The 271339-nt window shown below is 53.3% G+C and overlaps 75 protein-coding genes across 75 annotated transcripts in view; 44 read left to right on the forward strand and 31 right to left on the reverse strand.

Moving 5' to 3' along the window:
- Positions 1-1290: 1290 nt before the first annotated feature.
- J7T55_013974 (zinc-regulated transporter 2) lies at positions 1291-2870 on the forward strand (the record flags this gene model as incomplete). The annotated part of the gene is made up of 6 exons (XM_053140900.1): positions 1291-1381; positions 1440-1466; positions 1527-1642; positions 1706-2598; positions 2654-2781; positions 2836-2870. The coding sequence occupies 6 exons, from the start codon at positions 1291-1293 to the stop codon at positions 2868-2870; spliced, it is 1290 nt and encodes a 429-aa protein (XP_052996310.1).
- Positions 2871-6362: 3492 nt separating this feature from the next.
- J7T55_013975 (uncharacterized protein) lies at positions 6363-7841 on the forward strand (the record flags this gene model as incomplete). The annotated part of the gene is made up of 3 exons (XM_053140901.1): positions 6363-6824; positions 6882-7214; positions 7293-7841. 3 exons carry the CDS (start codon positions 6363-6365, stop codon positions 7839-7841), a joined length of 1344 nt encoding a protein of 447 aa, XP_052996311.1.
- A 608-nt stretch (positions 7842-8449) lies between these two features.
- Positions 8450-9801, forward strand: J7T55_013976 (uncharacterized protein; the record flags this gene model as incomplete). The annotated part of the gene is made up of 3 exons (XM_053140902.1): positions 8450-9288; positions 9526-9680; positions 9752-9801. The coding sequence occupies 3 exons, from the start codon at positions 8450-8452 to the stop codon at positions 9799-9801; spliced, it is 1044 nt and encodes a 347-aa protein (XP_052996312.1).
- Positions 9802-10167: 366 nt separating this feature from the next.
- Positions 10168-12406, reverse strand: J7T55_013977 (uncharacterized protein; the record flags this gene model as incomplete). The annotated part of the gene is made up of 2 exons (XM_053140903.1): positions 10168-11061; positions 11129-12406. The coding sequence occupies 2 exons, from the start codon at positions 12404-12406 to the stop codon at positions 10168-10170; spliced, it is 2172 nt and encodes a 723-aa protein (XP_052996313.1).
- A 1121-nt stretch (positions 12407-13527) lies between these two features.
- J7T55_013978 (adenylosuccinate lyase) lies at positions 13528-16445 on the forward strand (the record flags this gene model as incomplete). Its single annotated transcript, XM_053140904.1, has 8 exons — positions 13528-13804; positions 13919-13943; positions 14249-14560; positions 14787-15109; positions 15182-15431; positions 15536-15558; positions 15719-15861; positions 15993-16445. 8 exons carry the CDS (start codon positions 13528-13530, stop codon positions 16443-16445), a joined length of 1806 nt encoding a protein of 601 aa, XP_052996314.1.
- A 582-nt stretch (positions 16446-17027) lies between these two features.
- On the reverse strand, positions 17028-18191 carry J7T55_013979 (nadp-dependent alcohol dehydrogenase 6; the record flags this gene model as incomplete). Its single annotated transcript, XM_053140905.1, has 2 exons — positions 17028-17771; positions 17838-18191. The coding sequence occupies 2 exons, from the start codon at positions 18189-18191 to the stop codon at positions 17028-17030; spliced, it is 1098 nt and encodes a 365-aa protein (XP_052996315.1).
- Positions 18192-19222: 1031 nt separating this feature from the next.
- On the forward strand, positions 19223-20361 carry J7T55_013980 (lactoylglutathione lyase; the record flags this gene model as incomplete). Its single annotated transcript, XM_053140906.1, has 4 exons — positions 19223-19269; positions 19335-19363; positions 19431-19675; positions 19738-20361. 4 exons carry the CDS (start codon positions 19223-19225, stop codon positions 20359-20361), a joined length of 945 nt encoding a protein of 314 aa, XP_052996316.1.
- An 834-nt stretch (positions 20362-21195) lies between these two features.
- On the forward strand, positions 21196-22938 carry J7T55_013981 (d-3-phosphoglycerate dehydrogenase; the record flags this gene model as incomplete). The annotated part of the gene is made up of 1 exon (XM_053140907.1): positions 21196-22938. The coding sequence occupies one exon, from the start codon at positions 21196-21198 to the stop codon at positions 22936-22938; it is 1743 nt and encodes a 580-aa protein (XP_052996317.1).
- Positions 22939-24780: 1842 nt separating this feature from the next.
- Positions 24781-27304, forward strand: J7T55_013982 (duf21-domain-containing protein; the record flags this gene model as incomplete). The annotated part of the gene is made up of 4 exons (XM_053140908.1): positions 24781-25161; positions 25232-25304; positions 25388-26057; positions 26134-27304. The coding sequence occupies 4 exons, from the start codon at positions 24781-24783 to the stop codon at positions 27302-27304; spliced, it is 2295 nt and encodes a 764-aa protein (XP_052996318.1).
- Positions 27305-27863: 559 nt separating this feature from the next.
- J7T55_013983 (carboxymuconate cyclase) lies at positions 27864-29163 on the reverse strand (the record flags this gene model as incomplete). The annotated part of the gene is made up of 3 exons (XM_053140910.1): positions 27864-28714; positions 28817-28925; positions 29017-29163. The coding sequence occupies 3 exons, from the start codon at positions 29161-29163 to the stop codon at positions 27864-27866; spliced, it is 1107 nt and encodes a 368-aa protein (XP_052996319.1).
- Positions 29164-31214: 2051 nt separating this feature from the next.
- Positions 31215-31997, forward strand: J7T55_013984 (scp-like extracellular protein; the record flags this gene model as incomplete). The annotated part of the gene is made up of 3 exons (XM_053140911.1): positions 31215-31665; positions 31744-31846; positions 31946-31997. 3 exons carry the CDS (start codon positions 31215-31217, stop codon positions 31995-31997), a joined length of 606 nt encoding a protein of 201 aa, XP_052996320.1.
- A 596-nt stretch (positions 31998-32593) lies between these two features.
- On the forward strand, positions 32594-34359 carry J7T55_013985 (uncharacterized protein; the record flags this gene model as incomplete). The annotated part of the gene is made up of 4 exons (XM_053140912.1): positions 32594-33083; positions 33800-33918; positions 33974-34282; positions 34348-34359. 4 exons carry the CDS (start codon positions 32594-32596, stop codon positions 34357-34359), a joined length of 930 nt encoding a protein of 309 aa, XP_052996321.1.
- Positions 34360-34832: 473 nt separating this feature from the next.
- Positions 34833-35813, reverse strand: J7T55_013986 (tpr domain protein; the record flags this gene model as incomplete). The annotated part of the gene is made up of 1 exon (XM_053140913.1): positions 34833-35813. The coding sequence occupies one exon, from the start codon at positions 35811-35813 to the stop codon at positions 34833-34835; it is 981 nt and encodes a 326-aa protein (XP_052996322.1).
- Positions 35814-36973: 1160 nt separating this feature from the next.
- On the forward strand, positions 36974-37825 carry J7T55_013987 (uncharacterized protein; the record flags this gene model as incomplete). Its single annotated transcript, XM_053140914.1, has 1 exon — positions 36974-37825. The coding sequence occupies one exon, from the start codon at positions 36974-36976 to the stop codon at positions 37823-37825; it is 852 nt and encodes a 283-aa protein (XP_052996323.1).
- A 3205-nt stretch (positions 37826-41030) lies between these two features.
- J7T55_013988 (uncharacterized protein) lies at positions 41031-42861 on the forward strand (the record flags this gene model as incomplete). The annotated part of the gene is made up of 4 exons (XM_053140915.1): positions 41031-41879; positions 41939-42020; positions 42078-42710; positions 42815-42861. The coding sequence occupies 4 exons, from the start codon at positions 41031-41033 to the stop codon at positions 42859-42861; spliced, it is 1611 nt and encodes a 536-aa protein (XP_052996324.1).
- A 1189-nt stretch (positions 42862-44050) lies between these two features.
- J7T55_013989 (fungal cellulose binding domain-containing protein) lies at positions 44051-45180 on the forward strand (the record flags this gene model as incomplete). The annotated part of the gene is made up of 2 exons (XM_053140916.1): positions 44051-44934; positions 45009-45180. 2 exons carry the CDS (start codon positions 44051-44053, stop codon positions 45178-45180), a joined length of 1056 nt encoding a protein of 351 aa, XP_052996325.1.
- Positions 45181-46109: 929 nt separating this feature from the next.
- J7T55_013990 (small s protein) lies at positions 46110-49307 on the forward strand (the record flags this gene model as incomplete). The annotated part of the gene is made up of 1 exon (XM_053140917.1): positions 46110-49307. The coding sequence occupies one exon, from the start codon at positions 46110-46112 to the stop codon at positions 49305-49307; it is 3198 nt and encodes a 1065-aa protein (XP_052996326.1).
- Positions 49308-49888: 581 nt separating this feature from the next.
- J7T55_013991 (uncharacterized protein) lies at positions 49889-51182 on the reverse strand (the record flags this gene model as incomplete). The annotated part of the gene is made up of 3 exons (XM_053140918.1): positions 49889-50016; positions 50074-50390; positions 50479-51182. 3 exons carry the CDS (start codon positions 51180-51182, stop codon positions 49889-49891), a joined length of 1149 nt encoding a protein of 382 aa, XP_052996327.1.
- Positions 51183-51665: 483 nt separating this feature from the next.
- J7T55_013992 (uncharacterized protein) lies at positions 51666-55566 on the forward strand (the record flags this gene model as incomplete). The annotated part of the gene is made up of 4 exons (XM_053140919.1): positions 51666-52881; positions 52969-53596; positions 53819-54572; positions 54784-55566. 4 exons carry the CDS (start codon positions 51666-51668, stop codon positions 55564-55566), a joined length of 3381 nt encoding a protein of 1126 aa, XP_052996328.1.
- Positions 55567-56638: 1072 nt separating this feature from the next.
- Positions 56639-57291, forward strand: J7T55_013993 (uncharacterized protein; the record flags this gene model as incomplete). Its single annotated transcript, XM_053140921.1, has 3 exons — positions 56639-56754; positions 56823-57095; positions 57153-57291. 3 exons carry the CDS (start codon positions 56639-56641, stop codon positions 57289-57291), a joined length of 528 nt encoding a protein of 175 aa, XP_052996329.1.
- A 608-nt stretch (positions 57292-57899) lies between these two features.
- Positions 57900-59947, forward strand: J7T55_013994 (lysyl-trna synthetase; the record flags this gene model as incomplete). The annotated part of the gene is made up of 4 exons (XM_053140922.1): positions 57900-57986; positions 58069-58329; positions 58399-59884; positions 59937-59947. 4 exons carry the CDS (start codon positions 57900-57902, stop codon positions 59945-59947), a joined length of 1845 nt encoding a protein of 614 aa, XP_052996330.1.
- A 670-nt stretch (positions 59948-60617) lies between these two features.
- J7T55_013995 (cytochrome c oxidase assembly protein COX15) lies at positions 60618-62225 on the reverse strand (the record flags this gene model as incomplete). Its single annotated transcript, XM_053140923.1, has 2 exons — positions 60618-61695; positions 61765-62225. 2 exons carry the CDS (start codon positions 62223-62225, stop codon positions 60618-60620), a joined length of 1539 nt encoding a protein of 512 aa, XP_052996331.1.
- A 490-nt stretch (positions 62226-62715) lies between these two features.
- Positions 62716-65130, forward strand: J7T55_013996 (uncharacterized protein; the record flags this gene model as incomplete). Its single annotated transcript, XM_053140924.1, has 1 exon — positions 62716-65130. One exon carries the CDS (start codon positions 62716-62718, stop codon positions 65128-65130), a length of 2415 nt encoding a protein of 804 aa, XP_052996332.1.
- A 1206-nt stretch (positions 65131-66336) lies between these two features.
- J7T55_013997 (carboxylesterase family protein) lies at positions 66337-68021 on the forward strand (the record flags this gene model as incomplete). The annotated part of the gene is made up of 2 exons (XM_053140925.1): positions 66337-66465; positions 66522-68021. The coding sequence occupies 2 exons, from the start codon at positions 66337-66339 to the stop codon at positions 68019-68021; spliced, it is 1629 nt and encodes a 542-aa protein (XP_052996333.1).
- Positions 68022-69861: 1840 nt separating this feature from the next.
- On the forward strand, positions 69862-72344 carry J7T55_013998 (uncharacterized protein; the record flags this gene model as incomplete). Its single annotated transcript, XM_053140926.1, has 8 exons — positions 69862-70099; positions 70166-70556; positions 70611-70670; positions 70733-71006; positions 71074-71394; positions 71476-71804; positions 72168-72210; positions 72297-72344. 8 exons carry the CDS (start codon positions 69862-69864, stop codon positions 72342-72344), a joined length of 1704 nt encoding a protein of 567 aa, XP_052996334.1.
- Positions 72345-72948: 604 nt separating this feature from the next.
- On the forward strand, positions 72949-75989 carry J7T55_013999 (vacuolar iron transporter; the record flags this gene model as incomplete). Its single annotated transcript, XM_053140927.1, has 6 exons — positions 72949-73183; positions 73257-73871; positions 74121-74212; positions 74465-74495; positions 75030-75079; positions 75186-75989. 6 exons carry the CDS (start codon positions 72949-72951, stop codon positions 75987-75989), a joined length of 1827 nt encoding a protein of 608 aa, XP_052996335.1.
- Positions 75990-76303: 314 nt separating this feature from the next.
- On the reverse strand, positions 76304-77254 carry J7T55_014000 (uncharacterized protein; the record flags this gene model as incomplete). Its single annotated transcript, XM_053140928.1, has 2 exons — positions 76304-77164; positions 77222-77254. 2 exons carry the CDS (start codon positions 77252-77254, stop codon positions 76304-76306), a joined length of 894 nt encoding a protein of 297 aa, XP_052996336.1.
- A 395-nt stretch (positions 77255-77649) lies between these two features.
- On the forward strand, positions 77650-80090 carry J7T55_014001 (uncharacterized protein; the record flags this gene model as incomplete). Its single annotated transcript, XM_053140929.1, has 5 exons — positions 77650-77769; positions 77931-77974; positions 78017-79474; positions 79543-79825; positions 79890-80090. The coding sequence occupies 5 exons, from the start codon at positions 77650-77652 to the stop codon at positions 80088-80090; spliced, it is 2106 nt and encodes a 701-aa protein (XP_052996337.1).
- A 1159-nt stretch (positions 80091-81249) lies between these two features.
- J7T55_014002 (uncharacterized protein) lies at positions 81250-83039 on the forward strand (the record flags this gene model as incomplete). Its single annotated transcript, XM_053140930.1, has 3 exons — positions 81250-82152; positions 82665-82683; positions 82918-83039. The coding sequence occupies 3 exons, from the start codon at positions 81250-81252 to the stop codon at positions 83037-83039; spliced, it is 1044 nt and encodes a 347-aa protein (XP_052996338.1).
- Positions 83040-83522: 483 nt separating this feature from the next.
- Positions 83523-84366, forward strand: J7T55_014003 (galactoside o-acetyltransferase; the record flags this gene model as incomplete). The annotated part of the gene is made up of 3 exons (XM_053140932.1): positions 83523-83626; positions 83696-83932; positions 84009-84366. The coding sequence occupies 3 exons, from the start codon at positions 83523-83525 to the stop codon at positions 84364-84366; spliced, it is 699 nt and encodes a 232-aa protein (XP_052996339.1).
- Positions 84367-85410: 1044 nt separating this feature from the next.
- On the forward strand, positions 85411-87060 carry J7T55_014004 (uncharacterized protein; the record flags this gene model as incomplete). The annotated part of the gene is made up of 1 exon (XM_053140933.1): positions 85411-87060. One exon carries the CDS (start codon positions 85411-85413, stop codon positions 87058-87060), a length of 1650 nt encoding a protein of 549 aa, XP_052996340.1.
- A 501-nt stretch (positions 87061-87561) lies between these two features.
- Positions 87562-89052, reverse strand: J7T55_014005 (uncharacterized protein; the record flags this gene model as incomplete). The annotated part of the gene is made up of 2 exons (XM_053140934.1): positions 87562-87572; positions 87633-89052. 2 exons carry the CDS (start codon positions 89050-89052, stop codon positions 87562-87564), a joined length of 1431 nt encoding a protein of 476 aa, XP_052996341.1.
- A 1691-nt stretch (positions 89053-90743) lies between these two features.
- J7T55_014006 (serine/threonine-protein kinase ste-20) lies at positions 90744-93628 on the reverse strand (the record flags this gene model as incomplete). Its single annotated transcript, XM_053140935.1, has 4 exons — positions 90744-90848; positions 90910-91244; positions 91298-92609; positions 92699-93628. 4 exons carry the CDS (start codon positions 93626-93628, stop codon positions 90744-90746), a joined length of 2682 nt encoding a protein of 893 aa, XP_052996342.1.
- Positions 93629-97627: 3999 nt separating this feature from the next.
- Positions 97628-99000, reverse strand: J7T55_014007 (uncharacterized protein; the record flags this gene model as incomplete). Its single annotated transcript, XM_053140936.1, has 4 exons — positions 97628-97710; positions 97788-98420; positions 98498-98766; positions 98921-99000. The coding sequence occupies 4 exons, from the start codon at positions 98998-99000 to the stop codon at positions 97628-97630; spliced, it is 1065 nt and encodes a 354-aa protein (XP_052996343.1).
- Positions 99001-100192: 1192 nt separating this feature from the next.
- On the reverse strand, positions 100193-104175 carry J7T55_014008 (rna binding effector protein; the record flags this gene model as incomplete). The annotated part of the gene is made up of 3 exons (XM_053140937.1): positions 100193-101151; positions 101210-103481; positions 103546-104175. The coding sequence occupies 3 exons, from the start codon at positions 104173-104175 to the stop codon at positions 100193-100195; spliced, it is 3861 nt and encodes a 1286-aa protein (XP_052996344.1).
- Positions 104176-109134: 4959 nt separating this feature from the next.
- Positions 109135-109540, forward strand: J7T55_014010 (ethyl tert-butyl ether degradation; the record flags this gene model as incomplete). The annotated part of the gene is made up of 2 exons (XM_053140938.1): positions 109135-109228; positions 109314-109540. The coding sequence occupies 2 exons, from the start codon at positions 109135-109137 to the stop codon at positions 109538-109540; spliced, it is 321 nt and encodes a 106-aa protein (XP_052996345.1).
- A 715-nt stretch (positions 109541-110255) lies between these two features.
- Positions 110256-111726, forward strand: J7T55_014011 (VHS domain-containing protein; the record flags this gene model as incomplete). The annotated part of the gene is made up of 3 exons (XM_053140939.1): positions 110256-110267; positions 110384-111220; positions 111289-111726. 3 exons carry the CDS (start codon positions 110256-110258, stop codon positions 111724-111726), a joined length of 1287 nt encoding a protein of 428 aa, XP_052996346.1.
- A 1087-nt stretch (positions 111727-112813) lies between these two features.
- Positions 112814-115121, reverse strand: J7T55_014012 (glucose-regulated protein; the record flags this gene model as incomplete). Its single annotated transcript, XM_053140940.1, has 5 exons — positions 112814-112999; positions 113065-114556; positions 114618-114729; positions 114807-114879; positions 114984-115121. The coding sequence occupies 5 exons, from the start codon at positions 115119-115121 to the stop codon at positions 112814-112816; spliced, it is 2001 nt and encodes a 666-aa protein (XP_052996347.1).
- A 1479-nt stretch (positions 115122-116600) lies between these two features.
- On the reverse strand, positions 116601-119039 carry J7T55_014013 (elongation factor Tu GTP binding domain-containing protein; the record flags this gene model as incomplete). The annotated part of the gene is made up of 3 exons (XM_053140943.1): positions 116601-117991; positions 118044-118667; positions 118718-119039. 3 exons carry the CDS (start codon positions 119037-119039, stop codon positions 116601-116603), a joined length of 2337 nt encoding a protein of 778 aa, XP_052996348.1.
- Positions 119040-119788: 749 nt separating this feature from the next.
- Positions 119789-121678, forward strand: J7T55_014014 (t-complex protein 1 subunit epsilon; the record flags this gene model as incomplete). The annotated part of the gene is made up of 5 exons (XM_053140944.1): positions 119789-119798; positions 119857-119874; positions 119933-119981; positions 120038-121154; positions 121220-121678. 5 exons carry the CDS (start codon positions 119789-119791, stop codon positions 121676-121678), a joined length of 1653 nt encoding a protein of 550 aa, XP_052996349.1.
- A 471-nt stretch (positions 121679-122149) lies between these two features.
- Positions 122150-126188, reverse strand: J7T55_014015 (uncharacterized protein; the record flags this gene model as incomplete). Its single annotated transcript, XM_053140945.1, has 2 exons — positions 122150-123663; positions 123725-126188. 2 exons carry the CDS (start codon positions 126186-126188, stop codon positions 122150-122152), a joined length of 3978 nt encoding a protein of 1325 aa, XP_052996350.1.
- Positions 126189-127796: 1608 nt separating this feature from the next.
- Positions 127797-129593, forward strand: J7T55_014016 (pre-60s factor rei1; the record flags this gene model as incomplete). Its single annotated transcript, XM_053140946.1, has 2 exons — positions 127797-127933; positions 128012-129593. The coding sequence occupies 2 exons, from the start codon at positions 127797-127799 to the stop codon at positions 129591-129593; spliced, it is 1719 nt and encodes a 572-aa protein (XP_052996351.1).
- Positions 129594-131218: 1625 nt separating this feature from the next.
- On the reverse strand, positions 131219-131960 carry J7T55_014017 (uncharacterized protein; the record flags this gene model as incomplete). Its single annotated transcript, XM_053140947.1, has 2 exons — positions 131219-131496; positions 131684-131960. 2 exons carry the CDS (start codon positions 131958-131960, stop codon positions 131219-131221), a joined length of 555 nt encoding a protein of 184 aa, XP_052996352.1.
- A 1304-nt stretch (positions 131961-133264) lies between these two features.
- J7T55_014018 (uncharacterized protein) lies at positions 133265-134192 on the reverse strand (the record flags this gene model as incomplete). Its single annotated transcript, XM_053140948.1, has 3 exons — positions 133265-133436; positions 133851-134010; positions 134141-134192. The coding sequence occupies 3 exons, from the start codon at positions 134190-134192 to the stop codon at positions 133265-133267; spliced, it is 384 nt and encodes a 127-aa protein (XP_052996353.1).
- Positions 134193-136375: 2183 nt separating this feature from the next.
- On the forward strand, positions 136376-139090 carry J7T55_014019 (uncharacterized protein; the record flags this gene model as incomplete). Its single annotated transcript, XM_053140949.1, has 1 exon — positions 136376-139090. One exon carries the CDS (start codon positions 136376-136378, stop codon positions 139088-139090), a length of 2715 nt encoding a protein of 904 aa, XP_052996354.1.
- A 583-nt stretch (positions 139091-139673) lies between these two features.
- Positions 139674-141366, forward strand: J7T55_014020 (uncharacterized protein; the record flags this gene model as incomplete). Its single annotated transcript, XM_053140950.1, has 2 exons — positions 139674-139802; positions 139879-141366. 2 exons carry the CDS (start codon positions 139674-139676, stop codon positions 141364-141366), a joined length of 1617 nt encoding a protein of 538 aa, XP_052996355.1.
- A 1022-nt stretch (positions 141367-142388) lies between these two features.
- On the forward strand, positions 142389-142634 carry J7T55_014021 (uncharacterized protein; the record flags this gene model as incomplete). The annotated part of the gene is made up of 1 exon (XM_053140951.1): positions 142389-142634. The coding sequence occupies one exon, from the start codon at positions 142389-142391 to the stop codon at positions 142632-142634; it is 246 nt and encodes an 81-aa protein (XP_052996356.1).
- Positions 142635-143007: 373 nt separating this feature from the next.
- J7T55_014022 (uncharacterized protein) lies at positions 143008-144280 on the reverse strand (the record flags this gene model as incomplete). Its single annotated transcript, XM_053140952.1, has 3 exons — positions 143008-143220; positions 143306-143611; positions 143717-144280. The coding sequence occupies 3 exons, from the start codon at positions 144278-144280 to the stop codon at positions 143008-143010; spliced, it is 1083 nt and encodes a 360-aa protein (XP_052996357.1).
- A 790-nt stretch (positions 144281-145070) lies between these two features.
- J7T55_014023 (uncharacterized protein) lies at positions 145071-146790 on the forward strand (the record flags this gene model as incomplete). The annotated part of the gene is made up of 3 exons (XM_053140954.1): positions 145071-145130; positions 145330-145947; positions 146014-146790. 3 exons carry the CDS (start codon positions 145071-145073, stop codon positions 146788-146790), a joined length of 1455 nt encoding a protein of 484 aa, XP_052996358.1.
- A 519-nt stretch (positions 146791-147309) lies between these two features.
- J7T55_014024 (karyopherin) lies at positions 147310-151005 on the forward strand (the record flags this gene model as incomplete). The annotated part of the gene is made up of 4 exons (XM_053140955.1): positions 147310-147355; positions 147506-149828; positions 150019-150752; positions 150806-151005. The coding sequence occupies 4 exons, from the start codon at positions 147310-147312 to the stop codon at positions 151003-151005; spliced, it is 3303 nt and encodes a 1100-aa protein (XP_052996359.1).
- Positions 151006-151461: 456 nt separating this feature from the next.
- J7T55_014025 (uncharacterized protein) lies at positions 151462-152580 on the forward strand (the record flags this gene model as incomplete). The annotated part of the gene is made up of 1 exon (XM_053140956.1): positions 151462-152580. The coding sequence occupies one exon, from the start codon at positions 151462-151464 to the stop codon at positions 152578-152580; it is 1119 nt and encodes a 372-aa protein (XP_052996360.1).
- Positions 152581-153052: 472 nt separating this feature from the next.
- On the forward strand, positions 153053-154712 carry J7T55_014026 (benzoate 4-monooxygenase cytochrome; the record flags this gene model as incomplete). Its single annotated transcript, XM_053140957.1, has 4 exons — positions 153053-153118; positions 153172-153693; positions 153746-154442; positions 154516-154712. The coding sequence occupies 4 exons, from the start codon at positions 153053-153055 to the stop codon at positions 154710-154712; spliced, it is 1482 nt and encodes a 493-aa protein (XP_052996361.1).
- A 247-nt stretch (positions 154713-154959) lies between these two features.
- Positions 154960-156569, reverse strand: J7T55_014027 (fad binding domain-containing protein; the record flags this gene model as incomplete). The annotated part of the gene is made up of 2 exons (XM_053140958.1): positions 154960-156411; positions 156468-156569. 2 exons carry the CDS (start codon positions 156567-156569, stop codon positions 154960-154962), a joined length of 1554 nt encoding a protein of 517 aa, XP_052996362.1.
- A 2081-nt stretch (positions 156570-158650) lies between these two features.
- Positions 158651-159955, forward strand: J7T55_014028 (mrna binding post-transcriptional regulator; the record flags this gene model as incomplete). Its single annotated transcript, XM_053140959.1, has 1 exon — positions 158651-159955. The coding sequence occupies one exon, from the start codon at positions 158651-158653 to the stop codon at positions 159953-159955; it is 1305 nt and encodes a 434-aa protein (XP_052996363.1).
- Positions 159956-167997: 8042 nt separating this feature from the next.
- J7T55_014029 (covalently-linked cell wall protein) lies at positions 167998-169466 on the forward strand (the record flags this gene model as incomplete). Its single annotated transcript, XM_053140960.1, has 3 exons — positions 167998-168189; positions 168537-168984; positions 169045-169466. 3 exons carry the CDS (start codon positions 167998-168000, stop codon positions 169464-169466), a joined length of 1062 nt encoding a protein of 353 aa, XP_052996364.1.
- A 968-nt stretch (positions 169467-170434) lies between these two features.
- J7T55_014030 (uncharacterized protein) lies at positions 170435-171370 on the forward strand (the record flags this gene model as incomplete). Its single annotated transcript, XM_053140961.1, has 1 exon — positions 170435-171370. One exon carries the CDS (start codon positions 170435-170437, stop codon positions 171368-171370), a length of 936 nt encoding a protein of 311 aa, XP_052996365.1.
- Positions 171371-171551: 181 nt separating this feature from the next.
- J7T55_014031 (uncharacterized protein) lies at positions 171552-186346 on the reverse strand (the record flags this gene model as incomplete). The annotated part of the gene is made up of 4 exons (XM_053140962.1): positions 171552-171686; positions 171751-180013; positions 180066-184617; positions 184690-186346. The coding sequence occupies 4 exons, from the start codon at positions 186344-186346 to the stop codon at positions 171552-171554; spliced, it is 14607 nt and encodes a 4868-aa protein (XP_052996366.1).
- A 1889-nt stretch (positions 186347-188235) lies between these two features.
- Positions 188236-189943, reverse strand: J7T55_014032 (uncharacterized protein; the record flags this gene model as incomplete). Its single annotated transcript, XM_053140963.1, has 3 exons — positions 188236-188313; positions 188382-188997; positions 189054-189943. 3 exons carry the CDS (start codon positions 189941-189943, stop codon positions 188236-188238), a joined length of 1584 nt encoding a protein of 527 aa, XP_052996367.1.
- A 4570-nt stretch (positions 189944-194513) lies between these two features.
- J7T55_014033 (uncharacterized protein) lies at positions 194514-196556 on the reverse strand (the record flags this gene model as incomplete). Its single annotated transcript, XM_053140965.1, has 7 exons — positions 194514-194872; positions 194925-194969; positions 195155-195235; positions 195300-195426; positions 195497-195977; positions 196041-196204; positions 196260-196556. The coding sequence occupies 7 exons, from the start codon at positions 196554-196556 to the stop codon at positions 194514-194516; spliced, it is 1554 nt and encodes a 517-aa protein (XP_052996368.1).
- Positions 196557-197271: 715 nt separating this feature from the next.
- Positions 197272-199403, forward strand: J7T55_014034 (translation initiation factor eIF-2B; the record flags this gene model as incomplete). Its single annotated transcript, XM_053140966.1, has 3 exons — positions 197272-197417; positions 197638-197982; positions 198191-199403. 3 exons carry the CDS (start codon positions 197272-197274, stop codon positions 199401-199403), a joined length of 1704 nt encoding a protein of 567 aa, XP_052996369.1.
- Positions 199404-200845: 1442 nt separating this feature from the next.
- Positions 200846-203399, forward strand: J7T55_014035 (fungal specific transcription factor domain-containing protein; the record flags this gene model as incomplete). Its single annotated transcript, XM_053140967.1, has 5 exons — positions 200846-200882; positions 200939-200964; positions 201098-202233; positions 202289-202589; positions 202686-203399. 5 exons carry the CDS (start codon positions 200846-200848, stop codon positions 203397-203399), a joined length of 2214 nt encoding a protein of 737 aa, XP_052996370.1.
- A 1382-nt stretch (positions 203400-204781) lies between these two features.
- J7T55_014036 (uncharacterized protein) lies at positions 204782-205957 on the reverse strand (the record flags this gene model as incomplete). Its single annotated transcript, XM_053140968.1, has 1 exon — positions 204782-205957. One exon carries the CDS (start codon positions 205955-205957, stop codon positions 204782-204784), a length of 1176 nt encoding a protein of 391 aa, XP_052996371.1.
- Positions 205958-207441: 1484 nt separating this feature from the next.
- Positions 207442-209446, reverse strand: J7T55_014037 (uncharacterized protein; the record flags this gene model as incomplete). Its single annotated transcript, XM_053140969.1, has 4 exons — positions 207442-207657; positions 208213-208718; positions 208827-209273; positions 209386-209446. The coding sequence occupies 4 exons, from the start codon at positions 209444-209446 to the stop codon at positions 207442-207444; spliced, it is 1230 nt and encodes a 409-aa protein (XP_052996372.1).
- Positions 209447-210005: 559 nt separating this feature from the next.
- Positions 210006-211602, reverse strand: J7T55_014038 (lpha beta hydrolase fold-3 domain containing protein; the record flags this gene model as incomplete). Its single annotated transcript, XM_053140970.1, has 3 exons — positions 210006-210994; positions 211047-211127; positions 211281-211602. The coding sequence occupies 3 exons, from the start codon at positions 211600-211602 to the stop codon at positions 210006-210008; spliced, it is 1392 nt and encodes a 463-aa protein (XP_052996373.1).
- A 684-nt stretch (positions 211603-212286) lies between these two features.
- Positions 212287-213558, reverse strand: J7T55_014039 (developmental regulator VosA; the record flags this gene model as incomplete). Its single annotated transcript, XM_053140971.1, has 1 exon — positions 212287-213558. The coding sequence occupies one exon, from the start codon at positions 213556-213558 to the stop codon at positions 212287-212289; it is 1272 nt and encodes a 423-aa protein (XP_052996374.1).
- A 9934-nt stretch (positions 213559-223492) lies between these two features.
- On the reverse strand, positions 223493-224615 carry J7T55_014040 (uncharacterized protein; the record flags this gene model as incomplete). The annotated part of the gene is made up of 5 exons (XM_053140972.1): positions 223493-223588; positions 223848-223878; positions 223989-224128; positions 224181-224285; positions 224373-224615. 5 exons carry the CDS (start codon positions 224613-224615, stop codon positions 223493-223495), a joined length of 615 nt encoding a protein of 204 aa, XP_052996375.1.
- Positions 224616-230817: 6202 nt separating this feature from the next.
- J7T55_014041 (uncharacterized protein) lies at positions 230818-232895 on the reverse strand (the record flags this gene model as incomplete). Its single annotated transcript, XM_053140973.1, has 4 exons — positions 230818-231201; positions 232154-232255; positions 232439-232493; positions 232828-232895. The coding sequence occupies 4 exons, from the start codon at positions 232893-232895 to the stop codon at positions 230818-230820; spliced, it is 609 nt and encodes a 202-aa protein (XP_052996376.1).
- A 4901-nt stretch (positions 232896-237796) lies between these two features.
- On the forward strand, positions 237797-240881 carry J7T55_014042 (Regulatory protein alcR; the record flags this gene model as incomplete). The annotated part of the gene is made up of 4 exons (XM_053140974.1): positions 237797-237953; positions 238064-239590; positions 239849-240498; positions 240633-240881. 4 exons carry the CDS (start codon positions 237797-237799, stop codon positions 240879-240881), a joined length of 2583 nt encoding a protein of 860 aa, XP_052996377.1.
- A 5294-nt stretch (positions 240882-246175) lies between these two features.
- J7T55_014043 (uncharacterized protein) lies at positions 246176-249079 on the forward strand (the record flags this gene model as incomplete). Its single annotated transcript, XM_053140976.1, has 1 exon — positions 246176-249079. One exon carries the CDS (start codon positions 246176-246178, stop codon positions 249077-249079), a length of 2904 nt encoding a protein of 967 aa, XP_052996378.1.
- A 1618-nt stretch (positions 249080-250697) lies between these two features.
- J7T55_014044 (nkyrin repeat domain containing protein) lies at positions 250698-253517 on the reverse strand (the record flags this gene model as incomplete). Its single annotated transcript, XM_053140977.1, has 1 exon — positions 250698-253517. One exon carries the CDS (start codon positions 253515-253517, stop codon positions 250698-250700), a length of 2820 nt encoding a protein of 939 aa, XP_052996379.1.
- A 4942-nt stretch (positions 253518-258459) lies between these two features.
- Positions 258460-259296, reverse strand: J7T55_014045 (uncharacterized protein; the record flags this gene model as incomplete). Its single annotated transcript, XM_053140978.1, has 4 exons — positions 258460-258569; positions 258615-258837; positions 259090-259173; positions 259249-259296. 4 exons carry the CDS (start codon positions 259294-259296, stop codon positions 258460-258462), a joined length of 465 nt encoding a protein of 154 aa, XP_052996380.1.
- Positions 259297-259490: 194 nt separating this feature from the next.
- Positions 259491-260981, forward strand: J7T55_014046 (cytochrome P450; the record flags this gene model as incomplete). The annotated part of the gene is made up of 4 exons (XM_053140979.1): positions 259491-259553; positions 259627-259765; positions 259831-260216; positions 260274-260981. The coding sequence occupies 4 exons, from the start codon at positions 259491-259493 to the stop codon at positions 260979-260981; spliced, it is 1296 nt and encodes a 431-aa protein (XP_052996381.1).
- A 4058-nt stretch (positions 260982-265039) lies between these two features.
- On the reverse strand, positions 265040-267240 carry J7T55_014047 (extracellular serine-rich; the record flags this gene model as incomplete). The annotated part of the gene is made up of 3 exons (XM_053140980.1): positions 265040-265271; positions 265343-266783; positions 266859-267240. 3 exons carry the CDS (start codon positions 267238-267240, stop codon positions 265040-265042), a joined length of 2055 nt encoding a protein of 684 aa, XP_052996382.1.
- Positions 267241-268498: 1258 nt separating this feature from the next.
- Positions 268499-269356, reverse strand: J7T55_014048 (uncharacterized protein; the record flags this gene model as incomplete). The annotated part of the gene is made up of 3 exons (XM_053140981.1): positions 268499-268680; positions 268848-268978; positions 269271-269356. The coding sequence occupies 3 exons, from the start codon at positions 269354-269356 to the stop codon at positions 268499-268501; spliced, it is 399 nt and encodes a 132-aa protein (XP_052996383.1).
- A 1926-nt stretch (positions 269357-271282) lies between these two features.
- J7T55_014049 (endo alphapolygalactosaminidase precursor) overlaps positions 271283-271339 on the forward strand; it is a gene marked incomplete at both ends in the record, with an annotated part of 1080 nt that continues 1023 nt past the window's right edge. Inside the window, one exon of the mRNA XM_053140982.1 lies at positions 271283-271339. This exon is cut by the window's right edge and continues 1023 nt beyond it. Coding sequence (XP_052996384.1) covers positions 271283-271339 — 57 coding nt within the window.

The following is a 271339-nucleotide window of genomic DNA, read 5'->3' on the forward strand; positions in this document are numbered from 1 at the left end:
ACATCTTGGGGGACCGCCGTGCCACTTGGCCCGGCCAAGGTGGTTCGTCGTGACTCTTAGGGCCTTGGGCACAAGACCCAAGACAGCTCTAGGCGCTCAGGAGACATCTTGGTCAGCGTCAAGTTAGGTGCTCAATTCCCCCAGACACAAACTTGCGGGCGTCACGCAGTACTGCTGAGCAACACCAGGCCTGGAGAAGTCTCTCCGCCGGGAATAACAGTGGAGAGTCCTCGCAACAAGATCAACAATCACAGGATTCAATGCCTGTGGCCGTGGTCGTGTGCTTGTTTCAATGACAATTTGAAATACGCCGGCGGGAAGATGGGTCCAAGTTTGACGCTACGGGCGCGGGAGCTAAACATGCATGGAGCCGTTCCTATTCTCCGGCTGGAGAAAATGCCCGGGTCCCACCAGCGACACGGCTCTCGACTTGCACATGCTTCAAGACCTTGGCGGGTCGTCGATCCTCGTCCCAGCTTGGAGCCGACCCAATTCTTGCCTTACGATCCACAAATGGCTGCCGCCGCCCTCTTCAGCGTCAGTCACGGCCGATGAGCCCTGGCCTCAGCCAGCCCGATGGCGGTCAAGGATGCTGGGCGGAGGTAAAACCTTCCCGTCTCCTGCCGCTCCGCCCTCACCCCACGAATACCTCTGCGTGACCTCCCCGCAGTACCTCCCGTTCGTGTCCAGGCCGTGCGTCGAAACAAGTACCAAGGTGTACCAACCCGGTCACCACCCCTGGCCACGACCGGGAATATCGCTGGAAACACTCTGGGCCCGACACTGAGCATTGCACTTGCGGCTTCATCGCCATGCTTATCTGGGACCAAGTGCTTCAAGATGGCCGTGGCATCTCAACATTGAACCATAGTTTTTGTTTCTATTCTCATCTTGCATGGCAAGTTGAGCCTTGACCTGCAGGATCGCCGCCTTCATTCATCGGCTCCCCTTACCATTACCAAGTCGTCCATATTGCTGGACGCGCAACGTTCAGGTTACAAGAGTATTAAAACACTTCAACACCCGGGTGATTGATTGTGCCAAGGGCGATGATACTCTTCTGCATTACGGACTTGTTCTCGTCTGTTCTGATGTTGGAAAGTTCGTGACTTTTCGTTCTTTTTCTTTCGTCCTTTATATTTGATTCTTTCGACGCCGGGATTGAATCCCTCAGTCTGTTTTTTGCCTTTCGACCTTTTTCCTTTTCTTAGTCGCCGGACGGCTTTCCTTTTCAACCTACTCATTCTGAGCCTGGTGTATCTATTGTCCAGGTGACCAAAATACATCAAAATGGCAGAGGAAATGGCAAACATGAAGCCAGCTTGTGGCAGTGGTGAGGAGGTGGGAGAGTACGACCTGCCCTTGCACGTCGTGGCCCTTTGTGAGTGGAAGAGTCTGGCGAATATGGGTGAAAAATCTGGGCTAACATGGTGGAACAGTCTTGGTCATGGGCTTCTCATGCCTTGGTACGACTTTCACGGAGCCCTTGGAAACGATGAACTTGGCATACTGACACAAGAATGTAGGAGCGGGTTTCCCCGTCGTGGCAAAGAAGGTCAAGTGGATGAAGATTCCACCTAAGGTGTTTTTCGCTTGCAAGCATTTTGGTACAGGTGTCTTGATCGCAACAGCATTCGTTCACGTACGTAGTAGCTGGTCACTGTATCTAGGTGATTTGATAACTCGCCAGCTAACTGCCCCATAGCTGCTGCCTACAGCGTTCGCCAGCTTGATGGATCCATGCCTTCCGGACTTCTTCACTGATATTTACCCGCCAATCACTGGCGTCATCATGATGGCTGCTCTCTTTGCCCTCTTCGTTATTGAGATGACCCTGAACCACAAGATGGGTGGCCAGGCTCATTCTCACGGTGGCAACTTCGGTACCAGCGCACCTGCGGCACCGACGATGGCTCCTGAGCGCCCTCCCCGATATAATCACCAAAGCTACGAGACGGATGTGTCCTTTGAGAAGAAGGTCCAGCAGCAAGTCTATGCCGACCAGGAGAGGTTCGAGCGCCTGCAGCCCAACCCCTTTGGCGACGACGCCCAGGAGCTGGCTGCGCGCTCAGAGATGCCTCCTTGGTTCATCGTCTTTTACGAGCAGTACGTCCGCCAGCGCATGGAGATGGTCAACATCATGAAGGGCTCGCAGCCTCAGGTTTCCGTCCAGCCCACATACAATGTCTCCGAGCCCTCCAAGCCCGCGGTTGGCCTCATCGACTCGCCTTACATCGATGTTGAAACTGGCCTGCCCGTCGACGAGATGACGTACAAGAAGATGTCCATGAACATCACCCTGCTTGAGGGCGGTATCCTCTTCCACTCCGTCTTCGTCGGCATGACCGTTTCTATCACCATCGAAGGCTTCATTATCCTGCTGATCGCCATCCTGTTCCATCAAATGTTTGAGGGTCTCGGTCTTGGTACCCGTATCGCTGCTGTTCCCTATGCCAAGGGCAGTATTCGTCCCTGGGTGTTGGTCTTTGCTTTCGGAACCACTGCGCCCATCGGACAGGCTATTGGACTCATCACTCGCAACACATACGATCCTAACAGCGCCTTTGGTCTGATTATTGTCGGTATCTTCAACGCCATGTATGTTCCATCCCCGATCTCCAATATTAAGGTGTGAAGACTAACAGCGCCTCAGTTCTTCCGGTCTTTTGTTGTATGCAGCCACTGTTGATCTTCTGGCTGAGGACTTCCTTTCCGAGGAGGCCCAACACACTCTCACTAAGAAGGATAAGATCACCGCCTTCAGCTACGTTCTTTTGGGAGGTACGTGCAAGCGAAACCCCCACATTTACGGACGAAGCTAACATTTACTTTCAGCTACGGGCATGTCTATCGTTGGTGGCTTTGCCTAAAAGCACATTCCTACAGTGTCGATCCGAGAGGAGTCATTTCGAAGCATTGCGAAAGAACAAAACTTGGCTTCACTACAAACGTCAAGCCCCGACATCCGCCGAACTGAGACCCATCGCCCAAGACCGTTGGGCGCGTCCTTCCATGGCCATCAGAAGTGGGAAGGCATGCACGCCCCAGATGGCACCCCGGCGGATCAGGCGGGGAACAACCAGTCCCTCGTTTTCACCAGAATCTGTACGAGCGCATCATACGGCTTTTGGCTTTTTCTCTGCTTTTGCAAGCAACCAAACGGAACGATGTTTTAACCCCTCTTTTCGTTTCCAGATCAGAGCAGAGAAAGGGCAGGCGCAGACAGAAACACAGACAAAGAAAATCCCACACATTCGTTTACCAATCTCTTTGCGGGCCCTGCATCTACTCGCCGCGAGGGACGGTGCGCGGTGCGTGTGTTGTATACTGGGATAAAGACGAGAGGAGACTATTTACTGCCAGTCTCAGGACAATTAGGCGCGGAGCGCACTTGGGAACTGGCATGACACGAGATCGATATATTTCCTTTTTTCGGTTACTTTGCTGGTTCACGGTTTACGGTCCGGGCGTCAGAGCGAACAGAGAACAAGTTCTAATTTCCCAATCCTTGAAGATGAGAAATTAGTGTATTATAATAGGAAAGTAGATAGAAACTACTACTACGAGGATCAGATCAAAAGAAATGCCACAAAATCTTCAAAACCTCTTACGGCTTGGCTCTTGTCTCTTAAATGTGACTAGTATAGTTGCTTAGTATAGTCGCCTAAGTCTAATAGACTTGCTGTCCCGACATCCGATATGTGCCGAGGCAGTTCTTCAATCGCCCTCGGAGCAAACGAAGTTTCGCGAATAGTCTAACGATGTCTCTTTGCACACGTTCACGAACTCAGGGATACCCTCCAGGTGGGGTCTACCGAGCGAGAGCGAGAATAGCGCTTGCGTCGGTGACTATGTTGAGGGACGAGATGGGATGGGATGGGGATCGTCACGGCGAACCAGAAAATGACCACATTTGACAGCCGATGCGAGTTGGGAGGAATAAGAACTGCAACAACAGATGTTCAGCCAAACCTACCTGAGGAACACAAGGCTCTTTCCCTTCTAGACGAACTAGCACCATTTTGGGGGGTTGGGAATTGCCTTGTACAGGCTTTGTAGCTCCCCTTTCGGTGCGTCGTCTGAACGTGTTGAGCCTCGTCCTGGGATGGGAGAATGATTGGCGAACACCCAAGACAGCCGGCATGGGGTCTGAGCTGGGAGGGAGGGAGGCAGCGGAAGATGGGACCAGACTGCTCCGCCAGTTGGAGGCTGGGTGGGCGCCCTCTGGGCCGCTGAAACGCGAGGGGTGTCACGGATCGACACGGGACGACGGGAGACCGGACGATGGTGGTGGTGATGGTGGGTGACGGGCGGGAAGGGCTGGGAGGGCTGGACTGGGGGTGTCTGTGGGGAGGGATGATGGATGCTTCTTGCACTACTATTTGGCTTTGAACCGCCGCCGGGCTGGTCACAGTTCCAGAGGGAAAACAAAAGAAGGTTATTATCGTGCGGGAACTAGGGGCGCCCCGCCTCGATTGACTCCATATTCGGGTTTAAAGGCATGACGCCGCGGTAGCTGGTGTTGAGCGGGTAGGGTGCGGACCGTGAAAAGTCTCCGATGTGTACTATACTATGTAAGGGCGCCGCTATTCAAACAAGCACAAGCATATTTTCTTGTAGGCCGGTCGGACGTTGATTGCGAGGCTTGGTCGGGTGTGTCGACTTGCCACAGAATCAACATACGGGCAGGTGTATCACAGCCAGATGAGACACGGTCAAAGTGAATGCGTACACCGAGTAGTATGGAGAGGCACAGTGACAGTCCTCCAACATGCGAATACACAGCGTCTCGGATCGAGCCGAGTCAAGTTTCTAAACTTCTAGAGTAGTAAACATACGAGAGTCTATAAAAAAGTCAAGAAGAGTTGCAGAGAACGCACGTGATAGATCAGATAAGATGACAGAAAGAAGATATGACGAAGGGGAGACGTAGAGGTACTGCCGTGCTTTCTGCAAAAGGTGCAACCGTTGACGATCCGGGGTGGCGCCTTGTCAGTTCCAAGATCAGACAGAAACAAAAAGAGAGAGAGCGAGCTTGTTTTAGGCCCTGCGGTTATCGAGAGCGAGAGCGAAGCGAGATGTGGGGCCTTCTGCTCGCTCTCGCGGGAGCAAGAGGAGCCGATCTTCTCCTTTGCGTGTAATGTGATTTGCCCCCCGGCGGGCCTGCGAACCAGTAGATCATGTTCGCTGGCTGGATCGCTCGACATCATCAAACCAAACAAGGCGCAGGGCGGATTATGGAAACCTCTCGAGGCAAGTTTCGCAAGGCGCACTTATAACGTGCTGCGGTCACAGCTTGACTGATGAGCTTGTTTTGTCATTGCTGTGCTGAAAACAGGAACCAGAAAAATGGGGTACAGCTGGATGATACACTGTGCCGCCACAGCGGGCGCCGCCAACCAGTCTCCTTTCTGCACATGCAAGTACATGCAAGAAGGCAAAAGGCGCATTCGGCTGCATGCCGTGGGGGATCTGGGCGAGGTCGCATCTGTAATGTAAATCTTGCATGTGTGTCTCTGCCCCCAAAGCTTCTTTTCCAGGCAAGACTGGGAGTATCGGGGTGTCTATTGACGTAGTCACATTGTGCCCCAATGTTTATGGCCCTCTGCCGAAGGGGGAGGGCAATCGCGACGGCCATCTCCCAATCACTTTGTCTCTCTCTGCCTACGGCCCGGCCACTCACCAAGACCGTGCCTGAGCTGGTTTGGTATAAAAGTAATTTACTCAGGTTCAAGTTGACGGCGTCTGGGCATGTGCTGCCTGAATCTCTCTGATGCAATTCTTTATCATGCCTGTGACCGCCGGCCGTCTGGATGATGTGGCAAGAAGGCTTGTCATTACCTCGCTCTCGGTGCATCAGTGTTGCCCAGACTTGCAGGGTGTGTGTTTGATTGCACATTAGGTCACTGCCCAGATCTATGGGATCCTGATGGTGCAAACCGGGAGAGCTCCGTTGTATCGCCGGATTTGACACCCCTCCTTATGGCAGAGTTGTGGTGGCGATGCGGATGGTGATGGCCTTGGGAGGTCTTCTGCAACGTCGACCGCGAGGATTGGAAAGAAATGCCTAGGAAACCGTCTCCGGATCCGGGGGTTTTAAGTCCTCTTGCTGAATCTGGAGGAACGCAGACGGAGTATGGCTATGGTCAGCGGGACAAAGGGGTAGGCACTCGGATATGAGGCAAAGGCGCATTCCAGACGGGAACAATGAAGATACCAACCTTGACCTCGAAAGCCCTCCCAGACAACAGAACACGGCCTCTTACCTGATTTGTTAGACCTTGCAACGTCGCAATCGACAATCCTGCCATTGCGTCGACACAGATCAAGGACGTCATCTCGTCACTACACCTACCGGCAGCATGGCCCCCCTCACGCAGCAAAGACATGCTTACAGTATCCAAAAAAGACTTGATGACAACGTCTACGTCGTCCGCCACAATTCGGACAATGCGCAATACCTGGGCTCAAGGTGGGATGCTAGTGTGGTGGACCCGGCCTTCTCGGACCTGCTAGATCGCGGTACCAAGGGGGCGCTCGGCAGCCTGCTGAACCACCCCAACCTGATCAACTATACCGAGACGGTGGCCGACCACTTAATTCATGGACGGTGTTCGGGGGAGACGGTATCATCGCAGCGGATGCTGCTGTGGGATTTTTGTGAAGCGGGCACGCTGCAGAACCTCTTCAATCAGCACCCGGTGCTGCCGCAGACGCAGACGGTCACCAACCAGGACTGGGTCGCTGCCCTGGATGCCCTGGATGCCGACGACAAGGACGGCCGGGACGCCGTGAACGCACAGATACCCCGGACCAGACAGTTGGTAAGGGGCTTTCTTCCCGAGAGCCTGTGCTGGCACGTACTGCTGAGCGTGCTGAAGGCACTGTCGTGGCTGCACGAGGGCCACCGCGACGACACGCGGATCAGTGTCGTCGGGACCCAGAGCCGGCGGGTGACCGACGACTGGAAGTCGGACGAGGACTGGCTGCCGATCCTGCACAGGGACATCCGGCCCGACAACATCTTCTTCCAGCACCCCAAGGGCACCGAGACGTACGGTCTATGCAAGCTGGGCAACTACAGCAACTGCGTCGTGTCGAACCATGTCAACGAAAGATACGTCGGGCAGGTGGTCAGCGCCACCAGAGGGGATCTGAGCCTGAACACGATGCGTGCGAACATGGCTGTGGCTGACCCCCTACTCCTCGAGGCGGTAAGTTGAGCCCTCCGTTGAACCTTGTTTCTTCGTTCCTTGTTGAATATAGCTGATCAAGGTGATGGCGATGAACAGGACGCGCGGCCGTACACCAAGGCCACGGAGCTTTTCCAGCTGGGCCGGATCGTGTACGAGATGATGTCGACCAAGAAGGTGCCGGACCCGGATGCGCGCGACGACCAGGGCAATCCCCTCCCCTTCTGCCGGCAAGGCGACATCGAGGTGCTGACGGGCTACTCGAGCGGGCTGCGGCAGACGGTGCGCAACTTGCTGGCGAGCTACCGCGGGCCCTGCACCGGCTCCAGAGAGCTCACGTCCGAGGTGCTCATCCAGGCGCGGAAGGCCTACCTCGACTGGAAGAGCGACACGCGCGACGGCAAGCTGCACCGCGACCTGGTGGACGACGGCTGGCAGCGCCAGGCCAACGACGACGAGAGGATCCGCGCCGACGAGGAGCTGCACGCCCGCCAGGGCCAGCTGAGCTCGCACCGCTGGATCCGCGACGACCTGGAGCCGCAACCCAGGGTGGCTGTACCGCCTGTGACTCCTTCGGTGGCTGCCACGCCGCGCATGTCCTCGCCGCGCATGTCCACACCGCGCATGTCCACGCCGCGCGTGTCCTGAGCTGGGCTGGGCGGATTTGGGCTCTGATTGAGAATCATTGAGATGATTGAGTCGAGCTGACTCGAGCTGAGTTGGGTTGGGTTGGGTTGGGTTGAGTTGAGTTGTCTCCGAGAGCCTTGATAGAAACGTAGAAACGGATATTGGAAACGGAACGGCAATGAAGGTGCAGCTGCAGCTGTCCCCACACTTAGGTACCAAAGTACATCCCTGGTGCATTAGCACCCTGCAAGCAGCTGAGCTTAATCCGACGTGTGGTCTCATAGTCTACAAAGTAGAGCCGATAATCGTCGCCCAACATCCATCAATTTGCCCCGTCTGACCACTTCACTCGAGAAGACTATACTGCCCTGTCCTTAATTTCGCATCGCCCCTCTGCTGTTCTGAAGCATTCATTCCATCTGATCTGATAGTGTCTGCGTCCCGAACCACCCTTACGCAGCAGATTCGCCAAAGCTCCAGCCATAGCTCCAGCTCCAGCTGCGTCTAGCCCGTAGATCCGCGACGTCCAAGTACTAGCTCCTTCTTCCTCGCCCTTCTGATCCAGAACGACGCCGAGATAGCATCAGACTCACCCTTGGGCCTCCTTGTCATCGCCGAGGTGACCAGACATGGCGCACCTCCGCCCACCGCCGCTCCTCCTGACGAAGCGCCTGACCTCCTTCCTCCAACTCAACCTCTCCGAGAAAATAACGACCCTCCTCCTCCTCAGCCAAGACGGCAAGCTGCTGGCATACGCCTCCCAGCCGCCCATCCCCGTCGCCACCCTGCGCACCCACGGCACCGTCGCCGCGAGCCTGTATACCATCCACAGCAACGGCGCCGACCAAGATACCATAGATGCCGCCCTGCCACCCGGCAGCAGGGCGAGGAGGACGAGCAGGAGTAGTAGCAATAGCAAGGGCCCACTGGCCGTGACGATCCAACTGGAGAGTGGCACCGTGCTAGTGATACGGCGGTTGAAGTGTGGGATGCTGTTTGTGTGCTTGGGCCCGCCGGCAGATCACGACACTCAGGGGAGCAGGCCGGGCACGCAACACCAACAGCAGCAGCATGTACAGGCAGGCCAACAAACACAGCAGCAGCAGCAGCAGCAACAACAACAACAACAACCAACAACATCACAGCACAACCTACAGCCCCCACCCGCAGCAGACGAAGCCGCAGCAAACGGCCACACGCCGACGTCGAGCCCCCCGCCGGCGCATTCGTCGACGTCCTCCGCAGCCCAGCAGCACCACCACCTGGGCTCGCCCCCCGAGACGGCCAGCATCCACAGCGCCGCCACGGGCGCATCCAACACCACCACCGGCAGCAGCTCCACCGTCTTCGGCGCCGGCACCGCCGGCGTCGTGGCCACGAGGCGGCACGCCGAGGAGCTGGCGCGGTGGCTGGACGACAAGCTGGGCACGCTGGAGGTGCCGGATGATGGGCTGACGGGGGTTGTGGGGTGAGTTGTGCCGGGGCTGGTTGGCATCGAATTTGTAAGATTGTCGAGGGGATTTATCCGGAACGAAGGCAGGGAAACGGTATCGAAGTGGAGGCCCTTTCTTGCTCTGGGGCAGAGAGCCTGATGGCTGGGCCCGCGTGCGCTTAGCTGGCTGGTTGGCTGGCTTGGTCCTTGCAGTGTGTTTTCCCACCCGTGAGAAGCGGGCCAGTCTGATAAGGTGCTGTTCGTGGAGGACAGCATGCTGGGGACGCAGCGGGAGGCACTGCGTCGCGGGAAGCCGCTTTCAGGCCTCGCGGGCGCGTTATTGGCAGAGGGAGCCTTTGAATGGGCTCATCACGCCAAGCAGATGGCTTCGCTCCGACAGCGTGCGCGTTACAATCACCAAGGCGCAGGTGAATACGAGAAGAAACCAGAGAGCGCACCATGGCCTGGTTGGAAAACGCGGAAAACGTACACGTCACAGCCGAACATCACAAAGACCTCCAGAAGGGGGTTCCCGCCATCTCGACATGAGCAGCAGAAGGCCTGGGGATACACAGTCCATATACAACGCGTTTCCCCAGGGGTCGTGAACAGACGTCCCCCAAGGGCGCTATTTTACTACCCCTACTAATGATAATTACATCTGTACACTAGAATTGGCCTCATATCTTGCGCACCTCTCGCCCTCCAAGCCAATTCCGACTGGTCCTCAAATGTGACCAATTCCTTTCTCTCCCTGTGAACGCCGGTTGAATGCTGTGTGAATGACCTCGCTCCGGAAAATGGGACGGGAAAAAATGGAATCGTGGCGCACGTGGTTTTCTTTTTCTTGTTTTTTTGTGTCGTGACAGGTCGTAATCATTATAGGCTCGCGCCAGCCCTAACCAACCGTCTACCTTACTCGATACTCAGCCTCGTGATGCCATCGTTGGTGTCCACCATGCCCTGGAAACCAATTCGGCCCTTAGCCCGCGCCTTATCGCCGTTGCCGTTGCCGTTCCCGCTCCCGCTGGTCTCGCTGTTGGGCGTGTCGTTCCTCCCGCCGCGGTCGCCGCCGCCCCCGTTGCTGCCAGGCCTGGAGCCCCACGGCGCGTGCTGCATCGGGCTTTGCATGATGGGCGAGCCCTGGACACTCATGCCCGGCGATACGGCGCGGCGCTTGAAGCTCACCGGGTCGAGGTCGTCGTCTCGCCGGCGCTTCGTCAGCCGGCGCGTCACGTCCGCGACCGAGGGTGGCGGCGGCTGCTCGGTCGTCGGCATGGAGGATGACCCGCTGGGCTGTGGGGTATCGTTCCCTGAGCTTGGTGTCGTATTCATGGGGAACATGAAGCCGCCGTTGCCCCCCGCGGCCCCAGAGTTCGCGAATGGAGAATCCATATTCATGTCGTCGAGGCTCATCCCAGACGAGGACCCGCGCGGTGCACCTAGGGGTGGTGGAGTCGTCCTTGTGCCGCCCATGCTGCTCGTCTCGGAGAAGTTCTCCCAGAACCCCTTTCCTTTGGAATTCCTGTGAGCCTGTTGCTTGAAGCTGCTCGAGAGGCCCAGCGCATTCGAGTCCACCATCATGGCGTCTTCGGAGGCATCCTCTAGCGAGTCTTGAATTGGCAAGTTTGGGCTAGACTGCGTCGTAGCAGCTACCGACGCGGGCTGTGGAGTTTGGCGGGGAGGCTCGAAGTCTATGTCCTCGCGCACTTGGCGGATGACCTCTGATTCGCGTCTAAACTCGGACTCCACCGGTGCGCCCTCCTCGGCAAGTGCAGCTTTTATGCGGGCGAAGTTCTTAGATTTTGGCTGTCCTCGTGTTAGTGGGTTGGGAATTGGTAGCAGCTACGCGAGCATTGAAGAGAGGGCCGCTTACAAGCAGGTTGCTCCGCCGGGTCACGGCGCGCCTCACGACCCTATTCTGAGGATCGGCGCCGGGCCCCAGCACACCATCGACATTGACTCCTCCTGTCTTAGGGCTGTCTTCACTGTCACTGCCTGCAATATTCAACTGATTGGCCGCCCAACTGATGCTTTCACGGCGTGCATGGGATGAACTCATTTCTTTCGCCATGTTGCCATAAGGGACTGGGTTCGTAGGAGGGGACTTGGAGAGGACGGTAGCTGCCGATGGCGTCGGAGGGCAGCCCATTCCAAAAAGGCCGCGGTCTTTCTTCTTTGGCTGTTTGCGAGGCCGTTGTCGCTGTTGGAAAGACAGGAGGCTGTTGACAGCTGGCGACCCCGCCCCGGCTGGCCAACCAGAGCCTGCTTGTGACGACGCAGGTGGGTTGCTCTTAAGAACTTGGGGCGTCATCAGGTAGGGCTCGTCCATGTCCTCGTCCATGATGTCGTCCTCGTCGGAGCTTGTTGAGGAGTCGGAGACTATGTTGGCGGCGCTGCCCAGGGAGCTGGAAATGTGAAAGCGCTCGTGGTTGCCCATCATAGACCAGAGTGAGTTGGAGGTTTGCTCTGGTGCCCCGAAATCGCCAGGTCTCCTACTTGGTATGTTCATGGCCCTTCCTCCAACTGTAGGGGAGGAGTCGGGCGAGGACTGCTCTGCGATGGTGGTATGGTGGAGGCTGGTGGCGGCTCGAGAGAAGTCGAGGCCTCTGGATCGTCGAGGGAGGATATTGGTGGGCGAGGAGTAGATCTGGGAGTGGTCGAGCTTGGGAGACAATGGGGCGGGCTTTGAGCCGAGTGGAACGGGAGGTTGTTGCTGCTGCTGCTGATGCTGTAGCTGCTGCAGCTGTTGTTGGGACGGAGGGGTAGAAGCTTGCGGTGGCATCTGCAAGGAGAGGCCGCGCATAGGGAATTCTGACCGGTGAGGAGTCACAGGAGGGGCGAGGGGTACAGAGGGGGAGGTCGAGCTGGAGAAGGAGTCGCGCAGAGGTAACGAGATGGTGCTGTCGTCCTTGGAGGTCCGCCGAGCTGCGTCGGCGAGCTGTGCCGGGGTGAACTTCTGAGGGGTGCGGCCGCCGTCCGACAGCGAGCGCATGTGGTGCCTCCCGCCCGGAGTCCTGCCGACCGTGACTTCTTCGGGGCCGACATCAGCGTCGACGTCGCCGTCACCGTCGGCCTCGTCTCCCATATCCATCACGGCGACCTCGTCATACTCCAAAACGGGGGTGTGCGGCAGGTGAGGCCGGTGGGCCATGCCGGGCCGGAACGGGATGGGGGATACGGCTCAAAGCGTGTCAGAGCCCCTCTTTGCGAGAACCAAGGACTGTATATCCGGGATTGTGCTGGCGCCGCCTGGGATGAGGTGTGGTGGGTGGAATTGGCAGTCTTTTTGGTGGTGTTACAGATATGTCCGCATTGTCCCCCAGGGGAAGTGAATTTTACATCACTAGGAGAAAGTCCGAGGAATACTGAGCAGAAAGACTAGGCTAGATATTTGGTTCACAAGAGAGAAGTAGATAGTCGAGTGGCTAGAGAGTGCTAGTCCCCTGCAGGCCGACTAATCGGTCGCAGTGGGGATGGAGATGGAGACGTAGACGCGCGATGGAGAGGTGATGAGGAGAAAGCACAGCCCAACTCCCGGTGCCGAGATGCGCTGGCCAATGGCTCGGCCGGGTCCCAATATCTCCTCTCCCCGTCCCAGCCCCTGCCCTGCACGCCCTGGTCCTGGTCCTGATCCTGGCCTGCAGTGGTCAAGGCTAAGAATCAGATTGGACCCTGCATTTCATGTCATCACCTTGTATGATGTCTGTTTATCTGCCTCCATCCCAAAGTTCTGAACATGTATATCATGCAGACAAGCTATGACAAGGCATACATATGTACACAGAATAATATCATATCCCAGATATCCTCAGGCTTGGAAGTCATTGGAGGCTGCTCAATGTCGAAGCTCAATGGATGATGCCAGCCTTTGAATGCGATGTAACCCGGCTGAATGTGTCTTGTCAGATCTTGTTAGCATGTCCTGATGATGAACTCATCTCACTGTACAACTGTCAGTTCTCATCTACATTCATGCGGAAGTAGCTGGATTCTTTTCCCCTGGATTAGCTGCACTCAAAACAGTCCCGGAGACATGGCAATCTGTTGGGGCAGCGGCCGTGCGAGCCCAGGTCTCACCATCATGGAGCCAGAAAGCTTGAGAAGTTAGTCTTGAGAAGGTAGTCTGTCCTCTAGTCACTGCGCGGCTCAGTTTACCAAAAACACAAGCAAGCACTTGAGCCTCACCCTCATCCCTTCTCACACAAGTGTTGCAAGTCAGTTGGTCGTCACTCGGAACAGTGTGCACGTGTGTGTACTCCCACACACAGCATCATGCGGAGGACGGTGAGTGCTCCAGCCTGGGTCAGAGTAAGCCCAACGGCGGCCTACTACTCGTACCCTCAGATCAAAGCATACCAGAACCCAGCACGCGTCAGGCAGGGCCCGCTGGTCGTCATGAATCCTGATCCGGGCTCCGAGGCGGAAAAGGTCCGCGATGAGGCGGTTCGCGAGCTGGAGAGAGAAGACGGCCCAATCAACAAGATTGACTCCAACAACTGCGCGGCAGGATCCGAAGCTGTCCCACAAGGAAAAGCTGGGGTGATGGCAAGTCAAAAACATTCGCAGATGCTACCCGTGTCCGTGTAGGCAGGGTTGAGTCACCCGTGGTGTCTTGGGAGCAGAAGTCGCCATGACACGGTCGATTCCTCCCATGACCAGACAGCTGGCCGATTGACCAGATCATATGGGTAAGTGTTCATCCGAGAGATCAGTTGGTGTGTGTTGTTCCTTTTGTTTTTCCAGCTCAGCTATGAACAGTGTTGCGAGTGGAAAACCCCTGCTCTCATTCCGGCGGGCGCCTCCCCCCCAATCATCACAAGCTTGGCCCCCCTCCTATCGTCCACGGGTCGTCTATCAGTCTATCGATAAGCCCCACGGGCGGGTGCCCCACCAGAAAGTCCCCTGTACCCCGCCATTCAATGCGTCGAACTTCTCATCAAAGTTGTTAGAGACGCTTTGGTTGACAAAATTATTGCCTCCGCTAACCGGACAGACATCTCGTCGTCAACAGCCACATTCCACGCCGAGGTTCCACAACTGCAACCCAGAAGATGTCTTTCGACACGTACCAGACGCCTCTGGGCTCCAGATATGCCTCCAAGGAGATGCTTCAGCTCTTCTCGGCCCGCTCTCGGGCCAGTACCTGGCGCCAACTCTGGCTGTGGCTGGCCGAGGCAGAGCAGGAGCTGGGAATCGACCAGATCACTCCCGAGGCCATTGAGCAGCTGCGTGCCAATCTCATCATGAGCGACGAAGCTTTTGAAGTCGCCAAGGAGGAGGAGAAGCGTCGCCGCCACGATGTCATGTATTAAACCCTTCCCTACTTTCGTCTTGCTGTGGTTATTTCAGGCGTTCCCGAGGAGTTGTTCACAGGCCCAGATTCCCTGGGGAGATCTCTTTAAAATCAGCACTTTGCAAAAGCACTGCTCTGATAAAAGACAGCTCATGAGTGCTCCTCATCTCTCATCACGAACATCAATTCCACCCGTCGCTACGCCTGAGAAGGGAAGTTGCGCTGATAAAAAGGACAGGGCTCACGTCCATGCCTATGGTCAAGATGCGCCCGCCGCTGCTGGCATCATCCATCTGGGCGCCACAAGTTGCTTCGTGACGGACAATGCCGAGCTCATTTTCATACAGAAGGGACTCAAGCTGCTTCTCCCCCGTCTTGCCAAGGTCATTTCAAACCTCAGCCAATTTGCCCTGAAGTACAAGGACATGCCCACCCTCGCCTACACCCACTACCAGGCCGCACAACCCCACACCGTCGGCAAGAGGGCTGCCCAGTGGACCCAGGATCTGTTGTTGGATCTCCGCAACCTCACCCGCACTCTTGAGGATCTCGAGTTCCGAGGTACGCCCTACGACAGCCAAGCGGCATTCTGCATCTCTTACGAGGAATCCAGCAACTAATATCACGAGATAGGTGCCATGGGCACGACTGGAACGCAGGCTTCTTTCATGGAGATCTTCCATGGGGACGGTGACAAGATTGACCGCCTCAACGAGATTCTCTGCGAGAAGGCCGGCTTCCCTTCCACCTACTCCGTCTCCACCCAGACATATACCCGCAAGGTCGACCTGAATGTCGCTCAGGCTCTCGCAGGCCTTGGAGCAACCGCTCAGCGAATCTGCACTGATATTCGCCATCTGGCTAACCTGAAGGAGATCGAGGAGTATGTATTTCCTGTAAAAACTCTCCATCAGTCGTACTTGATTGGAGAAAAACAGTACTCTCATGGGACATCAGGACACAATTTACTAACAGGAAATTGAATAGGCCTTTCGAGAAGGACCAAATCGGTAAGACTGTTGTAAACTTGAATGGACTTCTGACATAATTATCCCCAGGCTGTCGCCCAGCTTTGTCCCGTAGCCTCACTCGGGCCCGCCCAGGTCTCAGACAGAAACCCCCTGATTCCCGTAAATTTGCCCTTCTAGCATCTAACTCCAGTTTCTACAGGATCCTCTGCCATGGCGTACAAGAGAAATCCTATGCGATCTGAACGCATTTGCTCTCTCGGCCGCAAGCTCGGCACCATTTCCACGCCTTTTGTGGAGACATACACAACTCAATGGTTCGAGCGGACCCTGGATGACTCTGCCGTAAGTGAACAAGACTGCATTAGCTTTTCAGGAGACGTCGAGCGCAAACTCTTTATGATCACAAACCAAGACTACCACGTCTCATGGCTGTTCAGTGTGTGTAAAGGGATATCATGTACTGACACCATCAGATCCGTCGAATTGATATACCCGAGGCCTTCCTTTTGGCGGACGCCATCCTGCTCAGCATGGACAACGTCACCAACGGCCTCGTCGTCTACCCCGCTGTCGTCCGCGCCAACCTGATGAAGGAGCTCCCCTTCATGGCGACCGAGAACATCATCATGAAGATGGTCGCCAAGGGCGCCTCGCGCCAGGAGTGCCACGAGGAGATCCGCGTCCTCAGCCACCAGGCCTCTCAGGTCGTCAAGGGCGAGGGCAAGCCCAACGACCTGATCGAGCGTATCCGCAACGCCGCCTACTTCGCGCCCGTCCACGACATCCTCGACGAGGTCCTCGACCCGGCCCTTTACGTCGGTCGCTCCGCCGTCATCGTCGAGCGCTTCGTCGCCAAGGCGCAGCAGGCTATCACCCCTTATGCTGAATACCTTGGCAAGGCTGAGACTGCCCAGCTGTCTGTATAAGAGAAGACAAATAGCTCCGAAAATTGTACATGGGAGAGTGGATGTCCTTGTACGAGCTCATCTCCGGCGTTCTGGAGGGAAAATGTCGTATAGGAAATAGATCTTCAAAATACATGCATGCAATTAGGCCACATCGAAAAACCAACAGTTGATAAACGAGCTTAAGCTCGGTGTCCGCTCTGCGGCCAGAGTTCGTGTAAAATAACAAGAATAAAAGTGGCTTTTTCTTTTAAAAAGTTTCTCTAGGGTAACATCCCATAAGGGGTAACTTCTTCTCGGATAATTCTTGTAGGATAGGCCCCTGTGGGATACGTTCCTGCTAAATAACCGTCTAATACGGGGAAGAAGCTACCCAGAGTTTTCCCACGACGGGTTGAGATTTTTGAGACTGTGACGGTATTGTCCCTAGGCCAATAGTGTATTTAATATCTTCGCGGGATTGAGAATGTTCGCTGGACTTGGAGAAAAATGCAGGCAATGTGCTTACGGTTGAACGTATGAACATGAGCTGTGATAAAGCATTAAATTTTGGAAATACGATTGCTCTCTATCTTATCCAAGCTGGCAAAGTGCCATACTATTCTAGTTCTTGGTACCAAAAGCCTTGTCAAATCCAACCAGGGAGAAGCGGTAGTGCACCTTGTTCTCCTTGACCCGCTCCACGGCCTCCTTGCATCCCTTCTCAGAGATATCAATCTTCTCAACCCACGGCCGGATATTGTTGTCCGCCGCCAGCTTCAGCATCGCATCCATCTCCTGGTGGTTGCCAAGGTGGCTGCCAGTCAACTTAGCAGCGTTGCCCGCAAAGTTAAATGCCATCAACTCGGGCAGTGGCTTGTCTGGCAGGCCGACCATGTGGAACTCGCCGCCGACGCGCAGAGTCGACAGGTACGTCTGCAAGTCGAACGTGTGCGTCATGTCGGAGCAATTGAGGATGAAGTCGAACGTGAATGCCCACGGCTCGGCCCAGTCCTTCTTCGTCGTCACTATCGCCTCCTTGGCGCCCAGCTTCTTGATGTCCTCGGCCTTGTCAGGCGAGTGCGTGAAGGCGTAGGTCTCCGCGCCCAGTGCCACGCTCCACTGGATGCCCAAGTGGCCCAGCCCGCCAATCCCGCACACGGCTACCTTCTTGCCCGGCCCGACGCCCGCGCGCACCAGCGGCGAGTACGTCGTGATACCCGCGCAGAGCAGCGGCGCTGCGTCTGCGGATGGCAGGGCATCCGGGATCTTGAAGGTGAAGTACTCGTGCGCGCGGATGTGCGAGGCGTAGCCGCCGTGGGCCTGGCCGCCGCCTGCTTCTTCCGGGTATTTAGAGTTGTATGTGTCCTTGAACGATTGTCAATTATTTTCTTCTTCAACAATCAGTGAGTGACCACTGGTCTCAAAACTTACCACCATGTGCGGGCAGTAGTTTTCGTTGGCATTCTTGCACTGCGGGCACTTCAGGCACGACCAGACCTGTGCGCCGACGCCGACGCGGTCGCCCTCCTTGATCTCTGACCTGACTGACTTGCCAACCTTGACGGCCTTGCCGACGACCTCGTGGCCGACGCACAAGGGGCCCTCGTAGTCGCCCCAGCCGCCAGTGATGGTGTGCACGTCTGAGCCGCACACACCACAGGCCTCGATCTGCACGTCGATATCGCTGTCCCCGAATGGCTTGGGCTTCAGATCCTGTTTCTTGAACTCATTCCACGTCTTGGGGCCCGCAACGCAGAAGCCCTCGAAAGTGTCTGGGTAACCCATTTTGAGATGTAATAGAACAGCGATTTCACGGTTTGTTGCTGTGGTAAGGTCACAAGATAGAGACAGGAGCTTTCTATACTGAGATTGACATAAAGACAGAGCCAGTAAAGAATATATACACTTGCCTTCGCACTCACCAGAAAGACTATTGGACTCGAACCGTTGGTCCTCGCCATGGTAAGGGCGATACGATGACGTCGAAGGCCTGTGTGGGAGAGTAGCGGGCGTTGACTCGGAGTTGCACACTTAATCCCATCTATGTGGGTGCGTTCCTCTAGGTCTGTTCATCTTGCCGCTTACAGCAGCCAGTGTTTAGACTGGTCTGAGCAGAGCGCAATAGTCTATGACGCTGGATATGGTACGAGAAAAGGACCGCGGCCAAAGAAGAAACACGTTGACGACGGAGGATGTAGTTATGACGGCTGGACCGTCCCGTCTAGTCCTGAGCCGTTTAGCACCAGCCGGACCAGATTGTCCGGTGCCGTTGGTATTTGCTGTGGTAAGTTGGTACTGTTAGAAAGCCTGGCTAGTAGACCAAGCATGGGATTTATTTGGAAATATCGATAAAATGAACATGGCCATGTGGTTAGCGCATGTTGGACGGAGATGGAGGAATGGAAGGAGTTTGGTCGATCGGAACATGCCGAGCTCGGCCGTTGCCCCTGTCCATGTCTCTCGGTTGACGTCACCACCGTTTTGGAGGGGTTCCTGCGATAAGATAGAAGCTCCAACAAAAGGAAGACCGCCCTCGAGGTACCTAGGAGAGCTCTTTTTGAGGGGTTACTTTCTTCCTGCAGCATCCAACAACGTATTGCAACCGGACAGACTTACCAATCCATCTAGATGAACTCTGTCCAAGCCTTGCAAAGATTGAGATTACAAGCTTCCCTCTTGACAAAATCAGCCGCCAAGCCAGGTGAATTGAGCTCTCACCTGTCCACAGCGATTGCATTGATAAGCCGGTATCCGATCTGACCCCTCTTTGTGAAGCTATCCTAGGAACGAAAGCAGCCCCGAGGCTATTCGCAACAATGGCAGCAGCTACAGATACCAAGAACTACAAACTCAACCACTCGATGTAAGTTTTGAGTTTCGGTGTGCCAAAGCGATTGGGCCATGATTCTGACAGGAACACCAATTCAGGATTCGGGTGAAGGACCCGAAGGAGTCAGGTACGTGACAGCGGTAGAGAGAACCCGCGCGAGGTCTTCTCCAACTGACAGCATGTCCTCGTTTCAGTCAAATTCTACGAGTTCTTGGGCATGAAGGTCATCAAGAAGGCGGAATTCCCCGAGGCCAAGTTTGATCTGTATTTCCTCGGCTACGACAGCCCCGGCGCAGTGTCCCACGGAAAACACGTTACCGACCGAGAGGGACTTATCGAGCTCACGCACAATTACGGAACCGAGAACGACAAAGACTACAAGGTCAATACTGGCAACGCAGAACCCCACCGTGGCTTTGGTCACACATGCATCAGTGTTGTAGGTGGCCAGTTCTCTTGGACTTTACTGTCTCTGTCCCTCATAACTGATCTTCATGCCAGGACAACATCCAAGCCGCCTGCCAACGACTCGAAGACGCCGGATACAAGTTTCAGAAGAAGCTTACAGATGGCCGCATGAAGCACATTGCTTTTGCGCTTGATCCCGACGGGTACTGGGTGGAAATTATTGGACGCAAGCCCATTGAAGAGACTGAGAGCATCAAGGAGACGGACGTCTCGACCTACCGCATGAACCACACCATGATCCGAGTCAAGGATGCAGAAAAGTCCTTGAAATTCTACCAAGAAGTTTTGGGCATGTCGCTCTTGCGTGAGGCAGGGAACCCGTCGGCTGGCTTCACATTGTATTTCCTGGGTTACCCGGGCGAGCAAGGCCTGCCAAAGGACGGCAAGACTGCTGACCGCGAGGGTCTACTGGAGCTGACGTGGAATCACGGCACAGAAAAAGATGAGAGCTTCAGCTACCACAATGGCAATGACCAGCCTCAGGGCTTTGGTCACATTTGCGTCACTGTTGACAAGGTCGACAAGGCGTGCGAGAGGCTGGAAAGCCTGAATGTCAACTGGAAGAAGCGGCTCACAGATGGGCGGATGAAGAATGTTGCTTTCGTCCTCGACCCAGACAACTACTGGGTCGAAATAGTCGAGAATGGTGACTTGTAGGAGGGGCGTCGCCATGGTCCTGCTCCACAGACTGCTTCATTCAGCCAGAGAAGCAACTCGCGACAAGCTGTCGTTTTTGTACATAACACGCTGCAATTCGGGTTACACAGACTGGAAACAGCTCTCAATGATGAGGCAATGTTCGCAAAGGACTTCCCTAGGCACAATCTCCCCAATCCGTTCCGCTTCCTCAGACATCGTCATCTTAACTGCCCCCTCCCCCCGCGACAGTCACCAGAACATCAGCCTGAAAGGCCCGGCCGCGTTTCAAAGGACCCTGAATTGCATTAGTTCCCCGTGGGGAACCCGGTCTAAGAAGCTGGGGGGCCGATCTGACAGGGCAATGAGGGGTCTCCACAGCCTCCATCCCCCAAAGCTTGCTTCCGCGGGCATGGGGGGCAATGCATCGATTGTCTCGGCCGCCGATTGAGTTGCGGGTGAAATGCACGCTCACGCCTTCCCACAGCTCCCTATAGGCCCCCTCACTTGGGACACGGCGACTTCCCTCGTCGCTCGCGGGGGCAGTGTTAGATGATGTTATTGCTCATCCGTGCACGGCGCTGAACGTGGCGTGCAGTAAGTTGAGGCTACAGTCGTCTCGTCCTTGAGGGCGGACTATTTCATTTTCGTTTCCATTTTTTCCTTTCTCATTCTTCCTTGGTTGCTTCTTCATGCCATTGGGCATTCAAGTGACCTGCCAACAAGCTGTCTGCCATCTTCTGCTTATACAAATCCATCTGAAGCTCCTTTATCAACAAGACCAACACAAACCATAACTCCGCCTGGAGCCCAAACACCACATCCATCAACACCAACCGCAAACCCACCATCACCATGGCCCCGTCCGCAACAGGCCACATGAACGGCGCCGTGCCCCGCATCCTCGTCCCGGAGAAGGTCTCGCCCGACGGGCTCTCGCTGCTGCAGGACGCCCACTTCGAGGTTGACGTGCGCCCCGGGCTCGCGCCCGACGACCTCCTGGCGCTCATCCCCTCGTACCACGCCCTCATCGTCCGCTCCGAGACCAAGGTCACGGCGCAGGTGCTCACGGCCGCGGCGAGGCTCCGCGTCGTGGCGCGCGCCGGTGTGGGCGTTGACAATATCGATGTGGAGGCTGCCACCGCGCAGGGCATCATCGTTGTCAACTCTCCCGCTGGCAACATCGTAGCTGCGGCGGAGCATACTATTGCGCTCCTCCTGGCTACGGCGCGGAATGTCGGGAGGGCGGACGCGGGCGTCAAGGTTGGGAAGTGGGAGCGGAGTAAGCTAGTAGGCGTCGAGGTGGCCCGGAAGGTGCTGGGGATCGTTGGGTTGGGAAAGGTTGGCATGAAAGTTGCTAGGATGGCCATTGGGCTGGGGATGAAGGTCGTGGGCGTTGACCCTTACATGAGTGCGGATGTTGCGAGGAAGAATGGGGTGGACATGGTGGGCTCGCTAGAGGAGATGCTGCCGGAGATCGACTTCCTGACGATTCACACGCCGTTGATCGCCAGCACCCTGAACTTATTGGGGGAGAAGGAGTTCCAGTCGATGAAAAAGACAGCCAGGGTGCTCAATGTCGCCAGGGGTGGGATCTACAACGAGGAGGCGCTCGTCAGGGCTCTGGACGAAGGGTGGATCGCCGGAGCGGGCATCGACGTCTTCACGAGCGAGCCGCCCAAGCCCGACTCCACGGCGGAGAAGCTCTCGCAGCACCCCAAGTGCGTCGCAACGCCTCACCTGGGTGCCTCGACCGTCGAGGCGCAGGAGAACGTCTCGCTGGATGTGTGCACACAAGTCGTCGAGATCCTGCGCGGCGGGCTCCCAACAGCAGCAGTCAATGCCCCGCTGATCCTGCCGGAGGAGTACCGCAAGCTGCAGCCGTACGTGCGGCTGGTGGAGCGGATGGGCGGGCTGTACACGCAGCACTTTGTAGGCCGGCGCGGCGGGATGATCGGCGGGCGGCGGTTCGAGCTGCGGTACCACGGCGAGCTGGCCGGCGTGTCCAACACGCGGCCGCTGTTCGCGGCGCTGGTGAAAGGGCTGACGAGCAGCATCAGCGACAGCGGCGGGCGCGACGTCAACATTGTCAACGCGAGCCTGATCGCCAAGGACAAGGGCATCGCCATCAGCGAGACGCACGCGCGCGAGGCCAGCGAGGAGATGGTGTACGCGTCGCTGGTAACGCTGCGGTCGTCGTCGTCGCAGGGCGGCGGCGAGGGCGAGGAGCAGCAGGTGATCGAGGGCTACGTGAGCGGGGCCGACGTGCAGATCAGCCGGCTGGACCGCTTCACGTGCAGCTTCGCGCCCGAGGGCACGCTGCTGGTGCTGCACAACTACGACGAGCCCGGGAAGGTGGGCAACGTGGGGATGATCCTGGGGCGGTTCGGCATCAACGTCACGTTCATGCAGGTGGCTGGGCTGGACAAGAAGGCGGTGCTGACGGTGGCTGGAGATGGTAATGCTGGGGTCAAGAAGAGGAAGGGCGGCAACGAGGCGCTGATGATTCTTGGAGTTGATGGGGACGTTACCAAGGAGGTGCTTGAGGACCTGGGCCGGTCTGAGGGCATCCTGGATGTCAACCTTGTGAGGCTTTAGGTGCTGGGTTGGTAGGGGGCATGTCGCTGTTGTCAGCGGGTTTCAACACCATTGTGAGTGGGCGTATCTTTAGATCTGGTCTTGGACTCAAGACGGTCATAGATAGAGGTGAGAGTGGCATCCTATTGTGTCTTCATGAGTGTCACAGCTTTCGTGAGGATTGCCTTGGCTGCAGGATCCTTCCTGTGCTTGGCACTCTCTTCTTGAATTCCGCTCGTATTGGCTCATGATCCCGTCACCGGTGATTCTTGCTCGCAATTTTCAACTCGGCGATGTAATATCGAAGACGAGAAAACACGGTGTAGCTGCAGTAGAGCGCTTGAATCGCGATGGTGGAGCAACGTGAGCAGATAAGGTGTACAAATTGTACTGTGTAGACCCCAGGCCAAGACACGGCATGGCACGGTGGGGGTGGCACGGCAGCACGGCTGATATAAGTGAGCACAAGACAAAGAACTAAATCAATCAATAAATCCATTTACACATGGTGCCATGCAGTCCATGGGTGGTGGTCAGCACTTCCAATCTCCAACACGCAGCATCCCGTCGAGCTTTGACATGGTTGACTCGAGCCTCATTTCGGGGCTGGATTTTGTCCAACGCAAACAATTGCACACGCAGATGCAAAATGCAGGTAGATGCACACATGCACAGGGCAGTGTAGCGATATCGCACAGAACCAAACGTCGCACGGGAAAAGAAAAAAAAGAATATGGATGGAGAAGAGGAATGAGACCCGTTGTTGTGGCCGTGTCTCGGCTGGTTGTCAGTCAGGCGATATCAATAGGTAGAGTATCCACAGATACACACACCGAGCAGCTAGCGACAGGGAAGACGAAGAGTCGACAAAGTCAATTCCAATCCCGCTAAAGCCGCTAAATAAACCACAGGCCAATCAGGGCATGTGGCCTGCAGACCAACTGGCGTCATCGTTCCTTAGGCCCCCTGGTCCCCTGTTCGTTGCCGCGGGTGTAGCGTCAACAGCTTTGGGAGCTGGGGAGCTCGGCGGTGGTGCGAACCTGCGAGGACAGGACAGAGAGAGACGGTGCACGACGGGTGGGGCTCTTTCCCCACCCACAAGCCGCAACTAAGGTGTAAAACGGCCAGAACGGGCACAGCAACCAGCAGCCCTTGCCCACATGCCCTGCATGCCCAGTTGCAGACCCACCAAACCGCCATGCCTCCCCCACAGACAGTTCAGCACATCGACCCAGCTCAGCTGTTGTGTTGCTTTGCTGTGAAGCCGTTCAGTGCCGTTGCAGCCTGTCCTGTCGCTTTGCACGGCAACCCACCTCACGGCACCCAGACTAATTAGTCTACTACTGTACAAGTCTTAGGCGCGGCCAAGCAAGGGTACCGTACCTAGGTAGGGTTCAAGCTGCGGGTCTTGGTGCAGGGACTCTGCTTATCACGCTACCTACCTACCTACCGTGCTCACACTCTGGGCTGCGCACGCGAGATATTTTCTCGAGCTACCTTCCTCCGTCCCTCCACATCCTCACCACCACCACCACCAATATCGCCCCCCATCCCGCCTGCTTTTTCCTTTTCTCTGGTGTGGCTCGGTTTGTTTGCTTTTTCCAATCGTCCATTGCCTATTTCCCGAGGCATTATCAACGGGTAAGTCGGCACAAATCCATCTTGCATCAATTCCATCCACACCTCTCTCCGACGAGCACAATCAATCTTTCTTACGACACCGCTACTAGCACTGGTGTCGAAACCAACCAATACTGTTGATACTGACATCCAATCCACAGGACGAGAACGAAGACCGAAGCAGTTGATACAACCCAAACCTACCACGGCGCGTCATCGGACGACGCTCCCCAACCCGCAGCCATGAGGCAACACGCTGCCCGAACCCACCCGCTGATGGCCTTCCGCCCAGCCATCCTGGGGCTGTCCAGGGCCATCTTCACCCTCGGTGTCGCCTCCGCTGCCCCCATCCACGTCCTGGACGAGCTGCACGATGGTAACGAGGAGGAGGGTGGCGAGTTCTGGGTCCTCTTCACCATCTCCATCTTCCTCGTCCTGCTCGGCGGCGCCTTCGCCGGCCTCACCATCGCCCTCATGGGCCAGGACAGCGTCTATCTTCAGGTCATCTCTCAGGACCCCACAGAGCCCCAGCAAAAGAACGCCGGCCGCGTCCTGCGCCTGCTCGACAAGGGAAAGCATTGGGTGCTTGTCACTCTGCTCCTCAGCAACGTCATCGTTAACGAGGTACGGCTCTACCAGCTCTCACCCTGCAGTTGGGGCTCGACAAGACTTCCTTACTAACAGTATCTCACAGACTCTGCCCGTTGTGTTGGACCGTTGTCTTGGTGGAGGTGTGGCTGCTGTCGTCGGATCTACTGTCTTGATTGGTAAGTTGCCCTCATACGCTTCGGATCCGGCACACATTCCATTATTATCACAAAATGCTGACCATGGCTCGCGTGTTTTCTAGTCATCTTCGGAGAGGTTGTTCCTCAGTCTATCTGTGTCCGCTACGGCCTTGCCATTGGTGGCTACATGTCCAAGCCCGTCCTCCTTATGATGTACCTGATGGCACCAGTTGCGTGGCCAACCGCGAAGCTCCTCGACTGGGTCCTCGGCGAGGACCACGGAACCGTCTACAAGAAGAGCGGATTGAAGACCCTAGTCACCCTCCACCACACCATGGGCCCAGCAGCACAGCGCCTGAACGAAGACGAGATCACAATCATTGGCGCCGTCCTCGAGCTCAAGGAGAAGCCTGTCCATGACGTGATGACCCCAATGGCAGACGTCTTCATCATGTCGGAGGAGACCGTGCTGGACGAGGAGAAGATTGACATGATCCTGTCTGCTGGCTACTCGCGCATTCCCATTCACGAGGCCGGGAACGAGACCAACTTCATAGGAATGCTTCTGGTCAAGATCCTCATCACCTACGACCCTGAAGACGGCAAGAAGGTCAGGGACTTTCCCCTGGCAACCCTGCCCGAGACGCGCCCCGAGACGAGCTGCCTCGACATCATCAACTTCTTCCAGGAGGGCAAGTCACACATGGTTCTGGTTTCCGATGCTCCGGGTGACGACCACGGTGCGCTCGGTGTGGTCACCTTGGAGGATGTGATTGAGGAGTTGATCGGAGAGTAAGCCTGACCACCCGCCACTGTTCCCTTTGGCAATTACAAGAGTGCTTGGGTAAGCTGACATTTATTTTTACAGGGAGATCATTGACGAGTCTGATGTGTACATTGATGTCCACAAGGCCATCCGACGAATGGCGCCAGCACCCAAGGCCCGGTACCAACGACGACTGTCCCACGGCAACCACGCGGCAGATGGAAACGACAGCAAATCTAGTGAGGACACAAAGGTCGGAGACGAGGACCCTGCAGACAACTACGAGACCCGAAAGAGAAGATACAACTCGGCAACTGAAGCGGGTGAGGGTCCCGACCGATCTAACAGCCACAGCCCTATGCCTGGCACGTTCCTGCTGCGGCGCGCCTCGGCCGGACTTGATGGCAGGATGGAGAATGTTCCGGTGAGGGCAAGCTACAATGATATAAGACAGCATTTGAAGCACCTCGGCCCGTCCAACCCAGCCTCGAACCCCAAGGCCACAAAATCCACCACCGTCAAGATCAAGCCCGGCGTTGTCGTGCATGACGCGCCAAGGGCGAGCCCGGTTGCCGAACAAGTTATTCAGGAAGAGCCACGGGTCGAGAACGACGAGGAGGACGGTGACGAGACGACGTCCCTCCTGCGGCCAGCACTCACACCCAAGGATGGTGCGCAAGCCCTTGCCCAGAAGTACGGTACGACCGGATCGTCGCCTCTCTCACGAAGCGTAGAGAACAACTCCCCTGCCAAGGCAAACCTGGATGATACCGCAAACAAGGCAGTCCAAACCACTGAGACGGCTGAGCCGGCCGAGCAGCCCAGCTACGCGTCGATAACGGCACAGCCCCCGCAGCAGGAGCTGCATTCAAAGAGTTCCGGCTCGGGCAGCGAGTTGGCCCCCGCCGATCAGACAAGCCCATACTCACACAGAAAGGATCTTTTTGCCCGCAGTGGCAGTATTACCGAGAACATTGTGGAGTCCAGAGGCATCCGCAAGGTGGTGTTGGAGACGACCAGCAGCAACGAAGATGAGGAGGAACAGGGCGGATCCGACCGTAACAATAAGAGCGCCAGCCGATCCAACCTGAATCTTGCCTCGCAGCCGTCCCCGTCGACGGAGGGCGACGAGGAAGAGAACGGAATCCAAAGTCCAACTGTGCCAGGTGCTACTGAGGAGAGTGCTTCAAACACAGGTAACGGCAACGGCAACAATGGCGGTTCAGGTGGGAAGAAGAAGAACCGCAGGAAGAAGAGAAAGGGCGGCAAGTAGGGCAGCTGGCTCTGGAGCACGCCTCGGTAAACGCAGAATATAGTGTGAGTTTTTTTTCATTGGGAACTCGGTGGCTCAATTTTGGGAGAGAAGGGAAAAGGAAGCCAGACCACGATTCCCTGCCCTTCTTTTGGAATTGATGGAGCAGGGACGACAACAGAACGATTTCCAGCATTGGCAAAATGGAATACAGCCGGATTGTAGGTGTTAGCAAAGATATCGTGTATCATTACCAGGGTGGTCTTTTTTGGAGCATCGGAATTGAAATTTACGCTGTCTTGTACTCTGGTCATTCGACCGACCCATCGAAAGTGTGACTTGCGACAGAAATGTGCTCGTTGACTTTGATTCTGCTCACTGCTCTCTCGCACTCACTCTTGGAGTGAGCAGAGTACCTGACGGGCTCCATACAGCTGCTCAATTGGATCATGGCTAGTCGTCACACGGGCAGTCAACCTACTAGGTTGGATAATCGCAGTGGATTCGATGTAAATGTTTTCTCTATTTCCAAGACACATGAACTCACCATATACGAGTCTCCGTCCCCGTCCACACCGATCTAGTCATACCAGATAGCATTCATCCCAAACCCAGGCTCCGGGATGCGCGTCCTCGCCACACGAATGAGGAACTCATCCTTCCACCGGTAGATCTCAACCCACCCCTCCTGGTCGTCCGTGAGCGCAAGCCACTCATCGCTCCAGTCGCACGGCGCCACCGCATTCGAGTGCCCACCGCTCGTGGGCGTGGGGTTGAGGCAGATCTGCCGCTCCACGCTCCCGCAGGCGCGCAGCTTGAAGGCCGCGATGTACCCCGTGAGCTCGAACTTGTTCGCCCGGCTCGTCGCGAACAGGTAGCCCCCGGAGAAGCTCACCGCGCACACGTCGGACCGGTACAGCCCTTTCCCCGTCGCCGCGTCCCTGGTCGGCTCCGTGCCCGGCGGGATCAGCGGCCACCAGTGGTGCGTGTACACGGGCGTGCGCGTCGCCGGGTCGATGACGTACTCGCAGAGCCGGTTGCCCGCCTCCATCAGCGCGTACAGGTAGTTGCCCGTCGGGTGCATCGCCACCCACCGCGGGTGGTCGCCCGGGTCGGGCGCGTCGACGCTGCCGACCAGCTCGAGGTGGCCCGTCGCCGGGTCCTTGCGGTGCGTCCACAGCTTGTTGGCCGTCAGGTCCGCCGAGTACAGGTACGTCTCGGTCGGGTCGAAGACGGTGCCGTGGATGCCTGTGTTGGGCTGGTAGGGGTAGTTCTGCGTGTTCTGGGCGAGGGCGCCCGTGCCGGACACGCTGAAGACGTTGCCGTAGCCCGCGTGCTTGTAGAAGGGGTTCGCGTACACGTTGTAGGGCGGCTTCTTGGCTGCTAGGAGGAAGATGGCGCGCGTGTTGGTTGTGGCGTCGTTTGCTTTGGCTGTTGGCAGTGTGTTAGCTGTTTTCTTGAGGTCTCTTGTGAAGGGTGGATGAGGGTGAGAATCTGTGTTAGAGAAAGGGACACAGAGACCGAGAGACGTACGGTCTCCGCCCATGGGGTGTGAGGCCTCGTGGACGATCTCAGTCGGGCTCTTGACCGCGAAGCTGGACCACTTCTTCATGGCGGACCCGTATAGGTTCTTTTTTTGGTGCTGGTGAACGGCATCTTGTTAGTCTTGCTTCTAGCACTCAATTGAGGTCTTGCTAAGTGAAATTGTGAGCCAATTGGGGTGGGCAGCTCACGTCGAAGGTCATCCATGAGATCGGCTCGTCCTCCGGGATCTCAGTTCTCTTGATGAGCTTCAGCTCGAGCTTCTCGTCGTCGAACTGCACGGTGAAGATGGCTCCTGGGGGAGTCCATGTCCCGATCATCAGGTGGTGCAGTCCCATCCTCGCAGTTCTCGCGCTGGCACTCACGGAGCTCGTCGGCTGGGGGAGACGAGGTCGGCGAGTGAGCCCGGGCAGGCGGCGGGCGACGTTGAAGAGCGACACTTTGGGAGAGGAATATACAAGTCTCGACAACGTGGGTCGAAGAGACAATTGTGGTGTTTAACTGTGCTTGGCAGAGACTATGGAGATACGGCAGAAAAGAAACAATTCAATCAGTCGGAAGAAAACATTTTAATGAGACGCGGCATCGTGGAAAGTCGCGGCGCCGGCGCCGGGGCGGATGAGATCGCATCAACGTTGCCCCTCGTTTGCCGTGCCAGGGCCCGCGGAAGCTCAAGCTACCCCTGGCTGGTGGATTGTGGGGGTGGGGGATAAACGCTTTGGCTGCTAACGAGTGGTCGGGACAGCCGGTGCGATGTAGACAATTCTAGTGCCCGGGATCTGGTAGCGGCATTGTGTGTAGGCTCTACGTCTAGAATATCAGTGTTGCACGGCTGTACAGGTAAGAAAAGTCAACTCTAAGCTCGACGATGGCCTGATGACTTCGGGATAGCACCTTATTCCTTCCTCAGCTTCACCAGATGAGAAGAAAGATCCGAATCCGGGGATCGGGATCATTGCTTGTCCCTTCAATAGCCAATCCCCCAGATGCCCGGTTAAAGACTCATCCTGCTGGACGATGGCCCACTTCGTCAGGCTCAGCACCAGATACATAGTCTAGTAAGTGTGCATTCGCATCCATCTCTTGCCGTCAGAGGGTAGAACCCCTTCCCAAACCTACACTCCACAGCCATGCAATGCCCACGACTCGAGTCCACAGCCGCGATACCAGGAGCTTCATCTACACTGACAACAGGCCAACTTTCAGGTCACGGTCACTCGACTGACCTCAATGTGTTCTCGTACTGCAGTTATTTGCTGTTCACTGTAGCCATCCATGCCTCTCTAGAGCCGTGCTACTGATGAGATGATAATGGACGTGATTGCACTTGTTTCTACATCTAAAACGGCTCATCGGTTGATAATTGACGTCTCATACAATAGCTTGGAGTCTGACCCAATACCTGAACAAAGCTTAAGGCAAGGTGACCAACTCAGCCTTCAAGAATTATAAGTGAGGAACTCTACACGGAAGATGACAATACCTCGAGTTCCGGTATTTAAGACAAAAGAGAAAGAAATTATTTGATCGTGGATGGTCAAGGTTCGAGTATCTATTTAGATGTAATCCTGAAGAATATTGGTGTTTCTTATTGATTCCATCGATTTTTGGATGACAGATTCTTCTGCAAACTCCTTAAGATATTCAGCCTTCTAAGGATCAAGCCCAATATTTAAATGAAGAATGCTTGCATCTTGAACTAGCCTCCAATCTTGAACATAATTTTTCACGGGATTGTGTCTTGCTTGCTCAAGGTCGAAAAATACAAGTCTATCTTAAATCTGTGCAAAACACAGATGATAGATAGCTCTTCTCACCAATAAACGTCTACAGCCGGTGCTTGTGGTCAGAAGTTGTATCAATTTTCGAAACTCTTCAAGCTTCTCGAAATCCCGATATTGTGCTTGATCAATGTGCTAAGCACATTTCCTGCCCATGTGTAGAAAAAGCCATGATCATCGGCGTTTGTTCCAAGGGACCAATGATTGTTCGATACAGCAATCGGAGGCTTTCCAACTGCCCTGCCTCCTGACCTCAGAAGAAATCATCAGAGCTGATAATTGTTTCCATTGAAGAGCTTCCAAGCTCAGGACGGTCTGAGAAGACCACCTTGCGCACGAGACCGCTGCAAATTAGGATCATTGCAAGCTCTCAGCCACTTTCTTTGTGTTTTTCACCCCCATCCCAACCCAAAAGTAGGTTCACATCTATCTATGGGTCAACACCCTTTTCTTTTGGTCTGCTGACTCCTTGCCTCGATCCCACTCCACCTTCAACCACGCGTCAACAATCACAACATTTCCCTCACCTTAAGTGCAGAAATCACTCACCTGACCCACTTCTTACAAAGCCTCTCTGCAATTCACATACCCTCAACCATCCTCTTACGATGCATGCCATCATTTACTCTATCTTCACCACGGCCATGCTGGCTGTTGGTGTTCTCACCCAGCTCGTCGTCCCCAGCCTTCCCGACCCCGAGCCCATTCCTGAGGATGGCGACAAGGATTCCGCACTGCACCTCCTGAACTTCTATCGCCATCAGGTTGGCGTCCCCGACCTCACCTGGGGAGACAAGAACCTCACCGACACAGCTCAGATTGCGGCCAACTGGGTTGCTGCTGCGGACATGCCCGATACCCCTATCAACTTCACCCGCCGTGCCCTCACCCGCCGCTCTCTTAATTCGAGCTACGACCTGCAGGTGGCATACCTGGACCCCACCATCCCTTACCAGTTTGATGACTACTACATGACAGCCCTGTCCTTCGCCGCCGCCAAGCCGTTCTACAAGTGCGAGGCCATCCCTCTGGGTGACTTCTATGACTACTCTGATTACAGTGAGCTCCTCCTCTTTCCTCACGCACCTGCTATCTACCTGCATGGGAGCACAAGCTGACAGTCTTCCAAACTCGAAGCCCAGATGATTTGGAACAGCACCCGCTTCGTTTCAATGGCTCGCGCCAAGAACAGCAAGAATGGCACCTTTGTCGTTGCCGCCTACTCTCCTGCGGGTAACAGGTAAGTGCCTACAAGACTCCGAACATCAGAGCCTGCTCCGGTGTCTTCTTCGACTTCAACCCTGCTCTGAAAGATAACTGACACTGTGGTACAACGCAGGCCTGGAGAGAAGCCCTTGAACTGCACAGCGCCCAACAGCACTAGTGTTTGACCGATTCTAACGTGCCTCCAAATCTCAACGGCTTTTTAAAAGGGACATAGAGGGAGGTTTAAGGATTCTTTGGGGTATGGATGAAACGAGTCTACTTTTGGGGTCTTCAGTATGGCATGCTGGCCATTAGTCCCCCCGTTTGCGATTTCAAAGCCTGCAAGGCTTCTGCAATGGGAAGGGACGGAGGCACAGGCGCCTGAGTAGCTAAGAAAAGTCACAATGCTTAGTTGCCCTCTTCTGTTCCTCGACGTATCCCATCAATTAAATTGTGGCTTGCGTATGGCCCTGTTCTGCCCTTGGCTCCTTGGTAATCTCGCATCTGCCCAGACAAACGCCCAAGCTTCATGTTGTCCAGTGTGAGGTTTTTAATGGGTTCGCAGCCAGACCAAAATACAAGTACAAACGCTTCGTCCCGATCGAAGCCTGCCGGTGAATTCCATCTCAGCCAACCGTGCTGAGTGCTACTTGCAGTCACCTAGAACGACGCATTACAAATTCCTTCGTCCTGGACCTCTATCTAGTCCACCGAAAAGTTTGTGGTCGCTGCATTTCGCTTCAAAACGAACCGAGAGCTTGCCAATCCTCAGCATTCTACAATGGCCCGGAACCGCCTCAATCAGCACGAGAGGAGGAAGAAAGCCGCTGCAAGAGCTGCAGCCTTGGCTCAATCTCATGATAGTAAAGACGGTGGAAAGCGATCGACTGTCCCACAAAAACCTCTCCCACATGATGCTATCCCGAAACCAAGTGTCCCTGAGAAGAGCAGCGAAGAAGCGCAAAGGGCCACAAGAGAAGAGACTCCAGAGCCGATGATCACAGACCGGAAAGTCGAAGACATAACTCAGCTATTAATCGATGCTGAACTCGACGACCTCGAAGCCGAAAGGAATGGCCCCAAGTTTTTAATCCGTATGACCAATGACATCGCAGTCCTTGCCAAACAAAACCGGAAGCTCATGCAAGAGAACTTCGAGCTGAGGAAAGGCCTCGAGAAGGAGGTTGAGGCGCGTGTTGAGTACAGCAAGCAGGTCAACATGGAATTCAGAGTCTACTACCTTGGGATGCGGGCTCTCGCTCAGAGTCAGGGTCAGGACCCAGACGAGGTAATCTTCTATTTACATGGTCAATGTATTTATGAATTAAGCTAATTCAGTCCCAGTTCATACAACGCATACGTTTTGAGGCGGAGGAAGGTCGCTCTTTTGTGTGATGGATATCCTAACGGAGAGAACGGACTCGTTGGAAGGTTTCAGATGTTGTCTGATATACATTGGGCAAGATCTACTGAAGACCGTTTTGAAGACTCGCCTTTGTGGGGAGCTATCAGTTGAATTTTTCTCATCACGATGTTTCTCATTGCCCCCCAATAAACGAGTTCTGTAATGAGCGTCTATGCTGCTACCCTTTCAAGAATACCATATTTCCCACACTCGTATCTATTTCCAAAGATTTTTCATGCAGTAATAAAGTGAATTCTTGTCTGGCTCGTCTGTTTCATGGCTCACAACTCTTTGTGCCCCGGTGATCTGGCCGTTAGCCACGTCGATCTGCCCCCCTCCCAGGCCTTGACTTGAGTTCAAAGGTTTCCTCCATCGAGTGAAGTTGGGATGAAAGCTTTGATCCGACCAATGGCAATTTTTCCTTCAGGGGTCGAATTGATGGCTGTCTGATGAGAACGGAAGTTCAAATAGTATTTAAACCCTCTTTACCCCTTCTGCTACCTACTTCTCTGTTTGCCTCTGAACATCAACCTCTTAAAACAACGCCCTTGTGCAGACTGGACCTCGTCTCTTTGATCATAGCTCCACACTTGGACAGCAAACATCACATCGTCCTCTCCGCTTTCATCATGTCTAATAATCGACCCATCGAGCAACAGCCGCAGGCCACCGGAGTGACCACAGTTGCTAGGAGTACTGAGGTTAGTCTCAATCCATTCTGCGTCTCGCAACTTACCGAATACTGACTAACAACAGACAACCCTCAACGCCCAGATGAAAGACTTCTGCCAGCGAGGCATCCAACACTACCTCTCGACAATTGAAGTCGTGCCTAGAAGTGGCCTCGTCTCACTCAAGAGCCAGCTTGCTTTACTCTTCAAGACGTTGATTGAGAGCCATGAGCGGGAGATCAGGGATATTCAGAAGGACACCGAGATGCTTCGCCAGGAGAACAAGAAGCTTCGCGAGGACAATGAGACAATGAAGCAGGAGATGAAGGTCCAGTACCTTGTCATGCAGAACCTTCTCAAGAAAGTCACCAACGGAGATGACAACGTTAGCCAGGTAAAACCTCCTAAATCTCCACCAAGAAAGCGATGGCTAATACGATGTGCCAGTGAATGGACCAGCTGAGCCTGTAGGCCCTTGAGCTCCAAAGGCTCATGTGCCATCCACAGTTTACCTGTCTAGGCGGGCATGGGTGCGGATCAGACGAGGATACATTTGGAATGCTCTCCATTCAATAGTGCAGAGTCTCTGCTGCTGAAATTATGAAAGGAAGCACTTGAGTGTCAAGAAGGATTGAAGTATTCGATAGATCAATCTGCTTAAAGTCCAGGCAGACTAGAAGGGCCCCAAATGAAGGAGATAATTTGCATGGGAAAGCGATGAGACAGTGACCCAATTGGCCCATTTTGTGACTGAAGCTGGATTTGAATGAAATGAACCTGGGAGAGGAGAAGCCGCCCAATGCCCCAGAACTAGAAGGCCTCAAGATTCAATGGACTGGCCATGACCACCCGACTGCTACCCAGATTCTCCTCGTCAGTGCCGCAGATGTTCTTAACTTCCCTCCGCCTCTAAAAAGCAACGGTGCAATCACTCAGGGCCTTGCCTACCACCCACGAGCTCGCTCTTCCTCCACCCTACGGAGCCACTTCATCGCATTTCCCTTCTGACCGAAATGCTCAGTTTCGAAACCCCAAAGCCGAACCTGCAGAGCCACCTCCTCCCTCGCATACATCGCTGCCCTGTCGACGTCTCCAAGTCTCCAGACCATGCAAGAGCAGACGTTGAGAGTCCACTTGAGATCGATGCCTTGCAAATCCACCAAAGGGTGCCGGAAGAGGGCCACAAGTTCTTCTGCTGTAGCCATCGCCTCCATGATGTCGTCAGGAGTGTTGAAGGCTGGGTTGATCTGGCCGGCTTGCACTCCTTCATCTACGAGGAAGTTAGATAGGGAGTGATACAAGACTGAGATCCTTTGTACGATAGCCTCGACTTCCTGGTTTGTGCACAAGGTGCAGTTGCAGACGAAATTGTGGCCCTTGAGGTTGAGTCTGGCATGCCTTTCCGCCCGAGTGAGCACCTCCGAGTCGATGTACGAGATGAATATCTGGTCACCAGCCTTGACGTCCCTGACCAAGTGGACCCTCATGAGATTTCTCGTGTGGTCGTAGTACGAGAAAGCGTTCGGCGAGCAGGAATGGTTGATTTTACAGTATGTAAAGAAGACGCCCTTCCCATACTGCTGAGGCAGCCGAGTCGCCATCTTTCTATAAGTGGTGAAGGCTTCGGCACACTTTCGAATAAAGTCGCCCGACGGGCTAGTCTCTTGAAGACTGAAGCGGCTCAAAAACCAATTCTGGACAACCTCCATCGTTTGCGGATGGGTAGTACTGCGGACCTGATCACTGAGCAGCTGCACCGGGAGATTCAGGTTAGGGTCGAGATCCCTGGCTGCTGTAATAAAGGCGTCGAAGTCTTGAGCCAGAGTGGCTTGCATTGGAGCAGTAGGCACAATGATGAGTGGCTTATCCGAGAGCACTCGTGTGCCAGCAGGCATGTCTTTTACGGCGAATAGGCCGTCGCCCATGCGGCCTGCAGGGCGCTGTTCGACCACACGGTCATTTGGTGCAGCCTGAGCACCTAGGGGCCTCGTAAGTATCCAGGAAGAGGGTGTGTAGCCAAGAAATCCTCAAACGAACCTTGAAGACCATGCAAGACTGAAGGCCCCTGAGTTCCCTGAAAGTGACTCATCCTGTTTGTCAGGTTGCAGTGTGCGGCGTTTTCTTGGGCGAGGACCAATGGATCGAAACTGTACGTTGGGAGATGAGAACTGAGCACTCAAAACTTAGAGGAAGCTTTCCAGGAAAGAGGAAGGTTCTGGTGGATGCAGATGCGAGAAGTACCCAGAAGCTGGAAAGGCGATTGTCAAACGCTGATGGTTTTGAGGAGAGTTAGATTGATGAAGGAGACTAATGTGCTTGGTCTGGACCAAGACCATGACAGGTGTTGAAAGATGCGCCACCTGACTTGAAGAGGCTCAGACTGGAAGGAATCAGATGATAATTCAATGTTCATCAGACAACGATTGCCCTGTCAAGATGGGCCCGGCAAGATCTTGGAAGGAGAAGAGGCAAGCTGTAACAAATAGTGAGGTCAAATTCACTGATCAGCGTCCACGCCAAACATCTAACCCTGAAAAGACGGTCCCTATAGATCTCCAAACAGCACAGGGTTGAGCTTTCCACAGGAGTTCTCGGTGCAGATAACTTCGGTCTCTTAATACTGCAGCTTCTACGGCCGCACCACTGTGGATTGCTCTTTCTCTCTGAGAGAGGGGGGAAGAGAGAGAATCAACGAAGTCCAGCTCATTTTCTCAGAGTATGGAAGGCGCAACACATGTAAAATAACACGCAGTCATCTGGGTCAAAAGACTGTGCTTCTGCTCCCACCAAACAGGCCCGTTGATAACAACATGCATCACACGGAACAAAAGCAGTTGCTAATTTACACACATTTCCCCGAATATTAATCCACCCTCATATAATCAAGAGACACCTAAAACGCGCGTTGAGGCCATCATTTGCTACCTCAGCACAGTGCCTTCTCGACAACATGGAGCCCGATGACTTGACACATTTGTTTTTAAAGTACCTCGGTGAAGCAAATTGGAACGACAGGCCGTAGAATGGTCTCGGCGACTCACCCGTCAGCAAACTTGTCACCCTCATCGGAACAAAACCTTCGCCAATGTACCTCGGACGTTTAGGCTCAGAGCACAGTGGAATGATCATGGGCCTCTGCCCGAGCCTGGAGCTGATGGGAGCTACAGTGAAGCCACACAGCGAGCAAATGGTCAACAAGTTGCTCCAGGGAACAGGGTGGGAACTTGTTCCTGAGCACATTTTAGGTGCGACGATTACCGGCCGGGCGCCACGGTGGGCAGGAAAGCAGAGGAAGTTTGCGCAGCTGGGCATGGTGATGATAGCCGCCAACCTCCAAAGAGATGACCAGCCTTTTCCGTCGGGTTTATGGCACAGGACCAACTTCGTGCTTGCGGCCCAGATAAATGAGCAGGGAAAGGCTTCAGCGCTTTGGCTCCTGTTCTATCCTCCCCACTACCGCAACCGCATCAACAGCGTGGCTCTCTCATACCCCGAGTTTAATCTTTTCACCATCGCGGCCGTGGACCCCCTCCAACTCAACCGGACTCAAAACAAAGTCTTCCTAGTCAGTCTTGGCTCGGCCAGCTGGCGCCGAAAGATGGAGACAATAGAAGATTGTACGGAAGGGCTGGGCATTGTGACCCTTGAGTTCGTCGAAGACCTCCAGCCCGTTCACTATGTCAGAGTGGTGTGGAACTCTGCAGTACAATTCAGCCAGGCGCCATTGGTGCTGAAGAATTTGGTCATAAAGTCGTCAAACGGGCAGAAAAGATGTATCTGGGTTTGCGAGGGCTTTCCAAACCATCCATTGCTGACCTGTCCGGCCTACATCACACCGGATAGAGACCCTTTGCCTGGCATGCTGCCTAGTGCCCCAATGCTCGTCCCTGGGTCAGATGAAGTGAAGATGGTCTACGAGCCAGGATCTCCGTATTAATGTCAAGAGCGTCGTGGTTTCTCCTCGAGCTTTACGGCGCTGGACAAACATTTACTTCTGCAAGCATTCCTCCTCATAGCAAACATCTCTTTTCAGCGTCCATAACTACATCTTAGGTATTCATAGCGAGAAATGACAGGAATTCCAGCGACAACTTCAAACAAAGTCTCTTGCAATCATCTGCGCTTGTAAGGCTGGAAGCTTACACACTAGCATAGGGAACGAAAAGGTCACGCACTGTCTTGGTGGCGAACCCGGCCTCCTGGGGCTGAGGCCATTGACAGGGTGGCCGGGACGGACCGAGAAACCATCCTTTGTGTTTCTGCACGTTGGTGGTTGTGCGCAGCCGTTGGGGGGCGCTGGCGCATGTCCGAGTGCTACATACGAGCTGTACTTGGATGATAGTATACCCACATTCTCACACCACTGCCTAGCACTAACGGCAGAGGCCTTGGGAAGAACAGAATGCACCACCAGGTACCGCCCAATGACAGACAGGTGGGCCTGGATGGAGGGGAGAGAAAAATCAAGAGAGGAGATCTAGAACCATGCACACAGTAGTCTACATCGCCTTTCGATTGGGCACCTCTCAGGCATGTTCGGCGAATGCTAGTCTCTGGTAGGCGGTGGACGAGGTGAGTGGTCGAACTTGGGCGTCAATGGTCCCAGATGTCCGGCATTGCACCTCTAGACCCCGACGTCATCACACATGACCCTTGTGATCACACTTGGAGGGGCCCGACAGAGAGCGGTCAGGCAATTCGAGAATCCGAGCCGGGAGGCGACAACCCCAAGACAGCTAGATTGGTGTGCTGGGCCGCGAACACAACATAGAGATAAGCATATGTTGTGTCGTCGAAAGCTGCCCTGGCTAGGACATTTAATGGAATGACAACCCGAGAGAAGTGGAACCAGGGGAAAAAAACATAATCTCAACAGATGCTGCCCGACTGGCGAGCTAGAGAGAAAGGGGCCAAAAAAGGCTGGGAAATGAGGGCAGAGTGGAAGAATAGGCAGACAGGCAGAGAAAAGTGAGAGGGAGTGATATTGAGCCCATGTGAAATGTATGCCTGACCATGGTCAGGAGAATGGCGGAAAGCCGTACGAGGACAGGAGATGCCTGCCTTGGACGAGGTCGAGACGGCGTCGCGACGGTGGGGAGATGGGATCTGTTAATACAGGTGTGGCAACGACTTCTAATCACTAACACATCCCATCACCACACCCAAGGGGGAACCAAGCTCACCGGATGGTGGGTTTGCCGGTCTGCCTGGGCCTCCCCTGCGACAGCTGGACACGTCCTGCGTGCGCCCGAGGATGGCGCCCTCTTCCCAAGGGGACCCACGGCAGTTGCGCTGGCCCAGGCAGAGCCCATGCAGGTGCAGGTAGTCGCAGGTAGTCTGGCAGTCTGGCAAGTCTGGGCCGTCCAGGCTATGCTTGCCCCTCTGCCCCTCCATCCGCACTCCATCCGCTCTCGCACTCCACCCAAGAACAGAGCAGCCATGCCAAATGGATACTGACATGCCCAGGATGCGGATGGATCCATCGAGATCCAGCCCCCGGATTTTGAGTTTGAAAATACAATTTGCATGCACGGCATCACTGTTTGACGTGGTGAAGTTTTCGCCGTGGAGACAGACCATGGGAATCATCGGCTGCCATCGTCTGCAGTGCCATCTTGTGGACCATTTTTTTAGGTAGTCTACTGACCATCTACCCATCTGCATCTGCACTTTGTCTCTGTTCTGGCACAACCGACCACCACTCAGACAAATCAGTAGGCACTTACGCATTGTGAGGCCCACCGCCAAAACCTGATCAAGGGACCAAAAGCACTGCCAGAAGCAACAAGATCCCGTCGTCCCATCTCAGCTCGGGAACTGCCAGGGTTCCTTGGTTGAGACAAGAGCAAGACCAAGAGCAAGTGCGAAAGTTGAGCAGAGGAATAGGAAAAAGGCTCTCCTCCTTGTTTTGCGCTTGTGACAAGACAGAAAAGACAGAAGGACAGACACCCCTCCCTCCTTCTCCCCCCACCCCCCCTTAGCCCATCATCACCCGCCCTGCTTCTCCTCCTCTGGCCGACAACTCTGCCGTCGTCTCATTTGATCACTTTTCGTCGAGGCACAGTGGTTTCTGTCGCACAGCACACATCCTCACTGCCACGGCACTTTGTACGATAACACCACGAGGACACCGTCAAACACCAGGCGACTCGGGCTCGCTCGTACGCCTGCGCTGCTGCAAGCACTCTCACAAGGCTCGCGGGGTCACCTCCTCCAGCTGCTTGCTTCATCCAACCATCGAAGCCGAGTCATTCTTGCATTTCTGGCGGCCCTCCAGACTGGCCTGCCACAGGGTTTCAAGCGAGCATTAAGGCACATCTTATAAATATATCCACAGCATCGTCAGGAATAGCCCCCGCTGCGCTGCTTTTTTGAACCTGCGCCAATCCTACCAGGCCTTTGCTGCTGTGCAGACCTCCTGTCTGTCCCGTTGTTCTCTTGCTGCATGCAGCAACACATCTAGAGCAGCGACAGAGCGGATCACATCAGACCAGACCGAACCAGACCAGACTCGAAATAACTTATAAGGCGACCCAGAAGGCAGCCAGTACAGAGTACAAGCGGGTACGATCATCCATCCCGAGGACAGGACCCCATTTTCAATCCGACCAGGCTCCCAACTGGCATAATACTGGTGGTAGTAGGCACAGCCCAGCCCAGCCCAGCCCGAATCCACCTGCTTGCAGCTAGCTTGCCTGCTGCGGCCCTGTGGTGTGGTTCTTCTGTTGTCCGCCATTCGGGCAGGGAGAAAACAGAGAGGGAGACAAAACAGTCCCGAGGCCCAGTCACAGAGGGCGAGACCATCAGCACCCCTCCATTTCTGTCGTCATCTGCGCCAACTTTTGAGACACACACACACACACTTCTGTCCAGTCCTGCCTTACTCGACTCGACTTGAGTTCCAACTCTCTACATCCAGCAAAATCAATCCATTTCCTCCAGCCTTCAAGAACAATCGACAGTGCTTTTTACCGTTTCTGGCCCCAGCGACCTCGCTTGCACCAAGTTTTGGACCTGTTTGACGTCCAAACTTAATATTCCCGACACAACGTGCTCCCGGGCACTTCTGTGGTACCATTCCGACCTGCTGGTCCCACCGTTGATCCCGTCAGTCGCCTTATTGCACCCGCTTGCCTGCAGCCATGTCCCGCAACACCTGGGACCGTGAACGGTTCATGTACGAGCGGGATCGGGATCGAGACCGTTACGACGACGACGACCGCTACTACAAGTCAAAATACCGAGAGCACTCCGCTGATGAGCGTTACGAGCGCCGCCCCGAGAGGCGGCCTTTTGAGGACGAGGTCGTCATTCGCGACTCTCGCAAAGTCTACTACGACGAACCCGAGCCGAGGTTCTCACGCCACCGATCGCCTCCACCTGATCTCGAGCGCGACCGCCGTGTTGTGATTGAGCGCGAGCGGCAAAGAGTGTCCAGCCCCTCTCCGCCAAGCAGGCCTGCATTTCTCCGGAGACAGTCCAGCCTCGACACATTCGACAGGCGACCCAGAGGCTTCCATTATGAGGAGGAAGAAAGGGAAAGATACGGCCCACCTGCAAGGCGCGAGGACTTCCGTCCCCGGCCTTATGAGCCCATCCCGCTGCCCCGGACTCGCGCCCTGCCCCCTCCGAGAAGGTTTGCCGAGCGTGACTCCTTCGATGAGATCCGTGTGAGCGACCCAGACTACTATGGCGACGAGGAGTACCGGTCCTACCCGGAGCGCGTGCGAGAGCGGGAGATCGTCCGCACCAAGAGGCGGGATCACAGCCCGTCCCACACCCACCGGTCCAGTCGCACCCGCAGCCACCGCGGCAGCACCGTGCGCAGCAGCTCCCGGTCATCCACCACTACCAGCAGCTCGGGCAGCAGCAGTGGCGGCACCACTGTTACTGTCAAGAGCGAATATCCCAAGAAGGGCAAAACTCGCATTCCAGCCCGCCTGGCTTCCAAGCGTGCGCTGATCGACCTGGGCTATCCATTTGTTGAGGAGGTAAGGTTGCTTGCGCGTATCTGAAATTGGTATGAGTGTGAGTGCTAACATGCGCGCAGGGTAACACGATTGTCGTGCTGAAGGCTCTTGGCCAGGAAAATATCGACGATCTGCTCAAGCTCAGCGAAGACTACAAGAAGAGTGAGTCCTCTAAAATAGCGTCGCTAGCAGAGAGCCACTGACTAACTATCGTCACAGGCGAGGCCGAGCTTACCGCAGGACGGTCTGAAGCGGGCAACATCATTGAAGAGAGGCGAGAGGAGACTATCATCCATGCGCCCTCTTCGCATCACCCGTCCATGCACGCACCACCACCACCCCCGATGATGCATGGGCCACCCCCGACTATGCATGGCCCGCCGCCGCCCGTCATGATGCCGCCGCCGCCTATGCCTCAACCTCCTCCGATGTTCCATGCGCCGCCACCACCACCTCCGCCGCCTGCAGAGGTGGTGGAGAAGACCACCGTTATTCGTGACGTTTCGCCCGCCCGATCGTACACCACCACCACTTCCGGAACAACGCACACATCCCACACGTCCCGCACGCCCTACATTGTTGACGTCCGGCGTGAGGAGATCTCCGAGGAAGTCCCTGTCGGTGCGATGGCTCTGGTCAAGTCCGATCGACACCGTTCGCGTTCTCGATCTGACCGGGACATTCGACACGAAATCCGTGACCTTGAGCGACAGCTTGATCGGAAACGCCATAGTGAACGCGAACTCGTCAAAGCGGAACGGCTCAGCAGCGGAGAGCTGGTGCTGTACGAGGAGCAGGTGGAGAGGATCGAGGAGCCGCGGCGCGGAGTGCGCATTGAGAAGGACAAGAAAGGTAGGATGTCCATCAGCGTGCCGAAGTATCGTTAAAGGTGCGGTGCGCGATGTTCTTTCCACCGTCCTGATCAGAACAGCGGCTGACTCATTTGTGCTTTTTAGGCCCTCCGCCTGGCATCGTCAAGGCAATGCTGGCAACCCTGACCTAGAGTATGGTGCCGTGAAAATGGGTGCCTGGCGTTGGATTGCCGGGGATTCGGGCGTCTCGAGAGCCATGTTCATGATATCTATTTGCCGCTTAGGAACGACCAAACTGCATTTCACATCATCTTCCCAGATGTTCCAGGGGAGATCATCGTTTCTGAGGACCTGGATGGTTTCTTTACGAAGATATGATTTTTGTTTCTTTCTTCAATATCACAGAATTTATATAGATTAGGGATCTCTGAGAAGCTTGTATAATGAGTTCTGGCGAGGAGGTGCATCACGAAATGAAAACACAAAAATACCCAACAACGATCGTCTGCTGGTGCTTTGCTGGTGCTTTGCTGTGATAACGGTGGAGCTGTCTCTTAATGATGAAATGGCAAGCTGTACTACCGCCCTGGAGCGGAAAGACACCATGAAAAAGCCTGTCCGCTGCGCGCATGAACCTAATACCCTCCAATGAGAACTAGCTCGTTGCAACGCGGACTCGTCTCCTCCGCCCACGTGACGCCCCTTGACCTCGCCCGCGTCCTCACCCCGGATTTCCACCCCACACGACAACTCCCACCGTTCCAACCCTAGGCCGGACTAATTTCAACCGATGTTGCATACGTACGCGCAGGCTTTTGTTCTCCGGGCCACCCATGATCTATCTCCGTGAGGCAATAAGCAGAAGCGTTAAACTTCCGGTCGGCCGCGAGCCAGGAAATGGAGGAAATGCACTCATCATTAACCTTAAGCAACAGCGTCATGGCGCGTGGCGTGCCTTGTGCGACGCCCACCCCTTCGAGTCGGGTTTTGCGGGGCCATTTGCCCACTTGAGCGAGTCCTAGCCGGAGTGTCTCCATCCTAGCGAGATTTCCGGATCGCCAAAAGGGCCCGCTTTCAGCCCATGTGGCCCATGTTTGCCCCAGTGTCGCATTGGGGCCGGCGGGAGGGATCGCGCATGTTTTGTTTCTACTTGACGGGCGTGGGTATCCATCCCGTTCCTGGATATATATTGCTCTGGCCGCTTGGCGTTCTCGGGTAGGTACATTGCAGGGCCTCGCTTGTGGCCGGGTAGGTTGAGTTAAAGTGCATTGTGGTGAGATCGTGTCTTATAAAGGTCCTCCTGAGCCCTCTTATATCATCGCATCCTTCACGTCCGAGTAGTCCTCGACGCCAAGCTTCCCTCACCCAGCCAAGCCCACCATGAAGCCCGTCACACACGTCCTCCCCCTCGCGATGGGGGCAGCAGCCTCCCCCGTCCTCTCCCGGCAGTCCGCGCCCAACGCCTCGTCGTGCGCGGCCACGACGGAGTGGACCGGCTTCTCGGGCCTCAAGCACGCCTTCGTTTTCGGCAACTCGTACACCACCACCTCCTTCAACTTCACCCAGGAGCCCTACCCGCAGCCGGGCAACCCACTGGGCAACCCATCCTACCCCGGGTGGACCTCCTCCAATGGGCCCAACTGGATCGACTACCTGACCGTCAAGTACAACCAGTCGCTGCTGCTGACGTACAACCTGGCCTACGGCGGCGCGACCGTCGACTCGGACCTCGTCAAGCCCTACGAGGACACCGTGCTCTCCGTCAAGCAGCAGGTGCAGGACGAGTTCGTCCCGGGCTACACGGGCTCGTCGCCGAGCGCCCCCGGCGCGCCCGCCTGGGCCGGCGACGACACGCTGTTCGCCGTGTGGATTGGCATCAACGACGTCGGCAACTCGTACTGGGAGGGCGACGACGCCCTGGCCACGCTGTACGGGCAGATCTTTGACGTCTACTCCGGGCTCGTCGACACGATGTACGAGGCCGGCGGGCGCAACTTCCTCTTCCTCAACGTCCCGCCTGTCGACCGCTCGCCGCTCGTCACCGAGTCGGGCGAGACCGCGGCGGCGCAGGAGAAGGCCGCCATCGCGACGTGGAATGGGAAGGTGGTTGACCTGGCTTCTGCGCTGAAGGGGAACCACTCCGAGGTGAATGTGTGGACTTTCGATGCCAACGCGGTGTTTGAGGAGGTCCTTGATGACCCTTCCAGCTTCCCGCAGACGAGTGGGTATACGAATACTACTGGGTATTGTGAGGCTTATGAGAAGTGAGTTTTTGCCCTCAGTGCTGCCCTCCCCTTACACAATGAGTGAGTTACTGACATTCTTATCTTTTCCGCAGCGGAACCTCTGAGCCGGACAGCTTCGTCGAGAGCTGCGGGGTGCCGGTCAACCAGTACTTCTGGCTGAACACGCTGCACCCGACATACCCCGTGCACGACGTCGTGGCTGAGCAGGTTGCTAAGGCGTTGGAGGCTGGGCCGAATGTTTGCTCTCAAGCCCGGCGCAGATAGATGTAGACAGGTTCAATGCCAATTCGTTTTCTTGTGATCATCAGAAATGAATCAGATACTGATCATGGGCCCGAGTAATCATAAAACATTGAATTTCATACACAGGATCTCTTTTCACGTTTGGGGTCCTTGAAAAACGTCTTCCAGGGATGTATAATGATGGATCGAAGCCGAAAAGCAAATGGAAGTGGACTTCGGAATGCAAAAAGCTCCCATATGTTCAGGCAAGAATCAAGGTGCAAATGCAATTGCCAGGAGCATGGGCGGGCTAGTTAGATGATGAGAGGAGGCCCCCGGCCCCCGGGTGGTTGCGGAGATCTTGGGATCTTTTTGTCGTACCATATCTGTGCCATGCCAGTCTCTGATCATATTCACTCGGGGCAATTCCCAGGCCACGGCCAACCGGCTCCCGTAGAATTTATAGTACAATTTGTTGCAGACTTCCTGCTTCCCTCTCTTCGCTCAGCAGGCAGCATGATACGCCGATCGTTCCTCTCCCACGGTATCAGTATTGCGGTTGCCTGTGCCAAGACCTTGAGGTCAATGTGACCCTACCTCGATCCTACTGATCATGTATAATCAGAAGACAACACAAGATAACATTTGAGAATGATTGTGTTGCGAGTACAATCTTCGGGTGTACTGGCACCTAATCTTGTCCCTTGAGCAGCTCGAAGCTCTAATTGACATTGTGTTGATCTCTCTGTAGCTTGCTGCTCACGTTCAATGCCCACCATCGCCATCTCTGTCCCTCCATCTGCTTCTGTAGCTCCTGATGCAGGCTTGTGGGCAAATTTATGCAGCTGAAATGGATGGTTACACAGCATATATACTGGGATTTATCTGGCATCCATTCCCCTGCGAATATCATCAGAATCACGTCCTGTTGACCTCGGTCATTTCTATCCATCTTCACCACGCTGGATGACATGGACCCAATCTCTGCTCTTTCGCTTGCAGTCAACATATTAAGTGTGGTTGATTTCTCCACCAAAATCATCTCCGCCACTTCCGAGATTCGCAGCTATGGGGAGACCGTCACAAATTCCGACCGGCGACTCGTTTCAGAAGATCTCCTATCATGTTGTGCTAAGCTGAGGGCAGCCAGAACTGAGAAGACTGCGCTGCCTGTCAGTCCAGCGGACGATGCGTTCTACCAGCGTCTAGAAGGATTAGCTGATGAAGCATTAATCATTGCCGCCGATATCCAGCGCACCCTTGCCAAGCAACGACCCGGTGCCTCCCAGTCCGTATGGAAAAGCCTGCGGCATGCCATACTTGCAACATGGGGTGAGGGAAAGCTAAGAGATAAGTCCGAGAGGCTCGTATTCATCCGCAACGAGCTCCAGTTTCACGTTATCATCTCTATCAAGGCTAAGGTGGACCTGCAAGCCCTGAGGGAGAGTACTCGCGTCCAAGCACTTGACGAAGACACCCAGAGGTTGATCCACGCGGTATCGACAGACTGTGAAGCTACGCGGCAGGAACTAGCTGATCGTACTGAGACATTGAATGAAAAACTGGATGAAGCTCGTTGGTACTCCGACAAGCAGCATCAGGAGTCGACGTCCCTGGCACTTCACCATCACCGCGAGCAAATGAACGCCATTCGGAACATATCCAATCATCCCAAGCATGCCAACGAACATGTTGGTGTTTCAACAGTCATACAGGAGGTTTTGAACGCTCTCTGGTTCTCTAGAATGGCAGACCGGTTCGATGATATCGAACCTGCCCACCACCAAACCTTCGAGTGGATCTACTCAGGCGAGATAGACAACAAGCTATCAAGGCGCACGTTCATGGGATGGATGGCAGGCGAAAGCGGCGTCTATTGGGTCAGCGGCCGAGCCGGGTCAGGCAAAAGCACCCTGATGAAATTCTTGGCCGGAGACGGCCGCACGAAGAAAGCTTTAACGACATGGGCAGGCGATCGTGAACTCATCACTGCTAACTACTGGTTCTGGAGTCAGGCTCAAGACTCACTGCAAAAATCTTTGCATGGTTTCCTAAGGGCTCTTATGTACGACATCATCCAGCAGAATGGTGATTATGCAAGATTGTTGTTCCCAGATCGATTCATTATTGACAGAGATTGGGCCGACTTCCCGACCTACCACGAACTAAAGAGGGCTTTCAAAAGGTTGGTTGAGGCAGACAAACCCCCTGCATGTGTTGCCTTGATGATAGACGGACTCGACGAGTACGAGGCTCCCGAGGAAGAGCATTTTGAGCTTGCCAGGACTTTGAAAGATGCCGCCAGAGCAAAACATCTGAAGATTATAGTTTCTAGCCGTCCGGAAATGGCTTTCGAGACGACTTTCGTGGACTGTGAGAAGCTGCGTCTGCATGAGCTCACGCGTTCAGACCGCATGGTTTACGTCACTGATCATCTTTACGGACACCGGCGATTCGATTTCCTCGTCAAGCAGGCCGAAAATGGTGAGAGAGAAAGCAATAAGTTGATCACATACGCCGTCGATGAATCCGAGGGAATTTTCCTTTGGCTGAGACTAGTTGTCGCGGCATTGATGGAAGATCTCAATACTTGTGCCACTCTCGCTGAACTTCAAGCTATCCTGGACAAATTCCCACGTGGCTTGGAAGAGCTCTACCGTCACATGTTGCGAAGGATTCCAGAAGAACGCCGAACAAAAGGCATTCAGCTCGTTCAGCTGGTCCGTTGTGCTGTTGCTATATCGAAACGGAGGGCCTCGAATTCGATCGGGCTGGCTCCGCCCATATCTGCTCTCATGCTGTCTGTGGCACACTCAGACTACAGGGATATCATCAAAAGGAGTCAAAACCCGCTTAAGCAAACCGAACATAACGATATCATCCAAAGGATCGACCATCTGTTGAGGAGCCATTGCGCTGGGCTATTGGAATTAAAATACCGCATGCCAGGAATTGAAGTCGTCAATGAGAACAAAGACTGGAAAATTAGTAGCTCGATCGAGGACCCGGAAATTGCCTTCTTGCACAAATCAGTGGTGGAATTCCTCGACCGTACCGATACACAGTCAGAACTTTTGCCAGTGGCCACGGATGTCAACCGCTTTAATCCCTACGTTTCGCTCATCTCTTGCCTCCTTTACAAGATCAAAATACACACTCTTTCAAACTATCACTGGCCTTACAAGTGGTCTTTGGTCCTGCGAATCATGCACACAGCTGTGTTCGCCGAGATATTCGACTTGGAGTCCACTAAGAATCTCCTCGAGAACCTCGACCAGACTATGGAGCAAATATTTCGCAAGAACCAAAGGAGACCACGCGATGCTGAAATAACAACCACGAAGCAAGTCACTCATTGGTCATGTCACTGCCCATGGTTGCAAGCGAATTGGCACCATGCCCGAGAGCATCGCGATCGAGAACTCCCCAGAGGTGGTAATATACTGTCTTTCGCCATGGAGAATGGGCTCGAGCGATTCCCGTTGTATAAGCTCAGTCATCAAGAGGGTTGCGAGCGGCAAAATCAGGCCGCTTCGCTTCTCATAGCTGCCTGTAGAGCAACGACATTGCAATGCATGATGTCGGGTGGAATCAGGCCGGCAGTCATCCTGCAACTACTGAAACTCGGGGCCAACCCGAATTGCTATATTGAACACACACAGTCCGAAGGTAGAATATTGTCGACAACACCATGGTTAGAAATGCTGCGTACGCTTAGGCAGTTGAGTCCGACAAGTCTGGAAGGGTTCCGTCAGCTTTTTGGGGTGCTCAAGGCTTTCCTTGAAAGTGGAGCGGACCCTGAGGCACAAATATATCATACCAGGGGGGCAGAAAGCTCTTTAGCTTTGGATTGTACGGCAAAGGACCTGATCCAGCGGTGTTTCACCCGCAACTCAGGCGGTGATCTCATTCACTTTGTCCCGTTCGAGGAGGCGTGGCAAGCATGCGGCCCATTGATTCATTTTCCTGCTACTCAATCCTCCAATTTCTATGTGCCGGAGCTACCTGACTTGATGCTGTCACAACAGATTGAGAATCACCATTTTCTGTCCCCAAGCGACACCAAGCAGATCGCGGAATGGGGAACAATATTGATCAAGTTGCTAGAAAAGACCAGGAGACGACGGCGTGCGATTTCGATTCTTCACAAGCTTGCTTGTCAAGTGTAGTAGATTTGAATAATATGAGCCTGAAGATTCGAGCGGCGAGGAAAGCAGGAAGCCACAAATGCCAAGTAGATGTGAACCAGGTGGCCATTCAGACATCGAGACCTCTCACTGCGAACATGAAAACTGTAGAGACTTGATCTGCGATTTCAGAGGCTGCAAAAACTCTTGGAAAATTCAAAGGTACCACGGATGGTGAAAAAGCCGTTTCTCCTCATGATTCGAATGCTGGGCTCTCTCTAATACATTCAGACATCAAGCATATTCTATGACCATACCATAGATAGCCCATCCCAATAGGTCCTCCTCAGGAGGCTGTAGTAGAAGAGTTTCGACATTCAGGCGGGTTGCGCATGTATGTACCAAAGCGGACATCTTTGAGCGAAGCAATAGTAGTCTTTGCAGCACAGTGAGCATCTTGAGGCACGTCACAGAGCAAGAAACTCTATGGAGGATGCACACAAGAGACGGCATAGATTAAAAACGAAAATGACCAAGATGAAGCGGCAGCCTCATCTTTATACAATTCCAGAACGGTGAGCCTTTACCTTATCCCCAACTTGGGCATGCATGCCATGGTCGCTTCATTTCCCACGTTTCGAACCGCAACCATGGCCGCCATCGGGCACCTGCCATTGACAGTATGACACCCATAGCTGCAGAGCCCCCAGGATAGTCGCAGCAAGACCGAACAGTATGGCAAGGGCGAAAGCTGCCACGGTGATCCAGTACGTGTGTCGAGGGCTTTTCCTTCGATCGGCCCACTTACCCACTGTTGAGCTCGGTGTAGGATCTTCCGCTTCCTCATAAATAAGCTGGAGGCGAGAAGCCCAGTGAGGGTAGATATCAAAAAGATCTGCGGTGTTGAGAATGGATCTTCGAAACTTCTCAAATTTTTGTATGCCCTTGATTTGTAAGTCAAAGGGAGCAGACAGCCTCTCGTCCCGTGCAGGGGTTTGCTTCCGCCATACCATCCACTTTCTCCGCGGGCGGATGATTGAGTCGAGCCACGCGCGATCCCTCGGTGGGAAGAGGAGAGTGATGGTCATGAGCGTCTCTACTATGAAATCCTCTTGAAAGCAGCCCCTAGGAGTCCGATCGATTCTGTCAGAAGGACATCCGTCGAAAGACTCTTGTAGTCTACGGCTATTTGAGGCAAAGATGATTGGCTTACCGCTCCAATGATCGTGCAAGGTCAACTTCTGTAGCACCCTGGCTCTTCTTGGTAATTTCCAGCATGGAGACTAGCTCGAAAATGCGTAATTTCTTCCCATCACGATCCAGATCGAGGTGATCTGGAAGATGCCTTGTCCACTCCAACTCGATGTCTGCGTGATTCAGTAGATACCTTGCACATAGCTTGCTTCTCTTGATTGGAGTTGGCGCAAAGTTTGCGATGGACGACGGGGATGGTGATTCTGGGAAGGCGTTCTTCAGAACATCGTGTAATGTTGCAGAATCGTCCCAATGTACTTTCACAGAGTGGCTAACTATCTCGTTTTGACTCATTGTCAAGTGGGTAGCCCATACGAGTCTGACTGCCTGAGATAAGGCTGAATTGATCTTGAAGCTCGGATCTGACAATGCGACTCTGATAGTATCTTCCAGCTTGGGCATGTCGATTGTCTCTGATACCGTAGTATGTGCGCTCCCAACAAGCCGGCCTTGTTGGACCTCTTCGACCGCGGCTTTCAGGTCCTTCTTTGGTACTCCCATATTTTTCTTCAATAAAGAGATGAAAAAGAGGGCCTGGGTGCTTTTCCCTCCCAATTGACTCAGACAGTACTCAAAGTAAGCCGTCAGCGTTTTGTCCATGCGGTCGTCAAGACTTAGGCCCCATGCGCGATCAACTAGACTTTTCTTTGAGGCCGCGTCCATTTTCCGGAATCTATGTTTGAGCTGGTTAGGACGTTCACATGAAGATGCAAAGGACAATGACGTTTTGAATAGACGAAGATCCGCTAGCAACAATTCCAAAATGCTGAGGCTGATCTTAGATAAACCACGTGATGATTTATCAGTGTCGATGATTGGCTTGTGCTGGTCGCTATGCAGGTGGGCCGCTCTGCAGGTGGGCGTTCTCGCGGGGTCGGCAACCATCCGTACTCTACAAATTATCTATACTACATCGTGTGGCTAACACATGCTTTCGGAATGTCGCAGGTAGAGCAACATATTGTGGAGCACGGGCTGGTTCGGGAAGACACAATATTGCCTGGTGTACCATCTAGTCCTTCTCTACTAAGCCAACTTCCACAAGAGCAGGCTCCCGACGACAATGGCACGAACACAGACCTTGCCCTTGACAATCTTATACTGGATTCAACTTTGGAATTAGACTCCACAAAACCAACCACGCTGATGACTGGCGCGAATCCAGCCGCCCGGGCTATGAAGGACAAGCAGAAATTGGATGTGCCGAATGCAATTGGGAAGCGCTGGACGAAGATTGTGCGCGGCAATGCTGACCAACGTGGCACAAAAAGGTCGCAAGGTCGGCAGATCCAGCGACCATGCGGTGCGGCTGTTGGAGCTGGACAGAGCCCTCTCCGAACGTCAAACGCGAGAGATCAGAAACGACACAAGTCTTTGGAAACGATCAAGAAGAACAAGAACATCATTGAAAGGCTGCTCAAAGTGGAGTGGACGCCAGTTGACACTGTGGAAGAAGTACCCTCGTTCGACTGGGAAACAGAAAAAAAGTTTGAAAGATTCGAGAGCCTTATCGATTCGACAGCAAAGACTCTTGGTCTAGCGGATCTGTGTATTTCATATGAAAGGGTTAAAATAAACGGCCAAACCCATGGGTCCAGAACGCTACCCTATATACGCCTCACGGGATTCCGAGATGTGGACTCGGTTAAAGTTATCCATGCGAAATTGACGAAAAGAAAGTTCAGGAAGTTTTACGACCCGCCACTAAGTCTTTGCTATGAGATACAAAGATCCGGAACCTCGTACCTAGCGGCTTCTCCAGATGCCTACTTAATCGGAGAACCTCAGCAGGGCACTCTTTGCGGGTCCCTCGCCATGATTGGTACAAATCCTACACGACGTATTGTCACCGTCGGTGGAATCGTCAGTTTTCAAGGCGCTATGTGGGCAACAAGTGCTGGTCATCGCTCGACACCCAGATCTGCATCTGCGATAACCGCAGCAGACACTTTGACGGAAGAGACTATCAACCCGGAAGACTACGACGACAGTATCAAGTCAGCTTTAGTCATTGGATCTCCAAAACGAAATGAAGCTACTCCAAAAATACCAATGCAAAGGCCAATGGAGAAATTCGACAATATTGCCAAGGTCAGACTGGGTGAAGTTGAGAAGACCGGAGAGGATTGGAGTCTACTTTCGATCAGAGATCCTGGTTTAGCACAACCTAATGCCGTATGTCTTGGCTCTAAAGTTAGCTACCTCACTCAAGAGGCTGAAGCACCGGTTGCAGGGGAAGTGATGGTTCTGGCAGGTATAAGTGGCCCACGGAGACTGATCATGTCCCCTGGCGCGGTTCGCTTTCCCCTGTCGTCCCGTGGATGGATCACCACTTGGAAGTTGAAATATGGGTCAAACCCTCGTGAGTTGCACAATACTTGGGATTATTTTGTCCCCGACCGAGATGTCGCTATGACGGTTCTCAATTGCTGACAAGTCTACGGCACAGCTCTTGTCCCAGGAGACTCCGGCTCATGGGTTGTGCACGTCGGAAGTGGACGGGTCTTTGGCCACATAATTGCTAGTAATGATGACTACGCATATCTGATGCCTTTGAAGTTTCTATTCAGCCAAATCAGCGATGTTCACACAAACACAATGCCTTCAAGTCAGGTTTGCATTCCTCCGGCCTTCGACATGATAGCGGGACTCGCTCACAACAGCTACCGCAACGGTTCGCACGAAGTTGCACTGAAGCACGCGCGAGAGTCCATCCAAAAAGATGTGCTAGAGATTTCCAAGGCTTCGAAGACAGCACGGATCATTCGAGACTTCTTGGACTCTACAAACCAGAAAGGACGGGAAGAGTTCCTGGTTAGTGTCATCATGCAGACGGGGGCAGATATGACCACTGGATTGGAGCTTCTGAGGGAACAGCTGAACAGTGAAAAGATACATGGGGTCGAATTGACGAACGAGAATATCTCGGACTTCATTGAACTGCTCAGCGCAGCTGCAGCTCGGACCCGACGCCAGTCCCCTGGAGAGCCTACAACGGAAGGCAGGATTGGGAGTGATGCGCAGACACACTTGATTCAAAAGTCATTTCCCGCTACTAACACTTTTGTACCCAGCCAGTATGATGACATGCTTCTCCAGCCACTCGTGTTATACTCGCTAACCTGGCTGGCCATGCTGCAGGGGTCCAGAACATACTCGCAAAACAGTTTTTGGGATAGACATGACTCCTTATCCTCTTCCTGTCCGTCGAGGACGATACTCTAAAGACGCAGGTCAAATTAGTAAGTCTTCACTCACAATCTACGCCCCGATTTAGCGCCATTCAAGAGCTTATGCAGCGTAGACGACAAGCATTCAGCACGTGCGAAGCACGCAAATGTGTGCGCGATATCTTATTCGGGCCGTAACGATCTGTTATCAGTACAACTTGAGGATTATCGTACCCTCGACGCTTTAGCGGAGCGTCTCTCAAACCCGATAGGTGAAGTGATACCTGAGTTTACTTTGTTCGTCGTTGAAGACTTATCTTACGAGGTAATGCAACTTCTCGGCTCGAGCTTTGACGTGGACTCGTCCTTCTTCCAGAAGCATATTGAGATTCCAGTCTGGCCTGATCATCAGTCTCGGCGGGAGCAGCCGAACCTGAAGTTGGCCGCCAAAGGCCCAGACTGGTTCCAATTGAAGTTCGTCAGATCTCGATGTTTTGAGAACATTGAGTCTTTCCAAAGCGGCGAACGCGAAGCCAGTTGCTTTAATAATCCACGACGTCTAGTCGGCGACAGGGGCACGCAATTCAGGGATAACGAGCAATCTACGATGGGGCTCATGGGGAGCAAGGCAACGTTGTGGATGAAACGCTCTGTAGATCCAGGCGTATCGACAATAGGTATATATCGTTGGTTCCAGTACATTGACGTGCGATGCGATTCTGATCTTTTTGTGGCAGGTATCCTCTTGCTTGATGCGACCATTTCCGGCGGACATACACCCGGGCAAATTTATTGGAACTGGCATCGTCCGCCACCGGTTGGAAGTTCATTACCACCTGCTCCAGCGCCAAGGACAGATTCATTCTTCGATGTTTTCGTTCACGTAAGTCAGAATGAACGTACCTTTTCTCCTTCATATCAGACACATAGATATAAGGTGTACGTGATGACGAGTTCTGTATCAAATTAGTCCACTACGCGGCTAAGAAGCAATATTAGCAAGGATCACGAGGGGCGAAGAAGAAGACATTGTGAAAATAATTGCTTGCATGCCATGCTATATTTAAGATCAGCTGCTGACTGATGGCTCACAGTGGGCGAGAAACCCGAAAGCCTTCCATTTGCAGTGCGACATTCAGCAGTCAACGACAGACGTGCCTATACAAGTTTTGTTGCATCTGATCTGCGCACAATGGCTCGAGATCTCTGCTTTTATCAATTTTCGCCTGAAGGAGGTTGACCAGCTTTTCACAATCCCGCCTAGCTCAGATCTCGATGCGGGCGCAGTCGCCGCCTCCGAGCTCGACCACTGGCGTATGATCGTAGCGCAATGCCGCGAGGACTTGGCTCATACCATGTTGGTTCTTCGAGAGATGTCGAATTTCACCCTAGCTTCCCAAGGAGTGGCTAGTCAGCACAGCCATAGCCTTATGAGAGAGTACACAAATACAGAGGCAGTCACTGCCTACGAACAGGACTACCTTCGCGTACTCGGATATATGGCAGAGCACCAGCAGAGGATCGATAGGCTGACTCGTATTTCTACGGCTATCAGCCGCTTAAATCGTTACAAGCTTGGTTGCAAGGACCACAAGAATCTGCAGGTCTTGGCTGGCCTATTCACTTTCTTCACTCCTCTGGCAGTGGTCGCGTCGGTTTTGTCCATGAACACGGATATGACGAATTTGCACGGAACGGTCAAGTCTTGGGCCAGTAGCGCTGTTCCGGCCGACTTCCTTGTTTTGATCTTATTGTGGATATTTACGCTGCCACGCTTCGGACAGTGGGTGAAGTCGTCCCGCTATAAGTTGGCTGTGTTGTGCGGCTTCGAAAATCCACCTGTGATGATTGGAGGATGGGCTGATTTTGAGCTGTAAAAGTATCAAAAATTTGAAAGGCCATTTTCACGACTGCCGGAATTTTGGGGTTACTCGGAGGCATCTATAAAGTTTATTCACTTACACCAGCTCGCTTGCCACGGTGAGCCGTACCCAACAACAAGTAGAGCCTACTTGGGACGAGCTAGGCTCTGGGCTCGATGCCTGAAACTTTGGCTAGGAATGTCAATGCAGAGTGTTCCTGGGATTAGCTGCTAGAGCAAGTTGGTGCTTGATCACGCGTTCAAGTCAAAAGCCCCTTGTGTCTTGCCTCGCAAAGACGCAGGCAAAAAGACTATTTGCGGATATGCACAACTCGGTGCTATACCGGTATCGAATGTAGCTGTCTTTTCACCGCGCAAGCTCAACATCCGAGACCGTTTTTTTTCATCCTCGATCTTCCTACAAAGGAACATGTCCTTTTGCTTCTGCTGCCACTGAAGAAATGAACCATCTCTGATATCAAAAAGGTTTCCCATTGGCAGTTTTTGCGAGACTGCGACATGCTATTCACCTATGATATTGCTTTTGCTAAATACTAAAGCATAGCTTTGCATTGCAGATCTCCTTATTCAAGCTCAGGAATCCATGACAGTTTATCTTTCTAATACAGAAATGGACAGGCGTTCGTGAAATATAACTTCGGCTTATCGACCACGAAAAAAATACGCGGGACACACCGTGGACACGGTGTTCTGAGAAAAATCACTAAGACATCACATCAAGCAAGCTATGGACATGGTTCAGTAGGACCGAAAATGGTGTTTTTAGTTTCGCCAAGCATATGGACTATATTGCTTGAAAAGGGGGCCGTCCAGCCTCGCCCGAATCCGATCGTGGCGGTACCGAGTCATATTACAACTTTAAGGTTCGCGCCGGGAATAGCATCACCGGGCAAGCCGGCTCTAGTGTAAACAGGAGGAAGTCGCCTTATTAGATTTCCCTGCCTCGCCACGGGTATATGAACAACAAAGCTCACCCTTTTTTAACGCTGATGGCTAAGGCACTTCAGTTGAAATTGTAATTGCAATGAACTAGGACCAACAGCTGAAGTAAAACAAAAACCTCCAAAATGAAGCCAACCACTATCTTCGGCCTCCTCATCGCGGACATCGTCGGTGCAGTCGACATGAGCCCCTACAAAGCCGGCACAGGTGTCGAGGATGGTTTCGCAGCATTCGTCGAGGAGTGAGTAATTGCAAATTGAATACTTTGGATTCTCAGGGATGATTTTTTGGCTAACAAGCCTGCTCAAGGTACTACCGCATCTCCGAGGACAAGGCCGCAACGACTACATTTACGGATTTCTGGACGACGGACGGAGAGCTCATCATCGCAGGGAATGCTTACCAGGGTTACGATGCTATGCTAGCCGTCAAGCAGGCGCTTCTTCCAGCAAACGGGAACAAGGCATGGTGGCACTTGATCAGGGGCTCCGAGGTCGTGGGCGAGGCGTCAGACTCCAAGACATACATGGCAGATATTGTGATACAGACGACTTACACCCCTGGCAATTGCTCCCAGGCATAGTAAGTGAAGCACATCGTCTTAGGACTTATAAGACAGCTGGCTAATGAGTGTCGCAGTGGGAATGCGTCCTTCACGCTCTTGAAGGGCAATGATGGGCTGCCGATCTTGACGCCGCATAGCCAAGAAATGACCATTTACAATCTTTCCGTCTCGACTACGGCCTCGCCAACGGACATTGCTTGCACAACGTCTTGATAATACTGGAGCTCGCTTCGGCGTATGGCGTTGGGAGACTCTAGGGGCACATGGGAAAACACGCATGGAGACACTGTTCTGGAATGATTTATGACTTGTTCTACCTATAGAAAGAGAAAGTACTTATCAAGTAATGAATATTGAGCCTTCCACGTTGTGAATTTGTGATGAACATTCCAATACGCAGAGCCACAAGGCCCTCAAAGGAAGATATGTTGATGGGGTATCCTTCGGCAGATCTAGATAGCCATGGCCAGAGGTTCCCCAATGGACACATAACAATTACTCGAAGTACATGGGACGTAAGAGGATAGTCCGCCGATCGAGACTGAGCTTTGATGGTCTTGAAGCTGCTCTGAAGACATGACTTTGCACAGGACGGACCCTTGATGGACCTCTCCAGGGGTGTGTGGGTGGAATCTGCCTCGCCCCCAATGGCTCCGATAAGATAAGCCCCGCGGTCATCGACCCCCTGTTCAATTGAGTCACTATGGACAAAATTTCCTGAGTCACCCCGCGTTCGTACAAAATAGGAGCCGATTTCCATTTCCTCCCCCCTTCTTGGTCAGTAAACAATTAGGATTCCACAGTGCAAAGTCCACGACAAAATGGCCGGAGAAGCAAGCGACAAGGCTCCCGCAGCTCCTGCTGAGCAGCTGGAGAACCTCCAGCTCGACGAGGTCACTGGGGAGAAGGTATGTTTGCCAAAGCCCTGCCACTGTGACTTTGACTTCCCTCTTCGCGTGGGTTGGACGCTCACCTCGTCATTATATGCAGGTCTCCAAGTCCGAACTCAAGAGGCGACAGAAGCAGCGTCAAAGAGAAGAGGAGAAGGCCAAGAAGGCGGCTGCTGCCCCTCCCAAGGTTGCTTCCAAGAAGAAGGAGGATGAAGAGGAATTGGACCCTCGAATGTACTACGAAAACCGAAGCAAGGCCATCAAGACGCTTCTCGAGACCAACAGCCCCAATCCTTACCCTCACAAGTTTCATGTCACCTATGATGACAAGCAGTTTGTCGCCGACTATGAGCATCTCAAGGTGAGAGCCACCGGGTCCCTTTTGCTGTTATGTTAGGCGAGAGCTGACCAAGGCAACTGCGTACTGTAGTCCGGAGACGTCGACCGTACCAAGGTGCTCCAAATCGCTGGCAGGATCTACAACCGAAGGTCTCTTGGCAAGCTCATTTTCTATGACCTCAAGACCGCCGCCGACACCGTCTCCATCGGCACGAGCATCCAGATCATGTGCCAAGCCGAGAACGTCCCCGAGGGCACCACCCCATTCGAGAAGCAACACGAGAACCTGCAAAGAGGTGATGTGATTGGAGTCATCGGATACCCAGGCCGTACTGCGCCCAAGAAGCTCATCGAGCAGGGCAAGCAAGGCGAGCTTTCCATCTTTGCGTCAGAGGTCATCCTGCTCGCACCTTCTCTGCACATGCTGCCCACACAACACTATGGTTTCAAGGACCACGAACAACGTTTCCGTCAGCGATACCTGGACCTCCTGTTCAACGACGCTTCGCGTCAGACCATGTGGACCCGGTCCAAGATCGTTCGGTATATTCGAGACTTCTTCAACGACCGCCGCTTCCTGGAGGTCGAGACCCCCATGATGACGGCCATCCCAGGTGGAGCCACTGCCCTGCCCTTCATCACGCACCACAACGATCTTGATTTGGACATGTACATGCGAATTGCACCTGAGCTGTTCCTCAAGATGTTGATTGTCGGACAATTTGGTAAGGTGTTTGAGCTGGGAAAGAACTTCCGAAACGAAGGAATCGACCTGACCCACAACCCTGAATTCACATCTGTCGAGTTCTACTGGGCATACGCCGACGTCTATGACGTCTTGAAGATCACGGAAGAGCTCGTGTCTGGCCTCGTCAAGCATCTGACTGGCGGCTACAAGACCAAGTTCACCAACCAGCACGGCGAGACCTACGATGTGAACTGGGAGGCCCCATGGCGACGTGTGGAGATGCTTCCAGAGCTGGAGCGTGTCAGTGGCGAGAAGTTCCCGCCCTACGAGGAGATGCACACAGCTGAGAGTGGAGAGTTCCTGAAGAAGGTTCTCAAGAAGATGAATGTTGATTGCCCGCCACCACTGACCAACGCTCGCATGCTCGACAAGCTGGTTGGAGAGTTTATCGAGGAGACATGTATCAACCCAACGTTCATCCTGGAACACCCCGAGCTGATGTCTCCACTCGCCAAGTACCACCGAGAGAAGAAGGGTCTGTGTGAGCGATTCGAGGCGTTCGTGTGCAAGAAGGAGATTGCCAATGCCTACACGGAGTTGAACAACCCCTTCGACCAAAGGGCGCGGTTTGCAGAGCAGGCGAACCAGAAGGCCCAAGGTGACGATGAGGCACAGCCAATCGACGAGAACTTCTTGACAGCACTGGAGTACGGTCTGCCACCCACGGGTGGTTGGGGCCTGGGTATCGATCGGCTGGTCATGTTCTTGACGGACAACTACGCCATCAGGGAGGTGCAGGCATTCCCTTTCATGAAGGACGAGCAAGGAGGCAAGAAGGAGAAGCTGTCAGATGTGGTTGATATCGAACCGAAGCCGGCCGAGGGAATTGGTCAGTAATCTTTTCTACCCTGCTTCTCGGCATGTTTGCTAACCGTTTGCAGCACACAAGTAGGGACGGGCGGTTCCCAATATTGTCAGAATGATTTTAGAACCAGTTCGCGCTTCTTATATCAAGAGGGACCCAAGATGATCCACGCTGAACAACTTGGATATGATAGGCTCATAAAGCCTACTCGCTCCCTAGAACGCTACCGACGGGCCCACGGGTATAGATAGAGAGTAGATGTGGCCTCCGGCCCCTGCCCTGACACCCTAATGCGACCTGATCAATATACACTTTGCTCTGGGATGTTTACCTGTAGAACAATCTCTCCTGGTATAACCACTGAGACCTCCAAGATAACATACTAGAGAATCTCGTTTGTGAGAGGGACCCTTGGGATAACTCTTTCTGGAACAACCTCTTATGAGCCTCATGAATAAAATCTGGGACTTGGGGGAACAATGAGCCATCTATATCATCGGAGTGGGCTTTTCCTACGAGCAAGCACTGAGTTACATTTTGGCTATCGTTCCACGTGCTGTCCGCACCGGGCCTTGAAGGTGGAGTAGAGATGAGATTCATTCTTCAAACGACATCTTGCTACATCAAATGGCACAGTACCGATGTCTGCCGGCGGCCCACCGTCCCACAAATCTATCTATCTTTGTGTCATGAATCTTAAAATCCAACGCTATGCAGCTCAAAATAATTTTCTAGGCCCCTCCATCAGACGCATCGCTCACTTCTTCTGCTGCATCGTCTTGAGCTGCCTCTCGACCAGCCTCATCGTGCCCTTCGGGATCCTCAGCCTGGTCCCCAGAACCAGCGCACCAGTCAGTAGGGCCAGGGCGCCGGCCTGGTGGGTAGCAGCCAGGTGGGTGGGCACGATGTAGATGAGGGTGCTGATGCCCAGCGTGACCTGCAGGAGCATGAGGTGCAGCAGGCCCATGGCGCTCTTGCGGGCGTCGGCGGGCAGGACGGCCTTGACCCTGCGCGTGCGGCTGTAGGCGAACAGGGCCAGCACCGAGGCGCACACGGTCATGGCCAGCATGCGGTGGTCGAGCTGGACCAGGCTGGGGTTCTCGAGGATGTTGCGCCACCACAGGTCCGAGGCGTCCTCCTTGCGCGAGTAGAACTTGTCGAAGAGCTCGGGCCAGGGCGGCGTGATGCCCGTGCCCATCATGGGGAACTCGTTGTAGATCAGGCCGGCGTCCAGACCCGCGACGAGCCCGCCGGACATGGCGGTCACGAAGACGAGGGCGGTCAGGGCGGTGGTGTAGCGCTTGAAGGGGGCGAGGGCCGAGCCGGAGAGGACCTTGGCGAGCTTGGAGGCGGCAGCGGGGTCGGCGAGTAGCTTGCGGGTGCGCAGGATGGAGAGGCCGGCGAGAAGCATCCAGGAGTAGCAGACGAAGGCGGTGGACAGGTGGGTGGTCAGGCGGTACTGGGAGACGCGCGGGTGGGCGCCCGGGGCGAACAGGTCGTCCTTGAGGCCCGAGGCGACCATCCACCAGCCGATGAAGCCCTGGAAGCCGATCAGGCCCGAGATGCCGACGAGGTTCCAGGCCATGCGCTTGGTGACCCTCCTGCGCGCGATGAAGTAGATGGTGGGCAGCACGAAGGTCATGCCGATGACGCGGCCCCAGATGCGGTGTGTCCATTCCATGAAGTAGATCTTCTTGAATTCATCGAGGTCCATGTGCGGGTTCAGCTTGATGTATTCGGGCGAGGCGCGGTACTTTGCGAACTCAGACTCCCAGTCCTCGGGGGACATGGGAGGGAGGGAGCCGGTGACGGGGCGCCATTCGGTTATACTCAGACTGTGGGGGAGGTATTAGCATGTTGATGCGCCTGTCTATCGTGTAGTACACCGGGGAAGGGACGCATACCCAGATTCTGTCAACCTTGTCAGGCCACCAAACACGACGATGCCGAAGACACTGGCGGCGCTGCCCAGCAACCAGTAGGCGACGGACTTGGAGCTGGTATCTGGGAAGGAACTGCTTCTTGTCTTGGACTTCTCTTTGGAGTCGGCGGCTGGCTCGGCAACATATTCAAGACTTGCAGCTGGAGAGCTGGTGCTGTTCTTGCTGGAGGTGGTATTGAGATACCGAACCGAGGCAGAGGCTGGGGGCTGGAGTTGTCGGACGGTCCGGGATCGGGCCAAAGAAGACAATAGAGACGGCTTCGTAGATGTTTGCTGCTTGGTAGTCTTGAGACATTGGCGGCAGACAAAGGGCGAGGCAGAGGTCGAAGTCGAGAAGGAGGCGGGCGAGGAGAGTCGTGATAGTTGGTTGGCCAGCCCTCGCAGGCCGGCACGGCGGATCGGCGCTGGCTGCAGATATGCCATGCCGCTGGCTTAGAGGCTCAAGCTCAGAGACAATATCTTTCCTGAAGACAGACCCATTGGGTGGGTTCAGGAGGTGCTGAACTGCTGAGGAGCTTCAACGAGCAGGCGAGCATGTAAGTAAGTATCGATGTGGGAAAAATACCCAATCAATCAGGTCATCAACGACTTTTTGCCAGTGGGCTGATTGGCGCGGCGCCATGTTCCTCGGCACGGCGGGCAGGGATCACCACGCAAGAGTGCATGGTGCCGGGTGCATGTACTACTGACCCAGTATTCAGGGTCCAAACCACAGCAGGACCCCTGCAAGTCAAGCTCAACATGCCATCGATACGCATAGCACAACGCACAGCCTGAACAGCCATCGCTCTCTGGCTGATACGCCAGCATTGCATGGCCTGGCACAGCTCAAGGTGCGCTCCCAAAGGCTCAGATGGCTCTGGATATTTAATCAATGCTGACTGTACACAGACTCGGGTGAACTTGAGGCTCCATGAGCATGAGCATGAGCATGCACATGAGAGCTGCTCTCAGTCGCAGCCACTCTCTCACCACCACTCCTGTCGGTCTCTTGCCCTTGCTGTCGACATGGCGCCCCATCTCGTCCCTATCAAACTGCTCCTCGCCTCACAAGCCCAGACACAGACCTCTGCGCACGCTGAGTCCAGGTTCCCGCAACAACAGCACGTCACCCCAGAAGCTATCGCGGTCTGCTGTCAAAATAGAGAGCAATGACATCAATTTTCAGTCTGTTTCCTCTTTTGACAAATTCGCGGAGCAGGCCGTCCGAGAAAAGACCACAAGCCCTGGCACCCCTCAGAACGAGCCCACTTACAAGGCCCCATCTCACAATCCTCGTCTGCTTTTGCTGCAACTCTTCGAACGCCTGGTAGAGCGCGGTCTTCTGCCTCAGATTACCGCTCAGCCGCATTCTTCTTCTTCTTCTGCCGATGGCGAACAAGTCTGGACTGTGACTATATCTCTGCCTGAGTGGGGCATTGATGTCAAGGGTCGTGGCTCAAGCAGACTGTTTGCAGAAGTCGCCGCCGCTACTCAGTTCGACCTCGCGCTGAGTAGCCCTGAGGCTGTTGCCAAGTTGCAGTATTATCCACGGAGCCATGTCTCGTCCGATAATGCGAATCACATAGTACAGTCATACTGGCAGTTTGCTCTGAACTCCAGCGGACCCCTCAAGCACACTATCACGAAACTCGAGTCGGGGGCTTATGAGGCTCGCACGTATGTAGGGAGCACCGACATTGGGGAGCCTGCGACGTCGGCTGTGAAGAAAGTGGCCAGAGGCATACAGAACTTAAGCCTGGCCCTTGCAGTCGCTACAGGTCATCCGGGTTTGTGGCACGCTGGCCTTCAGGATCCCTTCCAGCCCAAGATTGTGCTTGATCACCCACGCTGTGAAAAGCTGCAGCACTTTATCACTGCCGCAACTGACTACCTCCGTTCAACGCCCAATTTCTCACACGGCAGTCGTTACGAGGTCGCCCTGAAACCTTCCTCCCATAGAACCGGTGCTATAGAAGAAGGAGAGTCTGAGGCTGCAAAACAACGCGATATCCCTGAAATCAACTCATGGCTTACGGCCTTGCCGTTCCCGCCCTCTACGGCCAAGATGCTTGTTGTGGCTGCGAGCACCAGGTGCCTTGAAGGTGCCATCTTAGTCGCGGCTGTCGAGAAGTATTCTGTCTATCGGGATGGGGCCCGTCGCGGTAAAGAAGAGGATGGTTATCAAAATTCAGCTCTCTCAAATGTAATGGAAGGCGATCATGCAGGTATGGTCCTGTTTTTCAAGCGACTCCGAGAACTCCTCAGAAAGACCCAAAACATCGAAATCCAAAACGACCCAGGGGACCTTTCCAAGCCAAACCTCAGCGCACAAAGTCAGACCAAGAGTGTCGTGACACCCGGTACGAATCGTATGTCAAACCATCACGAGGAGTCATCATCGTCAATCAACAACTATCCCGGACTCGCTGAATACCCATTCACAATTGATGTTGAAAGTTTCAGGCGTTTCGCTCATTTTAATCCTGACGCAATGGACTCAGTCAGTGCTGCCGCCAGAGGAATTGAGCGCGTTTTGGCCACAGCTGGTCTTGTCAGTTACCCTGAAAAAACTTACATGAGTGTGCCAGGAAGCAAGCTCCGAGTACGAGCAGAACCCTATGGCGGCGCCTCTTTGAGCCACAATATGCACAGGAATAACATGTTGCGCCATCTTCTCGTGCTAGGTTTCCCTGAGAACATTGCTCAACTTGGGCACCGCAGCTTGGTCCCTGGACAACCGCCACAGCTGCGAATCGACTCTCAGGATGTGCACATAGACTCGCCACTCCGAGCACACATGCCTATGAAGCAGCTTTCCAAGAACTTGAAGAATGGTGGCTTGATGATTCTTACTGGAGCGACTGAATCCCCGGCTGGTGGCGGCCTCAGAGCTCGTTATTGCACCCCTATCTCGACATGGCAAGCTGTGCTCTTAGGGAAAGATCTGTCACTTCCAGATGGCAGTGAGACTCCCGTGATAGGCGCTGCCCAGGTCATTGTCAACAACTGGCTTCCGGTCCTTATCAAGTCCGAGGTGGAGGGAGTCTCCAACGAGCAGGCCCGGGATATGCTCTTCGAGGCGCGTGAGGCGCTCCGCCGCGCGATCGACAAGGCGATTCACGATTACTTCAGATTCTCGTGGCAATCACTTGGCTTCTATAAGTTGTTGGGTGAATTCCCAAATGAGCGCGGGTTCGAAGCCGAGGCGCAGTCCAAAGAGCAGCAGGATGCAATGGGGGATGGGGCGCGAGGACCCACTGCCGCTGCGATCAGGCATCCAGCTACTCCCAAACATGAGAACACCCACAAAGGGAAAGTCCAGAGGTCGAAAGCCCAAGAAAATTGAGGGTTAATCTCCAGATGATACCGCTAGTATTGTGCTGGCCCATTGCTTGCGCAAGACCAGGACGTTTGGTCCGTTTCTCAACACCAATGAACACAGTATCAATCACGACCGACTTAATGTCTGCCACAAGCCCCGAGAGGTCAGAGAAAACGTCTCTAGACAGCGCCGCTGCCCAATCTAAGTACAGACTCCAGCTTCCTGCAGAAGATATCCCACTCAACGAATGATCGTCAACAAGCGTCGGTGCTATTCTTGTACGGCTCAGATGCAATAAGCATACCGGACTTGACGGCTTATGGGCTCCTTCCAGTGGCCATGTAAACAATCCGCGTAATAGGCTCCAGCGTCTTTGGCATCTTGAGCGTTGCCGACTCATGTCAGGATAGCATTCAACTGAGAAGGTTCAGCACAAGAAATTTCCCATGGCTATTGCTAGTACGAGACCCCGCCTCCATAGGTGTTTGGGCATTGCAAGTGGTAACAAAGGTAAGTCGACAACCTGACAAGTCACCTGCATACCCGCTGCGATTCAATGTGTGCATCCCATGCACTTACGACATCGTGAGCGAGGAGATTGCTAGTCAATTTTTCTGTGCTTCCTGCAGGCTGCTGCAGTTTGGAGCTGCCGTTCCTGCGCAAGCGCAGGAGGAAGATCTCATCGCGTTCCCACCTCCCGAGCCTCCCGAAGCTTGCCATTGCGCTTGCAAGGCACCCTGCGGCTGTGCCGCATCCGGACTGGCCAGACACTCTCCCGGAGACGAGTTGGCTACCAGATCGGTCCCGCATGCCGGTGACGCTTGTGCATGGGACCCACAACGGCCTTTTCTAAACGGAAATTCGGCCGAGGCTGGAACAATTATGCCTGCGATCTTCGCATCTGGGTCCACGGTTTCTCGAGGTAGCGTCGTAGGGCTTGAGGAACCAGATTAACGAATCTGAACCAGCAAATCGATGATCACTACACTAGCCCAGGTAAATAGGAGAGGATTAGGAATTGTCCAAATGAGTGATGGGGCTGTGGCATCCTAGAGATCCGAATTATGGAGACTGCAGGGGAAACCGACCCCCCTTCTGACGTGTATATTAGGGTCGCGATCTAGGCAGCATGCAAAGGATTATTATATTCTCCTCCAGAGCCTTCCAAGACCTTGCCCTCGGTCTTCAGTCACTCATTAACGCTTATTGACTGTCGCTACAAAAGTCGTTATGTTGACCAGCTCCCTCACTCTCGCCGCCCTTGTCGGGGCGGCTGTGGCTTCGCCTCTCAGGAGAAGCAATCTAACCGACAGCGCCTACGTGGACTTGGGATATGAGATCCACACGGGCACAACAAATGTACGTAGGACTTCTGCCCGAGGATTGTCTGCCAACTTCGACTGACTTCCCAACAGTCGTCTGGAGGCTACTACATCTTCTCCAATATACCTTATGCAGAGCAGCCTACCGATGACCTGCGCTTCCACACGGTGGGCCTCCCCCAGGGGAACAGCTCTGCTGTCAACGATGGCTCGACAGATGTGATGTGCATGCAATCGTACCCTATGTGGATTATCGAGCTCACGGCTCAGTCGTACAACGTGTCGGTCGAGGTGATGGAGCAGATCCTACTTTCCCAGGCAGGACAGACAGAGGCCTGCTTGGTTCTTGACGTTTACGTGCCGGAGAATGTCTTCAAGCAGAATGCGACAGCGGCAGCACCCGTCCTGGTGTGGATTCACGGTGGTGGCTTTACATCCGGATCCAAGCTTTCGACTGGCAATCCGGCTGGCATCATCGCACGCTCGAAAATCAATGACGATGAGGGCGTCATTTTTGTGTCAATCAACTATCGCTTGGGTCTGTTCGGTTGGCTTGGAGCTGGCGGCATTACACCCAACCTTGGTCTCTACGATCAACGTACCGCTTTGGAATGGGTTCAGAAATACATCGGTCGCTTCGGAGGAGACCCAGCTCGTGTTACTACGATTGGTGAGAGCGCGGGTGCAACGAGCATTCTTCACCACATCACAGCCTACGGCGGAGAGGGCGAGCTGCCCTTTGCTCAGGGCATCATCCAGTCTCCGGCTTTCCAGTTCAACCTCAATTCAACGAGCGCCTACGAAGCCACTCTGACAGAAGCGACAAATGTCACTGGAAAAGCCATCACCAACGCATCACAGCTCGCTTCCCTGGACTCCGAGACGCTGAAAGCCATCAACTTCGGCGCGGTCCTAGCAGCACCGCAAGGCCAGTTCACCTACGGACCGGCCCCTGACGGTACCTACGTGCCCGCTCTGCCCCAGGTCCTCCTCGCCAAGGGCAGGTTCCACTCCAACGTCAACGTGATGGCGGCACACAACTCCCTCGAAGCCGCGCCCTTCGTTCCCTCTACGATCGCCAGCGAAGCCGACCTGATTGCAGCGCTCACAGCCAGCTTCCCCGAGATCGCGAACATATCGGACGTCCTCAACACGCTGTACCCGGCGTCCGCCTACCCGAACGCCTTCCTCCGCGGCGTGCAGTTCATCGGCGACGTCGACTTCAGCTGCACGACGCGGTACCTGGCCCTCGCGCTCGACAACCAGACGCACAACTACATTTTCGCCGTCCCGCCGGGATACCACGCCCAGGACACGGCGTACACATTCTTCAACGGCGACACTACCACCCTCAACGACGGAGTTGCTGTCGATGCCGGCCTGGCGAATGCGCTGCAGGATTATATCGTTGGCTTTGCGGCTACGGGCGTGCCGAGTGATAACCCTGCCGGCACGGCGCTGGAGTTCCCCGTCTATGGGGAGGAGGCGGCGGTGGTTGAGATTACCTCTGACGGGCTTGTTGTTGGGACGGATAATATGGCTAATGAGAGGTGTGCTTGGTGGCAGCAGGCTATGGTTGACGGGACTGTATAGATATCAGACGTGGAAGATAGGACTGCATGGCTTTGGACCGCCCCCATGAAAGCGGCATAATCATAATGCGTTAATGTGCACCCGACTTATGTATTGCCATGACTTTTCCAGGACGAGAATTTCTCTCCGATGTGTGGGTGTTCTCAGAAAGTTGCTTCTAAAGTAAGCTCTACACCCAAGATTAGGAATTTTCAGTGCCCTGATCTTTCATTAATAATCATCTGTGTTTATGTGCAGGGTTTGTGTCTTCTATCAATGTGAGCTTCGACATATGACTTTTTCTAGTATCTATTTTCTGTCATTTTCCGTCCTCTGCCTTCTTCAAGCTGAAAGAATCGAACCAAGACAATACTGCCCAACATCTGTAACACGAACTTTTGTAACCCCCGATCCGAGTACTCTAAGGCTACTTTCTGCAAGTTTTCAGCCCGTGATAGCAGTAACATCCTCCGGGAATAGATGCATCGTGTACAGCTTCAATGTTCAATTAAAAACCCGAGTCTGGCCTTACAAAACCCTGGTCTTCGTATGCCTCCATTTTCCAAGGTTATTCAAATGCAATTTACAAATGCGCCGCGTATTTTCTTACTCATCAATCAGGCCTGGTTGTTCATGTATGAAGTGGAGAGTCCGCTTGAATGTCTTGTACTTGTATGCCCCCAAGCCCATGGCTCTGGTAAGTTCTCCGCGAAGCCACACTGACAGCGGGAATATTGATCTGGATCTGGTGGTCGCGCACTCAGTGCTCGCGTATATGCACCAAGGGTCCCGATCGGCTGCAACCCTCATCCACAAAGTACTCTACATGATCTAGTAGGACTTTAGCCTGCATAATAGCCAGGCTGCCGGGTACTCATGAATGGAATAAATCCCGCGTTTGGGGCCAACTTGGCTGCTCTGATGCTGCTGTGACACTGAGCCAACAAATGGGGTGAACTGGCACCATGTACTTGTGCATAGAGTGTAAGATTGAGGGTGTGAGCAGCGCATGATGATCGTACCAGATTCTGGGAGAGCACAGCAGTTGGATAATTTGCATCTGCAGTTTACAAGATCAGCTGACCGGGTGTCGGCCAAGGCTTTGACCTTTTGGGATGCGTTGGAAGGCGCCAAGCCAGAGAATCGAGTAACAAAAGTACGAACAGGACGGCTATCTGCTTGCCATGTCATGCACATAGCTAGGAACTATATCACTTTTCGCGTAAGCGCCGCCGCCACACGCGGAATTACTCACCTTCAGTGTGGTTATCACGAAGGCATGCACGAATAGATGGGACGAGGGACAGTGTAACCCCGGGGATCTATGTGATCTTTCCAACACAGATTATATGTGGTGTACCTGTGCCATGTTTTTCCAATTCGAGAAGTCATCTCCGTTTCCGCTGCTTCCGCACACGCACATGCAAGATGGTCGTTGTACTTAACCAAGATTCCGAACGTGAAGGCTGACCTCACCAATTCGAGACGGAAGCTAGCCTCTGACCTGCAGTTAATGTGATAGGTCTTTTGCGTGCAGCAAATCATCCCACGTCTGGGAGATATTATCTGGCAGATCACAGAGTCGTGGCATCAAAGACGGGCCGAAAAAAGAAATGCTCGCTTAATGCTAAAGGCCAATCGAAGTCAACCCAGGTGATGTTGTATCGCGGTCAAGCAGCGTGGGATATGTTGGTGCAAAGGAGTGGGATGAACGCTGCATCCCGCGCTCTATATAAACGTGTCTGAAATCGAAAGCTTTTGTTTCGAGATCGGATATATCTACTGGTCTTGTCCTTGATATTCACTTGGATTTGGTGTGCTCATTTTCATTATATTATACATCCAACCGCAAATGATGAGAATGGAATTTAACTCTACTGTTCTGGCCAGCATTCCCGTGGCTTCATTCCAGCTTCTCGCCTGGTCAATTCTGAGCAAAGGCTTCGAGTTCGTCTCGGGGCTTTTTGGCTGGCTATGTGCAGCCACTTTCTTTGCTGGTATCGTCGTGGCCAAATCTCAACGGCAACTATCCTTCAGAAAACTATATGATGAGGCTGGAAACAGGATTCCTGACGGACCCAAGCCTCTACCTATCGTTGGTAAGTCTTACTCCACGTGAATAGAACAGTCACATGTGGAACTCAAGGAACTGAAGCACCGAACAGGATCCTTCCCATTCCTGACAGAGTACCCGGAACTTACCCTCGACAAATGGGCAAAGAAGTATGGAGATCTATATTCCATATGGCTTGGCAACCAACTCTTCGTCATCATCTCTAGCCCGCATGTCGCCAAGGACTTTTTGGTAACGTACGGCGCGGTGTTCTCCTCTCGGAAAGAAATGTTCATCAAGAGCAAAACCGTCTTCGCAGGGCGTGGGATCACTGCCACCCCGTACAACGACCGTTGGAGAAAACACCGGCGCATTGCTTCCGGCTGGCTGAGCCAAAAAGCCGTCGACCGGTATACCCCCGTTCTTGACCGCGAAGCCACCGATATGATAGTTGCTCTTTACGACGCAAGCGATGGCGGGAAGAGACTTGTCAACCCACAGCCGTATGCTGGGCGATGTTCGTTGAACAATATGTTGACAATTGTGTTTGGGATAAGAACCAACTCTGTCCATCATCCCATGGTCAGTACCGCTCTTCGCCTTAGCCGAGAGTTCATGTAAGCCACGATTTGGACAACTGTCTTGATATTCTCCGGACCGAGCTGACGGCGAATAAAAGGAATTGCACTGGTCCCATGTCTAATCTGGTTGACTTCATCCCTCTTCTCCAATTTTTGCCATCCCAAATACGGAGTCGTGGTCGCAAGCTACACCAGGATCTGGTGAATATTTACGGTGGCCTGATCAATGATATTGATAGGCGCATGAAGCGTGGTGAGAATGTGCCTGAATGCCTTGCCAAGACCATGCTCCAGCTCCGCGACACAGAGCAGCTTGATCATCTCGATATGGCCATTACTGCGTCGGCCTTCATGATTGGCGGCGTCGAGACGGTCTGTCACCAAGGCTGAAGTCATTCTTATACACAACAAAGAAGTCGCTGACTGGAGGAGAGTGTAGACAGCATCTATCATGCAGTGGTTCTCAGCACTGATTCCATCCTACCCCAACATTCAAAAACGAGCTCAGGAAGAGCTCGACCGCGTTGTTGGACGTGATCGGCTTCCGACCGTGGAAGATGAGGCAGATCTTCCGTATATCCATGCCATCTTGAAGGAAGTTGAGCGGTGCCACAATCCTTTCTGGCTCGGCACTCCTCATGTTGCCTCGGAAGACTTTACCTATAATGGGAAGTTTATTCCCAAAGACACGGTAATAGTGTTGAATACTTGGACAATGCATTACGATGAGGACAGACATCACAATCCAATGGAATTCAACGTGAGTTCATTTTTCATAACGTCTAGTGTCCTGAGATCGGACCAGAGGGAAATAATAGCTGAAATCACACCAAATATACAGCCTGACCGATATATCAACGACCCTCTCACGGCTGCACAGTCTTCCAACCTCGCGGATCCGTACGAGCGTGATCACTGGATGTTCGGCGCGGGCCGGCGTATCTGCCCCGGGATGATAGTAGCAGAGCGTGAGATCTGGCTGACCATTTCCCGGCTGATATGGGCCTTCACCCTTGAGCAGGTCCCAGGGCACGCAATAGATCTCACGGAATATGATGGGCTGAGCGGCAGGTCGCCTGTGCCCTTCCATATCAGGCTCGTGCCGCGCCACCAAAATGTCAAGAAAGTGCTAGATACTGCCCAGACCAAGAACGATTGGGCCTGTTGGAGGTAGGTAGAGGGAGCAGACTGTGGTTTTTCTTGTGTTGGAAACAGCGTAAGCCGCCTAACCGAACTGTTGGTTCTCGGAGGGGAACTTTGATGTCATGCAGAAACAGAGCCGGCCTGAACATTCGATGTTGAATCTAGATTGGCGGGTAATCCGCTCGAACGACTACATACAAAGAATGAGGGCAACGTCATTCGTTTGCTGTGTCTCAAGCGGGCTCAGCCCTACATTCAGATACTTTAAGGGAACATTTCCGTTGGAAACCCATTGAAACTAGCCTTCGAGAGCTCTTGAGCTTTCAGCAGGCTAAAACTTGCCAAAACATGCAAGGAGACCACTTCCCGCATTCTGATTCCACGGCCCAGCAGCCAGACCCTGGACTGGGGAGTCAAAGACGGAAGGGTGGTAGTGGGTGGACCCTTGGGGGCCATCCGGTTTCAATGCAACTTCGTGGCCACCTGTTTGAAGCTGACCATGCTGACAACCCCACTAAGTTCACCGTAGAATGCTGGGTCCCCTGGACAGAAGTGGCTCCTATTTGATGGGTATATAGAGATGAATGAGCTGGCCAAAACGCATAAACAGTGAAATCATACGATGGCAGGAAGCCGTCCTGATGTTGGATACTCCGTGGATCTTCCTTTATGCTGACAGGATCGGAAAGCCAAGGGGGATAAAGGCAAGCTTAAGCCTGTCTTGTCCTGTACGTTGTCGTACGCACGTAGTAGTACGACTTCCAGACTAACAAAGCTAGATCAAGGGCCAATCAGAGCATCAATGAACTTGATGACCAGGACGCCCCACACCCATCAGCCCCTTCGCCAGGGAAGCAGGCCTCTTCAAAAAGAAGGTTCTTCTGAAGAGAAAAAAGACATATGGGTATATGAATCTGGCCTTTCTCAGTTGCTGTGGCTGCCAATTTATTTGACTACTCTCACTGATCTGATTTTCACCTGTCTCTGCCACCAGATCTACCCACGTCTTTCACCAAACACTAGCAAACAGGCCGCGGACACTCACTAAAGCCGAAGCGTCTGTCTGGTTCGCTCTTCGGAGGCCGAAAAGAAGCCTTCTCGTTCATTACAATCCTTCAAATTAGTTGGACCTCGGGAGCTTCGCAAGACACTGATATCTTGCACACACATCATGGCCCATCCCTCAGAAGCAGCCCCACTGCTTGGCAACGGCAACGCCAACGGGCGTCATCTCGCCCGGAACGGAGCCGAGCCGGCCGTCGAGCGGGCCCCACTCAACTCACCTATGCTCCGGCCCGACGCCCTGAGACGGCCCTCGCAGAGATATCTCTCGTACCAGCATGACTCTCATCACCACTCCGAGGAGCACAACAGCAGCAATGGCGACATGATCCGCGACATGACCAGTAAGTGGCTGACTGTCATATGAGATTCTTCACAAAAGCGAGAACAATTCGGTTCACTAACAAAGTCCCACAGTCGGCTTTGCAGACGGTCTCACTGTGCCTTTTGCCCTGACAGCCGGCCTGTCCTCGCTGGGCAGCACAAAGCTGGTCGTGATCGGCGGGTTGGCTGAGCTGTTCTCAGGCATGATCAGCATGGGCCTGGGGGCCTACCTGGCCGCGGCGACGGAGCGGCAGCACTGGGAGGCCGAGTACGAGCGCGAGCGGTGGGAGGTCGACAACTGCCCGGAGCGCGAGCGCGAGGAGATCTACGAGGTGCTCGACAAGTACGGCATCTCGCGTGATGCGGCCCGGGGAGTTGTCGACGAGCTGTGCGTCGCCACGCCAAAGGGCAAGGAACGCTGGGTCAATTTCATGATGGACTTTGAATTGCAATTGCCCGAGCCAGACACCAGCGCCGCCTGGGTCTCGGCTGTCACCATGGGCTTAAGCTACTTCGTCGGCGGGTTGATTCCCATGATCCCTTACTTCGTCATGAACTCGGCTCAGCAGGCGCTGCTGGTCAGCATTGCTATTACGGTTGTCATCCTGCTGGTGTTTGGCTATGTCAAGACCTGGGTCACCATCCACAACAAGAGGGCCGGGGTTTGGGGCGCTCTACACACTCTGCTGATCGGTGCCTTGGCCGCGGGTACGAGTTATGGCATCGTGAGGCTCTTGGACTCGGGCGATGGGTCCACTTGAGAGGCATAGATCTGTGTGCTCACGGTTGTACGATGTTATGGTGTTCTGGACAATTAAAAAGGAAAGGATGGCGTTTCGTGGCACAGGAGATTTTGATAAGCTAATGAGGCAGGATAGTCCGCCTTTCACGATCAATCATGATAAAGATCACATAGGAGCCGATTTTCTTTTGCCGACATTCGTGACTGTGTCATAGACGCTCTGCCGATTGGCTTCAACCACCCTCTCGAGTTTGCAAATGAAGGCGTGCACACAGACGGTCAGAACCTCCAAATCTCCGAGCTCTTGGTGCCTTAGAACTTCGATTCTTCATTCCCCAGACGACAGTTTTACCCGCTGCCACTGTACGCTCATTCCATTCCAGGATGAATAATAGCCGGGCTGCATTTTCATGTCAAGGGTCAAGTATTTGGGCGTTGACTGCTAAGTAACGAGAATATAGCAAGTGTGCCTGAATGAAAAACCCTTTTTCCGGACAAAAAATCTGACCGGTTCCGAGGCATGGCCGGATAACATTTACTTGCGATCATGGCTGCTCAGAAGGTGCAATACCTGGCCATCACACTGTACGGTAGGGGTTTCTCGAGCTACAATTCAAGAGCTGAGCCCGAGCATACGTTCTGCCTTGCTTAAAAAGAACATAACAGGTAATTCTGTTTTGGTCTTGAAAATACGATTTGAAAAATTGCAAAACCATGCTTTATCGTTTTGGAATGAGAGTGTCATTGATGCTGGGTGCAACTGTGACGGAGAAAATTGTACCTTGCATACCGAACAACACCACCCTGTCTACATGCAATCCCAATTCGCCACGAAAATTGAGACAGTAGACGCGGTGCGTTGAACACACAAACTTCTGCTGATATAAAATGGTGCGTCGGTTGATAGGCATGACAGACATGTCAGTCCGTGATAGGTACCCGTTACCCCTGAAGACCCTGCATAGGTGACGGCTTCTCTTTGAGACCTCAAAATCGCCACCAAGACTCTTTGGAGCTTCTGGCCAATTTATTGTGAAACTGAGTTATCCTCGATGTGTATTCGCTGTTCGGGTAACCAGGTTGTTGCTGCGCGCACCGATCGGGAGACTGGCTGACGCTGACAGCTGTCACCATCAAGACTTACACGAAGCGGCAGTCAGCATCGCCGAAACTTGTCGCCACTCTGAGACTTATATAGAGACTTTGAGATTACTGAGACATGACTTCTCTAATTCCAATTCAATTAAGCCCAATAAATCAATCGGACAAATTCCCATCAGCTGCAACTTTCCCCCAAGAACCCAAAATACACGCTGGCTCCCTTCCAGTACTTCCTTTTCTCCTCAGCAGACAATCCCGAAGTCAAGATGGTCCGCGTCGCCAACACCATCCTCCGCCACCGTCCTGGTGCCAGCACCAAGGACACCGAAGATGCGCCAGTCAAGGGTGCCGACGTCAAGGTCACCGCTGCTCCTGTCCCTACCCCAGCAGAGCCCGATACCACACAGGAGGCCACCACCGAAGCCGCCGCTGAGGTTGCTGCCGAATCCACGGCCGATGCGCCCGTCGAGGATGCTTCACCCGCTGAGCTCGAGACGGCCCTGGCCAGAACCAAGCGTGCCGCCCGCCGCGGCTCAGCCGACAAGGCCGGCAAGAAGGAGACTCGCAAGGCCGAGCGGGTAGAGAAGAAGGAGGTCCGCCAGGAGAAGCGCGACACCAAGAAGGTTGCCAAGAAGGAGGCGCGCAAGGAGGCCAACGACGCCAAGAAGGAGGCCCGCGCTGCCGCTGCCGCAGAGAAGAAGGAGAAGGCCGCTGCCGCTGCTGCCGCCGCCGCCGAGAACCCTGAGAGCGCTGGGTACTTCGCCAGGCTCTTGAGCTGGGGCAGGGGCACCCCCAAGAATGAGGGTGAAGAGAGTGCCGAGGATGCTGAGAGCTCCGATGACGACGAGGAGACCAGGGTCGAGGATGCCACTGAGGCCCAGGCCCAGGAGCCCTCTGTTGAGCCTGCCGATGAGCTGTATGAAGTCAACGACATCCCCATCAGGATGACCGTTGCCCAGCCTCAGCCCATTGCTGCTTGCTGAAGATGTATCAGCTGCGTCCTTGAGATGCCTTCCGTTCTTCCAGGGGCCCGACTAGACTGGGCGTCCCCCTCCGAAATGTCACTCACTTTTTGAGCCTTAGAGGATAGATTTAATCGACTAGAACTCACTTTGTTGTTGGAATCGCCTAGTTTTTGAGTGCAGAATATGAGATAGCTTGTTATGTAGTACTCACACTGAACGATTATTTATCTCTGGGAGACCCAGAAATTTCATAAATTGTGTGAGGTCTTTTCATATAATATTCGATCAGTGCACATGATATAACTCGCACAGCTATCTATGCTACAGCTACTTTAGTGGCCATAGGCCTCCGTGAATCTGGCCTCAAGATCCTTCTCACTCAGAAGTGGCAAGCCGACAAGGTTATTATCCACTCTCTCATAGTACGCTTTGTATATGCCACTCGTGAGGGAAGCCTTGACAAGAGCAATGATATTGGGCATTTCGGGCTTTTCTTTGACAAGGGCTTCCAGTTTGTTGAATTCGGCCACAGGGTCGTTGATGTGTGTGATGGTCCATTCTGCCTGCGGGGCGCGCTTCTTCGCAAGGCTCAAAAGCTGTGCTTGTGTCACAACAAGCTCATGCACGAACAGATTCTTGTTCTTGGTCGGTCCCGGATTCTTGAGGGCACCCACAATGGCTCGTGCCGCTCCGTTCAGGCTCGTGGTGCTGATACGGCTAGTCCCGTCTCCCCAGAGCTGAGCTGTCTTTTGCTCCCAGTCGAAGGCCACGCCGGAATTGACGAGGAAGTCGGTAAAAGCTCCAATGCTGAAGATTGTGTATTCAATCTCATCCGACTTTGACATCAGGTACTTCTGGATTTCGACCATGCCGACATGGTGCGGGAGGTGACTGGCGGCCGGGTCCGTCGTGAGGCTGCCGAAGTCCGAGGGGATGAAACGTCGTACACCCGCCTTGATCGCAGCGTCGATGATCGACTTCTGGCCAAAAATTGCCTCGATAGCGACTGTGGATACCACTGCATCCTGTCCCTGCAACGCGCTCTCCAGGCTTGCCGCGTCATTGTAGTCCGCAGTGATGCGGCGGACACTGGCCGGAAGGTCGTCATCCGACTTGTCTGAGCGGCTGAGGAGAGTCACTTGGTATCCTCCCTTCAGTAACTCAGGAAGGACAGCAGACCCAAATAGGCCTTTCTGAAAGCTATTAGCAAATGCCCACAAAATGTTGTTAGAGAACAGGGACTTCCTTACGCCAATGAGCATTATCTTCTTGAAGGAGGCCATGTTTTCTCAGAGAGGACGTGAAATTGTTGATGAGCAGCGGTGCATGGAAACTTGACTTTCACCGTCCTTCGTCGGCCTTTATAACTTGGGTCATCTCTGGTGCAGTTAGGCTTAATCTATAAGCCCAAGCTGTGGAAGCTCTCGGTAGAGGTCATCATCGTGGACCATTGATAAATCCACTAATAAGCAATTGAAAGGCTGTGTATGCGGATACAAATTCTCGTAAGTCAGCCGGGCACCCATCCCAGGTCGTGTGTGCCTGGTTGTGTGTCTCAGTCAGAAAAACACAATGCGGATACAAAAGCTGTCGGGTCCAAACTGGGTTTGTCATCTTGGCGGATGTCGCTCGGTTGCACTACAACTAAAAAGAAAGTCCGCCCGCCCCATCCGGAGCCATGTTTGCATCCGCCCTGCCTCCTGCTGTACATTTCGGTTCAAACCGTCATACCGCTACTCCCGATGTTGTGGACCAACCACCCATGGCTGATCAGCTCAATAATAAACGAATTACAAGTGTAAGTACCATTTTCCTATGATCACTTACCATCCAAACAGACGAGGTTTCTAATCTGCGCCACCAGGCGTGCCATCAATGCCAGAGACGTAAGAGACGCTGCGATGGAGAGAAGCCGTCATGCGGGAATTGTGTAAAATGGAACGTTTCTTGTGACTACAGCGAACGAAGGCACAGAGGTCCAGGAAAGAAGTGAGCCCAGCTTGGTGAGCGCTCAACATTGCAGCATGATATCTGACTGATTGCAGGGGGAAATCTGGAGAACATCGTCAGAAGCAAGCGACGAGGCTAGAGTCTACTTTGCGAGTGCATGGCCCTGCTCTAGTTCCCGTCTCGAGGGACGAGGCAATGGAATGCGACGAGCTTGTTCGCACCTCTCTCCCCGAAGGTGAGGAAAATGACAATTTGCCGACCTCTGCCAACCCTATCTCGACGAACACTTCTCAAAATCCTAAAGTGCGGAGCGGTGACGATCAGCCCAACTTGGAGATAGAAAATCCGGCGGGATCGGACCTTGGCCTTCGACCTACGGCTAGTGCACAGGGAAAGAGCTCGATTCCCGCCTGGGTAAATTTAAATCTCGCCGGGTTTGCACACGACACGAGAGCGGAATATGAATGGATGCGGGCCCACGAGGACCGAAGCTCTTACCACAGCCAAATCTTTGCCAGACTTCCCAAACAACAGCAGCATATATTGAGCCTCACACAACCCATTTTGGAGGAGCTCCAACCTTACGGCATCATGATCACCACCGAGTCCTGGCTACACCTGGTGGATCAGCAATGTCTAGCGGACATCGATCGCTATGTCGATAGCCCCTCTCGATGGGCCGTCGTGAACTCACTCTACGCCAGTGCCATGTTACACAGAGCCACCAGCGATTTTCTGGCAGTGATATTGCCGACTGCGTGGAGCTACTTCAAAAATGCGTTTTCAAAGTTCCCGGAACTTGTTACTCAGGGTAAAGACGTCTCAGCATGTGAAGCACTGCTGGCGATGGTTATGTTCGTGCAATGCACCGCCGACGTCCAATTGACCTCGCAAATTACGGCTGCAGTCACCCGTCTTGTGCAGAATCTAGGTCTGCATCGGAGAAAGTTCTACATTTCGCTCGATCCCACTGCTGCTGAGAGGCATCTTCGGGCTTTCTGGCTTGCTTATATACTTGACGTTGACGCGATGGAAAAGTACGATTTTCGCCCTAGCCTTGGGGATGAGGAGCTATCTGTGAACTTGAATTGTAGCTCCTCGCCGGGGTTCCACACTCAAAACGGCTCGCTTGGTGTCCTCCGATGCAGAGCAGAACTAGCCGTCGTCCAGAGAAGAGCGCACGAGCGGCTACATCCTGATAAAATCGTCCATATGAACCGCGACGAGCTCCTGGTAAACGCTCAATCGATGAGCAGACAGTTACAAGCGTGGAAGAGTTGTCTGTCAGAAGAGACATGGAAAGACGGTCCAGAGTCTGATCATTTGTCCCTCGCCCTTTTGCACTACGCTTTTTACAACACTGTGAGCAGAGTCCACATGGCCGTTGTCGGTCTCAGGGCTACTGAGCACTCCAGACCGGATCTGACTTTGGCTCGGGGAGAAAGTCATCCAGAGCCTAGTATACAAGATGCCTGGGCTACTTGCGCGGTCTCAGCCCGGAACACGATCAAGGTTATGGGCATCTTGGCGCCACAGCCGTTTTTCCATTTGTGGTATGTTATGTGATCGATTTGGCCCATATTTACATCAGATATTTACTAAAATATGGTTGGACAAACAGGGGGACTTTGTGCTACCCTTTTTCAGCGGTGCTTATGCTGTTGTCGGCGATACTCGAGGATCCTGGTGCGGCAACGGCGCAGGACGATGCTAGCAGAATAGGAGAATTTGTCACGTTTCTGAAGGGGCTCGCCGGTGATGCATGTGACGTGAAAAAGATGTTGGAGGCATGTATCAGGCTCCATGACGTTGCGTCTTGTGCCATCGATAGCTTCCAGGCTGGAGAAAATTCACATGACCCTGGAGCGGCAGTTGTCCCAATCATCACGGTGGCGCAACTGGAGGTAAGCAGTGCTCACCCGGCCAGCCAGCATGATGATCAAATGCAAGCTAACAGAACTCATTCAGTCTATCCGAGCGAAACTCTTCTGTGTGAAAGACTGGCTGCAACTCGCACAGGGGTTTTTGAGCAATCTCCCGATGCTTCGGGCTGAAGCAGACGAAGTGCTTTCCGACATTCTTGGAAACGACACATCGCAAGGGGAATACGGTTTGTTTGTCCCTGAGCTGTTCAAATCACACAATCATAACTTCTCTTTTGGAACTTGAAGCATTGGATATCGAAGTTGATGAATTAAACTTGAACAAGATCGTTTTCCCTCCCCCCTCGGCCCATTACCAATGGAAAGTTCTTTGGAATGTCATTTCTATTCACATGTAAGAGAAAGACGAAGTCCAGCTTAAGAACACCTTTTTCTATAAAAAATGAAAATTGCTTCTATATCTGACCCGAAAGGTACCAAATTGTGCCAATAGACATGCAAGAGCATCCTGCACAAGAGTGGCTGACTTCCGTAATGTGCTCATCAAAAGCTCAGCAAACCTCTCGTGAAATATTTTATACAATTTTCCATCCAATTAACTTTTTTCATGAACCTGGGCTGTGACAGCTTATAAGCGAGCAACTGAGTAGGAGCTGCACGCGAACGCAAAAGACCAAAAATGACATGCACATGTGCACCAATACATTTCCCGAACAGCATTCAGGCTGTCCGACATGCAGCTAGGCAGTCATGCAGCATACGGTGCATCGCAGCGAGTCTTTGCTTACGTCTTGATTCTTCACTCAGCCTTTTGACTTTGACAGACATCACTTGCGCTAGAGAATCTGCCTAGGTGTGAGTTTCTTCATTACAATGAATTCCAACCGTTCACCAGCCGATCCTTCCGTCCTCCGTGCGCCCATCCCGTATCATCCCCCCCTTGGTGTGATAACTTGGCCCAGGACTTTGTGCGAGTCCTGTGTTCGATTTCAAAGGCAAGACAGCCACTACCTATTCTATTCATTTGAGCACAGCAAAGATAAGACTGCCTTAGCCATGTCAGCACAGCAGGGGTGCGATCTATGTCAGCTGTTCGTGAAGTGCTTGAACAGCACTGAAGCGTACCGCTGGCAAATTGGAACGGAGTTGGGACTAGGTCTGCCGGTTACATTGGAATTGCAAACACATGGGCTACAGTTTGTACTGGCGGTGGGGTGCGGCATCAAAATTGGGCTCATTGTACTAGCTCTTGTCTCGGGCAGGTCGCCTTTTCTGCAAACTTGTCCCACCCAGAGATGCTGACAATATCAGAGGACCTGAACGACGCCGTCACTAGTAATTCACCCTCAGATGTTAGAGGAAACGGCTCTGAGAGAAGCCTCGCGGTCGCAAAGACTTGGTTGCAACGGTGTGACAACGGACATTCATCCTGCCGTCGTCAGAATATGGGAACCCTTCCAACAAGAGTTATCGACGTAGGTAGCGAGTCGGTTCCGCCTCGCCTCTACATCACTAATGAAGAGCTTGTGCCTTACGTTGCTCTCTCGTACTGCTGGGGAACCGACCAGAACATCCGACTGCTTTCGTCGAACATTGCGGAGTACACAGATTGCTTACCCCTTGACACGCTTCCCCAAACCATGAGAGATGCCGTCACCATCACCCGAAAGATGGGGTTACGATTCCTTTGGATCGATGCACTGTGCATCTTGCAGGACTCAGAAGACGACCTGAGACATGAGATTGGTTACATGCGGAATATCTACGCCAATGCTTGGTTCACCATTGCCGCCAAGGACGCCACCACGTGTTTTGATGGGTGTTTTACAACAAGAGAATGGCCCTGCAGCGCAGTCGTGCCACTGGACCTCCATATCCAGCGGGTCCGAAAAGGCATACAGGATCTAGATTATGGCCGAAAATGGGAGAGCTCGAAGGCGTCGTTTGGCAACCGATTGATGGCACTTCCACTCCTGAAAGACTCCCGCCGTAGTAGGCAGACGCCGATCCTGGAAACCCGCGGGTGGACCTTGCAGGAGGAGATGCTGTCTCGACGGATCCTCTCGTGCGGCAAAGACGAGCTGAGCTGGACATGCCTGGAGTCAAGCAGCACCGAGAGCAATCCGATTGATCACGATCCCACCGATGATATCCGATGGCGGCACGTTGTCAGGCGTGCCATCGTGACATCCAGACTAAGTAACGACGCACAGGACACAGACATGTTTGTATACTGGCTGAAACTGGTCGAGGAATTTTCTCAACGGAGGCTTTCCAATGCGGGAGACAAGCTCGCTGCACTATCCGGCGTTCAAGAAGCATTTGGGGCCCTGCTAGGTGACGCCCCTGTGTGTGGACTTTGGAGAGATCGGTTGTTTATGGCCAGTCTTCTTTGGAACGTGTCTGATACCTGTGCGTCTCACAGTACTGCTGTCGCTGGGTCTTTTACGTGCCCATCCTTCAGCTGGGCATCATCACCATTCCCTGTCAAATACACGCAAGCTTTCTCTGGGTCCTACAATTTCTACCAAATGGTTCCAGAGTATACTCCTCGCCGCCATACGTGGAATATTGTAGAGTATAGCCTGGATCGAATTGAGGGATACGTGGCGATGCGCTGCAGAATATTTCGGGAGATCGAAATAGGCTGCAATGTTGACGTATCATTGACGAAGTTACCTGGAGACAAGTCGTTCATTTCATTCAAAGCGATACATGACTTTCCGAATGCTTCAGACATATCTGACGCGTGGCTAATCCTTGTCCGAACAAGCCGGTATTTTCCCCAGGTCACACCTAGTATCAAGACACACCACTTACTACGTCTGGAAAAGCTCTCCCATGATGGTATGGATTTCAGGAGGATCGGATTGGTAATTGTAAGTTCTTGGAATGAAAGTTGGTTAATGAAAGGAGAAGAAGAGGAAGTTCGTCTGTTCTGACGCCTAATTAAAGTAAACCTACCGGTCTAGACATATCAATTGTTGTGTAAACTGGAATTCAACATCATCACTCCTTCGTTCAATTCTCTTGCCTTTGCAACGGCGCGGGCTCCAGTATTAACAATGCATCCCCGTGTTCAATGAGATGCTCTTTCTGTGCTGTAACGACAGCGAGGAGGTCGCTGGATGGGCGGTTTGGTAACGGTGTGGGCAACACCAATGGAAAGTATGATGCCAGCAAAAGTGGTGCAGCGACAAGAGCCCCAGGCTCACTGCTCCAGGCGCCCTCGTGAGCCTACTTAAATATACTCAGCAGGCCAAAGACATTTATCCCTGCCTGATAAGACTTCGCCCCCGTCGGAAGTTACTCTTTGAAGTATCATATACAGCGTCGCAACCTCAGCTGTTGTTTTTTCTATCTCCGTTAGATGCCGAGAATTAGAGCATTTTCTACGTACTTTACTTCTCTGAAAAGAAGAAAACCTGACATCACAAATCTTTAAGTCCTCACACCGACCATAGCTGCATCACAAGATGAAACGTAAATTCGCCGAAAATTTCCCGGCCACTAAGACCAAAGCTGCCGGACTTTACCCGCCGGGACGTCATTCCAACAAAGTGTCCTCCACCAGGGCGGCTGTGTACCTGTATAGTGAAGTCAAGGTGCTACTTGCGTAAGCATAAGTAGAGAGACAGAATTCACCGCTCTCTTTCGACAAGTAACTTCCTGATCCAGTTGTCTACTGTAGCTTTGTACACAGTCACCCAAAAACAAAATGCCTGCCAAAACGGAGAAAGACCCTGCGATTATAGAGTATGCTAGGACACTAGCAAACACTCCATGGTGCGATGACTACGAGAAGATGATATCGGGTGTCCTGTATGACTATTACCATGCCACAGATGAACTGTTTTGCTTTCAGGAGAGTTGCTGACATCATGAGATCAGGTACGACGCCCTGGCGCCCGAGCTGGCGGACGGCCGTTTCCGTGCGCGGAAGTTCATGCACAAGTACAACCACTATTTCCCAGACGACGCCACTGCAGAGTCACTCACCGCAGACCGGGAGAAGATGCTCAAGGAGCAATTCGGCAAGGTCGGCACAGGTGTCTTCATTGAGCCGCCTGTGAACATCGATTACGGCTGCAATATCACCCTTGGAGATAATTTCTACTCCAACTTCAAGTACGTGACCTCCGGACCCTCAAAATTTTCAACAACTTGGCCAGTCTCACAGTCTAACTGGTCTAATTTTCTACAGTCTCGTGATTCTCGACTGCGGCATAGTGCGCATTGGAGACAGGGTCATGTTCGGGCCATTCGTGTCCATTTTCGCTGCCACCCACGAGACGGGCGTCCAGTCGCGGCGCGATGGAGTCGAGTACGCGGGCCAGGTGACCATCGGTGACGACTGCTGGATTGGAGGGAACGTAACAATCATGCCCGGTGTGACAATAGGAAAGGGGTGCACCATCGGGTCCGGCAGCATCGTCACCAAGGACATCCCGGAGTTCTCGGTTGCTATTGGTAATCCTGCTAGGGTGGTGAAGAAGGTGGATCCGGTGTCAGATCTCAAATCGACCCAGAGTGAGCCTTCGAAGACGATTCCGGAGCCATGAATTTCTCTTAAGCTCCGGTGCTTGAATTACACATAGACGCTAGACACTTAGCTCCTAGCTTGCTCAGAGGGTAGAACTGAACTCGAATAGATTTTTAGAGTCATGACTGCCCATAGACCGTGCTCGAAGTCTTGCTAAGGCTTTTCTGGCGCAGCGTCCTCTGCTGGAAGCTGACCTCGGGTTCTCTTTTTTTTTTTTTTTAAAAAAAAAAGCCGGGAGTAGCAAGCATTGACAAGCGTAATGTAAGTTACCAGTGTCTTGTGCCGCCTGTGTCCACGTGTCAAGAGAACAAGCGAGTCCTGCAATGAACGCAATGAATTAATTTAACCTTCCACGGTTGACTGCGTCTGATTCTGTGTGGATCGTTCCAGCAGGATTTAGATTCAAACCAGTAGATGCTGGTGAAGAGCCCAAAAAGCTAGCGGCTGTAAAGTTTGGGCGAAACTGAGTGTAAAGAAGCTAAAGTCCTCATCAAGTTATTATGGGTCGAATATCGCTGTTCGCCCTCCACACATATCCTAGATAATGAAAGAAGGGGTTTTAAAAATATGGACGGAAGATCTCGTTTGCCGCAGAGTTCGTCAAATTCATACCGCGTCGTCTGTCATGCGGCCGGGTTGATGCACTGAAATGGTGTATGTCGAGATTAACTGTATGTCGTAAAAAATATTTAAAAAAAAACATTGAAATGGGTCCAGAATTCACCATTATTTATTTAGCTTTTGGGAGCTTAACTCCACCGTTTGTAAATTGCCACAACTGAAACAGTCAGCTACAAACATCTTCGTAGGACTTGAGTAAATGGCCGATGCGAGTCACAAATCCCCAAACTGGAGTTAATTCATCTGTTGACTTGGTGTTCCAGCGCACTGCTAGCACGTCTATTTGGATTGCAGCCAGGTGATACCTAACTTCTTACATTCAAAGCACCCGAATGTCAACGTCATTTAGTCCAAAACACATCCGTACAAGCAAAGACCCAGGCAACTGATTTCTTCCACAGTCCTGTCAAAGCCGACCAACTCACTCGTCGTCGTCGTCGCCATGGCAAAACGTAGGGCCATCACCGAGGTCCCGACCTGCATGAACGGTCTCGCGTATAAACGACACCAAAGCATCGACGACAGCCTGATCGAGGGTTTCGCAAAACTCCTATCCAAACGCTACCTCGACGACTTACCACAAGAGATCCTCCTCAGAATCTTCCAGAACTTTGCCGAGTCATGGGTGCTAACTGACGACCTGGCTGATTGGGAGGTGTACACGCTCGACCGACACAGTAGGGCCAGGCAGCAGGCCCTAATCGCCCTCACCAAGACGTGCCGCCGTCTCAACGCGCCCGCGACGAGCATTCTGTACCGATGCGCTCATCTGCGGAAGTACAGATCGGTCCTCTACTTCCTCAGCTCCCTCCGGCTCCAGCCAACACTCGCTTCCCTAGTTAAACAGGTCTCTTGTCCTCATGAAGTCCTGATGTGTCTCGCCTACGCCTTCTATTCGGGAGCTGAGAATTTGAACAGAGACCGGGGCACCCCGACCGAACTCATCAGACGAACAGCTCGTCCACTCGGACGATCGATGCCGCGCGATCGACAACACATGAGGTGGTACGACTCGTACTTCCATGTTGCAATACACCGTAGGGCTCTGAACGAGATCTTGAAACGCGTGCCAGCGATCAGGGCGTTGTCGATAGCCACGTGCAGTCCGTGGCAAAGAAGCTACCCACTCAGCTCACAATCATTGAAACACCTCGAAAAGCTGAGCATCTGCATCCCGCTTGAGCCCGAGGTCGATATGAGGCTCCAAAGAAGTAGCTACTCCATCCTGTATTGGCTGAAACCATCCAACCTCGGCCAGCATCCTGCTCTCAAGCAGCTGGAGCTCATCCAGCCCCGTGGGAAGTGGGTTGCTCAGCTCGTGACTATCAAGCCCAGCTCAGGAGCGGAGTCTACTGGCGTTGAGAAGTACGTCGAGTCGCTGACGACATTCAAACGGAATGGCGGGGGCTTCGCTCAGTGGGATCTCATGAGTCTGAAGCAAACCGTGTTCAGTACGAAGTATTTGCACGCCCTGCACTATGCAGGCCAGAGCCGCACATGCACCGGCGCCTGCACCAGGGAGCTGCCGGACCACTGGAATCTCAACCGCTTCCTAGCGACCACAGGCCAGGGCATCCGAACTCTCAGTCTCGACTGGGAGAACGACTGCGTCCAGTACTGCCAACTTGGGCCGACGGCCATGCTCACGTCGCTTCCCGTGCTCGCGAACCTGACGCATCTCACAGTGTCGATGCAAGTCCTCTTCCAGCGGCCCGACACATGCAAGTTACACATCGAAGCCATCATGGAGGACCCAGAAGTCGCGCTCCGACGGCTGCTCCCAGTCTCCCTACTCGTTCTCCGGATTAGCGAGTTTATGCCCACGATCTTGCAGCCTCGTTCTGACGACCACAGGACCGAGGAAGCTCATGTGACGATGTACAGCAGAAAAGTGTTACATTTAATTGACGCACTTCGCATTTACTGGCTCGGCGCCCGAGCCGACAGGGAATTGTGGTTCAAGTACTTCCTGAAATTGGAGCAGCACCCTCGCTACCTCAATGAGCCCTCGCGCCGGATTCTGAGGTGGATTGTCAGCCACCAGCGGCACCAGGACGTCGGGAGAGAGTTTGCGCGCGTGTGGCATAGCTGAGACCGGATTGCCCATAGGCCAAGAAGGTATGGGTTGATCGACGATGTTCGGATGGTAGATAACTACAAGCACAGCCTCCGTCTCTACATCTAGTCGCGATGGGAAAAACCCAAATGATGATAAGCACATAAATATCAACAGAGACAGAAAGTTCTGCATAACAAGGCCAACTCACATACGCAGGTTCTGTAGTGCCCATTGCTCATTTGAGAACAAGATCCTTCCTCGTGTGATTGGCTCTTCTATCGAAACTGTGATCTTCAATCCACCTAGCCGAGCATGCTCCCAGTTCTGCTGCCTGTCTCTTCTCCTCACACATCTCTAATTATCAATAAGTGCGCAAGTCATGTTGTACAGACGATTTACATGCACGTGCAAATCCATGCAAGACTCTGTGTCGTACTCCGTTACCTATCCTTTTTGTCCCGTAGATTTCAAGAGCGCACAGTCCAAATTCGAATCAAAACACTCCCAGGCCGGCTTGGGGCGATCCAGAGTCCACTAGGCTTTGACTATGGACATGGACGTCAGCACAATGGTGTCAAGAGTCAAGAGTCCGAATCCATACTTACTTCCTGTAACTTCGAACCTTCCGTCCCGGAAGCTGGGAGTCCAGGAACTGTCACCTCTGAGCAAACGTACCATGCCTTCGACCGCCTTCCCCATCTCACGACCTTCATAGCTACAATTCTCGTACTGTTTTTGTCCCACGGCGAACGTCACCTCGCGGAGCGCTCGAGACTCAAGAGGCGCGGGACTGGCGTGGTCGGTTTCCATCAGCTCTAAAAGACTCAGTTTCCACAGCTTGTGACTAGGTTCGGCTTTGATGTGTTCCAAGAGTTCAGCCCAAACGCTGCCCGGAGCACTGGGCGGCGACGCGTGATCTGACAGACTGTTTTCCAGATGCACACCTTCAAGCTGCAATATCACCAGTGTCGGTGCAAACTTGCGCAAGACAGAAAGCATAGCCTGCACGCGCACTCCCCGGATAAAGCAGATGGTCAGTGCTTGAAGGTAGTTGAAGGTGATTGCCGGGGATGGTCTGGGCTGTAAACCCAAAGCGAGCCCCTCAGGAGGCGGATCCGACCCCAACCACTCAACGAATCCATCGCCCTGATTCTCAAAACAGTTGAGGAAGAGGCAAAGCGACTTGAGGCGAGGCACATGCTGCAGAAAGCTGCGCAGATCATGGGTCGAAACCACTCGATTTTCCACCCGCGGGTAGGCTGGGTTCGAGACTGAACCTTTATGAGTGCCGGGACAAACATCTAGAGCAAGCTTCTCCAGCCGCGCGAGGACCGGAATTGCTGACAGTGCAATGCACCGCGGAATGCGTAGTGATATAGGATCGCGGGTACTTCCCATGCCGAAAATGCTTAGTCCTTTCGGGCGAGCATTGGCCTTGCCCAGAGCGAGAAGTGTAGAGTGGAAGCCGAGCCTGTTGAAATGGGAGTTTCCTGCCAAAGTTGGACGTAATATCTTCCCATCTGATCCCATCATCTTTTCTTGCTCAAAAATAATCTTCTTCATCCCAAAGCTTCTCCGCTTCAGAGACGGATCTCGAGGCGTTGCTGACATATTTACTGAACGAGAAGGAGATATGGTACGCAGCTGGACCGTCTGGATCGAATGCAGATTTTGAAGGGCTTCGGTGAGCATTTCTCTGTCACACCCAGTTGAAATGAAGGCGTCTTGGTCACTGAAAGACTCATTAGGGAAACAGAGAACTTCCGTCGAGACGACAAGGGTTTTGACATGAGAACTCATGCGTGATTTCGATACGTCAATGAGTGTCTGGATGCTCTCAGGCGTGCGTATGATACAGCATGTTGTAAATGCATCGCGGGAGAAGGACGGGGACGTGACCGCCTCAATGCGCCTACAGGTGAGTCGGCAAGCCATGTAGTCGATCCAGCTGAGTTGATCGACCACATTGGTCAACAGCTCGACTGGGAGTGATGATAGCATATCCGGCGCCGTTTGCTGGGTCATGGACGAAGGATGCTGCTATCAAAACAATTTCAGCTTCACCGTACGAGACTCAGGTTACCGTTGCGACTTACACTTGACTTGAATGTTGGCGAGCAAGTCAATGTGCTCATGCGAGGGCATGTTAGGGCGGACTAAAGTCAAGAACCGCGTTAAGCGAAGTACAGAAGAGCAAGGTACATTTTTCGACCAATGAACCATAGCAGCGCTGCGAAAAGTGGAAGGTTAGAAATTGAGAGCGGATGGCTATAGATTTGTAGTGAAGATATCCTCGCCTGAAACAGGATTTTATGGACGTGCATAGGCAGGCAGCAGTGGTCTCGCTCCGACCTCCTTTTTTTTTTAGAGAGAGAGAGAGAGAGAGAGAGAGAGAGAGAGAGAGAGAGAGAGAGAGAGAGAGAGAGAGAGAGAGAGATAGAGAGAGAGAGAGAGAGAGAGACCATCAACATCATGAGTTTCAACAGGGCTCAAAGATGTGTTTGTTCCCTAGCTAGGCAGCCCACAGAGCAGAACCTCTCACCTCAACATGTCTCGAATTTGACTAAGGCGGAAGGGACGTTGTTTTGCCTTCTGACAATCCCTGTTTTTCCTTTATTCATCTTTCATCACTCAACCAGGAAGTAGCGTTGCACGGCACAGATGACAACACAATCAAGTCTTGGGGGTCTCTGACAGGAAACCGATTTCGAATTTCCACTTCTCTCTACCGCAGTCCCCTATTGTGCAGTCCGAAGTATGGGCAGGCGTGCGCAGAAAACACCGCGTATACCTGCCTGATTGTCCCTATCATAGGGACCAATTGTCAATGGTCAATGGCCAAACCTGCCAGACCGGCCCTTTCCATTCCTTTCAACGCCCCTGGAATTTCCACACAATTGTCTCTCTGTCCAAGGAACCACGAGAGTTTGAAGATGAGATAAGTCTTCACTGCAGCCACACACTACAGCCCGCCGTCAACTTGTGCCATCTCCCAGACATGGAAATCCTCCTATCCGTTCTATGTCATCCCGACATTCCATATGATCAGTACATAGTGTTCCATACACATGGCCACCCAGGCCCACGAAGCAGACGACTTGTCGGCCCTGAATGCCTCAAACCAGCGTTGCCGGGTTCTTTGCAGCATAGCAAAGTAGAAAAACACAGTAGTACATATTCCATCCATTCATCCACGTCATCAATGGCCAGGCCGGCCCTGTCTCCGAAAACGACACAAAAGGGGGCGGAGACTTATGCCCATCCAATACAGACGGCTTGCCCAGAGGGTGAGGTTAAGGTGGACCCCCGGGTCCGCGTTTTGAAGCCGTCTTTACCGCAACCATGCAGGCATTTACTCGACAGCCCCTCCGGAACTTTCTAGGCTAGGAAATTGTCCCTGCCATCAGGCGTGCGAGGTGGTCTCCAAGGAATCTTCTCCTGAGCATAATCTCAGAACTTATCAACAAGTCCCCTTGACGAACTTGAGCCAAGTACTCAATAAAACGAGAAAGCCATCGACGGGCTTCCGCAGGATGCAGTAATCGAAATTGTGACCAGACAGGCCCATAAAGATGCTTGAAGTCTGTGGTCAAATATGTGCAGGCGAATCGATATATGAGAGTGTTGATGTTGGCAACATGGACGCTGATGTTGTTTACAAAGGCTGATCGCTTGCGCGAAATAAACGTCGAAGTGGACTTGGGTATTAGGTTTGTTCATTGGCCGCCCTTGCGTGCCTTTTCCTGAGCTCTGGCATCGCGTGCTGCGCGCACGAGGGGTGACAGTTGAGCCAAATCAACGCACTCCTTCATAAATTCATGCTACAAATCTTTTGTTAGCATCTCTCGCCAAGTCAACGATGAGGAAAGGAAATCAACGCACTCTGAGGAGGTCATGTGCGCTCGCTCGCTTCTCCGGGTCCACCTTGAGGGCGAAGTACAAAAAGTCCCGGAAAACTGGAGTGAGGCTGTTCTCATCCTTGATAGTTGGAGTACCGTTGGTAGCGATGAGCCACAGAGCCCTCAGAGGGGACTCGGTCAAGTATGGAGGCTCTCCCTCGATCATCTCGATGGCCATGATGCCGAGCGACCAAATGTCGACCTTTCTTCCGTATTCCTTGCGGGTGACAACCTCAGGAGCCATCCAGTATGGTGTTCCGACCATCGTCGTTCTCTTGTTGTGAGCCTCGTTGATGGTAGCACAGAATCCAAAATCAGCTGTTTCACCACGTTAGCACTCAAAATATGCCGACCACATGTAATTCACTTACTGAGCTTGATGTTGCCCTCCATCGACAACAGGATGTTGTCCGACTTGATATCGCGGTGGATGACGCCCTTGGAGTGAAGATGTTGCAGTCCCTTCAAAGTCTCCCTGCAAACGGACGCAATCTGCCCCTCAGTCATAATGTTGAACGTGACAACGTCAGTCAGACTTCCTCCCTCCATGTACTCCATGACGACCCAGAGCTCTCCTCCGCAGAGGTAGCTGTCGATAAAGTTGACGATGTTAGGGTGCGAGCTCTCCTTCATGACCAAGATCTCGTTGATGATGAGATCCTTCTTGGGCTGCTGCTCCAGGTTCATCTGCTTAATGGCGACCAGCCTGTTGCTGCCTCTCTCGTGTCCAGTAAACACTCCGCCAGAGGCGCCCTGGCCGATCTTGGAGAACCCACGGTAGATCTCTCGAGGGTCACCTTCTGAACAGATACGCTTGAGCGAAGCAATGACGTCGATGCCGTTGCTGTGCCTCTGTCGGTTGCGAGGCCGGGCACCTGGCACGGCGCCAACCTGCGGCTGTGGGGGCCGCTGCGCACCGTTCTGATTGAACTGGTGTTGCGACTGAGGTGGAGTCGGCTGCTGGTTCTGCTGTCTCTTGCTTGGTGCTCGGCCGATCTGTCCAGACATTGCGGCTTGCGCCTGGGCCATGGCCTGCTCTTGCTGCTGCTGCATCAATTGCTGCTGGTACGCGGCCGGGGAAGGCTGAACGGGAGGGGAAGGGGCGGGGGCGGGGGTGGGGACGTTGACTCGGGAGTTCGACCTGGACCTTGATCGGTGCTCTTCGGGTAGCATGGTCGGGGCCTCCTTCGGGGGGTTGTATGGGCCTTCTTCGCCGCCTGAGGGCATACCGATGCCTGAATCTTTGGTCGGATAGGGAGCCGGGGCATTCGCACGGTTCGACATGGAGACCGGGGGCTTGGGGGCTGGCCGATTGGGCATCAGGTTGATATCCTTGGAAGGATGGGAGCCATAACCTTTCGGGACCGGAGGGGGTGACCGGGGATTTTCGAAACTGCCTTCAATATTCTGAGGAAACCGCGGGCTAGCAGGCGGGCTTATCATAGGTGACATACCCGTATATCCAGGTGGGGGCAACGTGGCCGACCCAGGCTGAGAGCTCATCTGGCGCATCTCGGGGGCTCGAACATCATGGAACTTCTCCAGGTTCTGGTCCTCGTGAGGCTTCTCTGTTGTCTCCTTGTAGAATGTGAGCACGTCGACGAGCATCTGGGGATTCGCCTGTCTGTCCTTCTCAGGGATGCCACTCTCGTTGATCAGTCGCTGCCATTCCTTCGGTAGTCCCTGTCGGAGGCACAAGTTAGTAGGTGAACTCCATGCTCAATTGGCGGGTCCAGGTCAGTCGTGAGGTGAGGTTGAGGGAGGCGACCAACCGTGAACTGGCCAGTGGAACTATCATAGCCAACGTGGGTGACATGAACAGGATTCTCGGGCGCTGAGATGAGCGGCTTCTTGGGCGAGCCGACCAGACTGGTCATGAAGCCGGTGAAGCCAGACTTCTTCCTCAACACCGACGGCATCTTGGGCTCCTTTGCCTCATCCGAGAATCTCTTGGGCCCATTCAATTGATTCTCGGACACCTTGGCGCCCTGCGACTTCTCGGCGGCCATGATGTCAGGAGCAGCCGAGAAGCTGGCGGACTGTTCGAGAGACGGGCCAGGTGCGCGGGGATCTGGCGAGGCGTAGGCAGGGTGTGGGATCGTCGGTCGCTGGTGGGTGGTGGGGGATTTCGTGGCTTCGATGCGGTTGAGGATCGCAGATCCGTCGAATGGGGCGCCGATGAATTCTTCGGAAGCCTTGGAATGGAGGCGACGATGAGTGGACGTGGCCGAGGCCGTGCCGTGATTAAGATTGTTGTTGTGGGGATCGGACAGACGATAGTGGTCCCTGCGGGCAGGGTCGCGGTTGGCACCGGCGGATTGGGGGTAGGAGGAGAAGGAAAGGCCAGCAAACTCGCTGCTGGGCACGATCGGGGAGGGATTCAGTGACCGCTGGGAATAAGTGGCACCGGAAGTGGCAGCACCGCTGTGGGAAGAGTTGGGAGGATGCCGTGGTGAGGAACTGTTTGACGCGTTGGAGGTGGGAGTCCTTGCGGGTGGAGCACTTGGCGCTCGCCTCAGACTCGTGGAGCTGCGTTTGCTCTGGATAGATTGGGCGTCAAACCGACCATCGATGCTGTTGGAGCTGCGGTGCTGGTACGAGTGCTGGTACTGGCTGTGTGAACTGGGTGGTTTCTTTGTAAGTCTGCGTCGCGAGGAGGTGCTCGAGGCGAGATTAGTGTTGTTTTGGCTTGAGCCGTCCATGATCCAACGCAACGTCGAAGACCGGGCGGAAAGGAGGGGGGTAAGAAAGGTAAAACGGAAGAATGCTGACGGTATGAAAGCCGGGAGATGGACGGACAGGCGAGACAGGGCAGGGCGTGTGGGATGAGAAGGCGGAAGGGGCCCGAGCCTCTGGACGGTCTACCAATGAAGACGTCGGACGGAGATGAGCAGAGGGATGCGCGCTGGAAGTTGCGAGGCCGAGCCTAAGCATGAGCGCCTGGGCCTGGACAGGTGCAGCCAGAGCCAGAGAACCAGAGAAAAATGCACTGAGCAATGCGATCGAACGAGCGGATGGGGAATGGTGCACGTTGGAAATGAACAATGTCGCCCTTTTGCCTAGGGAAACCTGGAAGCTTTGTCTTGGCCGTGGACCTGACCTGCCTGCTGAGAAGGGCAATCCGGGTCCCGTTGATAAACTTGCGTGTTGCTTGCTGCGGTTGGCGCAGGCCGCGCAACCTTGAAAGGCCACGCTGGTGGTGATGAATGGTTAGGTAGGCAGGTTTGTATGTACGGTGTGTGCAGTGGCAGCACAGGTGACAATGGGCTGGCTGCTCGCCTGCTCCTCTCTTGCGATGCAATTAACAAAAGTTGTTGTACGTACCCCCCCACTATTGCTGCTGCTGGTGCCGCTGGCTGCTTCTGCTTCTGCTGCTGGGTCTCCTTCTCCCCCTGCAGCATCAAGCGGCTTTACAGCAGGGCCGCCGAGAAGAAATGCAGCTGATTCCTCACGGCAAAGTGACTGTGTCTATGGCTGTTGCTCACACGGTGGCAATTGTTCCCCAGGCTTTTGAGCTGGCAAGCTTCGATGGAAGCCGTCCTCGTGTGGACGGGGCTTCGACGGGGCCTCGAAGTTGCGTGTGCGGGTGAGCAGTGGGGTCGGAGGTTTTGGGCAAGGGATCAGGGTGATCAACGATGGGGTGTCCTTGTGTGGGTTGCGTCAGGACGGAGGCGCTGAGTGGCCCGCTTGCCCTTGCTCTCCCTGCTCCTGATGGGGCCCTCCTTTCAGACGAAGAGGGGCACGACGCGACAGGTGATAGGCGCGGCGCGGCGAGGGGGTGGGCGTGCGGCGGGCGTGTCTGTAGTAGTGGCAGAGGCCAGAGAGCAATGGGCAGACAGAGAGACAGGCGTCGGGCGACAGGCGGCGATAGGCGACAGAGCAGTGAGATTGTGAGTTGGAGACGGAGGGGGAAGCCAATGAAGCTGGTGGAATGCGGACCGTTCTGGGTCGAGGCGCGTACGACCACCCACCCCAAAAGTAAGACAGACGGCCAGTCAATCAACGGTGACTGGTGACGGAACTGACTGTGACTGACTGACTGCTAGTGCGGTAAGGGTAAGGTGCAGCAGCGTAGCGCGACGTCTGTGGTGTTGTTCCAAGGTTCCAAGGTCCCAAGGTTTTGGCGACGAGAGGGAGCAGCCGACGACCGTTGCAAGACGAGACCGAGACGGTGCTGGGCTGGACTGAACGGACTGACCTGGGCTGGGCTGGGCTGGACTCAGTTTTCTCGAGCTCCTGATCACCAGACGCTCCTGTCTCTTGTCGTTTCGAGGACGGGTCAGTCAAGGTCAAGGTCAAGTCAAGGTCAAGGTCCAGATTTAGGTCAAGGCCGATGAGGTGATTCGGGCTGCGTTCCTTGCTTTTTCAGCGAGGCGCCTACCCAGATAGGTACGGTAACTGTGTACTGTTGGGCAGTCACAGGGCTGGTACGAAGTTTTGCTTGCTGCTGCTTGTTGCTGCTTGCTGCTTTGCTGCTTTGCTGCTTTGCTGCTTTGCTGCGGCCCTGTTTGCTGCTTCTTTCAAGGTCAACAACTGGCCCGATTGGAAGCTGCTCCTTTTCGCACCTGCAGTTTTGGCAGCCACCCCCCAGCGCGAAGGGGCAGGTACAAGGGCATTGTATACAGTATATAATGGTGGCTTTGTCGTGGTTGGTGAGGAAGTTCGCACGGTGCGTGACGTTGTTGTCGTGGTGTTTTCGCCGGGGCGGTACAGTGCGCATCGTGACGGCGCTAAGTGGAAGGGGTGCAGGGGTCCGCGGGAACAAGTCGTGGTGGGGTGCCCCACTAGGGAGAGCATTGGGCCAAGAAGTCAAAACAGCCCAGCACCCAGCACCCAGCAGCCCGCAGCCCCTGTTGTAGCTTCCAAGATTCCAGCCCTTTCTTCCCGCTGTTACTGCTACTGCTACTGCAGTCAACCTACTGTGTTCAATGCAGACTGACGACAGACAGACGAAGGACTTCCCTCTTCCCTCGCGTGCATCCCACCTTGGGACACAGCTACCCTTTTGTTTGTTTGTCTACCAATTCCTGTGCTCTCTCCAGTTCCCAACAGCCAACAACCCAGCACAAATCTGAGCCTTGAAACCACCTATACAGCCGAGAGAAGAAGAAAAAAGCCAGGGCGGAAGAAAATTCTCGCAGTTGCCTAAACAAGGGGAGCATTGCACATGCAGGGTCCGAGCCAAATAAAAGTCTATTCCAAGGGTTGTTTATTGTGATTTGTTTCCGGGGAGAAAGCAGGGAGCATAAATTGATCATGGACGGCTCTGCGCCATCTCTGCCACCTTCAAGGACGGCTTCTGCTTCCGTGTAACCGAGCTGGTCCTCACTTCTGGCCCCCCCTTGGTCCTGTGTGCGACTACGTTAAATGAGGCAATGATTTGCCACAGGCCGTCCAGACTTCCTGACTCCCCAGTCAAAACCCTCACCTCATCTATTGCCTTCGGACTACCGTTTTCGATGGCCAAACACTCTTGTTTATCTGAGTGGCCCTCCTCCCGATGAACAGTCAGTCCCTGTTTCTTCGGTGACGTAGACATCGACAACTGCTCCATGAGATGACACAAGACACCATCACAACCGAGGCACCCTCTTGTCATCAGAGGAGGCACGGTCAGGAAGACATCAGACGAGAGACAAGGGTCACTGGGCAAATTTGGACACTTGCTGGCGGTCAGATGCCACTAGGAATTCCTTCAGAGAAGTGAATTCTCGGATGACGCCCACAAAGCAGCCTGGCTTATGGACCATCCCTTCTGAGCTTATAACTCTGAGCTCAACACCCGGTCTCGAGAGGCGAACCAGGCCTCAAGTGAGGTCGAGCGCCACCGGCCATCCGAGCTGCCGGCCTGCTGAAGCCGGGCCCGGTTCGTATCCTGAGCTCGGATAACCAAAAACATCGGACCAAGCAGCTGCGGACCAAATGGGCTCAAGGCCAAGCCCTCACTTGCCATAGGCTGTCAATGCGAGAAAGACTCAATGCGAGAAAGACCGGCGTGCTCGCGCTCGCGTTCGTCGCGGGGAGAGAAAAGTGCATGGCCACTAAGGTAAGGACGGGCTCATAGCGTGCCCATCATCCTGCATGTACACATCTATGTCGGGAGAGAAGAGCTTCGCGGGTGAGCTTTGGTCAAGTCTCGTTTCGGCAGTGTGTAACTCTCGGCTGCCAGCCGCGTCGGCCCGGGAGGAAAACACCAAGGAAAACATCAAACACGAGAGAAAGCCTAGCAGCGACGAAAGTCGTGTTCCATCCGTTCCTTTCCCAAGACGGAAGCTGTGTTGTGATGGGTCATCTTTCAATCCACAACTAGCGACATCCTGATGCTGTATAATGGGCAGCCTACGGGACTTCAGATGTAATACCGACGGAAGTGAAGCTGTTGAAACGAGCATGGCCCACCAGCTCCTATTCTCCCATACCACTGAATGCCCTCCCCCTTTTTTTTAATATATATATTTATTTTTTGATTTTTTTATACTTTCTCTTTCTTGATTTTGTGTTTGTACATTCCTCTCCCTCCTGTTCTTCGCAGTACCACAATAGTGTGGTCCACATCTAGAGGAGGAGATAGTGGGTGTGATATTTCCCTTCAGACTCCTAAACCCGGTGGACCATCGTCTTCTTTTCGATGAGCCAAGTTTGGCATCAAGTCATCGATCGAGAATCATAGGCAGGAAGTCCGTCTCCAGTCCTCGGCCTTATCAGTGCCAGATGAGGCGATCCCAACCCTCCTCGACCCTCGTCAGGTACAGCTGCCAAGTGTCTGCGTACGAGAAGAGTAACTCTAGTTGTGTGGAGCACGTGGCACATTGGTGCCCCAAGGCGAACCGCAACCCTGGCGACAGAAGTCGCAGAACATACTCCTATAGCCGTCGAATGGGTTCACCAGCGCGTACTTCTGGACCACTCCGGCAGCGACCAGCCCGTTCGTCAGCTGAAAGAAGTCCCCACGCCAGATAATCTTACTGCAGCCCCTGCAGGCACACGGCTTCTGCAGAAAATGCGCATTCCTCCTCGGTGGGAAGATGCCCTCGGGGTTGAGGGGCCGCGCGTTGATGCTAACCTGCGTCCAGGCCGAAGCGAAGCCGTGGTAGCGGGCGAGCCGCGATATCTGCCGCCTGGCTTGGTCTCCGCCGTCGGCGTACAGAACTTGCAGCATGGCGAAGTAGAAACGCGCTATGGGGAACCACATGTTGCTGTTGCCTGGCACGATGTGGGTGGCCCTCTCGACGGCAAGGGCGACATGCTCTAGGAGGCTAGGGTTGTTGTACGGCTTGAAATGCGCTTCTCCTAGAAAATTCTCGGTGACGATGAGGAGGTGGCTCGTCATCTCGTTTTCGGTAAAGCAAGATATCCAGAGACCGGTGTCAGTTTGGAGACGTACAACCTCGAAGAAATGTGCAATGGTGTGCAAGTCGATGCAGACCGAGATGCCCAGGTTATTCGACAACAGGCCAAGCCCACCAGGCAGGGGATTGTTTCCCGGGTGGTCATCTGAGGAAAGCTTCTGTTAAAGACATTCGAGCGAAGAACAATGGACTGCTGTCGCCCAGGCGCACAAGCCCACTTACACTTGAACTGCAAATATCGCACCACCCAGAGTATCCTGCCAACTTGATCCAGGGCATTGTCGCCCAGGATTGCCGTGATGGGATCGATGTTGAAAAAGAGTCTGGTGAGGCCATTGGCGTCGGCGTTTTCCCGAGACAGCGGGTTACGCAGACGCACTGAGCCTTGGGCGATGGCGTTCTTGTACGTGAGGGCGTTGAAGATTATTCCGTGATCGCTGGTGAAGAAGGTGACGACACAGTCGTGCGCTACTCCTCCTGACCAAGTCGAGCTGTTGTGTTGCAAATCATGTTAGTGTCTAGCCGCTGGTGATTGGAAAGGGACCCAACAGGGCGCCATCATCCCAGTGCTCTGGCGTTAGGAAGTGATCTGAAAACAAAGAGCGGCGAGCACGTTCTCGGGCAATGGTTACGCAGGCCACTTACCAGCCAAAGACTCTTACAAGTCCACCAGCAGTGAGATCGGGCGGATGCTCGACCGCGCTGTAATTCTGATCTTGCTCCATCGTGTGGGTATTCTGCTGCGAGTATGGTAAGGAATCAGAATACGAGAGAAGGTGGTCGAGACGCGTAGGTTGGCGATGAGAGGCGGACAGTTTCAAAAGGTGGAAGGAAAACCATGTGGCAGTTCCCAGCCGGTGAAATGCCAGTGATGTCGTCCGCTTAGAAGGAACCGGAACAAGTAAGAATGTGGTACGGTGTCGTCAAGATAATGAAGCATCACCCCAAAGCTACCTTGGTACCGGGGAGCAAGTGGCATCAGTATTGACCCACCTTACGAGGATGGCTGAGATGCTCGCCGAGTATCGCCGGGACCAGCTGGGGAGGAGGACCCATATGCTGTGTGGTGCCGTGCAGAAATTCACAGAAGTTCGCCGACACGTTGGAAAGATATTCGCCGGCGCAGACAAAGCCAGGCACACAGACGCGAAAGCACTCCATGTTCAAACACCATAGGGCAATATCACAGGGCCATGTGCGAGTGAAAATGTCACTACACCAACGCCATACTATCCGAAGGCATGAAATAGAATGCCAGATTTTAGGGTGCCACATAGTAGATTGCCATGGTGTGAGATGGAGTGATGAATCCGCGCACACTTTGAGCTGGTATATTCCAAGTGTCAACCTCTAGTGGCAAGTCCAGACAGGACAGAACCACTTAGCAGTGGGAAACAAAGAGGACTGGGCTGCTGAAAGAAGAGCGCGATCACAGTCTCTGTTCTGGGAGACAACCGCGATAGAATCCATGGCCATGTTTATGTAAGTGAAAGGCTACAAGAGCAAACACACCTCGAGAAATTGGGCATGACTCGATATACCAGAGAGAGCGGCGGTCTTTCTCCTGTATACTACCATATTTCAATGGTATAGAGCAAGGCTTCGCGCAATTGAGAGCTGAGGTCACGTACGGCAACTCAAGTGCAACAATGTTACTCTTCGCAGCCGCATCTTTCATTTCACAAGCGACCTTGACCCATGCTAGACTGCTATATGCGCTCATGCTGACACATCTAGCTGGATGTTGTGGAAGAGGTCATGTTTATTTATATCAGGATGCTTCGCAACCCAGAAAGCAAACTCCAAAAAAGTACTTTTGCCTCCTACTCCTAAGCAACTCATCATGCCCGTCACCAACCATCACAACCCTTGCGTGCCATCGACCTCCAGCATCTGATGGTCAGAGCCAGAGCTGCTCTACTCCCTGGCCCTGGAACCATTGACACCGTCACGCACAGCAGCCAGAATCAGGTCCTTGGCCTTCTCAACTCCCTCCTTGGTGCCGATAACCTCGATGGCCTCGCCCTGGTCACGCGGCACGTTGATCTTGCAACCACTCTGCTTGCGGATCGAGTTCACCTTGCTGCCGCCCTGTCCAATGACATGACGGTACGTCTTGGGGTCAGGCAGGACCAGGTAGCCAGTAACATTGTTCTGGGCTTGCTCCATGGCCGTGGTGATGGCCTTCTTCGCCTTCTCAATTTTCTCAGGAGAGCCCTTGAGAACCCAAGGGATATCGCCCTCCTCGCTCGAGGTGCTTTCAACGACGTTCCAGGAGTGGACATCGTCAGCGGAGGCTTCGTCATCGGTGATGAGCGGCAGCGCGCCTCCATTGGCGCGAGGAGCGGCAGTGATCTTGGGTGGGGGTGTCTGGCCGGCATGATCGACTGTGACGTGGAAGTCGTTCCTCAGCTTGCGGAAAAATTGTCCGCCATTCGAGATGGCCTGGTGAACACTTCGAGGAACTTGGATGGTTTCCGCTGGCTTCTCCTTGGTCAAGTTGACAATGTGCTCCTTGGCTTTCTCGACGTCGGCCTCTTGGCCGGTGATCTTGACGGCCGTCTCACCGCTTCCTTGCCTGGGAATGTCGATCGAGACCTTGAACTGCGACTCTATCTGCTTCTTGGCGTCACCCCCACGGCCGATCAGCGACCTGTGCTTCTCGGTTGGCACATCGACTGTGGTCGTGACCTGGCTCTCGCGGTGGGCTACGAAGGCCTCAATCTGCTTGATAAGCTTTTCAACCACATCAGTGCGACCCTCGAGCTTGATGGTGTTGCCGTCGGCTTCCTGCTTCGGAAACTGGATAATTCTAGCCCTCTCACGTGGTTCGTCGGAACCGCCGGCTTCAAGAATCATGCTTCGCAGGTTTGAGCCTAGGAATGGTTAGCTACCAAAGTCGAAATATCGATTTTATTGCGAGGATGAACTAACCTTGAGCACCGATGAGGGCCCTGTGGTACTTCCTCTCCACGTCGATGGTCTTGACGACAGTGTCGTCAAATACGGCCTTCTTGTCCTCAAGAATTTTCTTGGCCTTTTGGACGTTGTCCTTCTTGCCCTTGATTTGGATCTCCACGACAGAGTCAGTAGAGTCTCTGTCGTTTGGCACGTCAATCTTCGTCTCGGTCTGCTGGCGGATAGCCTCCATTGCAGTGCCAGCTTGCCCAATCAAGGATGGCAGCTGCTTCCGCTGGACAGTCACTGTTGCTGTGAAAGAGTTCGTCTTCAACCAAGTGACCAACTCCTTCAGCTCATCGTAGGCCTCTGAAACGCCCTTGCTTGGGCCCCGAATGATAACTTCATCCGCAGCTTGTTGGCGGCGGTTTTTTCCTGCTTCATCACCTGCATCGGCATGGGCCTCGTCATCCTTGCTGGCCTTCTCGCCACGAGGGAAGAATATAAGAACCTTGTACCGGTTCTGCAGCTTGTTGATCTCACTGCCCTGAGCTCCGATCAATTCGCGATGGAACTTGGGATCAACTTGGAGTCGCATCGTGGTCTCATCTGCCCAGCTCTTGCCAAGAGACTCGATGTGTGACCGCGCAGCAGCGGCCTTGGCCTTGGGTCCCTTGAGCTGGACCTGGCCGTTTTCAACCTGGATATCGACATCGAATTTGTCACGAAGCTCCTTGATGTTGCTACCACCCTTGCCAATGAGATGGTTGGCGAACTTCTGGGGGAAGTCAAATTCCAGAGTGAAATCACGTTCTTTCTCGTCAGCCTTCTCCTGCTCGACGAAGGCTCGTACCTTGGCAGCAAGGTTCTTGACAGCTGAGGCCGGACCGCGCAGTGTGACGTTCAGACCCAGTTGGCTAACTCGAATCCTTGGCTGGTTGGCTGGTCGCTTGTCCTGCTCCTTTGCGATGAATTTCTTCAGCTTGTCGTGGAATTTGTGGGGCACTTCGACGGTCTCGGCCACAATCTCCTCTTGCTGGTTCAAGAGGCTCTGGATGTGCTTCCGGGCATCGTTCAAACCCTGCTGGAACTTCCGTACATCCTCTTGAGATGGTGCTGCGCGGGGAATCTCATAGGAGTTGCTGGCCGGACCTGGAGCCTCGTAGACGAGGAGGATGGGGCTGCCAGGGTCAGACGGATCGGGGATGACCACCTGGACACCGTAGTGCTCCCGAACATGGGGTCTGATTTCATTCTGCATGTAAGGGTAGTAGAATGGGTCAACTTCGCTCTGGCCCAAGGCGCTGAACCTTGAGGGCGGGTGGCTTTCGAAAAGACTCCTGATATCAGAGGAAGCCGCAGCCAGCTTTTGGCCCTGAGGAATGTAGAGCTCCCAGGGAAGGGCGCCATCCCCAGAGAACGGAGTGTTGATGTGAGCATGGTACTGCTTCTCCAGGCGGTCAATCTCCCTGCGCTGCCGAAGGTAGCGCGTGACATTCTTGGAGTGCACTGCACCTTGACCAGGGGCCTGCTTGTTGGTCCACTTAAGGTGGTCAACGTTGTTCATCTGCATGCTCATCGCCAACTGCTCTGCCTTCTCCAAACCCTCAGCGATTTGGTCTGCGGGACCAACGATGGTGATGGCATCATCGTCTTCGTCAGTTGGCAGAATGATGGCACACCCTGTCTGATCGAAGAACTCCTCGGGTGACAGCGCCGACTCGCCAATGATGAACTGGTGACGACCACGCTGAATCTCGAGCTGCTGCAGAAGTAGTTGTTCGCGGAGCTCGGCGGCACGACGCTCAATCTCTGCCTTGAGAGCCAGTACAGCGGCGCGCTCGCCCTCCAGCTGGATGTGGTGGTCGGCGGCAGGCTGGAAAACTGGGCGCTGGCCAGGCCCAGGTGCAGCAGTGGTGGCCTGGGATGACCAAGTGCGGTGAGGCGGGATGCGGATCTGCGCTCCACTGCCAACATTGGGCTTGCTGAGCAGGTCTTCCCTGGAGCTCGCAATGAAGGGATAGAACTCGGCAGGGATTCCCTTCAACTTGGTGTTGACCTTGGCGGCCCGCTCGCCGACGATCCTTTCGATCTCTTGCTTCGCTTGGGCAGCAGAGATGGTGTTTCCCTCGATCTTCACATTGATATAGACGTCGTCATCGAGTTCGTCGACAGGTGCGCTGTTCTTGTCGTCCTTGGGAACCTCGATACGAGCTCCGGTCTTCTCTTGCAGGGACTTGATAGTAGAACCTTGCTTTCCGATGACATGGGCACGCGCAGACTGGGGGATGGGAACCGTGATAGATTGCTGTAATTGGTTAGTACTGACTACTGCTGGGACGTTGTGCTCATAGAAAGACAGGAAGACATACGGGAGTGCCAATCTGCTTAACAAGTTCCTTGAGGGCCCGCTGGGCAGCGTCCTGGGGACCAGTGGCCTCAAAAGCAGTTCCACTCGAGTTGGTGTTTCCAATGGAGATGTTGGCGCGAGAGGTGCGGTTGAGGTCCTTGATGATGTCGGGAAGAGGACGCCTCAGCTGGTCTCGGCCCTTCATGTGCTCAGGGCGCAGGCGGATGGTCTCGATGTTCTTCCGGCCAGGGATGGAGACGAGGGGAACAGCGGACTTTGCAGTAGGGGTGGCTGCGCCGGAGGAAGGAGTAGCAGCTCGGGGGGTGCCGTTGGCGGGGTTGTGGCCGTTTGTCTTGTCGGAGAGGACGTTCCACTTGGGAGCAGTCTTCGCAGTGGGCTGGGACTTGGGGCCGCCAAGGTCGGGGAACAGCTCTCGAGACTGGGTGTCGAGGGTGCGGGCAGCAGGGGCTGTCTCCTTCTGCTTTCCAGCTGCCTTTGCGGACAGGGCAGCAGGCTCGGTGGCTTCGGCAGAGGCATCGTGGGGCTTCAGGTCGTCATCGGGGACGTCCTCGATGGTGACATGGTGACCCTCGGCAGCATGTTCCTGGGCCAGCTTCTGGGCGGCAGACAGCTCCTGGGCAGGGGAAGCCATTGTGTGCGCAGGCAACTGGTGAGAAGGGAGACAATACAGGAGACCAAGAGACAGTAACCAGTAGGAGGGACTTGACAGGAAGGGCTGTCCAAATCACAAGGTTATGGAGAGGGAGGTGGGTGTTGATGGAAAGTTCGAGGACGGTGTGGAAGGAAGACAGGCGCAGCTTGTAAGTGCGTCGTGGAACTTCGAAAGTTAATCAGTAAGAAGCCCACTTCTTTTCCCTCTCCCCTTTCCACTTGTGGTGCTAGTGCTGTCGGGAGCACCCCACAGCAGGACCCCGAACAGGTCGAGTCACTGGTCTAGAAATGCACACAGGTGGGGATGGATCAAGGTACGTACCGAAGCTGCCAGGTAGCACTGCATGCACGTGCCCACTGCGAGCAGCTGTCTACTGTGCTGTGCAGACTGTCTTCACTCCAATTAAGTGCAGCCGCTCGCCAGGGACAATTCTTCCGGTCACAAATAAATCTGTGCAGGTAGACAACCTTACACACTCGTCGAGCTGATGAGGTGGTATGTATATCTTTACTGTATCTGACTGGCTGCATCGTGCATATTTGAGACCCTGATATGCACTCAGCATTGTTCCAAGCCATATCCAATAACTGTTCACATCAAAGAATGACAAGTCAATTTAGAAGTGAGGGCATTACCGAGACACTGTGATATGGATTCCAAGTGACCTTCTTAAGTTAAAAACTGCCCCTCTTCTGTATGGCATTAATGGCAATCTCCCCCATGTTTGTAGTTGAGGAGGCTATACTATCCGAGCGACAAAAGACAACATTGGGATTTGTGCCATTTGGTGCTCTGTCCACATTTTTAAATCGGAAAACCAAATAGTTGAGTATGTCTTCAATACTCTCCTGATGGCCATTGTAGTCAGGGAACATAGCCTGGAACGGAGAGGCGAGAAGTTTCCGGGCCGTCAACTTGTCCTCCTTAGTGAACACGACGACAATCTGGCTGTTGATGAACCATTTCGAATTGACGACAGTCTCGAAAATGTTGAGTTGCTCGAGCATTCTGTTTTGGGTGCTGTCTTCAAGAAGGACAGTATCGTAGCACGAGACGTCACATGTGAAGATGATAGCATTCACGTTGTCGAAAACATGGATCCATTTCTTCCGCTGGCTCCTCACACCCCCAAGATCGAAGACATCGTAGACAGCGTCGTCATGAACAAACCGTGTCTCATTTATACCAAAGGTCTTCGTTCGGCAGTAAAGTATATCCTCGACGGAAGGAACATAATTCGTATCTAAGATGCGGTCTAATGAACTTCCGTAACTACTTTCCTGTTAGCAAATGTGAGAACATTTCTCCTCTAAAGATGCTATTCGTCCCCAAAGTACTCACTAATTCGCATTGTCCATGACGTCGAACGAGGGTTGTAGGATGGATTTATCAAGCACCTGACAGGATCGTGTCTCGCTCCATAGGGTTTGAATAGCTGATGCAACATCTGTTCGCAGACTGACTTCGGAGACTTCTGACACGGTCCTATTGTTATCAAATTCATCGTCTTTGAAATCGTTCAGAAAATCACAAGCAGCCACGCACGCCTTGTCGTCTTCTCTTACTTGCTGCGAGATGTTCCCGGCGACCTCATCCTCCATACGTACAGCCATCGCAATACTTTTCGCAGTCTCCAAGAGGTTTTGCAGTATGGTTTCCCTGTATAGACGGCGGCTCTCCTCGTTGTATCCTCCCATGTATCCTGCCTTAAGAGATTTGATAAAAGTGCTCTTGCCACTTTCAGATATACCCATCATGAGAACCTTCACGGTCGGTTTTGCCATCTGGCTGTAAACAAGTGCAGTTGGGGTTGGATGAGAGGGCTTAGCTAGCCACGGTCGAGTAAGAAGTGGTCTTCGTCTTCTGACTCTCTGTTGACTTTCATCCGGCAGTGACGAAGTCTTTAGGGGAGCGGGAGCAAGGGGAAGTCTTTGTAGAGTCTCCAGAGTGTATATTGTGTACTTTGGCAAGGCCGTAGGCGAGGGCAGCTGCTGAAGCTCGGTGTCAGGTGTGTTGTCCCTATTCTCACTCGGAGTCCGTTCCTCGGGAGTAGGAGTGCTACTGACACTCAGCTGATCTGTTGTTGGCTCATTGGCGACGTGCAATCTAGACTCCACCTGCCTGGTCGAAGGGCTTGATGTTGGGTCAATGAAGCCTTGTTGATCGTCCGGCCTAGCATCCAATAAGAGAGTGCGTAACATGCTTGACCGTGTGGCCGTTCGATACACCTTTGAAGCAAATACTTCCGTGTCAAAGTCGAAAGTTATGTTGATGGTTCCAAAGTCCTGCGGTCCCGTACTTCTGTAGGTGCCGATGGATTGCGAGTCTTTTAACCAGAGCAATGACGACGTGTCATCTCTAACTAGACGCAAGAGACCCTGACATTCGAGCCCCTTTACCACTCCAGCCTGTTCAAAAGTGGTCCGGCTTGAGAGCTACCATCAGCACACAAGTTACTTGAAAAGATTCAGGCTTTGGCATGACTAACCATTGCAAGGCTGTGAGAAACAGGTTGAGTGCATTGACTTGATTGTTCAATAGATTCAAGTAATCGTTCATGGTCTGTTCATCGCAAACAAAACCGATCTTACTCAAACTTCTCAAGCTATCGTTCCCATTTCTTTCAAGATCAGACAGTCGATCATCCACCGCCAAGATGACGGCCTCAACGCAAGTCAAGGCTACCGAAAGATCGTTGACTAGCTTATGGTCTCTTGGTATCTCTGGCCTGGAACTGATGAGACTTGCAACCTGATCGAGTGCAGCCTTCAGCGTTGATAGTTGTCCGATCAACAGGCTCACTTTCAAATCTGCGACCTTGTAACTCGATTGCAAGCTGGAGAGGTATGTTACACTCTTGGTGATGATGTCGACAATGCCAAGGACAGAGCCCACAAGGCCGATTGCAGATACTGGATCCATGTCTTCTGGCAGGGCATGAACGCGGGAAAAAAATCTGTAAGCAATCAAAACATGCTGTAAGGAGATGATCCCCGGGAGGGATAATGAATTTAGGAGAAGTAGAAGTGTGACCTCATTGAGCTTACTGAGGGGCTTGCTTCAGTGGGATTTACAAAGTGGAAAAACGAGGGCTGATAACTTGAAATGGTGAAGACCGCATCCAGCGACAACTCAGCCACAGATCCACTGCAACGACCCTCTGGGGCCATGCATGCCACGTATCCATAACGCCTTAGGTTGGTTAAACTGGTCCGGGGTTGGGCAGACATTCCGCTGCTTTCAATATTTGTTTTCTCTAGCTAACTCAGCCTCACGTAGCATTTTCATATGATGAAGTGTAGTTTCTTTTCACATTATCTTTTCTTAAAAAAAAAGACTCAGAACAACTCGAATATCCTTGAAATTTTTACCTCAGCGTAATGTTTTCGACTGAGCACTAGACACTTACACACCAACCATCCGTTGCAAGCAGGAGGCTAAATGAAGCATAGGCAATATCTCCGACCTCACTTCTAACAATTGGAAAGTCTCAACCTGTGAACATATTCTTCCTTGCCAAAAACTGCATAGACCGTGTTCTGCCGCAGAAACAACAAATCTTACCTGCGTAGATATTGTACATACAAAGGTGGATTTGTTGAAAAACACAAGCGGCAGATTTACGAAGGAACAGACGAGCACAGGTTGCTTGTCATCTTTGGAGCTCAATAGAATTTAGTTTGGATCATCTTCGACAATGAGGTGTTTCCATGAGCTTGTCATCCTCTTCACCCTACCTATGTACCTGAGCAGCCTAACTTGCTGTCGGCATGCCTCGAGAGGGCATGGACAAGTAATGGACTGCTTGAAATGCAATGTCTCTTTTCAACCAATTTTAAGCGAAAGAATCCGGCGAGAAATTTCGACTGGACGAGGGATGACAGCTTCCTGAGCCGTGGATCCCTGCAAAGCCTTGCGAGATATGCCAGTTCTGAGAAAGACGGCGTCCCCATGCCTGCAAATATACGGCAGGACCTGGGAGCTCGATATACAAATCCTGGTACTAAATCTGACTACTCGAACATAATCTTAGACATTGTTCATTCTCTCTTTGCACAGTAGCTTGCCTCATGGCCGGTCGGCTGTGGCCAGGTATCTGGCTGATTTTCTTTTTCGCTTGACCGGTTGATGGTTTGAGTGAGATACCCTCAACATTAATATTCACAAGATCACAGGATTCGTCTATCATGTCTTGCGCATGTGGATCGGAGAAGTCCGCAGTTTTTAATTGCAGTATTTGAAATTGTGGCCACGAACTCGAGTTTATTCTGACAGCCTCGAATTGCCGAAATCCCGTTCAAATTTGGAATGCTTCAAAAATATGAGCCGTGTGTTGGACTTCAATGTTTCCGGCGAATGGAGAAGGCATTGAATAGAAACATGAGCTGCACCCGAAGTTGTACGAACACTCATGGGAGCCAACGACAAGCGGCCTCAAACATGAAACACCTATAACCATCTGCGGCCTTATCGCCAATTGCCTTGAGATGGAGTTCTACCTACCTGATTCACCTCGGTACTTAAGCAGTCCCCTTAAATCACATTTTAGCGGGAGAAAAGAATTCCCATCGCAGAGCATCGCATTGTAAACTACGGCCGCAGGCTTTGCATTGCCTAGGCAAGCTGGGATATGTCCCGATGGCAAACGGCGGCATGATCGGGACGAGAGCCTTCACGCATAGATGTGACGCGTCGAAACACCCCGCATGTTTAAGCAGTTCGTCACGACTCATTATGGCAACGAGCGCGCGCGCGGAAAATAAATGTATAGATATGAGGCGTTCGGACGGAGTATGGACTTTAATATATAAGAGGGAGTTTGCCCAAGCAGTTCGTCGATCATTGCTAACGATCAACTCATATTCTATATCAATGTCTTTGGTTTGAGAAGATTATATCAATATTAAACACACTGTTTCTATCATCAGCCTAGACAAAATGCCCGTCGCTTTCGTCGCAGCCTACGAGAAGGGGTCCAATGTGGACAAAGACTACTATGTCAACAAGCATATCCCACTTGTGACCTCAACCTGTAAGTGCACTGGCAGCGACTGGCATCTTTCCCTGTCCGAAGATCAACGGAAGTAGTGATGGCTGACAAGAAATGCGGCCCCAAGGGAATGATCCGGCCATGGTGCGCTGGACGGCAGCCACGTCTCTGACCGACGACGACCCGTACGAGGCCGTTTTCCAGGCGGTATTTGAGAGCAAGGAGGCTCTGGAAAAGTCGCTGAAGGACTTGGGTGAGGAGAAGAATGCTTCCTTCTACGAGGATGCCAAGAAGTTCTCAACCAAGGAGCCCAAGGTCTATCACATGGAGATCCGGGCGACTTCTAGCTCCTAGATATCGGGGACCAAATGGCAGGCCTCCGGAGGTAGCGGGCGGCTTTTGGCTACGGCCATGCGATCTGATCACTTGTTTTCATGCTGAAATTCGTGCTCGACCGGACGTTGGCTTCAAACCGCAATAAAGTCACTTTTCAAACCTGCATTAAACATTGGGATCAGACCAACTTTATGAGGGGAGCTTCTTGTTCCATGTGTGAAGTATGTGCTACTGTAGGGACTGTAGGGTTAGGTGTCGGCTCTTTTTTTGGGGGGGGGAGGGGGGGGAATGGAGGGTAGTGGTGGGGTTTATCTTATCACCGCTGGTGAACCGGGGCAGTGCAACGTCATCCCCGCCCTGCCCTCATGACCTTTTGGCTGGCACTCTACAGTAGCAGTGCAGTCTCGCTGCCCACCTGAAGCCAGCATTAGCCATGTATGAGCTGTTGTTTGCCTTATGCACCTGATTGCTGCTCCCGCTGTCTAAAGTATCCCCCTTTGTGGACCCCACTGCAGCTATCGTACGGCGCGATCCGCCCTGAGGAAGCTTGCTGAGTTTCACGAGCCAAACAGTCTCCGCCCCGCCTTCATCTTCGGATGAAAGCTGAGTGTCTCTGGGTCTGTACGACGACGGGCTGCTGTCCTTATCTCAACCGGAGATCCTAACTTCAGCAGCAGCAGAGGAAGCCGTGTGTCACTGCCGAGGTGGTTGATCGCAGATACGAGCCGGCATCATGTTCTCCCAAGTAAGTCGTTGTCTCTTCAGGCAGAGCAGCGGCAATACATCGGTCGACCACGTTGCCTCACAACATCGCTCATCTTGAACCTTGACAGCCAAGAGCATCACTAACACCCTTCACAGAAGAAGCCATTTTCGGCCGTCACTGTTACCGTCGAGAATCTGACAAGTGAGGCCTACGAGGAGGATGATCTCAGTGGAATCCCTGACCTCGTAGAGGTCGTCAAACTGCAGGCCACTGGGCCAACCGAGGCCGCACGCGCCATCCGGAAGAAGCTCAAGTACGGCAGCGTCCATCGCCAGCTAAGGGCTTTGACTATCCTCGATGGGCTGATCCAGAACGCTGGGCCGCGCTTTCAACGCGCATTCGCTGACGAGCCGCTGCTTGAACGGCTACGTGTGTGTGGCACTTCTGATCTGTCGGACCCTGACGTGAAGAAGAAGTGCTCTGAGCTATTTCGGAGCTGGGCTACTGAGTACAAGAACACCCCTGGTCTGGAACGCATCGCCAAGTTGTACAAGGAGCTCCCGAAGCGCAAACAGGTCGTCACCCAGGAACGGTCCCGTGTCATCCGCGAGACTGAGAATCCATTCGGGGAGGATGAGGACGAGCAGCCGGCATCTCCAGAACCAGCACAGCCCTCATCTTCTCGTTCTCCACCGCCAAACTTCAGCACACCCGTAACAGGGCAAATCAACTCATTCAGCCATGTTTCTTCCTCAAAGGACAAGAAGAAGAGCAAGGACAAGGATAAGAAAAAGTCCAAACACCGAAAATTCAACCTTGAAGCCGAGAAAGACTCGATGAAGACGGCCATCGCAGAAGCATCGATAGCCGCCACGAATCTGATGAACGCATTGCAGAGCATCAACCGTGAGAAGGAGCGGATATCGGAGAACCAACTGGCCGTGCAGCATTTCGAGGCGTGCAAGCAGCTGCGGCGCAAGATTTTGCGATATGTGAGTACCATGAGGGTGAACGTGGCTATAGAAGCCTGGGGGGTTACTGACAAAGCAAATCACACCAGATTCACCACGTCGAGTCCGAGCAGTGGCTCGGCTCCCTCCTACACGCCAACGACGAGCTCGTCCAGGCTCTCATGACCTTCGAGCAGCTCGACCGCTCCATCGACGCCGACAGCGACTCGGACGACGAGCTGGCCGAGCAGGCCCATATGTACCGCATGATGTCCGAGAAGGTCAAGTCGCCCACCTCCCCCGGCAGCCCAACTTCAGCCATGGCTGGTCTCCATATCGACTCGCCGCCAGCCCAACCACCCCGCCCGGCGGCACCCCCGAGGCCGTCGGCCGTGTCGAAGCCCTCGTCTCAATTGTCTGTCCCTGGACGCCCCCCCGCGGACTATGCCGACGCATCTGACGAAGAGGACGAAGATGAGAACGACCCCTTTGCAGACCGCAACGCCGTCGTGACCCCCAAGGTGGAGCGCAACGAGCCAGCTTGGTGAATGAGAGTAGCGTCGCTCACTTGCCGTTCTAACCCATGGGTGGCTTTCTGATTTAAGGTCGTAGGAAGTCAGCAGGAAGGATCTATCCCCCAGTAATCTATTCCCAGATCCTTGGGTTGTCGTCCATGTCTACTTAATTCCAAGCACCTCCCCCGCCCTGGTCGATTTCTACACCTGTCGATGCTCAGCATCTTTGTTCCCGCGAGATAGATACCTCCATAGCCAATTTGAATCCCCTTCCACACAATATCACGGATTCGTTCCAGAGCAACCTCCAAAGCCTGCGACATGCCGCCAGCCCTACACCCCCGGCCCCCCGGCCCCCCGGCCCCCCGTCCAATGCAACTATGAGGATCAAGCAGGCTTCAAGACATGACGGCTCTAATGTGAACACTCTATTTCCCATCAAGCCCGCTTCTCTGTCGCGCAACACATGCTCGCCTTCATTGTGGTCTGAGACCGACCCAGCCCATTCTTCGCTCTTTTCACTGCGACTGCGTGTGACAAAACCCACACCACGCCCACGGCATATTGCACACCATCCGCGGGTCCGCGCAAGCTGACACAGTACATGGCTCGGGGCGAGCCGAGGCGGGTGGTTCCTTCGTAAGCAGACCGGCGGGTCTTCCCAGAGTCAGAAAACAGATATGCGGCTGGGCTCGTCCAACTCTTATTTATGACCCGTGCTGTCGGGATAGCGTGGACTACGTTGACTGCGCCGCACCTCGTAGGCAGTAGGCACAGCGTTCATGTCTGAGAAGAGGCATTCGCTGCACGCCAGATTGATGCAGGTCACAACCTACCGAGTCCCGACCATGTCACTGTCTTGAGGAGGCACGCAGTGCGGTTGGTATCAAGATAAAGCCTATAAGACTACGGGACTCCTGTGTATCATATCATACAAGACGCATGTGGCTTTCTACCACTACACCAGTCAATGCATCCATGTTCCCAATCACCGTTACCAGTAGCACCGCAAGAAGGGCGCATGCAGGAAAAAAAAAATATCATGATTACTCAATGTAGACTTTTGTAAACGTTACTCTCATCATCCATGGGAGGGTCTAATTCCTTCCACTTGGTATGTTTAGAGCTCGTCGTGGTCCACAGGCTCATCGTCGCCACCGGCGGCACCAGCAGACTCGTAGAGCTTGCTAGTGATGGGGTAGGCCACGTTGGACAGCTTCTCCTTCTGCTCCTCGAAGTCCTCGGCGGCCGCGGTGGCGGCGTTCTCCTCGAGCCAATCGGTGGCCTCCTTGACAGCCTCCAGAAGCTGATTGAGGTATTAGCAAACTGCCGAAAGAAATTCTTACGGGGAATTGGGGTAGGTAAACTCACAGTCTCCTTGTCGTCATCATCGATCTTGCCACCGAGACCCTCCTCGTCGTTGACCTGGTTCTTCAGGTTGAAGGCGTAGTTCTCAAGACCGTTACGAGCCTCAATGCGCTCACGGGTGGCCTTGTCCTCCTCGGCGTACTTCTCAGCCTCGGCAACCATACGCTCAATCTCCTCCTGGGTCAGACGGCCCTTGTCGTTGTTGATGGTGATAGACTCGCCCTTGCCAGTTCCCTTGTCGACGGCCGAGACCTTCAGAATTCCGTTGGCATCAAGCTCGAAAGAGACCTCGATCTGGGGTTGGCCACGGGGAGCTGGGGGAATACCAGTCAACTCGAACTTGCCGAGGAGGTTGTTGTCCTTCGTCATAGAACGCTCGCCCTCGAACACTTGAATCAGGACGACGGGCTGGTTATCAGCAGCCGTGGAGAAGATCTGGCTCTTGCGGGTGGGGATAGGAGTGTTGCGGGGAATCAGCTTGGTCATGACACCTCCAGTGGTCTCGATACCCAGGGTCAGCGGGTTGACGTCCATGAGGACAACGTCCGCAGTACCCTCCTCGCCGGAGAGAACACCAGCCTGAACAGCGGCACCAAAAGCGACGGCCTCATCAGGGTTGATACCCTTGCTGGCCTTCTTGCCGTTGAAGTACTCCTCAATGAGGGACTGAACCTTAGGAATACGAGTGGAGCCACCGACAAGAACGATGTCATCAACCTCGTCCTTCTTAACCTTGGCATCCTTGAGAACCTGCTCGACAGGCTTGATCGTCTTCTTGAAGAGATCCATGTTGAGCTCCTCGAACTTGGCCCGAGTCAGAGTCTCGGAGAAATCCTTGCCATCGAAGAAGGCCTCGATCTCAATACGAGTGGACATCTGGGAGGAGAGGGAACGCTTGGCCTTCTCGGCTTCGCGCTTGAGCTTGCCCATGGCCTTCTGGTCCTTGGTGATGTCGACGCTGTTCTTCTTGTTGTAGGTCTTCGCGAAGTGGTTGATAACACGCTGGTCGAAGTCCTCACCACCAAGGTGGGTGTCACCGGCAGTAGCCAAAACCTCGAAGACACCCTGGTCGATAGAGAGCAGGGAGACATCGAAAGTACCACCACCAAGATCGTAGACGATGATCTGACGCTCACCAGCGTCAGTCTTGTCCAGACCGTATGCGATGGCAGCGGCCGTAGGCTCGTTGACGATACGGAGAACGTTGAGACCGGCGATGATACCGGCATCCTTGGTGGCCTGACGCTGGTTGTCGTTGAAGTACGCGGGGACAGTAACGACAGCGTGGGTGACCTTCTCTCCAAGGTAGTTCTCGGCCACCTCCTTCATCTTGCCCAGAATCATGGCGGAGATCTCCTCGGGGGAGAACTTCTTGTCCTGGCCGTTGACGGCGACAGTCACGAATGGCTTGCCATCCTTGTTGGTAACCTTGAAGGGGAAGTGCTTGATGTCACGCTGAACAGCGTCATCAGAGAACTTTTGGCCGATTAGACGCCTGTAAAATCCATTTGTTAGCTGACGAACATCATGCCGAATGTCGCATAAAGGCCACGTACTTGACGTCGAAAATGGTGTTGGCTGGGTTCGCCGCAGCCTGGTTCTTTGCGGCATCTCCGACCAAACGCTCCTCCTCGGTAAAGGCGACGTATGATGGGGTAATACGGTTTCCTGTTGGTAGGAAGCTGGTCAGTACAAGATGCTGTCACTGAAGTAGGGTGGAGACAGGGGAAAACGACAGGACGTACCTTGGTCGTTGACGAGAATCTCGACTTTGCCATTCTTCATAACACCGACACAGCTGTAAGTAGTTCCAAGATCCTGTTGCAGCGAGTAATTAGTTTTTGTTCTAGTGGTCTTGTTGGAGCACTGCGCCCCAAGAAACACGGCAAGCTGAGAGCCGCAAGCACTCGAGGGCAACTCACGATTCCAATCACTGTTCCGTAGCTCTCAGTGTCATCAGCCTTGGCTTGACCAACCCAAGCCAGAGGCGAGAAGAGAAGGAACATCCAGAACACCATACCCAGGCCCACGGCCCAGGTGCTTCTCGACCGCGGCTCCATTGCGGATCGAGTTGTGCGAGAAAAGTATAGGTTGGGACAATTTGGAGCGAAAAGAAGAGGGTATCAAGAGAGCTAAGAAAGGGTATGAGAAAAGAAAGTGGTGGTCACTTGCTCAAGCCTGTGTGGAAGGCGAGAAGTGTGAGTGGTGGTTGTGATGGTGTTGGGAGAAAGACAAGCGGGTTAAGATCGTGGGTGGAAAGGGAAGCCGACATAGAAATATCGAAGCTGTAAGTGTCGATGTGTCCAGTTCTCTTTGGGAAGCCAGATTTCACACCAAAATTAACTAGCGCCCACCAGCGCCCACAGGGATTAAGTCGTCTTGTGGGCAGGGGTCTGTAATCGATAGCCCCTGGTTCTCAAGTAGAGCCCCACCGACCCACCTTAATCCTTAACAGCTCATAGTGGCCGTCTCGGCGGCGGTAGATAGTGTGGGCAGCTCTTGCTCCAGACAGTACATCCAACTTTATGCTTGATTATAGGTGAAGGGGCCCTTCAGGCCAGTTGGCATCATCAGCCTCCCGAATTCTGACAGCTTCTATTGATGGATGTTCTGAACCCATTCACTGCATGAACACCTGTGACTCTTCACTGCCCCTGTAGACATGGGATTCTAGCACATTCAATGGCCACCGTGGAGATGACTAGAGGCAAAGGCTTCGCTGTCACAGCTTCTCGGCTTCACTCTCCTTCGCCACATCTCTGTTGACAGCTTTGCCTGCCAGCGTGTCCTCCATGATTATAAACTGACTGGGCCAGGGGGCTTCATGCAATAAGCTTCATGCGGGCAAGCTCCACCTTGCCCCCATGGTATGCCCTTCGAGAAACATCTCTGAATTTCCTCTGGTGGGTCACCACGGCTCCATGATCTACTATAATTTACTATCTATAGTTTCTGGTGCATACGTGTACTGTAAGTAGACGCCCGGCCACACGTATGCTTTGCTCTGATGGCATAATTCTTTAAGCCTGAACGCGGACACGAATCCTTATTCGCTGTCCTCATAATTCTAGGAATTATTGCGAACTGCCGTAGGGTAGGGACTGTTGTGTACTCATCGGGAAATCTCGCAAGACATGCAGCGGCTCGACATAGAAACCCACTTGGCACTCATCCGAATCACATGGGTCAGCTCGGCCCCGATGGCACAGACCACCCCTCCCGCGTGACACGGATGCTCCGAGTAGAGGTCGGATGACAGGGCCGTGGCATGTCAATCTTAGACGTATGGGAGAAGTGGATGAGTGAACACCACCCAGACAATGGATCAAAACATGGGCTACGTTTCGATCACAACGGTACTTCGAGTAATGCTGACGAGAACATTGTCTTTGGATGAGCAGATCCGAATTTGTTGACTTTTCCCCCTCTCGTTCCCTTCCATTGGTATAATCGGCTACTATATCTATGCATCATGAAAAGCAGCTTGCAGCGTGTCTTAGTTGGATCATGTGCTACCATACCGCACGGGGGTATATAGGTCATTGGGTCTCTTCCAGCAGACCAGCCGCCACCGTGTCTCCGTTGTATCTGATTACCACCCTCTCGCCCTTCTCCAATGGGACCTTCTCATCCGTCTTCATCCTGATCCGCGCCACGCTGCCAGCCTTTACGATCTGCGGCGTCTTTTTCATGATAGCACCGGTGTGGATGTCAAGCACAGCTCGCAGTTGGTAGATCTTCCCTGGCACGTGCAGCCTACCCTTGTGAATGTCGACTGGCATGGGGAAGAAGGTGTCGAAGGCCAGCGCCTTCATGATGAACGTATCGACGCATGGTACCGCTGCCGAGGGAGGACAGATGACATCTCCGATGCGAATGTGTTCCTCTTCGACATGCGATAGGTAAATAACGATGTGCTGGCCCGCAACGGCCCAGTCAACTGGTTCGCCATTCAGCTCAAGTGCTTTCACATAAGCCTTCTCGCCGCTCGGTTGCACAAGAAGGGCGTCGCCGACTTGAAGAGATCCAGCCTCTAATCGTCCAGATACGGTGATGGGGCTGAGACGGGTATCCCAAAGATCCGAGATGGTCATCCGAAGGGGCTTGTCAAGTGGTCGAGCCGCAGGTTCCGATGCCTCGAGCTCTTCTATGAGTGTCGGGCCCGTGTACCACGATGCGGCCGGATTTTTGGAGCGCGTGATAATATTGTCCCCGTTAAGACCAGAGACGGGTACAAAGCTGATGTTCTTTTCTGGGAATTTCAGAGCCCTCAGGGATCCCATGATCTGGTCCTTGATCTCGTCGAATCGGTCCTGATCCCATTGCGATGTGTCAAGTTTGTTGACAGCAACAATCAGCCGGAACACTCCCATACTCCGTAGCAGCAGAGCGTGTTCTCTTGTCTGACCCTTGAGGCCTGCCTCGAATGCGCCCTTGGCTGCATCGACAACCAAGACAGCAAAATCTGCCTGACTCGCTCCAGCGATCATGTTGGGCACATAATCTTTGTGGCCAGGCGAATCAACTATCGTGAACAGCGTCGATTCGGTCTCGAAATTCTTGGTGGCGATGTCGATAGTGACTCCTCTAGACCTCTCCTCTGTCCGCGTGTCCAGCACCCAAGCGAGCGCAAAGGAGGATTTCCCTTCTTTCTCGGCCTCTTTCCGATACTTGTCTACCGTCCGCTGGTCGACCTCGCCTAGGTCAAGAAGTAACCGACCAGTCATAGTACTTTTCCCGGAATCAACGTGGCCCACAACCACGAAGCTGGCGCTCTTCTTCCGATTGCTCTTCTCGTACTCTTTTAGTACGTTCAGATTCTTGCTTTTTGGCAGTGGTGTCTCAGCAATTTTTAGTTCTTTCAAGCTCTTTGCAGTCTCCGCCGCGTCTTTGTTCTTTGCGTTTGGCGCATTAGACGTGAACTTCTTCCCTGCTGCAGAGGGGGTCAGCAGCTGTCCCTCATTTTCTCGCGAACCGCGAACCTTGCGACTGGGCCGCCTGCACAACATCGTCAGGAGACGGCTTGGAAAAGGCCTCGACCAGGGCCTCATCGGTAGTGAAGGTCAACCAAGGTGGCGCATAAAGTTGTTGTTGGGGTTGTGGCGTCTCCGAAGCAGACTTGAAGAGAGCTTGCGCAAATGTTGAAGGCTGCGCCTTTTCCACGATTGGAACGGGATCCTGAGGTTCGATAGTTCCGTCGAGAGCGGGCCCTGGCCCAGATAGAGAGTCCGATGGAGTAAGAGGGACAGCTGATGATGGAACTTGAGGTGCCTCCTTCTGGGAAATCTTCATCTGAGAGATCTTGTTTCGCAAAGTATCCGTCTCGGGCGCCTCCTTCTTGGCTGTGGCGTCCTGCGCTGTCTCTGGCTGCTTCTCCTCCCGCTTCTTTTTCCTGGCCGCGGCGAGGGCCTGTAGCTTGGACATTTTTGGTGGTTCTGAAGATCCACCCAGGAGACCACCACCGCGTAGACGTGGTGGCTTGGTGAAGACGGTCCTGCGGTCCTCCGGGATATTCAACCAGGGCATGTCGGCAAAGAAGCTTGCACACGAGGATCTTTGCCTGGTAGTGGTCGCGCATACTCTCCAGGGATCTGCTTCGGAGGCACCTGTCGGTCAGGGGGAGTCAATGGCAAGGGGAAATCAGAATAGTTCTTACCGTCAGATGGTGGTGGCGCGGCCTTGGGAGCCTTTGTCTTGGCCGCTGGCTTCGGTGTTGGATCGACGTACTTGCTAATGAGGTAGGCGATGGTCTTGTCGACGTCGTAGTAGTAATGCCATAGGGACTCTTGAATCTGCTGTGTTGTGACCTTGCTGGCCTGGGGGCCCAGCATGCTCTTCACTTCAGCTGTGGCAGCAGTCATCTGGGCCTTGTCCTCGGGGCTCAGCTCCTCCTCCTCCTCTTCCGCGAGCTCGTTCCCGTCAAATTCGTCCAGGTCATTTTCGTAATCGTAGTTCTGGTACATGCGGTGACGAGACATCTTGAAAGTAACAGTCCGCTGGGGGCTGTGCGGCTCGATGGGCAAGGAATATGTCGGTCTGTCCTCGGACAAGAGATCTGAAGATTATTTGAGCTGGTTGTGGCCAGACGGCTCGATTGTAGACTGCCTGGTTCAAATACAATCGTCTCTGAGAACTGTAAAAAATTCGAAATGGCCTTGTCTTCCACCTGGGCCAAATAGCCACCAAACGCTGTGAATACTGGAGTGTCAAGGACCTATTGTCACCGATGTAAATGACCAGATCATGACCAGACTCGGGATTAGGAGGGGCAAATTGGGGGGGGGCCTCACTGACGTATTGCAGAGACGTGGTGGGGCCATCTGCAGGCAAGCAAGCTCCCACCGCTGCCCAGCCAGCCAGCCCCTGCACAGTGATTTGCAAGCCCGATAAGAACGCTGCGATAACGATAGCTGGGTTTTTTTCTTCGGTCCGCTGGAAGTTCCGGGCTGCAGCTCTGCGCCTGGCAGCTGAGGGGTCCTGCTGGCGGGACTAGTCTCCACCCCAAGGACGAGGTGACAGGGGGGAAATTTTGGCATGGCAGCAGCCGCAGCTCTGGGGGCGCGCCTAAACACGTCCACCGTCCATCGTGCTTGTCTACAGCTGGACCCCTTGGCCTTCTCCTGACTTGCCAACTCCCTACCTAGGTACCTTGTCTGCACACCCCCCTCTGAGCGAGCCTGGCAGGATTATCGTTCTGGAGTTTGGATCTTGAGAAACAGCTTCCAAAATGGCGATGAGTGAGTCGCAAGCCCCTTTCACCTATGCACTTTGCACCTGCTAACCGAGACTATTTAGACCTGGACTTGTCGAATGGTATGCACTAATCGAGGGTACTCTGAACCAACACACACACACTGACACGAGGCTTTAGCTGTGGTGACGAAGGATGAGCAGGGCAGGCCATTCATTGTTGTCCGGGAGTGCGTGAGACCTTCCTGAAGCCGACTGGAAACGCGGACTAACTTGCTGCGTACAGCCAGGGCAAGAAGAAGAGGCAGTTTGGCAACGAGGCCGTCAAGTCGCACATCCTCGCCGCACGAACAGTCGCAAACATTGTCAAGAGCTCCCTTGGACCCCGTGGCCTCGACAAGATCCTGATCTCCCCCGATGGAGACATCACAGTCACAAACGACGGTGCTACCATCCTGCAACAGATGGAGATCACGAACCACGTCGCCAAGCTTCTCGTCGAGCTTTCCAAATCACAAGATGACGAGATAGGAGACGGTACCACTGGTGTTGTCGTCCTGGCTGGTGCTCTGCTTGAGCAGGCTGCCGAGCTGATCGACAAGGGAATCCACCCCATCCGTATCGCCGATGGCTACGACCAGGCCTGTGACATAGCAGTTTCGGAGCTGGACAAGATCGCCGACACCATTGATTTCAGCAAGGACCAGACTGAGAACCTCTTCAAGGTGGCAAGGACGAGTTTGGGCAGCAAGATCGTTTCCAAGGCACACGACCAGTTCGCAAACATTGCCGTCGACGCCATCATGTCCGTTGCCGACCTCGAGCGGAAAGACGTCGACTTCGAGCTGATCAAGGTGGACGGAAAGGTGGGCGGATCGCTAGAAGACACGCTGTTGGTCAAGGGAGTCATCGTCGACAAGGACTTCTCGCACCCGCAGATGCCCTCTGAGGTCCGGGATGCCAAGATCGCCATCCTGACGTGTGCATTCGAGCCCCCAAAGCCCAAGACTAAGCACAAGTTGGATATCACAACGGTGGAGGAGTTCAAAAAGCTACAAAACTACGAGCGGGAGAAGTTTATCGAGATGATCCAGCAGATCAAGGACACAGGCGCAAACCTGGCGATTTGCCAGTGGGGTTTCGACGACGAGGCCAACCACTTGCTCCTGCAGAACGAACTTCCAGCTGTGCGATGGGTTGGCGGTCCCGAGATCGAGCTAATTGCCATTGCGACAAATGGCAGGATAGTGCCCAGATTTGAGGACCTGAAGGCCGAGAAGCTGGGTAAGGCCGGCATCGTGCGGGAGATGTCTTTTGGTACCACGAGGGAGAAGATGCTCGTCATCGAGGAGTGTGCAAACACGAGAGCCGTCACAGTTTTCGTGCGTGGCAGCAACAAGATGGTAAGAGCCTTCTTTGCGCAGAACACTATCCTTCAAACCGGATGACTGACAACTACTACTTGTAGATCATCGACGAGGCCAAGCGCTCCCTCCACGACGCCCTGTGCGTAGTCCGCAACCTTGTCCGCGACAACCGCGTCGTCTACGGCGGTGGCGCGGCAGAGATCGCCTGCTCGCTGGCCGTCGAGGACGCGGCCGTCAAGACGCCCGGCCTCGAGCAGTACGCGATGCGCGCCTTCTCCGAGGCCCTCGACTCGGTGCCCATGGCGCTGGCCGAGAACAGCGGCCTGAACCCCATCGCCACCCTGGCCGAGATCAAGTCGCAGCAGGTCAAGGCCGGCGGCGACCGCGGCAGGCTCGGCGTCGACTGCATGCAGAAGGGCAGCAACAACATGAAGGACGCCTTCGTCATCGACCCGCTCATCAGCAAGAAGCAGCAGCTCATGCTCGCAACCCAGCTGTGCAGGATGGTGCTCAAGGTCAACAACGTCATTGTCAGCGGAAGCGGGGAGGACGACTTCTAGATCACGGGATGAGGTAAAAGGAGCGGCTTGGGATATGTATGTATGTGCGTGTAGCTGGCAATTGTACAGAGCAGGCGCCTGCGTGGGGTAGAACCAGGACACATCAATAGATGATTGGCGTGGATCTATAGATACCAAAACTGCAAAGCCAAAATCCCAACACCTCTGGTGGACCATCTCGTCCTCAACAAGCGGGATGGTGTGACTATAATCTAAGTAGCTGAGGTCTCTCCCCATTATACATGCGCCCTGACTCTTGGGAAAGCACACTGGAAGCCCAACGGTAAAAGCCAGCAATGGCATTCATATTCCACTTGCGTAAAACACGTCAGGCTCTCTGTATTTGAAAAATCCGATATTTTCGCTTGCCCAAACATACAAGAACCGGGAGGTGTGGAAGACGTTATATAGTACACACAGAGAAAAGATCCCCCACCTCCCCTCCATCCACCTCGCCCACCTCGTTCTATCTCAAGCAAACCCGAAACCCTGGGCGTTCTCCAACGCCATGCTCAACCTCTCCTTCAAGACCTCCCGGTCCCGGTACTCGGGCAGCAGGAGGGTGCCATAGCAGGTGTATGCCGTGGGCAAGTGGCCGTCGTGGCCGTCCTCCTCGCCGTTCTTCTGTACTACGAACTGGATGTTCTTGACACCCCCGACTGGCACCCTGTCGCTCGCGGTGACGAACTCGAGCAGCTTGCGCTTCATCTGGTCATCGTACTCCCTGACAATCTTCCAGAAGTCCTTAATCGTCCTCGAGGCGGAGGAGTAGCCAACGTACCGTGCAGCGCGGCGGAGCTCGCTGACATCGATCTCTTGCTGGCCCTCGACAAGGTTCTGTAGAAGCTCTGGGCTGAGGAGGGTGAGTGATTTGGGGTGTAGAATTGAGCGGAACCCCTTCGCAAAAGCTTCGTACTGCGGGCGGACCGAGACGTCCGTCATGTAGCGGATGTAATCGGAAACGTAAGCATTACGGTTTGCGTCAGTAACAAAAGGTGCGTCCTCAGGGTTCTCGCAGGATAATGTCCAGTCTCGCTGTTGGTTGCCAATGTTGCTTGAAGGAGGGAACTGAGGCCATTCATGGTCGGAAGGGGTTTGCGATCCAGGAGTGAGAGAGTGCATTTCCCTCGAGACATGCTCGTTGAGCATGTTGGCGGAGAATTCGTAGGTGACAGCGAATATGTCCTCAACCGCACCATTTGACTCGTCCCATTCCAGAAGCTCTGTCAAGCTACTGGCTATCTGCGGCCATCCGTCATTAATGTGGTGGATGTCTGTGACCGGCTCACCGAGGAGCTTGCGATAAAGAGCCTTAGGGAAGCTGACGGGTAGGGTAAGACCGTTGTACACGGCTAGACCGACAAGCAGCCCCACGAGTTCGAATTTCCAGTCCGGCTCTGTCGACCCAGGTTGGAACCATGCCATCCTATTCCGCTCATCGATGGTGAACGCGCCGTAATCAGGATTTAGAGCCTCGGCTATGGCAAGGCGGAAGAATTCTTGCTGAACGCCACCCGAATCGAATCCCTCCTCGCCCGAGTCCTCGCCTAGATGCACTTTCAGTGGTCTGAGCAACTCCCTCTCCTCACGGCGCCAGAGTTGGTCAAAGGCATCCCGTAGTACCGTTTTCCGACCAATATCTAGGATCAGGTATCTCGACCTTGCGGTGCGGAGAAGATCTTGCAGCACGGTTTTGTGGTGCCGATTCACGATCAGCGTTGCCTGCTCAAAGAGACGATCCAGTCGGTTCTGCAGTGAGGCTGCCTCTTCATAGACATGGCTCATTCTCGAAAAGTTAATAGCACGAAAGTAGGACACGAGAGTGTCCGGGTTGAAAATATAGGGATGGTCCAGTAAATGACCCTTCTGTCTGGTGGATGTGAAAGATAACCATGCAACAGGCATATCGACGTTGTCAAGTCGCTCCGAAAAGTAATCGGCAAGAAGCTGTTTGTGGGTGATCCGTAGGGCCTGGCTCTTCTTGTCTGCGATATTTGTTAGCCAAACATTTCGACCGCAGGATGTGGTCCCCGCTCATGAACTCACTGATGGCATCTGTCAATGCAAGGGCACCACCAAACGGGCCATCTTCTGGGACTTCTGGGCTTCCGTCCCACTCGTAGAACATGACAGCTCGTGCCCAATCAAGTAGCAATGTCGACATGCGCGTTTCGTGAAGGCCTTCCTCGTTGCTCACACTAAGGGCATCGAGTTGCGTGAACAGGGGTGCCAGAACATCTGGCTCGCCCTCACTAGCGTCACCGAAGGGGGTCTCTTGGCTGAGCATATCGTCGAAGTACCTCCGCGCCGTAATAGCGGACAGAAGCCTTCTCGCCAGCCTCATTGCTAAGTCGTGGGAAAATGCGTCGTCATATTGCAGACAAAGTTCCGCAGGTTGACTACCACTCGCTGCCAAGCTCAGTCCTTGTGATCGCAATCGCGACATCTCTGTGAGCTGAGATTTCTCCGACACCATGGGTGCCGCGGCAATCAGAGCGTGAAGACATATGGACATCAGACGTCCTGCTTCAGCATTGGACAACGAGACTTCCTGTTTTGGGAAGAGTCTGGCAGTGGGCGACCGAAGGGATTGGACGGATTTAGGGGGCGCAAAGAGGTGCGCGGCGGACAGCCAGAGACAGTGGTAGACCAGGGTAGGCGCAACTCTTGTCATCCGGAGCATGCAATACCAGAGCGCCTGGGAGTCGATAAGTTCGCCTTTGTGTGTGAATGAGTGAATGAGAGCGTGAGGGTCGCTGAGCGTATAAAAGAGGCTCTGTTCGATGAACAACTTCCATTCCTTCTTGAGATCCGCGGGGTAGGAGCATCTCCTGGATTTATGTCTTCTCTTTAATTTACTGACTCGCTTCGTTGTCGTGGCTGCGAGCGATTTTGGCACCTCTGCCGGCTCTAGTAGATGTTGCTCGCGTGTGCCATCATCTTGTAGCACATCGCAGACGAAGTCAACAACGTCGACGTTCAGACGCGAGATGGCCTGCGGAAGGAACGAATCGTACGTAACCTCGGTATCACCGTCGGGTGGCGCCATGGAATAATCGCTCGCTGAGATTTCCGAGGGGGTGCTTTGATGATCAGATTCTTGAGCAGCCGCTCCTCGTTGCCCCAGACCCTCGTCTATTTGCGTTGTATCAGGCTTGTTCCTGTCCTGAGGTGGCGCAGGCGAGGACTCCTCTATACGAGTCCTTGCCAGGTAGTCTGCTGATGCCGCCTGAGGCGGTGGCCGGGAGAAGGTAGAGGTTGTTGTCTTGCAAGACCTGCTGTTCTTCTCCGCCTGGAACCCTGGCAAGCGCGGTGACTTAAGCCCATTTACCGGCTCATCAGAAACCAGATCAGGAGGATAGGTGTCCAATGACAGTTTTCGCTTCGGCTTGGTGGCCGAGTTGGTGCGTACCCTGGCATTAGAATTGCGGCGTACACTTCCAGGCCTGCGAGTGGACACTGGCCCATTCCCATTCACAAGCGGCTCGTTCTCTTTCTCGCGTTGCTCAATCTCCGCCTTGCCATTCAATGGCTTGACTTCGGCAGTGGCCTCTTCGGCAATGGAGAAATCATTGGCATCATGCTCCTTGGGCGAGGCTGGTGGCGAATCCTGACGAGGTGACTCTGGTCGAGGAGACGACTTCCTCCGACGAGGTTTTGGGGTCCTGAAGTCCTCCTCGCGGTTGTCCTTCTCCAGATCACAGGCCGTCTCGTGCATATCGTCGAGCGCATTGGGTGTCAACCACTCCAGCATTTTGAAAGCCACGGTACCGAACATATTTGCTGCGAAGGACCGGTAGTCTTTGCCGGTATGCCTCTCGGTGACCTCGAATTTAGGGCCGTCATAGGCGGCCGGCGTCTCTTGGGGTGAAGCGGGCGTGTTCCTCTCCTTCCCAGCGCTCGACTCCCTCGAACTCGAATGCACCTGAACTTTGGCCTTTACCCGAACTTGCCGGCTCTTGGATTGCCCTTCTTTATCTGCCGTAGTGCGGCCTTTCCCGGGCGGCCGTGTTCTCTCTTCGGTATGCTGTAGGCTGGGTTTCCGGTAGAAGATGAGGGAGTCTAAGGCAGCGGGAGGCATCTTGGGACTCCTGAGGGCTGGACACAGGGCATTTTCTGGATTGTCCTGGCCAGCCATGTAGACAGCCAGGACCCTTGCGCTCGTGACATTGTACCGCCGTATTGGTATGCGTCCAACACTCCGCTTTCGAAAGGAGAAACAAGTCGGGGTGCTGCAATAGTTGGAGCCGCATCCGTCCCGTAGTTGAACGATAAACTTCTCGACCAGCTGCTGGAAGCCATGCCGGCGACTGGCCTGATGTATGGCATAGACCCTGCGCGGGTTTTGTATGTCCTCGACCAACTCTTTCAACTCGGGCGGCGCATCCCAGGGTAGACGAGCAAAAGGAGCAGTCTCCCAGAGCCCAGCCAGTAGATCGGTTTCAACATCGTGATGGATGTGATGGGGGCCGGGCCCAGCGTCGAGTGGCCGAGTGGCGTCTCGCGTCATGACATAAGGGACAACGGGTAGAGCCTCGACGGCGGGAAGTCTGCCTCAGCACGGCTAGCAGGTCGGGATCGGTCGGGCGATTGGAGCGGAGCAGAACAAGGTAATATGGGGATTGTTTGAGTGTTGGAGGATGGTCTGGACGCAGGAGGCTCGGAAGGGTATCACGGAGGAACAGCAAGCTGAGTATGCGTTGGTTCGGAGAATTACGATAGCGGCGGCGGCAAGTGGTCCAAAGCGGGAACGAGACAGCAGGGTAAGAATGATGCGGGAGTGGCGCAAAGATGGACCGGGAGAAAGCACCAGTCGAGTCGGCAAGGCTGCCAACAAAGACACAGGGCAAGAGGACGAGACGAAGAAGATTAGAGTTGGATGTGCGCAGGCTGTCCTCGTGATGGTCCTCGAGTCGAGGCGGAAGAAGACCAAGAAGACCAATAAGTCAAGGGCATAGCAGGTTGGGATGGACAAGGATGGAGTTGTCTTTTCCAATCCTGGGGGATGGGGCTTTAGGAGGGTGCAGGGCCTCGATTGCAAATAGACCGCAGGCAGGGCTATCGAGAGCCAGGGGCCTTCCCAGGCTGTTCTTTGCTTACTGTGTGCCGTACCCGTACCGTATTCAGTGTTGTGCATATATGGTATGTATGCAGTCCTTCTGCTCTAAGGGCCTTCGCCGTACGCCGTGCCCGGTTCCAATTACCCCCAGGGCGTGATTGTGACGCTCTGCAGGGCCAGGGGCTGGTTGGAGGAGGGGGGCCAATCCTGAAACGGTCGACGGACGATGGTCGACGGTCGACGGTCGACGCTGGACGCTGGACGCTGGATGTTAACGCACTTGATGCTCAGTTCGCCGACAATTAATCACAGCACAGCCAATATGTATCTAACAGCCCTCCCACTTGAGATTGATTTGCACGCACATGTCATTGTGAGGTCTCCATCTCGTGGTACAAATCTTATTCTTTGGAAACATGTGGTCTCTAGTCGATAGGCTCCCGATCTTGGGTGATGATTGCTGTTGCCAAGAGACGGCAACCTGAACTCTACTCTGGCAGTTCTGGGCGATGAGGCCGACCAGAGGGACCGCCCATGAACTAGACTGCGACCGTGCAGAGTGCGTTCGCCCGCCCGTCCGTTCTCATTCATGCACACAGCACAGGCACAGCACAGGCATTCCGCACTGGCTCTGCCTGAGGAGGGAGGGGTCGGTCCCCTTACGATTGACGTAGGCCTGAGCAGGGCCCTTTATCGCTCGCTCGCTTATCGAGGTCCATGGTGCTGCCCCACCGAAAAATGAGCCCTGCCAGCCCAGCCAGGCCAGGGCCTGGTCGAGTCAACTGAGAAATCATCGCCACTAGACATGTGTGATATCAAGGCCTCTTTTACTAATCCGAATTTGCCTTTGACTCCTCTGTGCCCAGCGGGAATAACCTACTCTGCTCTCCTGCGATCGTCCCCGCCCCATCAAGGCCGCGACGCAAACAAATCTCCTGCAACACTCGACACTTGGTGGCAGCTTTCAGAAGATAGTCGTCGACGTCAGTCGCAGAGGACCCCGCCATCAGAGCCAAACACAGGCGCACACCCACACACGACCACAGACAGCCCTTCAAAATGGCGACCATCAGTGGCAGTCGCGGTGCTGTTTCCGCACAGGACGTTTCTGCCTCTCATCCATACACCTGCAATACCTGTCAGGTAGCCTTCCGCAACAGCGACCTGCAGAAGGGTCACATGAGGAACGACTGGCAGTAAGTCTTCACAACCTCTAGTTCCTGTACCAGTGCGTATCGCAGAACCTATCTGACTCTTTGTCTCCCCTCGTCCAGCCGATACAACCTCAAGCGCCGCGTTGCGACTCTTCCGCCCATCTCCTCCGAGGTCTTCACGGAAAAGGTCCTCCAGGCTCGAGCTTCCACTACCGCCGAGGCCGAACGCGCCGGTTTCCAGACAGAGTGCACCATCTGCAACAAGACATATTACAGTGAGAACTCGTACCAGAACCACATCGGGAGCCAGAAGCACAAGGCCAAGGCCGCTGCTCTGCTGAGGAAGGGCCGGAATGGCGTCTCTGCCGATGATGCCAGCTCCATGATCAGCTCCACCTTCTCCCTTGGAGATCCTGTCGCATCCAACACCTCCGAGGTGGACTCGGATGCCGAGGAGGAGTTCAGTCACATCGTCGAGGGCATGAAGAAGACCGGTATATCAGAGCAGCAAAAACGCCCATCGCCAGTCAAGCGACCCTCCAACCCTCAGATTTTGGCAAGGAGTCAGCACACGGTCGACCATCCAGTTTCAGAGGCATCCAGTGAACAGCAGTCGGTGACACCGACCCCATCGAAGGCTGCTGACGATGCACAAGCAAAACTGTCACTCAAATCATGCCTGTTTTGTAATCACGAGTCTCCTGACGTGGCTCAAAATGTCAGCCACATGGAAAAGACTCACGGCATGTTCATCCCCGAGAAGCAATATCTGGTCGATATTGAGGGCTTGTTGCGATCCCTGCAAGAGCGCATACAGGAATACCACGAATGTTTGGTCTGCGGCAAGGCGAAGGCAAACGCCTTCGCGGCGCAAACGCATATGCGTGACACTGGCCACTGCAAGATTCCCTACACCACCGAGGATGAGCAGCTCGAGATCGGAGAGTTCTACGACTTCCGCAGTACCTACTCTGACGATGAGATGGATGAAGACTCGGACGACGAAGAATCGCCACAAGCCGGAGGCGTAAAGCTTGGTGGCAAGCGGGCGGCAGTCACCACGAACGAGGACGGTGAGGAGATCGAAGAAGCCGAGGATGCAGGTTGGGAGACAGATTCCTCGGCCTCATCACTCGACTCGGCCGATCTCACTGCTGTCCCTGCGGAGAATCACTACCACCAGTACGAGCGATTGGAGAAACATGCGCACCACTCACGTAGTGATTCGAGGCCTCATCACCAGAAAGACGGTTGGCATTCACACTCTCACAAACCCACTCGCGCAGTTTTCTACGACGATTACGAACTTCACCTCCCAAGCGGCAGAGCTGTTGGTCATAGATCTCTGAACAAGTACTACCGCCAGAACCTTCGCGAGCGACCATTCCTCGAGGGTTACCAACAGCAGCAGCTGGCTCTTGAGGACGGTGACTCGGATGCCATGGACATTGATGGCGAGGAGGGTGAGAATGGTAAGCAGGTTGTCCTCAGCGGGCGCGTCCGTGACCAGAGAAGGCAGCTTGCGGGCCGCGGCGCCGAGGGTGGCGGTGGCATGCTGGGTGTCTCGGACAAGAAGAAGAAGGAGGTCAGCAAGGCGGCTCAGCGAAGCCGCAAGGTGGAGCATGCCCACCAGAGGAGGAATGAGTGGTCGGTCAACAAGCAGGCGAACAACCAGAAGCACTACCACTACAGTATCTTGTAGACTGGTTGTCAGGTTGCTGGATGGAGAGGATCTGGGCTGAAGCAGAAGCCATTTTCCTGGTCCCGCGAATTGATATGCCTTGCATTTCGGGAGGACTGCGTCACAAAATGCACAAATATAGAGATTCGTGCTCGGGCTCTCGGAGCACTTTTTGACAAAAATTGATGACATCCTTTCAGAAGCTTGGCTGTGCGAACTACTTCTCATAATGACCGTGCCTGTGTAGCGACTCTCGGCTACGTATGGCCACAGCCGTAATAGACAAACAATCGTGCCATTGGCCTAATCCGAGAGAAACTAATTGCGCTTTTCTATGGCATTATGATCAATCGTTGTCATACTTTGGCACAGCGACTCACCCACGCCTCGTTTTCTCTACCCGGTTTGCTTCTATCTGGGGTATACCGAAAGACAAGATCTAGTTATGCCATCTAGGCACGCTCCAGCTAGTGCTTCAGTTCTGAAATATCTTGAAACCTCATGATAAAACATATAGACCTGGTGGTCACGAACAAAGAGTTTTAGAGGAATGCCGCTATTCTTATAAGCGTTCAGTTTGGATAATGTATTAAATTTGTACCTACGAGTATTGCCATGTATTCAACTGTCCCTACTCTTCCTCGTCCTCGCTGTTACCGTTTTTATCTTGAAAATTGTAATCACAAACACGAATTATCATTCTTTACGAGATGTCCTGCTCGATTCTGTTGTGAGGCTGGATTTCCCTGTGAGCGCAGGCCTTATTATTGGAAATCCTCCTAAACTCTGTGCAACTGAGGCTCGCTTCTATGTCGTTGACATGGTTAGAAAATTGAGGTATGCTCGTTGGCAGTTCAAACACAGATGTATGTATATCTGTGCCAGTCATCACCTGTGGTGAATTGGTCGGAGGCACTGTGCCAGGAAACCGAGGCGGCATGCGAAATGCAACTGGTCCAAGAGGCCACTGGATTCCATGCCTTTGCAATTGCAGTTAGCGGCTCAGCTCATTTGAAGTGTAATTGAGAAGTTCCGTGGTATCTGGACCAGTGAACAATGAGGCCTGAGCCTCTTCACGATGTCGTCGTTTGTAGTAGTCATTGTTGCAGGTTTCCCCGATTTTGCGGCGACATTTTGTCGAGGTTCGCGTTCTGCGCGAATTTCTGGTGTCGTGGTCCCCAGGGTGTTGTTCGGCGGCTTTGTTCCAGGAAATTGAGATGGCGTCTGCCCCTATCCAAGTTCGTCGCCCTTCCATGCTCCATAAATATGCTGTTGTTGATGTAAGTATACAATTTACTTTACACTTCAAATTCATCAAATCAATAGAGTTGAAATTGTGCCGGGCGCGTCTGTCCACGCAAAGACAGCCTCGAAGCTGGTTCCACAGAAAGCCATCTTGAGGCCCCCAAGACGCGGTATAACAAACACCACCGGTCTGAGAGACGCAGTCATGATTGTGCAGTCTCCATAGGCGAGAATAGTGGTAGAATCCATGGCCAGAGGGAAATCGTCAGCTTGGTGTTATCTGCTGATGAGAATAGGACAGGCCAACCTCTTGCCGTGTCCTAGAGCTGTAAATCGGGAGTTTTGTTGAGACAGGTATAGTCCTGGGCCACGGGCCAGCTGCCATGTTGTCTGGCCGATGCTTAACTTGAACCATACATTCGAGCTCGACACCGGAAGAAATAGGCGGTGCCATCTCGTCCATTGTATGACGATTTCGAAGAAAAATAATCAAACTGCACTATGAAGTCGTAGACAGCTGTTATGTAGCCTTGGAAAAGGAGTAGATAAAGGACAATCAAGAGTTGTGAAGCAGTCATAAAGCTTGAGGCACGCAGCCGGTTCTGACGGCTTCTCAACTTGTCGTTAGACAGGCGGTCATGAAGCATGACAAGACGCAGGACACAAGCCATCTCCGGAGCTAGTTTTGGCCGTTGTCTTGAAGTGAAGCGCAAGGGAAATCCCCCACAAGCGGCAGTGTTGGCTACGTTTGAGGACAGTTGGAGCGTCGAGATGCCCAAAAGGCTCGGGTCTGAAGGTCCGTCCTTCTGCAGAAGGTTCCTCCACTGTAGGGTTGGCCGAACATATACCCCGGACCTGGGACATACTGACTATTGAAGATGGTCTTATCAATCTTGAGCCACTCATCTGGTTCTGCTCAGCACGTCTCTCTGAGAGGAGGGTGCATCCTAGGATCTCAAAAGATGAGCGCGTGCCGCTGCTATCAATATGGGGCGCAAGCGAGTCCTCCTCGGTCTCTCGCGCTGCAATATTCTCTTGTAACGCGGTTTTCCCAATTACCACAAATAGAGTTGTTGTCTGCGAATCTTGTTCAAAGGTCTGTTCGAAGAGGTCATATGGTGGCTTTTCTCGGGTGACTGACATCTCGTCGCTTCGTGTGACGAGCCGGTGCTTGCTACCGGTCTTGGGGGCGTCCGATATATCATATTCTTTTATCCTTGGGCTGAGTTCAGATGTTGAGTGCCTGTCGGGCTTAGGAAAAGCCCAGCTTTGCGGCAACAATTTTTCGAGGATTCTTTGCGTTCTCACTCTTATATGTTCGCATGCTGATTTGCAGTTTAGACCTGCAGCCAGCGATGTAAATGCCCGTGCAGTATTTCATTTCTTCTTCGTTTTCGTCCTGGCCATTCCTGGGGCCTGCGGCGTTTGTACTCCAAGAAAAGGTCTGCGTGCTGTGAAACCAAACAGTTGGGCTAGCGAAATCCAGTCTTGGCTGTGCGAGGGACTGTGGCTAACCCAAAGCTATCCATCCTTCCATTTCCCTCCGGATCATAGTATCCGTGCAGGCAAGCTGAGGAATCTAGTGTTGCTTAGTGTTGCGACCAGAGGAGATATCGTTCCCCAATACTTTCAGATTAGAAATATTCCAAATCGAAAAGTGTTACGTTGAGTCGAATCTGTTCGTGAGAGGGGTTTTAAGCATGCCTCGCGCGTTGATAAAACAGCCAAGTATTGGCCGGGTCCAGCACTGTTCTGCGGAGAGTCTGATGTCCTCCTCCAGCGATGGCTTAGTCGATGATTATCGATCTAGAATCACCCACAAGCTCATGGAACTAGACCGTCGTCTTGCACCGTAGTCGGGATTTCTGCATCCCCTCTGCGAGATCCGGGGCTACTGTTCGGCAAGAAGGTACGCAGACGAGCAATTCTGCTAAGTCGACGTTCTCCCTGGTCGCAACGGAAGTGTTTCCGCGTGGCGCCTCAACAGCATTGCCAATGGTCGCGTCAGCTTGAGTTGTGGGTTCAGGGACAGTTGTAGGAGAGGCACCGGCTTGGGTGGAGAGTTGTGACCGCCACCATTGGTTATGGGCGTCAACAAATCATTTGTCTTTCCTTTCAGGATTTGATCTGCAGCTTTGATTCAGGAAAACATGGAGCCAAGGCAGTCCCGCTGGACCTTGATGGCCCGGATGACTTGCTGGGACTGCAGCCTTCCCGCGCATCTTGTGGTTGGGTATTAACTTAGTCTCTGTCGAAATGCTCACATCTTTGAGTCGTACCGCTCAAAATGTAAACCTGATCTGGAGGATCCCTCGCAATTGGTGTCGGTCAGTGGCCTTCCAAATGATTGATAGCTTTCTTTTTCCTCGACGCGGGAAGGCTCACTAGTCCTGAGAAAGTGTCGTGAACATGAATGCTTCCTGTCACTGGTAGTTTTTTTTCGAGTGTCAACTTCGAGGAAATTCAGAGGGACAAGCAGAAGGGTTCTTCGAAATGTTGCGCGCAGGGTGGTAGAGCTTGTCGAGACGCTCCTCGGCAAGCCATAGGAGCGAGGCTATCTTCTTGAATGACTGCAGGTCAAAGTCCAGCACGCTCTGTGGCCAGATGTGGATGTCGTTACTGCATCTTTGATGTGTGCATAATTGCCTGTGGTGGTGGTCTCAGATCTGCTGTCCGGTGGTTGTGGAAGCTTCAGTTCCCGGTCGAAAAACAGCTGTGTGCTCCTTGCTGCTGCTGAATGTATTCGAGCACCGCTTGTGCTGCGTAGTTGAGGGTATTCTCAGTACTTGGGCCGGTTTTCAACGTCACCGGGGGAAATTTTCCTTGAATATTTAAGTGTGTAATCGTTCACTTAGGTTGCCGTTTCGGTGATATTTCTGTTCACAGAACTCAGCTGTTATTCACGTTACGCAATAGATTGTCTCTTATTATTTTACCTTTTTAAAGAATGAAAAATTGGCGGTTGGGACTGGGTGAGGTGACGCTCTAGTTTGTCCCAGAGGCGCATTTCGTGAACTCGGTCCCGAGGTGGACATAAATGTTGCGCGTGCACGCCCTATGGCGTCCCTACCGATCAGAGACTTTTGGCCCTCTTCGGCTTTCTCTGCTGTTGCGGTGATGGAATTGGGAGGGTTCTCTTCTCCTTTTGATTTGATTTTCCTTTTCAACTCGACCAGCGGCTCACTGCTGGCCGCTGCTTGATTATTCGTCTGGTCAAGCCTTTGATCGGTGGGGGCTGGACCGATGACCTAGCTGATGACGAGCCTGTCTCTTGCTCCATGGAAACTTTAAAGGATGATCGGAGACTGAAGAGGGGGATATACTGATGGTAGGCTCAGTGTGTAATCCTCCTTCTACTTCAGTGACGCCGAGCATTTGAAAGACGGGTGAAACGATTTGCTAGATGTATCGACTACAAATTAGCTTTGAAGTGCGGAACTTGCAGAAGGGCTCTTGACTCACTGAGATCTTTGGTGTCAGAAAAGTCTTATTTGCATCCCAGTGCTTCTGTTAGGAATGGGCTTCTTCCCATAGCCGTTTGGTTATGTTTGGGAAGGGAGGAGAGTTTGAACTTCAGGGACTGGGTGACGGGTTTAAATATTTTGCAAGAAAGGGTACACATTGATGGCAAGGCCATTGTTCTATTCTGTATCTCTCCGCGATATCCTCTTCCGCTGTAGGATGTGTCGGAAGGATTGTGATAGGTTTGTCCTCCTTCATGCACATGGGATCGCGGGCAGAGGTCACGGGATCGCAAGGACGATGTTGATGCGGGATTTATGGACAATGACTCTAGCATCGCGATAGACATTATCAAGTTGTAATGGGGTTGAAAGGTAGTTTTCTATTACCTGCTAAACTACGTGCACTACATATTGTAATTTTTTTTTTTTTTAGCAAGTTACCGCCAAGAGCTGTGGGTCTCTTGTTGGGTGCAGCAGAGACCAAGAAGGTATTGAAGTGCTGCTAGCTTTCCACAATGTGCTATAGAACTTTGGTCTTTATTTCAGCAGCTGATTTCACTCGGCCTCGACAATATGGTTATTCAGTCGAAATATTTGGCGAACTCTTTGTCTGCTTATGACTGTACAAAAAATGCCCCTTGACAGTGACTCCAAAACGGAGATCAAGTTGCATTGCTTACCTTGGAAGTATCGCAGCATCAAACAAAGTCATGACATTCCTCTTATTAATCTTAAGAAGCAGCCCGTATTATGCGACTATCTTATAAAGTTCCAAGAACGCCTCAGTGCTACGAGCATCTCAGAGGGTTCCTTAATTGGATCAAGAGGACGCGTTGATAGCCTGCAGGCTAATAGAGCACATGCTCCTAAGCCCTTTTCTTAAGTACAGGATGATGAAGGCAAAGCGTGCGTTTTGTCCGGAAAATCACATCTTGAATCTAATGAATTACTTGTCTCGTGAACTGAAAGATAGGTACACACCTTTGCGCACCTAGGACCATACCACAAACTCTTCTGTCCAATCCAATAATCAATTGGAAAGATTCCACTATCCCACATAGGACTGGCTTCAGATGTAGCGCCACAGGAACCGAGTGTGATAGCCCCCACGTATTTATGGGCGAAAACCTGAGGGAGCTGCTGTTCCCCGGCTGACATGCCTCTATCATGCCATAATCCATCCTATTTTAGGGGCTTCGGCTGCAATGCATATTCCGTGAAGCCTCGAGGAGCACGCGCTCGATTTAGGGGGGCTGAGCTAGCTTGGAGCTCTGCAGATACGATTGCTACCACCTCCACCAATACCAGAGCAGAATTGTGATATGCAGTCAGCAGCCACCATGTATGCACCATTGACTCTGTTCCACTACATGAAGCTGCATAAACCGCCCCCAACATTACATCTTCTAGGCAAGCAGGAAACCAGTGCCTGATTGGGTGATCATCGGCAATGATTGGAAGTTCCATACTGAAGCATTCTATCACTGTACAGAGTAAGTTCAAAAGTAGAGCTCCCCGCTGCCTGTCAGAATACCAACATTGTTTGGTATTCGCCATTCCTTTGCATTTGTTTATGCTGTGTTGGCATTCACAATGTCTCGCGTAGTTTCAGAAACTCAACGAATTCATTCTTTAAAAAAGGGTGGGTTAACATACGAATGCGTCGAGACCAAGTACAAACTGGGCCACACGGTGGTCGAGGCCGACAGCCCAGATGATCTATCGATAACATCATTAAAACGGACGGCGACACCACGAAAGCATGAGGATTACAAGCCTACAGCCCTGCGGTGGTGGTTCCATGGACTTCTTATTGTCTGCCTTGCCACGTCCTTAGGTCTGACCGAATATGCCATCCAAACATTGCTGGTTAACAATGAACAAGATCTGCCGTCTCAGCTCTGGTCAAGGAGTATTGAAAAACAGTATGGGAATAAAGCTCCAGCACCAGAGCGAAAACAAGCGTCGTACCGACGCCTAGCTAGGGTACCTAGCAATGCAACATCCAGCCAACCCGGAGCATACTCTATATTTACTAGCGATTTTCTTGCCCTTGGTTATTCGTCCTCGACAATAGAAACGCCTGCGGAGACGATGTCTTCAATATCTCCAGACTCGCATATCCTGACCTCGACGATGCAACCCATTTCCTTCGGAGAGCCGACCGAGACAGATTCTTTTGTGCTCACAACCCCATCTTCAACCACTTCTACCACACATCTAGGGACCACAGCTGGGAGCGCATACCTTGGAAATGGATCGCAGACTATTGTATCGAGCTCTGCGGTGACCTCATTTTTCACGACAGGGGGATACCTCAATCTGGGATCGACGACCTCAACGCTTCCTGATCCTGGCCATCTCGAAACGGGAAAAATTGCGGATTCACCGACACCCACGTCTCGGGTTCGAGAAACCGAGGATGGGGGCCATGAAATCACGCTCCCGGGCATGACAAGTGTATATCAATCAACTCAAACCTTGTCTCCAGAAGTTCATCAAGATGATATAACGGTCATTCGACAGACTGAGACGTGGCCCTCAAGCAAAGCAACACTCGAGCGTACTATGACTGACTCGAGTGGCCGTACTGTGGTTCAGACCGTGACTACGAACATTCCAGGCGAGACGAGCGTTCTTGAGACTCTTTTGACGATGAGGCCGGGAGAAACTCTGGTGGCCATCCCAAAGGTGATTTCAACTATACGCGGGGGCATAACTCAAATCATACAGGCGACGTATGTCGATGCTGAGGGTCACACAACTACTTCATCGTACGAGTCCATCATAGGCGGTCAAAGTGGGCTTGTTACCCGCACTTATTTCGTCGCCACATCACTTCCGCCAGGATACAAAGTGATCACAATGCCGACTTATGTTCCGACAACAGAAGGAGGAACGATAGAAGCTCTGCAGACAACATACATCGACGGTGAGGGACACCTCAGAACGTCTTCGTACACAAGAACGATCCACGGAACGCCCACTCTGAAAACAGTACCCATCGTCTTAGCGACCCCGGTTCAATCAGGGGACAGACTCACAACTCTGTCCACGGTGATTCCCACGACTATAGGCGGATCGACCGAGGTCATCGAAACAACGTTTACAAACAGCGAAGGCCAATTGACAACATCCTCATATACAACTGTCCGAGGTGGCACGCCAGCATCCACCACTGTTTTGACTGTCATCGCCACACCGGCTTCAACAAGCTCCGCCACTTCGAATGGCACACAAAATACGGGCAATGTCAATGTGATAGTCTACGGACTCGGGCTGAAAGAGTACATGCTCGGTGCTTTTCTTCCAACAATACTGGCCGCGATAATTGCGTATCCTTTCAAACTCATAAACATCAACGCTAGGTTGATGCAGCCATTCCATACGCTGGCAACAGCAAGCTCGCTCGGAGGGGCATCTCCAGAATCATCGATCTTCCTGCGGTTCTACAACTGGTCGGGCGCGCTGTCATTGCCTCGTTCGATCAAATTCAGGCAACCAATCATCGTGATCTCGGATCTACTAGTATTTGGCGCGGCGTTGCTCGCGCCCATTGCAGCCGAAACAGTGTCTGTTCGCGTTCCAGACGGGTGCGACCTGGGTTGCTTTGGCAGCCTTGGAGTGACGACAATTCCCGGTCGATTTCTGGAGGCTTTGATGGCTATCATGATGGCTCTCCTGATGGCTCTGATCATCCTCCTTAATGTTTTCCAGTGGAAGACCGGTGTAAGCCACAATCCATGGAGCATAGCGGGCATGGCGAGTCTTAGTCTAAACCTTAAGATGAGGGACAGCATCCAGAAAATGGCCCAAGATACGCATGGATTTCCAAAAGAAGACCAAATTCTCGAGTCCCTCGCTGAAAGCAAATACGCTCTCGATGGATTCTGCGTATCATCTAATCCCCGCTCTGTCAGCACCCGGGGGTATGGAATAATTGTTAGGACGAACAAAGACGATACCAAAAGTCTGGTGAAGAGCGACGTATCTACGCAAAGAGAAAAACTTGACCGAAGACCTTTGAAGAAGAATACTCAGCCATTTGTATTATTGACTTGGTGGGGACGCTGTTGTCTCCTCTTCGTCTTCGCGTGCGTCTTTATCATTTTGACGTACTACGAGAACACCTCAATCAGCAGCGGTTTCGAGCGATTCATGGACAGCCGTGGCTTTGGTGTACGCTTTTTCTTCACTGCTCTCGGTGTAATTTTTGGCGCGTGCATGGAGACGTTCTTTCGATCCGTGGCCATCATTTCGCCGTACCAACAACTCTCCAAGCAACAACTCCCCGCCGAACGCTCTATCCTGCTCTCACCTCCGACGAATGCTTTCTACGGGATGTACTCTGCTTTCCAACAAAGATCTCCCTTCCTCGGGGCTGTCTCTTTCACGACCGTTCTTGCCGAGCTCTTCCTTCCCGTCACTCTGTCACATGTGCCTTTCAGTCATCTCGATACTTACGAAACACAGCTCGTGTGCGCATGGTTCAGCATAACAATTCTTGCACTTATGATACTCGTCATAGTGTACTCTTTTTTTATACAGTGGCCACATATGCCTGTTGATCCGAGAACGATCGTGGGGGCTATGTTCTATGTGTCTGACTCATGGATGTTGAGCACAATGGAGGGCATGTCAACTCTTCGGAAGAAAGATAGGGATCGTATTATGCGCGCCCAGCGATTCAGATACGGATTTGGGTACGCCGAAGGAACCAGCGGAAATGGAAGAACAGGTTTAAATATTTGCGGTGAGGTGGGGGAAGCAGCTGTGATGATACGCGACGAAAAGTCGCGTTATGGCTGATGAACTCTTTCGTGGAAGGAATTATTTGGCTCATACCAGAGTGTGTGCTATACGCCCCTTTCGGACTCATCCATTTCTGCCACAGCTCCTCTGGCATCTGAGCATCGCAACTAGATAATATTTATGACGTTATGTTTACCTGCATTGTCACATTCATAGCTCGGTATGCAACCGAGAAAACGTCGCTTTGGAATGTCTCGAGTAGTGTTCCTTTTGTTCTTCTCGAATTTCTGCGTCGCGTGCTCTTTTCCGCATGCGCGCGTGGTGAGACAATTTGGGCCAAAAAGCAAGACAACGGGGATTTGCCCCTGGTTTCTAGACTACTTACTGCGTACTTGTCCCTCCGATCTGCACCCCTCGTTTGCGACTAATGTTGAGCGACGTTGCATTGCGTCTATAGGCTATCGTAGATAGGAGTCTATCGGCTTCTAGCACCTATTTAATCTGCCGAGATAGTTATTAGTGAAGCCCTCTCTTGGCTTGCTCACCAATTCCCCATTTTATCTGCTTCTTTGCCACTTATGAATCGAGTCCTCGCTCTCCTAGTTACTTTGAATAAACCTATATCATCATACTTGGAGTAATGGAGATGCAGCCGCTGAATATCGGGGCGAGCTCTACAGACAACAGTGACATTCAGAAACCGACGACAGAGATCTCGAATGTCGAGACCAGCTCAAGGATTTACCAAGATGATGCCTCAACTCTCAGAGTAGGTTGCCAAGTTGACTTCCTCGATGATAAAGCGAGGAAATCGGAGTTGAGAACTCGGGCTGACCACAACTCAGCGTCTCTTTTCTTCGACTCAACTCCTCACATTCGCACTCTGCTTTATGTCGAGCTGGGAGGTCATAGCAATGAACTTAGGCGCAAGTTTCTATAATGGAGGACCACAAGCCCTCGCCTGGGGCATGCTACTCGTTGTCGGTGGCGCTCTGGCTCTCGCCGCATCCATGGCCGAGCTCGCATCCATCCAGCCCATTGCCGGAGCCCAGTACCACTGGACGAAGTTCCTTGTGGCATCATCCTCGTCAGCGGAAAATGAACGGCAGCGTGCAAGACTGCTCACGTGGATGCAGGGATGGGTTACATGGTTCGCTTGGGTATCCTCTCTAGCTGGATCGACTTCTTCCATGGCCAATATTCTCCTAGGGCTCGTGACCGTCAACCATCCGGAATATGTCTACAAGCCATGGCACTTGACATTACTTATCATCGCCCAGCTTTTCGTGGTTGGACTGATAAACATTTTTGCATTCCGGTCCGTTCCATGGCTGGAGACAATTGGCGGCGCTCTTCATGTCATCATCTGGTTCATCTTCATCGTGGTCTTCGCGATTCATGGAGGCAGGAGTGACGCCAGGTTCGTCTTCTTTGAGAGAAGCTCTACGTCCGGTTGGACGAATGGAGTGGTCTCCTGGAACTTGGGCCTTCTCGTCACATCTTGGGGCTTTGTTGGCTTTGATGGAGTAGTTCATATGAGCGAGGAGGTCCGCCGGGCAAAGCATGCGGTACCAAGGGCAATGATCTGGACCATTGTTCTGAACGGCATACAGGCCTACGGCATCATGTTGGTTTTACTCTTTGCAATGGGTGACGACGCCACAGAAACCCTGAAGTCTCCGTACCCCATAATCCCACTTTGTTTCGGTGCGGTTGGGCAACGAGGCGGAACGGCAATGGTGATCAGCCTTCTGGTCATTACGTTCTGTGTGGTGGCTGGATCTCTGGCTTCAGTATCGCGCATCACCTGGGCTTGGGCTAGAGATCGCGGCCTGCCAGCTTGGTTTGCAAAAGTCGACCCAGTCCACCGAGTTCCGATTCGCTCAACTTTGTTACCAATAGCCATCGTCAGCTGCCTTGCGCTCTTTACCGTGGGAAACACAGCGACATCAACCATCTTTTCGGCATTCACATCTCTGAGTATGCTCGGTCTGTATAGCTCGTACATCATTGCAATCGGCTGTATGATTCATGCACGGCTGTCGGGACGAATTGGAAAAGGGCCACGACACCCTGTGCAGTTCGGCAATTGGACTTTACCATCTGGAATTGGCTTGCCCCTCAACATCTATGCTCTCGTATGGTCGATTTATGTGACGATCTGGCTGCCGTTCCCAACTACGATACCAGTCACTGGAGCCAATATGAACTACGCTGGTCCAATTTATGCTGTAATAATTATAGGTTCTATTATGTACTGGATTCTATGGGGCAAAGCCAAGTGGCCTGGACTGGACAACAAGGCCATTGAGATGGTGGAAGCACACGACTGAAATTCCTCAATATTGGTTGATTTTATGAGGGTCCTAAGTCGGCTTCCAACTGACTGTTGAGATAACAAGACAGACTTCAGGCTACATTCATCAAGCACGTCTGATTGCAGTGACTGGAGCATTTCTTGATCGAATAGAAGTTTTCAGACCTCAGAGGGCCACTGAGGAGTGCCAAGGGCAACTGTTGTTCGAAAAAAAGGGTGCCTTGAATTGCAATAACATGATCAGAATTGCTGCCTCCGAGCTATCCAATCGGTATGTTCGGATGGTCCCCATGGAGGAGAAGTGTCGGTCAACAAAGAACGTCACCTGACCCAGAGCTCGTGGTTCCAGAACTCGTGGTTCTGACTTGTCGGCGCTTAAAGTTATTCGTTGTACTTCTATTTTCAGCTCGGTCCCGTTGACCTGCAGCGCTGAGCCACTGGATTACTAGCACACCCACCTCTGCTTTCGTACCACCCTCCCCCAATCCGTCGGGATGTGTGAGCATTAATTGAACAAGTATGAAACAATTGGTCCAGACTCGGAACTTATTGGCACAAACACAGAGTGAACCAGTGCTGAGCTGAACAAAAGCAGCTGGGGTTTCTTCCTTTAATCATGGCTCATGATCGCATTGTGAGGTGTCGGAAGTCCAATCTAGCTAGGTGGCAAGTTGGGAGAGTCTGCTGACAAAAACTAGCCTAGGCCACGCGTATGTGGCATAGCATCGCTGCAGGGACAAAGATGTCTCCATAATTTGGTGTCTGCGCCGCAGTAGTTCAAGCCCTCCTGCAATGATACCCACCCTTTGGTGGATCCTCCGTCCGCAGCAACTTAGGCCACCGTAAGAATCATGATCCAGATAAAGAGAGCGATGCATCACCGTTTCCATTTTGCGATGGTCTCGAAATCAGTCTACCAGCTTCTATATGACATGGTCTAGAGATTCCTCAAATACTTCCTGCTACAATTCTTCTCCCGAACCGCCACGAAGCCGCCTAAAATTATTTACATCAACTCCTCAACCACGCTGGAACACTATGGCCCAGAAGACCACAAACCTCATCATCAGCGCTATCGACGATTTTATCGACGAGCTTGGCTTCAGTCCATGCAATGTACCAAGCTCACCTGTCCCGCTCCCGCTCAACATCAGCAAAAGGAGGGACCCAAGTCGACACTCCGGCGGCATATCCTTCACGAGGAGCGACTCCATGTCATCCGTTTCATCAAACCAGTCAATATCTTCCACCGCCAGCTCGCCAAATTTGACCTTCTCCGACTAAACTTGCACGTTCTATCAAGACGAGACACCACACACGCCAATTCACATCGTCTTGTCACCGCCTTCGCCCGTCAGGCCAGTGTTCAATAGCAGCTTGGGTTATGAGACAGCATTATAATACGGCGCCATGGAGATATCTTTAAGGAAGAAGAAATAATTCCTGTCATCCAAGCGCTGGAGACTGGATAATGTCTATTCGGCGTTCATCATCATCATGATCAGCAGGGGGTGCGGATGTATATAGAACTTAGATCATTTTATGTATTATGTGTCACGAAGGACTTTATGAACCTGGGTTTGCAACATCTAAATAATCATCTCACTGCAAAGTTTTGCCAAATTTGCACTTCCCGCACAGTTTTCAAGTTTCCACATCAAGCATCAACGTTTGGATCAGAAAGTTTCTGGGCAGTGGCCTGGACATTTGCGTCGCTCTCGCTTCGGTAACCCTTGGGGACCCATTTCTCTGAATCACCAAAGCGGTCTACCGTTAACCCGGCTCTTCCTGGATTCTTCATTCCTGCCTCGAGCTGTCTTTGGTAAGAAACGTTCCGAAGCCGCTCCGACTCGGCAGGGGTAAGCTTAAGCTATAGGCGTACTTCTGTTAGCCTCCCACTTACAACCAGATCCGTTGTCAATTAGCAAAGAGAATCAAGACCGCTGTCAACTCACATATATTTCAACGCCAATAGCATGTATTGCGAATGCCAGCCACATTGCCGGGCCGAAATTTGATCCCAGAGCCACAGCCACCTGGACTGGGTTGCCATTGAAATCGGCTTCGACGGCAACCTGCTTAGAGAAATCGGATCCGTTGAAATAAGGAGCGCAATCCGGAAAGGCAGCAATGGAGTCCTCTTGAGAGCCGAGTATATTCTCGACTTGGTCGCACGGCCGCGCGTCGTAATAACCTCCGATTTGCGAGACAATCTGTGCGGCAATGATTTGAACGATCCGGATAGTGATGATACAGCCAGCCTGTTATGTTTATGTGTCAGCTTTGATCTCACTCGTATACACCACTGACATAATGCAAAGCTGCTGGAGAAGATGATATGGAATCAAGAATTGGAGGTTACCCACATAAAACCATGCCCTTAACATCCAGGCCCGGTGTTGCTCGATCTGCAGCTTTTTGATGTTGATGTATGCCATCATCAAAGCGCCGATAAATGCGATAGAGAGGAAGCCAGTGGCATATTGGGTTGCTAGAGTGCCCCCGAAGGCGTGCCTTGTAATCATGAACACGCCCGCTATCCCGATGAAAGAAAGTATGATCACAAGGTATCCGTTCAGCCTATGAAAAAGCATAGCCTTGTAGCGAATGGCCGGAATGAACTGGAAGACGACAAGGAAGGACGCCGGTAGTATCGTTGCGAGATGCAGTATGATGCCGACCTTCTCATGCCCACGGAGGTAGTACATGCACTCTCCAGGGGCTGCGTGGTTGCCTCCGGAGTCCCCAATGCTACAAAAGATCCCGTAGAAGTCGAGGTATTGCAGCCTCGCCAGAGTGAAGCCCATGAGGGCACCCGCAAAGATGAACCACAGAACGAAGTTGTAGCCTTTCTTGAAGCCGATAGGATGATAAACTTTGCGCATGGTGCCCAAGAAGGAGCTTTCTGTTGCTTTGTCCAAGTTTGCCATATTGATCAACAGGTTGTAGGGGTGTTGATTCCAAGCGTGCTCTTTTGCCAAAGTCTACGCGTTTGGTGTACTGAATTCTGGGGCGGAGATGGGTAGAGAAGAAAGAGATGTCGACGGCGACCTAGGAACATACAGTACAATGCGTCCCTGCCATATTTATACTTAGAGAGTATTGTACTTCTAGTGATGGTGGCGCGCATTGTTTCCTATTATGGATTGACAAATCTGCGCAAACACGCTCGGATTACGAGCAGTTACTCTGCACTTCTGACTCCGCTCCTTCAATGGGCGTTCTGCTCGTCATCCAAGCCTTGCGAAAGCGAGAACGCTTGCCGTTGTAGATATCACAACAGTCGCTAACACCCAGACTCCTGGCGCGCAATGCTTCCAAGTACGGTTTAGCGTACGCCAAGTGAGCGTTGAGGCGTAAGCACCATCGGCCAAAGTTCTTGGGCCATGATCCATACGCGTAGCTTACCAAGCCAGACCAGGCAGTGCTAGCCAACCTTTGTCCCCAATGGTATCAGTCAGTGCCTGATAAATGTAACGGGGTATTCAGCTCCAAGTCGTCAGAAATCAACTAAAACCCCCGGCCTTGGGCCTGACAGAGTGGCGGCTTGTAGTAGCTGCGGCCCGTAGGATTCTTTACGTGCAGATGGCTTGCTCCTAGATTCATATCCATGACGACGCTCCGTTGGTAACCGCCAAGTCGCCAGTAACTCAAAAGAGAAGCATTGCGCGCCCCTCAGTTGTACGCGGTATGGTTCGATCTTATTGATTCTGAGCCGATATGGTGGGAGTTCCTGGACGATCAAAGGCATGCCTCACGTGTCGAAAAAGGAAGAAGGGGGTAAGTGACCCTCCGTTCGGCCAAATTCAGTCCCCGTTCGTGTTGGAACTGCTTAGGAACGCGATGAAGCTGATGGTCAAGTCGTACCTAGTGCGACTATCAACGCCCGTCATGTACACAGTGTATCAAAGTCGGCATTCAATGCAACGGTTATGAGCGTGAACGTATCTTCGTGCACTCTAATGTTTCAACACACAAGGCGGCAATAGAGTCTCGAGAAGCAGACTCGGTGGCAACGAAGCGGAATCCTCCATCAAATCGTATAGTCACGTCGTCTGCCTTCCTGACACATCAGCGTCATGTCAAGTCTCAAGCCATCGAGATCACTCTCCCTGGATCTCTCTGCAGGACTGCCAGAGAAGAGAAGTATATCTCCCTCTATTGGGACTTGTTCTTGCCCAGGTGCCGGAATCCAGTCGCCTCGAGGGAGTGGGCCAAATCCTCTCAAAGCCTGCTCCGAACAGAACCAGCTTTGAAATCTGCGGTGCTGGCTGTGAGCCTCGCAATGCTTGCTGAAAAAGAGAACTGTCAACGGATGAGGGAAGAGGGCGTGAGGGCGTATGGGAGGGCACTCCTAGAAGAGACCGCCGCGCTCAGGTCACCTTCCCGAGTCAAGAGCGACGCAGTATTGCTTGCAAGCAAATTCATGACCACGTATGAGATGTTGTTCGGTGGGAGGACTGGGAATCTCTTGGATCTGTCGCACCGGTGGCGCTCGCACAACCTTGGGTCGTTGGCCATCATGGAGGCGAGAACGCCATGGAGTGCCATCGAAGGGGACGGCCACCATATTTTCCTGGATAGTCGATTGTTCTGGGTGAGTGAAATTGGCTCAGACACGACTAACGCTTGTCCACAATCAACTGACCATAGAATAACGTAGATTATCGACGGGATCAAACAGCGCAAGCGGACACCGCTGAGCCGGCAGGAGTGGAAGACTGTTCCTTGGTTGATACATCCAAAGCAGCCAAAGGACATACTTATGGACATTTTCGTCGAAGTTCCCGGATTCCTGGAAGATATCGACAGATGTGAAATCCTGACCGACCTTAAGACGAAACATGAGGAGTACGAGCGGCTCATAGCCATCTGCCTCGACCTTTACGCCCGTCTACAGGAGTGGTTCAATGCTCTACCGCCGGAGCAAAGATATGTGGACACATCTGGTCTTGAAATGGAAGATGAAAAAGCAATTGAAGCCTTGCCAGACATGTACACAATGCTGCTGTACTGGTCGATATGTCTGTACCTTTTCAACGCCATGCAGGTGCACAGTCGGCGCAGGCCAGCTGATGTACCGCCTTTCCTCCCTCAGGATGCTATGGACCTTGGCCAATACGTCAGCAACATGAGTCGGCTCATGCCGTTCTTCTTCAACCCCAACGCAGGCAAAGCCAACCTCATGATTGCGGCGTTTCCGCTGGGAACAGCACTGCAATTCATTCTCATCCTCAAAGGACAGGCAGTTGGCGGAGACAGTGTGTCAGAAGACGGAAGCATGCTGATGCTGCTGTACAGGCGGCCTGAATTCAGACCCATCATGGAATTTTTGAACAGCCTGCAGCGTGATAGTGATGTTCGTGGAGAGAAACCGGCAGCAACATTTGAGGCCAGGGCGAAGCAGTGGGCTGGTTACACCAAGTCGGAAAGGTCATGAGGGTTTTGCTTTGGTTATTGTGGCTTGTAAAGAGGGGGGAGGGGGGTTAGTTGGAGGCAGAGTTCATCCAGGGTTGCGGTGATCAAAGGGCGGGACAATGAGGTGAACTGTCCTTGGACTTAGAGGAATATAGGACACTAAGTGACGGTGAATTTTTGAAGTCAATGCCAATGCTGTCATGGACCTTCACAATATTCACATTACTCAGGTCTCAACTTGTAAATTTGTGCACAGCAGGTGATGATGTCCCAGTCACCCGTCTTGTCCTCTTGCCCGAGGTACTTCACACGGCTACCACAGCACAGCAGAGCACAAACCCCATGAGGCGCGATAAGCGATAACACGGAATGAGGGGCCTAAATTTTTGTAGGCCGCGCCGCAAATTTTCCTCTTCATGCAGGGTTCTGCTGCCCGACCATTCGTCCTCTTTTGCCTTTTCTTTTTCTCCTCCATGCCCTTGGAGTCTCCCTCCTTTCCTTTCTGTATTTCCCAGGGCTAGCTGTTCTCTGTTTGGTGAAGATGGATCGTCAACGATTGGTTACTCTGCTCCAAGAGAGCCAGATCCGTAAGTACTGCTGCTGGCGCGTCCCTCGCGCCCTCTTCCCCTCGTCCGTCCAAGCCGCGTAGGCCTGGGACATGGAGAGGTTTTCTCGCTTCCTGCATTTCTGTCTCTTGCCTATAGCTTTCGACTAACCGCGCTCTCTCTTTCAAACAGCCGACACACAGAGGGTCAAGGCCGTCACGGCAGAGCTCCAGAAGAACTTCTACTCCAAGCCCGAGTCCCTGCTCCTCCTGGTCGAGATCGTCTGCACCAACGAGGATGTCAACCTCCGTCAGCAAGCCGCCGTGCAGGCTGCTCGACTCGTCTCCAAGTACTGGGAGAAGATACCCGCAGAGCAGAAGGCTGGCGTCCGGCAGCACCTGGTCGAGGCCACCATGAAGGAGCAGCATGCCAAGTGCAGACACTCCGAGTCTCGTGTCATCGCCAGCATTGCGAGCCTCGACCTCGACGAGAACGCATGGCCAGACCTGATCCCTTCCCTCTTCAGCCTCGCCGGAAACAACGATGTCTCCCACCGTGAGGTCGGGTCCTACATCATCTACGCCATCCTGGACGAGAACCCCACACACTTTGCTGAGAAGGTTCGCGACTTGCTCTCTCTCTTTTCCAACACCATCAAGGATCCTCAGAGCAGGGATGTCCGGGTCAACACCATGATGTCTATCGGTGCTGTGTTGATGCTTGTCGAGCCTGAAGAGGACGAGGCTGCTGTCACAGCTGTTCAACAGCTCATTTCTCCCATGGTCAACGTTCTGAAGGACGCCGTGGAGAGCAACGACGAGGAGAAGACCAAGCAGTCATTTGAGGTCTTCCAGCAGTTCCTTGCCTATGAGCCTGTCCTTCTCGGTCCCCACCTGCGAGACCTCATGGCTTTCATGGCCGAATTGGCTGCCAACAAGAATGCCGATCCGGAGGTGCGCTGTCAGGCTCTGGCCTTCTTGGCCCAGGCTGTCCGTTACCGCAGGATGAAGGTTCAGGGCATGAAGGACATGGGCTCCCAGCTGACTCTCAAGAGCATGGAGATCCTCACCGAGATTGATGATGACGAGGATGAGGACGAGATCACCCCGGCGCGGGCTGCTCTGTCCCTTCTCGACCAGCTGGCAAGCGATCTGCCCCCGCGTCAGGTCATCGTGCCCTTGCTCGATGCTCTGCCCAAGTACGCATCGTCCGCAGAGCCTGGCTTCCGCAAGTCCGGCGTCCTTGCTCTCGGTACTGTGGCTGAGGGTGCTCCAGACTTTGTCTCCACCCAGCTAAAGATGATCATGCCTATCGTTCTGCGTCTGCTCAATGACCCCGATGCTGGAGTTCGCCACACCGCGCTCATTGGTCTGACTCGCATTGCCGATGAGATGGCTGAGGAACTGTCCGATGACCGCGACGCTCTCGTCGCGGCGCTGCTCAAGAACATCCAGGCTGCTAGCGCCGAGACATCTGATGCAGACGCTGCCAAGAAGAACATCGAGATCATGCGATGTGCTTGTGCTGCCCTGGATGCTTTGGCGTCTGGGTTCGACTCTGATGTCATGCAGAAGTACGGACCAGAGCTGATCACCCCCATCGGCAATCTCCTGTCGCACCCCGACTTCAAGGTCAAGGGAGCCGCCGCTGGAGCCCTAGGTGCCGTTGCTGGCGCCATGGAGGAGCACTTCGCTCCTTACTTTGAGAACACAATGACTGCCTTGGGACCCTTTATCCAGATCAAGGATAGTGAAGATGAGCTTGACCTTCGAAGCGGCGTGTGCGACGCTATGGGTCGCATCGCCACGGCAGTAGGCCCCCAGAAGTTCCAGCCTTATGTTATGGAGCTCATGAAGGCAAGTGAGGAGGCGCTCAACCTTGGAAACCCAAGGCTGCGGGAGACGAGCTTCATACTGTGGAGTGCCTTGTCCAAGGTCTACGGCAAGGACTTTGCCCCCTTCATCGCCGGAGTGTTCAAGGGTCTGTTCGACAGCCTGGAGCTCGAGGAGGAAGAGCTTGTCCTGAACCTGTCCGAAGAGGAGAAGGCCATCATTGGCACAGAGGATGGCATCATCCAGGGTGGCAAGAAGATCAAGATCCGAGAACCTGAAGAGGGTGAGGAGGCCATGGAAGATGACGGCTTCGAAGACGACGATGACGACGACTGGGGAGATTACGGCGTCACTCCCGAAGCTATGGAGAAGGAGGTCGCCATCGAAGTCCTTGGAGATGTGGTCACCCATGCTTGTGGTCTTGCTGAGATCTCGCAATATCTCGAGAAGGCGCTGGAGAACATCACACCACTCGTCGAGCACAGCTACGAAGGCTGCCGCAAGGCGGCCATTAGCACTTTGTGGCGGTCATACGCCCGTGTCTACGAGCTGTTCGAGGAGCAGACTGGCACCAAGTGGGAGGCTGGCTTCCCTCCCAAGCAGGCTCCGTCAGAGACTCTGGTCAAGCTGGGTGAGATTGTTTCTGCGGCAACATTGAAGCTGTGGCCTGATGAGACCGATCGGTACGTTAAACCTCCCTTTTCGTGGACTACTTTCCTTTTATGATGAGCATACAGCGTTATACCCAGCTCACTCAGACGCAAAAAACATTGCGGTTGCTGAGAAAACGTCACATCTACTCCTGAAACCTATCTCCACTCTATTTTGCACACGCATGACTTTTGCATGTACAAAGGCTAACAACCATTGAAGCAACGTCGTCACCGATATCAACCGCAACGTTGCTGCGACTCTGAAAGCTTGCGGGCCTGCTATCCTGACGCAGGCAAAGATGGTCGAGCAGACTGTTACCGTCCTGACCACCCTGATCACCCGCTCGCATCCCTGCCAGCAAGATCTTGGTGACGAGGAGGAGCAAGACGCCGAGGCTGGGTCTTCTGAGTATGACTGGCTCATCATCGACACCGCCCTCGATGTGGTCATAGGAATGGCTGCCGCGATGGGTGCTCAGTTCGGCGAGCTGTGGAAGATCTTCGAGAAGCCTGTCATGAAGTTCGCATCCTCTCAAGAGGATCTCGAGAGGTCAACATCGGTCGGCGTCATTGCTGAGTGCGCCGCACACATGGGCGCGGCTGTGTCCCCGTACACGCCTGCGATCCTCAAGCTCTTGCTCAAGCGTCTCACTGACCCCGACCCCGAGACGAAGAGCAACGCTGCTTATGCAACTGGCCAGCTCATTTACCACTCTACCGATGCCAACACGTATCTGGCAAGCTACACCGACATCCTTACCAAGTTGGAGCCCATGCTTTCCATCGACCACGCGCGCCTCAAGGACAACGCGACAGGTTGCGTCTGCCGTATGATCATCTCCCACCCTGAGAGAATGCCTATTGCCGACGTGCTCCCTGTCCTCGTTGGCCTGCTGCCCCTGAAGGAGGACTTTGAGGAGAACACGCCCGTGTACGAGTGCTTGTACAAGCTCTGTAAGTTGACCTTAGCGTCCCCGATCCAAGACAGGGTGGCTAACCTTTCGCAGACGAAGCCAATGAGCCTACCGTCCAGAGCCTGACACCAAAGCTCATCGGGGTCTTTGAGAAGGTGCTGAGCCCGCCCGAGGAGCAGCTCCAGGATGAGACGCGCCAGCTCGTGCAGCGCATCGTCCAGAGCCTATACAAGGCCAAGCCAGAGCTTTTCCAGGGCCACGAGCAGGTCCTGAAGGTTTCCGGTGCTGCTTAAAGATAATGACCAATGATGACCCGGTGGAAAAAAGTACATAGGGGTGGGATGAATAGTGGTGTGCACTGCCCAGCCTTTTCATAATGATTAGATGAAGGTGTTTTGTGGATTACCCTTATGTTGTTGTTGTTTATACCATTCCCAGACCTAGACAGAGATATCAATGATTCCCCCTTTCGCTGAAAAGAGCTCTGGCACTGCTGCTGGTCCTGACTTGGTTCCTGTCTGTTGGCACACGGTGTTAAGCAAACCACGGCAAAAGCCGAGTGACGGTTGTTCTTAGACGGTCTCGCACATTCGCCTGTGCTGACTCAGTAGATCAAGGTGGGGCACGCGTGGCGACTTTCCACATGGATCTACTCACTTGAACTAGGCAGTTTGGCTCAACGCTCACATCTAACCTTGACTTCGCTGTGCTCGAAATTTTAGGCACCTTCTCACTCGAGGACATCGAAAATGGGTGAGGAGGAGACAATGCAGCAGCCAGCTGCGATGGACGGACCGCCAAATGCAGACACCGCTGGAGCGGAATCCAAGACCATCCCAAAATCAGGCCGCGAAAGGGTTGCCGAGGACGGCAGCCTCACCGTCTACTCGAAGCGAAGCGAGCGAATCCGTAGGAAGAAGCGTCGCAGCAAGCCTTCGGGCGAGGATCGCAGCTTTCTTGACCTCCCCTTCGACATATTGATCCATGTTCTCGGCTTCATCCGACCCAGTGACGTCTTCCGGCTCTCTCGCACATGCCATGCGCTCAACACATTTCTCCTCCAAGAGCATCCTGCATTATTAGCGCGTACCATCATCCAGAGGCGCTACTCCTGCTTGGAGAAATGCATACGTCTGCCAGCTCTGCTCTCCGACATCAGAGACCCGGACCTTCGAGACCTGGTGCAGCACCCAGAGAGGCAGAAGAAGCTCGAGATCCACAGGCGGCCCTACTATCAGCATGTCTCGCCGCCTAACCCGTCACTGGTGTGTACCTGCATGACATGCATCCTGCGGTGGAACCTCCTCTGCCTCGCTGTCGACTTCGCCCACTGGCAAGACAACCTGGACAAGGGCGACCCACTCCCCATCATCCCGCGGGGCAAGCAGCCAAGGTGGAACAGCCAACTCTTGAGCTCGCATGAAGCTGTCGTACTGAAGGCTGTCAATCCCGCTGTCAATGGCTGTGCGTCACCCTTATGGTACGCCGCTATCCTCGAAGCCCATCTCGCGTCGACCGTGAGAGCTATATCGAGGCACAGTGCCAACAAGGGCAATAAGCGGCCCCGGTTCCGGATGACGCTTCAGGACATGGCGAGTGGGACCGACACTTTCCTGGAGAGGAGCGGGCCGCCGTCGTCGGACTTCCCTTTCCATAGGGACAACTACTACATGCTCGAGGCTTACCTTCCGAATCGATGCTGGCTGAAGGAGAAAGGCAGGTGGGGTTATATGCCTGCCGAACAGCACGACACAGATTTAGAGCAGATCAGGAGGTGGGCTTCGTGGTGGACAAAGCCGGCGTCGGCAGATCGGGTCGTGGTCGTGGGTGACTTGGGTTTGCCGCGTTCCGAGGGCGACAATCAGTGAAAGTCTTTTTCATCGGCACCGAAGGCTTGAGCCGACCATGCGTAGGTGGGAAAGCGAAGCGAAAAAAGAGTTGGAGGGGCAGTGCTGCTCCACACAGAGTATTGCTAATACTACTGAAAGTCTAACGTTGAAGAAGACCTTTACATTGGTTATTGAAGACACTGGAAACATCAAAAGGTACCTAAGCCATCCAATAGTAGCTTGTCGTTTCCACGTCAGGCACTTGTGAACACAATCAGACGAGCCGGCGACCCGCATAATTTCGTTTCATATCGAAACCAACCTGCTACCCTGCCACCTAGTTGTCCGTACGGTCTAATTGGGGTCCTCCGACGGACATAGGTGATGAAATACGGACAAAACAAAAGCTTCCTGTGTATATAATAAAAACGATGGGTCTTGTAGGGCCTTGCGACGTGGATTGGTCTGGCGAGTATTCCGCCGCCATAGTCGGTGTTATTGTGTTGAGAAAATGGATTTCATTAAACCGAATGCACTCTATGTCGGAGGCGCGCTCATCTGCGTCGCCCTGGCTGCGGTACGAAGACAATTCCCAGCTCAAGCTTCCACGACTGACACGTAAAATCACAGTACATCTACGCCGGCCTCACAAACCCTCTGTCAAACATCCCAGGGCCGTGGTACACACGATTCACCACGCTGGTATCAACCTACTACGTGATCACCGCTCATCACCCGGACTGGGTGCACGCCTTACACGAAAAGTACGGCCCGGCAGTACGCATCAGCCCGCATGAGGTAGACATCTCGGACGCGCCGACATGCCAGCGCATCCACAGTGTCAAGGGCGGCTTCCTCAAGTCGCCCTTCTACTCGCTGCTCATCACCGACTCGTCCAGCGTCTTCAACGAGATCCGTCCCGAGATCCACCGCAAGTACAAGCGTCTGCTGTCGAACCCCATGTCTGAGACGGGCCTCAAGACCTTCCTGCCGCGCATTGACGGAAAGGTGCGCCTCGCTATCGAGCGCATCCGCGAGGAGAACAAGACGCGCGGCGCTGCGGATGTTGCCAAGTGGTTCATGTTTCTGTCTTTTGATGTTATTGGTGACTTGACCTTTGGTGAAGGGTTCGGTCAACTGGAGAGTGGACAGGTATGTAACGGCCATGTGATATGTGCTGTTTACGAATGCTGATTTGATGTAGAAAAACCGGTCCATCAACGACTTCGTCAGTCTGGGCTTCGTCGGCGGCCTGCGCTCTATGTTCCCTACTATTTCATGGCTCTCCCTGTATCTCCCCATCCCCGTTTTCCAAGACGCCACCAAGATCCAGTACCGGACCTTCGACTACGCCCAGAGCGCGTTGGACCGCCACGCCAAGCGCGTGGAAGAGCAGGGCGAGGACTTGAAGCCAACCGTGTTCTCCAAGCTCTACACGGCCGGCGCCGAGGACTCCTGGTCGCCGATCGAGATCCGCGACAACGCGCAGGTCTTCATCGTCGGCGGCAGCGACACCACGGCCAATTCCATGATCTACCTCATCTGGGCCATCTGCAAGCTGCCCGACGTCAAGGCGAAGCTCCTCAAGGAGCTGGCTACCGTCCCCGAGGACTTCACCTACGACCACCTCAAGGACATGCCCTACCTCAACTGGTGCGTCAACGAGACGCTGCGCCTCTACAACGCCCTGCCGTGCGGCCTGCCGCGGATCGTGCCCGTCGGTGGCGCCGAGCTCGCGGGCCAGTTCATCCCTGGCGGGGCAACGGTGGCCACGCAATCGTATTCACTGCACCGTGATGAGAACGCTTTCCCTGATCCGTACCGATTTAACCCCGACAGATGGGCGCATACAACGCAGGAGATGAAGGACTGCACCATGCCTTTCGGTGGCGGTGCCAGAAGTAAGTACTGCGCCTCAAATTGGTCCCTTGAGCGCTGGTGTCATTGGAATAATTCTAACAAACGTCCAAATAGCCTGCCTCGGTCGACACCTGGCTCGCATTGAGCTGCGCCTCATGGCCGCTCGCTTCTTCCGCAACTTCCCGAATGCCACCGTCTCTGAATTGGAGGGCATGTGTGACAAGGACATGGAGCCTGCCTTGCATTTCCTCATGGTGCCCAGCGGTCACAGGTGTCTGATTGAGCTTGACGGGGAGGGTGGTAGAAAATGAGCGCTTCTTCCGAAGACTTACTCTGAAGGATGGATCATCATTGGATGACAGAAAATCTGGCGTACTAAGTAATGTACTCATCAATTATGAAAGGCCAAGCGAAATAGGGGGCTCGCGGCGCAGCTGTTTTGTGTCATTCATTGCGATGGGGGCCATATATTGTATTTCTAGTTAGAGTAGAAGTTGCTTTATGAACTTTGAAACCTTCTATAATCTCACTTGATCATAAGAAGGTCGGCGATAATGTCTACTGGACACCTTCTAGCTGAAAATAGCCCTTCCAAAATTGTTGTAGCAGACCTTCGGGATCATACTTCCCTGCCACATCCCTGAGTCTTTTATAGTTTTCCGGGCCATACCTCTTCAGCACCTCCTGCGTACTACCCGCGTAGTTCATATACACAAATCCCTTTAACTCATTTCTCTCTGCCGCCATGGCCTCGACTTTCTTTATGAGATTACTCGACTCACTTTCTATCACGTCGTCCAGAGCTGCATCATCCCAGGTGATGGTGAGCTGAACCAGCATCACCGGACCGTCACTCGTTTCCAGTCCCAGCGCGTTGCCGCCGTTCTTCTGCATTGCCATGAGGACATTCATGGGAATGGGCTGGTAAACAAGGTATGGCGTGACGCTTGAAGCGGTGCCATTCGGTCCAGCATTCTCAGCTGCAGCTGAGAGAAAGGTAGCGACAACCTCTTCCCACAATGGCACAATATCCGTCAGCAAATCGGATCCTGTGACAAACACGGACGTGTCCCACCACGTCTGTCGGTCTCCGTATGGCTGATTGATGGCAAGGAGCGCTGTAGAGACGTTTTCTACGGTGGTCGTGTCTGACAAGATCCCTGGGGGCGACTTAAGCGGGGCGAAGACCGCTGGCGTCGTATTTGCCGCGGGAGGTGTCGCATGATACATGCTGACAGCAGTCACAAAGCCACCCGCCTCTGGATAGTAAGTCATGATGAAATAGGTATGCGCCTGCGGATCTTCTGGGAGCCCATTAATGGTGAGATTGGCGAAAATGGGTATCAAAGTAGTGTTGAGAGCACCAGGATATAAGATGTCGTTCGCCCATAGTTTTCCCTGGGGAAACACATCGAGATCGAAGCGGGTCACGATGCCGAAGTTGGATCCGCCGCCGCCGCGGAGCGCCCAGAACAGGTCGTTGTTCTCCGTCGGGGATGCGTTGACTACCTCTCCAGAGGACAAGACGACCTCGTAGTTCTGCACATTGTCGCAAGCCCAGCCCCGGAAGCCGGAAAAGTAGGATATACCACCGCCGAGGAGGAGGCCGCTCACACCGACGTCGGAAACCCGGCCGCCCACCACCGCAAGGCCCAGCGGGTCGAGAACCTCAGTCACTTGGATCCATCGGCTGCCAGGTCCAACAGAGACTGTTTGCGAGTCGTCCGATACGAGGATGTCGGCCATCTTCAGCAAGTCGATTGTCACGCCTTGATCAACGTTGGAGCCCCCGGCGAAGGCAGTGTGTCCGCCAGCCTTGACACTGAAAGGTGCCTGAAGTGAGATCAGAGACTTCACGATGGCGCTGACATTGGCTGTAGACCTCGGCGTGACGAAGCATGCTGGCTTCACTTCGCCCTGTCTGTTCGACCAGTAGGTGTTTTCCGTGATGTACGCCGTCGAGTTAGGGTAGACCACGTCGTCCGGCAGCAGAGAGAAAAGTGCATTGCACTATATTGCTAGTCAGTCAATATTCCTTTGCATGGGAAGGCATCGCGGAGACACACAGCATCGATGGTGCGCGCCTCGGGTGCACTGTAAGCCAGAGCATCCAATGATCTTGAGGAAACGCCTAGCACGAGCACAATTATAACCGGAAGGAACCGCATCTTGAACTGCAAGTCATGCAGTGTCCCCATCGAGATTCGCCGAGGGTGGCGGGCAGATGAGAGTGAGGTTGAAAAATGTTTAAAAAACGCGTGGGCCTAAACTCTATGCTTAAGTACCACGATGAGCGGAAGGAACAATTAGGGTAATCCAGAAGTACCGACATGGCGAAGCACAATCATACGGGCGCCGCAGCGTAACATTCGCTCCCGGTCGACCGCAACGCCACGCTCATTACAACAGGGTTTTTGTGCCTGGGGAGGCGTTCTAATGTCCCCTTCCGAATCAACAAGAAGAGGGGCTGGGCTAGACAGGGAGAATGCGATCCTTGGCGGCTTACATGCGAGCGCCCAGATCCTTGAAGATCATTAAGATCGCTCGGCACCGACAGAAACCATCTCGGACGTGCAGACTGCCGCGCTCACTACTGCACCTCGCAGACCTGGGCCACTTGTAGCATCTTCCTTTGACAAGGAATGCTATCTCAGCGTATTACATATAGCACTAGTTACTGTCTGAGTCAGTGGCCTGACTTCCGTCTGCCTGGAGGCTCTCGAGTGTTCAGTTATCAATCCACTGACCAGGGTTGTCTCCAACTTCATTTCGGTAGATCCTCTTTGGTGCAACTTCAACCATAGGAATCTAGGTACCGAAGGATGTGGCTCTAATCTACGTCGAGTTGGTCATTTTTGAGCCTCAGGTCCATTTCCAGAATATTGACAACGCACTATGTGTTCAAGTGACGCTTGCTTGCCGGGATTTTATACAGATCGCTGAAGGCCCAGTCAAATCGGCACCATTCACAACCAACGAAAGACTACCCGCGAGTTCAAGAGAGCGAATTGGTAGCACACACACACTTCAGCCTGCGTACTCAGATCCCAAGACTGGTTGTCTTATCACATTCCATCTCATAGCGTGTGGAAAGTCACCCGACGAGAGGTCATCCCATAGAAAATTATCCTGCACGTTTGTCCATCAACAACTTTTCCCATTGGAGGGACGTAGTCAGTGATCCCACAGCAGGTTATCCCATGACAGTACTCCCACAAGAGATGATCCCATTCAAGAAGTAATCATACATTTGATTGTCTGACGGAAACGTATTCCTACTTGCCCAAGAGAATGGCAAGTCACCATATTATCTAGTTCTAAAGGTGCGTCTTTCGTTTTTCCCCCTACCTCGGCCCAACAGCCGGGTGGTCCTGAGCTTGCCCATGTGATATAAAATCGCCAATACCTCGTTTCAATGCCGATCTGATTTTCTAAGTTCAAGGTCTGTAGCTGCACTCTCAACCTGTGGTCGGTACGGCCACGATGGTACAGTACTAGGCACCGATCGCCTCTGGAGTCATCGAAGCACCGAGAAATTCCACAGGGATTGATCAAGGCTTTTCTCAGTACATCGCCTGCCGTCCAATAATATTACCTGCCAGTTGCCATGTAATCTTGATTGTGTGCCGTCATAGTTACAACCCTAGTCACTATTCTATTTTGCAATGTAAACAATTGTCATTAGAAATCATGCAAGAAGCATTTCTTGGGAACTACCGACTTACAGCGACAGATATTTACAATCACTTAGTCACCGCGTGATGAAGTGGAGGGCATCATCGATGAGGGACTGCTTTGCGAGAGTCGATCGTGCCATTGCCGATTTGTCGAACAGATTTTCCGCTTCGTTGACATATCATGGTAACCAAATATTATCTCGAGCTATTTAACTAAATTATATGGTCTTCGGATGGTGTTTACATTGTTAGTTGGAGTCCCCACCAGCCTAATGGAGACTACTGTCACAATTGAAGGTATTTCATCAGGTCCGAACATATATTGCACGAATTGATAGGCTCTAAGAAGATCTCCCACATCTTTCAGTTATCGATGATGCCGAAATTTCTTCAGTCTTTCCGATTTTGTCTTTTGAAGAAAGCAGCCAACCTCCCACATCCAACGCTTTCAGCTACGTTGACTTAGATATTCAGGCTTAAGCTGTCAACCCAGTGGCCACATTCTGCTTCAAAATCCCGCACTTCATCCAATATCGCCAAATCCATTGTACGGTTCCAAGATCATTACCACAATGGCTCGAAACTCGCCAATGCGGTGTTGCAAGGCGCGGGATGCTCGTCATTGCATGTGCCTGTGGGCCAAAATGCACGCACGTGCCCACTCTTGGCTCCCCAGGATTTATGTCCCACACTACGAAGAGCACTGCAACTGCTTCAGCTGTCGATGGGTCCGCGAAACAGAACGTTCTTTCGTGCTGTCCCGAATTCCAAATGACCCGTCCCCATACCCCGTCACCAACCCAACTCATGATCGAGTCCCGAAGACTCAGAGGAAGGACCTTCTGACTTGTGTCCCCAAACATAACTTTCAAATCATGTACATCTATGCGATAACACTCAAGGACGAGTCTTGGCACTGGGTCGTTGTCCTTCCCAAGCCCCTCATACCTTTCTTGCTCACCGATAAGAAGTATTCCGAGGTCACGAGGTTTGCTCGACACCCGACGACAGGCTGGTTTGGCCTGACCGACAAAGGTCAGGTGATCAACATGCCTCAAACCATGAAACCACCTTTATATAATCCTCTGTATCAGGAATTTGGATACCATCCGGATAGTAGTCCTTACATTGTTCAACGACAATGTCCTCAGGACCACGCTTGTGAGCACCAGGGTAACCCACCTGCTCAGAACAAAGACCAGTCTTCTTGTGAGGTCCTATCCAACTGGCCTCCCTTGAATGGGCGTAGACCATGGGTTGTCCATCCTCACTGCGCCAACCCGCAACTACCATCCGAATCCACGGTTTCCTCCAATCATTCCTGCTGTGTTCACAACGGGCAATACTACGGGAAACGCCGAAGAAATCAGTACACGGATTGGCATAATACAACGATCTTCGTGGGTGGGCTGCGGAAGAAGATGACAGACGATGAACTTCGCTTCTGGTTTAAAGGGTTTGGCGAGCTTCTGTACGTGAACAAGAAGGCAGAAGAAGAAGTCGGAGAAAAAGAAGAAAACATAGTACAAGAAGGACAGGATGAAGAAGGAGGGCAAGAAGGAGACGAAGGATACACGTGTGGTTTTGTCCAATTTGCTGACCGCAAGGTGGCCGAGATGGCCATGGCTCAGATGCAGGGTTTTCCCATCAATGGCTGCCGTCTGCGCCTCTCATGGGGACGTCGATACATCTTCACGGATGAGAAGTCTCAGGAGGCCTATAAGCTGGCAGTAAAGCAAGCTTACAAGGGATACTTGGCCTTTTCGGAACGGATACGACGTGGCGAGCCGAGACTCCCTGACGACCCGGAATTCTGGCAGGAACCGGATGCAAAACTGATGGAGTATGACGATCCAGACCTGAATGAAGGGGATTGATCTACTTGTAGCTGTGGTCTCGTTACATTCTTTTGCTTGGGCAGTGGTTCTTTCTGGTTGGTGACTTGGTGCATTGGTCTGCTTGTGTATTGAGTTCTTCTGGTAGCTAGTGACCTGCTAGGCTTCTATACTCTGTGCTCGGAGTTATATAGATAGGGTCATAATTAGTTGGAAAGAGACTTTGAATTGGTCATGATCCTAGCTGGGATAATTATCTATGCTTCATGTTTTCGGTCTGAATTTTGTGTTTCCGTACCCAGCTTCGTCTCATTCATTCCACTCTTAGCTACTTTCTGGCCCATGACTGATACAAGTGTAAGCCTAATAATAGATAGCGTCTGTTTGGGTTGGGCTGGGAAAAGCTTCGCGCCGCCGAAAAAGGTCTTGCCCTAGGTAGGCACTGTTCATTGGGCACGATTCCACCATTCCATGTGGTACTGACAAGAAATGAGCACACTTTTTAGGTACTAAGGACTGAAATGAAATTCTGCCACTATTCTACATATACGGTACGTGGGTGCCAGTGAGGTTGGTTCCATTATGATCACCTTCTTCTAAATCATTCCTAGACTACCTGCCAAGTAGTCCACAGAACTTGTGCGCTTCTTCATCCAAATCTCATCACTAACCTTGCAATGGTGCGAATCTCACCGGATAGCGCGGTGCCGAATCAATGCTGGCGGCCAGAAAGCCCCCACGAAAGGTCATGGGTCGGCTGAGTGCGGTGCGGAAAAGAAAAGTATAGAAACCCGACCCTCCCTCACCTCCCCCACACGCACACCTCTCCATGGATGACTTCCTCCACATTATCTAGATAGTGAGAAGATTTTATCCAGATTGCGGCCTAAATGGTTTTGGGTCTCTGGTAGGAAGGGGAGCGGATCACTGAGAGGGTCCGCACCTTGACAGGATGACAACACATCGTCTGTGATGAGAAGACACGGCTATCAACCCGTACCGGTGATGGTTCGCCACACCAGAGAACGCATACCTAAGCTCGGTCGATAACTGAGACGAATTTTTCGATGAGGAAATTATGAAATTTCAACGCGCCGTCCTAGGGAGACAATGAGATGAGGACATTGATAGCCTTGCCGTTGAAGTGAAAGCCGCAGGCGATGGGAATGAAGTCGTCTTCTCCGACCTGATCCAGTGATCACGGACAAAGAGATGCATCATAAGCAGCATGCCGTTGGTCGAGGTACAGGGATTCGTCCCAAACTGTGGGCTCTGGAATGAGACATAGTCAGAATAGTATAATGCAAGCCTGCAGGCACAAGTCGGTGCTCTGGGACAGCCATCCAGATGAGGGATGGAATGGGATGGGAACGAATCCGAAATGAAACCAAGTAGAAGAATACGATGTCTGGACAGACCAAAGACCTGGTTGGAATGGAAGTGGAGAATCGACGCCGGGAGGATCGTGAACAACCTGATCAGAAAAGAGGAGAAGAAGGGAACTGAGGCGACAAATTATTCGAGCGAATGTTTGTTTGTCGACTCTTCACATCACCAAACCTTCCTCTGTAAGTAGGCTTGATGCAATCGGGCCATATTCAACTGGTTTTTTCCTTTGCTTCGCTTCTCTTGGTCGAACGTGCCGCAATGACACTCCTAAGCATTGCAAGTTGTCAGGCAGGAATAGGGCGCGGGAAGGTTGCATAGTACAAGAGTGCACACCAGCCAGCGGCGCCTACCTCCCCTCTGGTGGACTTCGAGGTATTCACCAGAATTCTTTTCCTCCTGCTCTTCCCCTCGCCATATTATGCCGTCTCAGAGATCAGACCGGCAGTACTAATGAATCTAGACCTGGAGGCTGCTGGCACAAGGTTATGGAAGGCGAGGCGTCAACATGGCTCATTCCCATAGCCGTAAATCTCACTGTGGCTACTGCATTGACCGTCTTTGGAAGACGAGGATTTGCTGTTCGAGCCTTTCACGTACCCCAAGTAAGTCAAATACATCAAGCAAACCATATTAAGTCTATCAAGTGTATCAAATACATTCGAGTCATATGAAGTACATCAAGTGCATTCAACACAACATGCCAAAGGTAGTAAAAACTTCGGTATAATTCTAAAGCTAGTTATACATTGCAAATTCTCTTATATCACTTAATGGAGCACACTCAGCTCTCCCTCTCTTTCAGAAAAAAATGAGAGAACCTTGTCATTCTGGATCCCTTTTCGTTTTGTGAAAAGAAGTAGATCAATTTGTGATTGTATGTAAGTATCAGTTAACTTCCTTGTCAATCAAAGGCCGGTCTGGAACGCTATCTCAGCATTAAATCATTTGCCTGGCAAGACCGACGGCGCAGTCAGAATTCGTGCGTCCCTCTCCGAGCAGATCGACTTGAAAGCGTCTCTTGAGACTCTGCACACGACAGCGACATGCCTTTGAACAGCTTTTTGAGTCCGCTTTTTGCAAAGGTAAAAACGCCTGTGATAATATCGCTCATTTCTCTTTGCTAGGAACAAGCGCGATCCACAGAAGAGTTCAACATGCGTAAATGGTGTCAACAGTAAAATCATACAGAGTTGCCAAGCCTCATGGCAGGAAATCTTGAAAGGCGATGGCAGCGGGACAATCAAATCGCACCCGTTACAAAAGCCTTGCAACAGTATGGACTGCTCCTCAATATCACTGGTATTGTGGCAAGGGGTCGTATCATCCTCATAGTGAACCTAGTAATAATGTGTAATTATTCCTATAGAACCAGTGATGTTTAACAGGTTTGCCTTTAAGGGCATCTCGTCCGTCGGCTCGAGATGCGCAGATAGTTTCATCTACATTGCAGCCGGTCACATGATGACACCTAGCCAAGCCATGGAAAAGAAATAAAAGTACACGGAGTTAAAAAGCAACACCCCACGCCTGTCAACTCGCGCAGTGGCTTACCGTTGGCTGCTCGTGTTTATTCGAGTGAGACCTGTCGGCACGCGATCCGTGATCGTGCCACATCGGAAGCCTCCTGATTCACTTTGCGATGTTTCCCTCTCTTTGTGCCAATAGGCAAACAATCTGCAAAGCTCCCATGATGAGATATTTCTTTGATGTAAACAATGGACCAATGCAATTAGATAATGGAATGCTTCATTCGTCCATCCGGAAAATCAATTTCCGCTCCAACCCGCCCCCCCCCCCTCTTGCGGAGGTGCCTCCGAGTGCGCAAACAATTCGGAATCCTGGATCGTAATAGGCGCCATCAACTTTTGCTTGCCAGCAAACCGGCCGCTTTTGGGCGCGCGCTGCAGGCTTCTGCACTATAAACCCAGCCACATGAAAAATTGGCGCTCAGCAAGACTGTCCAAGGAAAATCGACCGAGTCATCCGGGTGGCGTGTTTCAGTGCTGTAAGGCGGCTAATACTCGTGCACCTTTCTCTAGGGTGTTGATGAGTGAAGATGGGGTAAATGTCCCCCGCCCCGCCGACAAGGTGAACTTGGCAGAAACTTGGTTCTGCTGTTTGAATATCCGCCGATGTCACGTCGTGACCGGCTTGGAGATGGGAGACCTTGCTCGTGTATGTGGTGTTTCCTATAGCATAAGGATCATAAAATCGACCTCCGACATGGTCGTTGGAGCCAAAGAATCAGTTGACACATCTGGGACTGGGACAAGGTGCGAGCCTGGGTGCATCGGTGGGAGGGCATCCAAAGCAGGCTAGAAGTAGCGATATGTATTACGGGTCTAGACACTCTTCAACCTGGGGGCCGAAAAGACAATGTATGGGAGAGCTGTGCCGGAAGACGGCATTGTTGGGTGTTGTTGGTAGATGTTTCTGCATCTTGCCGAAGACAACAACGATACAATCAAGCCATCTGACAATCCCATGGGCAAACTCTCCATTCCTCTAGTCTAGTTGCCAATCACTCGGACGTAATGGCTGCAGTGTACGTTGGTTGGCGATATGCTGTTCATGTGAAGATAAGGTGAGGAAGCCTCCGTATCTGCAGGACCTTGTCTTGCAGGCTTCCTGCATGGAGGATTCGGCTCTTGAGCGCTCGCGTGCCACAAGTTGGCAGTCTGTCGGTTTGGTCAACTGTCATTATGTTGGCTGTGTGGGCAATTAGTACTCGAGTCGCTTCTCTCCAAGTCGACGATCGACCGGCCGCTCACGTCGAGGATTCCCATCATCAAAATCCCATGCCGGACAGCACGCCTTCGTAGGAGCTTCCTCTCCAGGCGACCGACTTCCGGCTAGCTCCCCGCAATTTGGCGGCTAGCTAAGCGTCAGAAGCGTCCTGGTGCAGATGCCGCCACTGGCATGTTGTATTTTTGGCTTGTGCCTTGCCCCTGCCAAGGCCGGGGTGTGGAAGACGAGAGCTCGCTGTTGGTGGGTGAACCAACAGGACAGGATGGACTAGATGGATCGCCGATTTAACCATGAGGGAATTGGAGTTCACCGCACACCCATTTTCCAGATCTGCTTCTGACAGAAGAGTGACATGACAAAAGCATCATATTCATCCTTTTTTCCCTCTCTGCCAGTTCCTTGACTTTGTGCCAATCTGCCCAGAGCGACAGTCCATGGACTCGAATCCTGGTTGAGGATCCGGCAGTGCCAGGCTGGTGCTGGCCCGGCCCTGGTTCTGGCAGAAGCTTGTTGTGTTAATCTTCTTAGCGAGCCGGGAACGCGGCTTGGGCAACTGGGGAAAGAATCGCCCGAGACCCACAATACCCGGTATCCACAGCAGACGTCCATGCTGACCGGATCCGGCCATGAACCGGTCTTCTGACGAGAGATATAGCAGATATCGCATGTGTTGAGGATCGTCCGTGCCATATCGTGATGCCAGGATGCCTCTGTCTAGGTCTATCGAAATATAGGCCCGAATATTTGGCAGAGAGTTTATACGGGAACAGACCATGGCCTTAGGTGCGAAATCCCGGTGCTCGGGTCCGTGAATGCGAGACTAGCAGAGAGACGGCGCTGCAGAATCTTTCAAAGGCCTTGTTCGTGTTGGTAAAACGCTGCGGCTTTTTCGACAAACTTGGATGTTGGTCGTTCCTTTGTTTGGTAGGCATCATGCTTGCTGTGATATCCGAGAGGTCTGGTCTTACGTGGATCAGCGTGAGGAGCCTGCATCCTGCAGTGAGACGGTGCAGCTCCACGAAGGTTGCAGCAAATCGTGCAGTAGAGCGAGCCTAGCTCTTCATAGCTGGTCCTCGTATGAGGGCTTAATTGACCAATCATAAAGTTCTTGGTTGGGGTGCTCGGGGCAAAGAGTACGTTCGACAAAGAGACAGACATGCCGAGCTGCAATTCCGCCCACCAACAACCAGGCCGCGGAACAAATCCTCCCAGCCTCGCGCTCCATGCTGCCAGAGGGCACAGGAGGTGAACGCTCGGGTGAGGAGGCAAGCAATAGTTCCTGGACAATGCGTATGTTCGCCCCCTTTCTGCGACAGACGGAGGTGCACAGGCACAATAGCATGGTAGTAGTGTGTCGTCGTAGTCTCTTGAAGACAGACGAGGCCTGCAGGCGTGCCACTTAGATCTACAGCTGGAAGGCCGACAGGGCCGCCGTGAGCGGGGCACGCTGCGCTTGTGGGTCTCGCATGTACCTCCCCTCAGAGGATACATCTGTCAGGCGTTTCACGTTGATCGATCCACCAACCGACTTCCACGCTCTCCGGCCCGTCATTTACATTTCTGTCAGTCCAGAGGAGGCTGGGGGCTGCTAACGGCTAAAGCCAGATGAATACAAATTGCCCGGCTGGCCGGCTAGGACGTTTCTTCTCTCTCGCCCAGGCTGCCAGGACGAAAGCATCATCATCAAGCTCAGCAAGCCTTCTTATTAGACTTCACCAAGTCTTGTCCCGCCCTGTCAATACGACCTGCAGTTACCTCCCTTCCCATCATGGTTGTGGCCGTGCGACAGCAGTCTGGACATGTCCAATCCTGGACTAAGCAGGGCGGGGGCCCTCGATGAACCATTGCCCCATTGAACCCGCGAGCCATGTCCTTGACACTGGGCGGACGGTGGTCGTCTGCTGCCTCCTCCCAAGTGCTGCCGCTGCCCGAGTCGTCCCTCGTCGGCAACGACGCTGCGAGACGGGGGACAAGAGCCTCCAACATGCAGCCACCCACTTTTTGTTGCGTGTGCATCTGGCTGTCTCAGGTGTTTGTTCCGTATGTATGTCCCGTTTGTTCTGTTTGTTCTGTCCCTGGCCCATCCCATCTCGTTTCCATTCCCGGCCACGCTGCTGCGGCTAGCTAGGGCTGCGCTACGAGCCGCTTCATCTTGCAGTCCTTTCGGTCCTGCATTCGGCGGTAAGCCTCCTAATTAAGAAAGAGGCGCCCTGTGTCTCGTCCTCCGACAGCCTATTCTGTGCCCAGGCAGGCCGAGCAGGTGGGTCTGAGACCAGCGTCGAACGCCTCTCGCTATTCTGGGTTCGCCGTGCCCCCGTGCGAGGCAAAAGGCTGGTTGAGGCTGACGGCGCCCCCGTCGTACCACACATTCAAATTACGTAGGAAATGTACTTTCGTCTTTTCCGGATTCTGACAAGACCGCGCCGGCTCGGGAGATCCAGCGGGGCCGTAGCAATCCACTGCAAGATTTGATGCCCCTGCCGATCGATCTGGGCCTTCTCCTTCCTGCTCTCTCAAGCTTCTTTGCTTCTCCATGTTGTCATCGATTTATATATATGGATCCATGTCAATGTTGATGTGATTTCCAGGCATTCCCGATGTCAAAAGATCAGGTGGAGTCCAGTCTTCTGCACATGGAGAAAGCTCCACAAGACGGACCCCACAAGGAGAACTCCACCAGAACTCCACGTACAGGCAGACAGTCGTGACAGGCCAGCCAGGTCAGCCAACGTACGTATGCAGTAGCACAGTCTACAGCAAGTGTCGTCATGGCCCCCAGCTGCCCAGTCGAGTCATATGCATCAGCGTGTGAGTGACCTGGATGCCATGATCCGCCCGTCCCCGAAGCTGCACTCAAGATCACAGCAAGATGCTGTCATGTACCGGTGGTGAGAGAGGCGGGAGACCTCTGGCCGTGTGCCCCCCAAACATCGGGTTTCCGTCTTGCCAGTTCAAGCCACAGCCGTTGCTGGAGCCCGAATGGTTCCGCAGACAAAGTCATTGTGGCCAGTGGTCAGTATTCAGTCAGTGGCCCAACAGGAAACAAACATAGCTGGGGCAACATGTACCTCAGTTGGAGAGGTACATTCCACCCAACCACCCCAAAACCACTTGCCCACCTTTCAAGGTTCATAGCTTGAGGCGAGCTCTTTTTGCCGGGGCTGGTTGATCGTCCGTCCTTCCCCCAATGCATGCAGGGCCCATGTCAAGCACACCCTGCCAACCAGCCTGGTCGTGGCCAATGTGTGTGGTTTGTGCACATTTCCCCTCTTGCTCATCCATGTCTGTCTGTGTGTGGCTACCTACTGCTCCCGGAAAGTGGCCTACACGGTAAAGTACTTGGTGAATCAGATGTCTCGGTTCAACCACTTTTTCCTTTTGTTGTGTCTCTGTAGTCCTGCTAGCTCCATAATAGTGATCAACCATGAGATTTGACCCTGCCTGCTGTGGCCATTCCTTTCCAGGGGTGCCAAGTGAAGCTTTCTGCCGCGTGTTCCATATATCAGGCCTCCCCTCGCACCCCATCCCTTCGATGAGTATCCGCAACCTTAACCACCACAGCTAGCACCGACTGCTGGTTGTTTCCCACGGGCCCACGATACTGACTGCTTGGACCTTCGCTTTGTAATCGACCTAATTTAGTTAGCTTGTGCAGTGTTTGGTTGCCAGCCACAAAAAGCTCTTTTTTTGTTGTTGTGGCAGCTCCCTTGATTCACCAGCTCCCATCCCGAACCATCGACATCCCGCTTGCACCTCTTTCCCCCTGCAACGTTTCTTCCATCTTCCACCGCCACCAGCCATCGCATTCCTCTTTCTTACTTACTGTCTTGCCTCCACAAGCAACTCTTGATCTGTTCAGTCGTCAACGAACTCACACTCGTTCTTCGTTCTCAACCATCAGTCTCTTGTCAATCACTCTTTCTCCGGCATCACCGTCGACCGACACCATGAAGTCTTTGTCCTTCATCCTTGCCTTTTTCACCCTGGCTGTGACCACAGTCTCTGCCCAGGGTGTCACCTCCGCGATCTCGCCTCAGGCTGGATTCCCAGCCGGCTGCTCTGGCTCGTACTCGGGCAAGTTTGAGATCACGGTCGCCAAAGTTGAGGGCGCCGCAAAGCGGTCCGTCAACACCATCGCCGTAAGTTCACTCCTGAGATGGCCACACCCCTTATGCGCTTCACCTGCTCCTCGCCCTTGTCGCCTGTCGTTTGCACCAGGAGCGGAGGGAAGCACAGCACAGAAGACACCACGTCGAAGTTTCCAGGAAGCTCGCGTGCCTTATCGAATCGTTCAGCACTGCAACCCAGCGTCTGTCTGCTTCAACACCCTTCTCGCGATGGCTGCCAGGTTACTTGGCTTCAACGAGCACGTTTGCTTTGTCCCCCCTGCTTGCTTTCCTTGCTGTGTCGCTGCTTTGGTGGCGTAGACCCCGCTGGAGGGGGGCACCCATCACAACCAAACGTTGTGGCTGACCATCTCAAACAGAAGCGCGGTGACTGCTCCACCAACGGCATTCTGGTCGCGCAACTGCAGGACGGTATTCTCAAGGACGCTCAGGCTCGAACTGGATACGTCGCAGCCAATTACCAATTCCAGTTCGACGGCCCCCCTCAGACTGGTGCAATTTACACCGCGGGCTTCTCGGCCTGTTCTAACGGCTCCCTTGCCCTGGGCGGTTCGGCTGTCTTTTATCAGTGCGCCAGTGGTGACTTTTACAACCTGTATGACCGCTCGTGGGCTCCGCAGTGCTCGCCCGTTGAGATCATCATCATGCCTTGTGGCGAGGGCACGGCAAGCCAGGCCGGCGACGGACAGGTCGTTGGCACTCAGATAGTCACCACCACTGTCGTCTCCGCCCTAAGCGATGGCCAGCCTCAAGTCCGGACCACGACTACCGGCATCCCCGTGTGCCAGGTCTCTCAAATCGCGGACGGTAAGTTGCATCAATCCAATTTCGCAGTCTTTTCAGATCACGTGCTGACAGCAACCCAAGGCCAGGTCCAGGTTGGCACTACGCCTTGCGCTAGCATCACCACGACGCCTGTGGCAATTTCGAACCCAGCGCCTGTCTCCCAGCAGACTGATGGTCAAATCAACGTGACCCCGCCAGCGTCCGTTCCTACTGTGACGAACCCGGCGCCGGCGCCACCTGCAGTGTCGCCTTCAGCCCCCCCTGCTGCCAGCGCTCCTGGTGCTCCCGCCCCGTCGGCCAGCAGCGTCGTCCTGCCTTCCGAGACGCAGCCCGCCTCGTCTGGCACCACGCTCGCCACCACGGCCACGTCAGTTGGATCTTCGGGCACTACGCCTTCCACCACCGCGGCCACCTCTGCGCCGGCCACCGGCGGTGCCACAGTCCAGGCGGCTTCCATGGCAGCTCTTTTCATCGGCGTTATCGGCGCTGTCGCTTTCATCTAAACGATCGCCTCGTACTAATTCTCCTGCTGGATTCAACCCGAAACTTGAGCTTGCGTTCCCAGCTCCTCGAACAATTGCGACACATGTGTGGGGGTCATGCTTCTAATGCGGATGCGATGGTGGCCCCGCTGCCTGCTGTTGCCGTCTTGCAGGAACTTGCCTGCTGCTTTGGTTCATGAAGGGAGTTGATTTTCGGAAAGGCTACATTTCGCTTTCGGGTCCAATGAAAGCATGGTGCAACAACGAACACCCTGTTTCGGTGGGATGTAATGAATTTTCCAGGGTCGCGCTTCTGTTTCTGCTCTGCTTTTCGACACGCATATGGGGTCATGGTTTTAATACCCGTCCACTGTTTCGGACTTTGGTTCCAGGGTGAGATCGGAAATGACTGAACGCCATCGCATCGCAGGGCATGGTAATCCCGAATAACGGGGGTTTGGTAAAGGTCGTGGGACGTTGGCTGAGGATGCTGCTCTTAATTGAGGGGTGTCTCCCTTCTCTGGCACCGCATCTCGCGGTGGTTTGAGACTGGACTCGGCTGCTTTGTTGCCCACAGGGTCGTAATAGGATTCATGCCCCTGTACATAGGCCAGACCGGACAAAGAAACACAAGTTCATAAATCAACCTCCCTGGTATTTATTATAAATGGTGATGATTGTGATGCCCGTGATGATGATGAAGACTAGAGGCGACAGAGTGGTGATGGTGTTTGTGGTGACTTACGCGCTTCGAAGTCCGCAAGTGACAAACGACACCCTTCTCAAGCTGCCTTACGTACCCAAGTTGCCTGCCGCGGTGACCGATAAGCATGTCCCGGGCTTATCGATGCCGGTGGCAATTCACAGACATTCCCTAACCCCATAACCACTCCAAGCAATTCGGCTCTCACTCCCACCTCCAAACCACCTCATCATTTTCTTTGCCCGTCGCCTAGCCCACTCGTCTTTTGTGTTTCGCCCAAGCCAACATGGCCGAATACTGGAAGTCCACTCCCAAGTATTGGTGCAAGAATTGCTCCGTCTACGTTCGCGACACCAAGCTTGAGCGGCAAAACCACGAAGCAACAGCCAAGCACCAGGGCGCCATCAAACGCGCCCTGCGCGATCTACACCGCGGCCACGAGCGGGAGGAGAGAGAGAAGGAGCGGGCAAAGAGGGAGATCGAGCGCCTCAACGGCGTCGTCTCCTCTGATGGCTCAGGGTCTACGTCTACTGCAAATGCGGCTTCTTCGTCAAGACCGAGGCCTGGGGCCAGTTCCGGAGGAGGTGGTGGTGGTGGAGGAGCCGGCCCGCTGTCCGAGGCAGAGCGCAAGCGCCAGGCCGAGCAACTCGCCTCCCTCGGGGTCAGCCTCCCCGATGAGTTCAGGAAGGACTTGGCCATGGCGGGCGACTGGCAGGTGACCTCGACTACGATTTTCACCGAGACAGACGAGAACAACCCGGGTGCCTCGGCGCGCGGCGTACACAAGCGTGAGCGCACAGAGGAGGAGATTGAAGAGGAGAAGGCTATCAAGGGCCTCTTTAAGAAACCGAGGCGCTGGGGCCGGGACTCCAGGACAGTCGCTGGGGATGGCGACAGTGCGGATCTGGATGCTTTACTAAGTGGAGGCCTCGTGGTCAAAAAGCAGGAGGAAGACACAGTGAAGAAGGAGGAGGATTCTGAGCCTGCGGCTGAACCCGTACCAGTCAAAAAGGAGGAGCAGGAACTCTCGCCAATCAAGAAGGAGCCGTTAGACGAAGGGGTTTCGGCGCTGGCAGAGGTCGGGACAGATACAAGCCCGAAAGCTGACCCACCTGTTCTCAAGACGGAGGATGGCGCAAGCGCAGCTGAGTCGGCAGGAGCACAAGATGTGCCCGCGGTGGCGTTCAAGAAGCGCAAGCCCAAAAACATACGGCAAAAATGATGCAGATTCGACTTTTTATGTAAAATCAAACAATTTGAAAAAAATGATACCCCCAAGCCTTGCTGTAAATTCATTACGTTGCCGCGTGTCATGTTTCGCACACGTCTAATAAACGAAATCCTTAAAATGAGACAAGATAACTTGAGAATTGAAATTCAAAGGAAAACATGAAGACATCTACCTAAATGCTCAACACATCCACAAGCATTCCTTCCAAGTCCTCTGCGCCGTGTTCACCCAGTTTCCCGAAGCTACCGAACACTCCTATATCCATTGCACCATTATCTTGCATTGAAACTTCAATATCAACAGCGTCCTGGCACGTCATTGTCAGCTGCGACGATCACTATAAGTTAGAGGTAAGGTAGATCTTGACTCACTGGATAAGCATCGCTAACAGTATTTTTCTCCAGCCATGACACCTGTCTTGGGTCAACAGCAGTGCTCTCGTCTTCTACGGCCGTTGTGGCGTCGTCGAAACGGATGGCCTCAAGCTCGACCACGCCGTCGTCCTTGCCCGTGGAAGAGTCGTCTTCAGGCAAGCTCAAGAAGTTCACAAAAGTCTCAACTAGGACACCAGTCCAGTCCTTGATCTCCCACAGCCCAACGGTCACGTTCTCCGGTTTTGATATATCGAAGATGTCCCGCTGGATGACGCTTGCGACTTCAACAATGTCGAAAGCTTCTGGGACTCTGACACGCAGAGGTATAAGGCAGAGTGTAGGGTATGTTGAGGTTTGCTCGATGCTCCTGTTGGCGATGTAGACACCAAACACGACGTCGTTGCGTCCTGAGAGTTTTGAGAGGACCCTCGCGTATGCGGCGAGGAATGCGGACTGGATGCTGATGCCGTGTTGCAAGCACAGAGCTTTGAGCCTGCTCGTATTGCTGACGGCTGTTTGCATGAGGAAGCTAACGCGTTTGCCCATCGACGTACTGTTGGAATTTGCTAGGCGTAGTGGTACGGCTTTGGCTCCATCAAGGTACTGCGTCCAGAAGGATTTCTGGCTTGTTCGTGTTTGTTCGTTCATCGACGAGAAGACCAATCCTCCCCACGAGGCCAGTCCGTTCTCCCGCTTACCTGTCGCCGCTCCCTGGCTGAGTAGGTCCTTGAAACGCTCCATGATCATCGGCAAGCTGACTCCATCGTACAAAGCATGATGAATCTTGAGACGCAACACCCAGTTTCTGACCCCGTTTGGCTGCAGTCGAAGTGACACGAATGGATTTTTCGTTTCCGACTTTTCTGACAGAACCACCTGGAGAAACGGTGTGCTGTTGTGGCTAGTGGCAAGGAAAATTGTTCTCAGCACCGGTATTTGTCCAACGAGATCCTTCCACGCAGCCTCGATGGCATCTCGGTCAGCTATGCCAGACAGTCTGTACTGGAATTCGGGAAAGAAGACAGTCCCTTGAGTGTTCTGCCACACGCTAAGCATGTGCGTCTGCATCGCAGTGGCTTGTGATACCTCCTGCACCTCCCTCAGGTCGATGCTTGCTGATTGGAGCAGATCATTTGGACTGACACCTCCGGATATTTTGTTCAAAATCTGAGTGTCGTTTTGACTTTGAAAAGAACTTTCCAAAGACGTGGCATCCGGGCTCTTAGAAATCTTCGTGGCCATTTCACTGATCGATGTGGCCTGTATCATGTCCCGTACACTGACGTTCAGCCCTTGCCGACGAAGTGCTGAGCTTACTTTAATCGCGCTGATAGAGTCGAGGCCGAGGTGATAGAGATTATAGCTCTTCCGAATTGACGCTTCCTCAAGGCCAGACATACCAGCGAGGACCTGCCTGATTGTCCCCTCTGCGTCTGACCACACATCATCTTTGCCAACAATTCTCGGCTCCTTCAACTCTTGCGTCTGCTCCAAGTTTGTCCTTCCTTGTGGTTGAAATGCAGGCAAGCCACAAACAGACACGCCGTCATCGCTAAACTGCAGAACGTCTTTCTCAGGCGAGTTGATCAAGAATTTAAGGACATTTTTCAGCTCCTCTAGAAGATGATGCGTGTCGTCCGGGGATAGATAGCCATTGTCACACGCTGTGCGCCAAATAATGTTCTCTCCAGAGATCTCCATCTCTACACACACTGGATAGTCAACGGCAGACGAACTGTCAATTGATTTCATCAGCGGCTTCCGGGCTTCAGCTCGGCTTTCTCCAGTGGTCTCGACGCCGCTCTTCTGCATGATAAAGAGGGTATTGAAGAGACTCGTCTGGCGATCCTGGACTAAAGCCTGTATCTTCCGCAGCGGGTAGTTCTGGAACTGGCTGACACCAGCCATATTGTCCTGCATGTAATGCAAGAAAGACGACACCGACCCATACAAAACCGCTCGAACCGGCACAGTGTTCATTGTAGGGAACAGCATCGCCTCGGAAGCCTCAGTATCTCTGCCGGACAGAACGACACCGAAAGCCACGTCCAAAGTCTTGCAATGCGTGGCTAGAATAGTGGCCCAGCATGCTTGTGCAACAACTTGTTGGCTGACCGCATGACGCTTGCAAAATTCCTTGAGGGCAGAGGCTGGGATAGGAGGCGAGGCTTCTGCTCTGTTGACACCGGCTCCAGGATCTTTCTGCCCCCGAGGTGGAAACAGCACAGGTACTGCTTCTGAAACATAGTCTGACCAGAAATCCTTGCCATCTTGTTTGAGGGACCTAATTGTTCCATGCAAGCACTCGATGTACGGCTCGCGAGGCTTGTAGGTTCCGAGGTAGGCCGATTCGATGTCTCTATGCAACAGACCAAGTGACCAGCCATCGTAAAGTGCATGCGCAATTGACAGAATCATGTACGTTGATTGACTCGTCGTGACGAATGTGATCTGTAAGAGATTCGACTGTGCGTATCCCTCCTGGGCCATCTTACGCGTCTGTTCCATCACAGACAACAGGTCGTCCGGAGACTGGATCTCGATTTCCCTAAGTGCGGGCGAGTAGTTTTTCAAGACCAACTGCGCGTATGCGAAATCAAATTCTATGCCTTCAACTTCAGTGAAAACAGTTCTCAGAATCGGCGAGTGCTTGATGACGGTCACCCAAGCATGCTTGAGTCGCTGGACTTCCACATCAGGTGCTAGCTCGAGGACATCATGGTTGAAATACCGCTGGAAACCTGACTGCACCATCTCTGACACCATGGAATCTTGCAGAGCTGTCGGTGGCAGGACAGTCTCAACATCACTGAGGTCTCGGCCATGCTTCGTGAGATACGTTTTGAGGGATGACGATGAGTCCTCGACATCCGAGGAATATCCGCTGTCATGGATCCCGTCCCTCCTGCTCTCATTGGTCTGCAGAATGTCCACGAAGTTCGCGATATTCTGGCCTTTGATCAGTTCGCTGTTACTCAATGTAATACCAGTTCGCCTGAGTCGCGCTGACAACTTGATGGTGTCAATGCTGTCAAGTCCAAGCTCCAGAAGTGTCGTGCTCTGCGTGATGGAAGACTCGTCTAGTTCGGCCAAGGCTGCAAGTTCTTTGCGAATGGTCAAGGCCTGATGCGACCATTCAAAAGAAGAGGGAGATTCTGCGAATGTCTTGGATTGAGTAGGTGGGTTTGCCGCATCTGAATAATCGGGCACATCTTGTGTCTTGTCGACGAAGCCGTTCACAAGGTCAGGGAGTACCAGGCTCTCCAGGTCTTTGACTACAGCCTTTGCGTTGGCTTCGAAGTCATCGAGCATCTTTTCCAGTGTTTTCTCATCAGATACACCCTTTTGTGTGACGATTAATACTTTCAGTGCGCCATCCGGGAATAGAGTAGCCTCAAAAGCAAGAGGGTAGTCCGGGTTGATGTTTGACTCGATCTCGGTCCACAAATCCGCGCTTGTGCCTTCAGCGGCAGACGCTCGTTGAAATGAGAAAAGAGTGTCAAAGATTGGCTTTCCTCCTGAGCACCATTTTTGCACATCCCTCAGAGGCACATGCTGGAATGGAAGTATTGCCGTGTTGAAGTCATGGCAATTTCGGATCGCAGAAGCCCATGTCTGCCCCTGAGCAAAGCGGTGATGATACGGAACTGTGTTGAAAAGCGGCCCGATTGTCCTATCAATGTTCTCCGGCTCTATTGAACGGCCTGAAACAATGATACCGAATGTAACTCCAGAGGAGCAATATTGGTCTAAAACTGAGCTCCACAGAGCCTGAATAATGGCTTGTTGCGTGACGCCCAGTGACTTTCGCACATCGTCCAGAAAATGGAAGTCGATCGAGCGCGAGACACAGAGATTGTAATCACTGGGTGTTGGCGATATCTGAGATAGCGACTGCGAATTCACACCTTGCAGGTGCTCTGACCAGAATTCTCTGCAGAAGGAGTGATTCTTCAATGGTCCGTGAAGGAGCGCATCGAAGAAACTCGGTGCATCAGGATTTCTGTCCTCTTTTCTTTCGTAAAGCCTCACCACCTCATCAATCATCAAATCGTAGCTATTGGCATCGTAGATCCCGTGAAAGATGTGCACAGCAAGCAATCGCTTTTCAGCGCTACTGACTGTCATCAGCTCCAGAGGCTTGTCGATGTTTCGATTGTTACTGCGAATCCATAATTGACGCCGTTCAGCCAGCACAGTCTCGATGTCATCGTCTAATCTCAGTGAGAGGTCCTCCCAAGGGATCGTCTGTGCCTTGGTGGCGACTTGTACGTACCCGTCTGTGGTCGAGACGAATCTAGTACGCAGAACCGCATGCCTCTGCACAAGGTATTTCCAGGCAGAGCGGAGCCTTTTCAACTCAAGGTCGTCCGCCAGCTCGTAACGGAAGGTGTTGAAATATGACCCCTCATTTTCATCGGTTAGTGAACGGGAGATCATGCCATGCTGGAGCGGCGAACAAGGCGCCACATACTCCAAGTCTTCCGGACTGAGGCCGAGTTCTCTGCATACGAACCCTCTATGTCTATGCTGACAGGCCTCGATCGCCTGCGATGCCTCCAGAACACCGATCGAGGCCTCACTCGATCGCTGCAGTGACTGAAGCGCATACGCTAAATCCGCAACGATGGGGTTTTTCAGGATCACAGCGGCGTGGGCCCGACTGAGGCCCTCAAGCTTCAGCGCTCTCACCAATTTCATGACAGAAATGGAGTCCACGCCGAGCTCGAAGGTATTTGCGGATGGCGAGATAAGCTTCTCTTGTAGGTCATATACGCTGCTGAGTGCTCCGCAAATCTTCTTTCCAACCTCTCCTAGATCACCATTCGCGACAGAAGACGGCGCCACGAGTTGTTCAGGAGAGAGGTTGTTGAACAGTGTTCTGAGCTCCTTGACCTCTGCCTTGTTGTTCGGCGACAGTGGAATAAAGGGCAAAATCAAGACATATGTCGGGACCATGTAACCTGGGAGCTTGTCTCGGCACGCCCGCTTAACACTCTGGCTGAGGCTTGTTGCTTCATCCCCATCAATGATTCGCAGATCTTTAAGCCTGCGAGCCTGCATTCGTGCTGTGACGACGAACGACACGAGTAGATCCTTTTGCTGCTTCTCGTTACGAATGACCAGGGTCACCACATCGGTGACATCGGGCACAGCGGACTTGATGCAGTGGTTGATCTCACCAATTTCAAGACGCTGGCCCCGAAGCTTGACTTGATCATCAGCTCGACCGAGGAAATCAAAGCAGCCATCGTGTAGCACTCGAACCAAATCTCCAGTCCGATACACACGATCCTTGAATGTCTTTAGGGTTGGGAAGCGCTCAGCGGTGAGCTCAACTCTGTTGAGATAGCCTTTACCGACTAGCTTGCCAGAGACACAAAGCTCACCCACACCACCCCGGAGGACAGGTGTTTCCGTGTTTGGTCGAAGAATGTACGAGCCCACATTGGCAAACTGCCTTCCGATATTCGATGAACGCCCATTTATTGGCACACAGGGGTACGTGGTCACTCCAATGGTAGCCTCTGTCGGCCCGTAGAAATTGTGGATGACACGCTTCGGCCCCCAAACATCGAGAATCTCTTGCTTCAACTGCTCTCCGCCGGTGATGAACACTCCTCTGCAAAGACTGGGAACATCATCAGGATGCAACAAGCGAGCTAGGCTGGGTGTGAGGTCAATGTGTGTGATCTCGAGGCGTGAGATGATGCCTGCGAGATCTTCAAGGATCACATCTCGAGGAGCAGCAACCAAAGTGATGCCAACGGACCATGTCCAGTATTGCTCAAGGACGGAGACATCGAAGTGATAGGATGCGAATTGAAGCCATTTGGAGCTGTCATCCCAATGCCCTTCGAACAACTTCTGAAAAGCAAGCATCGCCTGCACTGCGTTTTCGTGCGTGATCTCGCAACCTTTGGGGGTCCCCGTCGTACCAGAAGTGTAGAGACAATAGCTCCTATCAGCCGGGACCAACGGACGGTTGAGCTTAGGTCTCGAAGCATCGGCTGGCACCAGGCTGCCCTCATCAACCATGACAATTGGAACCTCGACTTTGAAATCAAGGTTCATGCTCCTTGTCTTATCTGTCAAAAGTACTGATGCTCTGGAGTCTTTCATGATAAACTCCTTCCGAGACGACGGTGCTCCTGGATCCAGAGCAAGCAGTGCACAACCGGCTTTGAGAATGCCAAGCATCGCAAAGTGTGCTTCTGGACTTTTATCAAAGCAAATGGCGACGATATCGCCGGTCTGAACATGGGATGCCAGCATATTCGCCACTCTGTTGCCGTTCTGGTCCAGCTCTTTGTAGGTCCATCGTTGAGACACTGGCCGGCTGCCCTCGAAGCTCGAAATGAACTCCAGCGCGATCTTTTCGGGAAGCTTCGCAGCACAGGATTCCACGAGACCGTGCAGGAGGGTCACATCTGATACCAATTCAGGCTGTTCAGCAGGTATGACAGCGGACAGTTCTGGATGATTCTGCAGTACGTCCTCATCGTTGCCATCGGGATGTTGCGCTAAATCGGAGAAGACGGCATCGAATTGCTGCAGCAAGATTTCTGCCTGTTGCTCTGGCAAGACATCATCGAAGAAAGTGACACGAAGCTGCAGAGAGTCACAGTCAGGCCCTACCTCGATAGACACTGGGTAGTCAACGGCAGCCTTCTCATCAATTATAGACCACGGCCTTGAGTGTTGCCCGTCCCCATCGAACTTCTGATATACCAGTAGAGTATCGAACAGTCTCGTGTTTGGAAGACCAAGGTGCTTCTGAATCTCCGTCAGCGGTGTTCGCTGGTGTCGCTGGAGCCCAATGTTGTACTCCATCATGGCCTGCAGGAGTTTGCGATTCGAGGGCGAATATTGAGCTATGACGGGTAGAGTCGTAATGCATGGGAACACGACATCTTGCGTAGCATCAGAATTCCGACCCGAAAGAATTGTGCCAAAAACCACAGACGGCTCTCCAATATACGAGGATAGAATCCTCGACCATGCAGCTTGCGCTACTGCCTGGATTGTGAAGCCCTCGTTCCTGATGACGTCTGTCAAGGTGCTCAAGGACAGAGTGCATGTTCTCTGTCTCACTGAGATATTTCGGTTGTCCACTCTGAGCGGTGTCATGACAGGAAACTTATTGACAACGGCATCTGATGCTTGCTTTGTCCAGAACTCCGCAGCGTCCTCTTTGCTGCTCCGCGTTTGTGTCATTATGTCTTGAACGACAGAAGCCAGCCCTGGGCTTACGTTGAAGGGCTCTTCACGGATCGCTTTCTCCAAATTTTCCAGAATTTTCTGAAGTGAGAAGGCGTCATAAATAGCGTGATGAATGGCGAGGTGCATTTCGACACCTTTGCTGTCAGGCACAAGAGCAACCTTCCACGGAGGCTCGCGCAGATTCTTGAGGGCTCCCGTCGAAGCTGCCAAACGCCAGTCTTGGACATTGAATTTGACATCAGCCTCGATATTTAGAGGCAATTTATCTTCCTCCAGAGCGTACTGTAACATAGCGAATGATACATCTTTGTGGTCTATCGGGATGAAGCCGGATCGTAAAATTGGGTGAGATTCAACAAGCTTCCTCCAGCCACTGGTGATCTGAGAGGCGTTGACATGTTCCTCAAAACGAAGACTTATGAAGTTGAAGTAGTCATTGCCGTTCGAGTTGGTGAATTGAGTGAGCATCGCCATCTGAAGTGGCGTGCATGGGAAGATAGCTTGAACAGATTCCCAATTTGAGAAACTGTCAGTTAGCAAGTCCTTCGCCGCCTTCTCAAAGCTACCCAGGTCATACTCGGCGGAGGTATCACTAGTGGGCTGCTGTGCGGATAGTTTTATCGCCAGGCCCGAACAGGTCGGGTTCTCGAGCACATCCGTAGCCGTGGCTCCAGGGTAGCCAGCCTTGCGCAACATGGCTGCCACCTGAACGGCATTGATGCTGTCGAGTCCCATTTGAAATATTGTCATGTGCCGGCTAATGCTGTCCTCCTTGAACTTGGAGATATCCGAGAGTACAGCACGAACGGTCCTCTCGAGGTCAGACCAATCTTGATGTACAGCCGTATTTGACAGTTTATCCTTGTCACTGGCTTTTGATAGCTGAATGAGACCCAGCCTGTCCAGCCTTTCTCGGATTGGCAAAGGCAGCGACTGCCTGGATATTATATGAGACGAGGGAAAGTCCAGCAAGTTTAAGAGAATGTGTGTAAGGGTATCATATGCAAACAACGCAAATGAATCAGAAACATAAGAACTGGGAATTGTCAGCAGTAGTCTTGCACAAGCCCCATATGACCCAGACTCACCGGTCAAAATGTATTTTGAATTCCAATATCCCATTTTCATGGATTGGAGTCACCTCACAAACTAACGGGAAATCCATGTCCCCATCATCCTTTTCCAGAGTCCATATATTCTCGTCCAAACTTTTCGGAGGCTGCTGCAGTAACAAAAGCGTATCGAATAGCGTTGAACCGTTGGAGCACAAAGCCTGGATGCGCCGCAAAGGCGTGAACTGATACTGTAGCAGCTCAGGGTTCAGTTTTTGAAAGAATTTGACAAGCTCAATGTTCCGCTTCATATCATTCAGTCCAACACGTGCTGGAATAGTATTGAAACAGGGTGCGATGAGCTCGTCTACCCTTTCAAGCGTGCCAGTGCGGCCGTTGAGGACATTGCCGAAACAAATATCGTCAGAACCGCGGATGACTCCCAACAGGTTGCTCCAGGTCGCCTGAAGTAGGGATAAGAGAGACACGTTGAGCATCCTCAAGCGTTTTTCAATTGAGGGAAGAGGCAAATCCAAGGCTTTTGTCAGGAGGCCACGACCTTTGTCTGTCTCCGATGATCGCGGCAATGGCTTTGGGTCTAGTCCATTCAAGTGTGTCTTCCAGAACTCGTCGGTGGATTTCGGCAGAGCCAATACCTCCTGCAAGAAAGGCTTGTAAGATGGAGGCTGCGGGAGCTCGGCGCCGCATGCAACCTGCTCAACCTCATGGAGTAGCCGTGATATTGCAACGCCATCATACATGGCGTGGTGGCAGACAAAAGATAGATACGTAAGTGAGTCTTGCCGGATGATGGCTATAGAGACTGGCGGTATTCCAGAGTTGAGGGCATCAGGCAAAGTTGCTGCATGTCTGCTTATTGTTTCACCCAGCAAGTCCGCGTCCGTGTCAAAGGTAAGCCACTTAGGTGCCCAGTCTTCAAGGACACACTGCGCAATGGCATGATCTCGGTCATCGGTGCTGAAAAAGGCTGTTCTGAGGATTGCATGTCTTCGAAACATCGCATCCCAATGCTTTCGCATTGCCGTGGGGTCAATATTGAGACGGAATAGCATCTTGTTGAGGTATGACGCATCGCGGGTCGAAGCTGACAGCATCGCCTCTTGCAGAGGCGTGCATGGCAAGATCAACTCGACCTCGACATTTTTTGAGCTGAAAGACGTTCTGATCATCTCCAAGAAGTCTTTCGAGAAGATTTCCAGACGATTCCCATCTTGGACGGTTTCCACTGTACTTCCAGCAAGCAGCCCAGCAAGCTTCGCTGTGGAAGGGTTCTGCAAGATAGCCGAGATCGGAACCCTCTGCGAAAAGGTACTATGCAATTCTTTCGAGACTGAAATTGCTGAGATGGAATCCAGTCCCAAGCTTGTCAGCGGTGTCCATCTTCCCACATCCTGAGGATGTGCATCCAGACATTTGGCAACTACCGCGGCGACCTTGCGCTCGTCTTCAGACCAGTCACCATCAATGTCTCCACAGTCGGCCGCCACACTAAAAGATTCTAGCTCTTTGACGCTCAGATTTTCGAAAAGACTCCTTAGTCTGGCTTTATCGATCTTTCCAGAAGAAGTCATCGGGACGGTCGTAATAGGAATCAGGCAGGATGGAATCATGTAGCCTGGGAGTCGGGATTGCAAGGTGCGGTAAATGGACTTATTCATCTTCACTAGTCCTTCCTCAGCTGGGATAAAGTTGAATTTGCCCCTTACTGCTGTGTGTGGTACATAAAAACAAGCCAGTTGCTGTTCTTTATTTACCAGCATGGCCGTGCAGTTTGAGACCTCGGTCAACGAAGCGACGGCAGCACTGACTTCGCCAAGCTCAATACGTTGGCCACGGAGCTTGATTTGGTCATCGATCCGTCCAACAATAAGCAGCGACCCGTCAGGCAGCATGCGACCAATGTCGCCGGATCGATAGATACGGCCACACCTCGGGTGGTCAATAAACTTGTCTCGTGTAATATCAAGCATATTCAGGTATCCAGCCACGACTTGGTCGCCACCGAAGCAGAACTCGCCCACGCAACCTATTGGAAGGAGGTCTAGGCCGTCGTGAGCGAGAACGAAAGCGGATGTGTTCTCGAGAGTATGACCGAGGTGTCGTATTCTATCCTCTGGGGACATCTTCTTCACTGAGCAGATATTGGTTGTCTCTGAGGGACCGTAGCCTTGATAAAGCTTGCCCATCCACTTTCTTGCGACCTCGCTTGTCATGGGCTCGCCTGAAGTGACAAGGAACTCAACTTTGGGAATTTTGGTAGGATTGACGAGAGACGCGACAGTCGGTGTCATGCTAAGGTGCGTGACATCCATTGCTCTGATTGTTCGCTCGAGATCGCCGAAGAGAACATCATTAGTTGCAGCGCAGAGGCACATGCCACGGGTCAGGGCAAAGAATATTTCAAAAACCGATACATCAAATGCTTGAGAGCAAGCCTGGAGCATGCGAGAGTTGCTTTTGACGGGGTATATCCGGGAGAGAACGTCCAAATTGCTCGTGATGTTGAGCTGAGTGACTGAGACACCCTTCGGCACACCTGTGCTACCCGAAGTGTAAATAATATTGGCAATTCTCCACGGGTTCTGGGGGGTTTGAAGGTCACTCCCATCGTAAGCGTCGAGATTTGTCTCCAGAAGATTGATAGAGTTGCATGCGGAAAGAGTAGAAAGATCACCTCGAACATTCTCATCGCACAGGCAAAGCCGTACATCTGCCTGTTCTAAGATTCCCAGAATCCTCGGCAGCGGCGTGCTTGGAAGGAGAGGCAAGTATGCACAGCCTGCTTTTAGAATGCCCAGGATACCCGCATACAACATGATCGACTTCTCCATTATGATTGTCACGGCGGTTCCCTCAGCTGCGCCTAAGGACTGAATATGTCGAGCGATCTTGTTTGACTTGATGTTCAACTCCTCATATGAGATGTAACTCAGTTCGGCGCCACCATTTTCAATGGACTCCGCGAAACAGAGTGCGGGTTGCTTAGGTACTTTAGCCGCCATGTTCTCAAATAATATTGCCAGGTCGGCAGAGCCCTTGTAAGATGTGATATCTTGATTGTGCTGAGAAAGCAGGTTGTCTGTGAAGCATCCAAAAATCGATGAAGTCTCACGATCGAGATTACTGATGATATAACCAAGGATGCAATCAAACTGTTGAAGGACTAGCTCTATGTAGTCGTGATCCAGGGCATCAGTGTGATAGGTCGCACGAAGTCGGAAAACATCGTCGACAGGCTCAATTTCGATGAGTAAATTCGTCTCCAATTGGTCCTGGTGAGCAATTTGTTTGACATTGTCGGTTTGCCGGCAGGTTGCCCGACTGTGAAGTGATTCCTGGTAAACATATAGCGCATCATAGAGAGGCTGTCCTGGAATGATGCCAGCAGACTTTTTGATCTCGGCGAGTGGCAGCGTGCAATGGGCAAGACTTTCTCGGTTTGACGTGTGAATGCTTTCGATGAGCTCTCTAATAGTCCGCACTTGCTCCAACCTTGACCTTAGAGGGATGGTCGTGAGACATGGGCCCATCACGTCCTCAATGCCCTGGATGGGGATGGTTCGACCCGACGTGACATTGCCGATCACGACGTCTTCAGTACCCAAGATGCGTGCCCAGAGCCAGAATACGCATGTCTGGAATAGGACTTGTACACTCACGTCTAGCTGTTTTGAAACAGTCTGGACGGCGGGAGCCTTTGTTCCCAAGATACGCTCAGCGGAGAGAATCTGGCCGCTCTTCGATTCCTTTGCCAGAAGCTGAGGCATCGGGGTCGGTTGGTAACCCAAGAGGTGTTCCGCCCAGTAAGCACGTGCAGAGTTGGCATCGCGCGCAAATTCCGCAGACTGATAGTAGTCCGAAACTAGGCGAAAGGAAGGTCGATCACTGAGCTGACCACCCTGCTCGAGAACATTTAGGTCGGCTAGGAGTATGTCCATTGACCAGCCATCGTATAGAGCGTGATGGATCTGGAGCAAGACGCTGGTCTTGCGCGGCTGATTGCTCTGAATCTGTATTGAAAATGGCTTGGACAGACCAGCTTCGTCAAGTCGAAAGCTCCTGTCCAGATTCTCGACGGCGCAGATCTGGCTGGGGTGAAGCTCTTTCCAGACGACTTGTCTAAATATGCCGCTTGAAGAGATAAATCCTGTACGCAGGATTTCGTTGTACTCAGCAAGCTGTCGGAACCATGACACAATCGTCTCGACAGCATGATTGCCCAGGATTTGAAGCTCAATCCAGTTGCAGTAGGCCTCACTGTCACGCAAAGTTTCCGCCAACATCGAAGTCTGGGTGGGAGTACAGGGCAAAACGGCATCGATAGCGTCAAGGCTTTCTGCAAACTCCGGAATTCCCTTCAAAGACTCCATCGCGGATATTGTAGGAGGCTTCGAGCCTGGTAATTGGTCGTCAATTCCAACAGCGCTGTCAACCCGACCCCTTTTTTGTTGCATGCGAGACCGCAGGTCCGAAAGAGTGTTGGAGTTCAGAACATCAATAGCAGTAACAGAAAAGCCGGCTTGACGGAGACAAGACGCCAGCCTGATTGCCGCGAGGGAGTCCACACCTGCAGCAGACAGGACGGAAGACGATTGTAAACGGATGCCGACCGCCTCATGAGTGAGTTGAGCTATCTCACGTTCTGTACTATCCCTGTATTCGTTCATTGACGCAACAGCGCCGCTTGCTTTCTTCTCGTAGTCCGCCTTCAACTGCTTCCGATCTACTTTTCCGGAAGGCAAACGCGGGAAAGCCTCGTGTAGGACAACATCTCCTGGTACCATGAATGCGGGCAGCCATCTCCGACATGTTTGCAACACATTCTCTGTAAAAGTGTCGTCTGGACTATCTTGCTCACAGAAGACAACGATGATGCCCCCGATGACTGATGCTACCGCGCCACGGCATTGCGGCGTGTGTAGAACAGCTTGTTCAATTTCGCCAAGCTCGATTCTTTGCCCACGGAGCTTGACTTGGCCATCTGATATGCGACCGAAACACTCGATCGTACCGTTTTGGAGCATACGGGCTTTATCGCCAGTTCGGTAGAGCCGGCCATAAGGAGTCTCAATGAAGACTTGTGACGTTTGCTCTGCCCTATTGATGTAGCCTACCGCGTTCTGGTTGCCACCAATGGCTAGCTCACCCATCTCGCCAAAGGGCGCCACCTTGAAACCTCCAGAGGTGCTATCGGAAAGAGGCTCGAGAATAAATGCAGATGCGGTGTCAAGAGGGAAGCCGACGTTGCGGGGAGACGAGGATGCTTCGCACAACGGTTGAAGGGTGCAGTGGATTGTGGCTTCTGTTGGGCCGTACATGGCCCAGAGAATGCCGGGCTTGTTCTCGTCTCTCCCAAATTCCCTAATGACGGGTACCGTCAGCATCTCCCCTATCGTCAAGAGCAAACGAAGCCCGGGAGCATTGTTCCGGCTCCTCAGGAGACTACCCGCTACTGTTGGTGTGAGTTCGCATGCGTCCACTTGCATGTCTCTCAAAACCGCGGGCAAGTCGTTCAACAGGTCCGCCCTGCTGCAGCATACGAGAGTGGCGCCTCGGAAGAGGGGGAAGAAGATCTCGAAGACAGAGACATCAAATGTTGGAGCGGCGAACTGTAAAAATCTGGAGAAAGGTGGAATGTGGCGGTCGTGGGCAAGAAGGGCTTGTGTAGCGGCGACATGTGAGATGCCGACTCCTTTGGGCGTTCCTGTGGAGCCAGAAGTGTACATCACATAAGCGAGGTTATCCGGCGTTGCTTTTCGAAAGACATCGCTGAGATGACTCTGATCAATTTCGTCCTCGTCGCCATCTACCACTACCACTCTCACGTCAAGCCCGAGACTATCAATCTTGGGGCGTAAAGCCGCAGAAGCAACGATGACCTTGGCGTTGACATCCCCGAGAATGAATCTGACCCGTTCAGGAGGCGCATCAAGGTTCAGAGGGCAGAAAGCTCCACCAGCCTTCAGAATAGCAAGCTGTGATATGTACAACAGAGGGCTCTGTGGTAGGAGCAGCGGGACAACAAATTGGCCCAGCCCCTGATGCTTCGAAAGGGCGCCGGCTATCCTCCTCGCAAGTCTCTCGGCTTGATTGTGAAGCTCCGAATAGGAGAATGTGGTGCGAGTCCCGTCTGGTGCCCGGTAGTCGAGAGCGTACGCCGGAGTTGAACTGTCACTGACAAGTTCATGTAGGAGTGAAGGACCAGGGAGTCTCTTGGGATTGGGGTTGAGTATAGACAGTGATGGGGCAGGCGAAGCCATCATCTCTGTGGTGTTATGAAGATCTTGTGTATCCATGATCGTCGAGATGTTAGGGAGCAAAGCAGGCCTGACACGACTGATATCCGAGCGAAGACCTGTGTCCTAAACAAAATCGCGTGTGCTGGGAGCGTCATCGACATCACGGCGAGGTAGGTGAGGTGTCTGAGGGAAACGGAACGTCGACATCCAAGGCTGGGGGTGGGTGGGCTGACTGGCACAAACGGAGACGAAACTGAGGGCTTTGCAAGTCCCACTGTTTCTGGTTGATGCCTGGGTATCAGGTATCACGGGATAACTTGGTAGTCAACACCACGAACCGGGTCTGTGAGTGGGTGCTGTATGTACCGTTGTATCGAGCCCGTGGACTGGGAGGCACTTGCAGTAGCCAGGGTCACGTCGACACCACCAGCTCGGTGGGTTCTTGTGTCCTAGGGGGGGCTGATTGGGCTCGTGTGACACTGAGGGAGGTGTGGATACAGGAGGTAGCACCGGGCGTGGGAGGCTGGAGGTTTGCATCAAGTGGTGACGCTGCAGGGTCCTCGAGATGACCATCCGTCTGATGCTTGTCCAACAACGTCTAGTCTAGTGCGGGATCTGGCGCATGCGTGCCTGGGGGAGGGGGTCGAGACGGCTGTCTGATTTGAAATGGTTGAGATGTGATTCGCTTGTCGGGGCCCGTTTCTCGATTTGTCTCGTGCTCGTGCTGTTTTGGGTGGCTTGTACCGTCGTTTTCTGTGCAAAAAAAAGCAAAAGTACTCGATGGAGTCTTAGTGTCGCGAGGCAACGGTTCCAACTTTAGGCGAGGTTGTCAAGGATGGACGGGGGGGTGTGGGGGGACCTATGAGGATCAAGACAATGGTCATCACCGTGGGATGTATGGCCCTGCTTGATGTTTTAAACGAGATGTCTTGAGTCTGGGCTTCTAAGTACCATGCCTAGGTGCATATGTAGGTACTGTAATACGCTTGGGATCCACGATGTTGAGGTCAGGAGTGAGAGATGCTGCCCACTTCGATTGCGTCATCATTTTCTGACCCGGCCCAGAATGGTAAGTAAGAGGGAGACAGGTGCCCACCTGCGCAGATGAGAGGAGCAGATTCACCCATGTGAAGGAACACACGCTGTAAAGGAACCGTCACAGGTGGGAGGTGCCTTTCTTTTCAGGGCGTGGAGTACCCTTCTTAGCGGCCGTCATCGGCTGCAAGTGTGCCTGCGATGCACTCTGCGCCCCGTTGCATTGGAAATTGCTGCAGAACATCTTGCGATGTGCATGGGTACCGGCTCCTCTGGCCACCTGCTTGCCTGCCTGTGATCTAATGCCTGCTGCGACCAGACCACCAAGTACACCACTCACCCTAGCACTTGACGCCGAACTTGGTTCTTTGCGGCGAAGGACCTCTTATTGTGAACTCGCTCCGTTACCATGCCCACCCACCGATCCGTCCATCACAGACAGATACCTCGGTAGTTGTGTCGTCTTATTCTGTCCTGTGTTGGGCTCTGTCTACCTACCTTTGCCGGGAAATTGTTGGCAAGTTGTACAGTGGCAGTCTTGCGCGTCTGAGCGCGACGGAGAGGCTGCGAATAGCTTATACAGATAGCATCTCGTCGTCAATAGGTGATAAACATAATTCGATTTTGACCTCAATGTTGTCTGAAATGCAGGACACCCTCCTCTCAATGCTCGTCCACCTTTTTCCCCATGCTATGCTCTCTAGAAATAAAGCGTGAAATGTCAACCTTCTCTGAACTCCTAAGACTTCGATATGTACAGCCGTGTCTTTCTGTGTTTTTTGCGCACGTCCTCTCGTCTAAGCTGCTCCTGCTCCAATTATCAACAAGAATGTGGCCTTGAGCCTTCGCTCCTGATGTTCAGATCCAACGAGGGTGTCGTTCCCCCAGCGTGCCAGCTTCCCTGACAATTTTTATGCAGACTTCCCAAAGATCGCATTCACGATCTCACCAGACCTCACCGACAGAATGGACAAAAGAGTGTCACTCAGCTGTGAATAACGTTAGTGTCGAGACCACATCAGGCGGCCCGCAGACCAATGGGGCTGAAAATACTCACACCGTGGGTGCCTTCGCAGCAACCTTGCAAATAGACTCCAGATCCTGAAGAGACCACGCCATCGGCGAATTTGACCCTGTAGTCGCGAGAGACTTCCATCACTCGCCTCTCACCATCATCGGTCTGCACAGACCACTGGTCAGATCGAGGCTTGAGGCTGCTCACACCATCCTGGAGCGATGGCAGCATCTTCCAGGCATCCTTCAGCATATCAATGTGCGCCTTGCGCTGGTAGCCGGTTGCGGCCACAACGAGGTCGACGTCAAGGATCTCCGAGGCAGAGTCCAGCGGGCCTCCCTGAACCTCGGCAAGGCCGTCTGCCTCGAGCGCGAGCTCCCATCCAGGCCTTGCCTGAGACACGCTGAGGCGCAGCTTGTCGTCATGCTCCTCGACTGCCGCGAGCTGTCTGCCGCCCATGATGCGGTGAGGCCACTGGGTCTCGTCGTGGCCGATCTCTCGCTTCTGGTCGTACATCATCTCAAACAGCGACTCGATGAGATTCAGTCGGACTACGCCGTAGTTGGTGGCCTTGGATTCCTTGATGAGACTCTGTCTGTACTCGGCGGGCTTGGGGTACAGTCTGTCGACCCATTCCGGGTTGAAGATGCAGTTCACGCTGTGGACACATGTTAGTTTCGAATCACGCATTCGTTTGGCCGTGCGGTCACTCACAATGGAGAGTCGTCACTCGGCTTGATGAACTCGGCCTTGTGGATCAGGTACGTCTTGGAGTTGGGGTACAAAGTCGACACGTTGTTGAAAATCTCAGCAGCACTCTGCCCACCGCCAATGACGGCGACTCGGACTGGTGCGTTGCGGTCGGACAGAATCTTGGGCATCATGTACGCATACTGGGAGGAGTGGATCACCCTTGGGCTCTTTGCCGGCAGGGGCTTCGGGATCGTGGCCTGTCCACCAACGGCAACAACGACGTTGCGAGCGCGGTGCGAGCTCAGAGCGCCCGTCTTGGCGTTACGCTCCACAACTGTGAATATCTTGACGCCGTTCGAGTCCTCCTCGGGCGACACAGAAACAACCTCGCTGTTGTATCGCACCACATCGTCAAAGTGGCTGGCACACCACCGGAGATAGTCCTCGTACTCCGTTCTGGCGGGCAGGAAAGTGTCCAGGTTGATGAAGTCGAGCAGACGGCCCTGGCTGTGGACATAGTTGAGGAAGGTGAACTGAGACCTGGGGTCGCGCAGGGAGGCCATATCCTTCAGGAAAGAGATCTGCATCTTGGCTCCAGGGAGCAGCATGCCTGCGTGCCAGGCGAATCTGGGCTGCTTCTCCAGGAACAGCACATTCGGAGTCTGGTTGAGAGTTCCAGCTTCGAGGGAATCGTGGAGGGCCACAGCAATTGCAAGACTTGCTGGGCCGAAACCGACGCAGAGCAGGTCGTGGACCGACTCCAGGTCAGACGCCTGAAGATGGGCAGACCTGTTCCGGTGTACGTTGTGTGGCGCTGCCGCCGGGGGTGCCACTTGGGCATGGCCGTTGATGCCATTTGAAACACCATTGCCGTTGGCCTCGTGGCCGTCAAATTCACTGTGTGGTGCCATTTCTTTGGTTTTGAATGTGTGAAGATGCTGAGTAGCAACAATGGGCCTGGCTCAGCGTGGGACGGTGTTTCCCGGTCTTGCGTGCAGCTGGAGAATGCTACAGTATCACACAAAGACAGTAGATAAGGTACTTGTCTGTAGACGTGCAATGGGTATCGCGAGAAGGGGGTATCAATAGGGGAAGAGGAAAACGTTGCAAGGCATCAAGAACCTCACGCTAAGATCCAGGTGAGGGAGGAGGGCGGTTAAGTACCAATACAGCTCTCGCCGACTTGTCCTGCAAGCAAACAGGGGAAGGCTGTCGTACCATCAACATCACCTATGATGGCACCACTAAACCGCGGCTTGGATGTTAGGTGTGCTCGCATCGAGCCCTCTCAGGCACTTAGACCCCCCCTCCCTGGAGGTGGTGAAAGTGACAAGCCTCACGTCTTGGACCGACCCGTTCATCCATGGCCCGACCTTCCAGGGTCTCAACACCCCTTCAGGTAGGATCAGCGGAGCAAAAATTCAGAGAGTGCGCATCGTCATCCACTCTGCAACCCGGGAGGACCCAGCCAGAGGCCGCTAGCGAAACTTTACCGCCCACTGAGTGCCTGGAAAGGGCATGGGAGGTTGGGGCTGCTTCGGCACGTATTGCCAGCTTTGGTGGCGACAAAAGACGGCGGTGCGCCAACTGTGGGGCTGCACCACAGTAACGTCTCCGTTTCGGGCGACATCGGTGATTATCTCTGGATCTGATAAGATCAATCAGCACTGGAATTGTGGGCCCCGCCGCCGACGACACCTCGATCACCCCATCCATCAGCAACTTTTTGGCTGCAGGACGACGAAACGACCCGATCTCCGCCCACCACAGCAATACGACCACGTGAAGATCCTCTCCATACGCCCGCTTCACCATCTCCCAAAACGACCGTTTCGCCTTTGCTGACACCTGCAGGCAGACGGCCCGTCCCAATGGAGCACTGCTCGCAGTCACGGTTCGCTCGGCGGAGTGCCAGGGTTTCGCGTTAATGACGCAGCAAGGCCTCGTCGGCGCCGTGTAATGCGGGCCCCCTGGAGCACGCCTGGGCCCATCCCATTGGCCAGCGCCCAAAGCTATGACTGAGAGCTCGTCAGATCTTTCACCACAAGACCCACAACGCACAAGGAACTCCCAGTGGACCCTTTGTACCTCGGCCATGAACAACACTAGTCATCTCTCATTGGCCTGAGATGATCTGATAAGATCACATCGCCCCAGGACAACTCTTGGCAGCGTGGGATCACAGACTAAGACCAGGATCACCAAGCTTGACTCCATGTTCCTTCATCAGCAGCAGTCCCACACAGCCCGCCCCTCACCTCCCCATTGCTCTCTCTCTCTGCCTTTTCTGTTTGGTTGCTCCGCCTGTATTTTTACCTCTTCCTCCGCTTGGACTGAAACAACACAGCGAAGTCGGTAACCACCGCGCCAGCAAATTTTTCCTGTCCCCCTGACAGGTAGAAGCGCTGCCGCGACCAATTTTTTCATGCTAGACCCGGATACAGATACCACAAGCCGACGGGTTCCGTTGATGCCATCGCACAATGCATCAGACGAGTCAGCACTGAGGTCTCCGCCATCGAGTGGTCTCCTCGTGTTCATGATGCCTCGCATCAGTCTGCTCCTGATGTCCGTGGATTACATCGGTAGCAACCATTAATTCAACCCTTGCAGAGATCTACAACGTCTATTCTCGCTCCCACAGTTTCGACTCATCAGGGTCGTATCCAGGCTTATTCTAGTGTCATTTGTCAGTTGGCCGATGCAGGACCGTCACATGGTTCCATGATCTTCAACACCACCAGCCTGGGACAGAACACTCCCCGATTTTGCTTCTTTTGGTCCCTCCTAATGCAGATCAGGACGAGCAACAAGTGTCTGTCCCAGCTCTTCTGATACGCTGGGTACCACAGTACAATCTGACATGGGGTGCTTCTGGAAGGTTGAACGATTGTAACTGATCGCCGACTCCTGCTTTCCGAGTGCCTGGATACAGTGAAAACTTATCTTGCAAATCTTGCGGCTAAAATAAACTCTGCATCTCGCCATGGGGACAGACGTGGTTCTGTTATGGGCCAGACGTCTGACCTGCATCGGCCACGAACAAGGGCGTCAGCCACTTTCCACAATAGACATCAAGTCACTAACCACTTGCTTGTTGCTTACCTTCCCTATGCTATAGGCCAAGTCTATGAACCGACTCATTCCTCTTCGTGGGGGGTGGCCTGTTTGCGTCATTTTTGTCCGCAAGCACACGAGCTGCCTATTCCAGATATCCGTGCAGAGTGCCATCGACGGGCAGCATGTATAATGTCCGAGGCTACAAATGGGCAGCTCATGTCACTGGCCACAAGTGAAGGACGGTGGATTCACAGCACCCTCAAGACGATCTGTGCTCCTCCCGACGACGGAGCTTAACCTCTCTCCCTTCTGCTGAGCGGGCTCCTGGCAGCCTGGCAGTGCCTGGCAAACAGCTTTTCCGGGGGCAGCACCACCACGCCAAGTAAACTCTCCATCGGTCGATGCAAGTACGATGGTGGATCTGCGTGGTGGGACTTCGTTACCTAAAACTAACAGCAATGGGACAGGTGTGGTTGCTAATAGTCATGTAGCCCTGGTCCCTGGAGGTGCCAGGTTCACGGGGCTGATTTTAATAGATCGGCTTGACAAAAGCCGGATCATGCAAGCTCACTTTCTACCCCATCTGCCCGACCGAGCCTCGATCTCCGACAGCCCTGTCCGAACAGTGCCATTCCTGTGATCTCACTAGGGTTTCCGTTGTCGGCCCATCCCGGGAGACCTCCGCTTTGGCAGGCAATCGGCGCTTCGGGTCGCTTCGCACGGAGGTTTTTGTGTGGCCTCGTTTTTCTGTCTACTGAATACATCGTCGATACGACGGGTTGTTCGAATCGATCTATCGTGGTTAAATTTGATGCTCAAGAGATGCTTACTAGTTGTTGCTTGGCCCTGGAATCATTACCAAGAGACCTTTACCTGTGAGCATGTCATTATGACTGCGCTCTATGACTGTGGCCACAAGAAAATCAAGCAAGCCCTTCTGAGTCGTGCTACGGTCGTGGCAGTTTTGGGGACGATAGTGAAGCGAGGCCAGGGCCAGCTGAGCACCAAGCGAACTGCCTGACAAGGACTCATCGGCTCGCCAACCTTGTTCAGTTCAGTCCAGACCGTGCCAGCAGAATTCCAATATGCACAATTCCGCCTTCTTCCAGCGCAATCAACATAGTATCTTCTACGGCGACAGCATTGCACCGAGATTCCCACCCCTCGTGGAGCTCCCGAAGGTGAGCTGCCCAGGGCGAGCCGTCGTCTAGGTCCCAACATGCCGAGGGCAACAAGCAGTCTACTCAACACGATCGTGCCAGGGGAAACAACCCGTTCAGATAAAGTTGCAGACTTTTCCCGGGTAAATTTAGCGTAATTACATGTATGCCGTGATTTGCATGAGCGTTTAGCATTGGATCCATCTCCACATCTGTCACGGAATGTCTCGCCCAAGTTCTCTTGGCGAGTCCCATGTTAGACTTGGCCTTTTAGACGATCGGAAATGTCAGGTTTGCACCAGCGGTGTGACCAAAAGGAAGCAGATCATTTTACAAAACATGAATCATTCATCCGTTTGAGGAAAGCGCTTCGCAGCATAGCTTCGACAGGTGAAGTCGGGGTGGTGCCCATCGCGACGCAACGTCTCCGTACCTCGCTATCCGCTGCCAAATCGCCGACTGGCCCACGTACAGATTCTTCAAATTTCAAATAATATTGCAGGCTGTGAGATAATTTCTTCTCGTGATATCCCTATTCAGAAGGAAATAATGTCTTTGATCGAGGAAGGTGAAGTGTTTGACCGCGTTGCCACCACATGCGGGCGTAGCACGAACGGGCGTCAGACTGTCGACGATGACCTCGAATTCGACATCAATCAGGTTATTCTTGATACTTGAACCCTTTAAGAAGACTCAAAGCAATCTGTTAAACACTTCTAGATAATTCGTCTAATATTATTGAGGCTAATGCCGTGCAATATCAGAGCAACCCCAGCATGGTCCACCAAAGTGTTGCCCGGACCGGGATCAGCTTCGCTGGAGCTGTACACTGCATCGTGGGGATGCCTATTACCGTCATTCTAATGTGGAAACAATGAGTTATATTCCCAGAGAGAAAAGAATTCCGAGAATAATAGTGGGACTTGTCACTAGTCGCCACTCCGATCCTGAGGAGCACTTCAGTGCAGCGCGAGCAAGGAGGCGACCTATTTTCTGCTGTCACATGTGTTTGTTTTCTCCCGTATTTCGCATGTGCTTGTGAGAAGATGGCTTCCACGTACTATACAGTTGATACGAAAGGAATAATCGAGCTCTAAGAAACAGTGTCTAACAAATGGCCACTCTCGTGGACGCAGTGTAGAGCGACTTCCATCGACGCAGCTCAACACATTTCATGGGCCATGGAAAGCGAATATAGAATGCCCTTGCTGCAAATTCCCTCTTCTATAGATAGTCCAGACCTGTCATTTCTGACAACAGGCTACTCAAAAGGCGTCGTCGGGCCTTTTACGCGAGCAAAAGATCCGTGAAATGCCTTCATGAATCGCAAAAGCACGTCAACGCTCCCATCCCTCGCCAAGGCAAAAAAGCCCCAGGGCTGGCCGTTCTTGGTCAAGTTGCCCACCGGGACTGTAGCCACAGGCCATCCTGCGCAAGCCGAAAATGAGATGAGCGTTGCGTCCGAGGAGGACAGGACGATGTCAAGATCTTGGTCGCGCATGAGCTGTGCCATGCCCTCCTCTCGAGCGAGCCGGCGCAGGGCTGCCGCGGCTGCATCATGCTTTTCCTTGGTCATGGCATCGTCACGGCATTTAATGAGCTCCGTTTGCGTGCTGAACTCTGGGGGCAATTTGTCAGCAGAAAGTACGAGTTGACAGGGGCAAAAACTCACGTCCAGGTAATGCTTGAGCAGCGTGCTCCTCATTCCAGGCGATCACTTTCACAAATGGAGTCAGCTCTTCCTAGTGCCGATCAAGCTTTGCAGAAAGGGTGAGGGGTGGCAAGATGAAACATTGTAGGTGGAGCGAGGACCAAGGACTCCGGGCTGAGGTACTCCTTATGAGGTAGTCTGGCACCGAGACGCTCCACCAGGGATGGCGACTAACGGTTTGCATTACTTACAGTCAGCTAGGTTGGTGATCTTGGCGTCAGACTCGAAGTTGGTCGAGATGAAATCCTCAAGAACTTCAGAGAATTCGTGATCTGGTAAAAGTTTAGCCACACGCTCCAGCCGCACAAAAGCATTCTCGTGTGGCGATAGACTGACAGGCAACACTGTGGAGAGTCTCGCCCTCATATTTCAGTCTTTCAGGGTCAGATGCATTTGCCAGGGGAAACACCACTCGAGCACCCAAAGCCTCCATATTCCGCACAACCGAGGCGTATTTGTCTTTCTAGAAACGAGGCCGTGGCCAGTAAGTGAGCTGAAATGTCAGGCAACGGCCCAGGTTGTCATGAGCTTACCACTTCCACTGAGCCCCATTTCCACTTGGAGCCCGGGTCTGTCCCCCATTCACTGTCCAAGACGCCAATAGAAAGCCCCCTCCAAAGGCCCTCAGGTGGCGTATCTTCATCTTCAAGGCGCTCTGTGAGGTGTTCATCCGACTTGACCAAGATCTTAGCTACCGAGGCTAGGTCACGCGGGTCTCGGGCCATTTGTCCGACGCGATCGAACGTCTCGCTAATCCTACACACGCCGTCTATCGGAACGGAGCCATGTGGCAAAGTCAGGCCGTAGAGCCCGCCGAGACTGGCGGGGAAGACATTTGAGCCGCCTGTTTCGGTGCCAATGCCCAGGGGTGAAAAACCTGCTGTGATGGAGACCGCGGGTCCGCAAGACGAGCCTCCGCATATAGGCTGGTCTTTCTCAGGGAGGTCTTCCCGTCTGTACGGAGACAATGTCTGGCCTCCGTATGCACTCCATCCCATCGGAGTGTTGTCAGATCTGGGGGGGGCGCAACAGTCAGAGTGTGTAAATGAACAGGTTGGAGAGAGGTACTGGACTGACTTGAGGCCACAGAACTCGGTAAGATTGCCTTTACCCAAGACTATCATTCCTGCCTCGAGAAGTCTGTCGACTAGGCTTGCATTCCGAGTGGCTTGGAGAGATGCAATGGCACTTGAGCCTGCCGAAGAGACCATGCCCAGCGAGGGTGCTGTGACAAGGCAGTCCTGAGGGTGTCAGTGAGCCCCTCCGAAAGATCTGCTGCGCCAGGGTCTCTCCCACCTTGACGACAATTGGAATCCCATGCAGGTCACTCCTGACCTTTCCCTGCCTGCGCTCCTCGTCGAGCACTTTCGCCTGTGAGATGGCCAGGTCACGGGGGCATACGGACAGGATAGCTTTGAGCTTCAGCCCGAGATCATTGTGCCGCTCGATCTGGTCTAGAAAGTAATTCACAAGGTCCTCACTGCTGAGATGGCCATCTTGCATAAGCACTTGATACTCATGGGCAGAGTGTTCAAGCGAGAGGCCTTCTCTGCCGGCCGGCTTGGCTTCATGTAGAGAGGGCATCTGGCTCATTGCATGCGTCCTATTTGCAATTACCAACATTCACTGGATCTCTAACATGATCAGGCACCTGGGCATTGTAGCTCTGGCTTGGCTTATAAGACACCTGCTTATACGGTTGCCTGGTTCTCTTTGGTGTTGACTGCCTGGTGGACCCATTGAAGTTAGGCTGCCACATAGGGGAGAGCAGCACCATCTGCTTAGTGGCTCCAAAGTCTGCAAGGCCTCACGGCACTGCTGAAAAGACAGGACGTCTGACTTGGGTCGGTAGGGGGTGTTGAGCGCGGGGGAGGGAGGTGAGGGCGGGAAGGGAGGTCAGCACCAGCTGTGCACAGCTGCGATCGCCAATCGGGCAGCTGGCATGTTTCAACCAGGCGGTTTCCCCCTCGGCCAGGCTGCCCGCCCGTTTAAACCATCATCAGTTCGTCTTTCGGTCGCATCACGCCCCGACATCCGCCGGAATCCCGGCGACTTGACCTGAGCCTGGATTCAATCAATCCCTCTCAAGGCAACCGAATTAATCGGTCATCGAAATCGGCTAATTGAAACAGCCATGATTACTCTGGTCAGGATGATGAGATAGACCATGACGCTGCACCTACCCCTCTGCACTATCTTGCGCTCGCCGTTGTCCTGCAGACGCTCCTGCGCCGGTCCTGCTCGACGAATTCAAGCTTCACTTCACAGCATACATCCTTCCTTGGGCGTTGCTCGCAGTCATTCCACCATGGCCTCGGCCGGTGATGGCGGAAAGCCGGCTCTGCAGAAGCGATCTGTTGTCTCCTCGTTCCTCTACAAATTCGTCGACGAGGATGGCGAGCGCAAGGCCAAAGTTGCCTTGTTCAAGCGGAGTGGCCAAGTGCGTACATATCAGTAAGTGCTGCCGTGCTTTTTGCTGCACATGCATGCGAGCTGTGTGCTTTTCTTGCCGCTCCTCCGACATTCCGCTCTCCACAGGATGGCCTCCCTGAAACTCACCGGCCTGTGCCCTGGTCCAGTTCGGTGGCTCCCAACGGCCCGTTCGTCCGTGTCTACCTGCTCGGGCTCTCTGTGGTGATCTGTGCGTCTGAACAGTGGCTAACACATCGCCTAGGCATCGCTGGGCAGTGGTGTCTGGCAGCATCGACCCAGAGGACCCTTCGCCTCAAGCGGCAGCCTGGAGAGAGATCCGGGAAGAGACCACACTGACGCCGTCTTCCCTCGAACTCATGCGCCAGGGTAAGAGCTACGTCTTGCCGGATGAATCTATTGGCAGAGAGTGGACCATCTATCCATTTGCCTTCCGGCTGAAGGATGCAAGCGAGGGTGGAGAGGGTGAGAAAGGTATCCAACTCGATTGGGAACACGACACCTGGGCATGGTACGACCCTTTCGAGGTTGAGGATTCAGAAAATTTTGGAGCTGTTCCACGCCTGGCAGAAAGCTTGCGGCGAGTCTGGTCAGTGTTTATTCGACTTTTTCCCCCGAATCCATACATCATGGCGTGTCTTGGGAGCGCTGTCAGGACCCGAACGAGTCCGTTGTATATGAAACACGGTCGAGACCGTATGCGGTGCTTCCAAAGCAGAGCTTAATACGATCACTGGCATAGCTCCTGAACTCGCTGAAAATTGCCAGATCATGTGGGTATCTAACTGCGAATTCAGGTTCGAAAAAGATCTGGGCCTCGAAGCTGGTGCTGTCCTCACGAATGGGCTCGAAAGACTCAAGAATGATCATCAAAGCGGTGCACGGCAGCTCGCCGGTATTGGGCTCGAGATTCTGCGCGAGATCGTCTTCAAGATGGACACGCATCAGCCACCCGAACAGTGGTGGACTCGAGTTCGATTTGCCTCCTGGCATATCTGGAAGAATGGCCGTGAATCAATGGGGGCGGCTGTATTGAGCGTCTTGCTCTCTGCCCTGAGTGGTATCGAGGCAAGGATACAACGACTTGAGGACAAATCGGTGTTGCGATGGAGAGACGCTGCGGTCGAAGAGCTCGACAGTGTGATCGCTTCAAGGCAAGATACGGCCAGGGCAATTTCCACCACCTTCTCCAGCTTCATAAAAGAACACATCGCGTCCAAGCTTGGGCAAGCTCGGCCGATCAAAGTGCTAACCGTCTCCGAGAGTTCCACAATCACATGTGCGCTTCGCGAAGTCATCGCCAACACTGGGATTTCGCTGGACCTGCGCATCCTAGAGTCGCGGCCTCTGTTCGAGGGCGTATCTCTGGCCAGCGAGCTTTCCAAATCCGTACCTTCTTCTCAATTTTCGACAGATGAGGCGACAAATGAGCCCGGACGGCCACGCAAAGACCCCATCCCGAAACTTCAACTCACGCTCTACACGGATGCATCTTCGGCTCTTGCTTCGGATGATGTGGATGTCGTTCTGATAGGTGCGGATAGAATTGCGGAATCCGGAGCAGTCAGCAATAAGACGGGCTCGCTGCCTGCGATCCTCAGCGCTAAGCATGTCTCGCCAAAAGCAAAGATAGTCATCGTAAGCGAGACGGAAAAGGTCGCAACCCCAGGGGCTGCAGCTGCCCATGTTGTGGAAAATAACGACCCCGCTCAGCTGATGCATGCATGGACGGCGGGCTTCAATAGCGAGAGGATCAGAAGTGCTGCGGGTACGATACCCTCTGTCGCCGGCGGTGCTACCGTACAGGATGCATATCATCCGCATCATGGAGTCGACGAGGTGAACAACGATGTGGTCGATGTGCGCGTTCGCAACGTGTTCTTCGAGTGGATTCCCCCCGAGCTTGTCGATATCTACATCACTGAGCGAGGCCAGTTGACAGTGGCGGACATAGCGAAGCACTCTAAGACATTAGGCACTGAAGAGGAAAGATTCTTCAGGGATATCTGAAGGGAGGTGGCTCGCGGGGCTCGGCTATGTACAGGCAGCGTATCAGACCGGCCTAAAGTCGAAAGAGGGTGCAGACCGATCCGACCCGACGAATGCTTGGTCTCTCAATATTGGCACATGTCCATTACACCTGTACAAATTACGCAGTACAATCCGTACGCAGACTGCTCGTCCCCAAGGTCTATGACTCGTCATGATCGCGTTAATCCCTGAGGACACAAAAAGCAAAGGATCTATCAGTTTGCGATCTGATGCACTAGACAAGGCTGCACAGGCTGGAGCGCGCCCCCCGCTCGTTTGGCGTCCTCGGTTCCACACAACTCTGCGAGCAGAATACCTTGTGTAGACGGGCTGTGTAACCTCGCTGAGACTACCTCGCATTGGCCACATCGCTGGGAGCGGCGTAGAATCCTAGACGCCTGTTTGCTTTGTTGAGGCAATCTGCCAGTCGTCTGTCAGCATCAAATGCAATCTTGGGCGCAGGGACATGCGGGGTGATGTCCACGATCAAGCCGAGCCCCACCCACTGAGAGATCGTCTTCTGCCATAGGTCTAGAGCACATGAACACTGCAGCACCTAGGCGTGCCAGGTTCAGACGCTGTCCCCCGCCACCGCGGCTGGTCCAGTGGGTGCTGAGTGGCCGGAGATCAAGGGATCGCCAATCCAAATGCCCAACTGCTGCTCTCCCGCTCCCGCGTTTTGCCAGCGGCTTCTCAGCCCCCGGCGCAAGCCTGTCTCCTCTGGAGACATCGACGTGTTGCGTTTCTTATTATGGCACACCTACTGTTTAGATGCATCAATACCCCAACGAACTACATTACCAGGCTTGCAGTGCTTTTCATCGCCCTGAAGGCCGTCCAAGTGAATTGGGCAGCTCCACAGTCCGAGTAACCGCCCCTGGTCACGACAGCAGCGGCGACGGCGGCAGCGGCACCGGGGTACGAAGCGACACAACGGGAAAGCTGGATCGGGTGCTCTTCGAGGAGGCGAGGGGGAACGCGAGGTCGTCTGGCCGGCTTTGAGGCCCTTCACGAGCTGGGCTTTCCCTTTGCAAAGTGGGGGAGAAAAAGGTGCGAGGAACCGCTTCAAGACAGCAACCTGGCTCGAGCGGGCCGCTTCAGGTCATCGTTGCAGCCTGCATTCATGACGAGACGCATTCGCGCCGTGATTGCTTCTCCCTCATTCCTGGTATAAGAATCTCCACTGCGGACACACTGCATCCGCTTCGATGATTCTCGTGGTAGTCAACATCAAAACGGTTGCCCCGTGCCAGCCTCCCAGACAAACTTCTTGTTAAGCACCACTCCCCGACTGAGATAGTGCTGCCTCAGACAACCACGTCCGCCTTTCGCAATGCGTACACCTGCTCCTTCGGCAGCTCCCTCCAGAGCGAGCGTGCCCAGATCGGATGGCCGACTGGCCGTAAACCCTCGCAAATACCATGTTCCCCAGGGCGCCAGAAAACGGGTATCCCAGGCGTAAGTTTTAATCTCGATTTCCCAGTCCATTCACTTGTGGTCTTGCTTAATCTTAGTCGCCTTTCTGCACTGCGATGCATGTGTACGTGTCTGTTTGGACGCACCCTCACTTCCGATACGTCCCTGGTTGCTGACATGGTGCCTCTAGTTGCACGCCCTGCAATCAAAAACGCGTCAAGTGTACAGGCGAACAGCCATGTTCTCAATGCGTGCAGAGCGGCCGCAAATGCTTCTACCCACCTCCCGCTGACAATGTCCCCATCTCACGCTCGAAGCTGGAAAACCTTATCGCAACGAGAGACACCCTGCAGCAGACGCTCGAGCAAGCCATATTAGAGGTGCCCGATGTCGGTGCCCGCATGAGGTTCCAAGCACAACTACAACAAGTCGTTGATTCCATGGCCCCCAGCGTGGCATCTACTCGTGACGACGAACAGCAACACATGTCGCCCGCCACGTCCAGCTCAACTTTAGGCTCGTCTCCACAAAGCAGCTCATCCCAGCAACACCGAAGCCATCAATCAACACACACTACTGGCGATGCCGATGCGGCACCCACTGAAGGGTCTTTGCTCCAGGATCACGATGGTACCAAACGTTGGCTGGGTGGGACCTCGGGTGCCACGTTCCTGGACCATCTCAAGAATTTTATGCACACACTGAAATCCGCCCTTGGATACAACGAAACGCCCACCGAGACAGCTCCCGGCTCCTCCTTTTTAGCCTCTCGCGGGCAATACCAGACTTCGGACTCGCGACTACTCTACATGCCCACACTCGACAACGCCAACGCAGTTGCCCAGATCAGTGATGAACAGGCCGAGCGCTTGCTTTTCCAAGTCAACAAACACGTACAGAGCCCCACGGGCCAGTGGCCGTGTGGGGGAATCTACTATTTTGGCGACCTTTCGTTACAGGGTTGGAAAAGCGCGCAAGGCCGGGAACTTGCGCTCTACCATGCTGCCTTCGCGCTGGGAACTATATTCTCCCTGACTACGGCCAACTCTAGGCAAGATGGGCAGTTGGGAGAATTGTTCCTTGCAACAGCTCGCAAGATCCTCGGGGACCCTTGGGACATTTCGCGCTATAGCATTCGAGATGTTCCTGCCCTGGCTCTCATGGCCATGTACATGGCGGAAGTCAATCGGCGAGATAATTCGTACAACTACTTGTCTCATGCTATGAGCATTTGTTGCATGTGCGGTGGACTGAGAGGCCTCTCGGGGGACGAGAAAGATATCCGCATAGTATGGACACTCTTCTGCCTGACCAGAGACGTCGGTTGTCTCATGGGTAGGCCGCCCATGTACCCAGACGAAGCTTTCCAGCTACACGAACCTCGGAGAGTGATGTAAGTATGGCCAAGCTTACACGGGGTTACTGCTAATGGACTAAATCGTTTCCAGGGGGTTGCCTTCTCCGGACGGCTTGATAGCTCACGTTGAGCTGGCTAGGATTGCGGGCTATATCGTCTCCAACACATACTCCATTGCGCCTACTGTAGAGGCCGACCAGGACTTGCAAGCTCAAGTCCAGGAGCCCATGAACAAATTGGAAAAGTGGCGAAGGGAGCTTCCAGACCGTCTTCAAATGCCTTTGGATCTTCAAGCACAGCCCCAGATACCGTTCCATGATGGCATGCACGACGATCCCGATGAGTTGTACACAGATCGAGCTCTATGCACATTACACATGAAGTGTAACCAGGTGAGTTTCGCTGTGTCCATGCACCCAAAGATTCCATGACCCACCGATCGCAATGCAGCGACCTGGCAACGCAGCGACCTGACAATGCCGTATCAGCTGATAATTCTCACACTCCGCCCGATTTTCTTTCTCGCCGTGAAATCCTACATTGGTGGGGACTTGATCAAAGTGCCGCGTGACATTTATGATCACGAGCACATTAGTTTCCTCCAGGAGTGCGCCAATGCCGCACGACGCAACCTACGGCTGGGGCGGCACATTTTGATGCGGTGCAACCCTGGTGAAAAACCGCCAGGCAAACCGATCATGATGGACCTCCACCACATCTTCAACGCAGCGGTGATCATGCTTCTGTATCAGATGGTATTCACCTCGTTTCATTCGGGGGACGCGCCAGCGCTCCGTACCGCAATTCAGACCTTTGAGAGGGAGGCCCAGACGGAGTGCCTGTCCAAAACTAACAGAAATAGCAACATAGGGAAGGGATCAAGGCCAACAGGTTATGCATCAGACTGTCTGGGCGTACTCAAGGATCTGACGGAGCTCGTGGACCGGATACGGCCCTTGCGGTTTAAAGAGCACGCCAGCACGAGTGAGGATGAAATGGCATGGACCAATGGAGTCTGTCTCGGGGGTGACGAGGCCCTCGAGGCCAACCTTGCTATGCCTTTTGATATCGAAGGCCTCTACAGCCCCTTGGTGTTCCCCGGCGCACCGCCCGAGGGCCACACCCACGGAAAGGTGCTGCAAATGTGGATGGATGGGGAGAGCACGATGGATGCGGCGTGGGATGTCTGGCACGTCATTTAGCGTAATTACGGCAAGCATGGTTTGTTTAGTGAGTTGGATACCCCAGTGTGTTTTGGACAAAATTTTTGGGCACCAGGTTGCAGAAAGGGCGAAACGGTGACTTGCGCCTCAGAGGACTGTCGCCTCGCCACATACATGAAGGAATAGAGGTAGCAACATGAACCAGCGTTCCTAGTCTCTGGCAAAGACGATTGATGAAGGAATGAAGCAATAAAGGAATAATCATTAGTGTGCTTGCCTGTAGATGTAGACGACAACCTCACATATATATACTATGGGACTGGCAAAAAGCCGATAAATTGATTGTCAGGTCCGGGCCTGTGGTCTAGAGGCCATGAAGCTGTCCATAGTAATGCGATCTAGGTATATACCCGAATACACGGTCTTTTAAGCACGAGATGGGAGGTAATACATGCGTAAACTGCATATATCTGACACCTGCGTTAATCTGCCCAGGATGAACACGAGTAAGACACATTAGGACCTGTCGCCTCTGTCGCCTGAGGATTACAGCATGGATGATGCATCACTTGAACATACGAGCTTAAGGTCGAGTGTTCGCTTCGCGGCCACAGTATCTCTGCAATAACTCGACGGAAATAGGGGAATAGAATAACCTCCTATAAAGTAACCTCCTATGGGATAACCTCCTGTAAGATAACTTCTTATAGAATAACTTTTTATATACTTATACTATTACCTTCAAGAGTATACAATCTTTTATAAGATAACCTTTTAGAGGATAATTTCCTTTGAGGTAATTAGCTGTAGGCTGCTTTCTTGTAGGATAGATCTGTATAGGGATGCAAGCCACAGGAGGCTCCGTAATGACGTGTTGTCATTTTTGGGCGTGTGGCGGTGTTGTTCCAATAGTCTAATTGACTTTCTGTTACATACCTCCAAATTAGTGATTGATACAGTGTGCAAATGGAACCTGTAGCTCAAGTGGCGCAGAAGTGTCTCATAATTCATTCATATACATTGCCCAGAATGTCTCAGGGGAATATCTGTGTCTCAAAATCCTATTTACATAAATGACGTGAAAAAATGGCATGGAATCTGGGTATACTGAAAATGTGAAAGGAGCCTCGGAAGATGAATTCTTCAAATCCAAGGCGTCCACGCAGACGGTCCACCCCATCTCAGGGGCATTGTTCATGATCCATCGTCGCGGAGATATATGGATATGGCTGCCTCGTAATGTTCGTTTTTCCGGATTTATCCGGGTTTGACTATGTAACAACCGCTCACTTTATAACACTCAATGTCATTGCACAACAGTCCAACTCAGTCATTCTACTTGAGACCGAATGCAAGCCGATTCTTTCAAGCAGCTTGTCAGCCCAGCTGTAGACACCAACTTAGGAGGAAACTCCTTGCGATCATCGCCGCTTGCTCGGCTTCGAAATTGGTCTTCGTCCCAAGAAAGCGAATTTGGGCGACCAGAGAGGCTTCGAGTCTGAATCTGATTCCGAGTCCGAAGATTCGTGATCGAAGACACTGATGTGCGGAGATCTTGTCGTTGGTCTGCTGAGCTGCGGGCACGATGCGTTTCCGCGGTGCAATTGGCCTGCCTGTTTCGATGGTGTAGAGCGATGTCGACGGTGATGCAAGGACGACGAGTCCGATAGGCCTCCGCCAAGCTCAGTCGGGGGCTTTGGCGGTGGTGGTAATGCGGCCGGTGCGCTCTGGGCCAACTCTACTACCAAGTCGTGGTACATTTCTCGACTGCTCCTCTGGTCTTGCGGTGGCTGTTCGGGGTGGGACATTGGTGTTTGTTGCCGTGGCATGTCTTCGTGTGAATTCGCAGCCGAGAGTGAAAAATTAGATTGTGATACCAAGCTGTCAGGGTGGCACCGAATAGCTGCGTATCCAGGCGAGCGGATCAAGCTATCCAAACGCCTAAGTATTTCATCATCGTCCTCGGCCTTTCCCTGTTCCTCCACGATTTCCTCCATGTGGAATAACATGTCGACATCCCGTCTATGACCACTCGCCTGGCTATACGCAGTCGCAGTCGATGTCGGGCGAGGCAACGTTGACGAGTTTGGGGCAGCCTGTGTCGAAGTCGGGTTCCATGGTGTTGTTCTTGCCACGCGAGGACTATCAATGCCAATGATTTGTCTAACCTTCGGCGGGAGACTTAGGTCCTCTACTGAAGTAATGGCTGAAGGTAGGGGTGTGCTGCGGATGAAGCGATTCGTCGACTGGTCAGACATTTGGCGCGAGTGTCCGGCTATGTCACGGTCTTGGTCCTCTGGCCTCTTCACTGACATGAAGTCTTTGGGCACGCTGGCTACTGATGGGGATTGGCAGGTTTGGCGTGCCCGCCTAGGCTTGTCCACGACGACACGAGAGTCGGCCTCCAGAACTTTGCTGATGTCAAGCTCCTGAGGGAAGACCTTGCCCCCCCTATGCGCTCTCGCTATTGACTTTTCGGTGTCATTGTTGAATGCTGGTTTGTGAGGCCTGCGAGAGCGCCCAGGGTCGAGTGGGAGTGGTGGTAAGGGCTTTGCGTCCCAGTTGACCACCGGCCTCAAGTGTATCTGATAGCTCATTGTCGCCATCGCTCGTGCGGCGGCTAGAGGTCATAGGGTTGAACCAGAATGACAGCGATGTCAACTCTCTCGAACAAATAGTCGAGAGGGTTGTACATTAAGACCCATGGCATATGTCCTTTAATCTATGATCGTCGTCACGTTATCGTTCACATTGGGGAACCTTGAAGTGTGGCGATTCGTGCTGGCCATGATCTACGGCATGACCATCAGGGCCCCTCACAGATGCTTATAAAAATAGCCCCAGTCAGCCCCAGAGCTCCCTTGAACAATTCGCTTATCGTTACACTTTAACGCCGTTACCGCGTTGACTCCGGGGCCAAGAGAATCTGTCCTGGATATCCATGAGTCGCGGTGCGAACAGCCTGCAAGTCTTAACCGGATCGGACCGCCCGTAAACGTATTCGGTGGTGTAAACCTTGGACGGCAGCCCTGTAGCCCTACAGGTGCCGAGTCAGTTAAGCTCCTGATGTCATACGCTTAAATTGCGTTATGGTGGTAGCCCCGTTGATTCCAGCAATCTGATGTTTCATGTTTGAGCCACATGTTGACCGCCATGACCAATGGAGGTGCCGAAGTCCGAAGTTATTTCGGAGCAATTGCCAAGGACTAGTACATCGGATGAGTGGCTTTGGTGCCCGTCGATACCGAAGTAGGGAACTCTATAATACTATCATGCATTGCGCCACTCTGACCCGAGTCTCCCGGTCATGGCCAATTCGGTAGAGCCTGTTGTTAGAGGCGATTGTAATTTCTCAATAGCACAGTTCGCCTTGCCAGCATGCTTGCGTCGAGCCTTTGAGACAACCATTGACAATTTGTCCAAGGACGACAAAGGGATTGCAGAAAATAACTTGGGCAGACAGCAGTTGCCCGTGAGTCTGACTTGCAAGCCTTGAAATTATCCCGTAAAGCTTCACTATCGGCGCGAATTCAATAAATCAAGGCGGTCGACGCTTGAAAAGCGTGAGATAGGCCATCTAGAGGAACATGCACCAAGGCAAAATAACACTTGGCTTTTGCACAAAAATAGGTCTCCATACCATAAACTGTTCATCCGTCCAAACCTTATTGTTCAGCAGCTATAACGCACGGGTGAATTGGTGGAATTCGCTTTGTGTGGGGCCGAGTCTGTATTGTGGATTACAGAGGAAATGTGACAGGCCAAATGGGCGTTTTGCTAGTAGACCAAAAGCTTTCGAAGAACTCATTCCAATGTCCGTGTATGATTGGCTTGTTCCTCCACCTTATCCGGACTTCTTGGACAGATCGGAGAGACACCGTGAATACTGAGTTATCGTGTATATGAATATGACCCTTCAATTATATAGTTTTATGACTAAATAGAACATTATTAGCGCCATCCTCGAGTTTACATCATAATTCTCCACGCTCCAGTGCATCCAGCACATCTTCATCGTCCATCCCCTCCCGCTGCCGAACCGAAAGCTGCTTGTGACGCACTTGAGGCGATTCCACCGTCGTTATTGTCCTTCTGAGTTTCCCAAGGGCTGGGCTTCCAATTGGCCAAGTGCTCTCAACCACTCTTCTTCGGTCGATTGCCCTTCCTGTGAGGACGACAACCGCTGCTGAGAAGTTACTTCCGGTGCAAACTTCTTGGTAGTCTGGCTATGGACAACCTCCGGCGGGAAGGCCCCTGGAAGCCGCTTGTACACGGAAGACGCGTCCGAGGACATGGCCTTTCTCGTGAGTCAACAAGGGTCTTCTTGTGGGTATTGATGGCTTGGCAACGGAAGCTGCTCTGGAAACTTCGCAGCAATGGTAGACAGGTAAAAGCAAGGATATGCGTAATATAGATCCAGTTGGAGTGAGATAGATATTATTAAGTGCGATTACGCCAGACTTAAGTATCAGTCATGATGACCGATATATTACCTTTTATTCACAATCCATTGTGCACGAACAATGTGTAGCACACAAAGACTTTTCTTCGCTTGTTATGTCTCAGTCCTCGGGAGGATTCTTTGTAGTTTATTTCTGACTTCCAAGAACCCATTCTGTCTGTGAAGAGCCACTCCTGTAGAATCACGTACCAATACGACTAATGAAGACAACTTGAATTGGATTGCTGCGATTAAAATTGACTGAGAATTAAGTTTCCTTTGAAATCCAAATTCACAGCAAACAAGAATTGTAGGTTCAAGACTAGAAACCAGCAAAAAAGACTAGCGCCTATCGTCCTATTCCAACGCTTCCTTAAACTCCTTCAAAAACGCCCAACGACCTTTTTCAACCCAATTCTTCAATGCGAATTCGTTGGCATACTTGGGGAAGAAGTCAAGAAGTGAGAGGATACTTTTATCATGGGCTATGACAACCAGAATCTTGTCATGAGCATCAGCTTCCTGTAGCTTCTCGATCGTCCTTTCGGTCTCAGCAACGTCGAGGGAGACACCGTCCTTTGCCACGTTGAAGAACTGTCTCGTCTTGTCACCACCCTGAAGGAGATGCTCAAAAAGAGCGCCCGGACATGGGGTGACCGAACCGGCGTCCAGTGGATGCGGTGTGATCGAGTCCGGCAGCGGCAGATATTTCGATGGTCGGAATTCGCCGGCTTGGTGCGATGCATCGCCTCCCATGAAAATGTAAGAGTCGGGATTGCTGGTAACTCTGGCTAGGGCACAGATGTGGCCAATTGCGTGACCAGGGGCGTTGAGGATGTAGTATGACCCGTCACCGAAGTAATCGAAAGCCTCAAAGCGACCTACCTTTTTCTCTGGAGTAAAAGGGATCTCGCGAACTATGAAACTTGTCAGTTATCACTTTGGCACTTTTGCCGACAAAGAGCCTCCAAAGATGGTCGTTACAAAGGGTCTGGGTCTGTGAGGCTTCACACTGAGCTACTTACGCTCTCTTCCGGCGTAATCGGACTCTAGAATTACAGAGTCCGGGTTGGCAGGGTATCCGGGAACAAATGCCTCTTTGAACCCAGGACCGACAATCAGAGCCGTGTGTGGCTCGAAAGTTGATGGATCACCAGTATGATCGAAGTGCCAGTGAGACCAAACTATTCCCTCGATACTCGACCCCGCGACTCCGTGTTCTTCCAATAGCTCTCGAACGCCTTTCTTCACGTCAGCCTTTCCAGGGCCAATGTGTTGAATCATGCTGGTGGTAGCTGGTGAGAGATTTTCCCAGTCCTTTCGTACACCTAAATCGAAGAGCAGCTTGCGTCCAGACGGGTGCTCAATCAGAAAACTGTATGAAGGAGCCGAGAGATCATCAAAGCCTTTAATGTGAGGTTCGAAAAAGAATTTCGCCGGCATCGCATAAACCCATGACGTAGTATCGATGACTGCGAATACATGATTCAGTAATTATACATCATGTCAAATGATCGAAGAAGTACGATGGGAACCCAAATTCAGTCTATTAGTAGAATACGATAGTGACCAGAGTAAACGCACTGCGGACATCAACAGTAGCTGCCGAAGGCTCAATCTTTAGGTCTGGTGCTGGTTCCGCCATCTTGTTGGCTGAGTCTTTGCCTGTGTGGTTGGATATCAAGAGTGGAAGAGCGTAGTGCGACCACTTGCAGTGGCTGAACATTGGATATGTGTCTTATATGCACGTATGTACATCAATAGTCATAGTAAGCACCCCCTCTATCTTGATCCTATGCAGTCGTCTTACCGTATCTGTGGTTACAAATGCATGTGCTCCACTTTGCGCCCAGTTCCACATGCGGTCATATTCTTCTTGCCACTGTACATCAAAGTGCGGAACTACTTGCTGCACTCGGACGTCCTTAACGATGGTCCAGGTACTGCAGATCCGTGCAAATTCAGCCACAACGACTCGACACTTACTGCAATAATCATTATGCATGAAATCGAGGGGTAAAGGACGCAGCGGGTGAATCAGAAATGCAGAGAAGGTAGGCCAAGCGCTGCAATTCGTCACCTGTCATCAAGCGGATGACCGGCTTACTTCCAGAATTGTCGACTTCTCTGATGTGATCATCGCCGATTCGCCGAGGTTATTACACTGCGTCGCAACCCTTTGTGTCCGCCACACTTCTCCCAATCTATTGGCTGACTGTGAAAGAAGCCCGCAATGCCGAGTGCGCGTTCTTGTAGAACTCCCTTGCAGCGGGCAGCTCACCAACCCAGTGACCAAACGGATGTCCGACGCCCTTGTACACCTGCAGGCCACTGGGTGTTCCTGCAGCCACAAGCTTGTCGTGGTATAATTTGCCCTCATCCACCAATGGGTCTATCTCGGCAGAATGTATGCTGGCAGGAGCCAGGTTTGAGAAATCGCCCGCTACCATTGGGGATGCTCGGAAGTCGTTGGCCTTTTCAATCCTCTCTTTGCCCCTTCCGAGCCATAGATTGTAGAACCACCGCAGACGATTGAGTGGCAGGCACGGAGCGTGCTCCAAACTCACATAGCTCTCGTAAGGAACCGTCTTAGGGTCGCACGAGCCCTCCTCCGGCACGAATCTTGCGTCCAAAACAGGCACAACCAGTAGCTGGAGCTTTAGCGGTGGGATGGCCGGATCATCCCTTGCCATAAGAGCCAGCGCAGCGGCGATACATCCGCCCGCAGAGAAGCCTCCAACGGCAAGGCGGGACGTGTCGATGTCGAGAGTGTCAGCATTGTTGACAACCCACTTCAGCGCATTGAAACTGTCCAGTACCGGTGTGGGGTGAGGATACTCGGGAGATGTTCGGTATTCGACGTTGACAACGACGCAGCCAACCTTTTGGGCGGTGTTCTTGCAAAAGAGCTCGTCGGTGGCCAGATTCCCAATCACGAAGCCGCCGCCGTGAAAGTCAAGGTACGCGGGGAGACGGCCGTTGTTGCTCAGCCCGCCTTGAGCGATGGCATCGCTTGTTGGCTTGATAATTTGTACGGAGATTTCTCCCACCGGTTGTGTTGCCGGGATCTTGTGTACTGTGGTGCTACCGACATCTGGACACGGGCCTTCGACCTTATAAGTAGGAAACGTGTACTTTGCTCGATCCTTGTTATATTCCTCGTACGGCACTTGATCAGCCCGCAAAGTCGGAGCTGGGAATGGTTAGCCGGCTGGTGTCCGACTCAATCTGATCAGCGAAACTACCTTGGTAGAGGTTGTAGATCCTAGCAAAGTCAGGGTCGATTTTGTCGACCACAGACGGGTGAAAGGGGTTGACGATGGTGTCTGATGCGGCCATTTGAGCTATGTTACCTTGCAAGGTTGAGACTCAAGCGGAATGAGAACTGCGTCTGTAAGCGTGCTCCTCCACAAACACGCCCTACTTGTACTGTAGTATCAATGTCTGTAACGCCGGTGGGCAAGATAGACGAGACGCACATCTAGTCGCAATACATCCGGCATCGGCCCCTGTCCGGCGGAACTCTGCCGCATCCGAGTTGCCCGGCACGCCCTGATAGGGATAGCGCGCCAAGCCTGCTCGACCTTTCATTAGAAGAGTATCACAAAGACCTGACCGAGCAGAGAGCTTGTGCAACGTCACAGCACTAAGAAAGAACAGCCCTTCCTGAGCGCCCGGGACTGGGTGACTTGTCCGCCCTCGATGCAATCTCGAGGTTTCCAAGAGCGACGCGTGTTGTTGGATTTCAAACGATGAATTGAATCTGTACCCATTTTTCACTCCTTGGGCCATGTACTTCATCTCGAGGCCTATGTTTGTTAGATACAATAGAGACATGCCCGACCCCGTTTTTCAGAACCTAGCCAAGACTCCTATCCTATCCTATTTCCATAGGACAATAATTTCATGACGCCGAGGCGCAACACATTGAACTAGAAATTGGGAACTTTGTGACAGAAGGTTCTTTCTGTTCTGTGATCAACATGGGATTTAGATTGCGAATAAGATGTGAAAGGAAAAAGAGGTCGAGTTGGGGTAGGGTATGCTCGAGACTGACAGTTGCAGTCCAAAGAACTCCATACAATGATGCCTGGGAGAGATGCACAAATGAAAAATCCTAAAAGAACATGCTATCAAGGGGTATGGGGGTATCTTGGGAAATTTCCTGTTGTTTCATGAAATGACACTCCGCCTCCTCTGCCTAAATATCTCTTTTGCCCGCCCAAAATGCTCGGTGAGTTGTATGTAGTAGCTAGGAAAAACCGTGGGTTGAATAAAAGGTATTAGGCGTCAAATGCAGCCTCCCGTTGGATTTGGACCAGCGGGACAGCCCAAGATGCTAGAACTGAAAACGGCCACCTTCGTTATGTGCATCAAGGTCGATTATAGGCGCCGTTGCATATCGCAGTCGCCTCCAGTCGTCCATTCTACCAAGCCGTGACTTGTGACAGACTCCACGGCCACCAAGATTGCTGAGAGCCCCAATCAATGGCCATCCCTCGGCCCGTAATTGTACTGCTCGAACATGCTTCCCTCGCTGTATGGTCCGCTCACAGATGGTAAAGACTGTGTATTCTGCATCATCGGCGCGTTCATTCGCATTGGCATACTCGAGCCCCAGCTTGTCGACCTCTGTTGCATTGAAGGCAGATGTCTCGATTGCGCCGAAGGGAGATACCCTCCACTGTAATTCGCCGATGTCGTATAATTCAGGTCGGGAGAGGAGCCGGCGTGCGGGTTCATCATATCAACTGGTGGTAGTATTGGAGGCTGCGTCGTATGGCTACTGCTGTACTGGGCCAATGGACTCGTCGCCACGAGACCCTGCGAAGACGCCACCGTCGCCTGGAGCTGGTATCCTGCTGTTGGAGACTGTCGTACTGGAGAGTGGTAGCTCGATCCGGTCGAAGTTGGACTGTTGTGGTAGTGATTCACGTGCGTATCAAGGCTCAGCATTGGTGAGGCCGAATGTATCCCTTGGTTGTAAGCTGTCGGCATGGAACTCATCGGAGCAATGTTCTGGCCTGGAGACGAAGTGACCGCATGGAATCCACCTGGGTAGTGTCCCATCGAAGAGGAAGGGGTCGAATGTGTTGCAAACGAATGAGGTTGGGAAAAACTGCCATGTTTCGAGTAATTCATTGGCTTCTCGTCTCCACCCTCGGAACGCAGACGTTTTCCAGGCCTGTCCTCGTCATCGTCACGGCCCCTGCGGCTCATCATATGCGCGAATGCGTTGTTCTTTTTTTTGGTGCTCATCGCCTTCGATTCCTTCCGAAGACGGAGACGGACCCCAGCATCGACCAATAGCCTCGTCATTGATGTTGATTCTGACATTCCTGGAAAATGTCTTCCACTGTAAGTTGTGAATGGTTCCGAACAGACAGATGTAAGATTTTCGACATCTCCTGTTGTCGTATTGAGCTTGAACAGACAGAACTTTAATCTGTAAGTGCCCTCTTTTTTGATAGAAATATCATTCAAGCAAAACATCATGTTATGCACACCCCGGTCGTCCTTGACAACGTGTCCACTTGTGCAAGTATTTCCGGTGAGTGCATTCAAGTCCGGATCCGGGTCGGACTCGGAAGCACCTATGAGAAATGTTTGAACAAACAGGTACGGAGAGGTGATGTAGACCTGCAGCGGATCTTGATTCGGGTCCACATCAAGTTGCAGAACTGGAGGTGGGTCAACTGGTTTTCGGTCTTTGTCCTTTGCATTGGCGGCTTTTGCTCTCTCTGGCTGTTGTTTCATTGTCAACCGGTACGGAGAGCTGTGATCCCAGGACGACGACATTGGCTGGGGAGCATGGGATACATGAGGTAGGAGGTTTTGTGACGATCCTCCCAACGGATACAACGGTCCCCATTGTGGGTTTCCTGAAAAGTCGTACGCAGCCATCGCCGCTGCCTGGGTGCGCGCAAGACAATAGTTGCTTCGCTCGTATCCGCGCTCGATTCGATCGCTCTGTATTTAGCAACTCGGGAGTAAGTGTCGCCTGAAAGATTAATCCGTCTGTGAATCTGTGTCCAAATAGCAACTGCCACCTGCGATAATTGTTCGGCCCAGCTTGCGCTGTCGAAGTCAGGGTCAGCACTCTAAGCGTTCCTATCAAAGGACACCTTCTATTTGTTCCAACTTAAATGACGAATTGCTGCGAGGCAAAAGCAACATCGAGGATAAGTTTCGAAACCAAATAGAGGTATAAATCTCCCTTTTCTTGTGTGTACTGCTTCCGAACCCCATAGTGCCAACTGCGTATACAGCATGAGGCGCAAGATGAGCAGCAGAAGGAAAGAGACAGTGCCGCATAGCGCAAAGCAAATAGAGATAAACTGACCTTCAAATAAAAAAGACAAGAGATTTGACAGTAGTTTTCTCGACTTTATTTTGCATTCGTTGGCAGGTTTCGGTCGAGTGAATCCAGGCGTAATGTGCACCTCCGCGATCGTCTGGCTTCTACAAACGTGAAGTGACTGGGCCAAGTGGCTGCTTAAAATTTAGATGGTAAAGTCCGTATCGGGTACTTCTACCACGATGGATGATGGTGGCCCGCAGTCCTCGTAAACTTGGTGTGGCGATCGACTGCTCTGCTCTCCTCGTCGCAAATGGAGGCGGCTGTACTAGTGCGGGAGACGCGGAAACTTTGAGGTCGCAAAGTCCATCCAAACGCTCGCAGAGTATAAAGAGTAAGCAAATGAAAGTGATTTCTAAAGACAGTAGAGCGAGAATGAATGTTTTCTGCCGAGTTCGTGGGGAGCCAACTCTTGGACAGAGACGGAGCTTCCCTGGGGACAACGGCACTGCGATAATTCCAACGATGGATGCAAGGAAGCTTGGAAGAAAGGTAATCCGTGATACGCGGCAGTGCAGGGTCACTACAAGCCCTCGATGTTGTTCAAATGCTGGCGCATATAGTATCCACAGTTGATTCGAGAAATGACCACAGTTGCAGCGAGCAAATTTCGATCCAAATTGATGGTGCCGGTCGGGATGGTTTCGGCTGCGTAGGTGGACAGATCTACCCAGAGATCGTGATACAGGAGTGGAGAGGGTAGTGCTCGTAGATATGTTAGATCTGCTCCGAACGACGGTTGACGTGGACAAGGCCAGTCCAGTGCAGGGTGATTGTACCAAAGTATCAAGACTGCAAGGGGATGATTGCCTGCCACGCTAGTGCTCAAAATGATTGATTTTGCTCCGGGCTGGGTTGGATCGCGAGGTGGGCTCGCTTGGGAACCAGCGGGGATGTAGGGTATTGGTAGAGCAGGTCTGGTCGACGCTATAATTCTGGCAGATGCCAGGACTGAAGCCGCGCAAGGAGACCCAGAGTTGCTGAGATTCAGAAGGGGGCGCCCGCTGACTAGAGGTACCAAGCTCAAAATTGCGCAGCGGTACCTTGCGTCAGAGCCAATGGCCGGGGAGTAGCAGGACGTAGCGGAGAGTGTGCGCTTCTAGACGATTCCCAGGCCTTTTGATACAATGATGCTGTAGTGTCGTGCTCGGTAAGGTCAAGGCGACTGCTCCTTCCTATTCGTCCCAGGTATGAATCCTTGACTGTCTAGGTTGGGGGAGATAGAGATCCAGGATACCCAGTCTTCGTCTTTGAGGCCGATACGATGCCTGGGGTGAAGTGTCTTTGGAGATGAGGAGAATGATGGGACGAGAGTTGGTCGATGTAGACCCTGTTGGCTCATCTACGTATTTCAGTGGGCGCTGAGAACTCTGGTACGCTGCGCGCATGCGAACGGGGGCTCATCAATGCCGTGGTTGAGAGGATATCGGTCCGGTACGGGAGTATGCTTGCGATGGCGATGGCGGTGGGCGGCAGGGACCGCAGTCTCTTGGAGGCGGCGTGAACCCTCGCTGTCGTGCTTCCTGGCTTCGCTCGTGCCGTCGGTTGTGCGCGCACAGTAATAGAGTTTCACAGCCGTGCTGGACAAGTTCGAATCGCTTGCCAAGCTCGTCGTGATCAGACTCGAGGGAAATTAGCCCTCAAGGTATGATGAGTGAGGCCTCGCTGCTGGATTAGGGTCACTTCCGGCTTTTCCAGCGATGACGGTGTAGTCGAGAAGGTCGTGTCGGGTGTGTTTGAAGAGGATCGACGTTCTCAGACGCGATGCGCCAATATCAACTTGAGGGGACGAACTGTATGCCCTGTGGTTGGCGGTTCCCAGCAAGGAGGTAGAAGGGAAATGTCCAGAGAGATTAGAAGACGGCGTTATAGGACGGTCAGCATGATATTGGGCGTGGCATTGACGGGTGACATCAGTCATTGGGCCGGTCTAAGATGGCGGCGTACTCGTCGTGATGCTCATACAGAAGTGATGGAAGTTTTCGAGCTGTGAGGTTGGAAGAGATGGTATTAAGTCATGCAGGGGAGCTTCGATATGATCGTCGACGGAGATCGTTCGGGGCCAGGCCCTGAATTTCACGACCGACGATGTCCTGCTCTTGCACCAAGAGGTACGTAGTGCGTCTTCGAGGAAGCAAGACAGCAGGGGTAAAGGAGTAGTTGCTATAGCAGACAGGGGAAGCGTCTCGGTGGAGACTTGTATTCAAAGCGTTGACACAGGCCCACGAGTGGGGGGCTGGAGACACAATGACTGCAGAGCTTCACCTCCCCGGTCCATATCCTGAATCCATGCTACCCCGACCCTTGTCTTTGACAAGATTGAGGCATGAGGTTTCAAGCTTCTTGATGTACGTTCAGGTACCTCGCCGAGATGCCCGGCCCCCCAGATCTGCGGATGAGCCAGCGGTTGGCGTTCCCTGTCTACATTGTCTGGCATGACCTCCCCACTGGGAGGACTTTCTTCCGCCACAGCTCTCACAGCAGCTGAAGCCTAGACAGCGCAGCGCTTTCATAATGAGACAGCTTGTTACCAAGACGCAGCTTCTCTACCCAGGCGAAGAGAGCTCACCAGTGCCGCCTGTCTTAGCGATGACAGGGTTTACAAGGTCAAAGCTGGCCCAATCGAGGAGAAATTGTCGGGATCTGAGTCGAGGCGACTTCTCTCATGTAGTGACCCGCTCGGAGCATTTTGATAAGTGAGCTTCGGTGCTGCTGAGTGCTCGTTTGCAATGGCCAAGCGGAGCCGAGCCGGGTCAAACGCCCCGAACATGGTAAAGGCCCCTTGTGCCCACCGCCAAAATCAGCAACAGCCAGCGATTTGCATCGTGGCTCTTTCTTCTGGCATGACTACCAACCTAGATGGAGCCATGTGGAAAGTGGGAGTGATCCAGCCATACGAGTGGGCGGACATGACGCGCGAAAAACGAAGGAAATAGAGCAAATGGAGCGCTGACAAAAACATGGATGGTGCGCTCGGTGGTGAGACAGGGGACTTCTTCGTCATTTCTGATAAAGATTTGAAAACACGGGTAAAATGGGGGGGGGGTCTCAGGCTAGAGACGAGGTGAGTCTGGTGATGGGAGGTGGACAAGGTGTGCTGCAGGCTGGGTTAGCCCGATGGGCCCCCGATGGCGGGTTGGTCCAAGCTTGAACAAGGGTTTGGGATCTTCCGCGTGGATGCCATATTGTGTGGGTCCGTACCTTCAAGAGGTACATACTGTAGCATTGCTTATGGATGTGCAAGTTTTGGCTCTGTATCCGGAGGCTCTGCCCTTCAGGGTCGAGATGCCGCCATGATCTGCCTCGCTGATCTCACAAACCCTCAAGCCAGGTTCAATGCTTCTCGTGCTCTGCCACTTGAAAGCAGCAGCAGATCATGTGAGCATGGGATTTCGGTTCCTCAGGTACCCGGCTTCGGTTTGGCCACGAAACCGTTGCCGAACGCAGTGCTGTTAGCATTGATGGCGCCAACGGTCAGCACTGGCTTGGTGGGCCCGGGGTTCCAACAGGCATCTTAGACTTGAGAATCACGGTCCGAGACGCTCCTAGCTTGTCCGATAGGACCTGTGCGGCATTCTGCGCCGTTGCTGGATTCCTTTCCTTCCTGGTTACCGTGCTATGGCACTGCGCGCTGTTCCAGTCCCGTTGTCCGTTCGGGTTTTATTTTTGTACGTTCCGCATGAATTTCAAGTTCCGGGTGGGTTCCTCGCAGATTCGTGCCTGGACGGTGTGGGGATGCTCACAGGGCGTCTTTCCTGGCCCACGAGACAAGGGGCGCCCACCCCACTACCCGGCAGCCGTTGACTATCTTGTCAAGCGTGCCAGACATTCGTGTGATGCTTTGCGGGTTAGGACGTGAGAAGGCGTTGAGCGGGCTCATTTCTTCAGGGTCGAGGCAATTCAAACGTGCGGCAGGGCGGAACTGGCCTCCGGACCAATCCTAGTTCTTGGCAGATTGAGCCGGGCGTCTGCTTGTCGAGCTGACAAAGGAATTTGGCACATGAACAGCTCTCCGACGACTTGCACGCCGGGATTGGGACAAGCCCCTGCGCAGTGAGTCTCATTCAATGCACACCGCGATCATGAGGGCTGAACACAGCACAGCAGTAGATTCGTCCGATATTTGCGTCGTGGAGATCAAGGAATCAAGAGATCAAGAGTATCATCGCGATACGTTCTACCCGAATTTGATCGTGGGGGTTACATCCCTAGCTCCAACGTCGCCGGTACAAGATCGAAGCTAGTAGAAGGTTGAACGAGGATGGTCCCGACACAACAGACCGCCAGGCTGAGATGAGCAAGGCCAGGGCAGCGCCAACCAATCCCAGTTCGTCATCTCGCTTCGTCTGGTCTATTCTCTGGTGGTCTTGTTGTTGTTCATCTTCCTTGTTTAGGGGGGCAGTAGCGATTTCATTTTGTCACATTCGTTGTCGCGGCCACCGTCGTCGCCGTCGGTACGACGTCTCTCAATGGGGATGGTCCAAAGGGGATTTTGGACTTGAGACTGCTCTTCCCGGTGCGTGAGTAATCTTTCTGGTCTGTGTTGCTAGCGTTTTGCTGCGCGGGCAGCTGAGAACGGCTAACCGGAGACGCTGCAGACGGACGCCTTTGTCGCGCCCACGTCGGGAAACTTGGACTGCCGAGCCGCAGCGCAGAAAACTAGCTGGCCTCAGGCGGAACCAGTGTGGTGGCCTAAGGCTGTTGCGTGTGCCTTCTGGTTCGGAGCTGTGATATTTCAAACTGTGCAAATGGCTGTTTATCGGCACACGTTGATTGCTCGGGTAGTCGCTTCTCTGCCCCGCGCCTTCAGGGCTGCAGAGCACTCCATTTGTGAGGTGGCATTTTGGGCAGGATCTTCCGCTCATCGTGGGAGTACTCATCATGAGAGTAGTACTGGTGGAGGTTAGAGACTTGTCACCGCTCTCTGTTGTGCATTGACTGGCCATTGGTTCCGCATCAATTGGTGGTCAACTGATGCATGGCCCTTGGCCCGCCTCAGCTCCACCGTACATAGGCGCATTCTACAAGCCCGGGGGGGGGGCCGCAGAATCTTGGATGAGTCATGGTCATGAGCTAACGGTTTGGAGACCATACCTTCTCTCTGCCCACTGGACCTCTACGAGGCAATTCACACCATGCTTGCAAGGCTTTTACCCCAAGATTTGGACTCGAAAAGACAGCAAGTTTAGCTGGAACACCGGACGAGACAGCTAGCTGGCCAGCCTTGCTGAATCAACCGAAAGCCGTGAGCATGCCATGCCATGCCAATGATGACATGAGGCGATCTAGATGGAAGTGATCAGACGGCCAGCACCCAAGGAAGGTCGTCAATGCTGACGTCGCTAGCGGAACTGTCCCCACTTGTTCGCTGCCCACGGCCGTGATGTGCGGGCTGTGAGCTGCTAATGTTACTTTGTTTCGGTAGTTGTCCCCAAGTATGCTAGAAAGGCAGTATCCAGCGGACGAGCTCCGTGTCGGCGCCGAAAACATCGGACAAGCTCAGAAGCTGGACAGGAGCATGGCAAACATGGGTACCAAGACAATTAACAAACCCTTGTGTTCTGAGTCTGTAACCAAATCTAGGCGGTACATAGTACAGACTTGGCCACTGCAATGGCAGCAATGAGAGCCAAGACGTTGCCACCGTAGTAGATCTCTCCTGTGCTGCATCGCTCGCGGTTGGGCAAAGGATGAACAGGGGGATACTTGCCGGTGCAACAGACAAAAGGGACGGCTCGCGGTGATTTTTCCGAACTGCATTACTACGGAGCATAATGGCTGGGAATAAATGATGCCTGTAAGGTAGCTGTCAAATCTGTCAAAAAGAAAGATTGCCCTGCAGGATTGGACAAAAAGTGGGGGAGGCGGTGCCGTTTCGAGCCTCTGAGCCTCCTGAAAGGGGGCTTGGAAGGAGATGTTTCAACCCCTACAGCCCGTTTCGTCGCACTTGCGGCCCACAGCAGGAGAGAGCAGCTGCCAGAACGGGCCCCGCGGCCGAAAGGATGGATTATTTTTGTTTCCTGCCGGGCTGCAGGAGAGGGGACTCGGGACGCGGAATCTTGGTAGAAGCAAGGAAATGATACGAGAGGCAGAATCGTCCAGGCCCCATGTCGACATGATTGGTAGGCAGACCAGGGAGTGTATGATTGATGTGTATTGCGGGGATGTCTTGCGGAGAGAGAGGCGTTTGTGGTGGTTTGTTCCGTGAAAGACGCCCGGGTGGCATCACGTACTGTGTATGGAAGCCGGTATGGCCGGCTGGTCGGGTTGTGCCCCAACTTCCAAGCTCAGGGCCTGGCTCGGACTTGTTGCTTGGGCTTGGGCGATTGTCCCGCCCACCGGTCGAAGCTGGTTCGACGTGAGGTGGGTGGCCCACCTATATGGGCGACAAGTATAGGTTCGGTCGTGGGGCCGGCGGTTGGACGGGCTGCCCAAGGCGCGCTCATGTACTCCGTACGGGTGGAGACAGGCAAATAAACATGCAGTGACTAGTCGTCTGGCGGGCATTAAGAGAGTCGTGGCATGGCCTCGAACAGTGATGTGAGCCGTCGATAGTCGGGGAGACATGACATGACGGGCGACATGGAGATTGCCCTTGGTGGAGATGGGCGTTTGATTTGTCGGCTCTGTGCGGCGTGGGCGACTGGAGACCCAACCCAATAGGTCGACTCAATCGACTAGACTCGACTTGGCTCAATTCGACTCGGTTCGGGGGGGCGACTGGGTGCTGCATTGTTTGTTGACTTTTTGCTTGTTGTCTGTCCGTCTGCAGTGTTGAATTGTTGAGTTTTGGCGGGCAGAGGTTGGCAGGTTGGCAGGTGGCAGGTGGCAGGCTGCAAGGTTGCCGGGGGCCAAAGGTCGCGTTGCTTGTTCCCTCATCTGGCATCTGGATGTCTGTCTGGCTCTGGCAAAGCCGTACATACTTGGATACTGCACTGCAGTGTGTGGATTGGGTGCATAGGTACATGGGTACATGAGAAGGTGGGTACATGGAACAAGGGTACGGGGGTACGGGGGTACGGCTTCCAAGGTTGGAGAAAGACATTGCAACTGGCAGGCACATACATGCTGTGCGCAAGGAAAAGGCGGTTGCCTCCCTGCCTCTCCCTGCCTCCTTCGCAGTGGACAGACTGACAGGATGGTTGAGCGCACGGTTCACAACTGTCATCTCTGATCTCTGGCCAGACCTGCTGGGTCAATGCTAAAAACTGGACCTGCAGCTGTGTTCTCGCAGCCCCGTACCCAGAATGGATGTGTAGTGCAGTGCACTGTACTGTAGACAGTCCCTGTACGTGTACACATCGGTATACACGTGTAGGCCTATAGCACGTGTGCCCAGGTGGCCAGGTGCAGCACGGCTAAGAGGGTGGATGGCAGCCTAGTGCAACGTTGGAATAGATTGCGATGCAGGGCAATGCAGCGTAATGCAGGTATGGCATGGCATGGCAGGGCAAACGCAGGGCAACGCAGGCCCTCAGACGCGTCGAGAGGCGATGCACAGTGGACTATATGAGCATCAGGGCCAACCACCTCTCCTCTGCGTCTCCTGCGAGCGAGATGATGGCGAGCTACTAGACTGCCTCTGCAGAAGAGAAGTAACTGCTCAAGCAGACTGACTACATAGCACCGAGACTATTGCGAGCAGCAATGTCCAGCCCGGCCCGGTCCAGCCCAGCCCAGCCAAGCTATTTGCTCTCCCTCGTAAGCCCCTTTTTCCTCTCTACATAGTTCGCAGTGGGCATTGGCCATTCCTTGCTGTGAGTCGCGACCAAGCAGGTATAATGCAAAGGCATACTCAACGTTGTGGGTACTCACGTACCGCTGCACCAACGCTGTCGTTCTACCATGATAATGCACAGTACATATATAGACTATGCAGCCAGGTTTTCAAACCCTGATGTTAGGATCAACCAATCTTAGGGCGGACTTGGGTCAAACCAAGTAAATAATGACACCGGTTTGTCCGAAGAATGTGCGAACAGAGTCAAGGGCGTTGAACCTGGCCTGTTTCTGTTCCTGTTCCTGTCGTGTCGTGTCGTGTTCTGTCGTGCTCTGTCATGTCCTGCCCCGTGCCTCGTCGCATTCGACGCTTTGCCCTGGTCACTGTGGCCATCACGTGTCCACCTGCGTCCTCTCCGGGGTGTAGACGGGAAAATGGGGGCGTGAGGAGTGGAGGGTGGAGGTGAAGGCCAAGGGGGGGTGGGCTGCGAGGGTCTTCGGATCTCGACACAGCCTTGGGGTGGATGATGGATGGATGAGTGGATTGGGGGTGGGTGGTGGTGGTGATGATGATGGAGGAGACACATGCATGTCAGGCGCGGGCGCCTGAGGCAGGCAGGCAGGGAGGTCAGGCAGGCAGTTGACAGGCAGTTGACAGGCGAGCGGCAGGCGGCAGACGGCACGGCAGACCTCCGACCTGGGCGCGCAGCAGTCGGAGAATTAAGCATCGACCACCTGTCTGTCGGGTCTTGCCGCCTCCTGACTCTCCCAGGTCAAACTCAAAAAATGCCCTGATACCTCAGGCGAGGAGAGGACGGGCAGGAAGAACGAACCATTGCAGCACCAGGCATGAACTCCAGTCCTGGCCCTGGTCGCGGGCAACCACCTTCGCCCTCCCACACCTCCTTACCTCCGGAGACTGCCCTTCTCGTCCCTCCCCAAGGGTTGGGCTGTCTCCAGAGTTGGTCTGGGCTGACCCACCTGCCAGGGACGAGTGACCAAGGGGGGCAAGTGCCAGGGGCCAGGGGGCTGAGGGGTCAGCATGCAAGGACAAGGTAGACCAGGGCAGGACAGGACAGGGCAGGGCAGGGCAGGGCAGGCATGGGGCAGCAGACAACCTGGGCAGGGGCCAGGGGCCAGGGGGCAGGGGGCAGGGCAGCAGCGTGAATATGAATGTGAGGTAAGAGGTAAGAAGCAAGAGCAGCAGCAAGAGCAGCAGCAAGAGCAGCAGCAGGAGCAGCAGCAGCAGCAAAGGCAGGAGCGAGCAATGGCAGGCAGGGGCATCCTGATCAATGCAGACCCCTTGCCCCCCGACCTCGACCTTGTCCTCGACCACGTCCTCGTCCTCATCCTCAACTCAGCAACAGGGCCAAGGCAGAGACCAACCTTGGAAGACCTGCCCAAGAGTGAATTCTGAGCTTGCTATCCACAGACAGCGCCACACACAGTAGTTCAAAGCCAATGTCCATCCGTCTATTGTGTTCTACCACAGTACACTGATGTCAGCACGTACCGTTCCGCGCATGTACGTCGGTCCATTGACAAGGTGTCTGTCTGTCGGTCTACTGACCCACCAGTTCCCACCAAGTTCAGTTCCACTACCATCACCACCCATCACCACCACCCATCATCACCACCACTACCACCACCGCCACCACCACCGGTTACGCTGATCCTGCCCTGCCCCGGGTTTGATGTTCCCATGTCATCCTATCAAGCAACCAAGCCATCGCCATATCCCACCTACCCCTAACCATAATAACAGTCTCCTTCTTCCTCCCGCGCGGTCTGACATCGGATGGCACCTGACTGCATCGCCTCCTTCATGCGCGACACCTCGCCGGCTGCACGCCTACAACCCATAAGCCCTGCCTGCCTTGTCGGCGTCTGTGTCTGTGTGTCTGTGTGTTTTTCCTTGCCTTGTCTGTTCTTACCCTGGCTTACACAGTACAGTACATTATGAGCCTACCTTACCGCAGTCGCCACCGCGCATGGCCTGGCTGGGCGAGAGCTGTCAATCCCAAAACGACTCCAAACTCCGTGCTGATGGTGCGACGGTTCCGATTGCCGAAGTTCTGACATCGGCGCGCTAGGTGGGCTGGGCACTGACTCCGTGTCCCGTCTTGGAGCCGGTGCTTCTGATGCTTCTACTGTGGGCTGTTTTCTGCTGCTCTGGTGCTGGTGACGGCGGTCCCGTCGCCGTTGAGAGAGGGGGCGCTTGCCTGTCAGCTCAGCCCTCTTTCTTGAGCCCTGAGCACAGACATCGCCGTTGTGTGCGCCAAGTCTTGCTCTCCCTTCTCACCATGCCATGGCCCTTCTCGGTCTCGTTCTCGCGCCCATGTCCATGTCCCATGTCCATGTCCGCATCCATATCCATGTCCAACCCTCGACCCCTTCGCACCTCTATCTACAGCACAGCACAGCACTATGTAGGCCTACATAGCAACTGGTCTTATTGCAGCACCTGCCAGCTGCCAGCTGCCAGCAAGCTCACCCCTTGTCCAGCGTTGGCACAATCTGTGATCCGCCAGCCAGCCACACTGTTGCCGTCCATCCGCCCGCTTCCATCCGAGATGAAGGCGGCTTCTTGATCGTTGCCCTCTGCCTGATCAGCACCGCCCAACAACCGCCAACAACCACCTCCGCCGGCCCCGGTCCGGCCCTGGGGCCTGCCACCCTCATCGCCAGCTCTCCATGGCCTGGCAGCCCTGTGCCGACATCCACCCATCCTCGGCATCACCAGCGTCAATGCGAGGAAGTTCCAGGCGGATCACGGCCCGTTGGTCCTGCCCGGCATCTCTGGTTTAAACTCAAATTCCAGCGACCCTTGTTTCGTCGCCTGACATCATGGCCCTCTCCCTGGCGACAGCCTACTGCCGGCTGATCGCAGATTTCATGCGTTGTGGCCGACATCAGACGAGTGGTGCCCCAGGAGTTCGTGATCTTGACAGCTGCCGGATATGCCGCTGCCAGACCAGACCAGAACATCCCAGCCCACTCGGCGGATGGCTATCTTCGGTCTGCCGAGGACCTGGGTGCAGGAAGGAGGTCGTCAAGCCAGCCGACCCTGATCCACGTCCTTCCCCTCCATCATGCCTCTGGACAGAGAGCCAAGCAGTCATCCTCTGGAAACCCGGTACACACTACTGTACACCATCTGTCATCTATCATGCATGAATCACCAGCAGCAACCCCGCAGGTGGGGCTACCACACCATACATCGACCATCACCGAAGCATCTTCGGCGAGGCGCCCGGCCGTGTGGACAGTTGCGCTTTGGGTGCCCTCTGATTGTCCGCTTTGGCCGGCGCATTAACAAGGGACGCCAAAGCTCATCCCGTCTCCCTAGCCTTTGGGCGGTGACGCGATGGCCGCTGTCTCGGATCTGATGTTACACAAACCCTGCATAAACGTGCCAACAGGTCAAGAAAGCCTGCCTCGTGGTACCGGCGTGAGAACATGCTGTATGTCTGTAGTCTAGATGATGTAGACTATGTACTGCACACTACACCCAGCAGTGTTCCGCCCCTCCTTGGCAAACGCCGCCGACACCTGCGCTCTCCTCCCCACCCTCCTTTTGTCACGGGCTGTCGCGTCCCGAGCCACGACGGGGCATTTATCTCTCTCGACAGGGCGGAGGCCTGTGTGTGAGCTGCCCGCCCTCTCCACATCACATCACATAGGCCCAGCCCCATCCCATGACATGCTGCCTTTTCCCGCCCGCTGCAGCCTGTTTGATCGACGTGCTGCTGCTTGTTGCCCTGCTGGTGCCCTTCCTGGGATTCCTTCCCGCGTCACACCGGCCTATGCCTTGAACCTTGCTGCCGGATAGGGCACAGGCCGGGGAACGTGGTCGCAGGCTAGTCCGTGCTGGGAAAATCTTCAATGTGTTTCCGCCCGGCTGCCAATCACCTCTTCTTCCATCGCCGAGGCAGCTGCCGTTTCCCGTTGCAATGTCACGGCGCTCGGGTGCAGCCGATCGAGCGCTCGGGGTTCCAACGGCCTTGGGCACAGGCATGGGCCAGAACGACATGCAGGTGGGCCGTTTGATGGCGCTACGATGCTGGCAATCTTTCATCCCGAGTTTGGCGTCCCGATCTGATCTACCCGAAATCTTCTTCCTCCATCTGCCTCGGCCGTCTGAGACGGACATGCATCAGGCGCCTACCACGGTCACACTGTACCTTTTTCGCCAAGACAGGCAGCGCTCTTGGTCCAGTCCTTCCTTGCGAATCTATCCCACCCCCTTCCATTCTGCTACCCTCCCCACCGATCATCAGCTGCCCTTCAGATGAAGATGGGATGACATCCTTGTCCCGATCTGATGATTGATCTTTTCGGCGATCTGCCGACTTGACACGGGCCAAATCTCCGTGGTGATGTCAGCCATTAATCTAACCGCTAATTCACGAATCGTGGAGTGTGGCTTTCACCTCTTGGTGTTGATCGTTGAGTGAGTGACCCAAGAATCGAACCGGTTACCATTCCCGGTAGAAATATCTCCTCACCAAATTTTCTGTTTCCTACACACACTGTACTTGTCTTTCTCGATCCCTTTGCTGTTGTTTTCCTCCTTGCCTCGAGCCCATGTCCATGACTACTCAGTACCACTTTTTATGGTTTGACTTCTTCCTTTTTTTTTCTCCCTTTGGCGACTCGCATGTCCCGAAATAGCGGACACCATATACCCGTTCTTTCGCGAGTGCCGTGCGTCAGAACTATACCTACAACGGTCATGATAGCGGTTTTCGACGAGGGTTGAGTTGCCAACAGTTGACACCCAAACCCACACATTTCCTGCCTAGCCTCTGCCGGGTTAGAATGGCCATTTAGCCAGAGCCTAGCTGAAAGCTGTTTCGCCTATAGAGCGGGCGTCTGCCATCTCGGCAGTCCATTTGCCAGCCCAGCATGGCTAGTGACCCCGGTATCTGGGACCACCATTTCCTGCTCATTCCCGACCTCTCAAGTGTGGCCACTCACATGTTGAATAGCCTTGTTGTGGATCACTCATCTCCCTCCCAAGATATTTGGTAGTATGCGATCGGAAAGTGGACGGAGATGTGGATGAAATGACACTATTTGTGTACTACGTAGCATTGGGATACAGGGATGTGAGACGCCCGCTCACAGCGCTCCTTGGAACGATATGCTAAAATCTGGGCATGCGAAAAGTAAATCGCCCAGCTTGATAGGCACGCCAGATCTAATGGTGCTGCTCGGGTATGCTTAGCTTCTACTGTTGACGCGCCCGCGGCGGCCGCACTCCGGAGATTTCCGTTGCAAGCAGGGCAGAGTTTCAGCAGGGCATCCATATCGTCCTTTTTGGGGGTCTACGCTGGGATGGGCGACGTTGTAAATAGCCGGCCAGCCTCATTTCCTTGTCACGATGTCTTGACAGATTGACAGATGACTCCAGCCCCGGGCACGCGAGATGGTTCGTCCGAAACTCTGCTTTGTATGATCACCATCGGCCGGCTAAGGAGCAATGCCATACCTCTGATGTGGATACCCATGTTGTTTCCATATCGCTTGTTTCTTCTGTATTGTTTCGTAGTTTCAGCCAGTGGCGCAGGCATGATATTCGTCTCCACTGGGGCGGCGCTCTCGGTTCTCACTTTGGTACCGGTAAAAGGAAAGGTTGTCACGGAAAAGGCGGGTTCGAATTCTATAGCAATGGCATAGTCGGTTAAAGTTCTCTGAGACCTGTCAATGCGAAGTTTCAATTCGTAGCTCCTGTTTGTGGGTCTCGAACCCTACAAGGCTGCGCCGGGTTCGCTCATTCCTAAAGGCATGTACGGCTAGCCTGTAGATATCGACTGATTTCCAACCCACTTTGTACGGTGGATCTGTGCAAGAGACCTCTTCAAACAATGGAAGGCATTGTTCTCGAACATGCTCTTGTTGCACAATTGGGTCTACTTCAAACGTTGTGGCTGGCGGCCTGAGTGTTCCTGTGCCTATCAGATGCTCCTTTCACCCAAGATCTCGTGTCCGATCACAGGGCGCCCAACGTCTGAGATCGCAATGAATGGGACCGAAAGTTAGTACCCGGCACGTTCCCCGCTTGTAAATTTTGGTTAACCAATGCATGACGTACAGTGGGTACTCCCTCCGGACAAGAACTGTGACAGTTAGTTGCAGATGGAATGCGGCGTCCTGCGGTCCATGCTGCAAGCAGAAGTTTGTTCACAGTGTGTCCTTTCTTAGTCCGGCGTTGACTGGTTCTGTTCATGCGTGCGTGCCCTCGGGTCAGTGGCTGAGAGCGTTCGGTGAGCGCAAATGTTTTTGGTGCGAGCTATGGCGAAACTGGCCATGAAGTGACGAGCGACCGTTTCAAATAACACGATTATGGGCTCATAGAATCTTCTCTCATCATCCAAGCTCAGGCATAAATTGTCTGCCCCAGTTTGTCCGCCCCCATATCAAGAGGCTACGAGGGTGAACGTCACTTGGGCTTTGTTGGACCAGAGTGAACACGCCTCGGCAACCGAGGAAGGAGACCAACGGAATGGCTGGTCCTTGTCTGCGCGATCTCCGCTCGTCCAGCAAATCCCGGGTATCTCAGACCGTGATGTTTCTTCTTCGTCCCACGCTTCCTGCCGCGTAATCAACGTCAACCACTCGACCAGCAAATACATGTCCATCGAGTCATGATGACAACGTGGCATGTAGTCGATTCGTGTCCATGGATGACCATACAGTGGTTGTCCGTCAGCGGCCCGGCCAAGTGTTGGTGGGCAGACTCCCATGGTAGCGAAATCGTCTTCGTCCGTCATCCCCGCCCCTGAACCAGAGTTCCACCGCAACCAGACTTCCTTCGAAATTGGTGCCCCGCCTGTAGCTCAAAGTCTGGTTCAGGCGGCAGACTCGAACCTTGTCCGAATCGCGCAACCATGATGTTGCTGCCATAGCGTCAAGCTTCGGTGACGCCGTTGTTCTGACTCTGGCCTCTCCCAGCCACCTCGAGGCCACTTGGAGGTCGGAGGGGAATTCTTTTTCGTATGAACGAGTTATTGTGTGTGAATTGAGATATGTGACAGAAGTTGCCGACCAACCTTTGATCCATGACCTGTATCAGATCATATTAGCTTAAAGTTCTTCTGGCGGAGCGTTCGGGCTTGTCGTTTTCTGGCCATGTCTTTGCGTTTCTGCGGGATTTGTATCTCGACATATGACCTAGCAGACACCGATTGTGAAAGGCTAGATGAATATTGCAACTATACATGTTGGTACCTCGCAGGGCTACTACAACGCACAAGCTTCTGGAGATGGGCTGCTCTGGTCGCGCGACGGTATTATCGTTCCATGAGTTTGAAACGACGAGGATCCCTGCCACTTTCACAAAGGAGATGGCGAGATATTCGATATCACCAGCAGCTGTACAAGAAGCCACTGTTTCAAGATGCTTTACAATGCGGTTGAAGACCTTGATAGCGCTTGTGTTTGGGCAATGCCACCACCAGAGTGATGTGATACTGATGGGACTTGATCACAAACCCAGCATGCAAGGCAAGCCATTGTGAAGGAAGCCCGCCCACTGAGCCAAGGCTTCCCGGAAAAGCCGACTCCTCGGTAATAGAAAACGGAGGTCTGTTCGCCTCTGGTTTCGTTACATAATTGGTTCTTGGTGCAAATGTCAACAAGCTCAGACTTTGACTGTTTGACAGCGAGTTTGTACTATTCAAAAATTGGTAGGCATGCTTATTCCACTTGCACTATATTGAGCTTCCAGGTATATATTCAAGTCGAACAATGGAGCCTTGTACCATTGATGCCTGCCATTCCACGAAATCAAGCTCGGCAAGGTAGCAGACTACGGAGAGCTTTCTAGCTTTATATGATATGTGATTAAATTATTGTGACCCAGATATGGTTCAATGGTTTGAGAGGGATTTTCAGCCACAGAGTAATAATGCGTTAAGAACAGAATCGACTCATGGGTGTGGTCTCGGTTGAACCCGAGCCTTATTTCAAGACATCTTGGTTCTGGATCGTAGGTCCGAGATTGCTCGAGTGTCTTGCAGATGTCGCGGGCTATTCGTCAAGAGCGAAAGCCGGGAACCATGACGAACGGCTGGTCATCACACCGAGATATGACAAGAGCTTGTTTTCCTACGTGAAGCAGCGTCCACTTGGTGTTCCAGGTTTGGGCTCATGTTTAGGTCTTCTTGGCCTGGAGACAGCCATCTATGTGATATCGATCTCATTTGCGCCCGTTGTCGCGTCGAAAACCTTATTACAGACCAGCACCTGACCGCGAGTAGCACCCGATTAAGCTCCGCAATTTCTGTGTTGTTGACCCCGGGCTGAGCAGGTGGGCCGACCGCACGATGCCTCCTAAGCCACCTTTCGTCCTATTACCATTGGCAATATTTGTAAGCCAAGCTCCGGCTGGTTTGGAATACGGAACACTCCTTTCCCTGAGGATTCGGAGAGTTGCCCCCCGGAAGACTGTCGTCGGAGGCCAAGCCGAGAACATGCGTGTACTGTGGTAGACAGTGTCCAACAAGCAATCCTGCTGGGATCGGCGCCCCACTAGGTCTTCCCTGCTCTGCTGCCTCTCAGCTCCAGCACTACCTAGGCATGATTGTGGAGGGGGTCTGTTGGCAGCCACGCCAAATACCGATGTCACTCATGGCGGATATGATGACCACTTGGGCCTGTGAGCGATTTCCCAAAAGGGGTTGCACCTGAGGCCGCTCGACCGAAAATGGAATTAGCATTCGGTAGGGTGCCTGCTTCTGATTTGGATTTCATCTCAGTCCACATTGGGGCCCATCTTGGTTGTCACAGCACCGATGCATATTGATGATCACGGAATTGAACGGGTATATGATTGTCTGGAGCTCCGCGGACACGAGGAAAATAGTCCCGGAAAGGGCAGATCAGTCGGCGTTCTATCGTACGAGAGTCGCAGGAAAGTAGCAGTTTTGGTGGCCCTATATCACGGAAACGGATCCCTTGTTATAGACACCAATCCAGCTGCGGGCGGTAGCGAGAAAGTGCGCAATATGTGAGAGAATCCGCCTCTCCATCCCGTTTTCAGCAGCCAGTGGCCAGAAAGTGTGGGTGTGGATATGAGTGTGGGTGGCGAGGTGTGGACAATTGGCGCTCACCTCCATTTCATCTCTCGTGGGGATCTGCTGGTCGCTTAATTGGCCGCTGCTCGGCAATTGCACGATGTAACCGCGGCTCGCGAGGGTGCTGACTGGATGGCAAATACCTGACGCCCCCTGGCCTTGAGACTGCAGATCGAATGGGTGATTGTCAGGTGCATGGTGCAGGATGCTTGATTCCTGCAGTCTCTGTCGCAGAGAGGGCCGCTATGAGGTCAATAGCAGCGTGTCTCGTAAGCTTGGCGCGCCTTCGGGCTCGGAGATACATTAGCTGGGCAGCCTGGATGGACTATGTAGTCTGTTCTCCCCACGGTAGGTCACTCCACTAGGTACGGCGTCCAGATATTGCAGCCGTAAGCGTCGAGGTACCGTTCGCATGTCCGAGGACGTGACTGACTTGTCGTAACAGCCCACTTGTACTGTGAGGTCGAGACCGTATATTTTATGCACACAGAATTTCGCAGCTTGCATAGGGCATTCCTGCATCCTGCACCCTGCACTTCCGGCACCCGAGCATAAAATCCCCGGAGTGGAGAAGCCTGTCACCTCGGCCTTGATTCCGATCCTGGGGGCCTTCGCAGGTTGACTGGCTTTGCCCCCCCCCCCCCATCCCGGCCGCCCGGCAGGCCAGTAGTCCAAATGATTTATGTATTGTGGGTTCGAGAGATTGGAAAGTGCTCATGTCCTAGCTTTGAAGAGTCACGTCCGAGATTTTGCTGCACACACTTCACTGTTCCAGCATCGAAGCCCGCTCGAAAGAACTACACTCGAGTCAGCCTGGATTCTGAATTCATTGATTACTGTATAATGTGAACCGGGTAGCCCAGTAAATCCACAACCAGGATACCCAGACCCCAAGAAGAGCAAATCGCTGCCGAGATACTGTTCCTGTTCCTCGTCGGACCAAAGGACATATAGCGCCAGACCTAGGGGCAAATCCCAGGCACCAATCGGTCACCACGAACGTTTGTTTCGACTGGAGGCTATCATTCATCCTCGTCTGACAGGTGACAGGCAAGAGACGCGCCGTTTAGATTGAGCTGTGTCAGACTAGTGAGTCGGCTCAACTGGAGAAAGTCCAGAAGGATTCTGCACTGCAGGTACAGTACGCAGATTCCGGGGCACTCGGGGGTTCACAGGCCTTATCAATGCTGCTCACCGGTGTGAGGGGGATGTCGGCGTCATCCAATGCCAAGAGTGGTTTTGATGCAAAATGCAGCACCGCAAATCCAGCTTGCCTCTGATCAGCTAGCTCTTGTGTCTGCGCCCCGTGATACGAGCAAATACGAGACAAACACTGAGCAACTATTGTTCCCACATGCTCAATTCGTGGTGGCCCCTACCTATACTGCCCCCTGGCACCTACTGACACCCTATACCAGCGCCAAATACATGTCAGCAAGTCTGCATTATCGCCAGTGCCAGTACACTCGTCACGCCTTACTGCATGGCTTGTGATGTCGAGGTCGAGGTGCTTGCCATCGGCAGTCGTGATCTGGCTGCAGTCTTGTGTCAGCGGCGTCGGCGATCACATTACGCTGGCAGTCAAGCGCGCCGAGTAGGCCGCGCAAGAGCCATGTACTGAGGTTGCGCAAAGGAGACAACTGTTTGCAGAAGATGGTAGCCTCTTCTTCTTAGTAATTGGAGTGCCAAGCACAAAAACGCCGACGCTCGAGGGTGGCCATTTTGAAGATGCCTAAGTAAGTTGGTTACTCCTGCTTCTAAGGTTAGCATTGATCACAGCCGCTCATCAGATGATTAGTGATGAAGTAAAATATCTTAATTATGGAAAATGGATGTTGGTTTGAACACAAGACTGCATCGAGGTCGTACCCATCACTGTAGACGGTTGGGCATTGCAGGTTGTCCAAACTGTCAGTCCAGTCATTTTGATGAGACATGCGCCTCTAGAGCGCAGTGAGACGTGATTGAAGATGATCACAACCGTCCAGCGGCATGAATGCAAAATCTTTCGGGTAACTTTCATGTTGAGCTGCGGTGTCTTAGGACATTGGGATACCTTAGTTGCTGGTGCCTGGCGCAGTGCACTTGCAAATATCGTGACCTTGATCGGTCAACATATTCGCCAGTACTTCGAAAACATTGCTGCAATACTTCGTCCGCCGTCTTACTAGAATGCTTCGTGGGAAAGACAGCCCGGACACAATTCCATTTTGCTTGCAGCAGGGACATATTTGGTCAAGTTCGATGGGCATTCCTGGGTGCTAGAAGGGGGAAGTAATCATACAGACAAACAGTGCATATGCATAAGTTGTCTTCAAATGAAAAAGTGTATAATAAGAGATGATTTTCTGCTGTCTCTAATCACGCTCTGCAGAAACACTTGGGGGTGGTAGCCGCAGACGAGTGTCAAATCTGACATTGGGATATGGGATATAAATCTTGGACTTGAGGTGCACGCTAGGGACCATTGGAGTAGTGGATTATCTCGTCGTTCTTATATGTAAGCCTTTGTGCTTCCATATGGCAAGAGATGCGAAGGTCACCAGTTCGATCCTGGTATGGTCCATTTTTTATTTACAGAACGAACAATTCTTTTTGTCGCCCCTTTCAAGCCATTCCATTTTCACCTTCATTTTGAAGTTCTACCCTTTTTCATTGTATTTGAAGCTTATCACCGTCATTCTCAACTTGAGCCGAGGTCCTGAATCTTAGTTGTAGGGATTCGAAACCAGCCCGAGACCCTTGATTCAGCGGCGCAACTCGACAACAAAGAGCGTACTACTGGTCTAGTATAGATATTATCGTAATAGAGGTCAAAATAAGGAACATCATGCGTTGCTCGCTGTTTGTTCCAGGCTGCTTACTGGGTGCTGCTATTTATAAAGACCAGTCTGTTTGTAAATTCAAAGTAAATATACCAGTAAACACGAATGGCAGAGGATAAATAGCATCCTACTCTAGGGGATAGGACGGTCGTTCTGTTTGATCAATTAGCCCTTGATACGAAATGACGTTATTTAAGTTCGCAGACTGCTGCTAGGGCTGATAGCAGACAGACATTTTAGTCAATTCCCAATCTTCAGCGAAAATCATTGAGGCAGACCTTTCATAGAAGATGTCTTTGGCTCCCCTAGAACTCTAACGACACTCACCGTGCTGGCTGATGTAGTGGGCGCTTACTCTTGAGTTGAGTCTGCTTTGTCAAAGTCTGTCACAGATCTGAATTGAATCGCTCCCCAACGGACAACTTGAGAGGGTACAATTATATGGTACATTGTGCTGCCTAATCTCGAGACCTTAGTAGCCTTGAGATGTTTAGTCCTAACTGCTTCTACAGATGCAAATTCAGTTTCAAAGGCCACTCTCATTCCAGAGTGTGCAACATGCATCTCTCAGTAAAATTTGAGCTTCCGGCAATCTATTCTTGTTGCTTCCTGAGCAATCAAGTAGCTGCGTCTCCATATGTGATGCAGTGCCCACCATCGCAGCTCATTATATAAACGCCATGATTTCGTCTATGGCTTGTAGCTTTCTAGTTCTACTCTCTTCGCGCAACAACAAGTTCTCGTCAGGACCTTCCATAACACTGTGACAATATGAAACTTCAAGCGCTAGTTCTGTACTGCAACACCAGCGCTCGCAAGCAGTGTTGAACCATGCCGATATTCTTCGAGTGTGACATATTTTTGTGCGGGAAAAAAAGCTGATCTATGAACCGTAGGCTACATGAGCCTCCTATGGAAACAACCATCAGAAAGAGACAGCTTTGACGCACCCTAGGTGGAATGCATGTTCTATATGAGATTGATGGTCTCGAGATACTGGAAGGTGCAACAGTACGTTATGTTACGGTCGTAGTAAATCTTTCTGTATTTGGCGCTGTTCTTACAAGACTTCTTATAATCGCGTTGAACCGTGGGCATAAGTGTTTGTAGTTTATAAATTGGATCCGCCATTCTAGACAGCAAAAAGTTCAAAACCACTTGGTCTTCGCGAGTACGAAGGCTGACTGCACAGTCACCAATGAATGGAAGATCCAATCATGGGTCTAAGCTTTCTCATGCTGATACAACATCATAGACTTTGCCACGAGGGCCAAGCGATACAACTGTGATGTCGGATGTGTTGCTCGGTGCTCGAGGTATCTGCCGACCTTCCGCTGTGAAGCTCTAAACTCTAAAATCTGAATCTCTTCACCAGAGCTTTGCCGTCTTGATATCATCATTGGGCTTTCGAGATACAACGTATATCACATTTAATAGTGAACATACCTCAGTATATTTCAGGTTCTCGTGAGAGGCATGCAATAAACAGCACTACAATGAGTACAGGCTTCTGTATAACTATGCTTGCATACAAGACTTGCAAGTCTGTCGTATTAGTCTGGACTTGATAAGGTCCTCTAAAAACTTTGATACTATTAATGTGCACAACGACGACCTTGATATTATATTGCTAACGTTCCCGGCCTACAGACAGGTTACTGTTTCTTAATGTATTTATCTTAGTACTTCTTTCTAAATATTGTCCTAGACGAAGTCTCTTTATAAAAGGCCTCTGTAGTATTTAAATCCTCAAATCCACATGATCATAAACTTAATATCAAAACCACCTTTGTCATACATTTTAAAAAAAAATAAGGATCTTCTAGCCTCAATTATGTACACTTTCTATGAGATATAGAAGAGGCTACCCAAATGTCCATGAACAAGCTGAAACCACCGCTTTCAATGTTACCAGTTGTTGTGAGTTTAAAGGTGGAAAATTTAGCTGGTGCTCGTTCTCCTAACATACATGTTTTTATTGTCAGCGGCGCCCGGCTTTCCAAGCCGGCTCATCCGCGTTTCCAGCCAGGAATCATGTCACTTGTCATACACACAGAGAATCATCACCGTATTACCATTACAAAAGAAGACGGGTAGAGAGGCAGAGAGACAACAACATGTCTTCATCAGCCCAGAAGCATGTTCTCACAACATTACTCTAGACACACGCGTTCCCTCCTGGAGGAAAAAGAATATTCTAGGTGCCTATGTTTGATTGAATCACTTCAAAACAGTAAGACAAAAGATGTCGACGCCGGCATGATTCGAACATGCGCCTCCGAAGAGAATAGATAACCAGATTCTCTCTAGGAGAAGTTCTAGTCTATCGCATTAGACCACTCTGCCACGGCGCCGGGATGATAAAACTTGTCCACTTTCTAAAATCTATATCCAATATGATGAAGTGGGGACCGCCTCTGAGAGTAAATTTCTTGTCTCCGTCACTGTGTCTTAAATGTATTTTCAATATGCATTGCGGACAACTTGTCAGCACGAATCGTGTGCATTGTGGGTCGTTTCTCTTATTCCTCAGCGGGCGCAACCCACTACTGGTTTACTTGCACGTGTTGAGGGTGAATAAGTTGCGGATTAAGGAAATCAGATTGCTGCATCAAAATTTCTGGAATGGAGAAGACTCACATGAAGGGGGCCAGATGTACATAGAAAGGCCCGCTTGATCTGAGCACGTGTGAAAACGACCAACTGAGCCACGTCGTCTGGCCACGCATGTGTCTCCGGGTCGACAAGCACGAGCTCATCTGGATGATGTGCAACCCATTATTATACTTGTCTGTTCCCGTATGACCCTCTTCTTTGTGACCGAGGACTTTCCGAGCTCGATATCAATGGCCTTGAATTCCTATAGTCTTCTTCTCGAGCTATATTTCGGTACAAAGAGGCAGCTAGGGAATCGGGCAATCTCAGTCGTTTTCCAGTACAGATCTCTTCATTGTAAACGAAAACGTTCGCTACGGATTGCACAATGTGGCAGCACTAGGCACACGTATTCGAAAGGTGTGTTGGGCCTCAAATTATGAGCAATAGGAGCAGGATGGTTGAAATCAAACCTCTCTAACAGCTGCAAATATAGAGATGGTTTTCATGGACGGCCCCATCACGACCATAGCAATTCTAGACGCAAATTCGCGGTCACATATGGAAGGTTCTGCGTTGCAAATGTCAATAGGTAACGGGATCACTCTTGTGGTCAAGACCGACATAGTCCGAAACGAACTCGGTCCGTTGGCAATTGCGAAATCTAGGACCTGATTTGCGGCCATGGGGTATTTTAGACCCTTGGTTTGAGGCAGTCAGGGTTACTGGTTGAGTGATCTACACGCGGTTGTTGATACGCCATTCGTCTGGTTTGTAACAAAGCGCAATTGGAGGTCAATGAAGCGTCGTGCACGGCTTGTGGCGACTGAGCCCTTCAGATGGTTTTGAGCCACTGAGAAATCTGCGCTGCAGATCCTGAGCCGTCCAGTAGACTAGTCTGTCCGCACCAAATCCCCAGTAGCCAGGTCATGCGAGCGTCGTTACACATGGGTTCTGTTCGAGGTGGGAGAAGCCCAGAGCGGGCAGGGTGGTCTTTGGAACTGAGAGTTGGAGCACTGGGAGCCAATGTCCGTTTCTACTGCACTGTCCCCGCAAGATGTACGCCCACCCAGCCATTTCACATATTAGCTAGGTGGGTAAGCTGATCGGGTCGAGTGCAGCGCATTGCAAGTCTATGGGGCGCCTGAGTGTAATGTCGCCCTGCGCCTCACCCGGCTCGACGGGCGAGCTGAATGCGGGGGCGGCCATTGAGGTGATTCAGGGGCCATGCTTGTCTGCATTTGCCCAGGGTGAAGCTAGAGTGTGAAGTCATGTGCCGTCAGCGAGCGTTCCATCCCGGCCGAACTCTCTCTGCGCTAGATCCGACGTGCGTCGGACTCTGTCGCCTCGCCTTGCCTTTGTGACCTCACAACAGCTGGCCACCCTCATGCACATACCCTTATGGCTTACCGATGACAATGAGCCGGCGACAGAACTCCAGCTGCGACCAGTGCAGGAAGGGTAAACGAGCTTGCGACGCCGTCTGGCTGCGAGACCAGCGGGCACTCGATGCGGCCAGCAGTGTTATAAAGCCCCCGCAGGCGCCGGGCACACCAGCCATTTCGAGTCATGGAGGTATTCTCTGGCCCCCAAAATCAACCACGTAGACGCGGGCGCGGGTGGGAACGGAAACGGACATTTACTGCTGGATATTGCAGGTGAGACTAACACGACTCCAGGTACAGACGACCAGCTTGACTTGTTGGGGCCGTGTACAAACTGCGTGAGAACCAACAAGCAGTGCACCTTCGAGTGGGTCCACAGCCAGCAGATCCAACGGAAGGAAAAGCAGCAGCTCGCATCTGATGTGTCGACGCCTTCAGCAAAGAAGCTGACAGCACCGGCGGCTACGCCCGCGCCGTCGAGCATCCCCTTGCGTCCGCTCCATCCATCAACGCAGATACTACCATTCGATGGTCCCTACGCTCACCGCCCCGACAGCATCCTTGCGGAAGATCAGCTTGGGCTTGAGAGTTGCCCATACCCAGGACCCAGTCCCGATAGATTCCAGCCGGCTGCTACCTTCAGGGACGATGCACTGGCGCCACCATTTCTACCCCTGGACATGAGGGATAGCAGTCAGCATATCCAGCCTCACTTCATACCTGAAAGCAACCAACTTACCCAGTACGGTCTCGACTCATTTTCGACAGGACCTACGAGCCAATCTAATGGCTTGCACAGTACTTCCGATGCGCTTAACACGTTTGGTGCCGATGTCTGGTCGAGCCCGGCCTCTTTATCTGTCAGCAGTCCCCCTTCTTCCGATGATCTGAATCCCACCCGGAAACGACGCAGGACGAGTACAGGCCGCTCACTCATTCCCATGCCAACCTCGGCACCACCATGGGATTTAATGTCGGGCAATCGGCTAGCGGCGACGACGAACAGCTTCATGATCGGGGAGACGATGATGAAGATCTACCATGATGTGATGGAAGGTGCACTGTCATGCTGGCTGGTGGAGCATACATGTCCGTACAAGTCTCTGCCATCAACCCCAAGCTCTACGAGCAGTGATAGCCAGCAGCAATTCGGAACATTCCAGAACATGCAGGCCGACTGGGGCCCCGACTGGTCTAACCGCGTATATCGGCGTGTCATCAAGCTCGACCGGATGGCTAACTCGCTGGGTCTGAAGAAACTGAACCCTTCTGAAGAGAGGAAGGTATCGCACGCTCTCAACTCGGCGGTCATGGCCTTTACGGCGCAGTGGGCACAATCGAGCCAGAGGAGCAAAGCACGCTGGTCTACCGCAGACAGCTTGAATTTGTCACACATGTTCCAGCCGCTGGAGCCTGACCTGGAAGAAGAATTCGACCGAACGCTGCAGAAATCATTCTGGAACCAGGCCCGCCGGGCTTTGGATGACTGCAGCGAGATCGACTCGTTTCGAGTGGTTTTTGCGGAGATTATATTCGGCTTGACGCAGAAGTATGCTGAGACCTCTGCAGAACAGCAAGATCCTCCACGGTCGGGCCGCAACGTTGACACGTCGGAAACCGTGGAGGAAATACTACGAGAAGACAGCCAACAAATCTGGCTGGAACGAGCGACGAGACGATTACACGTTCTCAGGCGCCGGGTCGAGCTGCACGACAGGAACCTGCAGAAAAAGGGGGACAGGGGGCACGGGCGATGCGATGATGAGTCCAAGAAGACAATCGACCTTCTCTTCTGGTTGGCAGTCATGTTTGATACAATCAGCGCTGGTAATTCAATTTCTCTGGTGTCTCCCCTCCACCCTTTGGCAAAGTTCAGTTGAGAACACTCCCATCATGCTTTCCTCGTACGCTTGCGCCCTGCTCACGGTTTGCTTCTGCTTCCGCATACGTGCACGCTTGGTTGAGAGACAAGGCGTTGGCTGTGCTCGACATGAATTATGCTGGTGCAGTCTTGAGAAGAGCATCCTCGTCCTGCTGAACTTTACTTTCGTCTCTGCCAGAAATATGCTAACAAATCATGAAAAGCCATGACAGAAAGGCCCCTCACTGTATCGGACGAGGACAGTGGTAGCGTGGGTTTCTCACAATCTTCTTCCTCTGTCACGGGTAATGTATCCAAACAATGGAATATCATACTGTCCAAGGACCAGCACACAAAAGTGGCCGGACTCCGATTCCCACTTTCGGACGAGGTTATTGCACAGGAACTGATAGATGCGGCGCCTGTCAAGGTGCTTCTCTATCGAAAAGTCACTCGCCTTCAGTCCCTAATAGCCATGGACGTCGATGGGGACACGATCCAGGATGCGATTGAGGACTCGTTGATGGTTTACCGCCATTGGGATCATTTATACCACCCGCTATTTTCCGACTGTATTCAACATCACCTTTCCCTCTCTGCTCGGATTCAGAGCTGGTACGTGTGCCTGCTTGGGCACTGGCTGCTTGCTACGCTTCTAATGGCGGACCTGGTCGAGTCCGTGGATCAGCGAGCTTCGCGCATTGAGGTTGGGTCTTGGCGGCGGACCAAGACGAGAGAAGCTCGGCACATTCGATATGTCAGCGTCCGCATGATATCTGACTTGGCGAAAGCGTCTGCACCCCGCCATGACGACTACGGAGAACTAGTAAACTTCCACCATGCAGTGAGCGAAGGTGCCTTGTTGACAGAGCCTGTGAGCACCTTTCCCATCCCTCTGATATTCCATAGTGAAACAGTGGCATTTAGCCTGCGAGACAGGCTTGGAGGCTCCATGAGTGGAATCTGAGCAAGGTTAAGTTGAACATTCGCTGACTTGGGTCATCGTAGTGGACGATGATTTTGATCAGGACATTCTCTCGAGCCGCGGTTACTCTTCTGGAGGGCATGGGACTCTCACACGTTGAAGACAACGTTGTGTCCGAAACTTCGGTGGACGAACTCAGGGACAATTCCGAGCGCTGCCAAGATTGCGTCAAGGCTCTCTGGTACCTAGGTCGCAAGTCTGACATGGCCAGGGAGGTTGCAAACGTCTTGGGAGTATCTCTTCAGCGCGCAAGGATGAGAGTGCATATTTGAGTTTTGACTTGATTTTTTGTAGCAAACAAGGCCTGTAGCAGAAGGCACAAGTCAAGCTTTGTAATATGATCATGTCTGAAAGCCGTTCAGCGGAATTCTCTTGCAGTTCTATGCCGGAAATGATATTTTCCGCCGCATGGTCAAAAGCTGGCAAGCTCTCGTGATGATCATTCGCGTTATGTTGATCATAATGAAAGACGTGAATTCGTCGTCTTCGTTATAAATACTGCTCGTCTCTTGCAAAAGTCGATCCTGTGAGCTATAGTTTTACTCGGCCCGTCGTGAAGCATCCCGTACTAGCAGTCCGCATATCATTTACGTGACTCTATGTGAGAAGAGGACTATGGTGGTCATACGAAGTTCCATTTTGGCTGTTTCTTGTCCTACTACAAGGATAGGAATAAGACGACGGCTTACCCTACCCATGCTATAAGAAAGAGACTGGTCTGCTTAAAATCAAATTGCAAAATAAACCAGAGGTAATTAGCAGACCGAAATAACATATTTATCTTCCTCCCAAATATTGCACTTTTGACAGGCAGAGGCTAGCCCTAACCCCACATCGGGGGGGGGGTCTCTTCCCGAGATGGGCCCCAAGGAGCATTCAAGCCGCAAATGGGCACAACCTTGGGAGAGCTAGAGAGGATGAACCCACCAGAGTCGGTGCGAAACTGGTTCGGCATAAACCGTGAGCCGAGAAAAATCCTCTCGGGGGCGGGACGGCAAGGACCGGGCGGGATTTGCGGCCCAAGGTGTCGACAATCTGGATCTGGGCCAACCAAACCCCTAGTCCAGATGTCTACTTGGAGGCTGAGCTCACAGACGCCCAGTCGGGTGCCTCCCCTCGGTGCTCATCCGACAGTCTTATAGCAGGCCACAGAACATAGCATAACAGCAAGATTATAACAGTACTCGCGCAGTCGGCTTTGTGGCGATGCTTTCTGAGCTGTCTGGCTTGTTTGACAAAACCGATGTGCCAGGGCGAGCCCAGGGTCTGAAACTCGGCTACCCGGGACGAAATTCCTTCACGCCGCCCGCACATGGTCCGTATCTACTATGGTAGGTATGTGGTTGCCTCATGGCGCTGGTGGCTGCGCTACACCACGGCTTTGCCAGAGAAGGTAAGATTGTGCTTATCCAAGTTGCTGGTCGGCCTGGGAATTAAGTGATTGTCCCTGGTTCCTGGACGGCTCTCGAGCCTCATAATTTAGTCGGATTGCCACTTCCAGCGTCGCACTGCTGCCAAGGTAGCAATGCTACCATTGGCGGCGGAAGAATACAGCCCGGCACGCGGACCAGGGCATTCTCTAACCCTTGGGTGCTCGCTGCGCTATGGGGATGAAATAAGTGTGTTGTGTTTACCTATCGTGGCGAGCACGGGCACAAATAGCAGGGCATTGTCTGCGACAATGCTAAATGAAGGAGGTTGCAGTGTGCGTGGTCGACGGGAGGGAGAATGGCAAGGCATCACGTTGTCGTGTCGAGGCACCGCGTCACGACATGCTAAGTCCGAGAGACCTAGAAATTCTACTATACTCTCTGAAGTCGCGGTGAGGAAAGCACGCGCGCTCATTGCCTGCCTGCCGGCAAACGCTTCGCACCCTCCCCATCCCGGTCGTCACCCCGCCCGGCGTCAAAGCCAGGCCGCCTCCAGGCTCGGCAATCTGATTTCACGGTACCTGTCCTGCATATTGGTGGCACAAGCGGGCAGGGAGGGTGTTGAGTACATGCGCGCGCTGCGGATAGCGTTGAGCAAACGGCAGAGCCCAATTGAGAGGCTAGCCCAGATCGATCGACCGGCAGTGGCGCTCGCCCGCTCGTTGCTCCAATCTTGGTGAATGTTCAGGCATGCACGTTGTAGTCTGGCGTAGGCCAGGCACATTGTCATGATGGTGCAGTTCCCACGGGGGCAAGCCGTCGAGCTTGGGGTATCCTGTTCTGCGCGTGCTGGACTGTGACGACATGCCTGTCACCGGGCCCTTTGGAGTAGCTGCGTTGCATCGATGAGGCACACTGGAGGGGCGCTGGCATCTGGCAGAGGGGTCGATAGCCTCAAAGCTCTGTGCCCGGGCCGGGAACAGCGTTCATCACCCAGAATGACGAGGCATGTTTCTGGGGTCAAAGGGCTGGTAGATTGGCGAGGCGAAACTTTTGCGGTGTGCTGAGAACGTCGCGCACACGGTCACGGCCGCAACAGGGCGAAAGTGAAAGCCAGAAAGCCAGGAATTGATTTTGAGCACGAGCTCGGGGAGCTTGCCGCATAGTTTGAATAGTTTGGGTAGTTCGGTGTGGCTGCACTGACATGGAGCTGGGTGCCGTCATGCTGTCGTGTGGGCGGCGACCATGGGCGGACTCGCTCTTGAAAGCTCGGTGCGGTGGTGACAGCTGGGCGTCAGTGCTCATCATTGGCACGAACTGGCGACTCGAGCGTCGAGATGGCACATGATGGAGTTGTTTGGTGGTCGAATGGCACCAGGCCCGCCAGCGTCAAACACGAACAGCAACCTACAACCTCAGATAGATTAAAACGACGACACTGCGGGGGAGGCAAGGTTGGGGGGAGGTCGAGAGATGGCTGGAGGGAGGGCGGGGGTCTTGTTTCAGTCCTGCATGTGTGTTTCTCAGGTCTTTCTTTGGTCGACTACCGTCGTGTGCTGTACTGGTACTAGCCGATTTGGCAGAGCTCCGTCCTGTCAGAGCTTGCCAGAGCTTGCTTGCAGGACTTGCAGATGCGGCTCTGCACACGGCGAATTGATGACAGCACGGAATAATTTGACGGATTGCTTTGCTGCGCTGCACTGCACATGGGGGATCTGACAGTAGCAGATGTGGGAACGAGGCCGATGGGCGACAGGCACAGCCCGAATGAGTCGCGTGAGGGCATCAAGAAAGACCAGACTGAATCACGCACGCACAGAAGTCGATGCCTACCAAGGCACGTACCAAGGCACGTACCCAAGGCACGCAAGGTTTACCAGGGGCACTAACAGGAACAGGAGAGCGAGACGGAGGGCATTTGGGGGAGGGACGGAGAGGACGGAGCAGACGGAGGCAGGCGAGCGGAGCAGGCGCACCTCCCCTGGCCGTCTGTGCGACCGTAATTTCTCTGCTCCTGTCACCCAGTCCTTGCTAATTCTGCCCGTTCTTCTGCCCGTTCTGCCCCCAGTCCCACCTTCCCCTTCCTGCCATGTTACTGTGCTGTGTGCTGCTTGCTGTTTGTTGCCTGTTGCTGCATCTACGCAGTAGGCAATGCAAGATACCAGGTACATGTGGTGGGACTTCCAAGGTTTGACCAGGACTGTACCTTGGAGCAGGTAGTATTCCGTGCAGCAGCGCATTCGGGCCACAAGAGGTCATGTTACCCATTTTTTTCTTCTCTCTCCCTCTTGTGTGCCTTCCAGCAGTGGTTGATTGATTTACTTTCGGCAACTGCAGCCATGCATGTCCGACCAGCGCCCTTTCCCTTGTGAGATGGATCATATCAGGAGCAATATGGACAGGAAACTGCCCACCTGCCCACCTGCCCGCCTCCACCCCAAGGTGAAGGAGAAACAATCAAGGTTGCATCTCTGTCTGCATTTTCTTCCTCCTTCTTCACCTTACCCTGCCCTCTACTCTGCTCTGCTCTGTTTTGCTCTTCGCCGCTCCCACCCTTCACCCATCAGCTTTGACCTTCAACACCCAACATCATCTGGTGTCTGACATTTGCCATCTGGCATCTGGCATCCAAGCCTCCTCTCTCCCTCCCTCCTCCCCCACCGTCTCCTCCTTGCAACTCGACTCGAGACGAGACGAGACGAGACTAGGGACGACTCCTCTACCTCCCCGCCCTTTCCAACCTGTCCAGTCTGTTCAGCTTGTCCAGCTCAGCCAGCTCATCCAGCTCGTTTCTGCGCCCGTTCGGGATTCCTGGCCCTCGACCTGTCCTCCTCCGTATTCTAGATTCTGACTATTTTGTTTCTTGTCCGAAAATGGCCAGGTCGTAATTTGCGCCCTCGATTATCTCCCGAGCTTTGCCACTTTTGTCGTCACAACTCGTCTCCTCTCCCTCACATCCCTCCTTTCCTCGTGGGCTTAATTTAACACAACGCCGGCAGTGGATCTCCACAATACGCTACCGCAGGGTTCTGGCTGCACTGTCCAGCGCCGACTGAGATAATCCTCAAGGTTGGCCCGGTCGCCCTCTCTCTGTTGCTATTGCCATCGCCTCCCGCCCGTGCGCCCCTGGTCTGCCACAGTACCACTGTACGGCCAGGCTCGTTTGAGGCATGAGGTGATTGTCGTCACTTCTCAGTCTCGACCAGTCTTCAACCAAGCTCTGCTCTGCTCAGCCCAGCCCGTACCGCAAGCTGGCTCTGGCTTTCTTTGGCTTCAGCACGACCCACGCGACCTGTCATAACCAAATCTTATGCGCACCTCTTCCTCGGCTCGCTACCTTGAGTCTTTGCGTGCGTCCGTCCTATCACGCTGTTGTCCCTCGTCGACTCATTTTGAATTTCCAACCCACTCGTCAGGGTCAGGGGATATGCCGTCTGTGACCAGATGAGAAATGCTTGCTTCTGTACAACCTGACAGCCAGAAACCCCTGCACCCGCTCCCCCTACCCTACCAATACCCAAAATCAACTCTCATCCATTATTGTTATTTGGCAAGGAATCTTGCAAATACAACTGCTACCTACCTACACGCCTCTTGGGGCCTGTTCCCTCTTCTCCACGTCAGCTCTTCGTCTGGCCCTACCCTCGTCGCGTCCGCAAAGTGCGCCATCACCATCGCCATCGCAATCAGCACTGCCGCCAAATTTCCCACCTGAGCTCCACGACGCTCCTCTGGTCCCCTCCCCCGGGCCGCTCGGGACACACTCGACTTTCGCCGTCGCCGTTGCTGTCGGCGATCGCACCCCACGTGCCACTCACCAGTCCAGGGCCAGGACCCACCTCCACGCATGCTTTAATGACAGCGGAATCCTCACCCTTAATATAGCTACCGATCGCTCCCCATTGTCTCGCCCCTCCTGTCCTGTTCTGTCTCTTTCCGTCTTGTCCTCTCCTGGGCTCCGGTTTTTTCTTTTTTCGGATTCGGGGAAGTCGTAGCCTGGGGTTTCAGTCCTCAGATGGATTCGGGGGAGGAATCCTGTTCATTCCTGTCCAACTTTCCCGCCAGTCGCCCACCACCCATTGGCGCGACAGCTGCGGGCGCATCGAGACTTATCGAGACAGACGTGAGGACGCGCGAGGGAAGATCGGGAGGCACGCCGGGCTGGGATTCGGGGCTTCTCGGCAGCCACCCTCACCATGGGCGGAACGACCAAGTTCAAGTTTCCCATGCCGCACCGGCGGCAGAGGGAGAGGCCGCAAGAGGTACAGAGCATCTCGGCGCCGATGACCAATAAGGCCAGCAAGCTACTCGGAGCTGCGGAGATCAACATTGATTCGGCCTCGCCCATATCCAGCACCAGTGACCATTCCAGACTCTGGGAAACACATTCCGCCGTCTCGGGCGTCAGCGGAATCAGCGTCACCATATCAGAAACCACCGCGTCTGGCAGCATCTGCAGATCCCGTTCGCCTTTGAGCACCGTCAAGGAGGGTCCCGACGTGGCCCCTAGCAGGACCAATGCAAGACCGGCCTGGGAGCAAGAGTCAGACATAATACCGAGGGATCTTGGGGTCAGCGGCAGCAACGCTGGGCGGACTCACAACCTGGACACCATCACGGACGCGTCGAGTCTCAGGCGACGCCGGTCAAGCTCCACCATCGTTTCCTATTACGACAAGACGAAGCTACCGTTGTCGATATCCCAGCAGACCGCCAATTCGGCCATAGCGAAGGGTCTGCCGGACAAGGCATGGGAGCTCTTGGATTTGGATTCTCCTCGGCCCGCACCCGCACCCCCAAAACCTGAGCGAAAGAAGCCGACCCGGTTAGATTTGACACATCTCTTGCCTACCGCGGGGGCGTCATCCAGGAGAGCATTCTCGAAACTTACCCAAAAGGGCAGCAGTCTGGTATTGGGACCCGACTTGATGACACGATCGCCTTCTTTCATGTCCTCATCGTCACCAGCCTCATCACCATCTGAATGCGAACCCAAGCCTGAAAAAGGGTTGCGGAGAAAACTTACTAAAGAGAGCCTTCGGAGCCTAAGGGGCCCGAGGCCGGATCGCACCAGTACATCGAGCTCCGACGTCAAGAGCGCAAATTTGCGCAAGCGGGCGACGGACACTGGCACGCTTTATAATCTCTACCAGCACTATGAAGATACGTCCTTCCGCGACACGATGAGCGGCGATCCATCCGGCCCAAGGCCGGCTTCACGGCAGGGGGCCCGCAGCACTGAGCCGGAGTCACTCGCTGCCTCGCGACCAGGAGCTCGACAGAGTGTCTCGGTAGCATCGGCGCCTCCGAATAAGCCCAGACATCACATTTCGCCATCCTTGTCTGCAGTTACCCGTCAACCGTACTCCATATTTCCTCAGGACCATGGCCATGGCCCAATGCAGGATTCACCGCTTGCAGTCACGAATTCGGGCTTGGTTTCGCCTCCAACTGACTATGCTGCCAGCGTGTCCAGCAGACACACCCGCACCTCCAAGGCTTCTAAGAGGACAGACCAGAGCTTTACAGACTTTGATCCAAACACGACTAGTCTTCTGTCGCTTTCATCTGACTCTGAGGATGATGACGCAGAACCACCGAGAACAGCCCTGTCCATTCCCAGCGTCACCTCGCTTGACAGCGGCTCCAGTCCCATTGACAGTCGCAGGCCATCGAGCACCTCTCCTTTGCAGGACCCAGTACGCAAACAACCCAAGAGCAAATTCCGTCCAAGCATGAACGCCCAGGGTCAATTCCTCGCCATTCCCGAGAATGCGACGAGCACGAGCACATCTCCGCCACCAATCAATCCTCGTACCAGTTCACTCGCGAGCTCACTCGCGAGCGCAATGGCCTCTAGCAGCTCGCGGCCGGGAGCGGCTCCTTCCACATCTACCACAGCTTCTTCCGTGCGATCGCCATCTCGACTGTCACAGGTATCCACTTCGACGTCTGAATCAATCGCGAGCCAACTCTCTCGTCCCCATCCTTCTCCAGCCCACGGGAGTGGTGCAAGACAAAGTCCTGAGGTACACCACATTGCCATGTTGCAATCCCGTGCTGCGCCGTCAGGACACGGTCATCACGAACTAGGCGGTGCAAGCGAAAATCAGCACAACAGTCCCCGAGCACACCTTTCCCCGCGACGAAGCCAGCCCACACCGCCTATCAGCCCATCGAGCATGGAATTCGTAATTCACAGCCAACACAATCCCGCCTCCGACCATGGGGGTCCAATCTTGACCCTTAGCGGCACGGGCACTCTTGAAGATGAGAGATTTATGGCTGTCACCCGGCAAGAGGAACTCCTTCTCGCCGCCATGAGAGCAAAGCGGGCACGCATGCGTGAGAATCACCAAATTGCTGAGCTGGCTGAACCTGAGCTGGACCGCGGGCAGGATGACAGGACGGCCTCGAAGAAGGAGTCCCTATCGAGCATCAAGACAGTGAAAGCCACGACGCTTCATCCACCGCCAGTCAGTCATCATCGCGTCTCCGGCACCGCCAGTGGCCGCAACAGCAAGAAGGATGCGACAGCCATGCTTTTCCCTAAGCCGCCTTCCACAACATCCAGTTCGATACGTTCCGGCGACGCAGGCACAAGTCCTGAAAAGCACGAGCAGGTAATGCTTTATCTTGGCTCCACCATCAATGAGGCACACGACGTGGTAGACCCTAGCTCCGACCCGAGTAGTTTCCTCATGGACGGCCTAGAGCTTTTCCCTGCCCCTGCAAGCTCATCGACGGTCACTGCGAGCACGCCAAAGTCTTCGCACAGCCGCGCATCATCGGCTGCAGCGGCAACTAGCTATCGCACACCGCAGAAGGCTGTACGACAGGCGCGAGCCGATTCTGAATCGACGAAACATAAAACGAGACCCTCCTCCGAACACGCGTACAACAGACCAGATCGAGACCCAGGGAATGCTTATCGCCACAAAATTGCACCCGTCGCGGAGAGGCCGGAGTCGTCGTCGAGTCATTACGACGAGGATTCGCAAATCGAGGAACAGCCCAGGGAACAGCAACCCCAAACGAGAAAGAAGGCAGCTAGAATCAGTGCCGTAGGGATGCTTCCGGAGTGGGGCGACGATGGTTGAGTCTTGACAACAGGCGGACAAGGCACAACAATCTCTCTGCAACAACTACATCACCACATTTTTTTTTTCAGTCTTTTTTCGTCATGTCAACCGTTTGTTACATCCTGCATAGCGCACCATTGTCTTTGGAGAGGTTTCATGGGGAAATATGCGAGCGGAAATCACAGGAAGACATTTTTCATGAGTACAGGCGTTATATTGTACATGAAGGACATCTGGGAATGCGTGTACCACTATTTGGGCAACGATATCACGGGGATCTGGAGCCGGAAGGCAAATTTAGCTCATGATCTATTTTTGTCGATGGGGCTTTGGATGGGCTTCTATCAGAGGATGCGTTCATGTCATCAATGAGCGGCATTGGGCGGCTGTACAAGTGCAAGGTCATGTTCCACGCCGTGCCCACGCTCGTGTCTTGCGCATCATGAGTGAGAAGCCAACAACTATTCTTAAGATTTAATGCCACAACCTTTGATGAAGTCTATGATGTCTCAATAGAAGGTCTTCACGGCAGTATCCCCTCCCCTGCCTTGGCTGTGCGTGACGGGCAAGGGCGGCAAGGTGTGCTGTCGACAACCGGAACTAGCAGATCGCGAATAAGTGACCCGTCACAAAATCACAAATCGATCGTGTTCGCACAGTCCGCTGACCTTGAAATATATCATGCTAAAGTGGTTGCTGCAGATTAGCTCATTATCTCCTGCATCGTGCAGCTCACTTCTTTCGCCACTGCACGGTCACGGCCATGGCCATGGCCATTGCCATCAGTTAGGCCTATCCAGATACAGTTTATCTCAACTTTACATGGGACGAACCTTCCCACCCTTGAATCGGCCTATGCCCAGGATCAAGAAAACCAAATTCGCACCAAAACCAACGCATCACATCTTGCGAGGAGGCGGACCGACTGGCAGCTTTGCAGGCAGGACTGACAGAACTCATCCATTACATTCTGATTACGAGCAGCCGGCATCATTCCACCGGTCCCACAAAGTTTCAGTTTCAAAAAGACGAGACGTCGACGGAGACTGGCTACGACATGTGCCTTGTACTTGTGCAACGTAACGCGATGCATTGAGACACCGGGCTGAGACCATTTGATAATCCCAACATTGACTAGGCACTAAATATTCGACATAGAATCGTACAACACATTCATGGTATATTACTCGCCGCGACAAAGGAGAAATTGGACGCCTGGTCCTACCGGCACAACACGCGAGCCTATTACCCCGACTCGACGGCCCCTCATCATCATCATTCTGACCATGGATCTCTTGTTCTTCACCTATTCGTCTTCTGGCTCCCGTATCGTGTCCATTGATGTCCTGGACATTGACGTTGAAGTTGATTCTCCATTCTCGCCCAGAATCACGCCCCACGATAAAGACGAGAATACACTTAGTCTGATGAAACACGCCGAGGTTAGCAGAAGATCAACTTATAAGGCGACGCCAGATCGGATTAGTCGATGGTTCAGCAGGGCATGGGGGAAAACAAGTTTGGGCCGAAGACATGTGGGGAGATAAAAGTTGTCATACCGATAGACTGAGGTGAAGGGTGGGGAGGTGATGAGACTGGATCTGGAGCCGACATACACATTATGACGTGACAACACCTACCGCCTTCCGCCGCCGTTAATGATAGCCACGGCCTCGTCCCAGCCATGACTCTGCACGATGTCCATCACCGTCCGCCCGTTCTCGTCCCGCTGCTCCAGATCAATACCGTTGCCCTTCTCCACCAGAATCTTGAGCACATGCGCGTCGCCATTCTCAACCGCTTGCAGCACGGCGTTCCACCCTCGGTACATCAGGTTGATGTCGGCACCCCGAGCCAGCAGCAGTTCTAATATCTCGGTGTCGTTGTTGCGCATACGGCGGATGGACTTGATGATGGGCAGGTGCTCGCCCGGCGCGTTGACGTCTGCGCCAGCCTCGTCGATGAGGTAGTGCACGATGTTCTTGTGTCCCTCGCGAATGGCGCTGGTAAGAGGCGAGAAGACGCCGCCGTTCTTGGCCTCGACCGAGAACCCTGCTGACAGCAGCAGCTTGATGCTCTCGAGCTGGTTGGCGCAGACGGCCATCTCCACCACACCCTTGAACATCTTGGGGTTCGACACGGCGGGGAGCAACTTCTTGAGGATGTTGGGCCGCTTGACCGCCATGCAGAGCGGCCAGTCCTGGCCACGGATGCCAGGGTCGGCACCACGGGCGAGCAGGAGGTCCACCATGTCGGCACGGTCCTCGCGGATGGCAGTGGTGAGTGGTGTGTAGCCCTCGGGTGACTTGGTATTCACGTTCACCCCGAAGTCGAGCAGGTAGACGAGCGCGTCCTTGTTGTTGTGCTGGACAGCCTGCTCGATGATGCCCTTGGGCTCAGTTGGGTCTCCACCAGCCTCGATCACCTGAGGCAGGAAGTGGCTCCGGTGGTGCGTGACGCACTTGAAGCAAGGGTACTCGCTCGCGGGCAGGTTTGGGTCCGCACCGCTGGCAAGCAAGAGCGTCACGATCTCGCCGCGATTGTCGCGGATGGCAGAACACAGGGGGGTGTAGACGCCGTCCTTCTTGGCGTTGGGGTCGACGCCGGCACTGAGGAGCGTTCGGACCGACTCGATGTTGTTGATACTTGTCGCGAGCTCCATGATGCCAGGAGCCTTGCGGAAGTCGGCGCCGCGCGACAGCAGGAGCTTGAGGAATTGGGGCTGGTACGCGCTGGGCCACAGGAGGTGCTTAGGCCCAGGCAGGTCGGCGCTTGCACCGCGGTCCAGCAGCAAGATGGCGATGTCGAGACGCTGGACGCTGATGCACTGGTACATCGGGCTGGTTCCCTCGCCGTTCTTGCCGTCGGGGTCGCTGCCGTAGTTGAGCATCAGCTCGACGACCCGTTTGGGCGTCTTGCGGTTGATGGCGCGGATCAACACCGTGTTGCCATTCGCCATGACGCGGTTGGGGTCACCGCCGTACATGAGGAACAGCTGCACCATCTCCAGCTTGTTCTCCAGCACGGCCATGGCCAGGGGAGAGTCTGCGTCGGGACCGGCGCTGAGGTTGGGGTCCGCGCCGTACTTGATGAGCATCTTTGCACCGTCGGTGTAGCCCAACTCGGTGGCGGTGAACAGGGGGGTGAAGCCGTTCTTGTCGACGCTGTTTGGGTCGGCGCCAAAGAGAAGCAGGAGTCGAACCGACTCGGAATCCCGATTCATGACGGATTCACGGAGGAGGTTGATTTCTGCGATAGTGTCAGGGGACACGCCCCTGTCGAGGAGCTGCTCGATAACGCCGTGGTTCTTCTTCTGCACCGCCTGTGCCAGCACGGCCTTGTATTGCGGAACGTTGCTGCCCGTGCTGTACCTTGGCGTCCACCGGGGGACGGTAGCGGGGTCGGCCTTGATGCGGGTGACTTGCGGCGGGATCTTGTTGTCGTTGAGGTCGGCCTCGGACAAGAGGTCCTCGAGTAACGTCTCGGTCTCGGCCGTGTGGGTGGACGCGTTGTCTGTCTGAGTGGTGCTGTTACCACGGCTGCTGCTTCCTGTCGGGCTGGAGATGTCCGATGGCGGGATTTCCCTTACCAAGCTCTGGGCTGGCCCCTTGGAGGACCGCAAGCTGCCAGGACCATCTCTTACCGACCTGGAAGGAGCACGATCCGGCATTCCAACGATATCTGGCAGGTCCGGGAGATCCGGGAGGTCATCGACCGCCGTCGTGCCGGTGATGCGGTTACCCATAAAGTCATGGCTCGTCGTTGACTGCCGGTCCATGATGTTCAGTGGCGGTAACGCGGGAGGGAGGTCGTGCCCTTGGTCGAATGTCGGTGGTCGGCTTACCTCTGAGCGAGCGGGCTGGGGCGTCGAAAGGCCTCCTTGCGAGTGTGCCGTGTTGGGCTGGACGGTGTTTGTCGAGTTGGTCCGTTTCGTGCCGTTCAACCGGTCCAGGGCAGCCGCCAGACCTGTGTATCCGATGCCTATGGTGCCATCAACGTCCGCGTCCCCGAGGGACCATCGGAAGACAAGGGCAGACATTCTCAACGCCTCCCGTGTCTTCTCCAGGCTCGCACGCATCTTATGCACGTCCGAGTCGGCAAACATCATCTTGAAGCCCTTGGAAAGCCGCGCGAAGCCATGCTTCTTATCATTATCGAGGAATCTGGTTACCAACTGGTTCAGCACGATAAAGTCGTCATTGGCCTGGCGGAAGCGCTTCTCAAGCTCCACTGTCATATCGGCAGGGAGGTTTGTGGTCTTGTTGGTGCTGAGCCCGGACTCGATCGCCCACAAGATCCGGCACACCTCGAGGAACTCATTTGCGAGCTCCTTGAAGCCTTGTACATGATGTTTGACGGTGCTGAGGTACTCCAGCATTCGAATTGCTATGGTGTTGCCGAGAACTGTTGCTTTGTCACACAGCTCAAGAGCCGTCTCCTTCTTTCTGGGAGCCATTGCCGCTTATGGCTGGGCCGAGGGCTCCTACAACCGAGTCGTGACAGGTGTTGACTCGACACGGACAAGACACCGCCGCGCCTTATGGGGGTGGGATAAGATAGTGACAATGGCAGGTGGGCCACTTTCCGGCAGCAAGATGATACAATTACGCACCCTGGTAATCAAAGAATGATGAGACGACAACGAAGAAATGGGGTATATGAGAGGAACAGAAAGGAAAAGGGGAGATCGGGTCAAAAGAAGGGGAGCTCGCGTGCTGGCGAACGGTCTTTGGGGAGAGAGCTCCTTCATTATTTATCAAGCTACGTCCCTCGTCCCTCATTCCCAATGGCCTGGGATCGCCCTCCACCAACAACACACATGTGTTGCTCTTGTTAGGCAACCCCTGTGTGTGCCCCTCTCCAGAGGCGACTGCAAGTAAATCCCTGGCAGTCAAGCCTGGCATCTCCCCTGCTGCGCACGAACAGTGGAGACGGGGTTTTCCTGATATCCCCCTTGGCTGGTGGGCACAGGAGGCTTCCGATGTTGATTTCTGGTCCCGGGCCGATTTCTCTAAGCGTGCTGGTTAGGTTCTTTCAAGGCACTGCGTACACCCGTTGCGTAAAGCCTCGGCGCGCCTTGCACAAAGACGGCTCAAGCATCCGCGGCATCTTGGGCCTAGAAGGCGATGTGCTGTGCTGTGGTGTCGCGCGCTCCGGGCTTCGTTCGCTGCGCACGTGTGTACATGTGTACATAGATACGTGCTCTGGGATACAGGATGGGGACTAGGAGGATGATTGGGGGGTTTTGTGAAAAACCGTAATCTTCGTCACCCTGGAGCTAATGGGTAGTAACAAACGCCCCGGGCCAAGGAGCCCCGCAAGTGTCAAGAAACACTAAGGCTTTCAGCTGGGTCCGCGCTGTGGTGACAGCCAACAGAGAGATTTGCTGAGGGCCCTCGAGTCGCGATTGGTCTCACGGGACAGGTTGGACCCGACATGTGGCCGCCAGAACCCGTAGTTCAAGCTTCTACCGCGCACGCAAGGGCTTTTTGGGACAAGAGTCGACTTTGATTTCCTAGATGGGATCTACATGCCTCCTACGCACATCGTCTCTCGAACGGGCCTGGCCGACTGGCGGGAGACAAAGAAGCCGCGCTCATCCCGTCCCCGTCCCCCAAAGGCTTCGGTTATGTATACAGTGAGCAGACCAGAGAAACCATTGATCAGCACCACCAAACATCAAGGGGGCACAACAAGGGGCTCCGATGGCGACATTCACATGCGATGTCGACTTGGACAAAGCCAGGGTATCGCCTGCACTGACAGGTCCAGAAGCGCAATGCAGCCACCCCCGCATCTTCCATCTTCCCCGGAGCCTCCAAGGTTGCCATGTGTGTGACACGCGAACAGACTCTCGCAGCACACTCGCAACTCGATTATCGAGGCGATGGCGGCCTATCTGGCCCGTGGGATTGGATGCAGCATAGCGCTGACATGTTGTCGAAATCTGGTCCGTTATTACGAGGCCGAATCTTGATGTTGTTATGCGACATTGTCCAGCGACCAAGGAACGTCCAGAGGCGTCCAGGGGAGCGTCGCTCGAAGGGGACTGGCTTCCGCCGTGGGTGACATCGCCCGAGGTCCGTTCGAGCCTCCATCTCGCCTCGGGACCCGGCTGCTCGAGAAAAAGCAATAAGGGCTGCATTGATCTCCATACTGACAGGTAAATATACACTACAGGCCCTCTAAGTGTGCATTGCCGACGAGACCGCTCCAGGGCAAGTCCGGCTAATATCCGGAGCAGCACAACCACTGCGGCCGCCCTGGTGCTGAACCAGAAAATGTCTCCAGGCGAAGATGGTGGGAGCAGGCAACCGGACAGGCGGGAAGAGGAACTCTGCCCAGCACCCCGCCGATGGACAACGTGGTCTGGGCCACAAAAGATTGGGTACTATGGTACTGCAAATTGCGGTACGATGGTGATGGCCGCTAGCATCTCCAGGTTTCAGGGGACCAGCCTGCCGGCCAGCTGGACCAGATGTGAGCTGTCGAATCGGGTATCTTGACAATCCGATTCGAGTTGCAGCTGGGTGAGATATGGATTTCTTCTAACCAGCCATCCTTGCGGCACTTGCACGCACCCTGGCCATGGCCAGCCCTGGCCACAGCAAGCCCTAGTACGAGGGCTTCCTTTCTTCAGCTCCGGGTCCAACAACCATGAGTCGGATCATGAACACTCGAACAACACCATCCCATCCTTCCAACAAGGGCTTTCAGGGGTCGATAACAAGCCAGCTCTGAATCTCGATGACACAGTGCGCCCATGTGAAGGGGTTTTATCGTTCGATTCTCCCGACCGAGGCAAGCGGGAGAAAAACCAGCCGTGAAAACCCTTCCCTGACCTTTCTCATGTTGGGCCAAGTTGCCCGCCACGGCTAGTTGCTTATGGCTAGCCCATGAACCACTGACTGACTGATAGATCTTTCGTCCATTGGGAGATTGGCGTGCTGGCGCCAAAATGAGGTTCGTGTGGTGTCTCCACATGGCGTATAATGGAGTGTAGCTTTGACCCTCAGGGGCTAACTGGGCTGCCTGACTGCCCGACAGATCTGCGATGGGAGATCAATGACCCAACCCAAGTGCAGCATGTCCAGAGCGCTGACGAACACCCACCTCGCTTCCACGGCGAACCCCAAGCCCCTTCCTGCGTGGCGGTTCCCTCTGCCTCTCCCCCTCAAACTCGTCGTCAAAAGAGTCAAGCCATGCGGTGCCGTGCCCATGCCCCCATACCATGCATGCACAAGGCCATCCACACTTGACTGAGCGAGCATGCTTCGCGGCCGGCCGTGACTGCGGCATCCCAGTCAGCAGGCTCACACACACCTTCCGGGGAATTACTCGTGGACCCGCGAACCTGTGGGCTTCTGCCGGCTCAGGGTAGAGAGCCCTCCTGTCACGTCCGGGGTCACGCCCGATGCAACCCTTATCTGTTCCTCTTAGTCGGCAACATCCAAGCCGTGCGTTTGCTCAACATTGAGTTCATAGACATTGGCATCTGCTTCTCCTCGCCGAGTCGCACGTTTTCAGCGTATGCACATCAAGCTTTCATGAGCCTCCGAAAAGGAGAATATCTGTCCAATGCCACTGCCGCCACTTGAATGTCTTGCACAGTAAGGCTGTCGGTTCTCACATCCTCCCCAGCCTGCTTATGACAGCCATGACTCGCATGAGTGTGGGTACTTGCATGCTACTGTGGTACTATAGGCATTACCACATAGTGCATGCATGCACCAGATGCACTACTGCTGTGTGGCTGCCGACTACTGCACGGATGCAAAAGCTGACTTGCCCCGGCCTCAGAGGGCGGGGGCTACCACGTGCTGGAAACCTCATGTGTATGAAAACGCCACAGTCACTGCCTACATGGGCACTACCTAGGAAGACAGGCAGGCAGGGCAGGCAGTGGACTGAAGGCCCTGACCCTGGCGGCGGAATCCTCGTCTTCCCGTCACCACGCACTGATGTTCCTGTCGTCTCATGTTGTGCCTCCCAGCGTACGCAACCTTGAAAACCAGCTAAATAGAGAGCATGGGCGCAGGGACAAGGTTGGCGCTATCTAGAAAATCTGGTGATCATCTTACGACTTCCGTTACCATTCCGTTACCCTTGAGAACATCCCAAAATAAGGTAGTGTTTCCTTTCTCTCCCCACATGTGCAAAAGACTGCTATCACGCGGTCCAGATCGGTCTGTCCTGGGCCGTCCGCAATAGAAACTGGCTGGTGAAGGAACTGCGCGTGGTATTGTGCGGCTAATGTCAGTGTTAAATATGTTTTTGTTGCTCTCCAGCAGGCTCGAACTTTCCAGGGTCCATTCAACGCTGCACGGCCGTCCCGGACCTGTCACGTCTTGCATCCCGACAGACAGACCTGCTGCGCACTGTTCACACTCTGAATTGAGTTCGTCAAGCTCCGTAGTTCAAGATCTGATGGTTTCGCTACTAATGAGGTCCCGAGGTCTGAGCGGAAGCGATAACACTGGATACACAGACCACTGACAGACGACATGACATGCCTACCTCAACGGCGCTCATCTCCTTGTCTCCGCCATACCAAGAAGAGCAAGTCGCCGCTCCTTAGTGCAATGCAGAATGCTTTCATGGAAAAGCCAGCGCACGTTGAAAGCGTCCGCACTAACCAAATGCCTCTCACAGAGCACTGGTCACAGACAACACACAGTGATTAGCAGCCGCTTTCTCCGCCGGCCCGCAGCTCGGTATTTGAATCTGCGCCGGCCCACAAGCACTCGGACCCTGCGGGACAAGCCCACAAGCAACCAAGAAATTGAGGGTGGGCGGCACTGGCGGATACAACCAGCCGATCAATCTCTCACATCTAATCTTCAGGACTGTGGACTTCCGATCTCTTTTTGCTCATCAAAGCTGTTCCACTGAGCGGAGAGCCAAGTTGACTGCTCCACCTGTCAGGCTGGACCGAGGTGAGCAGTACAATGTATCTCCACTCAACCTGTAACATCAAGGAGTCTTAAGAAGAAGTTGTCAGCGACCGGAGAAAGAGAGTGCCACTCAGAGTCACTTCTCTTTCTAAGTTGAAGCGGGCCCGATCTTGACGTCGTCTAGTCTACTGAGTGTCTGCAAGTTGTCACCACTTTCATGCTGGCTTGGCCCGAATCGGCCATCTACGGCGGACATTGGTTCACAGCTATCAGGCGAACGAAGCTCGAAGGGCCTAATGATGCGCGAGACGTTCAGACCTCCCCTATGATCATTTTGTCATACACAGTAAGGGCTCGTTCAGGTGCTGGATCCCGTTGTCTTGTGGGGACTCTGGTTTGGTAGAGATAGATCAAAGGCAACATCACCATGGAGCAAACAGCGGACGATCCAAATCAGCTGTCTCGTCTGGATTGAAAGACTCGGAGATAGGCCAATATCGACACCTATTCCCCCGAAAGGGCTTGTGCAAATCCACCGCCAGATGACTCGAAATCGTCCAGGTCGCTGTCGTTGGAGGGCGCGTTGTAGACGTTGTGCAGGCCAACAGCCAGCCCTGGGTCCTTTGCTACAACTCAGTTTAACAAGAACGCACACTGACTGATTAACCCTTCATCATCGATGGCGATGGCGATGGCGATGGCGATGGCGATGGCGATGGCGATGGCGATGCTTGTATGGTTGATTGTCCATATGACGCCGATGATGCCTGGCATCTCGACATCGTAGAGGATTTCCAAACTGGTCAGGTAGGCTGGCACACCAGGCCGCGGACAGCGGAACTGACTCGCCTGTAAGCGAATGCGGCGATCCAGTTCGTAGGGCTATAGAGCTCGGTGTCAGACTGGGTGTCGGTGTGTGGCCATGGACGGAGCACAAATGGCACCGGAAGCGCCCGGGCGGCTGCCGTTCGGCAAAATGTGTAAAGAAGACCGCTGTTTCTCCGGTCGGCCGGAAAGAGCTATTGATCAGGAAGACTTCTCGGGGTACTCTCCTGCTGGGGCCGGGACGGGTGACAGCGTGGCCACTGCAAAAGTTTTAGCGTGTTCGAAAACCAATCCTTCGAGAGTACCCACATCAAAATGTAGGATTTGTGACAGCTCTCGAGTCTCTAGAGGTGATGGCGAGCGAGGCCGTATGGGGAGCTGTGGAGGCGGATTCTGGGATGTGATTAGCTCTGCTGGAACTAGTCAGGGGCAAGCGAGAAATAGAGTTCACAGCGAGCAGGGAAGAACCATCTGGAGTTTCGAAATCAGGCGGTCGGGACCTGGGGTGAGGTTCATGACGGCCGGCAGTCACTCACTACCTTGCAGTGATTCTAACCCACCAACCGTTTGAGTTGCCTTTCACATCAATAATACACTGCTCACAGCCTGTAGCGCCAATCCGCACCGATAATTTGGACTTGCCAGCAGCCGACTACAGCACCGACTCGCCTCTCTAGATCCCTGGTGCTCGAGGCAGCGGCGAGACTCCGATGGGCAGCAGCGGCTTCGCCACCACGCTGGTGGGCGCAATCTCCGTCGCTATATTCCTATACGTAAGCTCACTCTGCTTTCCACCACGCACACCTTCGTCCCACAAGTTCAGCAGTGGCCTAATAGGGGAGATAGCTGTGGGTCCGCTCCAAACACGACCCCATTTCAAGCCTTCCGGGTACTAGGCTCTCAAGATGGACAAATATCGAGTCCCTGGTCCAGTTGATCAGGGGAAAGCAGCCTCAATACGTACACTCTCTCTTCAAGAAATACGGTACGTCTCGGCGTTGTTATTGGCCATATTTCGCCTGCCACTCTCAGGCACTCACACCCACATAGGACCGGTCGTGAGAGTTGGCCCAAAGGAAATATGCTTCTGCGATCTGTCGGCATTTAAACAGATCTACAATACCAAGGAGACATTTGTCAAGTCTCCGTTGTATGAGACTATCACCGACTCGCCAGCTCCATCCATTTTCAGCACTGCCGATGTCGAGTTGCACAGAAGACATCGACGGCTCCTGGCTCCAGGCCTCTCTGAGACCTCGGTGACCCAGATGTGTCCTTCCGTCCATTCCAAAGTCGCCCTGACAATTCAGCGGATGAGAGAGGAAACAGAGGCAAGAGGAGCTGCAGATATCTACAAGTGGTGGACTTTCATGACTTCGGAAATTACGGGGGAGCTGACTTTCGGCCAGTCCTTCAGGATTCTCGAGGAAGGAAAGGTAAGTGTGCAGCAATGTATTCGCATCATGAAAACCATTGCTGACGTGAGTCTCTAGAAAGATGAATTCACCAGTGACTTAGGCAACGGAGGCGCGGTGCTGGCTGCTCTTCGACTCACCCTGCCTTTCATTATAAAAATTGCCGAGCACGTCCCGCTCGGAATTGTGACCCAGGCTTGCATAGCTAGAAAGCAGACCTTTAAACGCGCCGATGAGATGCTCACTAACCATCGTCAGGCCGTCATGGCAGACGCAGATCACCCCCAACAATCGTTTTTTACGAAGCTTTTTCAGGCCGAGAGCGAAGAAAAGCTCAATTGGCAAGAAGTTAGAAGCAACGCTCTTACTTTCCTAGTCGCTGGCACTGACACTACCGCAAATACTCTGACCTACCTGACCTGGATTATCTGCCAGAACCCAGTGGTGAAGGCCACTCTTCTGGAAGAGCTCAGCAGACTGCCAGAGAGCTTCGACGATGCACAACTAAAATCCTTGAAATACCTAAATCAAGTTATTGAGGAGACACTACGGCTCTACCCTGCAGTAGCGACAGGTCTTTTGAGGGTGGTGCCCCCTGAAGGAGCTAACATTGCTGGCCGTCAAATCCCACGAGGATCGACCGTGAGCTGTCAGGCGTACAGCCTACAACGCGACCCAGACATATTCCCAAGGCCGGATGAGTTCGACCCAACCCGATGGGAAAGTCCGACGTACGAGATGAGGCATGCAATGATGGTATGGGGTGGAGGAGCACGGGGTGAGTGATCAACACGACTGAGACACTGCGATACCCTCATTGGTTGTTGTTTGCCTCATTATCTCCATTCATCTGCTGAAACTGCCCGCTATCCTTCTTTGCCCCTGATACAACACAGAGCGGTCTCCATACGCTGCTTGTACGCTAACGGTCAACCCTTTATCTGTAGTATGCCTTGGTGTCCATCTAGCCCGGACAGAATTGCGTTTAGGTGCAGCTTGTTTCTTCCGTGCCTTCCCAGCAGCCCGGATGTCCTCAATAGACGGAATGTCAGAGATGGATATGGAGCCCGAGATGATTGCCTTTACTGAGCCCAGGGGGCACCGTTGTCTGATTGAGTGCAAGTAGGCTGGATATGTCAGGGTGCCCGGAACGACTGGGCTGTGACTGGCCTATTGGCTGCGAGACCTTCTCGAGGCTATTTCCTCCTCAGTGGAAAGCAGGGGCATATGAAGGGGCCATTCTAAGTGCTTCAGTCGACAATCAAGACCCGGACCAATCCTAGTTTCGTCGACCTGTCTATAGACTTTGGCCATCTCATATCCAATATTGCCTTGCCCTGCGCATTACTACGATGAGTATTCATTCAGCATTTTGACTCTCACTTGCAGCTCAATCCCTGAACTGGGACTGCTTACCTTGAACAAATATGGCAATAAGACAAGCCAGGAATGAGGCCTATCGATTCGTCGTCCAAAAGGTCTTATTTCACACACAACATTGGGCTGTATGAGTTAGTGTTCATAGACCTGCCCTCGCACCATACAAGCTCTGCGATCCCGGGCAGCTCTTTCTACCAGTTGAATATTCCCGTGTATTCGATGCAATGACAATGCGCTTTATCGAAGTACACAGACCGTGGCAAGAAGTCAAGCATTCGTGTGATAGGAGAGCATGCCATGTTCGGGCGCTGCATACATTCAGCCGAGTGGTATTTAGCCATCAACATATGGACTCCCATATCAGCCGAGATTGCCATCTGGCGGCCAACATCCACCAGTCCCTAATTATTATTGGCAGGGCTCTGGGGACACGTAATGGTATCGAGCTTGGATTCATATTTATGATCGCAATGCTTGGGTGTGAGCCTCATGTGATGTTTCCCCATGTCTTGATCGTATGACAAAGCCACTTCGTCTACACCATAGGTTCCCTGAAAGCTCCTCTTCGAATTATCGATTTGTCGAAGCGAATGCAAACAGCGTGAAGCATAAATTCATTCTCTGGGTGGCCCAGGCCGCTTGGACAACGTGAAAAGAGTTGCAACGTGGAGAGCACCTTTTGTGCGCTAGATTGAAATTTGACCCACGCAGATGGATTGAATATCAGATCGATGGAAAGAGTAAGATAGATGGGTAACACAGAAGGCGGTCAGCTCTTTGTATACTCACCATGTCAACTGTCCCGTCCTCAGCCTTTGAGTAGTCTTTGTCGGCAACACTCCCGTCCCAAACCCGTGAACTCAAGACAAATTTTCCAGCAATACTTCAATCTTGTGCATCGATTACTTTTTTCATGGTCACCCTTGCTTGCAAAAATAAACATCGAGCCAACCATCTCACTGTACGGCCTCTACTCGTACGGTTTCAGGTCACTTCAGCGGCGGTGCCCTTCGTGATTTCTTAGAATTTCCATCCGAGACAAATGAAACTAGCATAACAACTTCCATCCCCGCTTGCCGCTGATGAAATCGCACGCTTTATCGTGTAAGCTTCTCGGGTCATCTGCCTGATGCAGGCAATTGAGCGCCGTCTGTTTCTGTTCCCTGAGCAATATCCACTGTCGAACGCCAATCACGTTACAGGTACATAGTATTTGTGTAACCGTCTCGAGTTGCATATGAAATACCTAGCTCTGAATCAGAGAACACACATGATGGATTTTGGCCTTCTGGCAATTGACTGTTGTTGGATGGATTGGAGGTTGCAGGCAGGAGTGCGAAAACGAAGCAACTCTAGCCTTGAGTACCATGTGTATATAGCATCGAATCACATTCGGCTACATGCTCATACGGAGTAACTGTGCCTGGTCTCATGTAAACGGGATCGTTAGTGGACAAGGTTCTTCCAGTATTGAGATTCCTGACACTCTCGCTACTGCTCAAAATCCTGGCTCAAGCATCCACGAACCGTACCCAGAATTACCAGATGTGTCATGAGAAGCGGTCATCAACACCTGCAAAGCATCCTCAAGAGTATATATCTGAACCAGCGTTCACAGTTCAGGCGGAGCAGTACAATGAGTTCATTCGTATTCGAAAATAATCCTAGTTGACCCTTGCTACAATTTTCCGGATGAATCACGTATTAAGAACAAATCCCCCGGAGGCCTGCAAATGTCAGTCCAATTATAATCCGCATCGCGCGGGCTGTCCAATACAGATAAGTTTTCGATACGCATGTGTTCAGATGGCCTTATTCCCGTGGCCTGAATTGAGGCTGGCTGGGGGTCTCTGTGTCCTTATATTAATGGCTATAGAAACTCTCCCGGTCGGATGCTCGCAGGGAAAATCAGATGCACAGACAGTGCTCTCGCTGTCTTCTTTAGAATGTGTAAACTGCGGACATCCGCTGCCCCTAGATCGCAGCATTCTGTGGTTTATATGGTAGAATACCGTATTGTGTCAGCGGCGAGGCACACATGGACATGAACGCATGGCAAAATGAGAAGATAGAGCATGTCTGAGACAGGCACAGACTATTGTGAGTAAGCGCCATCATGTCAAGGCAGATTGGTTGATGAATGAAAGGCCTTCCTTCAGTGCAGATAAGTTTCTATGAAACTCAAGTGGGCCATGCCAGCCTAAGCCAAGGATAACAATATGGGGTCAGCAACGGCCTGTTGCCACAACCGACTGCTGAGCATGGACTGACCCCAAATGAATCAGCCTTACTCCAAAAGACGCTCGCCGAGATAGTTGGAGACCAAAGAACAAGAGTTGATGAGGGGGTCACGATCAATACCACACCATGTCTCGCATCAAGCACGCCAAAATAACCATCAACAGGTCCGAGCAAGTAATGCAAGTGGTTTCAAGCTGTTCTTTGTTCCTTGCGCTTGGGGCTGGGACGCCTGAATGAGAATGATTCATTAGTTCGAATGAACTTGCTGGTCGGCTTGCAGCTGGCCTTGCCTCTCTTCCTCGCCTGGCATGGCCGAGTGATCTGCACGGGTCTACCCCCGGGCATTTCTTTCAGTATCGAGCTCGTCGCCGGGCTGACTTCTTTCCCAAAGAGCTGCCCAGAATTTGCCTTCTCTGTGAGTTTAATGGCTTCTGAAAATTTTCAGTCGGGAATATGTAGGACATCAAACAAAGTGGGAGGGCGCCGCTGGATGTAGGTATCATCGTACATGCCAACGGCTGCCACCACCAGGGCATTCTTCGAAGTGAGTGAGTGGCCCTGAAGGTTGCACCTGGTGAGCCTTCCTATTGTTCTCCGAAACATTGTACTATTTGGAAAACTTTTGCACTGAATGGTCCTAAGGGGTATCGGGCTGTGCGCTACTGAGCTTGGCGTATTTTTGTCTGTGTTTGGGCAAGGTAGAACCGAATGCGGCTCAGTTTTCGGCAAGACGTATATGTCTCGGTCTCGGACTCTGCCCCGACCTCATCCATTACCGAGCACTCCGAACCAAATTTTCCCCCGAGGAGTCAGCTACGCGAAGCTGATAGGACCGTTAACGGACTACGAACGGACTACGATGTTTGATTGCAAGCAGTACTAGATTTGTCATGAGAGGCAATAGAACGGGGTGATTAAAGAGTGAAACCATTAATATTAGCCACTATTGAGACGCCATACCCATGATCCCATCCTCACTTGATGAACCTTCTTGAATGCTTGCCTTGTTCAGCAAGGACCCTGTACTCATGCCGGCCGTTATATTCGTCTGAGGAGCTACCCAATTTTGTACTCCTACCACCGCCAACACTTATAAACTGTTATGTAAAGATTTCTGAACGAAAGACGAGAAGATAGTAGCCTGTGCTTTATCCAAATTTGTTAAAAGTTCACAACCACCTTTTTTGTTTCATGGTTTGCCGTAATTCCAAGTTACAAGAATATTAGATAGCAACTGGCGAGCTCAGAGTGTAGGTCACCGGCGAGCTGGACATCGTGGTCCAGTAAATAGCTGGCTCGGTTCCGACCTTGTCCAAGGTACCACTTCCGGTTGCCGTGGCTGGAACCGTGACGGGAACCTTGACGCCGCAGGTGTTGCCAGTGGTTGTGACAGTGACCGAGACAATGGTCTTGCCGTCGGCAGAGTAGTTGTACTTGAGATTGGGATTGCACGCACTAAGAAAGTAATCAGTATCGATGGTCAAAACATGAAGCTTAGAGAGAGGGTGCAGGAGGGGGGGGCTTACTCAAGAGTGGCCCTGTCCAGGAACAGCTGGCCAAGGTTGTCGTGCGTCAGAGAGGAGACAGGCCAGTTGGTCAGGCGCAACAACTCCTGCGTGATGGTCTCCACCCAGATCTGCATCAGGGAGAGCTTGCCGGACACAGTGCCAACAGTGATCTGGTCAGTGTCACCCCATCGCATGTTGGCCTGGTGGAACATGTACGGGTCGGGGTGCAGACCCAGAAGGTAGCGGGTGTTGACAGTCCTAGCGTCGTTGAGCAGGTTGGTGAAGGTGCCGGAGCCACCAGACGTGGCGATCCACTCATTGGTGGTGCAAGCCTGCGTGTCACAGTTGTAGTAGATGGTGGTCGCCCAACGGGGGATAACGGTCAGACCCGCGTAGCCGTTGCCAGCGACGGTTGTAGTAAGAGCGTAATATGGGTTCGCGTTGCGTAGCACAGGACGAGTGTTGTCGCCGACGACGAACTTGATGCCGTTGTCCATCCATGCCTTGATGGCATCACCGTTGTGCAGACCCGTGATGGCAGGAGGGATGAGACCCTTGGGAGAGAACTTGTTACCAGCCGAAATACCGATCTGCTTCATCCACGCAATGTTGAAGTAGATCTCACGGTTAGCATCGTAATAGGTGGCGTTGTTGAGCTCCTCGTGAGAGAAAGTGTGCGATACGGCAGCGAAAACGTTTGGGTTCGTGTTGAACCAGGTGGCGACTGGGTCCAGCTTGGCGCAGTTCAAGCTCCAGGTGTAGTTCTTGAACTCTGCAGGCCACAGGTCGGCACCGCTGCCAAGCGGCTTTTGGAACTCGAGGGCTGTGTCAGGGGGAGAGTTGTAATCGACAGCATACGCGGGCGTGCACAGAGTCGCGCCACTATTTTGGCTGGTGGCATTGTCGATATCACCGTTTCCGTTGTGGCCAATCTCAACGAAGTAGTTGGAACCAGCAGCCAGACGCGTGTTGATGTCTGTCTGCCAGGCCTTGTGAGCGTCGAGATCCCTGGTGCGAATGCGGAAGTTTGTGTTGTTTGGGTAGTATAGACCTGTCTCAAGGTGCATATCATCGACCTGGGTGCTCAGGTAAACCTTTCGCTTCCCGACGAAAAGACCACGGGTCAACCAGCTGATGTACGCGTGCTGCAGATAGTTGGAGGTCAGCGACCAGTCAGTAGCCCAGCTGATGAAAAAGACCATCTGTTGACGACCACCGATCTTGTTGATGACGGCAGCAGTCGTATCAGCGGTGAAAGAGCCCGCAGGCGCAAACTTGGCGAAAGCCGTGGCAATGCTGCTGTTGGTGATCTGTGCTGGGTAGTGCCACAGGCCGGCCGTGCTGGCAGTTGCGCCACTCTTGACATTAGCCGTGGGGAATGCAGTGGTGTCGTTGAAGCTGATGAGCTGCTCGACACCAGCATCACAGCATCCAGAACCGGCAATGTATGTTGTGACACCTATATATCAGATGCTACGTCAGAGACGATCTTGGTTCAAGTGCTGGAACAACAGGATTGGATGAGTGGGCTTACCCATATCAGGGGTGGGATACACGTCCAGGCGAACCATGCGAACACCAAAAGCGGTCTGGTAATCATACAAGGTCTGCCACTGCGAGGTGTTGAGGGCACTCAGGAAACCTGTAGAGTACTGGTACGAGACCTCGCTCAGCACTAGGATACCGCCATAGTTACCCTGGGTAGCAGAAGAGTTGAGAGCTGGCAGGGCGACACCAGACTGAGGCACAAGCACGGTCTGGTATGGGATGCCATAGCCTTGGAACCCCAGGGTGGCAACGTTGGCAGAGGCAGAGTCTCTAGCGAAGACCAGGATGGTGTTGGAGACGGAGTTCGCAGCGGCAACTACACTTGTGTGTAGCGCCAGCAAGGCGGAAGCCGTGGAGAACAGCTTCATGTTGTGCTCTGGTCTACCCCGAAATCTAGGTACGGTGGCGGGAGAGGATGTCAAGAGACACGATATTAATGTTTTTAGGATACAACGACGAGAACGTCGTCAACAACGAGTGAACAACGAAGGTGGGTTGGGTTGATAAAGAAAGTATGCCCAAGCGACTGCAAGGCAGTTGTCCCAAGACTGATGGGCGGTCAAGGGAGACAGAGAGTGAGTGATGAGGATTATAACGAAAATAAAAAACAGGGTTTCATCCGCGAGGCGGAGGGTATTATAAGAAAGTCGATGGCATGGTCCCCTGGCCCCACCCCCTTTGGCCGCAGTGAGGTGAGCACGCAGTGGAAGCCAAGGCCTCGTGGCAACGAGATGAGTAGGGGCCGGAGGCTGCCTGACTGCAAAGAGTCAAAAGACGCACGCTTCTGCTGCTCTTGCACTCGCGCTGGATCCGTTCGCGGGCGTCGGGATGACCTAGCTGGGCGGCTGAGAAAAGGCCCCGCCGCTTGTGATCCGATGATGGGGGGGCCCAAGAGCAAGCGGCTAGCATGTTCGTCCCAGCACCAAATACGAAACGATCGGACAAACAAAGAGAAATTGTGGCAGCAGGAGGATGTGGGGCGGAAAGGAGCCGGCACTAGCTAGCGACAGGAGCGACAGGGAGAGGGAAAGGAGTGTCGAGCAAGCACGCAGATGGTTAGGACAGGGCTGGGCTGGGCTGGGCTGGGCAAGGCAGGGTTGGTTAGGTGAGGTGAGGTGAGGCAAAGACGGTGGTGACGAGGATATGGGAGAGGTCGAGAGTCTCAACAACCACTAGCCCGCCCAGCCTTGGACACAGCAGGCATCAGCCCATCGACATGTACACCATATGGGGACCCGATGGGCAGGAGTGCTAGCGGGCATGGCAACCGGGTGGACTACCGGGAGACGGGATGCCGTACGAGGACCGAGGACCCAGGGACATGACGGTGGCGCTACACTACTTGCAGCCCCTAGACTACCAGTACCTACACGGGGAGTGGGTGAGGTTAATTGAGAGAGTGAGGGTGTGGATGAAGGAGGTCAGCCAAGAAGGAAACTGGCCCCACGCGCAACACACGCATATGGCAGAACAAAGCGGGTACACCGGCAGGTATCCTAGTCGCTGAAGATGATCAGATACATGGTCTAGCGGGTGGTGATGATCTTGGCCCTGGGGTATGGATGGCATCCATCACGCTTGTGGGGGAAGAGACAGCCGGCGCCGGCAAGGCCTATACCCGCTGCTCTATGGTCTAGTCGTTGCTCGGATGTGCTGGCTGAGCTGAGCTGAGCTGAGCTGTCTGGGCTGGCTGGTGATGGTGAGGGCGACGGTTGATGGTGATGGTGACGGACCCAGGGGCAAGCACTGGGGTCTAACGACGGCCAGCTTTAGCATCGACCGTGCCCGCTCAGCCTCAAAGAAAGAGACTGGAGACAATCAGATGAGCAAGGGCCATGCCGAGTCCGAGGCCAAGACCATGGCCGTGGGGCTGGGGGTGGAAAAAAAAGGAGGACGGGCGTGCTCGTGCTCTGCTGCTCCTGAGGCGGGCTAGCTACATAGCATCAACGGGCTGGTGCGTTTTCGTGTTAATTACACTGCCCTGACCCGGCGCGCCGGCTTGGTTGGACCTGAGCTTCGGTTTTGGCTTCGGCTTCGGCTTCGGCTTCGACTTCGATTTCGACTTCGACTTCCAGCTCCCGGGGTTCCAAGACCCAGCGGTGTGGTCTGGTCCCATATCGTGTGGTCTGGTGCGGTCTGGGTGGGCGTTTCGATAAGCGCTATCGATTGTTGGGCGCAGGATCTGGTTCTAGGTCGACGATAGTGAGTCGACGACATTGTATTTCCCAGCAGCCCTTCTGCTTGAGCCGTCTCATGTTGTCACCTGCGTGTCTGCATGCCTGCGTGTCCGCGTGCCCAGTGCCTGCTCTAGCAGGTGGTATTATTTTTGGAAGGGCCCAAGCGAATCATTTGGCCGCGGGGCGCCAGCGACCTGACGCACAGCAGCACACTGACTGACTGACTGGCGCCACTGGGTGTGTTGATGGGATGGCATGTCTTGTTCGTGACACGAGCAGGGGTGGGCATGGTGGGCATGGCGGGCATGGCTAGTGATGTTTGGCTGTCTAGATGACGTGTCGGCATGGGAGCGTAGATTTGCTTGGCGATTGAATACGGGCGCCCAGAGGTCCAGGCAGCAGGGGGCACAAGGAGAAGGGACGAGAAGGACGAAGGGCGAGGACGAGGACGAGGACGAGGACTAGGGCTTGGTCTGCTTAGTGCTGCTGTTAGAGAGAGAGAGCAGCAGCAGGAGAGCAGCCACAGCAATTTCAAAAAACTGCAGAGACGCACAGGGTAAGCAGGACCCTTGAAACCAATGCAGGCTAAAACGGGACTGCATGCTTCTCAACTTAGAAAGAATAAGAAAAATTGGAATAATAATCCGAGCTTTGTGGGGATGTGATGGGATGGGATGCCATGCCCATCCATGGTTGTGCCATGTCCTGGCGGGCGGGTAGACCAGCAGCCAATGATTATGTGGGCGTGGAGGTACTTGGAGATACATAGGTGGGCCAGGAATCCCTGCACTGTCCAGGTATCTCGATAGATGCATATCGCAAGTCGGGTACTCACGGGCAAAAGAGTGGATTGTATGTGGAAGGTGGAGGTGGAGGTGGAGGGGCTGGGGGCTAGGCCTAGGCGGGGCAGGCTACCACTTCTCGACCTGTGCACCGTGGATGGTGACGGTGGACCGTGAGTCTCTCCCTGGTCTCCCCACCACCACACACCCCCCCCCCATGTTTTTAATGTTCTGACTCTTCTGATCCAGGCCCACACTATTGCCTACTGCGGTACCGCTCTGACCTCGTGCTTTCCTTCTTTGTCATCCACCGCTTGCTCTTCCCGTTTCCGTCCCCCCTGTAGGCCTGCTCCTTCCAACCTTCCTTCCACACCTAATTTCGACTTCACACCCCCCCATCTTCGCAACTACCCTTTTTTCCTTTGGGTTTTGGCCTCCTTTCCGCATGCGGCCTGGCTCGGGGTTGGGTCTTCGCTCTTTGACCACACGCTAGCCTCCTAAAGTGAAAGTGACCTGACTGCCAGCGACTGCCAGCGACTGCCAGACTGCTAGTGTCAGGTCTGGTCACAGTCCTGCCAGTCTGTCAAGCCAAGTCAAAGTCAAAGTCAAATCAAGTCAAGTCCAGTCAAAAGTCAAAGTCAAGGTCAGTCAGGCCTCTCTGGGGCTGGCTGGGCGCCTCTTTTCTCGGTGCACATGATATCCGTCCTACATTCTGCACTAAATAGTGCTTTGCTCTGGCAGCCTTGAAAGTTCTAGGCCACCTGTAACTGGCACTGGAACTGGCACTGGCACTGGCACTGGCACAGGCACAGCTCACCCGTGCACTGCAGTGAGTAAATGAGAGGCTGAATGAAGTGTGCCGAACCGAGCTGAGCTGAACCAAAACAATCGTGCCTGATGCTGCCCCCCTCCCCCTTCTCAGCCACCGGCACGGGGTAGTTAGTCCCAACCAATCTCCCGTCCTCCGACTAACCTAACCGCAGCAGCTAATCAGCTAAGCACGGCATCTTACAATTTGCATTTGCATTTGCATTTGCACTTGCTCACTCGCACCTGCATTTGCATCACCTTCCCGCGCTCGTCGTTTGTGGCTATGCTACGCTCTGGGCTCCTCACGATGCACCTAGTATGGTGATGTTGTCCTGCCGCGCCTCGCTTCGTATGAATCCTTCTTCTTCTGACTGAATCCATCCATCAGTCACCTCTTTTCCCTCCCTGCGGTCCCCTCCCATCCAAGCCAAGACATTCAACGTCTTCTTTGTTCCGCCTGCTGTCGATCACCGTCTACGGCGTCCTCTCTTTGTCCCGGCCGCATCATTACTGTTGATGCCCATCGTTGACCACTCAATCGTCCGCCACACTACGCTACCACCACTGCGATCCGATTTTCGATTGCCGGCCCCCAGCCGCCTTTCTATCTTTTCTTGACTGCTGCACCCGTAGATCTTATGATGGGCGACTCGCAACGATCTACCCAGTCCATCGGAGCCATCTCCGATGACAAACCT

This window comes from Diaporthe amygdali, assembly GCF_026229845.1.
Source record: "Diaporthe amygdali strain CAA958 chromosome Unknown NODE_7_length_1459731_cov_64_868725, whole genome shotgun sequence".
NCBI classification, from domain to species: domain Eukaryota; kingdom Fungi; phylum Ascomycota; class Sordariomycetes; order Diaporthales; family Diaporthaceae; genus Diaporthe; species Diaporthe amygdali.